General features: G+C 39.1%; 4 protein-coding genes across 4 annotated transcripts; 1 reads left to right on the forward strand and 3 right to left on the reverse strand.

Moving 5' to 3' along the window:
* The first annotated feature begins 22297 nt into the window (after positions 1-22297).
* On the forward strand, positions 22298-35195 carry LOC139731460 (lysosomal Pro-X carboxypeptidase-like). Its single transcript, XM_071642345.1, has 9 exons — positions 22298-22555; positions 23499-23639; positions 24774-24875; positions 25364-25545; positions 28083-28240; positions 30040-30212; positions 31566-31730; positions 32960-33147; positions 34831-35195. The coding sequence occupies exons 1-9, from the start codon at positions 22382-22384 to the stop codon at positions 35033-35035; spliced, it is 1488 nt and encodes a 495-aa protein (XP_071498446.1). The 5' UTR covers positions 22298-22381; the 3' UTR covers positions 35036-35195.
* An 11130-nt stretch (positions 35196-46325) lies between these two features.
* Positions 46326-166022, reverse strand: LOC139731478 (alpha-1,3-mannosyl-glycoprotein 4-beta-N-acetylglucosaminyltransferase B-like). The gene is made up of 14 exons (XM_071642362.1): positions 165763-166022; positions 162304-162471; positions 142059-142217; positions 117890-118023; positions 104806-104852; positions 93900-94013; positions 93403-93478; positions 80705-80819; positions 68600-68730; positions 57480-57587; positions 52900-53093; positions 51488-51657; positions 50567-50679; positions 46326-48372 (listed from the first exon to the last, which is right to left on the reverse strand). The coding sequence occupies exons 1-14, from the start codon at positions 165845-165847 to the stop codon at positions 48343-48345; spliced, it is 1644 nt and encodes a 547-aa protein (XP_071498463.1). The 5' UTR covers positions 165848-166022; the 3' UTR covers positions 46326-48342.
* An 8362-nt stretch (positions 166023-174384) lies between these two features.
* On the reverse strand, positions 174385-225506 carry LOC139731479 (sodium- and chloride-dependent glycine transporter 1-like). The gene is made up of 14 exons (XM_071642363.1): positions 225113-225506; positions 217167-217395; positions 213277-213408; positions 211051-211390; positions 205008-205140; positions 190131-190265; positions 189301-189404; positions 187272-187396; positions 183652-183764; positions 182706-182846; positions 181691-181790; positions 180601-180701; positions 179136-179309; positions 174385-177153 (listed from the first exon to the last, which is right to left on the reverse strand). Exons 1-14 carry the CDS (start codon positions 225128-225130, stop codon positions 177022-177024), a joined length of 1977 nt encoding a protein of 658 aa, XP_071498464.1. The 5' UTR covers positions 225131-225506; the 3' UTR covers positions 174385-177021.
* Positions 225507-276572: 51066 nt separating this feature from the next.
* On the reverse strand, positions 276573-282516 carry LOC139731467 (UDP-glucuronosyltransferase 2B20-like). Its single transcript, XM_071642352.1, has 4 exons — positions 281689-282516; positions 280866-281097; positions 278917-279136; positions 276573-276858 (listed from the first exon to the last, which is right to left on the reverse strand). The coding sequence occupies exons 1-4, from the start codon at positions 282514-282516 to the stop codon at positions 276573-276575; spliced, it is 1566 nt and encodes a 521-aa protein (XP_071498453.1).
* Between the last annotated feature and the right edge of the window lie 5842 nt (positions 282517-288358).

Genomic DNA, 288358 nt, shown 5'->3' on the forward strand with positions numbered 1-288358 from the left:
CTGATATAGTGTGCTAATTACACACAGCTTCTCACAAATCTAAGGACTGACTGCCAAATATTTTGAACCTAACCACAAGATTCTTTGCAATCAGTTAAGAAATCAATTTTCCCCAGGTCATCTAACTGGTTACAGGCATTCCGATATCAAGTGTCGGTGCTATCAATAATGATTTGGGAGACTGATTTTATGGGGGAAAATCACCTCCTATCCACAATTCCCAAGAAAGTGTGGGAAGCTAGAGTTTAGTTCAGCTCATGATAGATTAGTAATCATGCAAAGAAGGATAGAACAAATATGGTTTCATCAAGATTACAATATCACGACAGACTGTGATGCAGAAGTTTGGTTCAACTGAATAAGATATGTACAAACACATCATTCACAAGTGATATGCACTGTGAAGATGACAGCTACAGAGTATATTCTGAGAAAATGGTGAAATCCATCAAACAAATAAAAAACCAATCAGTAATAGTTTTCTACAAAAGGTCAAACCAGACCTTCTGTCTAATTGAATAAGACTTGTGCAAACATAATTATTCACACACAATATGCATAGTGAGGATACACACTATTCTGAGCAAGCCGTGAATTACATCAAACCCAAAACAAACAGTAATAGTTTTCTATAAAGAGTCAAAGAATGCCTTTGTGGCATCCTTTCTCTCTCTTTTTCTGGATCCTCCCCATTTTCCATCACCTCTTCAATCTTCTACTCCCAAACACATCCTGATAAACTGGAAGAGGAAGCGTCTGTCTCCCTCGTGGTGTGGTCCGCCAGATGGAGTTTGTCCCAGTGCGGTCTCCATGGGGAACCAGATGACTCTTCTTGCCTCCCAAAAAGATGTGAATTCTCCATCACACATCCTTAGAACAATTCTTCATAAATTTCATCCATGAACAACACCTCGACCGGACCGGAGAAAATACAAGGCATTCTACATCTCAAAATATTTCCCAATCTGAGAGCTATAGACACTAGAGTGCAGCACTTTCCGATATTTGCAAAGGATTGGTGAAAACAGATTTGCTCAATTAACCAGAATACCCAATGCAATCAGTGAAAAAATTCAAGGAAATGTTCACTCAGATACTACTCAATTTACTTAGTACCATGATCCCTACTTACTGGTACCAGTTATGTGGAGACTATCGCAAACCTTCAATTCTTTTTGTTTTAGGCACATCCATGTTCCAATTGCTAGTAAAATGATAGCACCTGTCAAATATTGTATATTCCGGTCGAAACACACACCTTCATTTAGTTGTTCTTCTTTTCTTGCATGAACCACTACTTCAATTAAGTACAACTTTATTGAAAGGCATACATATAATACTTGCAGTTTGCCATGTTCTTGACAAAACCAGTCATTCTTGTATATATGCTTACCCCGTAAGTTCTTAGTAGATACCTTGTAGGCCTACATTTCAGCTCAGAAACTGTTAACTAAGGTTGAATTTATCAATTCATTTGAGCATATGAATTTTTCCCTTCAATGCCTTTAAAAAGCAAAGAAGATTAATTCTCAACTGCAAAACACTAAAAAGATAAAAAAAATAAAGAAATAAGTAAAAGTAACTACTAGAACACTTCAATGTCATGACAGAATCCTTCAAGCTGTGTTGTCTCTTGAGAAAGAATTGCTCATGATGTGTGAATGCACTAACTCAGGCATTTTCTTTGTGGTCTTGTTCACTGGTGCATATTTGATGTAGCACTTTCACTGTTTAACATGTACTTGAATGTGAGAAAGTAGGCAGGAAGATTGTTATCTTCTCAATGTTCCCACATACACATAGGCCTACATACTAGCAGTGTGCAAATGTCTGAGCAGATAATGCATACAATGCAGACTATACTAACTGTGTAATATAAAACACACAAACACGCAAACACATGCTTACATACAAAGAGTGTACTGTAAAACGAGGAATTTTCGTGTGCACTTTAATTTCGCGAATTTCGCGAGCGCCAACATTCGCGAAATTAAAATGTACGCAAAAGTCCTTGTTTACACTATATGCATTGAACGCCAGTGGCACTTTGCGAAAATTTCATGCCACAAAAAAGGCTGTCGGTTCTAATTCGCGAAAAATTCATGCCGCGAATACAATGTATATCATGTTTTACAGTATGTAATACACCACTATGTTTAATAGGCCTACAAATCATATAACCATTTTACATAGCACATTGTACTACCTAATCATGTGGGGCCTACATTGCTGAATGCAACGGGCAATGAAACTGAAGTATTAAAGCTAAAAAAACTCTACCGCAGCACGCCGCCAGGCAGTCATTATGCACAGTTGTAAGTCGTCCAGTGGAACCACATTTGTGGTGGTTGGAACAGGTTAGAACTGTGTGTGAACACAGTGTACAACAGTGCAAATAACAAGCAGATAAATTACAGATATGGACTTGTGCACAAATATAATATTCATATGAATATGTTTGATCTGATTATTACCTCTGCCAAGGGAGGAGGTTATGTTTTCGTTACCGTTGGTTTGTGTGTTCGTTCGTTCGTTCATTCGTTCGTTGGGTAGTTAGTTAGTTTGTCCGTGTGCAAAATAACTCAAAAAGTAGTTAACGGATTGGGATGAAACTTGCAGGAAAGGTTGAGAATGACACAAGTAACAAACGATTAACTTTTGGTATTGATCCGAGTATTTTGGGGGAATTTATGAAGGATTTTTGATATTTTGGCAGGTAGGGTCAATGAACTCAGGAGTTCAGGCTGCGCGTATTTGAGGTTTGCCTGCGCGCACTAAAGTGCGTGCTCTAGTTTCTGCTGGGGTGAGGCGCGCCGTGCAGCTGAGGGTTTATGACGTAACAAAGGCTTCTATATTGGGAAATCAGGCAACTTTCAGCACACAATGCTGTAAGTATATGTACGTATGGGTGGAAATCACTGATATCTCTAATAAATGGAAGAACAAGATCAGTGGTGAAAATGATTTGCATGCTTGGCAGAGGTCTGCGCTCTCAGAGTGCTTCTCTAGTTGATTACTGTATCATTGTAAATCAATCAAAATACAAATCATCAAGTAATCGGAAGGAATGCAATTCTGACATGTGACAATTAAACACTCAGCGAAACCAGAGTGCTAGTCTACAGCTTGAGATAGGTTTGATGTGTTTGCATCCTGATAGGCCTATCCTATATGACATCTGGATTAAATTTGTAAACTCATTTACAAGTTACACATACAAGGTAACAACATTAGGGCCATTTCCTAAATGTGTAAACACGAATCTGTAACACAAGTACAGGAAAAGAGCTCTGAAAGGCAGGTAGTCAAAGCAGCTGTTCAATTTCACAATAGCAAGCTCTAGATCTGCGATAGAATTGCTAAAACGATGCTAATTAGGCCAAAACTGGTGTTCTGCACATTCGTGAGAAAGCTGTTTCAATTGTCCAACCCGGAGGTTGCGTCATCTTAGCGATCATAATGCAGATCTATGGCTTGCAAATGTTTACCTTTGGGAATCAGTTATGAATAGTGGAAATATAATCTACAATATTAAAGTCACTCGCTGAATTCTACGAACATAAACGAATGTATTCCAACTCCAGTTTTCAGAATTTCTGACAATCATTTCAAAAAATAAAATAAAAACTGGCAGAACACGCATTTTTTCCATTCATTTTTAAAAACAATTCAGGAATTGATAAATACTGCAGAAACTAGAAGCAGATAAAACTTTTTATCGCATCAAAATTCTAAAAGTGATATTCATCACTAAACATCAATCAAAAAATATGCTTACCTTAACAACAACAAACTCTTCAAATGATTTAGAGATTAAAGTGAAAGTGACTCAAACTATAATCTGTATTCAGCCAAGCTCAACATTCAATCACGAATGTTTTCTATCACCTTCCCAACACAATCCCCCATGGAATCAACAATAAATCAATAATTCTTCTCCATCCTTACATTCCTGATCAACAAGCTTCTCATCAGAGAGCCTGTTCCACATCAACACAACCCCCTTCCCCCCCCCCCCCCCCCCATACATCAAAAGGAGATCCTGCAGGGGTCAACGACCTGGTTTATTGGATGGTGTAACTCCAGCCCAGACAGACAGTAGGGGTCATTGGAGGTCACACTGAGAGGGCAAGAGAGGTCAGTGTGATCTAGAAGGGATGACATCAGACAAGATGGGAATGCCCACAAAACACATAATCCCTATTCAAAACCAGCCACAAATCCACTTACATAGATACCCTATAGTTTACACAAACTACTAGGATGTGTTCTTTCTGGTGTAAAGCCATTTGTTTATCTTCTTGACCTTATTCATTTCTTTATTTCTTTCTTTATTTATTTATTTATGTATTTATTTATTTGTTTATTTATTCATTCATTCATTCATTCATTTGTTTGCTCTCCCCTTCATTCAGCAATTCATAAATTCATTCGCTGGTATACTCCTTCATTCCAACCATTATTCAATCAGTCCATCCATTCTATAAGTTATTATTTACCATTTGTTCATTTCTTCACTTATTCATTCACTGTCTCCGGGTATTCCTTTCAAAATTTATCAATGCATTTTCTCTATTCAACTATCTATTCTCAGATGCTTTTAAAAATTCACATATTATACTTGCACTTACATTTCCATTCATTCATTCATTCACTCACTCATCTATTCATTTGTTACATCTGTTAGAAAGAGACCATTGCCCATGCAAAGAGTGACACTGAATATATTTGAAGTTGGCAAGTCTCTACTATGAACGGTATGTTATAGCAGATTATAAGCCTCCTCTCAAATGGAAACACAAAATACAAAAAGTATTCAAAATATATTTTCAAACCCTTCTTGGTCCACTCATGAGTTTGTTATCTCTCTAAAACTTACACAATCAGTATTCTCTTTCTTCCCGATACCTCCTTCCATCATACACTTCCTTTCATCACATTCTTCCAATCCAGGGATACTTCCTCCATCCTCACATTCATATCTTTCAATATGCCTTTCCTTCCGTTCATCTTTCCAACATATTCTTATATTCCTCCCCTTCCTTGTTTCCTTAGTTTGTTCTTATATTGAAATTGATTCCTTGTTTTTTTTCCTCCAATGCAACATCCTGGTACGGCATTCACAGTTGTCAACTGTAAGTGCTATGCCCCTGTCTCCCACACTTCTTATGTTTGTCGTCCATTAAAGACCGCATCTTTTCCGTAAGAATCCATTTCCATAGAAACACTCAAACAAGAAAAATAAGCCCCCCCCCCCCATCCATCCAACACAAACATACACAAGACACTTACACTTGTCTCCGCTGTTATGCAAAGATGCAAACGGCAAAATGGCAGAAAGTTATCGGTTTAGAAGGCTTTCATGCCTGTCTTGTTCACCATACAAAACTCAAACAGACTCTCTTTCTCCGGTACACCCCTGGAAATGGCCGATCTGGGCTCCACTGCACTCAAGTGCACTTTTCTCTCCCCATTCCTTCCCCATGTGCGTCGTCAAAATGCGTGACATAAATTTCCATTCTTAATTCAAGTACTTGTGTTTCCAATTAGTATACCCTCCTTGCTCAAAATCTAGCCACAATTTCTCTTGCGGTCAGCATCTCTGAGAGACACATCAGAGAATGCTGTAAGTATTTTCATTTTCACAATATCAGAGAAACTGTTTTGTTCATTTTGGTGGCAGGCAGCACAAGCACAACTTCATCTTGTTCATACTCTGACAGCAAACATGCTTAGAGTTGTACACAAAGAAAACATCATGGAAAATGTCACAACACTCTATGTCAACCCTTATATATATGGTTTATAAGGTTTTAAGCCATGATTTCATGTCATATAATGGTAAGAGTAGGCCTAATAGTAGTAGAGGAAATAATTTACCAAAATACATTGAACATGAATATCAGTGATGACTAGATTCAGAGTAGCTGGCATTTTAGATCTTACTTCTGTTACTTCCAATGATTATATTGTGATGAAAATAAGAAGAATAGTAATGACAAAAATAAAAATTATGATCATGATCATAATTATAATTATAACAATATGAGAATAATAATACTAAAAATAATAAATATGATATAAGAGCTACTATTATCATCATTATCATATTACTATTATCATTATTAGTATTTTCATTATCATCATCATCATTATACTACAGAATACCATTGCTACCGAGTTTCATTCTCCTTCTCATTCTTATCATCACTATGGAGGTGTCATGGTCCAGTGGATCATTCGCTGTACTTTCAAACAGGAAGGTTCATGATTCAAACTCCACCATGAAATATATAGGACTACAGTCTTACGAGTTTCTCTCTACTCGGGTGCATAATTACATGGATACCTGGTCGGTAGTTGAGCATCTCTGTCCTTGGATTTCATATGCATGCAGCAATATCATGGGAATACTGATAACGGAATTGAATGAGTGAAGTGTTGGCACAGGTTTGATTCCTATGACTGGGTTAAAAATATAATGCATTGCACTCTGAGCTTCTAAAAATGTTGGAAAGGTGCTAGAGAGAAAAAAAAAACAACATCTACTATCATTATTCAGCAAGCTAAAAAAAAAGAAAAAAAAAGCAGACATTAATCTACTGACACACCCGTACCATCACAGGGTGGTAACAACCCTTTTTGAATTCACACTTAAAATCAAAGACTTGATTATTTTCTCTCTTTACTGCCTCCAGAATCTCTTTCCAAGCATGGTTCATTTCCGTATTGTTCACAGCAGACACGTGTACCCACCACCCTGTGCTGACGTAAATCCTGTAAGCATATGCCCGTATATCATTTCATAGTTCACGCAAATACAAGACACTCGGTTAACTCATTAAACTCTTATCACACTCAGCGGCCTCCCAACAATCTATGGAAAATTAGGAGCAGGAGTACAAAAGAAACTCCCCAGTTGGTACTAAATGATACCCATTACTTGTTTACATCTCAACAGCTCTGAATAAAGAGCTGATTTTTTGCCGACTGCTGATGTTCTAAATGGTCGTGTTGTTGCTCATGATACTCCACCACCAAACTGCAGTGCATGGTCATTCACTTTTCTTGTCATACACTTGGTGACCTTTTCCATGTCTCCCCTGGTCACAAACACAAAATCCTTCCTTTCAAATTCTTATTCCCCAAAATATGATGATTTTTCTACTTATGTAGTGCGCAGTTCACTGTTAGGCAATAGTCCCACAAATAGTTGGTATTGTGATCAATATAAAGTCTCCTCTCAGATGTCTGGTAGCACAAGACACAAATAAAATAATGATATTAGCCCCACATTCAGCATTCTATGGGTGATTATTTTCTTTAATAAACATCTGCAGTTATTTGATAACTACAATTCATACAATTTTTAGATAATCATAAGCATTTCTGTCTAACATTCATTTGTTCTTTCAGTTTTAATCTCTTATCTTTTCATCTTTTTATACTCCTTTGCTTTCCACTCTCTCAATTTTATTCCTTATGTAATTGAATTTAAAAGGACAACAAAATTTGAACACCTGCTCATAAGTGAACTATGACGATCTCTAAAATCATCTCTCTTGCCGTAAAGGTTTGAAAATAGTACACTTTGGCTGCATTTATCTAACTTGAGAGAGAGAATCACGTATCAAAACGCGTTTGGAATGGTGTTTGCAAACGTGGTTTGAAACGCGATTCTCGGGGAGCCGCGTTTATCTAACCATCATACAATCGCGATTCGAGTGGTGTCACTGCGCAGCTGCTTTGCGCCGTTTGACCCGGGAAGTGAAGGTCAACTGCATACCACTAAACATGCCTCCTCAGTCACACACAAAATTGGGTAGAGAGCACAATGGGGAAACAGCTGGGATTTGACCTTGAGATACAAACGCGTTTCAAAACGGCATTGCGTTTATCTACTCACAAGACGGCGATCGTGGTCCCAAACATGTTTCAAAACGCCCAAAGGGCGTTTCAAAACGTATTTGAAAACACGGTTGTGTTTATCTAATAGCTCAATAGAAGAAATAGAAATACTACTGCAGTGGCCAGAGACTATCAAGGTAAAAGCAATTAATCACTTGCCAAGGAAGATGACACAGTCCGTATAAAAGAGAGGTTTGCAACATGTAGGGGAAGGGAAAAGCATAAAAATACATGAGAAAAAACAACAACAGAACAAACAAAAGCATTACTTGAATATTAACTACAACAACATCCTAGGTCAAGGTCATTGTTCACTTGCCAGTAGCAGACACATATTACTGTCCATCTTTCATTGCAGATATATCTTTTAATGTCCGGTTGAGATGCGATGAATAGGTCAACAGTTCCATTTGTCCAGTGGTCCGAAGGACAATGCTATTGATGAGGGATGTCACTCAAATGCCAACACACTGATAGACAGACACACACACATACATACACACCCACACGGTGCTTTCTTGCATCGTATCAGATACAGTGGCCCGAATTCACGAAGGTGGTACAAATGAAACCATGGTTTAAACCATGGACAAAAACCATGGAGCACCAAGTGTCGCACGGAATATTTCGTTACGAAATTGGTCATTTCGTCGACAAAATGACCGTTTCGTTAACAAAATTATCATTTCGTGGACGAAATGTTCATTTAGTTACAAAATGTTGTCATTTCGTTACAAAATAATCATTTCATCAATGAAATGACTGATTTCGTAACGAAATATTCCATGCGACACTTGGCGCTCCATAGTTTTTGTCCATGGTTTAAACCATGGTTTCATTTGTACCACCTTCGTGAATTCGGGCCAGTAAGTCTCCTCCACTGCTTTCGTGCTGAAATACAATTGTAACTGTCTTACTTGCTGTCTCATGTTTTACATTAGAATGTTTACAGTCAGGCATTGATTTTTAACCGAATGATGATTGTATCCTAGTAACATCTTGGTTTGATTGATTTGATTTGATTTCTGAATTTCTTTTCCATACATAAATGTAATACAAAGTCAATTGAACGAACTAATTGAGCACAGTATTATTTGAATCTGACAGCTGAAACAGATAAATGATCAATTCAAATATCCAACATTTTTTTCTAACACTGCACAATGCAAAACAAAAACGAGTAGGCGTTATTTTATGCATATATATGCAAACATACGATCCTGTGTACCTGCCATTCAAAAGACAAATCAAGCAACTCTAGATATAACAGAAATACAGGAGACCATCATCATAAGCAAATGCTTGACGAGGATATAATGCCCTCAGAAATGATTGTCTACACAGTATGACATACCAAGAATATATATTCAAGTCACCACTCACTGAGTGGCAATAAAGAGAACGAGGGAAGAATGAAGAGAGAAAAAGAAAAAGAAAAAAGTGCAGCGGTGCATTGTGCAAAATGTGAAGTGTTTGCGTGGAAATGAGTTGTATGTGTTAATGTTTATGTTTGTTGTGTATGTTCAGTTCGAAGCCCTTACTTTAACTATAAAAGTGAACAGAGAAAAAAAATAGCAACATATTCTAATATTCAGACATAATCATGAGTTAACATCATATCATTAAGCTGTTTTTTTAATAAATCTACAATGTTTAAGGTTATTGGGTAAAAAATTCCAAAGATCAGGGCCATGATGTTGCAAGGATTTTTGTGCTAAAACAATTCTTGGGTTTTCAAGATGATAATCAGATGAACAGTGAATTGGGTAAGAATGAATATTGAAATTAGAGATTAGGAAATCATTTAACACCGAGGGAAGTTGGTTGAACGTGTATTTGCGCATAAAAATTGCCGTAAGGAAAGTATGAATCTCATTAACCTTTTAATTGAGAAAACAATGGGTCAGAGGGAGATAAGCAGTGGGAGTTTGTAATCAACCACATTGTTTTTGTAACAGTTATATTGAGTTTGTTTTAGTTGTACCACTATTTCCCCAAACAATGTTACAATATGTAATATACCATAATATCAAAGCATTATACAAAATAAACAAAGATTTCTGAAAAACTAAGTTTCTCAGGTGGTATAAAATTCTGATGCCCCTAGAAATTGAAGTATGAACATTGTGTAAATGATCATTCCAATACAAATTTGAATCAATTCAATTGCTAAAAAGCAATGTGTCTGTTCAAAGCAGTCCTATTTGGTGACATACATGCAGAAGTCATGAAGAATGCTATTGGACACAACATAAGCCTGTCATGGTATATTATAATGAAAACAATAGAATTTACCAATTTTTATATCACAAATAGCACACATCACATAATCTAAGAATTTTGACTTATTCACTGTCAATAAGTTTGCAAACAATATTGCTATGTTATGATATAATTTATATGCATTCTAAAATTATTTAAAGTATTGTTGATGGTTGACAGTTTATTGGTATAGTGTTGTTGCTGTTGTTTTCATTTCAGTGTTACACATCCTACAAGCTTGGCTTTTTAGTGGAACACTCTTTTCCATCAGTATGATTACTTCTTCTTTTTTTGTTACCATGACAAAGTGTGCATTGTTCCTTTTTTTATATAATATCATTGATAAAACAAAATCCAAAATCAAGATGTCATTTTCTGCATGTCTTTCACCCCTCTTAGCATGGTTCTATTATAGAGTGGAGTTCAGGGTTTTCATAAAAATGAATTATCAGCACAAGCACCTCCATTGTTTAGAAGTAAAAAATATAGGCCTATGCCTTAGCCAATATTTGCATCTATTTTCTGCTCTCTTTTTTTGTCCACCCAGAATTCATATGCCTAGGTCTAATATTATTTTTTTTTCTTTAACCACACAAACATATTACATTTTGACTACCATACTTTACCAAATCTCATCACTTGTGTAAGAATGAATCCATTCCAGAAAGCAGTAACTTTCTTTCATTTTCCACATTGCAGTTTTTCAACTTTCAGAAAGGGCAGGTTAAACAACTTTTCCTGCAAAACAATTTCAAACCCTAAGCGAGCATTATTTGCACATGTGGGCTATGAGCTCAACTTTTGCAATGTTGACAGAGAATCCATAGAATATCACTTTCAGCAGGAATACTATGTCGGTATGGAATATTCAACATTTCTACTCACAATAAAAATTTGAATATATTCCCTTATAATTCCTATAATTCATCCATGTATTTTTGTTACCACTTCAAGGAGAGACAACATACATTTGTTTAAAAGAGACAATCACAGTGCATTTTGATAATAAACCTTAAAATATTGGAACATACTGACTTCATGAGTCATAAATGGAGATTATCTTAATTGTTTTTTATTTATTCCATTGCAGTCTATGCTCTTGCCTCAAAAAGATTGTTTCTTCTTTCACTTGTGAGGAACTGTGCTCACCACAGAGAATCAATATTGGTAAGAGCATCGCAGCTTTTGCTATAAAAGAACCACTGGATATTTGTCTCAAAGATACAATTCCAGCCATCATAATTGTTCTACGTTTTATAAGTGGTGACAAGCTGGCCCTACTACTAGCAGTCACTTAGTGTGTGTCTACTAATTAAAAGAGTCAATTGCCTCATGTTGCGGTCAGCAATGCCCAGCAGCATGTTCGCACCAAGTAAACCCTCTTTGTAATTCTATTCTGCCACCCAATTATTGCATTTTTATTGTTGTTGATGTTGTTCAAACAAAGAGCCTACTAGTGAAAACGCAATAAATACAGAATATAACATCTGAGGACTTTTTTTCCTTGCAAAGTGTTTAATATGGTGAGAAATGATGTAACCAATTATATCATACTGGTGATCAATCATTGCACTTTTTTCTCCTATGAGCCAGTAATGAAAATGGCCTCCATTTCAAACGTATGGAGTAGGAGATAACAAGACAAATTCCTAACCAGGATAAAGATGCAATATTACACATTCATTCACATACCTCATCAACACATTTTCAAGGGAGTTTACTTGTAATTCTAGTTTAGACAAAGAAAAATCACGAAAACAATTTTAGAAAGTGGCATTAACATCCTTCTGCTCTTAAACACCACACACAATTTAGAAGAACTTATAGATATGCAATAGATAGAAAAACCTGAATGACTTTATTAATTGATTTATTCATTCATTCCTTCGATAAGTTCATTTCGTAATTTCTGTTGAATTAAGGCTGCGTTCATGCGAAACTAGAACTGCGTTTCTAAACACGTTTAGTCGCTAAACGTGTTTAGTTGCGTTGTGTTCATGCGATTTTTCCATTTAAACGCGTTTCAAAACGCCGATCTGAAACGCGGAAAAAAGGGCATTTTGAATCATGATTCTGCCAGAATCACGATCGCAGAAGCCGCATGAACGCAACCGTGATTTCAATCATGATTCTATGACGTCATTGTGCGCTGTGCGCATGCGTGTCTAATGGGGTATCCCACAGCTTCTTGTTCTGTTCGCGCGCTTGTGTACGTCTTATGAATCGTGTGTGTCGGTATCAAACTTGCATTTGTTGGTGTACATCAACGCCACACACCGATTCTATGCTAGTATATAGCTGTTTAATATAATAATACATGTAATTACTCTCCGATTGAGTTGATAATAGTAGTGGCTGCAGCGCTGTGTCTACCAAGGGAAGCAATTGGAGAGACGAAGAATTAAGATTTTTCGATCTGTGGGCAGAGCCTGAATGCCACATCTTATTGAAAAGTATTCACCGAAATATAAACGTAAAGGCCTATAATAAACTGACTGATCAGTTGGCATAAGGTGGTCTGGCTCGAGTTGCAGAGACAAGGTCAAACTGCGCAGTATGCTGCGCAATGGCAAAGAATGAGCAGCGCCAGAATCAGCGTCGCGAAAGTCCGCATGAACGCTCTTCCACTGAGACCGTGATTTGAAACGCCGTTTTGAATCATGATTCATGTTTGTGATTCTGGCTACGAAATTCACATGAACGCGGCCTAAGCCTCTAGCATAAATTGACAAATCATAAGTTAGGATACAAATAGTAAGAGGGAATTCTAGACTGTTCACTGTCACTAAAAATATATTTGTGCACTGTATTCAAGGTCTAGGTGGGGATTGAAAGGTTCCAAAGCAAACATGAGGAGGCCTTCTAAAATCCTAAACTACCTGTTACATCACATGAGATGCTTAAAAGCACTACCTGAGCACAAATCCCTATTGATAATTCCCACACACTCTTAAAGCTATTTACTTCAGTCACAACAGGCACACCAGACCACAAAGTCTGTGCTGGCAAATTATTCTAAACTGCTGCAAAAAAGGGCAGATTTAAGACACTGGGATTTGAAGTTGACCTTAATCCTCACTCTACGTCTCCTTGCCTTTTACAAATAAATAAGAGCAAGTCCCAAACAGGTGGTGTGTAGTGATTGTGTTGCTAAGCTAGTGGGACTTGGTGCAGCCAAGCTAACTAATTGCAAATACATTCTAATCCAGAAAAGTCATGCATAATTTTGCATTCTCAATCCTGAAATTCCTCATACTGCGGATACTGTATTAGCATTCAACTCCAGCACCACACACCATCCTCACTCTATGCTTGTCAAAAAATATTTCTATCTCATAAAAGTTTCTTTGGGTGATGTTTGGTAGATGGTGATCAAAAGCTTCCAATGTACATAATAGGGCTTACATTAAAAGTGGCTGTGCTTAATGTCTGAAATAAATTCAATTCCAGTTTCTTCACTTTTCCCACTCTCCCCACTTTCAGAAATACAATTTAACTATAAGTGGGGCACTGCAATCTGTGAAACTTGTAATGCAATTTATACCAATTATCACTAAATTGCATCTTCTCTCTTTGGCTGCTGACTGAAGAACTTCCAATGTTTAATGAGCCCTAAAAGTAACAGGGAACTTAAACAAATTACCTGGGTAATAGACATTAACGAAATAGGAAATTTAGATATTCTAGTTGACAAGAACGCTTGAAATTCTTCAAAGAGAAGTTATTGCCATTTATTCACATTATCAATGATTATAGCTGATGATCACGCTAAACCCACTTATGCGCCTAAATGTCGCCATCATTTTTCCATTTCACACATTTATCGACGTCAAAATGAACACACTCACACATACACACACACACACACAAAGAAAAAGGAGATTTCAGCAAAATTTACCTCCTGTTCTTTTCCACTCGATTTCAAAAACAGAATGGCACCAAATTGCACTAAAAACCACACTATCTGAGCAGTGTGAAGAAGGTAAACAAAGGCTCTCACAATGTGCCTAAATAATTGTCAGCAAAATTATTCCACTCGACTGAATCAAACTGCTGAGAGTAAAAAGAAAAACAGCTACAAAGTGATAGAAAAAGAAGAGAATAACCATATGTATTCTCAAACTTTTCCTACAAATACCAGTAGGTTATGACACTGTCCATTTGCTGTGCAAATTGCAGATCTGAATGAATCATTGAAAACTCTGTGATTAATGCACATCTATAAGATTTCTCTAAAATATATGAAATTCTGTGAGTATTCTGTGGATTATTTAGGTGAGAAATACTTGTGCTTTCTTTTCATGATGAAATTATTCTCCTCCTGGTTTTTAGTGCTCTTGACTTAAATTTGTTCATAATCATGAACACAAGCAGTTTTGCATGCATGGTATCTCTCTATTCATCATTAGCAAGAAAAAAAAAGTTTATTACTTGATTAAAAGCCGTAGCAAAAAAAAAAAGACAGAACAGGAAAACACTTATTACAACACACTGTTGGCGCAGGAAGAAATCTTTGCTAGATCATTCCCATACCATAACATTTCATCATTAGGAGCTTCATAATAATACACACACTGACATAAAGACTCAAGAGTATGCTAGATTTGCACTGAAGGTATATCAGCAGGGAAAAATCATCCATTTCATTCCATTTGATGCCCATAATCTGATTACAACAGATTAAATGAATTTTAGAGAGAACACAGTTACAAGATACACAGACAAATTTAATGCAAAATCTCAGAGAGTAGACGAATAAACATATAGGCCTACCAACTTATTAAGTGGAAAGATGTGTGACATCTACCAGTATTCCATTTTTGAAAGCTATAATATAGATTAAATATAAATAATTATATCTTTAAAATTTAATCATTAATATTCATATCTTCCAAGATACAAAACTACAGTTTAAAGAATAAAATAAACATGAGGCACAGATAGAAATTGTATTTTCATTGCTATTATTGTATTGTAACTCTATCATTTCCATCAATGTACATGTAGTTACATTTCCCCAGTGTTGTTCCATAACCAAACTTAGGTTATAGCACCTATTAGCATGTTTTTAATCCTACAATGTATCTACCTGACCAAAGATTTTAAAGGACTGCAACAAATAAGCAATGCCATACATCTTTAAGCCCTAAAAAGGTCAGCTTGCACAACAGAAACCGCCCAAACATACAAGTGAATTTAAGCACAACGTGAACAAGAGTACAACATCTTGTAAACGAAAGAAAAAAAAATGGCAATGGTGCTGTCATTACACCTTAGCGAATCTATCATGGTAGTCTGACCAGACAATGCCCCTCTTTTGGAAGGACAACCATTGATTGATAATAACTAGTATGAGAAACATGTCATTTGCAGTAGGTAATTTTGAGCTAATGGCTCAAAAATACTGTACTTAATCATGTTCTCCTGCTTATCAGAGACTCTGTACAAAATGTGTTTGAGCTAATGTCATACCTGATGACGAGCTTTGATTTGTGGCACAATGTGTGTGTGTCAATCACTTATTATGTGATCAATAATCTTCCACTTTCATCAGTGTCCCCTCACAAGGAACAACGTGGGCGCTGGGGGGGGGGGGGGGCTGGGGCTGGAAGGGTGAGAAATGAAGAAGATGGGTGGGGCAAAATTGAAGAGGAGAATGGATTATAAGAGATAGAGGGAGGGGAAGAGGAGGAATGGGAGTGGGGAGGAGGAAGAGAAAAAGGTTTAGGAATCAGAATTTGGGAGTGGAAGAGGAGGGGTAAGAGAGGGAGGGGTATGGATTGATAGAGGGGAAGAGGAAAAAGAAATGAGAAGTAGAGGGCTCAAAGATGATTATAGAGGAAAAAGAGGAAAAGGAAGGTGAAGGAGATCCTGAAACATAGGGAAGCGGAAGAAGTAGTTGAGAAAGGGTAAGAGGAAGCAGGAGAAGGTTAAGAGATAGTGAAGGAAGAGGAAGATAAGGACAGGGGAAGGGATCAAGGAGGACAAACACGGAGAAAAAACAGAAGGGAGAGGTAGAATGAAGAAAAGGATGAGATGGAACAGGGGCGGATCCAGGAATTCCATAAAAGGGGAGACGCCTTCGCAAAATTAAAGGAGGGTGCATACCCCCCCCCCCCAATTTTTTTTTCTCATTTCTTTTGTTTCAACCAAAAATAAAGAGGGGGCGTGCGCCCGGTGTGCCCCCCCCCCCCCCAATCCACCACTGTGGAAGAAGACAAAGAAGGGAAGGAAGAAAAGGATGAGATGGAAGAGGATGACAGAAAAAAAGAAAGAAGAAAACAGTAAAAGGAGAGAGAGAAGGAAGGAGAGAGATGGAGAAGGAGAGAGAGAAGAGAGGAGAAGGGAGGAAAACACAAGGTAGAAGAGGAGGAGAAGGAGGGTGTACATACATGCAGCAAAGCTGTAGGCTTGTGTGGTTTTGGTTACAATATTGCACAGGGCTTACAATGTCTGGCGGGCTGCTTTCTACAGGCCATTTTCACTGCATGACGCTAATGTTCATGAATGCCTAACATGTCCTTCACGAGAATATCCCACAAAGAGCTCAACCAAGCATCAAGGTTCTCCTCTTGTATGGGTCTGGGGGAGGGGGAGTGGCTGAAAACACGGGTATTTGTGTCAACAACCCTGTTACAATTTAGTTTAACCATCACAAACCAAATCTAGTCTTCCTTTCTTAAACTGCCAAGAAATTACGGCAATTCCGCCTTCAGCAAAATGCCGCTGGGCTATCATTACGAAGACGATGCAAATTGATAACCTTTCTGTTTTTCATTAGATCAATGTAGCTGTAATAAATTTGATGCCAGTAAACATATCACAATCCATGGACCAAAAGGGTGAAGCTCTACTACACAAAATTATTCAGGATGGCTATTTTCTCCATCCCTGGACAGTGATCATTATTAACATCTTTGCATGGTCACATGGCCTATAGATCCTAATCATGTGTCTGTGAAAAGGGGATGAGTTGACAAATTACAACTTACTTTTATAGGATTTCTGGAGGCTGATTTATCATCAAACATGATTTGATGTAATCACCTCATAGCTTTAATCAGCATCGCAACCTTCTTGCATTTTCCCTTTTCATGTTTCTTTCCTGAATGTAGTAAACACTTATATTTGTCATCTCTCCCTCTCTCTCCCTATCTCTGGAGCTCTTTTTCTTTCATTCCTGTCCAAACATTAGTTCTCCAGTCTTCTGATACTCTAAAATATTAACTACACCATAACTTCGGTATTGAGGGGGAGAAGGATCTACTTTGCTTTGTTTCTGGTGTCATGCTATATAAGAAAGACTTGTATTTTCTCCCTGCAAGTTTATGACTGAGCATTATTATAATTCTCTGGCTAGACAAGCACACACAATAGACATCACCAGAACAGACTGACAGGGATTGAGGGGGAAACAGAGAGAGAAGGAAAAAAGAAACAGAAGAAAGACCCCAGTTTGAATGGCAACTTGGACTGTGTCTGCCCAGCCATGCGGACTGCAAAACAACAAATCGCACCAGACATTCCGTCAAATTACCGTGCATAATTTCCCATTGAGTTGGCAATTAAAGAGGGGGCTGCTTTCCGCATTTCACACGTGAGCTAATTCCTGCGGCTGGCTATCCTCCTCATACAAACTACACACCAAGCAGTTTTCTATGGTGGTACCAGCTACAGCGGTGCTCTTCTGCAATGGCACAAGTTTCTGCCACAGCACTGCATTCATCACCCTACACACTGCTAAATCTTCTGGCGAATTTTCAAACCATTCATTCGAGGCGATGCAAATCATAAAAGTGCGCTTGAACTTGACACTACCACAACCAAAAGAGAAAATTATGTTCAGGCACAGTAGAATCTTTTATGAGCAAACTGAGAAGGCAGCTGGCAAGAAGGACAAAAACAACATACATATTATTCATTTTCATTGCCTTATTCATACTGGAGTGTCTGTGGTATTATATTGTAAGCTCCATTCAGTTTATCCTCAAAACAAATTTCATTTTCTTGATTCCTCAAAAGTTGCAAACACATCATATGGCTAAATTTCCATCATCACCAAACAGTCATCATGATTCTTATCTTGCTTCAGTTTCCATTTACACCATTACTGGTACTAAGTACCTGTTATATCTTTCTCACAATCATTTTCCTGTTTTTTGTTGTGATCACCTCACTCAAGACTCACATTTTTCACCGGGCACTTAATTGCTATTATATAAACTCTCTTGGAGGAGGCTGCACCTGTGAATGTTTCTACAACAGGTATATGGCGCTCTACAAATGCTGTGGATCATAATCATCATCATCATCATCATCATCATCATCATCATCATCATCAATATACCAATGCACTTGTGGTATTTTGTGATGACTTTTTGGTGCCTTCTATTACCCAAATCCAAATTAACCCAAGAAATTTAGTTCTAATACTAGTAGCAGTTTTATCAGCAAGGTTCACTAGATGGAGATTTATGACATAAATCCACAGTGACCTGTTTTCAAATCAAACATAGATCATTATACCAATATATATTTTGAAATAATGGTCTCATTCAGTAATGTGTTAAAAAAAAAGTACAGCACGCAAACATTCATCACCGCAGTATTGCAATACCATTATCAACCAAATCAGCATGATGATGTTGGCACACTCAGCCACCCTCTGCATCACAAAATATACTATAATGCCAATATCAATATCTGACCATGCAACGTTTTGGAGCAAAACTAGCACTTTTTGCGTGTTTTTCTCATTACACACCCACAAGCTGAAGAAGTCAGTCGCCAGCCAGCCAGCAGAGGCAGACTCGCCAAACATCCACTGCCGTATCCGCAGCAGGCCTGAGGTTCCACAATGATGTCTTCACTTTTGTGGTAAATACTTGGTCATACAGCGCTGCGGCTTTGTATTGCATGTCTCACAAACAAGGCGCGGATTATGGCCTTCTTTCCCAGTTTACGACGATGACAACACATAGCCCTAACGTCAAAATGAATATCATGCACGACAGCAGTAAATGAGAAACTTACCGAAGTTTGTCAACATCAAATTCAGCACAGTTCCGGCAGACGACAAGGAGATGGATACCAGATGGGGTAATTAGTGTAGTGAGTTTGTCCCTCGAGGAGAAAACACTATTTACCCCCTTCTTCAAAGTGAACACGGCTCATGAATATTCATTTCAAAGTTTGCGTGTTTCGTGACTTCAGAAACACGATGGAGAAATAATAATTCTCAGTGAAAGATGGCGCTAAACACTATATTTTTCCTGATCTCATCCGAAAATGAAGTATCTACAGAAGTGCACAACCAGTCGGATTGAGTACTGTTTTATTTCCGTTGATAGTACAGTATTCACTTTGAGCATATCCATCGCCATTTTATCGAGAGCTTACAATAACAATAATGACAATAACGTTAATCAAGCTCATAGAATAGATATAGACCATCTATACTGAAGTAGATATAGATATAGAATAGACATGTATTTGATCGCAATTGAACTATTTACTGAATTATGCCCAGCAACCTTTGGCGTCGCAGTAAAAGTTTATCTTTAAACAAAGCAAGCCCAGTTACAATCATAACACAGTGGAAAAGCGGGAAATATTCAAAAATATATTACACAAAAGTGTACAATCAAGGAAAATAATTTCCTTAAAGTATCTCGAATAGAATAATTGCAGTTCATTAACAATATTGCAGTTTACACTGAGGTATAGAGAATAATGTGTAATGATTGTCACTCAACATGACTGAAAGTATTGATTAATTACTACCGCATGGAAATAAAAACCAGTAGAGAAGCAGAAAATGAAAATAATTTATTATACCACCATCACATTCAGATATATTTGATGAGGAAATATCTTTCCATAACAGATCATGTAACAGACAACCCAAGGAACTATCACAATATGGCTTCAAAGAACATTTACAAAAATAGAACGAGAAGTTTTCAAATCTTAGAATTTTAAGTTTGCCATAAGAGTATACCTGCAGAAAAAAAAAATAAACTGGAGATTGCGTCATGTGCACACACATACACAATCATGCAGACACATGATTATGAATAGATTCAGTGAATTTATTTTACTTCCGATCTAAATTCACTATCAAAAAATGTTATTGTGCTTGCTTGAATTAAGTCCCCCTAGCATGGTGTGGATTTCCACGTCAATCAATTTATGAAGAAGCTAAAAAAAAACCTCTCCTCTATAATTACAGCCAAACTCATTGAGGTCAAGACTACATTTTTTTTTAATCCCTTATGTGTCAAGACATCCTGTATTTTGTTATTGTCATTGTACGTTTTGTTTTGTCTTGTCTTGTCCTGTTCTTACGTTTTACTTCCATTTGAACACATTAGAGATAATTGAAATTGAATGAATAATTGTAGGTCAGCTAAAAATAAGGGACATTTCCTTTCTGGCTGCTACCTACCATATCAGCATAACTGTTAACCAACGTACGTGTAATTGTCAATCTATTTTTTTTTTCCTTTTCACTGTCTTACTGATATGTTTGTAATCGTATCCGAATATTGATGTATGTATAATTATGTTTTTAATATGTTCCTTGCTTTGATGAAATAAAGAAACTTGAAACTTAAATTGGATAGACACAGGTGCGATGATGCATATTATGCATTGAGCAGTCTCAAAACCATAACCTCATCTTCGGATAGAGTCAAGATCAGGCTTTTCCATAGACCTGCATCAGCTCTCCAGCAGAAAAAACAACAACAAACAAACACCAAAACAACAACCAAGAATTGTGACACAAATTTCTAATACATATTCACGAGAAGAGTATATACTTCATAATGGTCTATTGTGGCCATCATAATATTATTCCTGAGAGGTTTTGAGCCTTCGGCCGCGCCGGGCAGGAGACGAGTGTTGAGTAAAAGCATGTTGCTAGAAATGCTCCCAACCCCGTACATTCTAAGTCATGGCTGGCCAGAACTGTGTACCATACAGAGGAATACATAAGGTGTCATCATTTTGGGTCCCCCCCCCCCACTTTTTTAACTCGGAAGTACGTAAGTTCCACTAAAAAGAAATAGATGGAGATCTTAAAGTGTGAACGTGATAAGGTTATGTTTTTGCGCTGAAAGAAGACCTTTTTTTTTCATTTGCTTGTCAGCTGAAGAAACCCGAAAGTGGAAGGGGAGAGATGACCTGAAGACCCTTTTATTTATTTATTTTTTGCTTGTTAGCTCATGAAACCCGGAAGTGCTCCCCCCCCCCCTTTTTGAAAACGCTCCGCCGGCCCTTTAAGTGGTGATTTTTCGTTCAATTCTTAAAATCTTTCCACTATAGTCGGACAGATAAATCATCAGAGCTATTCAAGGATCCTTTGGTTTCTCCTTGCCGAACAAACGTGCACCCTACCCCTATGACACACACTGAACTGTCACCGAGATCTGCAAAAATCTTTTAGGTTGAAGGAAGCAGACTACCAACAACAAGAAACGTTAAGGGATCGTATAGTTTTGGTTGAGACCTAATTTCAGGTTTCTAACACTTTTTGGTGAGATAAGGAGAAACCTCTTATGAAATATGAAAGAGCATGTAATTCTATGAGGAATTCAACAATTATTTGATGAAAATTGGTTTTGAAATGGCTGAGATATCCAAAAAAGAGCGATTCTAATAAAGTATGGGACCCACACTTTATTACAATCGCTTTGTTTTACTTTGTTTTTGGATGTTTCAGTCATTCCAAACCCAATTTTCGTCAAATAAACTTTGAATTCCTCTTAAAATTGTATGCTCTCTGTACTATATCATAAGTGTTTTCTTGGTATCTCGCATGTCGCATAAAGTTAAAAGCCCAATTCTCATCTCCACCAATACTGATCCCTTTACTTGAGTACGTGAAATCCGCTGACGATGCCACACGTGCTTGTTTAGTCTTGTGACTGGTCACCTGATCAAAGCCGCGACTTTCCTGCCTACAGTACAGTAAATTTATGTGTGTACAGCGAGCTCGACTGTCGGCGCCGCATTGAGCTCTTTCATTCCCCCCCCCCCCCTCCCCCCAGCTGTATTCATTTCCTCTTGAACGCTGAAATTTGTTTACAAGGGCTCCATGGGCAATGATTTAAAGCTGTAGCAATCTAAGAAGAGAAACCATTTCTGGCTCTACGCTTCTTCGACCAGTGTATCTGCTTCGCCGCAGCAGGGACGTGTCGTCGGCAGAATGGACCGCGGGAACTTCTGGCCAGCAATGCTGCTGCTATCCGGTGCTGTAATCGGCTGTGTTTCTCCAGCTGCTGGTGTGTTGTTTGGGCGACGTATCAACAGCCGTCTTGAGGCAAAGATCAGCGATCAGGGCTGCAGCTACCCTCACAAGGAACTCTTCTTTGAACAACAGGTATGGATGGTCAGGACACACATAATCAGATCCCTAGAGTATAGGCTACCAGTTAGTAAGTTGAAATAGAAGAAAACGGTTGTGCTTCAATTCGGCTCTCAAATGCAGTTCGGCTCTCAAAAATGCCCTCAGATGCAAGCGAGATGTGCTATCCAGCACTGCTGGACTTTTGTATTCATATCTTGAATTCCTCTGGGCTCTGTATATGAACTGTGCTAATCGCATGGACCTGAACGTGCAGCGTTACTACTGGTTACAGTGCCCCACAATAAGAATTCCTCATGCTCAAATTGCACCAAAATACTTATCTTTTCCCGTGTCATGGGGACATAATTTGGCTAAAATGTGGCCACCCATGCCAAAATTTGACTGCACACAAAAAGGATACTAGTCTAAATGAGTAACCAGAGGTTGCCATGCCAATTGAATTTTGGACAGCTTACTTGGCCTAGCGGCTAGGGCTTTAATATTTCCAATCACCTCACATGAATTTGAACAAAATCAGTTATCCAGAATATTGATATCGATCTTGACTTTTATGTTGTCACTCAAAACAACTCATTCTTGTAGTTGTACAAAGTTGTAGTGATGTAATCATTGAATGCATTGCCTGGTTTTTTTGTTTTTGTTTTGTGTTTGTGTTTGTTTGTCTCGTCTTCTCTTGCCTTGTTTTGTATCATCTACTGTAAAAGTGGAAATTTTCGCGGTGTTCAAATTTTCGCGCATTTCGCGCAACCAGAAACTAGCGCGAAAATAAAAGCACGCGAATATTTTTGCTTGCCATATGTGCCTGTGCGTGATGTCTTGATTCCGCGGAATTAAAAACACGCGAAACTCTTCCGACCCGACCAAGCGCGAAAAATTAGTCACGCAAAAATATCCACTTTTTCAGTACCGGTACATGTAGTTCTAAGCTTCTCTTACATGCCTTCCCCACAAATAGGTGGACCACTTCAGCTTTCACAACAGTGACACGTTTCAGATGCGATACCTCATCTCGGACAAGTTCTGGAAACCTGGTCAAGGGCCGATCTTCTTCTACACTGGAAATGAGGGAGACATAGCCTGGTTTTGTGATAACACCGTGAGTCAGTCTATTTTCTTTTTTCCAATTTTATTTACCAATATACCATGGTAAATGTGCAATATGGAAACTATATTGTGTATATAAAATAAACAAATAAATGAACAAATAAATTAGCAATAAATTTACATACATACATATATCTATCTCTCTCTTATATATATATATATATAGATATATGTATATGCTTGTTTTGAAAGTATCTATTCAGAAGAATTTAAAAGTGCTAATGCCAAAGTGTGTTTATTTTTATATCAAAGTGACAAAATTTGTCAGGATTGGTAGCAATGTGAAAAGAATTGTGGATGATAATTGGCAAGTTCTTTAATTTTTAGAATTTCAGGTCTCAGTTACAAATAATGTGTATTTAAATCTGTAGATTCACTGTTACTGTAATAAATTCTTATGAGATACAGAAATATTCATTAAAGGACAAGTTCACCTTCATAAACATAAGGATTGAGAGAATGTAGCAATATTAGTAGAACACATCATTGAAAGTTTGAGGAAAATCAGACAATCCGTTCAAAAGTTATGAATTTTTACAATTTTTGTGCAGCAACCGCTGGATGAGAAGACTACTGCAGTGTATGAATAACTTGCGTACAACAATATAAGGAAAATATAAAGAGAATTTCACAAAATTCCATCTTTTGAAAAAAGTACACATTCCCCTGACTCGTTACTGACAAATGTTGTGGGCAATATTATTCCCCCTGCCTTTAGAAAGAGGCAAGTCAAGAGCTCTTTTATTATGCGAAAAAAATGAAAATATGTTGAATTTTCTTTTACATTTTCTTTATACTGTTGTACGCATATGACTCACAAGCTGTAGTAGTCTCCTCATCCAGCGGTTCCAACACAAAAATTCTAAAAATTCATAACTTTTGCATCGATTGTCCAATTTTCCTCAAACTTTCACTGATGTGTTCTACTAATATTGTTGGCTTCTCTCAATCCTTATGTTTATGAAGGTGAACTTGTCCTTTAATATTTAAATCATAGGAAATTGGCATAAGAAATGGTACAGGAGTTTCTCTTGATGCATAAGTCTAAACAATTTTAACACTTAAGTAATGTTCTGTTAAACATGCCCTCATGTATTGCGTGATTTGCTTTTTAAATCACTCACAGGGTTTTGTGTGGGACACAGCTCCAGACTTCCAGGCGTTGGTTGTTTTTGCAGAACATCGTTACTACGGCAAATCACTGCCATATGGCAATGACTCGTACAAGGTTTGATCCAACTCCTTCAGAATTCTTTTCTCTTTCTGTTTTTGTCACAGGGATGAAGAAATATACATTGTTGTTCTTTGTTGAAGTAGCCAAATTCAGGGAAAATTAAAGATGCAAAAGTTTTACGATGTGCTGTGAAGTCAACATTTTCCTGTTAATCATATTATGACAATCCATAGAATGTAAATCATATGTAAAGATGATGTTACATAGCGGAATAAAAAAGTAGAGCTCAAATGATGCAAGAATTAATGGCGTTCATGCTGTTCAAGCATTTTGATGTGACTTTTACAACTCCTATTCAACATCTCTATGCGACTATACCACAAAAAAATGTGGGCACTTTTATTTGTGGTAATTGATTTGTAAGACCACATAAATTAGGTCCAGTTAATTACTGTAGTTCATAACAACATGGTCCCATTTATGCTATTTGATATAATTGTTTCTGAATTCTTGTACGCTTTTTCTCTCCTATTGTGTTACAGGATCTCGCTCATCTTGCCTATCTCACAGCTGAGCAGGCCTTGGCTGATTATGCCGTCTTCGTAACCAACCTGAAAGCCATGACTGCAGGTGCGGAGAACGTCCCTGTCGTGGCTTTCGGGGGATCGTACGGGGGCATGTTGGCAGCGTGGATGCGCATCAAGTACCCCAGCATCATCAGTGGGTGAGAATAAAAAATGTCCCTTTATAATGGATGAAAGTTTTAGATCAATGGGGATTACTGAAGAGGAGGAGAAGGAGGAGCATTCTTGATGAGAATGACTGTCATTTAGACATAGTAATGCTGGTAACTTGTAAAAAATGCAACCAGTGTACTATTAAATTCAGTCATATCAATAGTCAAAGATTTGCTCCGAACATATAAACTAATGAATAAGTTTATTTTATCTGTTTTGTATTTTTATAGCATCATATAACTGGATGAGTGTCGGGAATTAATATTATTATTTGTTACTAATTCAAAAACCAAGTACATTATATCAATTATATCAATGTGATGTCAGAATTGCATCATTTTATCTTTGTTTTGAAATGGTCTCACCAAATGTTTTATCTTTGTGTGTAAATATTTGTGTATTCTTGTATCCTTGTCACTTGCGTTGTTATAGTGTACTGTATTTCCTTGTACTTACCTGCTTATGGGCAGGTAGTAATGTCAGATCGCATGTTGGCATGCTTTGATCTATGAAGAACTAAAGTATGGTATATCATATGAAGAATTAATATTGTAATACTGACATATGTCATAGGAACAGCCACTTAGGCAATACAACAATGTCATCAGCTGAAACAACGGGCCAAACTCGCCATTGTCAAGCATGTAACAGTTTTCCATTGTCTGATCATGTACAGAAACTGATACTGTCATCTCTTCCTTGATGTTGAGATACTTACGGGGTGACAACACCTATGAGAGTGTATCTAAGAAAGTATAGAACTATCAATGTCTCTAATCTATTTTTCTCTCTCTTCTCTCCCCTCACTCTGTCTCTGTACTCTCTATTAAAGGCATAATTTACCATTTGCAGAAGAAACAAAAACCCAGCATTGGTGCTTTAAAATAGTTCTAAAATGTGAGTTAGGGATAGAAACAACCACTGTAAAAATTTGAATCCGTATAATCGATGTTAAGTATTGTTAAATACACAAAATGTAAACAATAGTTATGATAAAAATGTTTCCAGACTAAACGTCTACAGTTACGGTTTAATGAGAAAAATGCTGACATCTCCTTATATATTAGGCTTTATTGCAAAAAATTTAAATGGTAGGATGTTTTGTGATACAACAGACCTAAACATATGCATTAGATGTGATAATCTTGAACATTTTTTAAATCACTGCTCCAAAAGGTAAACAGTACCTTTAAAGTGAAGCAAGGTAGCAGCAATAGTCTGTGTATATCACATATATATGTTAGATGATTGTATTATGACCTCCGCCAAGGGAGGAGGAGGTTACAATTGTATGTGATCATTTGTGTCTGCTTGTTTGTCTGTTTGAAAGATTTGACAGATTTGAATGAAACTTGCAAGAAAACTCAATAATGACAAAAAGAACTGATTATTGAATTTTGGTAGTGATCCAGGAATCTTTTTTTTTTTGGATTTTTGAAGGACTTTTGATCTTTTGGCATATATAAGCTCAATGAACTTGGGAGTTCAAGCTGTACGTACTGGAGGTTTTCATGCGCACACTAAAGCACGTCCTATGCTTGGGCGAAGCACCTCACAGCTGGAAGCTGATGACATAAACAAAAGGCTTCTATTTTTGGAAATTGTATGCATGTATGCATGGAAATGAGCTGCTCGCTTGGTGAAAGTCTGCCCTCCCAAGTGCTTTTTTAGTTGGTTGCTATTTTCAAGAGTGGGTACACGAAATGCGCAAAGACTTAAAAGTCCTGTTTACCTTTGAGAGCAGTGATTTAAAGAATGTTCAAGATATCACTTTTGATGCATATGTGTAGGTCAGTTGTATCACAAAACATCCTACCATATAAAATGTTTGTAGTAAAGCCTAAAATATAAGGAGATATCTCTATTTTTCTCATCAAACCATAACTGTTTACAGTTTAGTTTGGAAACATTTTTATTATAACTATTGTTCACATTTTGTATATCTAACAATACTTAAAATCATTTATACTGGTTCAAATTTTTACATTGGTTGTTTCTATCCTAAACTCACAGTTTAGAACTACATTTTTAAGCACTAATGTTGGATTTTTGTTTCATCTGCAAATGGTAAATTATGCCTTTTGAAATAAGACCATTAATATGATTTAAGTCAAGACATCAACTTCTAGAACATCTGGCAAGCAATGATATTGGCATGCTTTTATTTTTGCACTAGTTTTTAGTTGCATTCAATGCACAAAAATTTCAACACTTCAAAAATTTCCACTTTTACAGTATATGATTGTAAATGATGATGACTCTTATCGTTGTTGCCCTTGTCATTATCATCATCATCATTATCACTATTACTACTATTATTATGTTATCATCTTAACCTCATCATAACTTATAAAATTTCATAATCATTATCATTAATTACGAGATAGTAGAAGTAGTAGTAGATAGTAGTAGTAGTATTTGTAGTAGTAGTGTTTTTAGTAGCAGCAGTAGAAGTTGCAGTAGTAGTAGTAGTGATAAAATTGTTACTGTATGTAGCATCTGTTTATTAATGATTTTTGGTCAGGTCACTGGCAGCATCTGCTCCTGTATGGCAGTTCACTGGGCTGACACCATGCTACACACAGTTTAGGGTGATCAGTGAAGACTTTCTGAACGCCAGCCAGGTGTGCCATGACACCATCCACCAGAGCTGGGGTACCATCACCAGAATTGGACAGACAGGTATGGTTAAGAGCAGGCCGATGATGAGGAGGATTAGATTTGATAATGATGATGATGATGATGGTGTGAGATGATTATGATTATTGACAATGATGATCATGACGGGATGATGGTAGACAGTTTTGATGTTGGTTCTTTTTTAATGATTATGCTAAACATTGTGTGTGATGATGATGGTAATGATGAGGATGATGTTTGATAATTATGACAATTCGTGTGATGATGGTGATGATGTTAAACAATGGTGTTGATGTTCAATAAAAATAATTGTTTAAAATCATTATATTAAACTTGATGTTTGATGATGATGATGATGATGATGATGATGATGATGATGATGATGATGATGATGATGATGATGATGATGTTGGTGTCAGAATGATGAAAATGATAATGATGTTGATGCTGGTTGACACTGACAATAGTAATCATGTTGATGATGATATTGGATAATACTTAATACAATGTATGTTGATGTGTAATGGTGGTGATGTTTTTTATTATGCTAGACATGATGTTTGATGATGGTACAGATGATGGTATTAATAATGATGATGATAGTGGTAATAACAGTGATATTAAAAAGTATAAAAATAGTGGTACATTGGTGACAGTGCACCTAATACTTAGGGGAAGGGGGGGGGGGATAGATGTCAAATATCATGGTCATTATGATAATGATGGTCACATGATTAAAAGGTAAATGGTAGGATGGTTGTGATGACAACATTGATATCAAATGATCTTGATTTAAAGTGATGAGGATATTATTGCTTAGAGGACAAGTTCAACTTCATAAACATAAGGATTGAGAGAATGCAACAATGTTAGTAGAACACATCAGTGAAAGTTTGAGGAAAATTGGACAATCGATGCAAAAGTTATGAATTTTTTAAAATTTTGTGCTGGAACCGCTGGATGAGGAGACTACTAAGGCTCGTGATATCATGTGAGTACAACAGTATAAAGAAAATGTAAAGAAAATTCAACATATTTGCACTTTTTTCGCATAATAAAAGAGCACTTGACTTGCCTCCTTTCTAAAGGCAATGGGAATAATATTACCCATAACATATGTCAGTAACGAGTCAAGGGAATGTGTACTTTTTTCAAAAGATGAAATTTTGTGAAATTTTCTTTATATTTTCCTTATATTGTTGTATGCATGTGACATCATACACTGCAGTAGTCTTCTCATCCAGCGGTGACTGCACAAAAACTTCAAAAATTCATAACTTTTGAACGGATTGTCCGATTTTCCTCAAACTTTCAATGATGTGTTCTACTAATATTGCTACATTCTCTCAATCCTTATATTAATGAAGGTGAACTTGTCCTTTAAGCTGATGATAGAATTAGTGGTATTATCTAAATCAAGAATGGTACACTTCTGGATAATGGAATAATCGTAAAAGTAATGCATATTGTGATGGCAGTGATAGTTGAAGGGCTTGTGATTCAATTTTCAAATTTTGACTGTGAGTGTCAATCAGATTTCATGTAATGATAATCATATGATAATGATATCAAAGTGCTCTAGAACTAGTTAAGATTTGTCTATGGCAAAGTAAAAACATATTTTTATGGCCCTTCCCCAAAATGTATGCTGCTGAATTTAAATCTTCTTTGCCTTACCATCGAGTGTTTTCCAAGAATGATGGAAAATTGTATATGGCATTTTGTAGCTACATATTATGTAGTACAATGATCGTGATAGCAAAGAACCTACAGAAATAAAGTTTATTGTGTGTGCTATTTGATTGTTCTATGTGATACCTAATTGTTTCTGGATCCCAAAGCTTCTGGGCGCGCTACCCTGACACAGAGCCTGCAGCTATGTGATTCCCTTAAGACTGAGGCTGATGTGAATGGGTTGATCGCATGGCTTGCTGACACCTTGTTTAATCTGGCAATGGTGGACTATCCGTACCCCGCTAGCTTCCTGGAACCGCTTCCAGCGTTTCCTATCAAGGTACAGCCATCTTTCCTGTGGCCTGTGTCATCTTCATTTTTAGCATATTTGACATGTTTTTGTGGTCAAGAGCAACAAGATTAAGTATGACATACTCTTGTCATAACAAGGTCATTTGAGCAAGTGAACCAGTCCTACTTTAATGTTTGTGTAGCTATGGCAGAACAATGAGAAGGAAATTTTGGTAACAGAATATCATCATGGTTCAATCAGCGAAATACATTGTATGATGAATGTTTCCTTCACAGCAGGAACTTCATTTATTACAGGAGATATGATAAGGAGCTATGGCCTTCAGAGTAGCTATAAGGAAGTGTCACTAAAATTCTTCATCAAAACTGAAAGTTTCTTTTGGCACTGAACATAGATTTTCAAGGGAACGCAAACCCAAAGAGCAATATGGATTGAGTGAAAGCAGCAACATTAATAGAACACATCAGTGAAAGTTTGAAGAAAATTGGACAATCAATGCAAATGTTATGACTTTTTAAAGTGTTGGTGTTGGAACCGCTGGATGAGGAGACTACTTGAGGTTATGACGTATGAGTGGACAACAGTATAAAGAAAATATAAAGAAAATTCCACAAAAATTCATTTTTCTAGCATTATGAAAGGGCACTTGACTGGCCGCTTTCAGAAGACAGGAAGAACAATTGCTACCCTTAACATATGTCAGTACCAAGATGCTGGAATTTGTAATTTTCATTAATTTTTTTTTTGTGGAATTCTCTTTTTATTTTCTTTAATGCATTGGACTGAAGCCTTTTTATGTTCAAAATCTTTTGTTTCAAACAAGTAACGTCTTTCTAATAAATTCAGCTTTTCAGTCGCGAGTGTACTTGGGCAAGTGTCTATGGGAAATGTGTGTTATAGCAAAATCTGCCTCTCCTTGACAGCTTAAGAAACTTTGAGGAGAAACAGTACGTGATTTTCTGAAAAGAATGAAGAGGAAGAAATGTTGTAGACCGAGTCACGAATGTCTTGAGCGCTGCAACCTAGTGTAAAAGCGCCACCGTACATGATATACTGTATATGCCGAATATTTCGCGAGGTTTTTCGCGAATTCTGCGAGTCAGGCGCTATTTGCGAAATTAAAGACATGCGAAAATATCAACTCTGATCCCGATGTGAATGTGACGTACGCATGTACATTTCTCCATTCAGTACAGGACTCCACGATCGCGAATTTAACCACTCGCGAAATCGTCAGAAATTCCCGATTCGCGAAAATTTAGGCTCGCGAAATATATGGCGTATACAGTAAATGACCGTATAGAAATCATATTGGAGGTACCAAACATCATGTTGGAATTGCCAGTAATTTAAATCATCTTCCTAAAAATGTCTTTACAGGTTGTCTGCTCCCACTTCACGATACCGTCTCCCAGCGACACTGAGCTCCTGGAAGAACTACGTCAGGGTCTTGATGTCTACTACAACTACACTGGGAACACACCTTGCCTTAACCTTAGCCAGGATGCCACCGGTAGTCTCGAAGACCTCGGCTGGGGTTTCCAGGTTTGTGTCTTGCCATGAAGTGAGCCCTCGCTCACCGGAGACAAGTAAATGGTGGTGATGGAACAGCAGTTTTCCTTACAGGGATTGTAAAATTTTGGTTTTGACCTAACTTCAAGTTTCTATTACATGTTTTGGTGAAATAATGAGAAACCTCATATGAAATATGAAAGAACATGTAATTTCAAGAGGAATTCAGTGTTTATTTGATGAAATTGATTTTGAAATGGCTGAGATATCCAAAACAAAGCAATCCTTATAAAAGGTGGGACGGGACCCACCTTTTATTACGATATCTTTGTTTGACTGTGTTTTTGGATGTCTCAGCCATTCCAAAATCGATTTTCATCAAATAAACTTTGAATTCCTCGTAGAATGGTACGCTTTGTGCTGTTTCATAAGTGCTTTCTTGGTATCTTGCAGAAAGCTAAAAGCTCAATCCTCATCTCCGCCGAAAATATGCCATTGTTTTAATCCCTGCATTTTGCCCCATTTCCATCAAGGAGCTTTTTACTGCTGACAGCATGCTACACTGTACTGGATGGAAGTTCTTTACCAGACAACATGAGAGATGCAAATTTTCATATGTGCTATTCCTGCTGATATTAGATTCAAGGAAATCTGCAATGATTACTTTTCAGTGTTTGAAACATAGATAACATTACATTTTTATAAATCATACATGGGATTTTTCATATATATGGGTGAGTGTGTACTAATGTGTACAGTGTATGTGTTTGTGTTTCTGTTTGTGTCATGACGAGATATATTATGGGCATACCCAAATTAGTAATCGTCATTACGACATTACATTGATACTGTATGCAGGGCTCGACACTAACGGTGGCCCGGTGGCCCGGGGCCACCAGAAACGCATGTCGGGCCACCAAAATTTCAGAGATGAAGAATTTGGTGGCCCGATCGGGCCACCAAAAAAGGTTGGATGTTTGCCTTTGGGCCACCAAAAATAAAAGTTAGTGTGGAGCCCTGCTGTATGTCATACATTCTCAATTATCTAGTTATCAAGCAGTTGTTTAAATGTATGAGGTGCATTGGAAGTTGTAGTGTCTTAAGAATTAGACAGTTACAACTAGATTGATGGTTCTATAAAAAACAAAACAAGATGTGTTTAGATCTCTGAATAGGCATTCCAATTTTAGCAACTTCTACAGAAGTTCCAGAGATCTATGATAATCTTTTGCTTCTGTGTTTTGTTACTTTAAATCTTAAAGTCATGTACAGAAATGGTGATGCCATTATGCGCGGACGGAAAGAACGACATGTTTTACGACATGCCATGGGACTACGACGCCTTCGTGAGGGGTTGCCAAGAGACATGGGGTGTGACGCCGCGGCCAGAGTGGATGAAGACGCAGTTTGGAGGGAAGAACATCACCGCATCCAGTAACATCTATTTCAGGTTGGCAATTGTACTGGAAATTTTCATCAAATCGCCATTTTCATCTCATCATTTTCATCAATGTAATGCCACTTGCTTAGAGCCTAGGTAGAGTTGTAGTAATAACAAGTACTAGTATTTTGAAAGAAACCTTGTAGATGTAGATGCCATAGCTCTCCTTCCTCTTCCTACGCCCCGGTTTGTGCAAACCGCCGATATATTAGGACTTCTACAGACTGTAAGAACTGGAGCAAAATTTCAGCAGTTGTCTTTAAGACCATGCAAGCTCGGATTGCCAACGTGAATGTGGGTATGTGGGACAACCAAATAATGAGTGGGATTATATTTTGGTTTCATAAAGTATTCAGTTTGTGTAACTGACCATCACAACTTGGATCTTGCCATTGTATTATTGTTATACCCCACTCATGTTAAAGAGTGTTAGTCTATAGTGTAATTATACAATGGTGATTCCCTCTTAATACTTTCCAACTATAAAGTATACTGTAATTGAGAGCACATTAAAACCACATATGTCATAGACCTCACGTGCAGAGTATTGTAGGTTCTTAAATAGAAACAATTTGGTTTATTGTAGCATAATGTAGCACAACTTTCACTAGTCATGTTTAATTCACAATTTCCCTTTGTTTCCTTCTTCTTCTTTTTCCTCTTTCATTTCGCATATCCCCTTTCCATCTGCCAGCGTTTTTTTTTTTTTTTCAAGTGTGCCATAGAGTTTGCATTTTATCAACTTTTTTTTAAGTGTGGCTTAAATTATCACCACAAACTGTGTTATCACTGCTATTTCTGTTTTGTGTTACAAGGAACTTCTCTAATTTACATTGTTCATAAATTATACCTTCCCTTTGTCATTTCAATTTATTTGTACATCTGATAAAAATATACTGTATATGCTATAATTTTCGCAAATTGCCGCTGTCACACATTTTCGCGAGTGGTTAAATTCGCGATTGGGGGACCAGAGAAAATATGAAGTGGCAAAGAAAGTGTGAATTTTCAACTTACTAGCAAATAAGAATGATACTAGTTGTACACTGCATGAAAAAAACTTACCAAACTCTGCGAACTAGTAAGTTAGAATTCAACATTTTTGAAGTGGTTAAGTCCATCGCGCTAGATTTCTGACGAGTGGTCCCCTTGCGATAATGGATTTGCTCTCTACGGTATTCGTAAGTAGACGTGGACGTGTTATATGTGCGTAAACAAGCTTAGCCAGTATATGTTGGTCTGTTCGGTAAGCCATGACATGGTATACTAGTACTGAAATTAAATGTTTGTATCATCAAGGCAAGGGATTCATTTTGGAAGGTAATATTTTCGCGTGTTGTTAATTTCGCGAATAGCTCCCAACTCGCGAAATTCACGAAAATAAAACCCCCGCGAAATATATAGCGTATACAGTATATAAAAGAATGTGTTAATTGTACATAGAACATAATTATGAACAATACAGGCAATAATAAAAGTACTTCAACATCTGGACAAAAGACAAAACAGTGCATAAAAAAAGCTCCTTCAGTAATCATGTGGGAGGATCAACAGATACTGTTGGTCTTTTTAAGGCCGATCCCGAAATACAGTTTGTAAGCATTTATCATCTTATGTGAATACATTCATGGTCCAGTGATTATTTTGTCTGTGACACTGTGAATTGAAATGAAATAAACGGATTTCTTTCAGCAATGGCCTGCTTGACCCGTGGCATGGGGGTGGGGTGCTCACAGATCTCTCAGACACTCTGGTGGCTGGAATCATCCCAGATGGTGCACATCACCTGGACCTGAGGGGTGCAAACAAGGCAGACCCGCCCACGGTGCTCAAGATTCGGCAGGAGGAGAGGGACAATATCAGTAGATGGATCGCAGAGTGGTGGAAAGGGCACTGATGGCCTCGAAAGGGATAGACAAGGAACCTGCTATAGGATGCTACACGACACGACACAACATGACACAACACGATGCAACGCAATACAACGCAATACAACACAACACTAACAAAAACCCACTCCAACACCAACACCAACACCAACACCAACACCAACACCAACACCAACACCAATACCAACATCAACATCAACACCAATACCTATACCTACATCAATACCAACACCCACTCCAACACCACACCAAAACAACACCAACACCAACAACAACACTAACACTAGCACCAACACCACACCACACAACACAACACAACATCCCACTCACAATGTAACATGCAGCATAAGAATAGAATAACGGTGACAAAGAAAACAATCACACAATCAATAGAAAGTGATTACAACAATTGTCAATTTAGTGCAGCACCATTGATCTTTACTTAGTTTTTGATGTCTCCAAAGCAGAATGCTGTTTTGGCAACTTGGCTGCAAATGCACCTATATTTCCCAGAAAATAGACTACTTTCTCTATTGAACAAGAGAGTAGGTACCATTTGCAAAACATTGTGCAAGTGCAGCTGATTCTCTATAGGTTGCTGGGACATTTTTCTTGCCCACAGACTTTGCAGTCATACATGCATTGTTGTAATTATCTTTTTCTTTTTTTTTAAAGTAAATTCCTGTGCAGTTAGCAAATGTTGTGCAAGCGTTGCCAATTTGAGATATGAAAGGACTGAAGGAACACTTTCAGTTTTCACCACAGCATGCAAAGGCAATTTCATGACCACATTTAACACAATGTCTGGTGTCCGTTTTAACAATTCCAAATGGAATTTTTTTATTTGAATTTTTAGCAGATTATTTTTAGTGGGTATGGCAAGATTTCTACCTCACCCTTCATGATTTCTTATGTCATGGAAGTGTCTTATTCCAGTGAATTATGGCAGAGACTGTCTGGTATTGATTTAAAAAATGAATTTGTGTTAACTTCCTTCATAGTATGTGCTAGAAATAGATCTACACAGCCACGAGCAAGCAAATCATGCTGGCACAGTGGACTCCCATTATAACGATGTCCTCGAGGCCGTTTCTTTCGTTATATCGAAATTTTGGTACAACCGAACAAATAAACAATGAAAAAACATAGAGCAGATATTATTGCGGCCTGAATTTTTACTTCATTGTGACCAGAATTTCGTTATAATCGTGTTCATTATAACGGGAGCGCACTGTTTGTACACTCTAGCAAACACATGGACACAGCTATTATACTGAAATAGCGCCCTCACATTGTGAGAGGAAAGTGTGTTTCAGGTTTCTGACAACTCTGTTGCAATGACTAGGGTGTAAATATCTGGTTGTCCATCATGATGGGAATTTTAACTTTTTTGTTACGATGAGGAGCCTTGGGGTGGTAATTTTTAAGCTGCTGGAGTGGAGCTCATCACAAAACTGATCTTATTTCACTTGATTTGTGGATTTCTTTTAATGATTGAAGGTTCTGATGTGGATCCTACTGGTACTATACAGGATCTATGCAGCGATTTTGTTTTCCATGTGCATATGAGTAGGACCTACTGCAAGTCGCACCATCATTGTGTAGTAAATCAGCCTTCGTGCAAAGTTTGATGACCTACTCCTGGTCCTTCCTTGAGGCCAAGGAGTTAAAATGGGATTAGGGGCATTACATACAATAGCCATGTTTATTGATGGTGTTAGTATGTCTTTGCTAACTGGAGAAGAAATCTTACTAGCTGATGTTGCTGGTTGGGACTTTTTTTGTGGCCATATATACATGTATATATACACAGCAGGTGGCCACTGAAGACAAGTGACCGCTAAGGCAGGTTTGACTGTACAGGCAGACTATGAGATAAAATTCAAGAATACCACCCTTAGTATCGAACTGAAATGGACTAAAGAGGTAAACTTAGTGTATCAATGCTGTTGCAGTGATGTGAGAAGCAAAGTACTGTATTGTCATGTAAAGGAGAAATATAGTTTTAGCATTATTGCCTTTCCTAACATTGTTGATCTTTGATCATGTATGAATGCATTATAAGTCAAATATACCGGTATATTTTTTGATATGAGAAATCTTAAATAAAGAAGCTATCCCATCAGACAATGCTGCCCTTGCATTGGTGTATGTAATATTGTAATGGTTTGCGGGAATAAAACAGAGTAGAATGTATGTGTGGATTTGGACGAGGCAGTGTGAACCTCGTTAAGAATGTGTGGTACAGTTTAGCCAGGTCTTGAGGTATATTGCATTTATCAAGTATCATGCTGGCACCCTTTCCTCATGAATCACAACTTGTAGGACAATTTTAGTAACTGATCAGTGGGAATCAGTGGGAATGCTTGGGGGTGATTGTTCCAATTCTTGTGGGATTCATTTAAGAGTACATTATATATCTATTGTTGTGTGAAAATTTGCTTCAGAACGGTCTCATATTCAAGTAATGTGCAGTTTGATGCCCCGTCACTGTACAGGCATGCTAACCTGGAAACATTAAACTGCACATTACTTGAATATGAGACCATTCTGAAGCAAATAATTTTCACACAACAATAGATATATAATGTACTCTTAAATGAATCCCACAAGGATTGGAACAATCATCCCCCTGCATTCCCACTGATCAGTTACTAGCCATCCTCTTTAAAGGAATTATACAATACAATTGCATGTGGACTTGTGTTGATTCATGATACCCTCAACATCACTTATGTGACCAAATGAATGTGTAAATAGTGCCATATATTTTATGAACATTTTTGAAATATTTTTCTTCAGATTACTTGGATATGTCCACAAATCCTTCTAAACCCAAGATTCTGTCAGCGCCATCATCTATCAATCATCGCTAAAGCAGGGCTCCACACTAACGGTGGCCCGGTGGCCCGGGGCCACCAAAAATGAAAGTCGGGCCACCAAATTTTTTTGAAAAGTATCATTTACTGTATTTGTTTAGATGTTGCAACCCATGTGCCTGTCGGTGAATATTCATACTTAGTCTTACCATTCTGCAGTTAAATTTGTTTAAAGGATGGATGAAAAGGACTGAATGAGTGCCTGAGAGTGAGTGTTGCGAGTTTGTTGAGGTTTATTTATGAGTAGATATGTCCAGCTTCCAATTCTTGCTATGATAAAACTTAAATATTTGACTCATCAAAAAAAAAAAAAAGTAATAAAAAAGTTAGTGTGGAGCCCTGGCTAAAGTACTATAAATATTATTAAGAAAATAATGTGCATGTTTCCATGTTACTAATATGATTTACACAAGACACTGCAGGGAAACATGGAAGTTATGCTTGGTCTGTGGGAAGTTGCATTCCAATATCTTTTGTTAATAATATTAGTACTTAGCAATGATTGACAGATGATGTCACTGACACCATCTTGGATTGGAAGTTTTTTTTTTTGTTTTTTTTTTTTTGGTGGGGTATCCAAGCAATGTGAAGAAAATAGAAAAATAAAATATATGGCATGTTTTTAGATTTTTTTTTTTCTTCACATATGCCTAAGTAATTATCTGGGTATTATGATGAATCAATACAAGTCAATGTGCATTTATATTGCATAGTTCCTTTACTAACTATAGCAACATACCTGAATGCACAAGTGTTAAGGACTGCTGATTGTATAGTATTTGGTTGGCAAAACTGCCTTTAATAGATTCCATTAATTTATCAGGAGTTTTACTTTTGTTTCAATATTTGCGATAATAACTTGACTCACAAAATTGCCAAAAGTAAAAACTACTGCAAAATACATGCTACACACACAGTATCATGGTGTATTCCTGTCTCACTCTATTTTAGCCACACTCATTTGCATATCGTCCCTGTGGCGACAAGAACACATTAACTAAAAAAAAAATCATGAATTTTCAGGAGTGAAAAACCTTTTCATATTAGCAAATATTTTGCAAAATATCTTAAAATGTTTAGAAACCTCACATGCTGTAAAAATATTGTTTTGGATGACATTTACAATTGTACTGGTTTAAACATCAAGCAAGCACGTTTGATATTTTGAATTTTTTAGGAGGTGTTTGAATACATGCCAATTGAGATACAGAATTCTTGTCAACCCAGGGACGATATGCATATGCAACCCTTGTCAAGTGATACGAATCAAACAATATGACAGTCATCATCGTCATCATCCACACATTTTATTTTCTCTTCATTACATAATGACAAATAAAGCTTTCATCTTACTATACTTTCTTCCCCTATTTGGTTGTCAAGACATTTTTTTTAAGCCACAAAGACATGACACACACGATCGTACAAAACAGTTTTCATTGGAAATTTAAACGAATGAACCAGTAAAAATCAAAGACATCGCGTGCGGGGCAAAGGAAGACACCCCTGTCACAATAGTAAGCCTGACTCTTAGCTTAACCCTTGATGTGCTGTGAGTGTCGATCGGCACAGAAAAAACCCCATAGGGTTGTACACACTGTCTAAATTCCCTAGCACAGAATTGGTTAATAAGCTTACTACCATTACTTCAGGCTGCCACTGATGACTCACACAGAATGGTTATCCCCTGGGGATGACAGAGTCGACTGGATGTCTGATTAAAGAATTTCAGGATCGCACAAATTTAAAAACAAAAAAGAAGGAAAAAATGACAAAGCAAAGAAACAAAGGCAGAAAGTTGTAACAAAAAATAAAAATACAATGTCTATCAGGATGACTATTTACAACCATATCAAGTCTGTTTAAGATTGAAGCAACACAATATTGAAACAAAAGTCTTACAATGGGAATCTTCAGCTCAACATCACGACAGACCCCTTGTCACAAATTCTAATCCAAACGTATGTTAATGAAGTCGGTCAGCTCGCAATTTTTGTTTCACATACTTGAGAATTAATCTAGTTTGACATGTTAACATAAGAAAAAATGCTTGCTATTCACGCTATCAAAAAGTATCCAATAAATTCATATTTCTGCACCTTCCTTGTGCACACAAAAGTGGGAAGTCAAAATATCATGCCACTATACAGGACAAATTTGACAAGATCTACCTCATCCTAAAAAAAAAAAAAAATGAGCAAGCACTATTATGATTTAAAAAAAGAAATAATAATAGCAAATAAAGACCTTATACACGATGTACCCGTAGACACTAATTTATCAACTTTGGCATTTCAACTTCTCAAGATGGTCATCCATTTAATTTTTTCAAAGTTTTGTCCCCTTTTTGGACCCAAAGTCTTGACTTGCTAAATTGGCCATGCAGGCTCTTGTCATAAGGTCCACTGAGCTGGATGATTGTATTAGAAAAATCTGTCCTAACTCCTGACAACAAGCAATGAATGTAAACTATATCATCTGTCCACTTCCACAAACTTCTTGGAAAAAAATGAGGAAAAGTTATATCAAATGTTTTACCGAACACAAATCTTCATCTGCCTTTTTTTGCTGACCATAACGAATGTCAAATAAAGGCAAACAAATACTGGTACTTGAAATAGCTACAGTCATAATAGAGAATGCTCATATCACAATGATTTTGTCTGAAAGAAACCAATTTGTCTGTTATTAACCACAGAAACCAGTTTGTGTATTTCTAGCTTCAAGACACAAGGAAATTACAATCTAAAATGCTGACAATTATCATGACAACCCGACTTCCATCCCACCACATCACCCCAGCTCCACTGTGTCCAATAGATGATAACGACAGATATTAAAGACTAATTATTTTTTAAAAAAGAGTATTATTTACAAACTGTTTGCACCAGTCTTGCAAACTACACTGTATACAGGCCTCTAATAGCATGGGACAGTGCACAGTAGGGCCATTGACACTTACACAGACATACCACAAATTCCCAAATTGCCAGAGAAGTTTTGCTCCAACGTTTCAAATATGTTTCAAATGTTGTGTCTCCATTCACTAATCTTTTGTTGGTGTACATCGAGTAGCGTACGAACCGGCACGTTTTCTTCATGAAACAAATTTTACACATAAAATTCAACATGTCCTATCCATTCGTGTATTCAGTATCTCCACGTCATATAATGTACTCATTCCAGTGAGTTCTGCCACCTGTACAAACGATAGACTTAGTTACGCAAGTGGAGTACGTGCCAAAGATACACAATTTTGAGGTGAACGTAGCTACTACAGTATTTTGATCAACTGCCGGCAGAGGAGCAAATTCTCACAAAGTTTAGATCATATGGTACACCTGCAATTGCAAGTGTAAATGGCCCTCGCAACACCCATCAATTCACTGCATTTATTATACTCGTCCGATCAACAGACGTGAAAGTTTAAACCGATTTGAAGGACAGACATCATTATTAATTGCACATTAATTCATTATCATCAGAATATTTTTTTTTCTTTTCACCCTACACGTAGCTCTATTTCTCCTCTGCACGTCAGAAGAGAGCTTACAGGATACAGTACTGTGCTTACAGAATGGAGGGAAATGTATTCTGAGTGGTACCTACTAAGATGGCGTTCGTACACTCGAGCATAGGTCCTTATGCGTCTCGCATGAAATCAAATAATGACAGTTCACACTCATGCATCAATCCCCACATACTAAAAACACTGTCACGGCTCTTCCGCAATCTACATTTCACGTTTGAATGTCGCATAAATACCAATTTAATTTTCATACCTACAATTTCTCCTAAAAAGAGCTTACAATAGTCTGCATACCCATCTATATTTCTTCCCCTTCTGGAATTGTTTGATCCTTTTTATTGAAATCATGGCTAATCTTCTTCCCATATTGCTCTGTGGGTGGTGGACCGAGCTCAGTTTAAAGAAATCTTACCCAATCAGTGCATTGTATTATGGCACATCATAAGGTGGTTTTCAAACCCATTCAGTGTCGGATTTTGTAATACCCACAGACTTGGGAACATGGAAACCTATCAAGTTGCCACTGGCAATGGGTCCAAGACTCTATTAAATGAACATCCAGCTGTGAGGCAAAACTCAAATGTTTGCCATGTGTGGGGCGCCCTCTACCTCTCACAGCACGACTTTCATTCTTGAATCATTGTGTCGTTACACTGTACTCTTTTACCCTGTGTCGACGTTGTGCTCAAATTCTACAGGCTAATCTCAAACATGAGATTATTTCTGAGTACTCTGAGTACTGGTAGACGGAACGAAGCTCCCTAATCACACCGTTGTATCCTATGACTAGCCACACCCCTTCCTTATCTACCGTCAGATTAAGGTGGAAGCTTCCCCTATTCCCCCAAGCCCTTTAGTACAATGTATCTCACAAACCTTCTGCTGTATAGATTAAAACAGGCATGAACACATCATGAGCCACAAACTAAATCACGTTTCCTCTTACACTTTGGGTTAGGAAAACAAAACACCGAAGAGAAAGTGAAAATTCTTTGCATTGCCATCCCATCCTTTTGGAGGTGATTGCTGCACCATTCCACGTACTGGTATTTCATTTACCATAGAAAAATGTCAGACATTCACAGTACATGCAAACATTCTACATCATATCTGAATCTTACATCACAAAGAACGGCAGAAGGATGTAAACGTGAATGTTGATTTTCACCGAGCCCTCATAAAAAAAACATAAATTAACTTTTACAATTGTTTTGGTGTGTCAATGCAAAATCTCTTCTGACGATTTCTAACACATAATACAAGTCAATGGGACTGTCAATCATGATGACTGAAGAATATCAATTCTTCCACCCCCCCCCCCAAAAAAAAAAAACCCAAAACAAACAAACATACAAACAAACAAGCCCGACAGGGACATTTTTCTTGCCAGTTGTTCAACCATCTGCTGATGGGATGAGTTTCCATTTGACACCAAAAGAACAATTATTCAAATAATACACCATGCTTTGTACACATATGGGTGTCTTGTGGTAGAGCCACATTTACAAAAACAAGCATATTCTTAAAAAACAACAAACAAGCATGTGGACAATTCCATCCATGCATAAATGTGGCGCCTAACCACATCACTTCTTTTCTTTCATTCTACTTTTTTTTTCCCAGAAAGTCTATCAAAACAGATAACACTCAGCGATGATAGATGTTCACAATGCCATGCAGCATAAAGTGGAGCAGACATCTGCACAGCATTGTGGCCGTTAGACATTTTCACTCGCAAATTTGTCCTTTCAAAAAGCGTGGTTGTTTCATCAGTATCCAAAACCCACTACTTATGATTGATCATAGAGAGTAAAACAGGACACTGAACAAACATTGATGGTAAGCCATTAACAGACTATATAATATTCCACTTTAATATCAAAGCATGGTGCAACTGTGAAGTTTGTTGTGCACCATACAGAAAATGTTTTATACAGCCAATATTTAAAAAATAAACAAACGAACAAAACTTGCACACAATACAGCTGAGGGTTTAAAACCATGAGACAGAGTCAGAAACCTTACTAGATTTGTGCTAATATGCAGTGAAGGCACTTTTTGTAACGAGCGTGTCGAGATTCCGGTCGAAGTGAACGGAAGGAAGGAGGGGAAGATGCTGGTCGATGCACATCAATTATGAAACCACATATAAAATATTAAAGAGCATACAATTTTAAGAGGAATTAAAAGTTTATATGATGAAAATCGCTTTTGAAATGGCTGAAATAACCAAAAACATACTAAAACTAGAGAAGCACTCTTAGAGCGCAGACCTCCGCCAAGTATGCAGCTCATTTCCACCACTGATCTTGTTCTTCCATAGAGATACATGTATCGGTGATTTCTAACCATACGTACTTATAGCATTGTGTGCTGAAAGTAACCCAATATAGAAGCCTTTGTTACGTCATAAACCCTCAGCTGCACGGCGCACCGAGGCCTTGCCCTAGCAGAAACTAGAGCACACACTTTAGTGCGCGAACGCAAACCTCAATACGCGCAGCCTGAACTCCCAAGTTCATTGACCCTACCTGCCAAAATGTCAAAAATCCTTCATAAATTCCCAAAAATTCTCGGATCACCACCAAAATTTAATCATGTGTTACTTGTATCATTCTAAACCTTTCCATCAAGTTTCATCCAAATCCGTTGACTACTTTTTGAGTTATTTTGCACACGGACAAACTAACTAACAAACGAATACACAAACCAACGGTAACGAAAACATAACCTCCTCCCTTGGCGGAGGTAATAAAGCCATCCTCATAAAAGGTGGGTCCCACTCTTTATTAGGATTGCTTTGTTTTGGATATCTCAGTCATTTCAAAACCAATTTTCCTCAAATAAACTTTGAATTCCTCTTTAGAATTGCATGCTATTCCTTATTTCATTAGAGGTTTCTCCATTATCTCACAAAAACATTGGAAACCTGAAGCTCTATCAACGCAACCAAAACTATACCATCCCTTTATGACTACTGCTTACTATACAAGTACATAGAGGGAAGATATATGAAACTTGAGCAAGGTATATCTTCACTGAAGTAGTAATAACTAATACAGTATCGGTGTGTCCATGCCTAATCCTTACATATGCTTTAACTCTATGGTAAAACAAAACACCTAATATTTAAGACCTCGGGGTAGCGTGGGGATACCACAGAGTGGGAGGGCTGGCCCGTCGTGGATAAACACATACACATGTGTATTTGAGAATCCCGCAAATGGATTGTGTACACCCTTCTCACTGATCTCTACGTACATTGTAAGTACATACACAGATGAAGAATCTCGGCTGGAGTCGACCATTACCGACGAGTGTACGCTTTGGTGCACATATTCGCTGATGGGCATGATTCGTGGTTTCGAATGGACCCCTGGAAGCAGCGAACGAAGATTAACTCTATCGTGCCTCCCATCTTTCTCCACGCTTCCAGGTCTCTAACTATTTCTGAATTGAAGAGACCTTCTATCAAATGACGGAAGTTCACAACCAATGGGATAAGATCCACTTCCAGTGAAAATCTTTTACCAGTTATTCATGGAAGGGGGATGGATGGATGGAAGGGGGGATGGATGGAAGGGGAAGGGGGAAGAACGAAGGAGGGTTTCTAAAACACAAGGAATGTCCTGTATACGTAGCACAATTTGCTCGAGCATTTCACATACACTAAACACAAAATTTGTTCAAACTACAACCCATTCTATCAATAAGATACACATAATTAGGAACTCTACATAGAATCTATTGATCTACATCTAGACTTACATGGACTCCCTCCCACAAACTTTTCCGCCCAACGCATCAACTCTCAATGCGTACAAAATGCCCACGATGGATATGAGTTACGCTGAGTACTGCTATCAGGTGTTGCACTCATGCACAGGTGATGTGATGTATTATTTCATTGGTGTAGAGCAATTCATACAATTGTATCAAAACAATGAAGAAAACAAAGCCCGGCGACTCCTGCTACATCAACTGCATCACAACATCTACAAATATAAACATCCGATGACAAAGTCAGGCACCATACATAAATTCCATGAAAATGTCCATAATACATAAAATCTCAATGGTTGTAATTCTAAACAAACAGGATACGCTCTGTGCATCAAATGAGAGAGAGAAAGGAAAAAAATTGAACAACTTATTTTTTTGTCCACTAAATATCAAACCGAATTACATGACACACAATGATAATTGTCATTGAAACAGCAAACCCACACATACCAGATGAAATTGCCTTCTGCTTCTATAAACAAAGAGAGTTTACAAATGGTGTCTGAATTTTTTCATGCTGTGTTTTCAGATCACTTTGCTTTGTGCTTGTGAAAAAGCTTGTTTAAAATACACCTTGAATGTCCTCATACACATGGAATACTTTACTGTATTACAATGACATCTTCCACAAGTACGTCATGAAGGAATTTACTTGTGACATCCTGGCGCAAACATGCTACCGAAATTTGTTCTCAGCACAAGATTTGATTTGACCCTTTAACGGCTGTATTGGAGAACCACCCCCCCCCCCCCCATTGCTTGTGCAATTTAATGCCATCTTTGTTCTTCTTTACTTCAGAAATCAGTGGATTTTATAGCAACATTTCATTTGAAAAATTCATTAGACATTGATACTCCATGGAGTATGCTTTACAACAAAACTTGACCATCTTTCACACTCTACAGAACACAAAGACATTGAAACTTTGGTTCTTTGAAACAACCTTACAATGTCCATTCTACCTATAGAAAGGACGTAAAGAAAACCAAAGTGACAATGTTACAGTCTTTTGTTATGGCTCACACTGCGTTCAGACGATCCCCCGCTTCGCGGGGAATGTCCCGTTTGCCAGAATTTTCCCTGGCAATCCCATCATGTGAACGCTCGGTGGGACATTCCCCGCTCCCTGGGCAAGTTTGTCGAGTCCAGCAACAAAATTCTGGCGGGGGACTGACTCTGATCTCTCGTGCAGCTGTTTTCCTCAGAAATGCACATGCTCGAAATGTGGTGGCAAGGTAGGCAATCAGGCGCTGTACATGTTGCTATCATATAAATTTGCAATTGCGTGCCCTACAGCGCCACCTACGGTGACCTAACACACAGCTGAAACCACCAGCTGTGATTTTGTACCCCCTATCAGCAAGGGATTTCAATGCACATGTGGACGGTCGACCGTAAAACTCTCAAAGCTGCCCCCGCAAAGCGGGGGATCGTCTGAACGTAGGGTTCGTGCTGGTTCCAAACCAGACTTTCTTGCCCATGCCTTCGAGCTGTGGGTTGGACAAAAGTACAAGCATTGTTTAAAGCAACCATTGTGCTCACAGATATTCGGGCTCTTCATCTGCAGAGGTCGTTTAGAACCAGTTTCAATGTCGATGAATGGCCATAATGCCACACATTGATACTCCATACAGTTGCCGACCCGTCTATTGAAGCTGCGAAGCATTCATACATGAATTTAAAGAACAGAAAAGCCACATCCTGACCTGAGCAATATGTCCAACAGTCATGCAACATGGAGTGGTATAATGTGTGCGTAACATTTTGCCATACACATCCCAACAGCATTATTTTCACATTCAAAGAATGCACAAAATGCACTCACTTTATGGCGGATCATAGAATGGGTGTGTGCGGAACACCTACAATCCCAGATCAGCTGTTTCAACTGATGCAAAACAAATCTACATGGTTTCATGTAAAGTGTAAGGAAAGCTTAAAGGCTATCATTTATGTATTCTCTTTCCAGTCTTAGGTTTATTTCTCAGAGCAAGGATGCGTTAAGTCCGTACATTTATGTCACTCTGTTCATGAACTGCACTGATTACAATCGAGGCCACTATAACATGGTGTGTACAGGATGACTACGCGTACAGAATAATGATAAGGTACCAGCAAAAAAAAAGAGCACAAATGGCTGAAGTATATACCAAGGAAAGACACACAAAAGGGGGATTTTACAAGAGGGTGGACAAAAACACACTACATGTATATAGAAGAACCAGCTCATAGTGAGGTACATTTATGGACCAGTCATACTTTTAGGTAAACCCTAGGGAAAATGTCACTGAATGTTCACTTTGCTCTGATAATCACATGAAAGAAAATGCCAAGGCCTGGTATGTAAAAATATGATCCAAAATAGAGGATGTTAGGCAAGACACATGAAGAAATAGACAAACAGACAAACAAATGAAAAAAACAAACAAACCCAAAAACAAAACAAAGGTGGGCTGTTTGCGATAACCCGGTCCTAGAGACAGATGGAATTCATAATTTAGCAAGTCATGCTGACATAAAAGGCAATGACAATTAGACGGCTCACCTTGCATTGTTCAACACACTTATATACCATCTGGTACACTCACTCAATTACAGGGCGTTAGGTGTTGTAGATTGCAATGAGCCTGTGATAACAATGTCATGTCCAAAAGACTTTACCCTTTCATTTGCTGCTATATAGGCAAGCTGGAAGGGCTGAATAAAACCTTTGATTCTCTAAAGCTTATGCAATTATATGTCTGTCTTGTGGTTTTAACTATTTTACATTCCTTTCAACCAATATCTAATCATGGGACACAGCTAGCTTGTTCATTAAGGGTGGGAGTTGAAAGAGAGTTTTGACTAGAGCCAACATTCACAATTCTCCTTCCACATTCAAATCGGGCTCATGGTCAAAACCACGGCTAAAACAAGAGAATCCTTGAAGGAACCGGGAATAAAGGGGACAGTTGATCGTGGGGTTTCGGCGACTCTGTCGGTTCCGCCCATCTGCACTCTACGTACACACAAACGGACACGCGATACTAAGACTTGAACATGTGATATTAGAACTTGGACACACTCCCGTAGAAAAATACACACATTATTGGCTACAAATCCACTGCGAGTTGTCAGCTTTCGTCACCTACTCTTCTTCGCCACTATATGAATCTGTGAAATACAATGAAACCAGAGGGTTTGAGGAAGAGAAAGAGATAGATATATAGAAAGGTAGATAGATAGATAGAAAAGGAGATAGATAGAGAAATAGAAAGGTAGATAAATAGATAGATAGAAAGGTAGATAGACAGACAGAAAAGGAGATAGATAGAGAGATAGAAAGGTAGAGAGATAGATAGATAGATAGATAGATAGATAGATAGATAGATGGATAGAAAGGTAGATAGATGAATAGATAGATAGATAGAAAGGTAGATAGAAAGGTAGATAGATGGATAGATAGATAGATAGGTAGGTAGATGGATGGATAGATAGATAGACAGAAAGGGAAATAGATAGATAGATAGATAGATAGATAGAAAGGTAGATAGATAAATAGATAGATAGACATATAGAAAGGTAGATAGAAAGGTAGATAGATGGATAGATAGATAGATAGATGGAAAGGGAGATAGATAGATAGATAGATAGATGGATTGATAGATAGATAGATAGAAGGGGAGATAGATAGATAGATAGATAGATAGATAGATAGATAGAGAGAGGGAGAAAGAGAATATGTGACAGACGAAAGAGAAAAAGAGAAGGGGGGATAAAAGAAGACAAAAATTAGAATGACAAGTTAAGAAATCTGCTCAAAGCCAGCACGTTTCTACTTTTCCCACAAACTATGGACAACACTGCATTTTGCCTTCTTTTATACCAAATGTCCAAAAAAAAATTACAACGGGACCCTCTGCAATGATAACTTTAAAAATAGTGAATCAATCCAAATACAATTTCAGGGTATGAAACTATAACTCAGTGCCCACATCTTACAGAAAACCCCATCCGATTTGCTTCAGTGGTCAAAGAGAAATGAGGAGTTTTGTAGAGCATGTCAGGAATCTCTTCCCTCCAAGTTCTGTCCATTGTGTTCGCAGATTATGCAGCTTCGAGAGCATCCAGGTGATAAACTTGGAAAAATCAGACCCATGACATGCTGTACAAAGATCCACGTTTCTCCATGACAACTTAACCAAAATGAATGGGGTTTTCTGCAAAATACAGCTGAAGCTGTTATGGTTTAAAACCCTGAAGTAGCAATTAGACGGTTTCATCAAATTTGAAGTTATCAATGCAAAAATCCGATTGTAATTTTTTTTTTTTTTTTTTTTTTTTTTTTGGGGGGGGACATACTGTACATGACAATAGCTATGCTATGTCAAAACCTTCATCATGAGAGTCTAATCCACAAAACAAAAAGCATATTTATGATTTAGCTATTGTCTCACTTTTCTGGAGCTTTAAGGCACTAAGAAGCCAATAAGTAAGCCCTCATATTGTTTTCAAGTCAGTATCTTTTTGTTGAAGGAGAAAGTTGCTATTAAACTTGTGTTACATGGAATGGTCAAGTCTAAAGATTTTGAGACATTTCAAGTAATTTTTTTTTTAAAAGGAAAACATGTCTAACAACATAAACATGTTGTCTAACAACACAAACATGTTGTCGAAAAGTTTCATCAAAACCTTAACCCGTTGGGGACGGTTTGATTTTGCTACAACACGCATTTCCCACAGACGCTTGCCCGAGTATACTTGGGACTCGTCCTCAACGGGTTAAAACATAGGTGCAGACTTCTGGGAAGAAAGGTTGGAAAATGACACATCCATATTATTTTTTTAAATCAATTTGATTGTTGAATGTTGATCTATGGGCACTTTTGTCCCATATCTATGCCTCCGCTAGTTTGCATGCTACTGTATTTGATATGATTTCGAAAAATGCAAAACTTTGTACTCTTATCATCTTTTTTATTTTTTTACTAGGCTGGGGCAGCAGATCTGATCCGTACACAGACACTTTCTTCTTTTGAGTACCAGAAAATGACAAAAGACTGATTATTCAATTCATGGAAGCTTATGGAGTATACATTGGGTTGAACACTGAATAATTACAACAAACTTAAAACATCATTTCTTTCAAAAATATCAAAATTTAAGTGTACACACAAAATCACATCACATCTTCTGCACTATCCAGATCAATTAAGTAAAAAAAAAAAAGAAAGAATGATTCAACACAATTAATTCTGATAACACCCCAAAAAACAACAACAATAAAGAAACAAAACCCCAAACCTGCGAACTAGATCACCGCAATGCTACAAGTAAAAGGAGCACACTCTCTACATGGTATACTTACTTCTGAGAGGATAACCCAGTTCTTAGACTCTGAGAGAACCCTGAGCCTCATTTCTTGTATTGCCCCTATCTTCTCGTCAATGTTTCCCATCGCTCTGCCGTCCTCAAATTTACCTGAAACAAAGAAAAATTCAATTTGCACATAATATCAAATGCATCAGTGAGTTTTATAGTGAAAAACCTACACAGACACAATCTGGGGGCACTACAGAGCAAGCGGCAGAAATCCAGAGTTCTGTTGAATGCAAGCAACTCATTACAAGAATTTTCTCTTGCTGTACACAAGCACATGCCAGCATGTTTTTGTCTCTTCTCTTTGTTTACATTTTTTTTCCTCACACTCATGGTAAAGTGACAGTAGGGAATGTTTCCACAGATTTCAGTTGACATTACTACTACAATGTACATTACCAAAATATTCATTATTCTTTGTAAATTATCTAGCAGAAATCACATTAAAAAGATGCTTGACAAAAGCCTTATCAAATAGTCTCAACATATATGCAGTGAAAGAGATTGTAGTATCGTCTTCAATCATTGTCCTCTTCCTCATTTCATCTGCTAGTACTACTAATCCTCCTCCTCCTCCTACTCCTCCTCCTCATCATCATCATCATTATCATCACCATCATCATCATCATCAACATCATCATCATCAGCATCATCATCCTCATCATCATCACCATCACCACCACCACCACCACCATGACCAAATACCACTACCAGAAGCACAGAACCAGCATTATCATCACCATCACCATCATCACCAACATTATCATTACCAACTACCATCAACGTCACCAACATCACATGACAATGTAAATAGAATCTGCTACATCCAACTAAGAGCCTCTACACTCTCCTAAGTAAAAGAGTCCTCAGCAAAGCCGGTGCCTGTCTCCCAATCCCACCAGGCTCTTACCGACTTGGATGAAACCATCCTCCGTCCTGCTCAGGCTCGGGTCTCCCCCGTCTCCGCCCTTCTCCAGGATGCCCTCCTTCTTCTCCTTGTGGTAACTAGGCAACACCTCCACCGTCGTGTTGAAGAACTTGTCCCCGGGGTTCTCTGTGTTGCCGCTGATGAATCGGTACCTTGCAAAAGAAGGAGTGAGGTTCACCTTTTTTGATAAATAGCTCATTAAACGGTTGCTTGTTAAAAAAAAAAAAAACAAACCTTGGTTTACCATCACCTCTGGATTGTTCATTGTCTCATCTTGTCTACAGTAACATCAGTGTTTCCCTTTAATAACAATAACCATGGAATCTGTACTTGTACTTGCTATACTTTTTTTTTCTTTCACTGCTAAGAAATTTCGTCAAAAGTAAACTCCATTCTCTGTTCTGTTAGTTTCTAAAAATAGCCATGAACCACTAGACTTCACATTCAACTCAATACATATTATGGTACATGCTGTATGTCATATCACAACTAAGCCCTCATTGTGAGTGTATACAAAGTAGAATGCAAAGTAATTGTGATGACACAACAAGCCCATCAAAACCAAGAGAATGAGCTCTAAATGTCAAAGATAGCAATTACTTTTTTTAACAGCTTTCCTATCAAAAAAAAAAAATCCTTTCTATGCTCATTCTCCTTGCTTGCTTTGATGACATTTCTAAGAGAATAATATGTGACCAGTAATAGCATCAAAGTTGAATTGGAGTAGGAAACCAAAAGTGACAACAACCCTAAATTCTTCAAATTCATGAAATTCTTCCGTCAAGATGTTTTCATTGCAACTGATTGACAAATTGCCCTACATCGATGTAAATAAGCACTGAATTGATAAAAAAAAACACTGATCAATTCAGTGCTTATTTACGTCGACGTAGGGCAATTAATCAATCACTTGCAACCCCTAATTCCCCCACTTCATTGACTGTATGAGAACTCTTGGTACAAATATAAAAAATGTTTGAATTTTTCTGTTGATGTTACATTTCAACCATGAGTTGCGTTTTCTGAAAAGATATATTGTCGCTGGGGTGATAAGACCTTGTATCTACAAAATGTCAAATGTTCAGGAGAGCCAAAAAACATGGCAGCCAAAGCACTGTGGCGAATGGGATAGCCTTTCCTTTGACATGCCGTGGTGGCTTCATTTTTGGAGCAAGACAATTGGGATTTGGACAGGACATCACTTAACCCATTATTTTACTATAAATCAAAAAAACTCATTTTCACCAAAATTGCAGATACAAGGTCTTATCACCCTAGCGACGATATGTATTATGCTCAGATGGCTTGACATACATGTATTCTGTTGGAAACATGACAAAAAATTGGGCAAAGATAGGGGCTGCTCTCCGTAACCACGGAGACTAGACACTCACTGTTCAATGACTACCGGGGTGGTGAAGTGGAACTTGACCTGGTCCCCGGCAGTGGGCGTGGTGCCCCAGAAGATGTCCTGGCCAACGTAGGCCTTGTCCAGGGTGTAGCGGAGGTAGTGGCGTATCGAGGAGGACACCTCCGCCGATGGGTTTGTGTGCGAGGGCAGCTTCATACCTTTCTTAAAGTCTCGGTCCTTGTTTTTGTTTTTGTATTTTGTTTTTTGAGGAAAGAGAAAAAGAAGACAAATGAAGTAGAAGTTACAACGTATGCAAACATTACATGTGGCATGCTACTGTTGTGTGCACTTTAAAGGCATAATTTGTCATTTGCAAATGAAATAAAACTTAGCATTATTACTTCAAAATGGTTCTAAAATGTGAGTTAGTGATAAAAAGAATCAACGTAAAAATTTGAACAAGTATAACTAATGTTAAGTCTTGTTAAATATAAAAGATATGAACAATAATTAAAATAAAAAAAATGTTTCCAGACTAAACCATCTGCAGTTATGGTTTAATGAGAAAAATAGTGACATTGAATTATATTTAAGGCTTTATTGCAAAAATTCTATATGGCAGGATGTTTTTTGATACAACTGACCTGACACATATGCATCAATCATGATATCTTGAACACTTTTTAAATCACCGTTCCCAAAGGTAAACAGGACCTTTAATTTGGCTTACTTCCGCAAACTCTCATGGAATGCTTCACAATTTCACTTCATTTTTTTTTTCATTCCCCCTTTTCTCTCTTACAACAAATGGTCAGACAAACCACTATCGATGTCATTCAAGTGAAGTACACAACATGACAAATAGATTTTGGCAGACTGGCCATTGATCCCTGCCAATCTTAGTTTCCATGTCCTTTGGCAAACACGAGACAGCATTGTGTCTGCCGATCAGTGAGGACAAACGGACATCCTGTGCTGGACGTGAAACTTTCCACGAAGCATGGCCAGGATTTCAGGTCATCTACGCCTTTCTTTTAACCCGTTCCTTACGGGAACCTGGTATACCAGGTTCCTGTGGCGTCATCTGCTATACGGGAACCTGGTATACCAGGTTCCTGTGGCGTCAACTGATATGCGGGAAACTGGTATACCAGGTTCCCAAAGTAGAGACAGGAGTGCCTGCATTGGTGTCCTAAATCTATGTCAACTTGTGTTATGCTGCTCAGAAAAATGGCTGTGATAGAAAGATTAAGGTTTCTTCTATCAATATCTGTTTTCTTTCTATATCAAAACTGCATGTATCGCAGTATTATTTGCCTTTTCTCCAATGCAGTGTGTGTTTGCTTTGCTGTAAAATTCATTTGAAGATGTAGGCTACATAACGATCAAGGCTGAGCTCAGTAGATATCTGATTTCGCTGACCCCATTCGGGTGCATGTTTTTTGTGTATTTCAAAGAATTTGCGAGCCCGTCAGCGCATGCTCTATTCATCCCTAGCACCAGATCAATATTTTCTTTGTTCGATGGCACGTGTAGTTGACAGTGGAAAGGGGATACATGTACCACTTGACTTTTTTCTTACAGGTGGATATCAACCTGTTTGTTCTCTGTCAACCTAATCTTGTTTGGGGGGCATTGAAGGCGCTCAGAGAATTAAAGGAGGAACGGATTAATACTCCCAAGATTCATGGTTTCTCAAACGTGAATATTTTTGCTCATGTTCATTCAAAGCCATTTGTTGTTGTTGTTGTTTTGAAGGGCAGGGGAATGATTGTGCATTTTAATATATTGTGATAGAAGTTTGCAAATTTTTCCCCCTTGTTTTCTCTACTTCTTTTCAATACAAATCATTTTAGTCACACAGTATACTCTACGCAGTGTGAGAGCCCTTATCCAGATTATCAAAATATCATCAACTTAAATATTATAGTATTATCATATCAAGTATTACTAGAAGTAGGACTAATATCAGTACTATTATCAACAGTACTAGTATCATCATTATCTTCATCAATATCATGATCATTATTATTTGATATCATTATCATTACACTACTATTCTATCACTGTCGTCCCCATCATCAGCATCAGCATTTTTATAATCATACATTTTATTCTTAAAGATAGTTTTGTACAGTGTAGGGCACCGCAAACATGAGCTTTTTTAACAGTGAGAGATTTTGCCACATAGTTCCTTTGTGCGAGTGTGAACACAGTTGCTTCTGTGAACTACAGGCTGTATCACTAGTACTGTCCATAAAGCTAAGAGTAATGTGCCTTTCAACATCCTATGAATATTTCAGGTGTTATGGGGTTTCCCCCTGCCCTTTGAGCTGGTCACTACACTGCATACAGCAGACCGGCTGTTTAGAATATTACACAGAGAACTCTCCTTCTACTGCAAACCTAGTCTGGTGAACTAGACCCAGATAGGAGTATTTTCAGTGTTCTGTTGCTAATTAGCAGTATTTGATTGTAATGTGATATCTCTTCTACCATAGAACAGGGATACTACTGTAGATGTGTGTGTGTGTTTTTATTTCTTCTCCCTCTCTCTCTCACAAACACACACACAGTCAAATACTGCACAGTGAAAATGTCACGAAAGAATAATCATGAAGTCCCATGATAATGCAAAGGAATTTTGATCACAAGATTCCACAAAACTCCTCAGGTGTGAAAGCATTCTTTGTGAACAAAAAAAAATCCCAACTTTGAAGTCGGTCCTTTGACTGAGTTTTGTGTGGATGGCCTAGAAATCCTGCAAAGTTCTTAAATATAGCCTGCTTTTTTTTAATCTTTTGCAAAGCATTGTGTGTGGAGTTCTGGCAGGAAAGACAAAGCATAATGGTCATTTATGTAGGAGTCGTAGAGCATGTAAACATACGACAAAGTTTGAAAATTGTGATACATGTTGTGATACGACTGTTGTTACGACTTTTTCCTTCATCTTTGTGGCAATTCGATTACACATGTAATACACATGCATGCAATCTTGTTGATCTATTGTCTTTTGTGTCAGTGTTCTTGATCAAGCCTTTCACCCTTTTTCAGGTTCATTCAAATTTGCACCGAAAGACCTTGCGAGGGAGACTGCAATGATGGCCTTTATAGAAAGCCAACCTTTCTGTACAGTGTTATGGTATCCACCTTGAGTTCGCGAGCACACCCACCAAACATTTCACCGATGATTCTCCTCATTGCATGAGCCCCTTCAAATACGAACATTTTGTCGCTAGTAGTCGGGTCCGTATGCTTGCCGTACACTACATGCAAATGAATTGAAGTGCATCTTTGCCCACAAAATTATTTTTGATATGTGAAAGAGACACATTTCAGTAGTCCATTGCACCAACTTTCAGAGAAAAGGGGTCATTAATTAGTGAAATAATGCATCTGAAAGTTTCTAAACACAATGGGTCTGGGAGGCAAGACTACAGCAAACCCTACAGTGGGTTACGGAACCACAGCGGTTCCTGAATCTCCCAGACACAGTGTGTTTGGAAACTTTGAGATGCATTATTTCATTAATTAATGACCCATTTTCTCTGAAAGATGGTGCAATGGATTACTGAAATGTATCTCTTTCACATATCCAAAATAATTTTTTGGCCAAAGATACACTTTAAGTGATCTTACGCATCTATGCACAACACGCGGAGGTCAAGTGTGGTCACACTTTCAGTGTTGATTTGTGCACTGTCGGTAAATGCAGACTTACTGTGCACTAGGCACAGGCAGAGTGTATATGTGGTAAGAGCATCTAATTTTTCCCATTTTATCATGACTCAAAAAACTGTCACTTCAAAATAGAAGTGCGTTTTCAGAGCTTTTAACTTGATATCTCTTTTCCCAACACTCAACAATTGCTGAGAAAGTCTTCAAAACTATGTTAGTTTGGAGATAGAGATGTATAGTGCTCAACATTTCTCATGTACGATCAAATAGAGCTTGTCCACCAGCACAGCCTTGTCAACACACAGTTACGGAAATCAAATAGCGCCACCACTGTTTGAGTTTTTAAAGTTATATATGATAGGGAGAATTGTCACATGTTAGTTTGGAGATAGAGATAGTGCTCAACATCTTTCTTATACGATCAAATAGAGCTCGCTCTGTCCACCAGCACAGCTTTGCCATCACACTGTTACTGAAATCAAATAGCGACACTGCTGTTTGAGTTTTTAGGGAGAATTGTCACATCTTCTCTGCTAGATATTTAGATTACTCCCCATATAGCTGGTTAGCCTGGCTACTGTTACGTCAACTACTGCATGCAGTAGATTGCTGAGAGAGAAACACATGCCCCGTATGGTGGGAGAAACTACTTTATTTTGCTAGTGACACTAAAGCACAATTTATGTGTGAATTTGTGTGATTTGAAAGTGTTAATCATTGCACATTCTAATAAATGTGATATTTTCCAATCATAATGGGCCCTTAAGTGGCTTTCGCAGCTTGCAAATCTACAGGATATTGTGCATTATTAGTGGCCATTCTACACAGGTGGCCACTGCGACAGTGTAGACTGTAAATCGTTCCTTGACATCTTGAAGAAAACTGTGACTCTAGACTTGGCGAAAGAATGGTTAAAAGTCCAGACAGGAAAGTTTGCTGACTCACTTTTAATTTCTGAAGTTTGCCCTTGAGCGACGAGTGGAGGCCGATGTGTTGGAACAGCGAAGGTTTGTAGCGTATCCTGAATCCCGCCTTCTGCCGCTGACAATGTTTCTGTTTGAAAGTTAGGAGAACAAACACATAAAAAGTTACGTCAACATGCAAACATATCAAGACAAACAGCAGGGCTTGACATTAGGTGTAGCCCGGGCCACTAAAAATTGATGTCAGGCCACCAAACTTCCATAACGGTTATCCTTTAGTTGCCAAATTTAATTTGGACAACTAACATTCAAAATGGATTGACATGTTTCCTTTAATTGGGCCAAAACATCTCTATTTTGGGCCACCAAAATTTCAAATATAAGATCTAAGTTCCCTGAGTGGGCCATCAGAGAAAAAGTTAGTATAAAATCCTGCACATAGTCATTCATGCATATGGTACAGGAGATATATTAAAAAGGGTGTGTACAGTTCTGGTTGAGGTGAGGATTTAGCTTTTAACGTTTTGCGAGATATTCAGAAACCACTTATGAGATGTCAAAGAGCATGCAATTCTAAGGGGTATCAAAAGTTTATTTGATGAAAATCTGTTTGGAAATGGCTGAGATATCCAAAAGCATGGTGAAACAAAGAGACCCTAATAAAAAGCGTGGCCTGTCGCCTTTTATCATTATCACTTTTTTGGATATCTCAGCCATTTGAAAACCAATTTTCATCAAATAAACGTTGAATCCTTCTTAAAATTACATGCTCTTTCATATTTCATAAGAGGTTTCTCATCATCTCACCTAGGAATGTTCAAAACATGAATCGCCACATCAACCAGTACTGTACAGTCCCTTTAAGACTACACAGCAAGTTTTAAGAAAAAGCTCTGTACATTATTCCATGCACACATAACATCCCACAGTCCATACATAGAGGCTAGGAACATACATGTACGTGAAAATGAATGCAGAACACATGAGAGCTAATGGCCCCCAAGCAATTCTTCTGTTCTGGTCATGTTTCTATTAGAATTATCCAAAAAAAAAAAAAAAAAAAGGAGGACTGCTTGCAGTCTGGGGAAGATATTAATATTGATAATCAATCTATGACGAGATGAAGGAGAAGATCGCGATTACGCTTTGCATGCGGTACAATGCTGCGCAATATTTCAACAGATGGATGACATTTCTATTCACTCGCAGCTTGATTTCAAACCACTCATAAAGATGACTGCAGAGCCATTGTTGCCACTGGCAACGGACCAAGGAAGCACAAAAGACAGCACCAACCATTCAAGAGTTTATAGTCTGCATGAAATGCATGCAAAATATGTACACTGTATACTAATATCATGTTGGAGTTTGGTTACATTTTTCAAAGACACTAATTTCATTTATGACTTTTCTACAACACAGTCATATATCACCAAATCAATCTTCACTGTACCTTTATAAAAAGGATTGTGCAGAACTGTTTATAGCAGATACAGAAGTACCGAAAGACTTGCAGTTATATCAAGTTGAGAGAAACATCAATAAAACTGAACATATATTTGGAAACTTATGTTCCTGTGCTCTCTGTCATTCAACTTTCTATTTACATCACACAGCCCAAGGGATAATGTCAACATGCAGCCCAACGCACACCTCGCACCCTCTTCCAAAACATTTACGGGAGATACCGAGTATTGAAAAGACCACAATCACGCAAGCACAGCAAAGCGCCTTTAAAGTTTGGCCATTGTGCCTGAGGGCATGACGTCACGCCTGCGTCGTCGTTTGCAGCTGAACATTCCCTCGCTAGTGGAGATCTTGTCTCGGGAATCGAAATGCTACAGTGTCTACCGTTTTTCCAAATGTGATCTTGCAGGGGGAAAAAAAATGGATCCATGCTTAGAAATCAAGGCCCATATGTCTCCAGATTTGTCTGGTATTGTGATTTTTATAAGGAAGTATCAGCAGAGTAAAAAAAAAACAAAAACAAATAAACAAAGATGTAAACTTACAACACATACAGTGTAAGTTCAAAGTTAAAATCAGCTTTAAATGAGAAATCAATCACCACAGTGCACCTAAAACAGATAACCTGTAGCTTCTGCTTCTTGTTCTTTATTATCCAACCCATGTCTCTTGAACCAGTTGCTATTTGCATACATTTTTTTTCTTGATTGCCTATGAATGCATTATGATAATTTCTACTTTACTGTAAAGGCAAGGTGCCGTGCATTATTACTTGAACTATAAAATTTGACTGCTAACGTGAGGCTTTTTTCAGAAGAGAGGATGAGGGCAAAAAAACAACAACAACAACTACACTTCTGCAAGAAAAATGATTGCAAAAGATATCCAAGGATGATTAACACACAGGGAGAAGACAAATGCTATCTTATTTTGACAAGATAATGGGCACTTATCAGACAGATGAAACTGAGTTATTCCTAGCGCATAGGTGCCCATGAGAAAAAGAGGGGTTTCAGACTGAAAATCGATCTTATTTGCAAATCCTGTTTCAAAAAACATTTTTCTGATCATCATCATGCTTGGAATGCAATGAGCTGTTCACACACAGAAATGTCTCTCTTCTCCCTTCGTTTACTGCAAATAGCAGTCCACATTCACAGTTACGGACATATTCCTTACATATCCCTGCCAATCAAAACAAGATGAGTTCTTCTACAAGTCTGAAACCCTTCACAAAGAGCAATAGAGTTAACGAAGGGACATAGAGAGAAATATTTACGTAAAGGATATTAAAGAGCGGAGGAAGAAATATAAGTAGATGACATAGGGAGATACACAATGTTTGTTAAGCAGAAAACATGAGGAATATGAGATAGAAAGATTATGAATATGTGCATGAACGGTTATGTAAAAGTGAAAATTTTCATGCTTTTTTTTTTTTGTGCTCAGTCACGTAAAATCATTTTTTTTTTCTAATTCCACAAAATCAAAGACAGCAAATAATATTACATATTACAAGCAAAAAAAAAATTGTGTGTGCTCTTATTTTCATACTTCTTTCTGTTGCACAAAAATGTCCACACTGCAAAAATTTCCATTTTTATACAGTAGATACGTGAGAGGTAAATACAACGTAAGATAGAGAGGAGAAAACAGAAAGACAGGCAGACAGACAAACAAACAATGAGACAGAGTGTGACAGTGTCAGTGTTGGGAGACAGTGGGGGGGGGGGGGAGGGGGTGGGGAGAGGAGAGCTGTCAAAATGTGTATCTGCCTTCAAAGGTTAATCACAATTTTTCACCCATCAAAAATCAGAAATTGGCGCTGGGACGGGGCATTTGCCAAATTAGACATGTCAAAGGTGTGAACAAAAACTCTGCAAAGAACAAACCAAACTCCTTTCCGCTCTTGCCTCAACGGGGAAAAACAGGAAAAGAAAAAAAGAGTGCTACCCATTCACACTCCGATGCCTCCCCGGGGAGCGGTGAGAAGGGCCATCGACTGACTGATGCACCCCACGGACTACTCCAGAGGGGTACGGTTGGCGCTTTTTCTTCCCAGGAAGTCGCCGCGGGACAGAAATCTCGTGTCCGGTGATCGATGGTCGCTATCAGGCTATCTCGGCAACTTTCACTCCTAGTTGAAGAGCTTTTTTCTCCCCTCTTTCCTCTCCCTCTCCATCCATCTCTTTATACTCTTTTGTCTCTTGTCCCATTATCACTTGCCATGAACAAAGTTGACACCTCAGGAGATCCTCTGTGGGATTCCACTACCCATAGACGAGAAAACAGACAATTCTATGTGTCTTCTTACTTCTTTCTCTCTTTTTTTCCCCTCTCATTTTGCAGGAGTGCATCTTACGGGAATGTTCATCACTTTGTCTTCTAAATGCAAACAGCTTTGCTGATATCTACTGTCCTACAGTTGTGGAAGCAAGTCCCATTCATGGTCAGCCACAGCATCTGGGGAAAAAAAATCCTTCTGTAATATACCACTTTACCTGGCGGAGTTTGTGCTGTTGTGCGTTCTTAAACAAAAAAACAAAAACAAACCCAAAACAAACAAACAAAACTATTTTGAGTGAGATTAAAGGGACAATCATCTTGGGACACTCTCAGGCACAAGTTACCTATGTTCGTACGACATATGGATTAATGTATTGATATGAAACCATTCAGACACAATGTCTAACTATACACTAATGTATAAATGGCAGCATCAGACCTCACACACTGTCATGTTTCATAAGAACTTCTTCTTCTTCCTCCTCCTCCTCTTCGTCTTTCCTTCCTCCTCTTCCTCTTCATCCTCTTCCAGCTTCTCCTCCTCTTCCCCTAGTCTCTACTTTCTCCTCCTCTTTTCCCTCTTTTTCTCTTCCTCCTCCTCCTCTTCCTCTTTTCCCCCTCCTTTTTCACCTCCTCTTCCTCTTCTTCCTCCTCTTCCTCATCTTCCTGCCCTCTTCCTCCTCCTTCTCATCATCATCATCATTATCATTTTCCTTCTCCTCCTCCCTCTTTTATGCCCATCATACCCTCATCATACCCTGAATGAAATATATCAATATGCCTCTTTCATTCAAATTTACTCTCACCCTGTTTATAGTATGGCATCTGTCCTGCTTACCTAATAGATTCCTGAACATTAACAAAATAATATTCTCATTATTTGGATCTAACATTGTGTTTTATCATACTCCGAGACACACCAAACACTGATTAGTTTTCCTTTCTCCCATTCCCTTAACAGCCTTCATCCCTGCACATACTGTTTGTGTCTGTCCTTTGCTCCACCGGCCACAGACAGACAGACCTGGTGGAGAAAGTGTATCACATGACCTGGACAAATATGTATCACCGACAACTGACATGTCAAGGTGCGGAAAAAAAGTGACCTCAAGACAAGAAACCTCAAGCAAATGTTTACGAAGAGCTTGAATGCTGGGAAATACGATGATTGGAAGACAGGAACTTAGGCCAAGATATACATTTAAAAAAACAACAACAACTGAAAAACTTTCACTAATTCCAAACTTCCTCTTAATTCTGAGTGAGATTCCCCTCCCATGCCAAGGGAATTTCTCTCAGCATCAGTATGAGTGTATTTCTCTCACATAAGTATGAGTGTACAGGGTTCTTGCTGTCAAAATAGCTTCGTAACCCTGCTAAATAAACTGCAATGTTGTTGGGTTGGTTTTTTTTTCAAAGGGAGATACAAAATGCTTCAAATTCAGCTTAACTACATGAAGAGTCAACATGAGTGATAATGACTCAATCTTTATGTCTCTACGGTCTGAGAAGTCATTTATGTAAGTTACACTGCTTCATCCCCCAATCCCCGTTGCCCAAATTTACCTCTGGCATTTAACGGAGCAGCAATCATGAGTTTTGACATTTGTGAGGATCAAAAATTGAATCAATTCAAGGTCCCTGAAACACCATGCCTGCACAGAAATCACTCTCCCCCCCCCCTTTCGTCTCCACACTCTCTGCACATTTTGATCATTCGCGCACAGGAAAAAAATGTTCAAGAAGAGCGCGATAACTTTCGCTCGTCAGACTCATGTGCCGAGTTCAGAGGAAGGCCACGACCTCGCGCCAAACAAGCATATCGATGGCTCGCTCGCTCGCTCGCTGCTTCTGTTCCTGTGCAGAGAACGTCTCAAATTTGAGACGCTACCACTGGATGCCTGATAGTGACGGTTTATACAAGGGGGAGAAAATAAGAATGTTGTCCCTAGCAACAAGACATAGAGCCACCTGTTCCCAAGGTGTTAATTAGTGCTCTGATCAACATGTGCAATGCTTAAGATGCAGTGTAGTGTTCTGCAAAACTGGCAAACTGGAAAGAAAAAAAAAAACCTGCAAAAGCTTCATCCTTAGATGAAAATCATATGCAAGAAATAGTGCTTCAGTTTCAGTACAGTCTCTGAGAAATCATAGCCTATAACTTTAGATTTGTTATGATCATGCACACACATGGATAAGGACCAATTTTCCAGGACAAACTCGCCATCAAATTACTTTTTACTCACATGCTTCATCACCACAAAAAACAACAAACAAACAAACAAACAAACAAACAAACAATCAAACAAACAAACAAAACCATGGAAATCACATCCTACTACTTAGTCCTACCTACTCAGTGTATGTTTTGTTTCCTACCATGCTTATTCTTTTTTTTTTTTTGGGGGGGGGGGACTGAGTTGTTTCCATAACATGTTCTTACTTATAAGTTATAATTTAACTTGTGCTATTGGGTAAGTTATACAATCTAGGTTAGTTTTTGCTGGTCTGTGTGGGACACAAGGCCTGTGTGGTTGTGTAGACATGTATAGTTTCATGATATGTTTCCATACCCACATAGGGGCTCTGACTATATGTCCACATCAGGTCTAGATGAGAAAGCCCCCTTTGATATTAAGCTACTTGACTGATTCCTCTATATTGATGTACAATGTAGGTCAAAATTATGGCAACCAAGTTCCCCAACCCCCATGGGCGTCTGTATGTGTGAGCATGTGTGCATATTTGTGCATAAATTTATGTGTATTTTAGGAGAACATGTCTTGTTGCAAAACTATCACACATCTTGCACAATGGAAAAACATAATCTTTCCATGAATGAATAATCAGAAGCATATGAGGTTCATATCAAAACATCCTGAATAGAATGGGCAGAGCAGTTTGGGTTTTGGTGGGATATTTATTTTTTTCTTTAAAACTAAACTTCAAATATATGAAAATTTAGAACTTGGTTGTCAATATTTGAAAATAGATAACGATGGTACGTGCAATGATGTGCAGTGGGCCCTCCTCATCTTCTGGAAACATTGATACATCATCCCCGCTTGATTCCCCCTTCATTGTTCTGTCTATACCTGATCCAAAATGTAAAAGTCAAGGTTCTACGCAGCACGCAGGTAGTTCAGCCAAAAGTGAAAAACAAAATCATAGATTTGTCACGCTCGCTACAATGCCATATAACTGATTGAAACGAATTACTTTTCATCAACTCAAAATGTCACATTACTCATGATACTGCACACTTGTATGAGCCACATTTACAAATACTGCCATATGAAAATGCTGATATGAAGCATATTTGTATGAACATGTATACATTTTCATATCTCTGTATCTATTAGTCTATCCATTCATCAATCAATCTATCTGTCTATTTATACATGTATATCAAGAAGATAGAAACCACTTTGTCTCGGTGAACTACAATTATCCTTCTTTCTATCTTTTATCTACTCAAATCATATATGTTAGGTAAAATGTACATATACTGTTAAGCAAGAAACCTTGGCGGCATGAAATTTTTGCGAAATGGAGGCGATGGCATTCTTTGCGGCATGATTGAAATTCAGCGAATTGCCACCGGCATTCAATGCAAATGGTGTAGACAAGAACTTTCTAATGCATCTTGATTTTGCGAATCTTGGCTCTCGAGAAATTTGCAAAATTAAGATGCACACAAAACATTCTGGTATCGCAGTACATACATGTATGTGTATGTATCTCAAAGCCTTAAGCCCAAACATTCAATGTACATTGTACTTTCAGCGTCTAGCAGCCTTGAGGTTTTGTGCTAGATCCATTTCGCCTAATTAACCCTGTCTCCGTCACCTTCTTCAATCATGCCATTTTGTGATTGGATTTTTTTTTTTCTTCTTTCCTTTCTTTCCCCCTTTACAACCCCGCTGGGAGTAAATGGATGATTGCTGAGGAAGGCTGCTAATATGATGACATTGGCGACAACAGGCTAATTTCTTGGTTGAAGGACATGGGTGTGCATCTTAATATTGGCGTATGACACTGATAGAGTATTACAGCTACACGTATAGCCCCTACCAATATGCAGGCATATCAGATTTGGAAATAATTAATAATAACAGCCTACAACAAAAAAAAAATGTGATAATGAATGAAAAAAGGCAGAGAAAAAAAAGGAATATAATAGAGAGATAATCAATGACAAAGGCAGACAAGCAAAATGTGCAGGATTTCCAGACTGATTAATCAATGTTAAATGTGGCACATTAAAGGGAAGGTAAACCCAAAGAACGATGTGGAGTGAGTGAAAGCAGCAACATTAGTAGAACACATCAGTGAAAGTTTGAGGAAAATCGGACAATCGATGCAAAAGTTATGAATTTTTAAAGTTTTGGTGTTGGAACCGCTGGATGAGGAGACTACTAGAGGATATGACGTATGAGTGGACAACAGTACAAAGAAAATATAAAGGAAATTCAACAAAAGTTCACTTTTCTAGAATTATGAAAGAGCAATGGACCAACCACTTTCAGAAAGCAGGAAGAATAATTGCTACCCTTAACATATGTCAATATCAAGTTGATGGAATTTGTAATTTTCATGAAAAATGGATTTTTGCAGAATTTTCTTTATATTTTCTTGGTATTGTTGTCCACTCATACGTCATAACCTCTAGTAGTCTCCTCATCCAGCAGTTCCAACATAAAAACTTTAAAAATTCATAACTTTTGCATCGATTGTCCGATTTTCCTCAAACTTTCACTGATGTGTTCTACTAATGCTGCTGCTTTCACTCAATCCACATTGCTCTTTGGGTTTACCTTCCCTTTAAACCTCGCAGAAACTACAGGTTTCGAGCGTCTCTGAGCACTCGAGAGTGATAAAAATGGCTCTGGAGACTGAAAGTAAAACCCGATAAATTTCTCTGAACACAAAAGGCTTCACATTGTCTCAGTTCAGACTGTCTGCAAATTGGCAACAGCAAAGTGTTTAAATAAAGGTTCTACAGTTTGTGTTTATATAGTCATAATCCTCTGAAAGCTTGAAATCTCGTTCACTTGTCTCACTATATTAACAGTTACTTTCTGTACAAGTAAAATGACTGGAATCTAAATGACAATGATATCAAAAATTCAATGTTTTAAGCAAAAGACATATATCGTCCAAGACACCAGATGATCTTTGGGAGTCTGGGCTGCTACCCAAGAGGGCAAAAATTCAGAAATAAAGTCACACAAACTTTCGATTTGTTTGCCAGCACATGTAAGCGAAAAATATGTGCTTGCATCAAATCTGACAACTGGGGATGGAGCTGTTGGGGTTTAGTAAAACAAGACCACAGACTCTCAAACATAAGGTCGCAGGTTCCAGTCCTGTGGTTATGCCCCTATGCCAGGTACTTAATCTTCAATGCCTTGTCCTGTGGAGGGAATGTAGGGCTACTGCTCCTGTGTTTGGTTCTCATGAGCATTCAGTGCTTTTAATACTTTGCGGCCACGTAAAACAAAACACAATTCAAATTCAATCATTTTTGTATCATTCCTGTCCATGACAATTCTTTTTTTTCCACATTGCCAAACCTTGCCTTGTTTGACCCACGAGAATTATCTTGCAGTGGTCACTTGTGTGTAGTCAGGTCATTGCTATCAGGCGAGACAGTCTGATCACTAAAACTGACAAACTTTTACCAAGAATTTCCTTGAAAAGACCTTACTTGCACAGACCGAGGCCAGCGTGTTCCATTCTTTTAGTTGGATACCCCTAAGCAGTAAACTGGCTGATTTGCCTAGATGTGTGACATTACAAAATACAAAGCTTTCCTTTTTTTTTTTTGGGGGGGGGGGGGGGGTAAAATGACAATAATGCTTCGTAATCAATTATCAAATTTAGAGCAGGGATGTGTGGGACGTTCAGTTTTGCTTTTCTGAATCATTTTCTGATCATCTTTTTCACACTGAAAGGATCCTATTTTTTTTTTCACTGGAGACCAAAAATAAATGACAAATTATGCAGCCACTCATATTGTCCACATCTTTCTTCATTTTCCAACGGATCCTTGGAAACAACATGCAAATGGTTTCCACCTTTATTCCCTGCTGCTGTATTTCTGGTAGCAGGCCAAATTCCTGATTCTGCTAAGAATTAGAATAGACCTACCAAGATGTTGGCAAATATTGCCCTATATAACATCACACACCATTTGAGTAAGTACTTCTCGTGTCAATATTGACTTGCTTCCGCCCCTTTGGCTTGGCATGGTTTGTCAATCGATGATTGCAAACAGTTTGCAAAATGGCCATAAAAATGACCCTTGGCATTATTTTTCATATATATGGCAAAAGTGCCACAATGAAATCTTATATCTTTCATTTGTCTTTCCTTTAACCCCTGCAGTGCCATACAAATGGGAACCACGTGTGATTTGAGCACCATGGCTGCAAAATGAGCAGCTCCAGACTGAGGCTGGCACTTTGCATATCGTCGGACATTCCTTCCTTTGGAGGGGAGACAAGTGGCTGAATTGCATTTCTTCCGAGTGTAAAGTCTACTGTATGTGTGTATTGTGCAGGGTACGGAAGTATCCCACAAAAGAATTAACCCTAATCCTCTTCAGACCAGCTTCCTAAAATCCCACTGACACTGTATATGAAACATGTTACCCCTGGCACTGGAGGCGTTAAAGCATACCTAGGACAGATCTACTTAGTGTCATGTGACTAAACATAACATGGCTATGATGTTGATGATGTCGAAAACAAAATGCCAACAGAGAAAAAATGTGCTACATCATGACTTGATATTCATGATACAGTGTATTTTACCACTAAAGAGTAAAAATCTCCAACTGTTTAAAGTGTTCAGCCATTTGAGCATTTGTTTTGTATAACACTAAAAAAAATCAACATATCCTCAATCATAATCACTACTGTCATCATCATCATCACCACCACCTGTCCTCATCATAATGTCGTCCTTTCCTCTATCATCATCTTCCTCCTATTCTTCTTTCTCTCTTCCTTCCTTGTTCTTTACCTCCTCTTCTTTATGATCATCTTCCCTTTCCTTTATTCTCTCATCCTTTTTCACCATTGCCATTGTTTACATCATCAGGATAATCATTGTGAAATCACTACCATCATGATAATATTTACATCGTCACAACCATTATCATCATCATCATCATCATCACAATCGTCATCAACATCACCATCATCATCATCATTATCACCACCACCACCACCACCACCACCACCATCATCACCATCATCATCATCATCATCATCATCATCATCATCATCATCATCATCATCATCATCATCATCATCATCATCATCATCATCATCATCATCACTATGATTTAAAGCCGTCTGTGCAAGAGGAGACGGTACTCACTGGATCTTTCTCCGGGTTGCAGACCTTAACATAGAGGATGTGATCGAGGAGCCAGTCAATGGGTTTCTCCATGTGAAACATCAGGAAGAACTCCACCACCATGTTGAGGTCGGATGACTTGAAGAGTTTGCCTGTAGAAGACAGGGGAGACAATCAGCCCATAATTGTGACATCATAACTACTGATAAAGATGATAATACCCATGCTTCAAAAGTTAGAGTAAAATCCTTACGGTGTAAGCCCTTTAGTAGATGATACATAATTGTTTGTTTGGGTTGCAGAACTGCCAAGACTTTTACCCCATTGGAAGATGAGTCCTGAGTATACTCGGGCAGGTGTCTATGGGAAATGCATGTCGTAGCAAAATCAGCCCGTCATCAGCTGGTTGCACTGCTAAATGTCGAATCAATTCCTAGATTTGTAACATAATTTAGAATTATAATGTTCCAGTATCTCTGTCATAATTGACATTATCATAAATTCTTTTGATTTCATGAATGGCAGTTTGAGGTAATCTTTCTCCAATTTACATAAAACATGCAGTGAGAATTAGATCTGCCAATTTGATGAAAAAAGCTACTATTTTCGCAGCAAAATCCCCAGGACTGGATAGGGTTGAATTCCTTCAGACGTCTGACTGCAAAAACTATCAGTTTTGAAAGGTATCACGTGAAATATGATTTAATGTACACTCTTAACTCCATAAAGATGATGCAGACTGTAGTTCATATTTCATCATTTTGCATTAACCCGTTGAGGATGAGTCCCGAGTATACTCATGCAGTTGTCCATGGGAAATGCGTGTTGTAGCAAAATCAGTCCGTCCCCAACGGGTTAATTCTCACTGTGCATGTAAACACTTTTCATGTGCACTAAAAACCAAGATCATTCAGCTGGAATAAAAGGAGGGTTCACATCGATAAACGTATCCCATTGCAGACATCTAGATTTTGCTCGAACATAACAATACACGTTCAAGAACCTGCAAGTAGATAGTCATTATTTGATGGTGAGGAACAGCTGGTACATTTTGTACATTATATTTTCTGAAAGTCTGTTTGCCTTTGTCTCATTTGGAGTCCCTTTTGTTAAAATTTGAAAGTACTTAAATTTCTTCTCTTGCTGTAAACATTAATCTATATTTTACAACAAAATATTGACATAAAGTTCATTTACAGCAGAAGGCAGCAAATGTAATGAAGCAAAGAAATGACAAAGCATAACTAAACAAAAATATACAAGAACAGACTTGAGCTGATCTTGCATCATGGGAAAACATAGAATCTGTACATTGTATAACAGCCAGAAAGTGCAGATGGTCGCCATATCAATAAGCATAGCTTGAAGAAATGACTGGCCCTAATCGATAATGATGTACGAGAGGGCTGTACAAATCATTAATGCTGTTTGAATCATTAATGGCATTTTGTGTCTTCATCTGGCTCTGTTTGATGGTATGCCACATGTGGTGTAGAAAGTAAACCAAGTCATTGAAATTTATTTGCATCTTACTCGAGAGAAAGCACACAAAATTATTGATTTTCTAGAGTACTTCCTAACAACATAATATTTCATATACTAAAGTAGGTTGAACAATGTATGCTTTCATGTCTTTTACTTGTTTTTCTTTTGAACAACTTTAAAAGTGGACCCAATTTTTCACATTTCATAATTCCTAAGGAGAATTTGCACGCAGAGCTTGATAAGCAAACAGTACTGAGAAAGGACAAAGATATAAGATAATAATCATATCATGAGAATAAGCAAGAACCAATATAGAAGCAGGAAGGATATACAACATGTATATAGGATATCAAAAAGTAACTTGAAAGGAAGAAGAAAGATCAATGATATCAGTCTGATGGTGAGGGTTGTATACTATTTGGAGTGAAATTTGTCGGAGTAACACTCACTTTGTATACAAGCCTGTAATGAACCCTCTTTAAAGAATCAAGTGAAAATGTTCACTCTTGAAGGAATGAATAACGGAAAAGAGTGAATTTTGAGTTAAAATGTTCATTTTCACTCATTTTAGAGTGACCTCAGGGATCACTCGAAGATTTTGGAGTGATCCCTGAGGTCACTCCAAAATGAGTGAAAATGAACATTTTAACTCAAAATTCACTCCAATTTCACTCTAAATTCACTATTTTCTGTTATTCATTCCTTCAAGAGTGAACATTTTCACTCGATTTTTTTTTTTCAGAGAGTAGCCTTTCTCAAGCAATTACTATAGCCATCTTAAAACACACATACAACACAAACATAACGTAAGAATATTCCAAACAAAAACAACAACAACAACAACAACAACAACGAAAGAGGAAATCCCCATTGGGGGAAAAGGGAAGAAGTTCAAAGAATGCTGAATGCTTTCAGTTTAACAAGTATTTCTAACCAAATCAGATAATTTTACATAGATCGCATACATTTCATGGAAATGTTGTGGTGATTATATTGAATTGTGTTGAATTATATTGAATTTTGTTTTCAATTCAACTCAGTTCGTTTTGTTTTGAAAATTTCTTTGCAAGTTAAAAACCAGCAACATTTACATCTTTCACTTTCTCTTTTTTTCCACAGCAAAATACTACGAAAAAGTTATTTTCAAATGAAAATCACACTCTCAGATAGTAAATCATAAAGATAAAATGTGATAACACTTAAAATGTCTCCTTTGTCCACATCATATCTGATCTGTTTGTGAAATCCACAAGCAGGATCTTAAATATCTTCACCAGTTTTGTTTTTTTCACTACTGAAGTGGGATATGAAATTGTTTTAATATGCTTTTATCAATTAAATCCGCACTATGACTTTAAAGTTAATGCAGGGTTGCCAACTTTGTATACAGCACTGCAGTGTTCTGAGTTAAAAGGCATATATCTAGTGGAAAAACAGAATTTTACTCCTTTCCTGCGACAGACGTGTATAGTAATACAATTGCGGAAAAACAGTATTTTCCATGGAACCTGCAGTATTATGGGCAAAAAAAAATGTACATAATAAATACTGAAAAAAGTTACAGCTGGCATCTCTGTAAATGACAGTTTCGAAAGAAAATTTAACCCTGTAAATACCACTGTGTCAAGATGACACTTGGACTGCACGCAAACAAGTCACTATTGGTACTGATGGAGTTGGACGAAAAGTGGCACCAAAGAAGATGCATCCATGAATGAAATGTGTAAACTCAGAGCAATGCATTGATGAAAATTTAATCGACATATGAGAAAGTAACCAAGCAGTCAAAATGGTTTGAATGTCTGTAAGTCATCCTACGCTGTGTCCCACAGGAATCTCTAACTCGCCGTATTGGCCACGACATTGTTTACATAGAATTCCTCAGTTGTTGAACACAACAGTAGATGAAAGATAAAGGTATATAAAGACTTTGTAAAAAAAATAAAAATAGAATAAAAATCCGATTAAGTAGATCCTGGTGCTGGCATGCCACAGAAAATTTCATAAGCCAGTTCGGAGTTAGCTTATGGGCACATACCACTTTTGCTGTTAGGTGGATGTGCTGGCAAGTAGCATTTATAAGGATTACATGAATAATCATTACATCACAGATGCTTATCCCAGTGAATTTAAAAACCAACATGCCTGTTGGTAGTTGTACATATGACCTTTTTTTTCTGCTCATGCGCAAAGTGGAACTGCGAACAGGCTTAATGGAAGAAAATGCAAGGAGCAGTACTACTACTTCCACATTTTGCTTTGCATGAAGATAGATGGAGCCACAAATCATGAGATGAGCTGAGAATAATGACATATACACTAGGTGTGGAAATACAAGTCTTGCTAGTGGCATGGCAATTCCGAACCTTTGTTTTCTTTTCTTTAATCTTGCTGTTTGCACTTGTCGCGGAATCTACCTGTCACTTTCAAAAAATACATCCTAAGTACATTATCCCTGTTATTATAGCTAAAAGGACGGAACGACTGCCTGTGGGCCAATTCTATTGAAGATTCCACAGAATCAGTCTTTACAATCCCTCTCCTGTGTTTTTCGAGATTATGCCTGTCTTCTACATCTTATTTTGTTTATCTCTTCTTCTTTTTTTTTTAAACAATACCAGAAGTGATAAAAGGATTATTCTGACAAAGGGATTTTCCCCGACAGCTGCTGCTCCCAACCTTCAAGCTTTCAGAAGACAATCTGTATTCAAGCAAATGTTTGTGATGGCGTCTGAGACTGGGATAAGACAAAATCCTAATGCTTGGCAAAATACATATTTATCATTCTTAAATCTTTTACTGGAGATTATAAGATGACAGGCTGGTTCAGTAGAATGCAGATATGACTGATGAATATGAATGTACTCAGTAGTCTCTAGTGTTTTTTGGACACAGATGCAAATCGGCATTAGCTTCTCTAAGGGAAAGAGGACGGTAAAAACTTAACAAATTGAAATACTATCATGAATTATTCACCAGAGACAATCTGAGATAAAAGGAATTTTTTCTTTTGCAAGTGCTACACACCACTTTTGTTAGGATCCCAGAGAGGGTCTGGGGTGTTTCACAAAGAAGCTAAGTCGATCTTAAAATTCAAGATCCGCTTAAAACTATGGTATACCACTGGTTTTCCTGTTAAATTTCAACATCCACTTCAAAGTTTTATCCATTTTTACAGAAAAATTCCTTTATCACCTATTTTATCTTGTATATCAACAGCTGCATTTAAAAGAGTCTCCAAAATTTTCAACTTAATTAAGAAGTTTAAAAGAATACCATTGAAAACACACACAGCATGCCATAATTTTTAATTTAATCTTGACTTTTAAAGATTGACTTAAATTCTTTATGAAACATCCTCCTGATATACATCTACACAAAGCTACTTTATCCACAAAAGAACCTGAACTTTGATACTACCAGGGCCTGAATTCAGGCTTCTGCCTGAAAACTGACATCTCTGATATACACTGGGAATAAAGTGTTCAAGCAACATGGCTGAACAGTTTTCGGAAGAGACAGAAGGAGGTTCTTCACCCCTTGGGCAGAAGAATATAAAGGTGGCATGAACTCTCTCTCTCTCTCTCTCTCTCTCTCTCTCTCTCTCTGGCAACACCAGTCTGAAAATGTGTCAAGTGGTTCAGGGTGTTCAGACGCCAAAAATTTATACTAGAACGGTATAGCTATACTATGAATTTATATGTCTGAATGCCGACTAAAGAAACGACGTTTAACGAAACGACGTATAATGAAATGACGGTCAGAGCATCGTTTCGAACTAGAACTCAATTAGTGTCTCAATGGTCTGTCGGCTATACGATGATTCTTTATACGTCGTTTCTTTATTGAGTTTTGGTATAAACTGGCTTGCGTCTGAACAGGAGGTAAGTTAACAAGCCGGCCTGATCATAGTCCTTTATAGACAGTCTCTGAAACACCCACTACTTTGCCGCATGTGACTTACAAAGTATTTAAAAGGTGGCCTCTCTTTTAATAATAGGTGAAGATGATACTTGTTAGAGGACAAAGCTCATTTGACTGACATGGTCAATGGCAAAAAAAAAAAAAATGAAATGCATGTCCTGAATTTTTCTCTCCCCTGTCACAGGTACTTGTGATGTCTTTTGAATGCGAGAGATTGGTGAATACTGGTCGGGTGATATCATGCCATGACAAGAAATTGAGTGTTTCTGAGGTGGAACACAGGCCACAGGGTCTGTCAATCCAGATTATTTTGGGGCAATGAATGTTTTTAATACAGTAACCATCTCATATCTCCACTAACCGTTTTCTCTTTAATCCCCTCTTTAACACATTTTTGTGGCCAATAAGTTACAAATGAAATTACGGAATTTGATAAAGTCGGTTAGAATATCTCCACAGAAATGGAAATAAGGTGTATCTCACCTGGTTAATGTCCAAGATGAAGATATGTTTGGGGATCATATGTAAGCCAGTTTACAGTTAGCTCATGGGAACATTGGTATAAATGACCTTCCTTTTTTTCTCAACTGGTTAGGCACTTCACTCATTTTTAAAGCAGTATGATGCATGAGCATGCCCACAATTTATGGAATTCACGTTCAAACAAAGAATGAACTTGCACAGAGCAGGTGACAAGAATGGTCTGTCAATTGACACTTCGGCAGGCATTCATTTTATTGGTTTGTGTTGAATGCATTTAAGCAAACTTTTTCTACCAACATTGCTAAATACCAGGCTTGCTGTCAGGTGGATGTGATAGCAAGCACCATTTATAAGGATTACATGAATAATCATTACATCACGGATGCTTATCTCAGTGAATTAAAAAAAACCAACATGCCTGATTGTACAAATGACCTTTTTCTGCTCATGCGCAAAGTGGAACTGTAACGGGCTTACTGGCATGAAGCAATAGTTAGTTGGCTTCTTAAAAATATCATATTAAAAAATTATAATGCAAGGACTAAATTCTGATACAGCTCAGTCTTCTACATGTGACTGGATGAACTGTGATCACCGAGCAAAATAACTTATGCTTTGTACCACTTAACAGCAATTAAATGCATATATGCACAACAATAGTGAGGTCTGTTCGTGTGAAAGTTGTATGCATGTATGATTTGGGGTTTTCTTTAGTGTGCCTGCCATTAAAGGTCATATAACCCTTTTGCAAACATCACAAAATTATGCACAGTTGAACAAGAAAGTCTCCCAAAATTATACATAAACTCTTACAGCAATACGCCTCACAGTTTTAAAAAAGAAATGAAAAACTAACCCCATGTCACTCAAGAATGCATTTCCCTTTTGCACCAAGAATAACAGTTGGAATTTTTTCAGGGTCCAAATCATTATCTAAAGTATAATTTCCCACTCTATCATGGAGAAGTTTCAGTTTTATAATCTTTAGGAAAGGTCTGAATTACCTTCCTCCACAATATATCAGCTTATGAAAGGAATCTGATTTTTAGGGTTGCAAAAGGGATACACAAAGTTTAATCATATATTATATTCTCCTGATTGATCTAATTTTTTGCCTAAGACTCAACTAGGCTATACAAAAATGTTTCTCATTCAATCAATACTGCTGTTTAGCTGGAGGTATCTCCATATATCATAATACAAGGTAATTTAATACTTTAATTTCCATCAAAAGTCCCTCAGCATTTTTTATAGCATGTAAATCGAAAACACAAAGTTATCGGAGAGAGAAACGCAATAATGACACAAGCCAGAAGTTTTGAAATGAGATTTGATTACTTTGAGGCTTGATTGTCATCGAGTACTGATATAGTAAGATGCGTAAGGACTTCCCAAACTGACGTGAGAGGGAGCTGTACTCGATCGCTTGTGATGATTGAAATGTATATCAGTTTGCGTAGGATGTTACGGTCGGCGCACTAGTTTGGACGTCAGTACCGTGATTATCAGCCTCCCAGGCTCCGCTGGAGTGGCGCCGAGAACCCTCGTTATGGACTCCCCACGGGGGGTTTTTACGTGAGCCCCTCCGCATGCTTAGCCACCCACTGAATTAACGAATAACGAGCCCGCCGCTCCAATCTGGCGATTTCATTACGCCTCACGCCGGCCCGACAGCACAGATATTGCACTGTTCATAACTTCTCTCGATGAAAAAACGGACATCAGCTGTCGGACAAAATGACATACCATCTCCCGTCCAACGCGTCGTGTCTGCCGCAACCACATGCTCGGCAGATCAACCATCCCATGTCTGGGATCGGATTGCTGATAAATCTCTTGACAACTCGTGGATACCAACGCCCTAAAAAAAAATCATGCCCAGAATCCTACCTCATGTGGATGAAAGTGATACCGACTTTAATTTCCATCTGCTCTGAGAAACTGGACATCAAATCTCTCTTTCCTCTCTGCCTGTCCTGGAGGACTTGCAGAAAAACTGGACGATCGACCAACAAACGTCCACTACAATGTCCAGCACCTAACTGATTGCGACACAATTTGTCTTGGAATTTTGAGCAGGATATCCTTACATGGACACTGCAATAGATGTAGCATTCATTATGATTGCATCATGATAACATTCCACCGAGAGTTTACATGTGCCTACAGTAACTGGGTAAATTCAACGTGCAAAACTGCTAGAATCAACATAACATTTGATCGTGTTAGCTTTTATTGCGCTAATTTGCTATGTAGAGCCCAAATTCATGTGAAATAGCATGGTTGCAAGTACGGATGAAATCATTTGAAGGAGCAAGAATTTGACATCTCGACAAAATTCACTCTAAATATTGTTTTGATTTTGCTACTATACGTGTAGATAGCAGCTGTTCCCTCTGTAGGAAGTCCTGTACAAATTTCATTCATACACATCGTACGTGGCGGCAATCTTGATTTGCCATGCATGAACACCTGGAGCGAAAATGAAGCATTTCCAAATTAGCACGCCAGTCTGGCACTCACTCAAGAATGATAAGCCGTGAATGCACAATAAGATGGCAAGATCCTGACCCTAATTAGTGCTCTCATTTGGTAATGTGCTGTGTGGCACTGCCTTCAATTTCCTATGAATCAGAGCAGTGTCCCTACTGAGATAACCAAGGGCATATTAAAGCTGAGTTTATTCACAGAAGATCCCTTGACAATACTACTACAAAGAAAACACATGCAGAAAAACATTGCCATATCTCTTTTTTACATTATCATTTTTATATTTCTTTTTTTCTGTGATGGATACACAGTGATTCTAACCCCTGCACAAATATCAACACACCTGCTCTTTACTAGGACTAACTTGTGGATTTTTCCCCAGGCTGTGTTGTTAGGGTGAGCAAACGTGCAATGCGATCACAGCTAATTTATTCTCATATTTCCACCTCGGTTCCCCAAGGATGGGATACGAGGACACAAGAATTACGCTGGATAATGACTTGCAAACTCAATGTGTGAGGCTCTGGCGGTACATACAACAGTATGAACAAAGTGGACAGTAAACTTCTGTCATTCCTGTTTTATCTTGTACACAGAGAGACAGGCACACAAACAAAGGAATGGAAAATATAACCTCCACCAGTCATAGGTTTCACCTACTGGCAGACGTACAATAATCACACAAGAAGACATTTGTGACACAGAGAAATAAAAAACAAAAAACAAAAATGAAACATGCACAAACATGAACACTCACTCTGTAGCATACACATACACAGACATGCATACACGCAACAGGACAGACACACACTACAAAGTCAGACACACAGACCCACACACTGACAAACGCAAACAGGCACATTTTAACTCTTTCAGCTCCATTTGAAACGCATTCACATAGAGTGGTAGTAGGATATTAGGATCATGATTGCATAAGGGTTAACAATAGTCGTGTTGGATGAAAAGCCTGAAAACATCCCGTAGCAACAAAAACTTGAAAGGCTCTTAAAGAGATTATTTACAACCCCAAGAGCATCAGCATAGGAAAAAGAAAGCTTCCACCAACGAACCTCGCAGACAGAACACATAGCACAGGCGCCCACTCAAGGCGGATGATGGCGAAACCATGCGCGGCCTAGATCTGCTACATATCATCTGCTCGCGACTCCGATGATCACACCCTAGCGACACGACAACTATTTCGGTTGCCATGGGGGCGGGGCAGACAAGACCGCTACGAGAGTGGGACCGGCTCAACGGCAGCTGGTAGGGCAACGCTAATCTAATCAGGGGTGATCATTGGATTCACCTCCCCTCCATTATCTCACAATATTGGAATTCATCATCAATACCCATCTCTGGCGACGTGGGGGACGGGTGCGGACCGCCGTCTCCAGTCAAATTTGACAGAATTATCGATCCTCTCTTACACGAGGCTGACAAGGGGAGGGGGAGAAAAAACATTGAAGACCCACATTCGCAATAACGGCAGTAGCAAACATTACACAAGAACTCAAAATGAGCAATAAAAGCTTGACTTTGCTGTTGAGATGGTCTGACTAAAACCTAACTTCACTGCAGATCAACTAAACAGATCTGTATGGGAGCATGGATCAAACACAATATTTTGTTAAAGTTACTGACTCTTCCCCTTTAAAGTGTCAAATGCAGGCACAATCACAAAAAGCAAAACAGATGTGGAACAACGAGCACTCATTTCCTCCCGCACTGTTTATATGACACTTGATACGAGGGGGTAATTAAGGAAGTGCCACAAAATCAATTTCAACGTTCCATGCAGTGTTGACGCTCAATTAGCAGATTGATAATTACAGTGGCCATTCAGGTTAACAGCTGAGCGTAACGAGCCCAAAACAACCTCTGACAGCCAATCAGCGATTCAGTGCAAGGACAATTTTGGCCTTGATTCCTTGCAAGCAGCATGCTCATTATAGCAAAATTAATTGCTCGTGATGAAAGTTGACGAAAACTATCCCCCCTTCTTTCTGCCAGTTTTGCTCACATTCAGACATTGAAACATTCATAGGAAAAAATCAGCACGAAATCTTCAATTGAAAGGGACCTTGTTGGGATGAATAGCCACATATATTGCAAATGGCACAGAAAGAGTGACATTCATATTTTTTCTTGTTTTTTTTTTTTTTTTTTTTGGGGGGGGTCATCGCATCTACAAGTAAAAACATTAACATTTGGCACTGAGAATGAATTGTTAACAATTCGTTTCAGGAGAATCTAGAGCTACATCAAGGCATTTTGTGGCCTCAGTATCTAATCAATCATCAATGCATTGACATAATACTGTATATGCCATGTATTTTGTGAGGGCTATTTTTTTCTCGCAAATTTAACATGCGAAAACTTTGACTTTGAGCCCGACATGAATGCAGCGTACACACATACATTTCTCCGTTCGTTATGCTACTCCCTGATCGCGAAATATCACCACACGTGAAATTGTCAAGAAGTCCCGAATCGCGAACAATTAGGCTCCCAAAATATATGGCTTATCCTGTAACCAAAGTTAATGACCATGAGTCATCTTGACAACCTGCACAAGCCTCCTTTGTGAATCTGAAGAATGTCTCCTTCACTCCACCTGAAGTGTACCTTTGGTGTCAAAGAGGTGTGAGCAACACCTTTGACAGCTCAAGCTAGCTAGCCTCCAGTTCAGCGATGAGAAATGAAAATATTTTTCCTCCTCCTCCTCCTCATCCTGCTTCTCCATCTCTCCTCTTTCCTTTCTTTTCTTTTTCCTTTTCTTCTTCTCTTCTTGCTTTTTTTTTCTTCTTGTACTTTTTCTTCTTGCAGCTGTTCACCTCTACTTACAGTTGATCACTTCTACTTATTTTTCTTCCTTGTTTCGTTCAACTTCTTGAACTTCTTTTGCTACTTCTTCTTCAACTTTTTTTTCTTTTTCTTCATCTTCATTTTCTTCTTCCAACTTTTTTTTCTTTTTCTTCATCTTCATTTTCTTCTTCTTCATCTTCACTTTCTTCTTCTTGTACTTTGTTCTTCTTGCACTTTTTAATCTTACACTTTTTTTTTGTTCTTGTACCTTCGACCTCATCATCATCTTAATATTATTTTACTTTTTCTTCTCCTCCTCTCCCCCTTCTTTATCATCCTGCTTATCTCAAAGAACATAAAGGGAGGGTATAATATAGGTTGAGGAGAGGATTCAGCTTTTAACTTTTTGCGAGATACTTAGAAACCACTTTATGAAATGTTACAGAGCATACAATTCTAAGAGTAATTCAAATTTGACAAAAATCTATTTTGAAATGGCTGAGATATCCAGAAACAAAGAGGTCCCGATAAAACGTGGGTCCCACCTTTTATTAGGACCTCTTTGTTTTACTATGTTTTTTTTTATATCTCAATCATTTCAAAACTGATTTATATCAAAAACACTTTGAATTCCTCTTCAAATTGTAAGCTCTTTCATATTTCAGATAGATGATAGTTGTTTTTAATTATCTCATAAAAAGTCAGAAGCTGAATCCCCATCTCAATCAAAACAATGTAATTCCTTTAACAGTGCTACAAGGAGGTCAATTCTTGTCCTCTTGATATAGACATTCAAACTGTTACAACTTTCTTGTCAACCGTCTGACTTTGCTGAAATCAAAGTTCTCAGACCTGATTGACGTTTTAATGCCATCAATATCCTCTTTGGATTACTACTTTATTCCAATTTTGCCTCCTCGAGCGCCGGATTCTTACCGATAAATCCAAGAGATGAGAACTCCAGGAGAAGCCAGTCTTTGGTGCTCTGTTGCATGGCAAAGTTCTTCATTGTCGTCAGGTACCCAGGAACGGCGACAATGTCATCCTCCAGCTGAAACAAATTGAAAGGAGGTATGAAAATAGGTTTGAGTTAGGATTAATTTCCTGTGGCCACTACAGAAGTGATTAGATGCCTGTGTGCACGAGTCATCATGGACAGACAGCTTTTGAGTGCTCTAAGAAGGACTAGGATACTAGAACAAAGTGCTTCACTTAAAGGGGGAAATGTAGCTCCCATATTCCAGCAGAACTGTCAAGTTTGGCTCTAAAACGTACACATGTACATAAAGATGTACAATGTATGAAATAATGCTGTGATTAGACAATTTCAGTTGGGTAACAACAAAAATGTGAAATATCAACTTAGAATGGTATACTGGAAGTACTACAATCTCAGAACATACCCAATCATGGTTGCTACGCACTTTTCTATTATAATCAATTGTTGGCAATCAATAAATCAGGCCACAGCAGCATCCACTGATCTTTTTACAATGGCACTTTTTTATATGCCATTTTAATTTACATTCAGGAATGCCACCCATTGTTTCATAATGGAATGCAACAATTACTTCGCATTCAATTCAATTCCATTTGATGCAATTAATCCTGTCAACTATGCAGCTGAATAAATGGGAACAAATGGGAGTAAACAACAGTCAAAAAGAAAGTATTTTTCCATCATTCTCCCATAATTTACTTTAAATACGTTGCCATAAAAATAAGAACAGAACACTGACAAACAAATCTTCTTTCCTGAAAAAAGAGTCTCCCGTATCCGGCCAAATCCCTTATCTGGATGAGCCCCGGTCCCGACTTGTCCGGATACGAGAGGTTCAACTGTACTTGGAATCCACTGTTGCTTGCATGAGGAACTGCCAAACAACAGGAAAGTCTCCAAGCAAAAGTTACCGATGGTCAGTTAAAGTCTGTTCTTTTTTCTCTCTCTCTTTGACAGTATACATGAAATATAAATGTCATCTTTAATAGCTATCTATTCCTTGCAATTGTGGAGGAAATATACATGTGTTTATACAAAATTTGCCAGGAGTCATTGACATGAAATTACTTGACGGAAGTACAGTAATACATGCGCGTACATATGAATATTTTTTACTTGATTTTAACCGACTATCGACATAGCATGACACATGAATGGGTGGTTTGTTTGTTTGTTGTTTTTTATCAATGTCCATGTTCCAAGACTTATGGCTGAATCTGCCGACAGTCGGCCCAATCAATTGTATTTTAGTACTGCCAATGAACTTTGAAGGACAGCCTCCTATGAAGCTCAAAACATTTATCATGTTTACTCTTGTGTATCTGTGATAACTGGAAAAAAACAAAACCATCCCCTGAATATACAATTGCACATCAAGGAATTCCATGTTTTGCTGCTCCATTAACCATGATCACTGATATTCCACATCTGTGCAGCTGTGTCGTCTAGTCGAGCCGACACTGATCCCAGAACGCACAGAACTGAGATCTCTTAAAGGAGGGAATCCACCCAATATCTAAGTCTACTCTCAAGAAAGAGAATGAAGTCAAACAGATAGAACAGCAAAAGTATTATAAAAGCTGGTTATCTCACCCTCCTCCCCCCCCCCAAAAAAAAAAACCCCAAATGCAATGGAATTTGAAGGTGTCACATACTGTTGTAGTCTTCTCATGTGGTAATGGCGACACTGATGAAACTTTGTAACTTTGGAATGGATTGTCCCATTTTCCTCGAAATTCACTTGTGTTCTACTAATACTGCTGCACTTTACTAAATCCACATATTTGGTTATCATATCCCTTTAAGGCACGGCATATTTTACAGTGTGATCGAATCATTAGTAAGGTGTCTCCTGCCTGACAGAAAGGCCCCTAGTGAGCCTTAGTGTGCAAACCTTAGGATCGTTCTACCAGGAAGGTGATGATTGTTAATGTTGGTTTACTTTCTCATTCAATATCACAGTTAGATCCCTTAAACACGTTGCAACCAGGGGCCCCGTTTCATAAAACTTGTTATCAGTGACAAGTTGTTATAGTTGTGACAGGCTACTGAAATCCTTGCATCTCATTGGCTGAGAGCAAATTTGTCATAGAAATGTTGCAGTTGTCACTGGTAACAAGTTTTATGAAACGGGCCCCAGATTTAACATAAATTGTGATCTGCACTGTACATGTATTTCAATGAGATGTTAGACTTCTTGGAAACCATATGCAAGGAGAAGATTTTTGTCTTGTTTCCCAGCTGATCATTCATATGTTCATACATACTACAAAATACAATGTACCTCTCCTGCTCTCTCTCTCTCTCTCTCTCTTGCTGCTTTCATACTTTCTATATTGTTTCTATTACATTTTCTTTTCCTTCTACCTCTTTCTGTATAGACTTCTTGTGTTATTTTCTCTTAATATATTTCTCTCTCTCTCCCCTGCACATCTATTCTCCCTGTTATATATATATATTTTTTTCATGTCACCCATTTCTTCCTCGTGTCTACTTTTCCATTTCCAAACCCATGAAACACAATCCTGCTTGTTTCTATATGCAACATGATCTAGAACTTAGTTTTTCATGAGCAATATTTCAATCAAATTAATTTGTGATGGAATAACAGATGGTGCCATAGTCACTACAAGTTTTATGAGAAAATACGGGTCTGGCAGAGATGGAAAAAAAAGGGTATGAATAATAACAAATCATGGTATAGAATATCTAAGAAATGTTAGCATATATAGTCAATATATCATGGCTGCTTGAAGCAATCTACAAGCAGCTGTTACAACAACAATTTTGGCATCGTGTTTCCATATCTACACTGTATAATTTTTTTTTTCTTAACAAATATACATTGTATCAGTGCACACACCAAACTCATACTATAATCATATAATACTAATAATGGTCTTATGTATTATGCCCAGGGTAGCTTTTTCAGTGTTGCCACTGCTCTACCAGAGGGCCCTGCCATTATTATTAACCCAGCATCGCCAGGTACCCATTAAAATATACACCTGGATCGAGAGGGAAAATGTGGGTAAAAGCATCTCGTGCAAGGACATTTTAAGTACTTGGCAGGTTTGATCGCAGGACCTACAGAGTCAAGAGACTTATCCACTATACCACAGTGCCTCCATAATATTTACATAAAAGTCTGAAGCATTTTATAGACAGGGTCTTCAGATTTTGCAATATACTGTATGGAAATGCAGAACAAACAAAAATGTCAGGTTTCTTTTTTCTTAATGTGTGTGTATGTGTAGATTTTTTTTCTCCTTTCTCAAGAGCTTGAAAAGCCTATTCCTGGAAAACTAATATGTGCAGAAATAAAAGGATACATTGTAGAAGGTCCAGTGCACTAGAAGAAATATTGCCAATACCTACAAACAAAACATATCTCTCTTTTAGAGATTGCCCCCCCCCCCCAAAAAAAAGGAAAGAAATGTATTGCAAATAAAATTGAATTGCATCTTAAAACAGCAAACAACAAATGGGAGTAAGAATCAAACAGCAGTGAAATAAAAAAAAGGTGGATTGATGGTTGCTGACAATCTGAATATTTGTTTTCCAATAGGCTAATATTCAATTTTCATAGGGGGTGGGGTCACCACAAATGGACAGAGGTTGGATTCATTTTTATGCAGTCCATGCTCAAAAATAAATATGCTGTATCTCTCAATCCTACAATTGTTTTGAGAGCATGATTTTGTTTCAGGGCAGAACTGACATGATGAATTTCTGTTACGAAAGTTCATCTGAATCAACATTTTTGTTTTCCAAGTTTTATTCGTGTCTTCAAATGGTTTTTCAAATTGAACAATAACTCATCAGTCAGGAAGGCAAATGTGGATACTTGCACACAATTCTTCATTTTGGTTTTATAAATTAGCAAGACTTCTTTTCATCTCAAGCAGGAACTAAAACCAAAAATATTTGTGACATAAAATTTCAGCGATTTGGAGCCGAAGGCCTGTTTCGCGGCATAAAATTTCACGAATTGCCACTGGTATTCAGTGCATAGTGTAGACAATAACTTTTGTATGCACTTTAATTTCACAAATCTTAGCTCCTCACAAAATTTGCAAAAATTTCATGCATGCGGGAATTTCTGATTTTAGAGCAGTGGTTTTATCTACCTGTACATTCTTTTAACTACAAGAATGTGGAAGAAGACATTATAGTTATCTCTCTCTCTCTCCCTCTTTGTCTTCCTCACTATTTATCTACTGTAAACGTCCATATTTTCAAAAAAATAATTTTTCACGCTGAGCGGCACCAAAACATATTTGTGGGTTCTTGAATTCCTGCTACGCAATTGTGCACCCATTGGAAATGCGCAGAGAAAATTGTGAAGATATTTGCACGGGTTTTAGAATTCCGCTAGCCATACGTAGCCCGAAATGAGCAAAAAATAATGAACTGCAAGATTTCTGCATTTACATTATCAATCTGTAATTTTATCTTTTTCTATTTCACTCTGTCTTTCTGTATTGCTTTTTATCTCAAACTGACTCTGGACATGACAGTTTCAAGCTTGGCTGAATAACAGTACATACACAAACAAAACAAATGCATTTTAAGTGAATTTAAAATCAGTAGAGTAGATGGTCACATGGACTGTTATGATATTCTATCATGTTCAACAGACAGGCTTGATAACTGCAGCCATTGGGCTGTCTACAGCTGTTGTTGTTTTAATAAACTACTTAATCATACGAGTGGAAGGATGAAATACTGCAGAAATCTTAAGGACAGGGTTTATGCTCAGCTCTTCCACAACACAGTCAAGGCTATGCAGACAAATCATTCTCACAAATATGCGGAGAAGTCGATAATCAGAACACGCGGAAATAATCAGAGTCTTTTACAGCGACTGCCGTTCTGTCTGAGACCTTACATCACATTTTATTCTCAAGGTAGAATGTGCACAGTGTGGAATGTTTACATGGCTGCCGATAAAAATTGACCGAGGATGAACGTTGTTCCTTGGAGAAATCCATCTCTGTCCCGGTGTTCCATTAAAAGTGCATCGAACAAAACAGGCGACTCCCACGACAAATTCCTTCGCAGAGAAAGAAGATGCTCGTTTCATCTCTCTTCTTCCCTCTGTCTCCTGTCTTCCGAGCCGGCCTTGGCGGGCGGGGTGCAGTCACCCGGGAGAGAGTCGGGTAATGTGCGATTAATCATATAATCCTGCGATATCCGTGGCATCCATCGGAGCTGAAAGGTGCTGTCGACCCAGATCCGCGATCGCCCGGATGATACTGCCAAAAAAGCTCGCAGAGAGAGAGAGCCGTCATTTCCGAGCCACGCCACAGCTCCGCTTTACCAGACACTTGTCCGCCGAGAAACTCATTAACGCACGGCACTCCTCTACTCTCTCGGCAATCCCCTCACAATTTCGGCAAAATCGAACCAACGGACAGAGGATTACCTCTGTAGAAATCGAACTTGGTAGATTAACGATCAGTCGCTTACCGACTTGGCAGCGCGACATGAATGAGTGCTCTATGATGCCCCCTGTCATTCTTAACATGCCCTTTTGAGCCACCTCTTATCCCTACATGTGCTTTGCATCCATGCTCAAGCTGTGCATATCGTTTCGAAATCTGGGGTGGGTACACCCTTGCACGTCGTGTCTGGGAGATTATTTCATTTCTTAACACTGAGACGAGATGGTTTACTGTGTACACAGTTTTTACACCCATAAAAGAGCTTGAAACATTTATCTTATGTTTTCACTATCACTGCTGCCATCTTGTTGAATTGGAAGAATGTTTCAGAGGAGAATTTACTGCACATTATGAGATTGAAGATGAATTCCTATTACTGTTAACATCGTTGTGAACAGGCTACACTTCATACTGAAATGCCATTTATCGGACAACACTCACAAAAGCATCATCAATGGGCATGAGTGACAAGAATTGCAGCTGGACTATACAGGACAGTTTAGCATGGCCGGGTCACAATTTCTTGAAAGCAGTTTCCCCAAGAGTTCAAGATTATGATGTAGACACAGCTGTGAGGTCCACAGACCTCCTCTCCTAGATGGAATTCATCGCCTCTTCTCCTTTCCAAAACAGAGGACATCATTGCCATGACAACCTGCATCCACTCATCATCCCAAAATTTCTCAAAGAGCAGCCAAGGAAATATCCCATACGGCAGATGGCAGCTTAATGAAGCAAACCCTAATATTTTAATATGTCACTGACAAAAAACCTATAATGGCATTATAGAACTATAAATGAATGTCTATTCTTATTTTCTTTGTTGTTGTTGTTGTTGTCATAAATGGACATCTATGTTTTGTCTCAAACAATGTGGAGATGAAAGAAAAAAAAAGTTCAGTATTAGGACTTGACTGACACCAAGCTGCACCTCCAGGTAGGAAAGCTCTGATTACGAAATATGCTCCAGTTTCTGTATGATTTTATTCAGGCATTCTAAACACAGCAGGGCAATGTTACCAAAATGAAAATTGATCGCTGTTTCCCTCGAGTTCCTTTGAACCTTTCTGGATAACACTGCTTCAAAACAGAAGTCACTGACATCTCTGTAATATTCAGTCCAGGTGCCAGTGGCAACGATGGATACCCTTTCAGGTATCTGTGGATAAATCATCCATATCCATATGAGGAGAATAAAACCCCTAGGATTGTGTTCATGTGACCTTGAGAAGTCCACATTTAAAGCCACTATTTATCATTTGCAGATTAAAAAAAAAAGGAAACAGCTATAGTGCTTCAAAATATTTCTAAAATGAGAGTTAGGGATAGAAACAATCACTGTAAAAATGTTAATCAGTGTAATCAATATTAAATGTTGTTAAATATAAAAAATGTGAATAATTCTTTGACTAAAATCATTTCTAGAATAAATTGTGTATAGTTATGGTTTAATGAAAGAAAAAAGGGATATCTCCTTACATTTGTGGCTTTATTGCCATATGTTCATACAGTAGGATGTTCTGTGATACAACTGAACTGTACATATCTGCATCAAATGTGATTTCATTTTTTTCTTAAATCACTACTCCCAATGGTAAACAGTGGCTTTATTTAGCTTCCTTGAGAGCCCATACCATAAAAAAGTCATGTTGCTGGTGAAATTCCCAAGTTCAAGCTCAAGTTCAAGTTCCTGTTGCACACTTACAATCTGAGCTGATGGCATTGTGTGCGGAGGTGGGGGTGGGGGTGGGGATCTAGGAAACACATGGTGCACATTACGCCTTGCACATAGTCTTGTGACCTTTTTGACCAGATTAACCCGCTGAGGTCGTGAGTTGCTTTCATGTTTTCTTACAGAAAGTATGTGTTATTCTTGTCCTGCTATAAACAGAAATATAGCAGTCACAGGGGAAAAAAATGGGGACAAAAATGTTCGTTCTAGTCATACTCATGCAGGGCTGCCAACACTAATGTATAAAAGTCTGAGAGATTCAAAATAGCAACTCGGGGAGGGATGCTCGTGTGTTAAACACATCTCAATAAGCGAAAATACTTCCCAACTTAGGGAAGCAATTTTAGATTCTCTTTGGCAGGACATTAAGGGATTTTCATTCTTCACAGTTTTCAGGGAGACTCCTGCAATATCAGGGAGGCTTGGGGCGCTCTGGTTCATGTAATCAGTCTATGATGACTTTTAGCGCTCTTATCATCCCCACATCCAAGATTAACGGAAAGAGATGAGACTTTAAAGGCTTCAGCCATCTTCCCATTACCTGCAGATTTTTTTTTTTTCTGGCATCGAATCAATCAGGGTAAAAACCCACTTTATGGCTGGTGAATTCGAGAATGTAGTGAGATATTTCTTTACACATGAGTCATCGCTTTCAATCAAAATGAGCTTAATTCCACTCCACTCTCATTCAGTGCCTGGTATTTGCAAATGATGGATCGATGCACTTAAAGGGCTAGTCTATGCAGCGATGTGAATCCTTTGAAGACCTACTTAGAACAGTATACATTTCTCATAGATGGACTGGGAAAATCTCAATCTACCAAATATTTCATCAAGCCTGAGGTTACCTTTGGGAGAAGACTACCAATCGTTTGACAAATATCTTCAGTATTGATGCAATGGCAAAGTTCTCAAGTACAGATTAGTGCATATGACAGGCCCTTACGGGAGGGGGGGGGGGGACACATTTGTGTGAATTTAAGCAAAGATGCAAGTCACTTGTATAGTCTGTTATACTAATATTACTGAGTCTTCTATGATATTTTACAAAAGCATTGTTTATTTGAATTTTTAAACACTTGAATGTGAGGTCAAATTTTCTTTGATTGCATGAAAAAAAACAACGAACAATTCCATCATTAAAAGACTGTGAATGGAATAACTCCAAATTAAAAAACTGAGCATTGAAGAGATCTGGGGAAGCACAAATCATATTATTGTTACAAATCACGAAAGTTCAATTTAATGAATTATCCACAATTAGTTCACTACACACTAATACTGGTCAAAGTATCTCATCAAATGAGTTTGATCCATACCAAAATTATAACAAGCCAAATACTCTATAGACGTCACAAAAGAGGTACACCTCTATCATCCCGAGACATGCATTAATAAGATATTTTATCCCCTGTCATCTCATCACCCCAAAGAAAGAGGAACAATAGTTACTAGGTCATCAAAGAGAGCCTCTTCCTATCATCAAGATGCAATCAAACGAAAAGAAAGTCCTAACGAATTCCCTCTGTCCTCTCCCCCCTATGAAAAATGGAGCGCTGTTCCTCCTCAAGTTCAAGGACAAGATCTTCCTTCATCATCGAGAGATCATCAAAAAAGTATTCCTCAATCCCTAACCTCCTACCCTCCCCTATTAAAAGAAGAAAACAAAACATTCAACAAACAAATAGCATAGAAAGCTCTTTCACCCTGTACGAACGGGGCTACAAGATGCACAACTATTTTGCTCTCTGTCGACACCGAGTAATAATTCGGATTTGATCTCTTCAAATCTGCCGGGGGAGGCAGCTCCCATTCCCAGCTCCCACTCCATCCATGGTGTAGCTCCGGTCGAGCATTTCAGCAGGCTATCAGTGGCCTGGCACAGAGCAGATACAATTTCTCCACAACATACCACGTAGCCATAACCACACACAAGCCCATTTTCTCGGGTGTCACAGTTATCTACACAGCATAGACACATACATGTATACAAACACACAAAAAAGAACCCCTCCCCCCTTAAAGAAAGAAAAAAAAAAATTCCACTTCAAAACAAAAACACACATTTTGCAAACTGTTGAATTTCCATGATAAGGTCAGATCAGATCTGATTTGGTTCCATTTCATACCATAGTTCCTATGTTACAGCATCATTCTCCCAGAGAGTACCTCAAAGACACAGGTGTAAACATTGTTTATTAAACTCTTTTGACTTTTCCAGAATGACAGCAGAAAAGAGATGATGCTGGACAGGATGGAAATCTTTAGGGTGACTCAATGTTTTATCCAAAGTACAAGTATGTAGAATAAATACCTATGAAAAAAATGAAAACGTCAAGAACGATTTGTAAAAGGTCATTGCCCTTTCTGCCGAGTATAGAAAGCACTTAATGTTCATTAGGAAGTCACATTTACATCTGACCTATTTCATGCATTTACATGGTTGAAATATTTGTTTGTGGTATATGAGTAGAGTGATAACAGAATTACATACAGCACTGAACCTCACCAATGTGCAACCAGATAAAAAAAAAAAAGAACAAGACGAAAAAAAAAAATGATACCATTTTTTCTCTACCTATGCTTGTATGCCATTCATGTCAAGATAGCTGAAAAAGTTTAGGACATGTACTTGTTTATCAATAAGCTTTAACGAGAATCATCTATGTATTTTTCAAAATATACACTTATGAGGGAATATAAATCGTAAGCGAACTTAGGGGTGAAGATTGCACGTGCACATCGTCTATAGTGTCTATGAAGTGAACAGAATCTGTTTGAAAAAAAAAAAGAGAAGGTTTTGAAATTTGCATTTCCACCAAATGCAGGCATTGTAAAGCACAGAAAGACCGATTGAATTAAAAAAAAAAAAATGTTGCTGACGTCCTCACATCACCTGCTCAAATGACATTGATAGAGCATGTATGCCTTCCGATCCACAACCAAGCAGCCGGACAAATGTGTGTCTCTCGCAAGAGAAGTCTATCATGAAAGACGATGGAAAACTGGCACAACTGCCTGCCCCTTGTCCGCCAGAATGGCCACGTTAAGACGAATCGGCCTAATTACCGTCGGCAAACACGGGCTGGGGGAAACCGCGGCGTTTTCCGCCTCTCAACAGTCGGCAGAGATTTTGCTCTCTCGTTAGAGACCGGAAAGGGGAAGGCGAGGAGTCTCGAATGCTGTGTAAAAAGCTTGAGCAAACACACATTCACATGACAAGGTCTCAGTCAATATCCTAATCGGCTGGAATTGGCCTGACTCATACTGGGCCACGAGTTCTCCTCATCCAAGCTATCTGACTGCGACAGGAGGGGAAAAAAAGACACTTCTTTGACAGCACAATCCAGTACCACTTGGTATGAATGGTGCACACATTACTGCCTCAAAAGAAGAGAGCTTTGAAAACTGTGTTAACTGCACTTTCCTTGCGGAGTAAAGTGCAGTCTACCTCAGCAAATAATCTGGACCGATGATCACATGGCACCCAGGGAAACTAAGCAGAACTGTCATCAAGTTCCTCCATCAAAGTCTTGCCCTCTTCACAGATGTGCAGCTCCTTCCTTCACAAATGTCTTATTGCCATGCTCTACTCTGTTCTTAATTTCTTCTTCAAAAGGTTGGGCATTGCAAACTACGCTCTTCCTCAAACCATATTAAATTATTTTGCATGCCCACTCCTCACAACTGGGAATCACAGCAAATAATGTTCAGGTCTCGATCAAAAATATATGTGAGTGCTCTTACAGTCAACATTTTCTCACACCATACTTTGTTTCATTCCAAGAAATAAGAGTGTCTCCTTCTTTGTAATCCGGGAGGGATGTTCCCTACATTTACCAGCCACAGTCACCATGTAAATCACATAAAAGAACACAGTCCTTTCGTTCAAACCAGGTTATTTCTTTTTACCAAAGAGAGGGAAAAATAAGATATATATACACAACAAAGCCTGATACATTGTATCACTGGCATGACTAACTAACTGATATGGATATTCACTGAGACCCTACAATGTAGGTTTCAATACTGTCTCTTCTTTTTTATTGAAAGATGGTAAGATAGACAGACAGACAGACAGATAGAAAGGCTGATAGCTGGTAGCTATAGGTACATGTAGGTGGGTACAGAGATAGATAGACAGACAGACAGATAGATAGATAGATAGATAGATAGATAGATAGAAAGATAGATAGATAGATACATGGATGGACAGATAGATAGATGAATAAATAGATAGACAGAAATTAAGACAGGAAGTTAAATAGGTAGACAGACATTTATATGGACAGATTGACCACTGTATAGCCATAGTATCTTTTATACAAAAAGCATAATGGAAGAGCATTAAAGGCACACTTCTTTTTGGCTACTTGATGACCTTACACATAATACATTACCCTACAAAGTTTAGGAGCAAGTTACAGTAGTACATCTGATCCCATGACCTTTGACCCAATGTCTTATTTTCCCACATGACAAAGCATGAAACTTCTTTCAGACATCTGTGACAGCTGCACCTTTTGTGCAGCAATCCGCGCAAACATTTGTAATATTTGCAAAAAAAAGAAGTTCCACATAGATTACCCAAGAGAACAGGGGATATTCCACTCTTTTTTTTATTTCTTTATTGCGCTGCCCCTACAGAAACGTAGTCGCGAGTTGTCACACTGACGTCTGCAGCACTGATTGAGAAGTGGCGGGATGCACCCTTGGTAACCTCGCTCGTACCCCATTCATACAGGGCATGTAGAGGGCTCTAGGAGTGCTCCTAGGTACCATTTCATGAAAGCTGTCAGCCCTGACAAGTTGTCAGTTTCTGACTATCACCATAGCAACAGTCAGTTACAAGAGCTTCTCAGCCAATCAAAACCAAGGATTTTGCTGAAATTGCCAGAGACTGACAACTTGTCGGGGATGACAACCTTCATGAAATGGTGCCCTGAACAACTGTGAATTCTGCATGAACAGACGGTTGGGCTCTGGAGCACTCTAAAAGTTATACCCCTCTCGAGGCACGGCTCAGGAGCATTTCTGAAGCACTCTAAACTCCATGTGAAGAGGCAACATATTTGGAGCGCTCCGGAAGTGGAATGTGGTGCGCACTGTGCACATTGCTTGTATGTTAGAAGTTCGCGCACACTCGAAGGTCACCATGATAGTTACACCCCTCTCAGCCATTCCGCGCGTGGTCTCAGCAAGCGGTGATTCTCTCCAGGAACAGATGAGGGGGGCATAAAGTCGAAGTACTTTAGGAGCGCCCCCTGGGCCCAACTTTGAGTATAAATGGGGCACAAGACTTTATGTGAAGAGGATCCTTCTTCATCTTCTTGTTTGGCAGGCTGATGGTATTCACTTTCAATTCTTTACACTCCATTCCCACTGTAATCAAAACTTATTGCATCCAACTTCAATAGCTAAGGACAAGCAGAGGAGGGAAGTGGTATATGCTTACCTGCACATAATAGGTTCCTCTCATTCTGCAGTACAGCATGAGAAAGGAGAAGTCCAGGTTCTGTTTTGTTCTCCACCTGTTGAAATATACAAAGAACATCACAAACAATCATTGATCCATTGGTCATTGAAAACAAATTATTATCTATATAATGTATTTTAGTGGCACATTTAAAATACGTATTTTTGTCCACTTGATTCTCATATGCAATCTCAGAGAATATTCAATGAAACACATCAGGCTAGTGCACTTATTCCTTTAGGATACTGTTACTTCCTCACAAAAGAATTGGAGTGCTCGGGTGTGATACAGGGTACCACTGATTACATGTGGTTAAAAATTAATTGGCAGTATTTTCATGAAATCGCTGTCATCATCATCATAACCATCACCATAATCATCATCATTATAATCGTCATCACCATCATCAATTCCAACATCTTTGAGGGGGGGGGGGGGGGGGGGGGGAAGGTGACACCTGTTTCATGCTGACTCACTTGACTCTTTCTGCTGTATCCCCAAATGTCTCCTTGAGGTTATTAAGGTCTGGGTAGTATTCTGGTGGGGGTGAGATGACTTCTATTAGGCCGGATCCAACCTCTTCTCTAAATCTGAAATTTTGACAAGCACAACAGAGAAAGAAAAAGAAAGTTTCATATTCCCCTCATGACTATTCAAAAAGAAAGAAAGCAAAAAAAAAAAAAAAAAAAAGCAGTTAAGATCAAAACATGATTGCATGCATTGGTAAGATGACAGAGATTTTTACACAGGTTCCAACTTTACCATTTCCTTGAGAAATAATCAAACTCATTTGAAAGTAAACAACAAAATAAAACTGCAAACACATTAAAATTCATTTAATGCATTATAAATGAGATTTTTTAAATGCAATTACCCACAAAAAACTCTCTCACACACACATGCACACACACAAATATCAACAAAAATGAAGAAAACAGATATAAGTATGTCATTCCCATGTTCGTTTATATTTCAGAGACAGCCAGTTATTCTCACATAGACCAGCAACTCCCCCAAAAGAAATACAAAACACTAGAATAAAGAATTATCATAACAAAGAAAGACAAGTACTGTGTGGGCACAGACAAAACCCACTAAACATTTTCGTCATCAATACACTCATGGGGTACTGTGCTTTTGTTATATCAAAATAAGGCTAAAGAACTTTTAAACAATGTTTCCTTGTTTGCAAAATCTCTAATAGCTGCATGATCCGACATGCTACCAAAGTTACTTACATTGGGCCGAATGCATAAAACAAGCAATTGCTTGTAAGCAATTGCTTTAAGCAAAAGCACAAGCTCGTCTAGCAAAAGGTGTAGCTCAAGCAATTGCTTAAATCCATATATGCATAACCTTTTGCTTGTACCCATACCTTTTGCTTGTTCCGCACAAGCAATTGCTTGCGTTTTCAACAAAAGGAACGTCACGCCTGTGCGAACACAAGAACGAAGGCGAGTGTGACAGCATGTATTTGAAAGGGCGTGTGTGTGCGCAACATTTCCTGACATAGCAATAGAGCTATGAAATGGCACTCATAAATGCGCACACAGACGTACACACACATCTATACACACACACATACTGGCTAATTCCCATCACTGATTATAGAGATAGCCCGGATCTGCCAGATCTCACGTGGAGAGAGGTCTCCTTGCTCTCCACCGAAGTCAGACATCTACCTGTTTTTCATCACATTTTGCGTGCTGAACACTGGACTTTCCCGTTGTTGAAATGAAAAAGTTTCTAACACTGCTAAAGAATAATTTCTTGTAGATTTATACCACTCCTGCACAAGTGTGGTCTTTCTTGTATGAATGTGACAATGATACTTAAAAAGGAACGTCCAAGTTAAGCAAAAGCTCAAGTTCATTTTGCAGAGCTTGGAAAATTGTAAGCAATTGCTAGCAAGAACAAGCAAAAGGTATGTTTTATGCATACGTTTTTAAGCAAACGCTTGGTCTCTAAGCAATTGCTAGCGGGCAGCAAGCAATTGCTTGTGCTTGCTAGCAAAAGCTTCTGCTTGCAAGAAATTGCTTGTTTTTATGCATACGGATTCGAGTAAAAGGCTAGCACAAGCAATTGCTAGCGTTTATGCATCCGGCCCATTGTGTAGATATGAAGATTTACCCCATGAGGGTTCAAAAATAGATGTTTAATGCTTTTAACAAAGTAAAAATCTGAGTGCGATGAGTTTAACCATATTCTATGTTTTTGGTAGATAGGAGAGTTGGAATAAAAGACTTCTATAAATGGTTTATCAACATGGCACTATTGGCTAATCAATGCCAACGTAGTGACAGCATAATTCATAAAAGTTTTGTCAGCTAGAGAGTTGTTGTTGTGTTTTGTTCATTCATTTTTGCATTATCATACAGCTCAGTCACCCAAGTTTGACAATTTCTAAAGCCAATTGTTAAAAGTCATGGCTGAACATGAAACGCTTTTTGAATAGGCATGCATCGCAAACACAGCACGCTTGTGTTTGCCATTTCCGGTCTTTGTTCTTTGCACGGGCACATCTGCAGTAACAACTTTCAGGGCATTACACATACAAATCATACAAAAATGAAAACAGACACCTAATCATCAATTTTGAATGTACCAAGAATGCACTCACTCTGTAGCAAGGCTATTATCTACTTTGCACTCTTCATGATAATTCATTCATGAACAGATTACCAGTTGCATCAGTGCTAATGACATTTGCTCATACATCTGTTTTACCCCCTCAGATGTCATTTTGATCAGTTTATGATGCAGAATCATAAACATTTCTATCACATCCGCCTCCAAATTTCATCATCTACCTATCACATACAGTACATACATCGGGGGGGGGGGGGGGGATCGACTGGAACTCATCATTACATTGCAACCACACTTCAGCCTCCTTTCTCTGATGACGGTGCCCACGAGACAATGTGAAGCCAATCAATCGAAAGAGATGCGTTCACACACCACAAAGGCTACAATTTGATAATATGTACAACTACCCAAAATGCACTTGGTTGAAGTGAAAAAGAAAAGAAAATAGGTCATCCATCACTTCTCATATTTTTTTTTAAAAACTTTTTTAACGATTTGGGAAGTAGTCATTTGCAGTCATTTCGCTCAGAGAGCGAGAAAAAATAAGGCCAGTGTCAAGTCGATAGATTCCTGCTTCAATTCGATACTAAAAATGTCCTCACAAAAGGTACTCCAGTCAGTTTCACTGCTACAGTGTATACAGCATATTCCTAATTTCACATCCAATGTCACGTAGCAACTCACTGCCCCTCTACTTAAGGGACTTCACTTGCCCTACCTAATTCCTACTCGTTAGACCATTTCTAATTCGGAACTATTGCAACAGTGTAATCTGGGATGCTTAGAGCTTTCATTCACAATGCAATACACATTGGCAACACTACTGCACTCGAGAAATTTTGTGAGTTTTTTGCCGCTGTAAAGCACTTCCATAATTGGCTCAGCAGCCTGAATGCAGTCATCGATGTCATGTGAACAGTAGAGCGGTCAGTTACCTGCAACTTTGCATTAATTGAGAGGCCAAAAGGAGGAGTCCTAATTGCGCATGGGAGTCAGACTATGGCAAACAATCACATTTCCTGCCATAATGGTTCTCACTTGAAACTGTCACTATGAAGTTCTAGTGAAATTATAACAAAAACAGCAAGAACATTTAGCCCAGTGTGCATTTATATTTCATTTTTTTTTTTTTTTTTTGGGGGGGGGGGGAGGGAGGATGGCTGGGGGTGATGTTCGGCAGGGCATTTTGTAAAGCTGCCAATGAACTCCCTCTGTAATATTTAGATTTCTATTACTATTACCTTATTTTCAGTGACATTTAGTAAATAGTCCTTCTCTTCATTTAGTCTATTTTTCTCTTCTTTCTCATACTCTATCATTTCTCTTTCTCTATTTCCCCCCCCCCTTCCTCGCACCGTTTCTCCCCCTTCCCTCTCTCTCTTTCCTGCATCATTAAACTCTCTAAATAATAAAAACACATCACCTTGTAGTTCCTCCATGTCATCCCACTCCACTCATGCTTCAAATGACTGTTCACCATCTTAATGAGCTTTCCAACCAATTAAAACCAGGTAGCGCTAATCACTGCTTTAATGGATATTTCTTTTTGTTCAAATAAATCGACACACAGAAGAAATTACTCATCACAGCATTACAAAGCATGGCATGATGGCCTTTAAAAATTGCAAGTACAGGAATGTATTCCTCACTCTAAACATGATTCTGTAAGGTCTATGGCAGGCCAGGTTCAGATTGAACGGAGTCTGTAGAAATGTACTCAGTATTTCAGGGGCCCATTGAAACTGTAAACACCTAATCCGACCGAATTTACTTTTCCCAAATGCAAATCAAACAGGGCACCTCTGGGGCAGTGTTTACATGGGCTGGAGCCCCTGCAGTACTAATCAGTGCTGACTGGCAAACTGGGACACAGTATCATAAGTACTGTATACGCCATATATCTAGCAAGCCGAATCGCGACTTCCCGACAATTTCATTGCAAATGGCTAAATTTGCAATCGTGGAGTACAGTAATGAACGGAGAAATATGTGCGCGTACGTCACATTCATGTCGAAATCAGATTTGATATTTTTGCACGTTGTTAAATTCGTGAAAAGCATCCAACTCCCAAAATTCATGAAAATAACTAGAAATGTCGCTATGGCGACTGATGCCTCCGCCATAATGCATGATTCTCCCAATAGGCGTATAGTACAATGTCTTCACAATGTGTGATCCATGACAGTTTCACATAACTGGCAAAATATTGAAATGGCAGGTTTGTCAGAAATGTCTTGAACTGGGTTTGCTTTAATTTTCTAAGAGTGCAGGTACACATATTTGGGGAATTGAGAATTTTTACTTGAATTCTGACAGACCTTTTTATAAGTTTATGCATTGAGTAATTTCTAAGGTATGAAGAAAGAGTGTAATGACGGTACAAAATGGATTTTTTTTTTTTTGGGGGGGGGGCATTGAAACCTGGCCTTTGACCCTTAACTTTTAACCTTTGACCTTCTGGCTGGAAATTTCCCAGAGAATCTCCATTAGGTAATGCACGTATTAAGTTTTGAAACTAATAATGCAAGCATTGCATATACTAGTATATGAGGGAAATAGTAAAATTTTGAGGAGTTGACCTTGACCTTTGATCCCTGACTATTGACCCATGACCCCTAAATTCCCTAGATAATCCCTGCCAGTCAGTACATGCGTATGTACCAAGTTCCACGAAGATACATTGAACCATTTGCGAGAAAAGTGATATTGCAACATTTTCACCTAACCTTCGACCTTTTGACCTTTGACCTAATGACATGAAACTCTCTCTGGAGAATCTTTACGCAGTAGTACATGTCCACACCAAGTTTCAAGAAAATACCTTTGGGCATTGCATAGATATGGGGGAAATTGCAACATTTGTAGCATTTGACCTTGACCTTTTGACCTTTGACCTCTTGCCAATGTCACTAAAATCTACTCAACTAATTGTCCTATCATACATCATCCTTGGACCAAGTTTGGTGAAAGCTGCTTCATCCAGTTTTGAGTTATCACGTGAACAGATAAATTTTAGGATTTGACCTTGATCTTTGACCTTTGACCTCTGTCCGATTTCACTGAAAAACTAATCAAGTAATTGTCCCATCATATATCATCCTCCAACAAAGTTTGGTAAAATTTGCTCTATCCAGTCTTGAGTTATTGCGTAAACGGATACAATTTCATGATTTGACCTTGACCTTTGACCTTTAGTCGATTTCTCCCAAAATCTAATCAAATAATTGCCCCATCATACTTCATACTTGGACCAAGTTTGGTAAAATTCCAGTAAATATTACTCAAGTTATCGCGTAAACGAAAGCGGACGTACGGACGTACGGACGGACGGACAACCCGAAAACATAATGCCTCCGGCACCACTTCGTGGCGGAGGCATAAAAACCTCACAAAATATGTACTGTATGTGGTGTACACAGTAAACTGTATGTTAGCTACTAAAAGTGCTGATACAGGAGGCAGCCGACACTGAAAATGCATCCGTACAAATCTTGAAGGAATGTGTTTGATGGGGATGGAAAACAATAAAGTTTTTCTTTACACGGACCTGCTTGCTACCATATTCAAATGCTACATGTAGGTGTACTTTCAAGAGAAAAAAAGGGCTGTTCCTGTCATTGAAAAACTTGTGTGAGACTTGCCTAACATGGCAGCAGCAAATAATACATGCACACTGGATTACCAGTACTGCTATGAACTGTACTGCAATCTGCTACAAAAGCATGTCATGGAACCTTGCAGTATCTACTAAAGTTGCCCCCATTTCTTAGGTAGATGTTGAAGAAGGTTTACAAGTCCAAACATATGTTTTAAAGTGAAAATGCCAGGTGCCACTTGAACATCAACATATCTTTTACACAAAACACAAAAAGACGTACTACAGTGTTTGCCATTCAGTTCAATGTGAAAGTCTACTACTACTACTACTACTGATATGTTTCCTGTATAGTGCTGCATTTAGACAATTTCAACTACAATTTATAGTTCCTGTGATAGACTATTTCCTTTTTACCACCGGATGAATATATAGCAAGGATAAAAGTACAACACAAGGCATTTGAATGGATACAATTTTTCTCTCAAGATTTGTCTTATTTTGGTCAATTTGTGGTCGAAATATTCTGCTTGTCTCACCGTGTTTGTGGATTGCGCTTTCCTTCTCTACTCTGTATTCATGTCATTGCAGGTGATCCTCAATCCCCATTCCTTCTACAAGAGAGACGTTTGCTAATCTTTAGCATCATAGACCCTTGGTATCCTGACACTTTGTAACATACTGCATCTGACAAAAATGACTGATCCCAATTGCTATTCCACATCTGATCAATCCCATTAAAGAATAACAGGCTAAAGAAACATATCCACTGATTACTAATCTATTTCTAGACTTTTGACCACAGTTAAAACTTTGCTGGCCTATCCTCCAGCAAACAAGGTCACAGATTAAAGGTCAAAGAATAACTTTCCCTCCCCCCCCCCCCTTCCCCAAGGGGAAAAGGAAATATCTGAAATATTACAAATATGTCATTGACAGGCAACATTGGGTGGAAAAGACAAAGGAATGCCCTTTAGCCATCCAGGAGGTCAATGACCCTGACCTAAACTCCTGGATCCTGTCACAAGTACTCTGTAATGGGGGATACGTGATTAGACCAAGCCAGACTTAAGGCTCATTCACACACATTCAAAACCAATGATTTTTTAAAATCAATTTTTTGTAACATGATGCAAAACCTACAATTCTCATGTGTGGACACACACAGCGAGAAAACACTATCGCGATTCCCATCACGATGTGGAAAACGATTCATCTCGATCTTTCAGAAACACTCGCGATAATTTGCTTCCTGCAGTATGTGTGGATAGCACACACACACACACAAAAAGATTCAACTTTTAATTCCCATGACGCAACTCGCCAAGCTAGGTCCTAGCATTGACCATGTAGAGATCTGTGGGTCCAAGTGTAGGGTGACCAGGGTCACGCTACAGTCATTAGCAAGCTTTAGCAAGCATGACGCAGACACTGGCTTGATCACGTTGTGTTCAAATTTGCTTCTGCGCATACGCAAGACTGAATAGCTCCCCGTCCTCCTGAAATCGAGAACGATGCTTAGCTAAAATAGCATCTGGTCTGGATTGAGGATGTGCTTAGTAACAATCAGCAAGAAGCGTGGAATGTAAACGTACTGTAAGCATTGATGTCACACTGCTCCGCCGGCTCTACGTCCATGGGAAAGCAAAACTACTTTGGAAAGGGACTGCTGTCTGACTGCTGGTAGTGTCACTGCTGATTGATTCTGCGTCCTCTCTATCTTCCTGTTGTGTAGTGAAAGCTCGCTAATGTTTAGGCATGCGCATTTTGGAGATTTAACGTACTTTGCTTGCAGCCAAATTAGTCTTTTTTAGGTGGGGGTAGGGTGGTCATGTGTGAACAATAAGGAATACAGTTCGACCTCGAGTATCCGGCCATGTCGGGACCGGCGCTCATCCGGATAAGCGAATTGGCCAGATATGGGAGACACAATGTTAATGTATATAGCTGCTGTCCAAGCTGCCGTCCCAGTGCACTGACAGCTAGGCCGGTAGCGTACCCCGCAACGGTGGTTCTTATGGTGAATTTATAGATCATGACTGCTTACTTTTATGATGATAATGTGGTGTGACTTTATGTTAGTTCTGGCGGGAATATTGTAGGTAAAACATGTTGAGTTTTGTAGAAAATTTAATTGAGTTTAAAGTCACTGTTTTTTCTCAATTTCTGGATGAAAAAAAGGTCCTTCACTGCGTTAACGTGTCCGGATAATAGAGATTTCCAGATTAAAGGAGGCCGGATAATCGAGGTCAAACTGTACAATGAAATTTTGCATCACAATTTAAGAAAAAAATGATATCTTTTGTGTGTGAATGGGCCTTTCATTTTTTTTTTTTTAAATCTCTCTCCCTGCAATAACCATGTCAGCAAGACGCCACAGGCACATTCCTCGCCACAGGCTACTGAAGCTGGAGACAAATAATTTGGTAATACAAGTAGTCACTGAGAAATTCTCTACCTGTGAAAGGCTCTACCGTAGTGGGTGGCCGTTTTTCTCATCTTTCATGAAATCTTACAGCCACCCGGTTTGAGGAAGTCATCACGACTGATGATTGGTGAGTTTCCATTTCGCCGAAACATGTGACCTCATACAGGAAGGCAGCGTTTCGACAATCACTGTACACTAAAAGTTTGCCGGATGAATATGTACAATTTCACTTTTCAGGGTTTGAAATGATTTTACACCAACATACATTTCTGAATACACTCACATTGCATCAGCACCAGTAGCTCTAGTTAGGTTTACACGCTGTTCCTGAACTTTAAGTTTAAATCGAAAACTTAACTCTCGATGATTAGCTTGTAGTTTAGCACCGTGTGGACGAACTCGAAAGTTACATGTAGCAATCTTAAATTTTAATAGATGATTTGAACCACGAGACATCTTAGGGTTTACGCTCTCTCCACGAGCCACGGGGGGTCCCCACTTGTAGTTTTGCTCGGTGTGGACATAATAATGAACAAGCTTGTGAGTTAGCATGAACCTCGCTTCTCGTTCGCATCTGGGTCAAACTCCACCTGCGTTTTTTTGTATGGGCATAAGGTCATCTAGTGGGATTCGCTCGTAAGTTGTAACTTTAAGTTTAGGTGTGCGTGTGAACCCGCGTAGAGAATTGATGAGTGGAGCTAATCATCGACGGTTAAGTTTTCAACCTGAGCTTCAAGTTTAGGAACAGCGAGTGAACCTTACTTCTGAGAACAGGCATCTATGAGCTGCAGGAACTGACAGCTGTGTCTACAAAGAGCTCGCCAACAAAGTTTGACCCTTACAGGCACAATCAGCCTTCCTGCCGTATCAAGCAATCAACATAAATTTTGCAAAACTTCCTTCAATATATATATATTTACAGTGTACCTGCCCAGAAAATCTTCAGTCCCTGAACATTTGTGATTTTAAACTCGTGAGAGTGGATGGACTGACCTCTAATGCATATTCTTTAAGTCACTGAGGCACTGCAAACTGTCAAAAATTTGGATTGAACTGGGAAAAAACTTGGTATACACATAATATATGTATGACATCTCAAGTCACAATCAAGGGTATTGGTAGAAAGATTGGGTATACTGCATACTATGGCTCATGAATTCACTTTCTTGTATCCCAAAGGCACAGCCCATGTCTACTAAATAATGTGTACCTTTTCCTCTTAATGCAAGGTATTTTTGTCCCTCCTCTTGCAAACTGTAAAACTAGAAATATTTGCATGCATTTTAATCTTATAAATTTTGCGAGAGCAAAGATTCACAAAATTAAAATGCAAGTGAAAGTTTTTCTCTACACTGTATGCACTGAATGCCAGTCACAATTTGCAAAAATTCAATGCCATGAAAAAGGCCGTCGGCTCCAATAATGTGAAAATTTCATGCTGCAAAAATATCTTGCTTTACAGTAACAACTTTGTACTTGTTAGATGTCTATGCTGACATACAAAATGAAGCAAAGGAACAACAACAACAAAAATGCCCTGCTTGTGACACAGTTTTCAAACTCGTTTGGTAGAAATCTAAGCCAAACAGTTAAACCAACCTTGGTAACACCTTTCAAACAAAGATCTATCTGCCCTACTTTGGAGTCCTTGTAGCACTTCTACTGAATAAACACATATTTCTCCACCTTCAAAGAGAAAGGCTGATAAAGGGGTTAATATATCCCAGGTGCGTCCGTTCCATTTCAACAGCTGAGCATGTGTGTATGTCTGGGAAACCACTCCTAAAAGGTCTGGTTGTTAGTGGCCTGACTCTGCAGACCGGTCTCTTCAGGTACATTCACACCATGTTTGTAATCTTCCAAGGTTTAAACTTCGCTAATTATCTTGCAGTTTAAAACTACAACACACATCCACACGACGCCTCATCTTTAAGATTGAATTTTCAAATGAGAGTCCCACTCAATGATTAAACCACAGAACCGGAAAAAAAAAAAATACACACATGCAGCACTCACAAAAAACCCATAATGAGTAAAGATACAGTAGTATACGACACACACCGGAGGATGACCCGGAAGCTGAGGGGGAATATGTTTCACGGAGAGGTCATGCTAACTTTTGAAGTTGTTTTTTGTCTCCACACGACGCGAAACCACTATAAGTTGGGACCCCTTGCGGCTTGTGGACATAGCATTAACCCTAAATTGTCTTATGGTACTAATCACCAACTAATCTTTAATCCATAGAAGACTAGTTCCGAGTATTCTCAGGCTGGGGCGAATTAGAAATGTATGTTAAAGGAAAATTAGTCCGTCTTCGAGACTTTAAGATGGCTCACTTCTGAGTGCTATACCACAAGCTCGTTTCTTTTTTTCTGTCTATTCATCAAGAGGGTGATGGATAGAATCATAGCAAACATACAAACATACAAACATAAAACCACCAAAAAAGAGAAAAGAAAATGAAAAACAAACAGAATGAATGATACGTGAAACTGTAATAAAAGTACAAATTATATTGCATATAAAATAATTACAGTAACGTATTAATTTCTAAAGAAACTTACCTTTACATACCATACAATTTAAGAGAAATTATCTCATGCAATTCTGTTGGATTTTTTTTTCATCAAGGCCAATAATTGGCCCACAAATGAAACTGGATATTTAAAAAAAAAAATCGAAAAAGAGGAAAGCAAAAAATTAAAACACTGATGAAAAAAAAAAGGAGAAGAGAAAATTGGGAGTTAAACCCTCGATGATACTCACTCTTTTTCTATTTTGGCTGATTCCCTCATCACGTAATCTTTATCCACCTGCAGACGGAAGAAACAAAATGTAGAAGACCTCATCAAAATGTTGATATACATGTATGTCATAGAGACTACCCTCAGTGAGGTTTAAATAAATCAATGCTAATGTGACTTTGATTATCAATATCACCATGGCAACACAAGAATACATAGCTAGGGCCATTGCCATGGCAACTACAGGTTAACATTCTGACATTCATCATAGAGAGCATCTTTTTATCCACAACAGTGCATTGTCAGTTTGCTTTCTCAAATCACAGGAGTGGGACCTAATTGCATTTCCACAGCACTTCCACAGCCTTCTATTCTTTTATTCGCTGTAGTGCATGGTTTACTTGTTCCTCTGAATCCGTACACTACAACAGAAATGGGATATAATTGCATTTTCACGGCTGCAGAACAATCAGCTGGAATATGACATGAAACCTTGGACATAGTCTCAGCATGTTTATAAAAAAAGAAAAAAATCTATTGATTTTTTCACATTGTTCTCACATGGCAAAATATGTATTCCGCTATGATACATGGAGCTCTTTGGTACGATGTACCTTGTAGTAGGACAATATATTGACACTATAGGCTCGCCTTGGTCCAACTGTAAATAAACAAGAATAAACTCTATTAAATTTCTAGCTTTATTCTCTTAATGGAACCTGGGACATAATCTCAGGATGTTTCACATCATCCTGACATATCAAAATGCGTATTCTGCTATGACAGCTCTTTGGTACCATGATGTAGTAGGACAATACTTCAACACTTCTAACAGGATTGCCTTGGCGCAATTGTAAATAAACTAGAATAACTCTTTTAATTTCTAGCTTTATTCTCCCAATGGAATCTGGGACATAATCTGAGGATGTCTATAAAGAACAACAACAAAAATCTATTGATTTTTTTTGTATTGTTCTCACATGACAAAATATGTATTCCGCTTTTGTTACCATGCAGTACTAGAACAATACATTGACACTATACAGGCTTGTCATGGTACAATTGTAAATTTAAACAAGAATAACTCTTTTAATTTCTAGCTTTATTCTCCCAATGGAATCTGGGACATAATCTCAGGATGTCTATAAAGAACAACAACAAAAATCTATTGATTTTTTTTTTGTATTGTTCTCACATGACAAAATATGTATTCCGCTTTTGTTACCACGCAGTACTAGAACAATACATTGACACTATACAGGCTTGTCATGGTACAATTGTAAATAAACAAGAATAACTCTTTTAATTTCTAGCTTTATTCTCCCAATGGAATCTGGGACATAATCTCAGGATGTCTATAAAGAACAACAACAAAAATCTATTGATTTTTTTTGTATTGTTCTCACATGACAAAATATGTATTCCGCTTTTGTTACCATGCAGTACTAGAACAATACATTGACACTATACAGGCTTGTCATGGTACAATTGTAAATAAACAAGAATAACTCTTTTCATTTCTAGCTTTATTCTCCCAATGGAATCTGGGACATAATCTGAGGATGTCTATAAAGAACAAAAAAAAAAAACTATTGATTTTTTTTGTATTGTTCTCACATGACAAAATATGTATTCCGCTTTTGTTACCATGCAGTACTAGAACAATACATTGACACTATACAGGCTTGTCATGGTACAATTGTAAATAAACAAGAATAACTCTTTTCATTTCTAGCTTTATTCTCCCAATGGAATCTGGGACATAATCTGAGGATGTCTATAAAGAACAAAAAAAAAATCTATTGATTTTTTTTGTATTGTTCTCACATGACAAAATATGTATTCCGCTTTTGTTACCATGCAGTACTAGAACAATACATTGACACTATACAGGCTTGTCATGGTACAATTGTAAATAAACAAGAATAACTCTTTTCATTTCTAGCTTTATTCTCCCAATGGAATCTGGGACATAATCTGAGGATGTCTATAAAGAACAAAAAAAAAAAATCTATTGATTTTTTTTGTATTGTTCTCACATGACAAAATATGTATTCCGCTTTTGTTACCATGCAGTACTAGAACAATACATTGACACTATACAGGCTTGTCATGGTACAATTGTAAATAAACAAGAATAACTCTTTTCATTTCTAGCTTTATTCTCCCAATGGAATCTGGGATATAATATGAGGATGTCTATAAAGAACAAAAAAAAAATCTATTGATTTTTTTTTTATTGTTCTCACATGACAAAATATGTATTCCGCTTTTGTTACCACGCAGTACTAGAACAATACATTGACACTATACAGGCTTGTCATGGTACATTTGTAAATTTAAACAAGAATAACTCTTTTCATTCCTAGCTTTATTCTCCAAATAAAACCTGGGACATAATCTCAGGAAGCTTATGACAGGAAAAAAAAATCTAAAAATTGATTTTTTTTTCACATTGTTCCCACATGGCAAAATAGGTCTTCTGATATGATAGCTCTTTGTAACTATGTGGGAGGGTAATGCATACACTTCAATGCTTTACCTTGGTAAATACTAAAAACTCTTTTCAATTTTAGCTTTATTCTCCTCCTCTCCCCCCCCCCCCCCCCCCCCCCCCCGACCTGGGTTTGTACAACCTATTTACTACTTCCTCCATTGATAATTCCTGTTTACTACCATATTTCAAGAAGAAGAGGAAAATAAGAGTAAAATTTTTCTCATTCATGGCACAGGACGGATTGCAAGAATTTACTTGACTCTACTTGGGTTAGCTAAAAATGGCACAAATAATGATGAATCCAGCAAACTTCAGCATTTTAATGACAGTAACGCGAGATAAAGTATATTTTCTGCTGATTGGCTGTAGACAGGAATGATTCATGCACTCAACCCTCATATTCCTCTGAACGTTGGCTTCGGAAATTTTACGATAAAGGTTACCTATTCTGAATGTCTTCTTTTTCACCTTTTTATTTCTTTCTCTCACACCTCTGATGATGAATTTTTCAAGAAAAATCTCATAAATATCATGACAGTAATATTTTACGATCTGTGATATATGGAAGATTCATGCAAATTTGTAAATGGAGTCAAAATCTATGATTTCAACCAGTAATGGTCTTCCAGTATGTATTCTATCCTTTCAAATAAATGAAATATCATCTTCATCTACAATGTATAACATATCCCTTCTTAAATGCAGACTTATATTGAGGAAATGAGCTCCAATTTTTCTGGTTGGCATACATTTGGGGTTTTTTTTTTTGCATATGCATGGGGAAAAAATATGTGGATTGAATGTCAAAAGCATTAATTGTGCAGAATATGAGCAAAGAGATATTGGGCAAAAAATGCAAGAGACTTAAAAAAAAAAAAAATCTGTAAGTGGTCGAAATTACACAGCTGTATAAAGCTCCAAACTCTTGTCGCATGGGGGGGGGGGGGGGGGGGAAATATTCTTGTTTTCATTCGCTGGTAATCTCATCACACATGGGCACTTTTCAGGGGTGCAAAGAGAATCAATAAGGTAATTGATTATTCAAAACTCTTGCAAGTACATGCAATTAAGGCTGACAGGTTATGATGGAGTACTGTGAGGACGGGGAGAGTTCAACCGTGTGCCTGCCCTATGCCTGGTGATTCATAACCGTGGCATTGTCCCTCAGCTATCGCCGAAAAGTCGGGGCTCAGTCAACAAATTATTCAGAGGGCGCAGTAACTCCTGACACTTTCACGGTGTAAATGGCTTTGAGGTCACTTGGGCGAACAAAAAACTTGCTCATTATACAGCTGGCAACATCAGTAAACAGGACAATAAACACATACACACACAAACACACACACATACACATTCACACACTAACAAAAAAAAAATGCCCTGGGGCTAAAAGAAAAGACTATTCAACCCAAAAGTAAAATCAATCAGACAAGGCACCATGACACATAAGACCAGTTATCTGTCAAAATCTCATTCTCACATTCAAAAGGAATGTTGTAATCATAAGAAAGTTATTTTGATTGACACAATTAATAAAAAATATATATATAATCAGAAAACAATATCATCAAACTCAAACAAGAAGGCTCTGGTGAATATTAGTGTTAGTTTCTCATCTGATATGGCATCCATATGGTCACGTTAAAGATATGGATAAATAATTTATAATCTTCTGTAGTATCCAACAATCTTGGATACTTTCACAAGAATTCACACTAACATAGACATCAATACAGATTATCCATTGTAAACATGTAGACCTAGTGGTACATGCACGTACCAAGCCTACTCCCCCTCCCTCTTTATGCTTGCACGTTATATTTCACAAACTGTCTGCTATTCATAATATCCACAATACCTGACAGGAATGTGTTTCATAAAAGAATACAAATCCCCTGGATTATATAAGTCTAAAAAAAGTCTTCTTCTCGGATTAGGCACAAAAGGAGAGGCAAACTTATGCATTCCAATGTAAATCCAAACAAGCCACTACAGTAAGAAACATAACAAAACCAAAACATTCCATTCGAAACAACAATCCTCTTTGCTATATGTGATATCATACCAACCCTAAAAAAAGAAAAGAAAATGAAGAACAATGCAAAAACAAAACAAAACAAACAAACATACCATCACAAAGAGAAAATGAAACAATCGTATGTACTTATCATACTAACTACACAAAACTAATTCCTTTCGAATTTGGTTGTGGGCCAGTTTTCCAACCACTTAATGCTACAGCCCTGTTCTAACAAGGGAGAAGTGTGAAGAGCTGCAGAGTTTCACCACATGAGCCAGTCTGGCACTGGAGTACATTTTAAAGGGATGGCAGAGTTTTGGTCGAGATGGGGGATTCAGATGGTAACTTTTTTACGAGATATTGAGAAACCCCCTATATGCAATATGAAAGAGCATACAATTCTAGGAGGTATTCAAAGTTTACTTGATAAAAATAAGTTTTGAAATGTCTGGGATATCCAAAAAAAAACAAAACAAAGTAAAACAAATCTGTCCTCATAAAAGGCGGGACTATTAGGACCTCTTGTTTCTGGATATCTCAGCCATTTCAAAACTGATTTTCATCTAATAAACTTTGAATTCGTCTTTAGAATTGTATGCTCTTCCATATTGCATGACGTTTCTCAATATCTCACATAAAAAAAAAGTTGGAAACCTAAAGCCCCATCTCAGCCCATACTACACCATCCCTTTTAGAGCTTGCCCACGTTTTGGCCTCATCTTGCAGAGCGGGGCAGACACTTCCATTTAACCTGTCTAGTTTACAAATTGTTAGTACTTGAATTTCTCGTTACTTGTTATGCAGCCCACTGTCGTTGTTGTGGATGTCGTTCTTAGCAAAGGAATCACCCCTCTAAGATGAGGTCAGGCCATTTGACTTCAAGAAAATGCACTGTTCCATGGTGGAGAGCATGTTTCCATAAAAAGCTTGAATGTGTCATCGTCTGGTGCCAACAGAAAGCTGGCTCCTGCTGAAATTGTTGGTGGGGTTGGGGGACCAAATATATCACTCGCCCGCACTTGGACAAGCGAAGGTACATTTTGCTACTTTAGGGGGGCAGTCACAGTCACATCTAGGTGGGAGGGTACCTACTGTGAGTCATCGTGAGAGAAATTAAAGTTCGACTCAACGTTATATGTTGACTTTCGTTAAGGAAAATAAAGTCACTCTACACGATACAGAAAGATACTGTGCAATCAGATCTGAAAAATTTTGGACTTTTTTGAAGTCTCATCTGTTTTGTCAAATATGCTATTTTGGTCCAACACTCCTGACAGTCACGACCACAGTAACATTAGAATAAGATGATACAACAATGTCATCACTTCATGACTATCCCATTAGATTATAAATAAAAATAAACACTGGGCTTTATTTGTTTGTTTGTAACTGATTTAAGAACAGTAACCCCTCTCTTTCGAAAGTTGTCATATACATAATGCTAAATCATTACAACTTAAAGGCAGCCGATCGCCATCCCTTATGGTACGTAAACTCCGAACGACCGAAGTTTGTGCATGCAATTGCGCAATGCCAGACTCGGTGCTATATCCATCAACGTGTGGGACAATGCTGCCACTGAGACACGTGTGTGTGTGTGCGTGTGTGTGTGCGCATCATACACAAGCATTGTTACCGCGAGCTGCGGTGATTGGAGGAGAGAGGCCAGAAGACGCGTGGCTCTTTTGGCCTCTCTTCATGCGCATGCGCACTGAGAGTGTGCGTCCATTCGGAAGCTCTCGTGGCTCGCTCGGACAGCCATTTTGGGTTAAGAAATTTGTAGCATAGAGCTCTTGTAGGTTAGCGTGTTGTTCGCTGACCCATTGAGCCAGCGCTATTCTCATTCGGGGTCACTACATTTGATACAGAATGGGGGAGGCAGCGTGTTGCGTTCGTCTCCGTGCCGCACAAACCACTCGCCACGATTGAGTGCCTTTAAAGATAATTTGATGTGAGAGATATGACTTTGTCTTCTTAAATTACTTTTCAAGAAATTTGGTGAAGATTTGCACGCAGGTCTATGGGCAAATTGTGAGGCAGTTACATCATCACCTCACCCAATCAAGGAAATATAAAAATACTTAAAATGACTCCCAAAAATTCAGTACGTTTCATACTTTTGTGCCTGATGCCAAAGATATCTTTTTCTAATCGGTTTGTTAGAATTTACTATTTTAATCCCAGTGAACTAGTCTAACTTAGAGTACGAATAAAACTTGTGATCCCTTATCATCAAGAACATTTGAAGTCTATTGTGACTACAATGTTGGGGTCGAAATGTGACATTTTTGTATTGAAAGAGAGAAACATGTCCCCAGATGGAGTAATTTGGAATGTGCTTGATAATCTCCTCGGAAATTTTTCTATAGAGTGCAGACAAATGTTCTTTCTCACTCACTAACCAGAGAGCAATGTCATCATTTCATAAAACAAATAATGCACATTACTTAGTCAGGCAGTAGCAAAATTAGCCATCCTCCGTAACTTTTGATATCAAATGATTCCATAAGGCCATAATGAGTAGTGAAGTTTTGATAGAAACGTGCGAGTGTATAGTTAAAGGACAAGTCCACCTTCATATACATTAGGATTGAGAGAATGAAGCTACATGTATATTAGTAGAACATACCAGTGAAAGTTTGAGGAAAATCGGATAATCCGTTCAAAAGTTATTAATATTTTAAGCATCTGTGAAGTCACTGCTGGATGAGAAGACTACTACAGTGTATGACGTCACATGCGTACAACTAAATAAGGAAAATAAAAAGAGAATTTTACAAAACTTTACTTTTTGAATAAAGTGCATATTTCTTCGATTTGCTGCTGACGTATGTTAAGGGTAATATTATTCCCCCTGCCTTCTGAACGAGAGAAGTCGAGTGTTCTTTTGTTATGCGAGAAAAATGGAAATATGTTGAATTTTCTTTATTCTTTCTTTATATCGTTGTACTCATGTGACATCACAAGCTTACTTAGTCTTCTCATCCAGCCGTGACTGAGCAGAAACTTCAACAATTCATAACTTTTGAACAGATTGTCCGATTTTGCTCAAACTCTCACTGATGTGTTCTACTAATATTGCTGCATTCACTCAACCCACATGTCCATGACGGTGAACTTGTCCTTTAAAATGTAAACACAGGTTCTTCAGCAGAGACTGTACAATCTACAAACAAGATATGTCCCACAAGATACTCAATACCTATTTATGCAGCCTAACATGGAAATGATAAACAACTTCCCTTTATCTTTCTTCTTGATCTCATTATAGTATATAATACCATACAGATTATGGAAGCGTACAGCACCAAAGCCCCATTACATGACAAAACTTCCCATAATTCAAAAGGCGAAACCGAACTTTCCTTGATGAATGCATTCTCACTCACAAGACTTTGCTTCACAGACAAATACATGTGTCACAACCAATGTTGAAGATGTTTCGAGAGTGAATGGTCTTTGGCAGGCTTAAAGAGATGGTATAGTTTTGGTTGAGGCCAAACTTCAGGTTTCTAACATTTTTTGGTGAGATAATGAGAAACCTCTTATGAAATATGAAAAGAGCATGTAATTCCAAGTGTACCCTCAACGTTTATTTGATGAAAATTGTTTTTGAAATGGCCGAGATATCCAAAAAGAGTAATCCTAATTAAAGGTGGGACCCATCTTTTATTATGATCACTTTGTTTTACTTTGTTTTCAGATATCTCAGCAACTCCAAAACCGATTTTTATCAAATAAACTTTGAATTTCTCTTAGAATGGTATGCTCTGTACTATTTCATAACTGGTTTCTTGGTATCTTACAAAAAGTTAAGAGCCCAGTCCTCACCTCAACCAATAGTGTACCATCTCTTTAATTGATTATGAATACATTAACCGCTCTGTCATCCTATCTATACTTTAATAGTCATATATAATTACATGGTCACTCATGATCCCACGTGATCACTAATGGTCACTAATTTTGAACAAACTGAAGGTACTCTCACTCAAAATTCACTTGCATTTCCTAAAATTCCACTGGGTCTTTAAAAGTCATACTCTACAACAATATATACAAACTGAAAGTACTCTCAATCAAAATTCCCTTGCATTTCCTACAATTCCACTGGGTCATTATAAACTTAATACAAACTGAAAGTACTCTCGATCAAAATTCATTGCATCTCCTAAAATTCTATCAAGTCATTAGATTTAAAGTCACACTTTATAACAATATATTCTTTATGCTTTCTATAAAACACACTGCAATGACCAATGCTTGTATTACGAAACAGTTAAGTGGCATTCCACACTACAAACACGGTGAAGACAAAATTATGCACCACCACAAGTTTTCACCCATGTGAATGCAATGGGCCAATACTTAATTTTCTGGCAAAGAAAAAAAAAATGAGTGGCCTGATGATGGATACTCGTATCTTAATCAAAATGCAAATCGCGTGATGCCGGAGCAGAAATCCTCAAGTGGGTTGACGTGTGACCAACCGCTGTCATGGCAACGGCGAGTTGGATGGTATTGGTATGCGTACAGGGCATCATGGTTATAAAGTCACAATTCACGTAACATCTTCATTTTGGGTTGGGGATGGGTGAATGGGATAGAAATGCACTGATGCTTACTACGGACAAAATATGCCTAACTAGTACCAACTGCTTAATGATGTACAGAAATTAAAAGGTGAAAGTGGGATCATTTCGAAACCGTCTACTGGTTGATCACAGTGGCTAGTTATTTTCGTCAAATTTTCTATGTGCTTGTAAATATCTGTAAATAAATTGTATTATAATGTAAATAGCACCAGTCTGCAAGAATCTTCAGTCTATTGAAGGAGGCAGACTTAATCAGAAGAAGAAGAAGAAGCTCAAACAGAAATCATATACTAGTATACTTGAGTTCATCTTGCATTGTGAGGGAACATAGATATCGAGTTATGTGACTGCTAGAAAGTGCAAATGGCTGCCATGTTAAGCATAGCTTGAAGAAATGGCTGACCTCATGTAACATACATTGATGTACACAATACAGGGGCGGATCCAGGAATTCCATAAAGAGGGAGCGCCTTTGTAAAATTAAAGGGGGGGGGGGCGCACACACACCCCTCCCCCATTTTTTTCTTATTTCTTTTGTTTTAACAAAAAAATAAAGGGGGGGGGGCGCCCAGAGCACTCCCCCCTAGATCCACCACTGCAATACATAGAGGAGGGCTGTGTGAATCATTAATGCTGCTTGAGGTTATAAAGTGGGACATAGTAAGTGCATGTAGTGCTAAAGTGCGTGCGTGTGCCAGTGAGGATGCACATGGGACTACACAATAAAATTTAGATTATATAACAATGTACGACCAGCATCAGTCATAACAAAATTTTCCCCAGTGCTACAACAAAATTTATGACAATAATTAAGCATTGTATAACATTCTTACAGATTGCTTATCTATCAAGTCCTTTGTTAGACCAGTTCTGTAATATATTCAGGGGGGTTCAGGAGAACTCCTAGAGTGTTCTTAATGCCCTGTTGATGACTGGGATAAGAGACATTTTGGTTTATCACAGGGTTTACTAACAGACCGTCTCTAACAGACTACCATTCCTAATATGTCTTGACAATCTTGGGGTGCGTTTATCAACTTTTTCTTTTTTTTTCCTTTTTGTGTGTGTGTGTGTGGCAGAAACAGGGTTTTCCAAAGGGCTTTCAGAGATTTTTTTTCTTTTTTTTTTAAAATGATAAATGCAAAGCTGTTTTGATTATGGGGTTCAGAAGGCCTTTGATATTGAAAACTGCAAATTTGTGCTTTCTGAAACAGGTTTCAGCCAGAAACATATTTCTAGAAGTGAGATATCTTAAACGCAACGCTGTTTCGCAACAACTTTGTACTGTGCACGCCGCATATGACCCCTTCTCCACTGGTCAAATAGCGCAATGCAGCTACGCAGTGACAAGGCCAGTTTTCGTGTTGGCAAAAAGTTGATAAATGCAAATTATTTTGGAAGGTATTTGTAAAGGGCTTTGGAAACGACTTTTGATTGTGAATATGGAAAGCCGTTTCAAACTGGGGAAAAATGATAAACGCAGCCTACATGAGAATACAGGGGGTGATTTGCAACCCAGTTCAACACCCAGGGGGTACCACGTCAGTCAGCATGTGTGGCTCTAGCCCTGTGTTTTTTGCCCTTCCGGTGTACAGTACATGAGTAGGAAAACTTTACCCAGCAAGCCATCAGGTGTATCAACAATCACTTACGAGTAAAAACAGTTTTGATGCATCATCCAAACGTTAGTAACCCAGAAACAACATCACCAAAGTGTGATACGATCCACATGTAGCATCATAGCTTGAGAAGACGCAAGAGTTCATTAGCCATGCATTCTGGATGTTCAATCTGAAAGACGCTGCTATTATCACTACACATACAAAAGAACACTGTTTGGTGGACCATACGAAATTCAATCTTATTGGCGGAGTATAATGCTTGGGTAAATGTAGTGTCTTTCCTACATATGATTATGATCTGCACTCACTGGATAAAAGAAAGATAACAGCCTACAGTTGCCTACAGTAATATCCTCTGAGGTTTTCTTTTTTCTAAACATAAAATTAGCAGTTTTTTCCCAAATACCAGTACTTCTTTTCTACTTCACTGTCTTGCCTGCAAAAAATAATAATAATTTATGCAACTTATGACGTAAAAGAAAACTGATTACAAAAGATTTACGATTATTGCCAGAATATCTACCAACTCCAAAGTCATATTTCTTTGAGGCATTATCCATGGTGGCCAGATTTAACATGAATTCTGCCCTCTGAAAATGAGACCCCGTTTACAGTGCGGGGCTGGGCCGAGCCGCGGTCGAGCCCAGCCTGAATTGCGAGACCGAGCCCCGCAATTTTGTCCGTTTACACTGCCGGGCTCGGCCGCACTTTTGATTCAAACCTTTCAATATTTTGTCGTAGTGGCGCTCTGCTTGTAAACAAACGCAATTTGGTATTGTCTGGTTTTCAGACCCTTTGCCAACTGAATTTCGTGGTGACAAAGTCGCCGTTCGGGCAAAGGCTTTTGCTGAAGGAAAAAATCCTTTGCAGGACAAAACCACCTTAAATTATACCAGTTTTCGACGTTGAGGGGGTTAATATCCTGAATAACGAAATAGTACAGGCAGAGGGTTTGGAAGCCAGACTAAAATTGGCCGCGCATTTGGCCCAGTTTGCGTTTACACCAAGAAAAGGCCGGGCTCGGCCGCGGCCGAGACCACCTCCAAAGCAAGGCCAAATGCGAGGCCAATTTTGGCCCCACATTTGGCCTTTTGCGCGTTTACACTGAAGCGGGGCTGGGCCGAGCCGCGGCCGAGCCGCGGCCGAGCCACGGCCGAGCCGCAGCCGAGCCTCGCACTGTAAACGGGGTCCAAAAGAAGATGCATTTGATATACATGGAAGACACATGGCTTGAGATGTCAATAAAGAGAGCTGTCATCACACTGTCCAGGTCACTAGCATTGCTTTACTTTGCATTCACCGGGCATTCCACATCTGGCACTTCTGTCACTGTCTAGACTTCTACTGACTGACACAAGCCTGACAGCTACCCACAACTGACATTCAACTAAGGGGTCAAAGTACCTGAGATCTTAGTACCCTCCCGCCCCTCCATCCCCTTTTTTCCTCCTACTCCATCTCCTCCTCCTCTTCCTCCTCCTCCTCCTCCTCTTTCTCCTCCTCCTCTGCTGTCCATCGAACTACCCTAAACATCTATCCAACTCTATCCAACTATCCTCAACATCTACTTCTCAATCAATAAACTAAACTATCCATATACCCTACCCGTAGGTCCATCCATCCTTTCATCTTGTTCATCTTGGGATCAATTTGTCAATTTGCCCTTCTGTCCATCACTGGACCTTCCATCAATCCATCCGTCCCTTTATCCTACATCTACCTATCCACCCTCTTGAGTCAGTTATTTAGTCTGACTGATCAGAGAAGAGAAGGAGCATCTCCTCATCAGTCTGTCTGTCTGCCAGGGTGAACTCCTGCAGTGATGTTGGAGAGTAAACACAACGGGATAGATGCTTCCCCCTCCCCCCCCCCCACCCCCTTTATACTGTCATATCCCCTGTTCAGACGCAAGCCAGTTTATACCAAAACTCGATTAAAAGAAATGACGTATAAAGAATCATCTTATGGCCGACAGACCATTCAGATGCTAATTTTGACCATTCCGGAAAAAGGTGCGTCATATAGATGTGCAGTTTCTCTCTGCGCATGATGTTATGTTCATGAGTGACAGGTACATGTACAAGATCACCTCTCGTGCTCGCTCCCATTTTATAAGCCCCTCCCAGTTATACCGTTCTATGGTTGCCATACGTTCAGACGCACAATAGACAGGATAGAATGCTGATTTCGAGTTCTAGTTCAAAATGATGCTCTGACCGTTGTTTCACTATACATTGTTTCGTTATACGTCGTTTCATAAGTCAGCTTTCAGACGTATAAATTCATTGTGTAGCTATACCGCAATTCAGCGTCTGAACACTCTGATAGAACCACACCATCTTCTGTTAAGGCATTCCCCTGACATACGTTACCTCGGCGATGAAGACAACGATCAGACACTCTAGCTTCTCCTCCTGTGACAGGCCGTTGACGAGCGAGTGCAGCGTCTCCATCAGATAGGTCTCCACTTCTCGCTTGATGGTCGGCACGCCGATCACTATGGAGACTGGAGGGGGAGACAGGGAGAGGGGAAAGAGGAGGAGACTTGTGTTTAAAGATCCCTCGAGTACCAACAGCCTCTTCTGAAGATGCATCTTATTTCAAATTTTTTTTCCTCACTCTCTACTGCTTTCGTTAACTGATGCTAGTTACTTTAAAAGCAGCAGGGACATCTCTCAGTGACATCCAAGAAAGACAAGAAACTTCACACATGTCCCTTTGTGACTTGATTCTTTGAAAGTGAGTTCTGAGAGTTGGGGGAAGGGGGAGGGGGATGGGAAAGGGGATGGGTGGGGTAAGTTTATATAAGAAAAACAAAAACACATGCAGAATATTTTCTCGCTGGATTTATTTCTGAGCTACATTTGGATAAAATGTTTGTAGCACAAGCTCTCTGTGGTGGTTTGGTGTTGTTACCTGCTCTGAAAACAACCCTTTAATAAAAACATCTCCGGACACTCATTTTCATGCCATTTCACTGGAATTACGATTCAAATCACCCTCTACGATTCCAGTTCGCATGTACACATGGCAGAAATGCGTCATTTGAATCATGATTCTAGTGATCCGTCATCAGAAATGTGATTTAAATATACACAATCTCGGTACGAGTGAAAACAGCCTCAGAGAAACATGGAGGAACAGTTATAAAGAGGGAGAGAAAGATGGAAAGAAGAAGAGTGAGAGAGGGAGAGGGGGAGAGAGAGGAGGGAAGATAGGGCTTGAAAGGGAGGGCACCCATAAAAGGATTAAAAAATGTGAATGGCTGCCCCGACCAACAGTCACATTGCTCCCAGGAGCACTGCTGAGAATTTATTCCATTGACAATGGAAATTTTCGAAGCTGGGTATATATATCAAGGAGGTGTGTGATATCTCCTTGGCTGTATGAAGAGGAACAGTGCAAGCAAACGACATGTAGCACATCTACAAATTGAAATGTCAGTTCATTCGCTCATTGCACTGTATGTCAAATAGGTCGGGACAAAAACGGGAATTGGGTGATTAGAGATTTGACGATGAAAAGAGTAAATGCTGATCATGCTGAATGTTATAGGTTATTAAAAATCATATTTGTTCACTGGTGCATGCACTTAGTATGACACAGGAGTTTGTATCTCTGCTAAGCTTGCAGGGAAAAATGAATAATTTACGGACAGTTTGTAACTGCCCGAGCCTGGTGCAAAGTTTGCTCAGCTGGACCCCAAGCGTTGTACATCTACACATAGATCGTGTAGAATTATGCTCGGCTCATAATCCCCACAACAAATTGTGTACAGCTTCATATGCTGCACATAGACACAGCAAAAGGATCTCGCTCGACCGGAGTTGACCATTACTAATATGCTTACGTCTTGGTGCACATATTCGCTGATGGGTAATTCCATTCTAGCAGGCCTGCACTAGTCGTGGTTTTCGAAAGTACAGCAGTGGGCAGCAAAGCGAGATCATTTCAATAAAAAAACATAATATCTAATGACTAACGATCGACTGACGACCAACTGACGACCGACTCCCTTTAAGTCAATAGCGTTTTGATGTGGTGGTCTCAGGTGGGATGCCCTAATGAAGACAAGTGTACCTCACATTCATATGGTATACAGATCTGCCACATTTCCCTCTTCCTACAGGAGGCTCCCTGAAAAATTGCACTGTTTCTTCATGTCCCGACAGAATATAATGGCCTCCATGATTTGGGAATCATTAAAGCCTACTGAGATGTATGTAATACACAGGCAGGCATCTCCCTGATAGCTTTTTGGAATCTCGCCAATCATGTGTGGAATGTTGGCAGCAAGGAACATTCTTCCAATAAAAAGCCAATGAATACTCTGTCTATATCCGCAAGAGATTACAATAGGCGTTTTCACATCAGCCCAAGAAAAATCCAAGCTCAAGATATTTTCCTATTTCCAAAGTCTGAAAATAGCGCGCTATTTCGAAATATCGGGCTGATGTGAAAACGCCTATTGTGCCATTGTACTTTAGTGACTTTTGTCTTCACAAATTTGCTGCTGCATGAAAATCAAATCAGGGTAACACCATCAAAAATAAAAGGGGGAGGGTTATAAATTCTCCTCCACTAAAGCAGACAGAAATTTTGCCATAGCAAAATGGAACAGGATCTTCCCCACTTGTTTTTTTTTTGTGTGTGTGTGTGTCTTGTTTTGATTGAAGTTATTACCTATAAACACTTTCAAGTGTTAATAGTCGACATTTTAAAAAGTATCGCTGCACAAACTGAGAGAATGTTGAATTTTTCATGGCAAACTACAGAAGACATGACATTGAATGAATTGCCATGGTATCTCTGGGATTTTTTCCCCTTTTGTGTAAGATGGCGTGAATCATATTTGCAAAGTTCAGCGACAGGTGTTTGGGAATGTCAGAGTGTCAATGAGATGATCAGCGTCAAAAACGTGTTCAGCCTCAAAACCACAAAAACCTCAGTCAGTTTTCTTATCCACTTTTTTCTTCCGAATCTACATGAATCATATGTTACATATTGTATTTCCTTTTCTTGGTGCCTGTGAGTGGAAACACAAAATATAATGAATATCACATGAACTTACACGAAACCAAAATAAATCTATTTGCCTTGCTTTTAGTCCTAATGCTTTTCTTTTCTTGCAGATTTATTACTAAAATCGGTGGGGTACCTTTCAAACAGTCATGAAATTCATAACTTTCTGCAAATATACATTTGTATTTCAGAGTAAAGCGTGAGCAAATCCCTTTGGTGGCCCAAAATATTTGTGGATCAAGCTGCATCATGTCTTGTGGCCAGCAAATCCTTCTGACTCTGAAGCTGAACGTAGCTATGTAATGAATGTTACCTCTAAAAGTTTTTCTTTCCGTGGGTTTGTCTGCACCACGTAACCTAGAGTTCAAAACTGTGCTTGAAGGGATGGTATAGTATTGGCTGAAGTGGGGCTTCAGCTTTTAAAATTTTGCAAATTATTTTTGTAAACCACTCTATAAAATGTTAAAGAGCATACAATTCTAAGAGGAATTGAAAGTTTATTTGATGAAAATCGGTTTTGAAATGACTGAGATATAAAAAAACAAGGTAAGTGAAAGGGATTCTAATAAAAGGTGGGTCCTACCTTTATTAGGGTAATTTTTTTTTTTTTGATAGCTCAGCCATTTCAAGACAAATTTTCATCAAATAAACTGTGAATTACTCCAAGAATTTCATGTTATTTCATATCTCATAAGCAGTTTCACATTATCTTACAAACACACCCACATAAAGTTGGAAACCAGCAGCCCCAACTAAACCAAAACTGTACCATTCCTTCAAACTAGAAATAAGAATCACTGAACTGTCCACATTTTCTGCGAAGTGTGGTGCATGTACATGTAGGTATATGTGGGAGGGCAAAAATATGTGTTCTTCTTTGTCTGGTTCATATCATCCACTTGTAAGCCATACTCTCAAATGATAGACCAGGGAGGTGACCACCTCCCTGGATAGAGTGATCTTACCACTTTCTTCAAGCGAGTAGTGGTTCACCCTGCAAGCAACCTTGAACTGCTAAATCATTCACAAGCAAGGAGACAAACATAACCCCAGCGGCATTAGAAATGAGGTGTAATCTTACATAGCTGGCAACGCCAGGGTTACTAAGAGTTCAGATAATTCAAATCACTGTGCTACAAAGACGTACATTCAGCATCATGTTGTTCTCATGTTGCTCATTGAAAATGCATAATATTAATTCCAGCACAGGTCTGTCCTGACACCATGCATTTACCACACTTGCACTACAAATAGGCCTAGATAAATAAGATTGGGTGTATCGGTAAATATACACTTGTATTATCCCATATATGGCAATATGCTATCCCAAATGAGAATTGACATGCAATAGTACATGTACATTGTACATGTTTAAAAGGGAAAGAGTTTTCCAATACGGGAATATGCTGTCCAGTATGGGACATAAATCCCATATGAGAATATGCAACAGTATATCCCGTATTTAAAAGGGAACACGCTAGCCAGTATGGGAATACGCTATCCAGTACAGGAATATGCTATCCAATACGGGAATATGCTACAACTGTACCCCTTACAGGAATATGCTACCCCATACTGGAATGCGCCATCCCATACTACACAATGAAAGCCACAAAAATTTACATTTCTACAGTGATCCTTTAAAGGGAAAAAAGCTAAACTGAGGTCTTGTATGATAAGCCATGAGTCAGGGACACTCTTACAAAGGTTATCACAGTCTAAATCAAGTATCAACGTTAATTGACAGGCACGTCCATTTTCACAATGCTTATCAGTGCTCAGAATATGATAGCATACATTGTATGGACATGCATTATATCAGTCATCTTGACTATTATTACACAATGACAAAAGATAGGGAACAAATTTATTTTAAGCATTTGTTCTCCAAACACCACTTAACGTATTCATGTACATTGCACATTGGAATCACAATTATCCAAATGCAACCATGTATGACCCACTTGAAATACCCCAGCCCATTTCAGCTATACAAATGGGATCAAAGTCTAGTGCACAGCCTCAATTTTGACGGAAATTCCAGAACGCGAAATAGTACTAAGGTTCACACAGGCCTGCCTGAACTTGAAGTTCACTGACTTCAGTGACAATGAAGCCCCCTAATAATAAAGATTCCGGTGCATTAAATTCTACATAAGGAATGTGTGAACACTCGTCATTAATTCCATCCACAAGAAATTCTGTGATCGGGTTGCTTTTTATGCACAGTTTAATGATAATGGCGTCCAACTGAGCATCATTGTCAGCTAGCCCATGTGAACCCAGTCAGTGGCAGATCCAGAGGGGGGTGCATCCGGCGCGCGTTCCCTTTTAGTTTTTGTGAAAAATGAAATGAAACCTGGTAGTGGCACCACAATTTTACATCTACAACCCAAGGCACACATCTGTGCCAAGTTTTATGGGAATCGGTTGAAAACTGAGAAAGTAGTTCGCGACGCAAGATTTGCAACGGACCGACCGCCCGACTGCCCGACCGACCGCCCGACCGCCCGACCGACCGCCCGACCGTCCGCTGATTCCTATATACCCCCTTCAAACTTCGTTTGGCGGGGGTATAACAATGCCTTTAGGCACCAAGTGTACAGGCTCATTGTTATTGTAGCTATTTTTTGTAACTATGAGTGCTATCATTGGTAATAAACACAGTGTGAAAATAACTTGAAGTTACATGCTAATTGGCCTATCATTGATGATACCCTTGTAGCTATGATCAATGACAGGGCGACCCGTGTGAATATGGCTTTATGTGAATGAGGTCACGGCATGCCTGTATTGATTTTTCTGCTGACTTCCAATTGTTCGGTTCTTCTGCTAACATCTGGCCGCTCCACATTTTCCAGATTGTTTGGAGCCACCCCATGAAAACAGTCTCATTATTATCCAGATGTTCAGCATGTAATGTTTAAAACAAGGAATGTTCAGTTCATGCATGTAAAGAGCTGCCAAATTCGTCCAGAAGAATCAATATACCCTTGTGTTCCACGATTCAACTATTCTTGCTTCTGCACAGCTTGGAATAATGAATGGTGTCTGCTAGTAAATGTCAGGCCAACGACAACTTGAAAGTAATGGACTTGTAGAAATTTTGAAAGGCCAGCCTGAACATGAGGGATATGAAAGGCTATGTATTTTGAATGTGCTGAAGTCCCCAACTCAAAAGCATAGAAGGGTACAGATCTGAAGATGAGACTAAAATTGTAACTTCAGATTTATTGATGATTTACTGGAATATGATACCAATCTGGTATTCTGGTCTACAAGTTACAAGTCTTTTCATACGAGGAAAGGACATGTTGATGCAAATGAAAGATTATTCAGTCATCCTTTACCACATGCGCACTTGCTAACCACCACAAAATATTCCTAAAGCTTGCCAACATAGCAATATAATTAATCTCTGCAAGGTGGATACTCAGTATGAATTAAAGTGTACTTCGGAAAAACAGGTGTATGGAACTGTTTGTAAAAAAAAAAAAAATCAAACAGGACTGATTTTCGCAACACGATGTGCATCACGAGAGTTAACCGTTGTTCGTGTCTGCGTCTACAGGCAAGAATAAGCGGTTTTCGCATTGCATTGCAAGTAAAGATTGTCAAAAAGTGTTAATTTCCGGCATGACTGGGCCAATTAGAAGGGGCTCATTCTCTATGCAACTAGCTATTACTCCCTCCCCCCCCCCCCCCCCCCCCCGAACTCACACAAGCAATCAACTGGGTAGTTCTCAAGGAGATAAAACTCAGATTAAAACCTGACGAATGCAATTCTATTTCCCTCATGATTTCTCGTTGATGAGCTGAGGGAAGTATGACTTGCTGCTAAAACTTGGCCAGCCCGCATTACATCAGGCAATATCCTCTCAATATCCGTATGAACTTTAAGCCGGTGAAGAGAGGGGGTGGATTATTGCAGTGAGTCACGAAATCATCTCTGTCCACCAAACGAGGGGCCGGGGGTCAATCCTTACCGGTGGTCATTACTGTGATAGAAACACGGGCAGCCCTAGATCCACTGCCGAGGTAATCAGGTGATTACGAATGTCTTCTCCTTAGTCACCCTAACCTGTGCCCCTCCGTGTAATATTTACAAGTGCACATTTTTCTCTCATTAGGAACTTTTCGATTGTGTGGATGAGGACGCCGTATTCAAACTACAGCGGTTCCATGACATGGGTGCAGTCTACTCGTTATGTCCGCGGTCTTATAACCCATTTTGGTTTTTAGTGCACGTCGTTCACGACATACTGTTATGACATCATGGCTGCATCCCCTCCTGCAGGCAGGCAATTGGCGTGCCAAGCGATGACGTCATTCCCGTCCTGAATCTAGGAGGACATGAAATCCATTGAAGACACATTCTCGATTCTAGCACTGGATGTGCTAGGGAACCTGGAGCATGCGCAGTTCCTTATGAAATGACTTATGACGTCTCTACTTCGCTGTCCACATCCAGGACGTGAAATCGAAAAGTCCCTATAAAAGAGCAAATTCCTACGTGATCAGAGCTGTCACTGTCGTAACCCCCCCCCCCATGCATTACATACTTTATTCTAATGCGCATTTCCACAACGAAGGGCTATCCACGATAATGTCGACACAGGCCTAATTTGCCTAACATAGCACCAACTGATGTTTACACAGGGCATTCCAAAGTAAAGACAGCACTTCATTTTCACATGACAAATTGTGCAGAGATTGATGGCTTAGTTGTCAAAACAACAAAAATGTATACACCTGTATTTCTGAATTTATCAAGATACTCATGAATTGCAGAGGTACTACAAGTAAAAAAAATAATAACTAGAGAAGCACTCTGACAGCGCAGACCTCCGCCAAGCATGCAGCTCGTTTCCATCACTGATCTTGTTCTTCCATAGAGATATCAGTGATTTCCACCCATACGTACTTATAGCATGCTGAAGCATCTATAGTGTGCTGGAAGTCGCCTGATTTCCGAATATAGAAGCCTTTGTTACGTCATAAACCCTCAGCTGCACGGCGCGCCTCGCCCTAGCAGAAACTAGAGCACGCACTTCAGTGCATGAATGCAAGCCTCAAATATGCGCAGCCTGAACTCCAAGTTCATTGACCCTACCTGCCAAAATATCAAAAATCCTTTATAAATTCCCCAAAAATTCTCGGATCACTACCAAAAGTTAATCGTTTGTTACTTGTGTCATTCTCAACCTTTCCTACAAGTTTCATCCCACTCCGATGACTACTTTTTGAGTTATTTTTCACACGGACAAACAAACGAACGAAACGAAAACATAACCTCCTCCCTTGGCGGAGGTAATAATATGTATATCATGAATAGTACATTTTCATCTCTGCTTTATCTCTCTACTACGTGATATGCATGCACAATGTATTTACTCAAGAACAAACATGCACTGCAAATGTATGCACGCATGTGAATAAAAATGCATTTCAACACACTCCCTAAAACAAGTTTAATATTACAACACACACAAATATACAATCACACATATTTGGTTTTCATATTCTTTGTTGGAATTTCATCCCTCGCACACATACAACCTTCCTTACACAAATATATTACATGTACACTTGTACAATTATATCATGGTGTACATATCTATGCATATTTTATGTGCATGCTGTTGAGATCATTTGTCATGACAACACAGAATTCCCCCTCGCACGAGAGCACCAGGTGTTTTATGGTACAGCATCCTATTGGCTTTACTTCAACAGTTAAGGCTAAAAAAAAAAAAAAAAACCGAACAATACAGATCTTCCTTCTGGCTCTGCAGTCACATTAGCTGCACTCACACACCCTCGGAAATCCATTTTTGCAACGCGATACCACAACTGTTAATTCATGCGTGTGGACACTGTGTGGACACACACATACTAAATAGTTAATTATCGCCATGACATCATGATGCTCATGAAGCATGTGAATCAATGTGTGCTGTTCATTCAAATGATTGTGTTTTATTAAGCCCTTGACTAGAAGTGACTTTTTCAATCATCTAATATTTTTGACTCTCTTTTCGGGCAACTGTGCCTGCAACGATTTGAAAATCTGCTTGCCCGACTACACAAGTGGTAAAAAAAGTTTTATGTAGCACCCAACAGTTTCTCTTTTGTTTCATGAGCAACCAGCCCTGCATACCAGAGGCTCATAGAAATACCAGCAAGGCAGCATCAGGTCAGGAAGTCAGAGGATTAGGAATGATGAGGTCCCATGAATGCCAAGTTCTAGATTTGGAGCGACTTTGAACGAGCTTCTCTGGTGCACCCAACGGTGTGTGTGCGTGACTCACATGTGACAGAAATGTGTGACGTGTATTATGTGAGATAAGTTTCACTGTCGCATATTTTCGCACCGATGATACCTTAGGATAATACAAAGGGTTCTCTAGAGCAAGGACCAAATATTTTTCTCGTGCGTTGAATTCTTTTTGCTCCCTTTCCGGATTATGAGAAAGTGAAAGTCTCCTGAAGTGCCCATTAGCGTTCAAATTTCTATTTCCTGTCCTGGCATGTGATTCTTGCTGGGTCATTGCACCGACACCGATTACTGCTGCCTCCCATACAAGCTTGAGCTATTCCATTCAGTTATACTCCAACAAATTATAATAATAATAATGAAGACAATTAAAGTGTACGTGGCATCGTAAAATGAGCGTGTGCACTTCGCACAGGAGTCTACTGACTGCAACAGATATGAAATTGGCTGCGTTTATCTAAAAAAATTTTGAGGCAGAATCACGACCCTAAACACATTTGAGATATTTTCAGGAGTTAGATAAATGCAACTGTGTTTTCAATGTGTTTAGAAACGCCATTTTGAAATGCCTTTCAAAGGGCATTTTGAAACACATTTGAGACCATGATCGCCGTTCTATGAGTAGATAAATGCAATGCCGTTTTGAACGCGTTTATATCTCAAGGTCAAATCCCAGCTGTTTCCGGTTTTGCTCTCTACCCATTATTTGTGTGTGACTGAGGAGGCACGTTTGGTAGTAAGCAGTTGACCTGTACTTCCCGGGTCAAACAGCGCAAAGCAGCTGCGCAGTGACACCACCCTAATCGCGATTGTACGATGGTTAGATTAACGAGGCTCCCCATGAATCACGTTTCAAACCACGTCTGCAAACACCGTTCCAAATGCGTTTTGAAACATGATTCTCTCTCTGAAGTTAGATAAACACAGGGATAGTAACAATAGCCTGGGCAGCTTGCAGCACATCTTGTGTATGGCTGAAAGGAGGAGTCCAAATATTGATTGACACCATGCAACAAATATCAAAAATATGTTTCTGCAGTTGGCATTCTCAATGTCCCTGCAAAGTGTCACAGCAAGGAGCTTCACAGCAAATTATTAGTGAAGCCAGAGAAAAAGCACTCCCATCTGCATTTATTTATCTATTTATCTATTTCAAATCTATCTATCTATCTATCTATCTATCTATCTATCTATCTATCAATCTATTCATTTATTTATTCATTTATTTATTTATCTATCTATCTATTTATCTATTTATTTATCTATTCATCTATTTATCTATCTATCTACCTATCTATCTATCTATCTATCTATTTATTCATTTAATTATTTATCTATCTATCTATTTATTTATCTATTCATCTATTTTATGGTGGTGGTGTTTCTAGGGGTGTTTGGCACAGTTGCTTGGCAACTTTCATTCAAAATGTCATGATTTTTCTATCATTGTCCTCTACCATTGCCTGTGTGAACAGTCCTGCTGATGTTACAACAGCAGCTTGCCCCAACATCTTGCCATAATGGATGATAGAACATCTCACCCCTTTCACCTCGCCTTCCTTGAAGATTTACAAGCACATGCCCTCTCTTCCGCGAATCACAATCAAATTGAATCTGAGGACGGGTGTTAGCTAGAAATTGTCAATATCTGATTAAGAAGACTTGCACCCTTTCAATTTGATTTGAAGGTGTCTTGCGAAGTTGGATTTCTAATGTGCAGAGGAAGTTACAGTGTACAACATATTCTAGTATGGGTGGTGCACATGCAACCATGCATCTTCTCTCCTAGCCAACATCTTCATTTTAGAATTGATAGGTAGTCACGCATCACAGGAATTGCGGAGTGTGCTTGAAAGATTTGAGTACACTCGTTTAGTAATTCTCAAGGCTTGATGGCAAAGTCTTTTGTAGATCATTTACAATGCAGAGTTTCTCAATGAAATTCCCTCTTGTGTACTAGAGATGTACCCAATGATGTGCACCGGGGTTGTACATTGGCTCTTACTCCAGAAAGGAAAACACACACATCCCTTTCATCACAAACCTTGCTTCCTATGGTTTCTCTTTGTATAACAATGTATGGGCCACCTTTACCACAATCATCAAAGATAAAAAGTTGGTAATCAACAGGTGCACCCCCCCCCCCCCAACTTTTTTTTTTCCAGGGGGGGGGGGGGCGGTGCTCTTGGACCAGGGAGGGGGGTTTAAGTCAATGGTATGTCCCCCCCCCCCCCTTCCTTCAATGGGAAGAATCTAGAGATGCAAGTCACCTTTGGAGATTCATGGGTTTTGCAATTTTACATGTGTGTATGTATGTGTGTGTGTGTGGGTGGGTGGGTGTTTGTTTTTATTTTCAATTTGAATAGCCAAAAAGTGGGGGGGGGGGCTGCAGCTCAACCCCCACCCCCATCCCCCATTCCACGGCCCACACTCAAAGGAGCAATCTAGTTTGGGAAAAAAACATTCAGCTAGAAGAGTGTGATTGAGAAATCCCTGTTTACAATTACCTCATGCGCTGAAGGTCTAATTGAAGTTTTAATATTTCTTCTACTGTACTCTGACACCAACTTCGAGATATTTGCTGGCACTACTCTGCAGAAAAAAAAAGACAAACAATTCAATATCACTACTTTCAGTTTCATGTTTTCCTTTGTTTTTCCAAACAAAATCTGTTCACTTATTGATTATTTTCTGGTCCGATGGATGGTTTTCAAGATAAGACCATTCATAAGTTTCTTACTTTTTTCATTGGAGAAGGGTGTATCTTATAAGGAAAGATTGAGTTGGAGGATGCTGTCACATCACAATCATAATGTAGAGTAATAAAGTGTAATATTACATAGGTTAGTCAAATACCGATTAGTGATTGGCTAAACACAGTCACGTGATGGAGGTACATTCGTTATGTTCCCCCATGGGTGGGCATTCTTTTTAATGTTCTCCCATGGGAAAACATTTTCACGTAACAAATGACAGAAGGCCTAGGACCGCGCGCGCACAGTGAATTTGGCTCTGCGCGAGGGAGCGATCGAGTGTGTTGTGCTGGTGGTTGTCGTTGACATAGTTGACGTATTTGACTAACCCATATCAAGATAACAGGTGATGACTTTTGTTATCGTGAACATGTACCAAATGTTCCACCCTCAGGGTTTGAAATGCTATTTCGGGTGGCTATAAGTCCCTCAATAGCATTTCAAACCCTTCGGGTGGAACATTCAGTATGTTCCCTCCCCCGCCAGTCATCATCTATATAATGTCATGGCCAATCATCACCATGGAAACTGGTTCTGAACAACCTACCCTGGCATGTTACTAGCTACATTGTACAATGTTTGCACCTGGTTTTAATCCAGGCTGCAAGTTTACAACACAAGACCGTGACATCACCACTTAAGTGACAGCCAATGGTGATCCCAAAACTTCCTGAAAGGTTTTTGGATACAAATTTGGCTGAATACACTGTAAGTTTCTTTACAAATTCTTCTCATACATTGTGATGTACATCGCGTATACATGTTGTATGTTGAAGTATTAATCTGTGCACACTTTTTACACAATTTTGAGCATTTACATTGTAAATTTTTCGTAAATATCTAAGCAGCGCTCGAGTTGATATAGCCCTGTGTTGGTCAACAAGATGCAAGTTGTCAAATTTAGATGGTAATGATATCAAATAGGCCAATTCAATTAATTCACATTTTTCTCAGTCCGTAACTTTTGGACACACACAAGACAATCACACATTCATAACATGTGCACTTGGGCCCAAATTCACGTACAGTTATGTAGGTGGTACAATCTTGTCTACGGTTTAAACCATGGACAAAGACTATGGGGCGCCAAGTGTCGCATGGAATATTTCGTTACGAAATCAGTCATTTCGTCGACGAAATGATTATTTTGTATTAACAAAATGAAAACATTTCATAATGAAATGGTCATTTAGTCGACGAAATGACTGATTTCGTAACAAAATATTCCATGCGACACTTGGCGCCCCATGGTCTTTGTCCATGTATGGTTTGAACCATGGACAAGATTGTACCACCTTCGTGAATTCGGGCCATTAAGCGTTGCCTGTACTGTATCTTTTAATGTACAAGTGAGTCACATAAATTTATAAAACGTCCTACAGCTGTAGCAAGCCGGTACACCGGTGCAACACATCTGACAAATCAATCATTCCAGATCATACACAATAGGCCCGCTCACCAACATCACTCTTCCTGAAAACATACTCACTAGACTAATGAGTTTACAGCTGAATTGAAACCTCCCCCCCCCCCCCCAACACACACACACACACATAGTATACCAAAAAAAAAAAAAATGTGGATGCATTTTTCATCAAGACATGCAAGTACTGTGCTCAGAATCAGGTTTTGACACACTTTCTGGCTTTGCAATCATTTTCCAATAGACTCACTGTCTGTGAAATAGAGTGGGGAAATTAGATGACAAGGAATATATGTCATTACCATATTTCAGCAAAAAATTCCCGGTAGAAACTATCAGTGTACGGGAAGGATAATTCATACAAGAGTATCATCAATCAAACAGCCTTCAAGTAAAATTCTCTACAACAGAAGACAATACAAGACCAGCTCTTTGAACATACACTGTACCAGCAGGTTCTTGCATCCACTATTAAATTCCATATCCATTGCATTTAAACACAAAACTGTTAGCTACTGCACACGACATTGACAATGGTTTTGTCAGTGCAAATGATTGATTTATGATTAGCATAAACCCTCTGTGAGCCATATAAACACACATTATAAGATAACTGAGTTAGAGTTATGGCCCAAACTGTGCTAACATATATATCAAAAGGGGTTAAATATGCCATTTATTAGAAACTACAGAAAAACAATATTAAAACAAGAAGAGAGGGTTTATCAGTTTTGTAGCAATGATATTTGAATTTGAACTCGGTGGTAATTGATACAACATGCGTACAATAGTTATTAAAACACAACACTTATTCTGAGACTTCAAATTCTACAATCACATTTCCACACTGCATAGTATTACAATGGGTTGTCTCTCAATCGCCAATTGTGTTGTAGATGAGACGCATGCTATTAAAAACAATGGACAGTCCAGATTCACATTGCCTAGCTGCATGTTTTGTTATATCTCCCCGCTTCTCCTGCGTAAATTCATCAATTCTTCCTCCGCTACTAATGACTACACGGATGAAGACGGAACCGATCCACACACAAGTGGTGCCAGAGTCGTTACAATAGGAATGACCCCACCACATGAACGGAAGCTCATTAATATGCACATTACATATTCACTCAAGCTGGAGGAAAACATTGCTGCTGGCGCTGCAGGGCGTACCAGGAATGGATGGAATAAATTTGCATAGATGACTCAGATTTGCTGCGACACTAACAGCATTACAGCATCACTCAATGACATTAGAGCACGCCAAGCACAATGTTTGCATTTGAGAATCAGATGAAGGAATGTCCTTACTTGCACATTTGCCAGGAAAAATCTCCATCTTCCATTTTTGTTTTTTACCCACACAGAAAAGAGCTAAACAGACAGTTTTCTTCTTTCATCTTCCATTGTCATTTAAAGGCCAGCAGATGTTTGTTTGTGTGTATGTGTGTGTGTGTGTGTGTGTTTTGTTGTGGTTGTTGTTGCGTGTGTGTTTTTTTTTTTTGGGGGGGGGAGCCTTGTACATTCTTACTAAAAGTTACCAAATTCCAATCAAATATAGGTAATAATATATCATTGGCAGCAGAAATGGCAAATCATGTCCACCTGTCACATTCACATGATACAATCAATAAAGCTCAAACTGTTACATGTACTGTATAATCAATTCAGTATGACCATGAACAAATGCCACACCCAGCAATCAATGGAAGTTTTCATTTCCATATTCATAGACCAGGAGCTGGCTGCTGGTCAATTTACCCCATCAAGCCCAAAAGGTTTGACCCCTCAAAGTTACTGGGGCCACCCCCCTCATTACAAAACTGGGCGTCAGCCTGATACCTGAGGGCGGGGTCGTCCCCCAGGGACCCCCCCAAAATGGCCCCCGGCGGGTGTAATTTACCCCATGGAGCCCATGGACCAAACCTGGTCTAAAAGAATGGCCTAGGGGTGTACATAATAAAAATATAAAAACTGACAAAATATCTGGTCGGGAAAGGGGTTGCCAGACCGTCCCCCCCTGGGCCCCCCCTGGCGGGTGTAATTTACCCCACGCAGCCCATGCACCAAACTTGGTCCAATGAAAGTACTATGGGTGTACATAATGAAAATATAAAAACTGACACGATATCTGGTTGGGAAAGGGGTTGCCAGATCCCCTCACCCCCCCCCCCCCCCCCCCCCCACCACCACCACCCATTATGCCCCTTCGTGGGTTTAATTTAGCCAACAGCACCCATGGATCAAATTTGGCTGGGGGAAAGTAGGCCCCACTATGGGTGTGCAAAAAATAAAGATAAAAGCTGACAAAATATCTCACTTACAAAGAGAAATCAAACATATCCCCTACCTTTGCTACCCCCCCCCCCCCCCCCATTTTTTAGTGTGAAGGGCCTATACGGTTTGGAGAGGTATGAATGAGCGTGTCATAAAAAGTAATAAATGGAACTTCTTGAATTAAGATGAAGTTATGACAACAGAAGCATTGTGTGTGTACATATATCCACATGCCCCATCCCACTCCCTCCCCCGAAAGAATGGAGTTATTGATATCTACACTAGAAACATACTCAGACAGTGCAGACCTTTGCCAAGCAGCTCATTTCCACCCATCCACACATACTAAAAACTGCCAAATTTCCCATATAAAAGCCTTTTGCTCTTAAATGCCATCAACTTCCAGGTGTGTGGTAGTGCATTATACCTTGAGCACATGCCTTTACCTTTAGTGCGCATTGATGCAAACCTCAAATTCATGCAGCTTGAACTCCCAATTCCATTGATCTCATCTGCCATAAGATAAAAATCATCAAAATTTCATAAAGATTCCCGGATCACTACCAAAATTTATATTTATCATCTGTTTTTAAAATGTAATTGTGTTATTATCATCTTTTCATACAAGTTTCATCCAAATGTGTTCTCAACCTTTCAAGTTGTTTTGCATACAAACAATAATGCAGACAATACTATATATAAGTAACATAAAACCTCAAGTGGCAGAAATAATCACAACTGTATGCAACATCCTACAGTTCAACTGTGTTACCATGCATGTGGAGCAAGCTCATGTACAACAGTACAAGAAACTGTATACCTGTGATACAAAATTGTACATGCAGTGGGTGCATAGGCCATAGTGTGTTTAATTGCATGCATATATTTGTATGTTGTATACATTTTACTTGTTGCATGCAATTATACATTTCAAAGATCGGCAACACGTGTATCATCAGTCTGCAAACAATAAAAAGGCGGTGTTTTCCTGACCTTGGTAAGTGAACTGGGCTTTCCTATTGTAGGTACTATACTGGTAGGCCCCTATGACAGTGAGTACATGTATTTCATCACTGGATGACAATTGGTGTCAGTAACAAAGCAAACAAAGAAAGGTCAAGAGTCTAGATCTTGGACTAGATCTAAGTCTCAAATATGCTATGATATGGCTAGATATCTAACGTTAGACCTATATTTCCTATACATGCTATAGCTTGTAGAGTACCTAGTACTATTTGGCGAAACCAAATGAACTGGAACAGGGGATGGATTATCAGTGAGATGTAGTGTATTATGAGTCATAACTGAAAAACCAATAAATAGAACATCAATGTTCTCAGCCTATATAGGTTTAAGTGTCAAAGGTGTGCATTGCTTTAAATTTGCATAGAACACTTAAACCCTGAATTTGTTAAAGTCACTGCACTTCCTATCATTCATAGCTAGAGTCAAAAAGGCAGAATTATACTACATTTCAATTTCTCTATCTAATAGACAACTTTGATTTTAGGATTAGAAATAGCCTTATCAATAGCTATATGTATCATAAGTGTTGAAGATGCAGATGTTCCACTGAATGAATACTTGCAGAATTTGGTATGAAGATTAGGCAAATAATCTGAAACTCTCTTTAAATATAGCAAAAGAAATAACAAACTGTCCCTGTGTTGTAGCCTCTCCCAGGAGAGGCTGCAGTGCCAGTGTGGTGCATGTAGTAGTCTTTGTGCAGACTCATTGACAACCAACAAAGGTTTGTACCTGTAAACTATGAGAGCTGCACAAGGTATAGAAAACAAACAACTGAAGTGAAAACAAGCTTATGTGTACTTTCGCCTCATACATCAGTGTAAACAAACTCAGAGTTGAGCATAAATACTGTAGCAATGCACAATTATAGCTTTGGCTCTAACAGAGGTGTAAGTGAATGACCTTTGGTACAGATTCCTATATTTTTGCAGGTATTTAAAATATTATCTTACTACCAATGGATTTGATTTGCAATTTAAGCAATTTGAGGCTTCATTTGGTCACAGCTCTTCAATCTTAAGGCTCTCTGTCCATGTTTCTGGCATGGTAGACATGCTGCATGTACTGTAGCTTGTTAAGACATCGATATCACAATATTTGCAACTTTAATCAGGCTGTTTGTTATTTCTTTTGCTATATTTAAAGGGAGTTTCAGATTATATGCCTAATCTTCATACCCAATTCTGCAAGTATTCATTCACTGGAACATCTGCATCTTCAACACTTATGATACATATAGCTATTAATAAGGCTATTTCTAATCCTAAAATCAAAGTTGTCTATTAGATAGAGAAATTGAAATGTAGTATAATTCTGCCTTTTTGACTCTAGCTGTGAATGATAGGAAGTGCAGTGACTTTAACAAATTCAGGGTTTAAGTGTTCTATGCAAATTTAAAGCAATGCACACCTTTGACACTTAAACCTATATAGGCTGAGAACATTGATGTTCTATTTATTGGTTTTTCAGTTATGACTCATAATACACTACATCTCGCTGATAATCCATCCCCTGTTCCAGTTCATTTGGTTTCGCCAAATAGTACTAGGTACTCTACAAGCTATAGCATGTATAGGAAATATAGGTCTAACGTTAGATATCTAGCCATATCATAGCATATTTGAGACTTAGATCTAGTCCAAGATCTAGACTCTTGACCTTTCTTTGTTTGCTTTGTTACTGACACCAATTGTCATCCAGTGATGAAATACATGTACTACTGTCATAGGGGCCTACCAGTATAGTACCTACAATAGGAAAGCCCAGTTCACTTAATACCAAGGTCAGGAAAACACCGCCTTTTTATTGTTTGCAGACTGATGATACACGTGTTGCCGATCTTCGAAATGTATAATTGCATGCAACAAGTAAAATGTATACAACATACAAATATATGCATGCAATTAAACACACTATGGCCTATGCACCCACTGCATGTACCATTTTGTATCACAGGTATACGGTACAGTTTCTTGTACTGTTGTACATGAGCTTGCTCCACATGCATGGTAACACAGTTGAACTGTAGGATGTTGCATACAGTTGTGATTATTTCTGCCACTTGAGGTTTTATGTTACTTTATAGTATTGTCTGCATTATTGTTTGTATGCAAAACAACTTGAAAGGTTGAGAACACATTTGGATGAAACTTGTATGAAAAGATGATAATAACACAATTACATTTTAAAAACAGATGATAAATATAAATTTTGGTAGTGATCCGGGAATCTTTATGAAATTTTGATGATTTTTATCTTATGGCAGATGAGATCAATGGAATTGGGAGTTCAAGCTGCATGAATTTGAGGTTTGCATCCATGCGCACTAAAGGTAAAGGCATGTGCTCAAGGTATAATGCACTACCACACACCTGGAAGTTGATGGCATTTAAAAGCAAAAGGCTTTTATGTGGGAAATTTGGCAGTTTTTAGCATGTGTGAATGGGTGGAAATGAGCTGCTTGGCAAAGGTCTGCACTGTCTGAGTATGTTTCTAGTGTAGATATCAATAACTCCATTCTTTTGGGGGAGGGAGTGGGATGGGGCATGTGGATATATGTACACACACAATGCTTCTGTTGTCATAACTTCATCTTAATTCAAGAAGTTCCATTTATTACTTTTTATGACATGCTCATTCATACCTCTCCAAACCGTATAGGCCCTTCACACTAAAAAATGGGGGGGGGGGGTAGCAAAGGTAGGGGATATGTTTGATTACTCTTTGTAAGTGAGATATTTTGTCAGCTTTTATCTTTATTTTTTGCACACCCATAGTGGGGCCTACTTTCCCCCAGCCAAATTTGATCCATGGGTGCTGTTGGCTAAATTAAACCCACGAAGGGGCGCAATGGGCGGTGGTGGGGTGGGGGGTGGGGGTGAGGGGATCTGGCAACCCCTTTCCCAACCAGATATCGTGTCAGTTTTTATATTTTCATTATGTACACCCATAGTACTTTCATTGGACCAAGTTTGGTGCATGGGCTGCGTGGGGTAAATTACACCCGCCAGGGGGGGCCCAGGGGGGGACGGTCTGGCAACCCCTTTCCCGACCAGATATTTTGTCAGTTTTTATATTTTTATTATGTACACCCCTAGGCCATTCTTTTAGACCAGGTTTGGTCCATGGGCTCCATGGGGTAAATTACACCCGCCGGGGGCCATTTTGGGGGGGTCCCTGGGGGACGACCCCGCCCTCAGGTATCAGGCTGACGCCCAGTTTTGTAATGAGGGGGGTGGCCCCAGTAACTTTGAGGGGTCAAACCTTTTGGGCTTGATGGGGTAAATTGACCAGCAGCCAGCTCCTGGTCTATCACTGCAAGGAGAGTCCCGTTCAGCTGCATACCAGCACTGGACCTTTACGTAGCCAATATCAGCAGCTCCCTTGCTTTTCATGTAAGAAATGCTGCAACAGGAAGGACCCTTGTTGCAAATGATAGAAGACATATGAGCAACACCAACTGTGAAATCTAACCCATGTAAATCTAATCCATGTAAAGTATGATTACATTACTACATTATTCTGACAAGTTTAAGCACTGGGAAGAACAGACGCTGCATACCCAGTCTGTTTTAGACTTTGCTCAGAATGACCTGAGGTCAACGGCATACAAAGGAAACTCTGCTCTGCTCTACGGGGTCAAGTTTATCACTGGCGGGGTAGTTTATCACTGGCGGGGTACAGGAAGCCATCAAATTGCAGAAACCCTGGCAGTTCTCCACACCCTTACGATCCAACATAAGGTTGAACATGTGGGACTGTTTAACTGCATTGCAAAGGCAGCATGTGAGCGCATGTCACTGCACCTCGGAGCGTGAGGGTATCTGTCTACTTGTCTGGACGTGTAATCAATGGTTAAAGTGACTGTGTTATATTGTTTCATGAACAAATCATCAAACAAGTAGAAATTTTCAATTTCAATTTCAATTTCAAAGCTCACAAAACTTTGGAAGTATCCTATCTGTTCTCTTCTTTATCCTGCTGACTGATCACCTGAAATTAATTGTGGTCACAAAGACAGAAGTTCTCAGGAAAACCACCCCCCTCCCAAAAAAAAAACAAAACAAAAAAAAACACCAACAACAAACACTGAAGAAACACCAACAAATATTTGAACAAGAAATCTCCTTTTGAAATGCTCTCCATCTCAACAATACATTCACAGTATCCATGGTTACACAGACCCGTACACATAGAGTGGGCTAGAGTGAGCTGACATCAAGACATACTCTTTTGTGCTGAGAATGATTTTCTCTTTTCAGATTTCATTGGTTTCATGTCATCAAGTCTTAAATCGCAAGCGAGGAAATTTATTGGTGATAATTGCTGGTAATGAGCAGAAAATTTCTTTTCACTGGTTCAACGGCAGTTGAATCAGTATGTCAATCTCGTGGACGTGGTATAAAAGGGATATCTGTTCCCACACACAGTTGTACAGCGTTTGTATAGAAGGGAATTTCTGCCAGCTTTTCTACAGAGAAACCAGAGGACCATGAGCTGATGGTTTAGAAGGCAGTGTGCAATGGGCAAGGTTATTGAATAGGCAGGCAGCTGCAAACCATTTTTACTAGCTGAAGTAGTTTGATATCCTACTTCATGATTTGTGTTCATTACTAACAGTAAAAGCAATAATATGCCCTTGATGGAAGGACACTCATATTTCATTTCAATAAATGATTCAGTGATTAAATTGCTGAGCACTGAACATGGACAAATTTCCTCTGTTTTTTTTTCGGTAACCCTACCCCAAGCACTCATCAAGATCCTGGCATGGATGTAGCGGCAGTGGCAATGATAATGTGCGGGTAGAAGAAAGATGGTGCTTAAATGTGGATCTGATCTCACTGGCTTGCAGTCTAGGTGGCAACATGGCGGCAACTCAAGTCTCGCCAGTAGCAGAGACGTCTCTGCGACGTCTCTACAACATCTCTCACAGAGACTAGCCTGGTCTCTGCAGAGTTGCAAGAGAATTGAACACGTTTGATTTATTTGAGACTCTTTCCAGTCTCCAGTTAGTTTCAGAATATCTCCATATGCCTCCCAAGATGCAGTCATGTCACAGACTAATTTTGTCTTGTCTAGTTTTGTCTCTTTTCTTGAAATAATTTTTTGTTTGTTTCTTAATATAAAATCCTTCAAGATCGTGGTGTTTGACAACACGAAAGGTACACTGTACTTTAAATCCAGTCCATGGATTACTTGAATTTCACTCTTGTAAATTTATGCACATGATATGGCACTACATGCAAAGAAAAATCCAATTAAAAGAATGCCAGCTGATACTCACAATGTGTGACGCTCGCCTATTAATGCTTTTTTCACTCCATGTGCTAAATTGAAACCATGGATTTTATAGGAACCACAAAAATATTGTGAATTTTGGCTCTAGGGTTTCACGTTTTGAATAGATAGAAATACACCAGCCGTAATACAAGTACCACATTTGTACATGTAAACTTAAAGCTTCCTGAACTTCTACAACATAGATCTCTTCTTGTTTGAATAGAATAACAAAATTCCATCATTCTGTAGGCTCGACATTAATAGTCTTTTCAACAAAAGTCAATTTAAACATGAAGCAGTCTTTCCTCAAATGCAGAATGATGCCTACAGCATAAACCGTCCCATGGACTACAATACAAAGGTGAAGGCCGGCACTGATGTCATTTATTTCGTGACTTTCATATCAGGTGGATACTTTGGAAGACATGCTCTTCCTGTAAACTCAATTACACTGTCAGAAGTGACCAGTTTCTTCTGTCTGATGGCTTGTGACCTTTGTTGGGCAATGCTTGAAAGAAGGAAAGAAAGCTTCATTCTATACAGATGAGAGGAGAAGGGACCCTGTTTGGCCATTGTGCCATAAAGACAAGACACGAACAGTGTGTGAACTGTACACTGTATCTCGTACGGCTGCTGGCTACATTTTGCACATTGTATGCAATGCCTTCAACACAGGATCACGCATACATTATCTTTGGGCTACTGGTGATCTGTGCCTTGTACGAGAGCACCCATCGTATCCGAGTGACATCTTCAAAAACATTTTGAGAAAAAATTTACAAAAATTTCACGCTGTACATCAATATACATTGCCTTTCTCTTACAGATTTATAACAATGTACCGGTAATGAAGAATCTGACATTCATAACATGGACTTGACATGGACTCAAATTAGGAATACTTTCTTCAAATTCAGAATGGCTGTGAGGTCCGTTTGATACTTGTGCTTGAAAGTGTATCAAATCAAATCAAATCAAAGAATCAAGTAGTGATATCATGCACATTTGTTGAGGCAATGCTGCAAGACCAGAAAGGAAACCTATAGCAAAAACAAACTACCGGTACCTAAACTTCTCTGAAATTCAAACGAGAAGCCTTACAACATTAATTGACATGTCACAGATCTGATCACTACAAATATGATAATATTGACAAATGAGATAAGAGAAATCAAAGTTTCTCCAAGATTACTGTAAAACATGATATATTCGGAGCATGAATTTTTCGCGAATTGGAGCCGACGGCCTTTTTTGCGGCATGAAATTTTCGTGAACTGCCACTGGCATTCAATGCATATAGTGTAGACAAAAACTTCTGCGTGCATTCTAATTTCGCAAATCTTGGCACTTGCTAAATTCGCGAAATCAAAATGCAAGCGAACATTCCTCGTTTTATAGGAAATGATAGTGTATGGGCTTTTATATAACCTCTGGACCCTGAAGCAGGGTAAAGAATGTCACATTACAATCTGTGAAACGACTTGACACCACTAACGTCTACCCGAAACAGGCAGACAATGTGATAGGAGTTTTACAACCCTTCCTTTATGTTAACAGCCAACAATATCTCTAATTATCAGTCAGATAATCATGTTTTGCAGTACACAATACTTTTGAAGCTTCAGCTCCAATTCTGGAACAAAACATGAAATTAGAAACAAAACATTACGTTTCGTTCAACTGTCTGGGTATATTTCTTTCTATAGTTATGTTCAGATGACAAGCCCTAAACCTCAAGGTTAGGAAACCTTGAGGTTAAGCTTGTAGTTAGGGACCGTGTAGACGCACTCGTAGTTAGCTAACCTCGAGGTTAGCTCAATGTTAAGAGCCACGAGATATCTTATGGTTAGCGCTCTAACCACGAGCCGCGGGGGGGGGGGGGGGGGGGGGGGGGGGGGTCCCACTTGTAGTTAAGCACCATGTGGGTCGTGTGGACGCACGTCGTAGTTTAGGGGGCAAGAGCATAACCTCGAGGTTAGGGCATGTTGTCTGAACGTAACTACTGCAATGACATAATTGGGTTGGTAACTTGACCATGAAACCCTGGTCTATGAGATTATGTGATTTCCTTGTCAGTTACTCTATGTGCTCTATATAATCATGGCCAGTGCCACGTTTTCAAAAATGGGGGGCACTTCTGGGTTTCATCAGCTGACAAGCAAAAAGTAAAAAAAAAAAAAGGTCTTCAGCGCAACTTCTGTAGGTGCAACTTCGGGGTTTCTTCAGCTGAGAGGCAAAAAAAAAAAAAAAAAAGGTCTTCAGTGCAAAAACATAACCTTACCGCACTTTCAAGGTTTCTATCTATTTTCTTTCTCGTGCCACTAGTGCCACTTACGCACATCCGGAGTGAAAAAAGTGGGGGGGGGGGGGGCCATAAGTGTTTAAGCAATTTCAGAAGTGAAGGTTCTAGTCTTTACAATTGTATTTTTTTAGTGTTCTCCTAAAGTTCTACTTGGGTAAAGCCCGTGGTGACGTCTTACCTCCAGTGTTGCCCTGCGAGAGCTGGAGGGCAGGGCGGAGCCCGTGGGGTTTCTTTTGGAGGTGAGGCATGTAGTGCAGGACGGACGGAAGATGGAGAAAGTTGGTGGTGTTGGTGCCCGCTGCATTCAGCTGAGATATGATGGGATCGACCGATGCATCTGTGGCCAGGAGTAGATAAAAGTGGTGACAGGATCAATCAATAATAGTCAGCAATCATTTCATTTCATTTCATTTTTCCTTTCATTTCATTTCATTTCATTTCATTTCATTTCATTTCATTTCATTTCATTCCATTTCTTTTCTTTTCTTTTCATTTCATTTTTCATTTCATTTCATTTCATTTCCACATCCATGTCATACAAAATTATTACAAAGTAACAGTAATCATTTGTACAAGCTGGTGATCAGGCAAAGTGGGATAGTATAATTAAACCTATCCAATCAGGTGGGACACAGATCTTTTGCAATGCCATGTCCACTACCACTTCCTACAAGTCACTGTTTGCATGGGAACACTGAACAAATCCCCGATATAAATGCAAGCGACACTGTAATTACAGCACTCAACTTTGTACCACAGAGTGCTTATGACTTGAACATTTTTCTGGCATTCTGGGTGGAGTTCTAGTGCACGGAGAGCGAGGGGGTTGGTGGTATACAGGTGATATTATATTCATCATGTGAGATGTCAATACCCACGCACTCAATCATCTTGGAAGTTTGCAAAATATCTGTCTTGCCTCATAGCAGTCATTTCCTATACATGGGACTGAATGACAAATGACAAATATACTATACTCAACAACACGCACACAAATGTACACATCATGAAAAACATCCCTCCTCTCTCACACACACACACACACACACACACACACACACACACACACACACACACACACACACATAATGACACTGACCTAACCATTAACCTTCAAGACTATCAGGTTATTTGCTTCCAGCCACCCACTTCTCCAATGAAGTCTGCAAACAGCAGAACACAGATATTCAAATTTGCATTTCCCTTTCCTTTGAGGTGTACTCCTCATCCCTTCACAGAAAGATATCTAGCTCTGGTCAAAGTTTGGCTCACACTTGCTTGCTCATTGTATAATCTAAACAAACTTCACAATGGAAGCCACTAGAATGGACTTCTGCAGCACTTCCTTTGCTCACTTGGGATTCTCCACTTAACGGAGATCAGTAGTCGCAAAGGCCATCTCCATTTCAGAGAGCAATAAACTGCGACTGAAATTCAGAAACCTTAATGGACTTCAGACAGACCCAACTAGATTAAGGGAGGTTAACAATGGGTTTAAGAACAATTATACCATGCACCAAAAGACTGTAGTTAACAAGTGGATTCTATAAGGTGGCAGGAAGAGCACCATTTTCTGAGGGTTGCAAGCTCCAAAGAGAAGAGTGCAATTTCTGAGTTCATACTGGACCTCACAGCTTAGGACAGTTGGGGGGGGGGGGGAGGGAGATCTCATCTTTTTTACTACATTGTACATGTACCTACCACCCATGACATCCGCTGTCCCTGAGATGAGGGGACAACTGTATTGTAGACTGTGCCTGCATTCACATTGGTCCCATAGGCGGGACTTTCTCCTCCCAAACCATAATAGGCGTGTCTTCATCAGCCCGAAGTTTCAAAATAGCGCGCTATCTTGCGGTTGCCAAACTAGTCCGATGTCAAAATAGCGCGCTATCTGTGTAGTGAAGACACAGATAGCGCGCTATTTGATCGGGAAAATTTCCCCAAAAATCTTGGTCTAGTTCGTCAACTAGAGCGCTAATTCGTGAAATAGCGCGCTATTTTGGGTGCGTCTCCATCAGCCCGAAATCTTTCTCGATCTCTCCACGCTTCTGGTTAGCTAGCTGGCAATGGAAAACGCATGTACAAGCTAGTAATTGTGTATAGTACATTACCCCCACGCACGGTGTATTCATCCAGGATCACATATAGGCCTACTGTTGTTGACATCATTAAAACCAGGGAGGTGATTTCTCTCACCTCCCTAATAAAACTCAGTGCCGTGCATGCTAGCTGTTTTTTGTAAACTTCTTCCTTAGCTGAAGATTCTTGCAGATTGTGTGTATTTTTGATTTGTTTAAACATTGCAATTTGTTAACTTCATATAAGATGCCTCACTGGACAAGAGAGTAGCGTTATTAATATCCCTTTGGAAAGAATTTGCTGTACTGCTCACCTCCCTGGTTGTAGTATCGTACATACGGTGATATAGGAGATTTTAAGCGGGGAAATCCACTTTCGAACCGCGAGCTAGGCAGAGAAATATAGCAAAGTGCGCATGCGTTAATTTTCGGACTAATTTCCCGAAGCAGGCTGTTCGAGCTGATGAAGACGCACATTCGCTGTATCGGGCTATTTACTAAAATGTCCCGTTAGTTTGAACTTCGGGCTGATGAAGACACGCCTAATGTGAATGCTTGCTGGGACTTGTCCCCTCGTCCCCGCGAAGCAAGTCGGGTACGGGGACAAGATTTGGAGGGGAGAGTGACCTTGGGGCGCAATTGATAGCGTCCAGCTGTGGTCATCAAATGTGCGCATGCGCTATGCCTGGATTCAAGTGGCAGAGCTCGCTCCAAGCCCCAAAATGCCCCCACAGCTCGGGGACAGATGAGATACCAGTGTGAAGGGTCAGTCATAAAAAAAGATAAGATCTCTCATGGCTGTCACTGTCGTCGCGGGGACCAATGTGAACGCGGGGTGTGTGTGGTGCCAAAGAGGTGCACCCTGCCATTTGACACCAGAGTTTGCTCATGTGCACATAAAGAATACAACAGGGAGCTTTCAACTATGAGCCCAAGGTCACTATCTCTTCCAAATTTCTGTCCTGGTAGTCAACCTGACAAGATTTGGAGGAAAAACCGGGAAGTCCCCTTGAGTGTCCAAATCACAGGGTTTTTTTAGGGGATAGTCCCATGGTGCAGGACTTTCCCTGAGACAAACACTGTAGAACCTATACCCTGTTTACAGTGTCCACTCCCCCTCCCCCCCCCCCCCATCATTTACAAAATGTATCATTTTTTATATGAATTTCAAAATGGTATTCAATATGATAATTTGCCAAGATTATTGAAGTTGAGCCTGAAACTTGTGAACTTCTCTTGGCATACTTGTGTGCGGAATGACATCAAATGGTTCACATTTCAGGGTCGGCCTTCACTTCTGAACTCTCTGTTTTCTCCAGACTGAATACATACATGAAGCACATGTTGACATTTCCTGCTAAAGAACAGGAAGTGTTCGTCCATCCACACGGATCTCGTCTCCACAAGCGGATCTACGTCTACTCCATGTTACCCATGTTCTTTCAGCATGTATAGTACTGGTAATCTCAGTCCTCTGTATATGTGTGTGAAGGTGCATATATATCTAATGACTGCACAAGAGTCATTGAATAACTTTGACTCTCAAAAAGACAGAGATACACAGTAACCTGCTGTCCCTTCACTATATAGCTGCATAGCCAGAACATGTCATCTTTTCCTTTGTTTAAATTGTCACAGATAGACTTGAAGAAAGATTTATCTTTGATATTAAAGATTCATGGTTTGCATGTTAGACAGTGGGCTAATTTGACCAACAACAGTAAAACAATTGAAGTAAAGCAAATATCTTCTCAAAATTGATGAGTATTTGTGGGAAAATTATAAAATAATGTGCCAGATGAAAATCTTTGCTGGTAAAGTAACAACACTATATGCATTCACTCATATTAAAGTGGGGGGGGGGGGGGGTCAAAACAGAAATTTCCACAATTATCCAGCCAGTCTCTGACCGCAGGTCAAAGGTCAGCACCTGCTTCCATGAGGAAGCGACAACGGCAGACGGAAAATGCCAGCGTGACGCAGCGTGGATATGTTTGAAGACCAGTCTTGCAACACATGACGGTATGGGAATAATATCAATAGGGAAAGGTGGATTGTTATCCAACCAGTCTCTGACCGCAGGTCAAAGGTCGGCACCTGCTTCCACGACGAAGCGACAACGGCAGACGGAAAATGCCAGCGTGACGAAGCGTGGATATGTTTGAAGACACGTCTTGCAACACATGACGGTATGGGAATAATATCAATAGGGAAAGGTGGATTCAACATGCTGGCGCTGCCACACTCTGATATTCAAAGTCTCTACAGTACATGTCCATGTGAAATCTTGAAAATGTGTTGTTGGTTTTTTTTTTCTTTTTGTTTGTGTGATACCCCATGCATATTGTCATAGCTTCTAGTTGTTGTTTTTTAATGTTCATTTCATCCATTAAGTTCTGGAGGAATTCTGCTACAGAAATGATCGCCTTGGCATCATTAAATTGGCAACACTGACTTCCAATGCATATCTACATGTATATCAAAGAAAGATTGTAGAAAATGGTTGAATTCATTAAATCAAAAAATCCAAATATGTGCCAAGTTGAAATAAACAGGAAGTTTCATCTGCTAATTGTGATGCCAAATTAAGAAGCAGTAATTAATTAGTCAATTGAGAAGCCTCACTACCCTGGGCATTGTGAGTACAATTGTAACTACTGTATGTGCGATCATAGCATATCAAAAATACACGCTACCTTTGATTTGAACCAACGATCTCCAAAGTCCAGCTGCTTCTCTACCAAACCACATCTACACAATCTATGATTACAACCGTTTGTATACCCTCACTCCTTGCCTTGTGGTTCACACGTAGGGCACAGGACAATTCTCCTTCACAAAGAAAAGAAAAGAAATTACTTCTAACCCTCGAAGCGATATGTCCAACATCCTGAAGTTGAGATATTTCTGACTATATTCCAACATCAATCATACAATGTTTGCATAATATCTCTGATTATATTCCAACATCAATCATACAATGTTTGCATAACCTACATGCATTATGGTAAACAAGCCAAGTTTCAGTTATGAGATAAATCTCAGATGTAAGTTCTATATGGCATACATATTTCTGCAGCGCATTGTGTATTTTCATTAATTTTGCATGTTTATCGATATTTACAAATCAACAGCTTGTGCAAATATCACTCCCAATGGCAGAAATGAAATATCAAACATTTCCAATTTAGACAATCCTGAATTTTTCTCTTGAAAAGAGATAACATTTATTGATCGCTTCATTGCTCAGGTCCTTGATTGGGAATTCAACCATTTGCTGAACTGTTTTTTGAGTCCTGATTTGTGAAATGTGCTCATGAAATGTGTGACATAAGTTACATTCACACGCAGTTGCCATACAGTACATATGGCATACATAATATTTCTGCAGTGCATTGTGTATTTTCATTAATTTTGCATGTTTATCAATATTTACAAATCAACAGCTTGTGCAAATATCACTCCCAGTGACAGACATGAAAGATAAAACATTTCCAATTTTGGCAATCCTGAACTTTTCTCTTGAAAAGAGATAAAATTTACTGATCAATTCATTGCTCAGGTCCTTCACTGAGAATTCAACCATTTGCAAAACTGTCTTGTGAGTCTTGATTTGTGAAATGTGCTCGTGAAATGCATGACATAGTTGTACTGATAGTGCACTTTCTCCCCAATAGTTACCTCTGATAATCCGATAATAGCTTGCCTCGGGTTTGCCACGTGGGTAAGGGAGACCAAAATGCACATCAGAAAGTAAAGTGAGAGGAATCGCTGAAATGAAAAGCTCATCAGAAGGAATAGGGGGCTAGACATACATTATCCTTGAACTCAGTGAGCATTCTGAAGCTCACCTATGATATGAGGTGACAGTTGGCGCAGCAAACAGCAATGGCTGTCTTTGTGTCTGTCTGTCTGTCTCTTTCTTTCTCATAAGTGATGTGATAATACACATCATCCATCACTTTGGTCAATCTGTTTCTTTTGTCCATGTCTGTCTGTCCGTCTGTCCGTCTTAATCTCTTTTTCTATCTGTTTCTCTGGTGCCTTTCTCGTCCATGATGTGACAGTAAGTGTACATCCATCACTCAGTCAAGCTGTCTCTGCATCTCCCTGTCTGTCCATTTGTCCGTCTTGCTCTTTTTCTATCTGTTTCTCTGGTGTCTTTCTCGTCAATGATGTGACAGTACATTGTAAGTGTACATCCATCACTCAGTCAAGCTGTCTCTGCATCTCCCTGTCTGTCTGTTTCTTTGTCTATTTGTCTGTCTGTCCATCTCTGCCTGTCCCTCTCTGACTCTCTCTGTCTCTTTCTCTCCTCAATGGTGTGACAATAAGTGCACCAATCTTTGGTCTCGTCTCTCCATCTGTGTGTCTGTCTGTGTGTTCATGTGTCTGTCTGTGTGTCCGTGTGTCTGTCTGTGTGTTCATGTGTCTGTCTGTGTGTCCATGTGTCTGTCTGTCTGTGTGTTTGTGTGTCTGTGCATCTGACTGTGTCTCTTTCTCATTTATGGCTTGACGGTTACTGCATCCATCACCTCAGTCAGTCTCTCTTCTCCCTCTCTGTCTGTGCGTCTATCTGTCTCTTCTTTGCCAATGGTACACTTCTGTGACATTATGTGCTCATCATTTTAGGCTGTGTTTATCTATAAAACTCAACAGACAAAATCACGTTTCAAAACGTGTTTTGAATGGCATTTACGAACGTGGTTTGAAACATGATTCTCGGGGTGCCGCATTTATCTTACCATCATATAATCGCGATTTGAGTGTCGTTACTGCACAGCTGCTTTGCGCCATTACATGAGAAGTAAAGGTCACCTGCGTATCACAAAACATGCCTTCATCATTCATGCACAAACAATGGGTAATTAAAACACAAATGGCACATGCTTTTCTCCAAAACAGGAACAAGCTGGAAGTTGACGTGGGCAGTATGGAGATATAAACACATTTAAAAATGGCATTGCATTCACCTACTCGCAGAAAGGTGATCATGGTCTCAAATACGCTTCTAATCGCCTTTTTTTTGGGGGGGGGGTTTGAAATTGGCGTTTCTAAACGCAATTGAAAACACAGAACTGTTTGCATTTACAGAGCTGTATCATCTATCGCCCGAAAATGCCTCAAACGCGTATGGGATCGCGATTATGCCTCCAAAGATTTTCAGATAATTGCACCCTACGCAAGTCTGCTTCTCAGCTCCTTCTCTGCCTGTCAGTCAGTCTGTCTGTCTTTCTCCCTTTCACTTTCTTCCTTTACAACATATATTTCTCCTTTTCTCTATCTTTTTACCTCTCTTCCTGCTACATTCATATCCAGACTTGACATGATGGAATACCACATAAATAAATAAAGGATAAAGAAAGAAGAAATGACAGCTATCATGTAGTCATTGTATCAGGGTTGTGTATAAGTGAAAGTTTGAGTACATCGTACTGTATTTATATGCCAAATATTTCACAAGGTTTTTATTTTCACAAATTTTGCGAGTCAGGTGCTATTCGTGAAATTAAAGACACACGAAAATAATGATTCTGATCCCAATATGAATGTGACGCACATGTAAACATTTATCCATTCAGTACAGTACTCCACGATCGTGAATTTAACCACTTGCGAAATCGTTGGGAAGTCCCCGATTTGCAAAAATTTAGACTCGCTAAATATATGGTGTATACACTAACAGTATAAAAAGAAAATACCAGCATCATACAAATCGCCAACCCTGAAGCCAAATGAACATCAGTAAAATATTAAAAATATCTCCAAAACTTTGACATTGGTAGATGTTCAGAAATAAGAAAACATGGTAGAAAAAAAAAAGGTTTGTTTCTAAATAAAAAAGATTGGGATGCTCCTTACAAGAAGACATCACCATACTTTGTATGATCTTTCACCTATCTTCACATGGAGTGTATTCTACTGTATATAAAAGCATGTATACAGAAAATGGAATTTTCGCTGAAAGTGCAAAATAATCTCGACAAGTGCAAATTAAAGCACATACACACGAATCTAAGTATCTTTCTGTTTCTTCTGTAGAAGAAGGTTAACCAGGGGCCAACACATGGTGAAGAATCAATTACCCCATCCATCAGGTCGCTGTGAATTAAAATTAGCTGCGACAGCAAGGCTGGCCTTTAATTAACCTCTCGTACATTGCCATTATAGACTAGGATAAAAGGACTCTGATATATTGAAGGAGCCGCCTCATATTACCTTCATCACATGACAGATGTTTCATGACATTATTATAGTACAGCCATGCTTAAATGTAAATGTACAGTGTACATAATGTACTTCTGCTGTTGACACACAATGTTTCACTTCATAATGCCCTATTGATATCCAAGAGTGTACATGCACAAGTTTAGCTTACAGTGTTTTCACCCCATCTTCAGCTACAGTATCAATATAAAGTTGCCATCATCGCTGTTACTCACTGCAATTTATAAATGCACTTGTATCTAAAATATTAAGATGCAATTTGCCAGGCTCCTCTCGAGCAAATAACAAGAATGCAAAGTGCCGGTTTGCTCTGAAGTGATATACGCAATGGGGTGATATGAACAGAAATAAAAATGATGTGTCAAAAGAAGTTTTGACCATCTTGGGGGAATTGCTACATCAAAGATGCATGGGTACCTATCAAGCATGCTTTGCTTCGCAAATCAAGCGACTTTACAGATGTGATGTACGCTATAAAAGTGGTAGGGCTATTCAGCTTTGGCCATCACATTGGTGAAGAGTCATTTCTCTTCTGTTAAAAAGAAAATGCCTTGAATTTTTCCACCTTTAGTGTACATGTACTGTGTATGTATGATGCCTTTAAAATTGAGCAAGCAATTCACCTTTTGTACACACATGTCACAGAAATCTAGTACAAATTGTACTTCATAATTATGATGCATCAGCATACTACAGAAATGAATTGAATCCTCTTTTTCCATTCAAATAAAGGTCTTTGCATACTTCGTAATAACAACTGAATAACTTCATTTTCATGTTTTGGTTTATGAATACAAAATTTGCACAATTCAATATGTATCTTTACCCTATGCTGTAGCTTACAAACTTTAATTGCTCATTTAGTAACTCCTACAGCGATGAAGGGAAGGGCATATTGTATACCAAATATACTGTAAGTCAACAATCATTTCAAATTACCCTTCTGCCTTTCAACAAAATTTATTGAAAATATAACATCCATCATGAATTAATGAATATTTACATCATTATGTACGATGTACAGTTGTTTTGTATGTGATGGTTGTGTATGATTCTATTTTATCTCTGTAACAATTATTACATGACTTTTGACTTTTTAAATGAAAGATAGGGAGAAAAGCGACAGACAGAGAGATAGCGAGACAAGATAGAGAAATGTGGACATTGATGAATCTTTCGGGAGGGTCCCCTCCACCAAATATCATCAGGATCCGGGTCACCTGATCAAAGACCACTTGAGCCATGTCACAATAACACAGGCATCTGACTGTTAGTGACACACACACAGGGTAATGATATCAGCCCGCCCATATCGCCATGGCAACAGATGCTTGAAAGCAGGTTAGCCAACATAGGAGTACCGGTACACACAGAGCATTCTCTACATGTATGTCTCCCATACTCAGTGGGCTACTCGTTTTCTCTTGTAATACTGGGTAAGAGTGCAATGCATCAATTTCAGTATTGACTTGAGCACTGCATACTTTAAAAGCTATTTAAAGGGGAATTTCAGAACAGTTAGTCTGATATGAAAGGGTAACATTTTACAAGTCACAACAGTGAAACTAAATGAAGGAAGTTATGAAATTTGGATATTTTGCTAATGTTCACAAAACACTTGTTGAACAGTCATATGCAAATGAGTGAGTAGATGATGTTACTGTCTCCCAACTTGCCATACAGTTTAAAAACAATATCTTCAAATATAAAAATTTTTTTTTTTTTAAACATAATTTTGCCTCACACTAAATCCTAATACATCTGAAAGATCATTAATTTGGCCTTACAGGACTAACATTGAATATTTTACATTTTTATAGCAGAAAATTTAGTTTTCATCAGTTTTTTTTTCTTTTTATTTATGACATCATTGAAAGTTGTGAGGTGATGACATCATCAGCTCACTCATTACATAATCAAGGGTAGTGCTCGTGGGTGGGTCAACGGTACAGTGTAAATGCAATGTTTCCTTCTATGACACAAGCAACTGAACTTATCACATCTTGGAGAAAGTTTGCTGCTATAGTATAACCATTATCTGATCTCAACGTAAAATGGCACCTTTAAATTTCACTGGATCTTTATACTGTATACACCATTCATTTCTGGTCAATATCCTTTTGTTGGGAACTAGTACAGCGCTGTAGTTTACTTTTCACAAATTGGGACTTCCTGACAATTTTGCAAGTGGTTAAATTCACGATTGAGGAGTATAGCAAAGGACGGAGACATACGTAGTATGCACATAGCATTCATGTCAGGATCAGAATAAATATTTTTTGTGTTTTAAAATTCCCAAATAGCACTGACTTGAAAAATTCATAAAAATAAAACCTCACAAAATATATGACATCTACGGAGATAGATTAGATGAAACTGCCTGAGGTGATAAGCACAATCAGGGTATGCAATCATGACTTTCTCACTTTAAAAAATTGTAACTTCTAAAAGAATGCACCAACTGACTTAAAAATTCACATGCAGCATGCTAAGACATTATGTGGTAAGACAATAGCTAATTTCTTCTCATCTACTGTTAATTATTACAGATTAATTACCAAAAAGTCTCCCAAAACCCACGTAATGCGTCAAAAAAAGCGTTTTACAACTTACGTAAAATCAAGATTTGAGGTCCATATTTTAAGTCTACCCCTATGTGTTTGGTATCAAATTAATGGATTTTTTCCTGGCATTGCTTGCATGCAATAAAAAATAGTGGTTCTTTCAGCTGGAGAAAGTTATAAGGTCTGAAGTCCCATCCTGGTAGGAGTGTAATGCTGGCTTAGTTTTTGTGACATTGTGACCTTTTAACCCATGTTGTACAGCTATACATGGAGAAACAGCTTATTTTTCTGCTTTTCCTGAAAGTACTGAAGACACACTACAATATGGTGCGCTGTTTGCCAATAAATGTTCAGCCAGTTTTGAGTTTTGAGCCATTTTCAAATGCTGAGTAAAATAAGTGCAGCCGTTTTTCAGTATTTTCCGTGAGGTATATCCTAATTTGACTACATGTACTTTAAAGAATCTTTTGCCCTTATTGAATATCCTTGTTTTTTTAACCATGAATTGTACATATGTAGAAATCTATTGTGTGAAAATTTGAGCAAATTTGAGCAATAGGAACTTATTTCTTAATATTTTTACAAATTGCTGAGCATAAAAAAGTGTGATACACGCCCATGTTATACTGCATGAAGGTCATATGATAAGTGTTCAGTGTTCATATTTCAATGCTTGTTCAATTTCTAAAGATATCATAAACAAAAACATAGTATTTTGGCTTAATATGTCATTGTTTGAGTGTCACAGCTTGGATATCAACTCAAGTCATCATAAATCTCACATTCATTCTTCTATCTGTGTTTACAAATATGAGAATTGATCCAAACACTGTGCGCACATTCAAGGTCAAACTGTACAGATATTTTTTTGATGAAAAATATCATATCTTCCAAAGTATCAGCCCTAATTTCATAAAAATTTTTAATAATGGCCACTATATGTCTGTTACCTATTCCTGAAAGTTTTGCCTCTTCACTCTTTGGCAAAAGTGAAATATGATAAAATATGTAAAAGTGGTTTTATTTCAATTCAAAATAATGCCTACAAAATTGATCATCCATTTCGAGAAGTGAAAATATGAAATTTATTCATATTTTGTGATATGTCATGGCTATGTGCTGGTGGTGAATGAAAGGGATATTATGAGGAATATCTAACAGCAATATCAGATGAAAAAAACATTCTCCTTTTTTTTAATGAATTTTTCCAATATATTAGTCATTTCAATGTAATTCGACACCCCTAATTTAAATGCTAATTTATGCGCAGTTTAATGCAAAATTTTCACTCTTTCTTTACATGAAATGAAAATTTGAACACTCTGCTACAACAAACAATAAAAAAAGCATTTTCACCAAGTTTTTTCATTTTTGCCCTGTTACACAATTGCATACCCTGATTGTGCTATTGACCCTATTAAAGTCAATTAATCTTTTTTTTTTTAAGTTACCCAATCTGAGACAGAGAGAATAACTTTAATCATCCAAAATGTGTATCAAGTTTAAGGAACACGTACAATGTATATGAATTTAGTGATTTTAGAGGCAATTACATTGCAATTCTGCACTTGAAATAAGCAATGGTAGTGTATACAACACCTACACAGATGTATAATATGAAAGATAAGTTTTTGTGATTCCTTTTGACACATTTCCTATGAAATGATAACAAGATAGAGCATCAAACTATAAAAATGTGATTTCTGTGGCTTGCTGGGTATAAATGTGGGCAATCCCACAATAACTATTCCCTTTTCCACTTTTGATATTTGAGCTTTGATGATAAAAGTAATTCAGATTTGCCTCCTTATCTTAATATATTTTCTTGAAAAGAATAAGTGTGAGATATAGTATAGATAACATTGAGTTCATTCAATGGGCGGATTTTTTGTTATATCACATTAAACGTCAATTTAGACAGTAAAACAGGCATAGAAAACGGGACATTTTAAGTATCAGAAATCTAAACAGTAATCTAAAAAAAATTAGCAATGAAACTGAATCCAGAACAGTTCCATTGTACAATCTACATCAGATTTGAAATAAGAAATGTCTCTACCTTTCAGATTTACTTCGTTTATTAAATGAAAATGGATTTCAGTTATAGCCTGTATGATATAGGCATGTCTGTCCATCCCGTTACATACCTTCACCTGTTAATTTATTTTGTTCCCAGTGGGCAGAAAGAGAGTTTTGGTGATTAAATAGTTTCATTACGGGATAAGTTGAAATGTTTTAACCAAAACTAGCTTAGCTTGAAAGCAAATTTAATGCAATTGGCAATCAAACTTAAGTGTTGCTTTGTCTGTCCACTTTTTGAAGGTATGTAACAGATTTTAAGGAGACTCATTTTTTGAAAAATAAGCCATATCAGTGCAGTTGCTTGGATTCATAAGACATGCCAGGCCAGCATCTACATAATCAGTATACTTCCACTCCCTAGGGAAGTCCCACAAGTTTCTGCCGTGACTTGACAGTAGCCAAAAACTTGTCTGTCCACTTTGTTACATACCTTCACCCATGTTTGTACCTTCATTGAATATAAGATTTAATAAAAAATACAGAAAGATGAGTCATCAAGGTTTATGGCCTCAGAAAGACATCATATACTAACAATGTCTGAAATCACTTTCCTTTGTGGATCATTCAAAAATATGTGTGAATTAATTTTTTCGTGTGTGGACAGACAACCTGTACAGTAAATGCATGTGTCTGTCCATGTTCATACCTTCCTTGACAGATGATGGTGACATCTTTCTAGTAATAGAATTAAACATGATCTGGATACTTTTATTTCATGTCATACACTATTTTTATTAGCAGATTAGAGAGCTCAGATGGTTTTAATAAGAAATATTGGATGATTCCACATGTGAAGGTACGAACATGGACAGACGAAGGTATGAACATGGACAGACGTCTGTCCATGTTCGTACCTTCAAGATCAGATTCCCCTCATGATTATTATCCTTCAGGTGATGTAATTTTACATGGTCAAAATAATTTCATTTCATGTAATAATTTTTTTCCATTAGCAGATCAGAGCATACAGATGTCTCTTGTTAGAAATTTTGAACCATTACACAAGTGAAGGTACGAACATGGACAGACGTCTGTCCATGTTTGTACCTTCAATGACACAAGCTCCCTGACCACATGGTTAACATTGTGTTGTAACTTTAAACAATTGTATTTCTATGAAGAGCATTTACTTTAAGTAATTCATACACAGTATAAAAAGTAACAAAAGTTGTTTTGAAAGGCCCTTGCTTTCCACATTGGCTTAATAGAGAATTTAAACTAAACATGTAAATAATGTTATGACTAATCAATGTTAACATTTCACAATATTTCATAAAATAATGTACATACCCCGGAAATATTCAACTTTGCTTTCATTGTACATGGTACCTGAAAATATTAATTACAGCTTCTTTCAAATTCTGAATAAGATATACTGCTGAAGGGGACCAATGTCTGTCCATGTTACATACCTTCACTTTTGTGAACATGATGATCCAAGGTCCAGTAGAAAGAAAAGGTGGTCCTAACATATCTTTTCACACTTTGATTATGGCAGAACACATATTTCGCTACATGAAAATAATAAAATGGTATTTAATTAGCAAAACTTAATTTGCAGCCTGAATGTCCCGTTTATGTGCCCCACTTATTGTGAGATTGCCCATATGAAAACAATCGATGTCCACAGACGATATTACATGCTGTATGGAGCCGCTTTGCAACGCACGCTGTGGATTCAGTACTCAGACCTCAACACAAATGTGCTACTTCCTTTGCGACCCTGCGACTTCCTGGATGCATCAACATTAGTTCATGACCTAGGAACGGGTCTCGCTCTCCCCGCCATATATTTTCAGTATTCTGCCTGCCTGCAACTTTCACAAAGTTTATTCAGCTGTCCAAACATATCTCGCACTATTAAGTCGCCTCCGCAAGATAAAGGAACGCAGTGCAAGTTAGCAATATGCCCAAGAGTTATTACAGTCCCACAGATGCATGACGATGTGTGCATAGAGCCTATGAACATAAATGTACAGCTGTAGATATTGTAGATCATGATGCAATTTGACAATAGAGAGGGAGAGGGAAAAAAGTGATAGCATCTAGGAAAGGATGAAGTGATTGACACTTCTGTGAACAATCATTTTGTCATAACCCCCCGAGACACTGAAGCAGGAAGTTTGCAATCAAATAAGTTTAAAGATACAGTAGCATGAAGAAGCGTGGGTGGTCCAACAGAATTGATCTTCACTCGCTGGCTACTGGGGTACATTAAAAAAACACACAACAAAAACACAAATAACGCCCATAAGCAAATATGTACCTCAAAGTTTGTACACCCTCATCGGCAACGGTCGACTCTAGTCGAGATTCTTCAGCTGTGTGTGTACGTACACAGAGATTCTGTGATGTAAAGCTGTACATGTACAATTCATTACGAAGATTCTCATCATTACCTGGCATTATTCAGTGGTCAAATCAAGGAATTTGTTCTTTTACAAATGTCATCATTTGTTCAGCACTGCAGCGATTGAACATTTTATGTCAATTTCATTGGCTCATTTTCATATGATATCTTGCTTTATGGTGTACTTCTCTTCAGTCTGTAGACAAACATAAAATGAAATCGCAGACACAGATGTAGACGTACAAATTTGTAAGTGCTGATCTGTACATATCTTTGCTATACAATGTACATTGTACCTTCTTCTTTCAGTCCCATACAGCTTTTGACAAACTAATAAACAGATAAGAAAACAAGTGAACAAATAGCAGATTACCCATATAAATGATGGCCAAAATACAAGTGCGTGCTAATGCGCAACAGTGTGGATCAAAAAGGGAGGGTACGAGCATCGAAACAAGATATCGCACAAATAGTGTTTGTTTAAATATTTAATAAAAGGTTGCTCTTACAGCAAGGCGAGGAAAGGCGGTGGGTAGTGAGGCCGGCCCATGAGTAAACAGGGTCTATGAAGAGCACTTTTGCTTGAGCTGGCCCGAAGTTCAGGTGTAAACGGTTCACCAGCCAGCCTCAGGCTGGCCTCAGGCTGGCTTTCATGTGTAACAGGGGCCTAGGGTGTGTCAATAACGCTTCCACTTCACAACTCAAGTAGTTACTTTGTACAGGTTGTAACTGTTACGGAAAATAGAATACTTCAGTGTTCCAAAGAATAGTGTCCCTGCCTTTACAGTGAGGCATGACTGCTAGTGTACTAATTAGAGTAATAGATGCTCACACAATAATGGAACATTGGAATGTCAGTGTTGAACCACAAGACTGCTAGCAGTTCTACACAGGATGAGTTATACAATGTACCTTTTCACATCCGCTCTTTTTCATGCCGCGAAAATACAGTATCCTGCTTAACAGTAGCAAAAGCCATTCATGCAGCACTTACAAGTACACCTGTACGTACACAATTTTTCACTTTTTTCTACATTGTAGAATGTTTTCAACTGCTCTTCACGCTTTCTGCTTGGCTGTTTTCAACTGATCTTCAATCCATTCTTTGAAAAGTCTGTGGTTCAAGGTCATTGCTGACCAAGTTGTTAATGTGAACTGGGTTATAGCGGGGAGGTTTAACAGAGCATTCGGGGAGGTAATGTCCTTGTTGACATGAACTTCAAAGGCAGAAGCAATACCCAAATCAATGAGACCTTTGAATTGTACTTTTCCAGATACAGTGTATGAAGAGATAGGCCTACATTTTCCTTTTTTTTCTCTCTCTCTCAGAGAGACTCACTACAGAATCAGGAAGACTACACAGTTCTGATACTGTACATGCCATAGTATTTGGCTATTTTTTGTTTTTTTTTTTCATGAATTTTGCAAGTCAGGAGGTACTCATAAATTTTGGGAGTCACGTGGTATTCATAAATTTAACAGCCTGCCCTTAATGCCACTTGTTACACGTTCATTCCTCCATAGACTACTGTGCTGCATGATCACAAATCTAACCGCTCGCGAAATTGTTGGGAAGCCTGAATTCGCGGAAAAAAAAAATTAGACTCACTATTAAAATGGTGTATACAGTATGGTATGCATATATATGGTATTTAATATTATTCATAATCAACAGGCACAGGCATGGAAAAGAACTGCGCACACAGAAATACTTTTTGTACGTACACAATTTACCCTGTACGTGCGTTCAGGTCCTACGATACATGTGCTTGGTTCATCGTGTCAGAAATTTAATACACACAATGGCCATTTGATATCAAAACTTTCTCAAGCACTCTCACCTTACACACTTCTCAGTCACAAGATGCAGTAGAACTCTATCTTCTTTTCTTTATTTCTTGGCAATTAAACACCAATAGAGTGCTTGGCAGCACCCATGTAGAGGCTGTATCAGGTTTCTTATTGGACCATCTCAATCCCCACCCCAGTGTCTGGTGTGAAAAGAGTACAGAGGAAAGGCTTCTTCAATTCTATAAACATTATCGTCTGACGCCTCATCTGGATCGTACCTGCGGGGAGACTCAACGCAAGTTTCAGCATCTCTCGCGGGGTCTTGTCAAAACATGATGAGTTGATGAGACATTAATTGGCTGTTATGAAGACATTCTTTTATCTTCTTCAATTATGTCTGGCTGATGATGCGCAGCATCGCCATTCCCAAGGTTAATGCGACACGGCTGGCATTATAGCGGAGTTAAAATCAAATTGGAACATCGTAGCATTCTATCTTTCATAACGCCGCTCTACCATGCAGAATACAAGTTGTAATTAACAGATAATCCTCATCCTTTTCTCTTTTTTTCAGGGGGGGGGGGGGGTGGGGCTTTTTTTTTGCTAATGCACTTAAAGGGATCGTATAGTTTCGGTTGAGACCTAATTTCAGGTTTCTAACATTTTTTGATGAAATAATGAGAAACCTTTTATGAAATATGAAAGAGCATGTAATTCCATGGGGAATTCAACGTTTATTTGATGAAAATTGGTTTTGAAATGGCTGAGATATCCAAAACAGAGCAATTCTAATAAGTGTGGGACCCACACTTTATTACGATCGCTTTGTTTTACTTTGTTTTTGGATGTTTCAGCAATTCCAAACCCGATTTTCATCAAATAAACTTTGAAATCCTCTTAAAATGTTATGCTCTGTACTATTTCAAAAGTGTTTTCTTGGTATCTTGCAAAAAGTTAAAAGCCCAATTCTCACCTCCACCAATACTGTACTATCCCTTTAAAGGACAAGTTCACCTTCATAAACATAAGGATTGAGAAAATGCAACAATATTAGTAGAACACATCAGTGAAAGTTTGAGGAAAATTGGACAATCAATGCAAAAGTTATGAATTTTTTTAATTTTTGTGTTGGAACCGCTGGATGAGGAGACTACTACAGCTTGTGAGTCATATGCGTACAACAGTATAAAGAAAATATAAAAGAAAATTCAACATATTTTCACTTTTTTCGCATAATAAAAGAGCACTTGACTTGCCTCTTTCTAAAGGCAGGGGGAATAATATTACCCATAACATTTGTCGGTAGCGAGTCAGGGGAATGTGTACTTTTTTCAAAAGATGGAATTTTATGAAATTCTCTTTATATTTTCCTTATATTGTTGTACGCATGTGACATCTAAGTTATTCATACACTGCAGTAGTCTTCTCATCCAGCGGGTACTGCACAAAAACTTCAAAAATTCATAACTTTTGAACGGATTGTCTGATTTTCCTCAAACTTTCAATGATGTGTTCTACTAATATTGCTACATTCTCTCAATCCTTATGTTTATGAAGGTGAACTTGTCCTTTAAAGTGCAAACTCATTTCTAATTCTATGGAAGGCTTTGATGACCATTGTTGGAATCACACCAACAATGGCCTTGTGAAAATTTGAGAGAGCCACGCTGTAAAGTTTTCCTTGATGATTCCAATCATGGAGCTGGTACTCTAACCCAAGCAGGTACTGTCTTTCTACTTACAGTGAGCCTGCTGGCTAATTTAGACAGGCCACTTGTGATAGGTAATGACTACTGACAACCCTAATTACAGCAGGATCAATGAATTATTCATGACAAAACTAATCCTTTCAAGAATTAATCTCTTCTCCCTCTCCATCTCCTATCGCAGTCCATACATCACATTCAGAGACACACTTTATCAAGGGTGTAGTGTCTTTGCAGATTCTCTTGACTTGTTGTTGTAGACTGTAATTCTTTTCTTCTCTCATAGACCAGAAGAGCTTTGCAAGTCTTCTTTAAAACTATAAATAAATAAAACGAACAAAAATTCTTTTATCTTTTTTCCACAGGGGTATTACATAATCTTCATGATTTTTATTACACAGTGAAGTAACAAAAAGTTTTCTCTCAGTCTTAAAACGTTTGGTAATGACTTTTGATCTCCACAAACAATTACCCAGCCAGTGTAGCTATTAATGTAATTGTCAAGTTAACTGTAGAAAAGGCTTTCAGATATCAATTAAAGTATCAAAACTGTTAACTGATCATGAGCTAATACCAATGTCACAGATCTATTTACAAATAATCAACAATCTAACAAATGGAATTAAATTGGCATGGGTCTGGAGATAAATTGTGGTTCAGCCACATACACTGTTTTTAGTTAACTCAATGATCAGTTCTGTATAAAGTTCGAATGTTATTTGCATACCGATTACTACAGGATGAAGTTCATAAATGTATGGAAAACTTAATCATTTAATGTACTGACACATGGCATGTGAGATCCTGCAGTCGTGTTTGTCTGTGAAGACTATTAAATGAGATGGAATAGTGGCCTTTGTGAACAGGGTGTCTCCTTACAGAGGGTCACATCACTGAAGTAGGCTTCATCATAAACCTTACGGTTGTACGCATGATCGGATGATGCCTGAGCACGATTTTCAGGAAACAATCGGTATGAATCTGTTCATGTGGTAATCAAGCGAGTGGATTACACCTCATACCATCAACAAAATGAAGCAAAACTCTACACAAAGTCAACCCACATCACTACACATTACAAATAATGTATTGTAAGCAACATTTGAGTAAATAACTTCAGCAAATTCTTGTTAAAATTTGCCAACTGGAAAGTTATCACTCATTGAACATTGGAAAAAAAAATACACACTTTGAAACTATACACTACTTTCGCTGTTGTTGTTGTTGATGTTGTTGGGGGCAGTCAAAGCCCATTTAGTCAGTAAACCTATATTCCCTATGCAAAATCAGTGCATACTTGGAGCCCAATTTTGATGATTCTTTCAAATTGCACTGCACTTTCGACTTTTGTTCTCTAGTACTTGGCCATGGATATCAATGCCCTCCCCCTCCCCCCCCCAAAAAAAAGGGAAATACTGTAAAACATAATATATTTGCGGCACGAAATTTTCGCGAATTGCCACTTGCGTTCAATGCATATAATGTAGATAAGAAATTTCGCGTGCATTTTAATTTCGCGAATCTTCGCGCCCGCGAAATTCCCAAAATTAAAATGCATGCAAACATTCCTTGTTCTACAGTTAGGATAGACTCTAGCATACTCCTCCAGAGTTTTCTTTACCTCGAGCAGCCGAGCTGTTGGCAGCAGCTTCTGCCACCCGTTTCAGCTGCTGCTGGAGATGATGGAGTTCCACGGCCCGGGCCTGGTTCTGGCGCTCGGTGCTCTGAAGGCGATTACGCAACTCCTCCAGTCGGCTCTCGTACGTCTGGAAGTTGCCGTCAATCTCCCCTGATGCATTGGCGGGAGAAAAATCAAAAAGAGGATATGATACATCATAAAAAAATATTTTCCATTTCCAAATTAATCCATGCTACAGTACTTCATCCAGGATACAATGGCACAATGTACTCTTGTACGTGTAGCAGCAACGACTTGGGTTTCTAAACAATCCATTAATGCACAGGTTTACATGCTGTTGGTTTACTGTTTGTTTTGTATCAATGATCCATCTCTTGAATTTCTTCTTATATTTTTTCCCTTCTTTTCCTCATTTTTTTTTTTAGTAACTTCAGTCTCATGCTGAATTCAGATAATCCCAGAGAGTACAGTATCAAAGAAAAATGTTCAGCTATTTGCTAAAAAAAAAAAAAAGCAAAGCTTCCTTATAATACATTAATATGTATGTCCCCAAAATGTGTGTGAGTGCATCCATGCATTTGTAAGCTAACAAAAGTGGTGTACAGTAGAGTGGTATGGCAAAATTAGTTGGAGGGCATAAGGAAGCCTTTTCTAAAAAAAAGTTCCTACATGTACAAGTATTTGAAGATTAATCTTCATCACAATAAATGATAAAGTGCAATCTAAAAGCCTGGATGGTCTACATAAATTGTTAAATTGTACGTTGTCCGAAAGTTTACCCTCAAATGTAGTTCTACTTCAATGTAAGTACATGTAAGTACAGCCTGTATGTAATTTTACTGGTAAACAATCGCAAATGTCTGAAAATCCCACAACATCTAATGGAAGAAACAGCAGAGTGCAGTTGTCGATCGTTGGCATATAAACCACACTACACATACAGTGAACAGTGTCCTGTACTACTGTATACGCCAATATTTTCGTGTACAGATATCTTCGCGAATCACGGTATCAGTGGCATTTTCGCGTGTTGTTAAATTCGCGATTGATAGTAGTAGTAGGGTCTACTGCCAAGCCCGAGAAACACGTTCAAACACTTGCCAACGTACTCGTAACGTTTTTCCATTTGCATTGTGACTCCCAAACATGAAAATAGAAACGACACAGTAGAAGATTTATAAAATGAAACAATTACGGAATTCACAAGTACTCAGTACCTACCAAATGTTGCAATAAATAGAAGACAAAGTTTCAGAGCTGCGCTAGCGCTAGCGAAAGTTTTACATACATCCAATATACACGATTTATAAAATGAAACAATTACGGCATTCACAAGTACTCAGTACCTACCAAATGTTGCAATAAATAGAAGACAAAGTTTCAGAGCTGCGCTAGCGCTAGCGAAAGTTTTACATACATCCAATATACACGGCCCTGTCGCTGTACACAAGTGTCGCGCTAGCTACACCTAGCTGCGCACTGGCGTCTGCACGGCCCTGCACACACGGCGTCTGGTTCGAGCTACATGCATCCCTAGGCCTCACCCGGCCGTGTACCCAACCACGTCGAGCCGGTGTTCGTTCGCGTAGGGTAACATAGCACGGAGATTGCAAATTTTAAATGCATGTTTAGCATCGTACTGCACTTCCACAATCGGTCGCACCGTAGCCGCATTCTGGTCCGGCCAGCGTTGGATGCATTTTGTCATCAATTTGCACATAAGGTATGACAGGGTCATATTTTCGCGTGTCTTTAATTTCGCGATCAGCCCGAAGCTCGCGAATTTCGCGAAAATAAAACCCTCGCGAAAATAACGGCGTATACAGTATGTAGGCTGTATTGAAGAATTGAAATGTGAATAGTAACGTTCGCATTCATTAGCCAGACCAGACGCCATGCGAAGAACCCCAGTGACAGGGCTGTGTATGGTTGTCATATTACAGAGAACTAGAAACCTTTGGGTGCTTTTTCTGGAATCCCGCGACGTGATGTCACATCACATCACACATCCCCATTAATCCGGCACATACAGACAGCGCACAAGCTGTGAGATTTTCAGAGCGAGCATGCGCACGCACTGGAGGATACTGTATCCCCTGGTGCGCGTGCAAGCTCGCTCTGAAAATCTAAGTGCTGGATGCATGATGTGATGTGACGTCGCACCGCAGGATGATTCCAGGAAAGCGCCCAAAGGTTAGCGGGCGGCAGAATTGATGAAGAAAGTGAACTTGTCATACCTACAAAGTGATTAGTTTGCTAACAAACTGGAGTACCACTGGTACCCACCTACTCTATCAGTGTGGAATAGTAATTTGGAATATAATACAAAATTTGTATGCACAAGATAAGGTTAGTACTGATTTTATTTTTCTCCTTACGAACTTTTGTAAAAAGTCTTCAGTTTTGAAGTTGGTCTGGATAAATTCTGTGACAATGAACCCATTAAATTTAAGTTCGACGCCACGCCACCTGGTCATGATCCAGCTCATCTCAAGGACTAAACCTGAATCTGAATACAGAGGCTCAGCCTGCGTTCAGAATCTTTCATAGGTACCATAGGTAGGTAAAAGATGTCAGACTTCAGCTTCAAGAGGCTGATTCGTGTGCGGAGAGGTGAGAGCCGCAGAAAAAAGCACCGAAAATATTTAGTCGGATCAGACCGCTAGGTGCGGCAGTTTTGCATTGTGCGAACACGCTGGCACTGTTTTGATGGGTCGATGTGCATCGGTTGATTAAAACTCGATTTTTGTTTTTTTTTTAAAAAAAGGAATTTTTTTCTTCTGTTCATCGTGGATACGATAGTGGACATGTGTGTGTAACAAAAAATCACTGTGCAAAGTTGCAACAATTTATGTGTATACGTCAGATGCATGAGAGATGAATAAAAAGTGAACAGGGAGCTTCTTGAGTCTCTCTCCCCGAAGCCCTCATGAGGCTCCCGGCAGGCCTTGTGAGGCGGAGGAGTGCTCGTATTTAAAGGCAAGGCCGAGGGGGAGCAGGCCTCACTCGTGAGCGGGTTTCCCGGACTGCTAAAAAATAGAATCATTGTCTACTTTTACTAGACCTAGACATCTAGAGTGTAAGATCTCTAAATTTACACACAAATTAATGTATCACATCAATTTGTGAATTGAAAAAAGTGACGACAAAATTGGCTAATAATCAAAACATCATCATCAACCAACATATCGTCACTACACTTTTGTATATGTCAGATTTAGGGTAAATTTACATCGCTGACGTTAATATGAGTCACTCTAAATTTACTCTGTGTTGTTGCCATGCACCACCATTCATACACCAGCCGCTGGTGAGCTGTGCTGTAGCTGGGCCTATTTAGCTATCAATATCCGTACAATGTTGAACCCACTACTTATATCGGATGCCCCCTTGTATCCCCTACCTCCCCACACACACGTCACCGGTACCGGTCTCACTCACCCGTTCTCGACTGCAGCACCAGCAAGGAAAACGAACCAAAAATAGTTATCAGTATCAAATATTTTCCCCTCGATCGTAGGCCCATTTTATATGTGATGTGTAGGACTTCTGCGTCGCATAATTCTCCTGTTGGCGATTACTCGAGTTCCGTTAACGACATCACTCAACACAGGCGGTAGGCATCCAGTACAGTGTATGTCCAGTTTTATTTTGGCAATGTACCAGTAACCCAGCGGAATCGTACAATGTACTTTTGTACCGTCCCGTGCAACGTACGTATACACTGTACTGTACGAGCCAACTCAAGTACAAGATGTATTGCGGGCGTGCACCGGGCGATCGTAACCAGCCCTAACCCTGGCCTAGCTGTGGTACAGTAATTCTCGTAGACGTGTTCGTGTCTACGGAAATTCTACACGTTAGCGTCGTTTTCACAGGTTGGATTGCACACACGCTACTTTGAACAGTGAGTACACGACGGGCAGCGGAAGAGACAACACAACTAATGCTTTACTGCTGTCCGGGTATCAAATGACACACACATGTGAGGATGCGGGCGTAATAGTCATAACAAAATACAGTAGTGCTGGCGACAGAAAGTTCGCTTGGCTTTATTCAAAAATGATATGAATTATCAAAACTATATTGAATGCATTTATTCTCTAAACTCGATTCATGGTTATGATGAAAATTTACCGGGAGAAATCATGAAGCTCTTTCATTTAAAAGATCTGCTGTGTGTTTTCAATATTTTAAGAGTTAAATTTTAGTTGAAATGAAAATAATGTAGCTGTATGTCCCGGACAGGGGTCCCGAATCCCCTAATTCTTTTGACCTTTGAGCGTGTTTACCCAAATGTTGATATAGCCACAGCTTCATCCATTCATACACATAGTCCTACACTCGTAATATTCCAAGTTTCATTTGGATACTTCAAATGGTTGTTAAGTTACGCCGTCCACAAACCGATAACGGACAGAACGGACTGACAACCCGAAAGCGTAATGCTTCCGGCGACACTTCGCGGAGGGGGCATGAAAACTTTCTAGAGTACTATAGTAGGCCCTATAATGTCTGCAGAGAACCCTGTTGCCTTATCAAGATTCCATTCATACAACTTGGTAAAGAGGGCGAAGTGCATGAAAAAGGGATTTACATCTATTATAATTATATTCTGCCACACATGATATGCACCGGGCATGATTCGATCAAAATATTATCTGTAGACAGTCATCGAGTTCTTTCGATGCCTAGGAAAAATAGGAGAGTGTTTATATCACTTTCCATATCTCTAATACATTGTACCCTTGTTCCACAAAGATTTTTTTTTTCTCATTTGGTCACTCGGCGGAGGAATGCAAGCTTAGGTATGTTTGTTGCTTCCGGCCACCCACTGAGAGTGTATCGGATCACAGTCTGATGAATGCGATTTGTGTTGGCCGACTATCAGGTCGGTGTCAGACATGACGTCAGGCACGATCCGATGAGGCAAGATCGTCCCAAGCTGTCCCATAAGGGAACTACTAGTATTCGCCATGGGCTAAACTCCGACGCCGTTTCCAGTCACAAGTCGCGTCAAAGTTGAGAAAATGTCGTGTCTGTGTTTCAGAAAAGTGTCAATAATCCCGTTATCCAATGTGTGTCAGTTTCATTTCGTGCTGTAACTAAGTTTGTTCAACAGGCGTCCTATGACAGTCTGTTGAGTTTTCGACGATATTAATCAGTCATTGGAGAGGTTACCTTGAACCTTGGTTCTGGGGCTCTTCCGCAAATGGCATTGGTATATATCACCCTCACGTGCATATAGTCTGTGGAGCATGTTGGATCAGAGTCATCGAAACTCAACCAAACGCCGATTTTTTTCTTCCCCGCATTTTTGGGATCAGCCCATAATTATTATGAGCGGCTCCGATGGTCAGTGAAATGGAGGCTTTATCAAGTATTCGTGTAAGTAAGAGTATAATCACGGAACCATAAGGAATTCCACACTCATTGATCATAATCTTATTCACATTACTAGTAGCAGGCATACTGGGTATGCCAACCTTGTTATGTCGATAATAAGAAGTCGAGCGAATGTGTAAATTGATACTTTTCCAAAAAGGGGGAAAAAAGAGTGATCATAATGTGCAATTTTGGTCGAATTCAATGAGATATTACCGGGTTTTTTTTTTCTTCTGGACCTTCCCTATCTATAGGCCTACAAGCGAATTTTTACAAATGTAAAATAAGTGCGATTGCGACGATGTAAGACAAATAAAATGGTTTTAAAAGTTATCATAAAAAAGTCACCGATGATAATTATTATTCATTGCTGTATTCATTATACAGGTACTATTGATATTTGTAAGGGTAGTAATTGCGAGGATGATTAAAAGAAAATAATGGTATTATCTTATAAACTTATAATATAGAAGACATAAAAACGCCCATCTGAAGTCATAATGGTAACGTTAAAATATCCAGAAAACCTTTTCTGTCCCCCAAATCTAACCTCTGTGCCCATACTCTGCCTCCCCGCCCCCCTCTCTCTCTCTCTCTCCATCCGAGCTCCATTTCATTTTTTTTTTTTTGTGTGTGTGTGTGGGATATCAAAAATTGATCGCATTTGTTCTAACTTAGTTTAATCTCAGCGAAAATTGAATTTCCAACTATCAATTCGATTATGGAAAATTTGTTTATGAGTGGTAACAAAAGATGTGCGATCTGGTTGCAGCAGTATAGGAAATGACTCAATATTCTGACAGTATAAGCAATAAAATGTTTTCTAATAAGTGTGATTCATTGCGCGGCTGTGGACCGAATATAGAACTTAAACTGATGTAATTTCCAAAGAAACGAGAGTGATAATAAAGGTAAACGTAACTCACAAATGTAGGCGCTATTTTTTGTCACTCGCCCCACGGGGATTGTGGTTATATCTGATATCTTTCATGGAGGGTGGGGGGGGGGGGGGGGGGGGGGGTAAGTCAAAGCGGACCGATATTATTGACTTCGCCCGTCAAGTTCTGGAAAATTGTTTTGCAGGAATCATCATCGGCACTTTATACTGTCATAATATTATTTTACCATTCTAAAAAGATTTCCGGAAACTTGTTAGATTACTTTATCTGCATGCTCAATATCAGAAATAAATTTACAATGCTGGTTAAAGAGAGGGGGAAAAGAATTCTAATCTTCTCAAAAGTCTTACCAGTCTACGAATCATCCGTTATAACCATAGTGATGAGGAAGGTTTTGAAAATTCCTTACCCGATTTAACAATAAAAAAAATATTAGTTTTAAGTATGAACTTATTTCCCTTCATCTTCTGAAACACGAAGAATGGACAGTAAAAATATAAATATATATTGATAATATCCTAAATCAACCCCTCCCTTCCTCATGAAAAACGGGGGAAGAATTGCTTCTTGATCTTAGTGGGTTAACACGAAGTTACCGTGCCAGATCCAACACACTCCGATCTCTTTCTTGAGGTAATCTTTGTAAAAGATCACATGATGGGGACAGTACCTGTGGAGAGAGAGAGAGAGAGAGAGAGCGAATGGTGGCGCTGTTCATTTTCTGATCGTCAAGTTAGTTGAGAATTCCACAACTGGTATTACGTGCCATATGACCTTACTATTACTATCTATTTTTGTTAAAGTAAACAAATATATCCGCTCGCGTTCATTAATCTCTTTCTCCCTAACCTCATTTTCTCTCTCTCTACCCTCCTGTCTTTCTGTGAAGTTTTCGCGTTTATTTTAGACGTTAATCAAGTTTTGAGTGACCTGGATAATTTTCGTCTAAGTTCTTATCTTGATTATACAAGTTTGTCATGATGTGTAGGCCTAATCATTCTGATCGTAGTAAATTGTGTGAATGCATTTGGGGTTTACTATCTACAGCTGCAGCGTGATTAACAATAATGCTTGCATTTCTTTTGATAGTCGACAGAAGGAAAAGGGGATTGTCAAGGTATATCACCCAAAGTACTGCAACTATGTATTCAGTTGGAAGATATAGAGCTGTAGAAAATTGCCTAGTATCTCGTCATCTTTTGAACGATTAATACACATTTTTTTTTTTATTATTTGAGAAGTACACCCTCTTTCGATTCCTTCAAAACATTATAATCATTCTCTTTCTGAAAAAGGCAAGTCAGGTGGTCTTCCATTGTGGTATAAAAGTGAAAATATGTTGCTTTTTCTTCGTGTTTTCATTTGTTTTCCATATTCGTGACGTCACAAAGTGTAGAAGTCTTTTCATCCTGCGATGTTGGCACCAAAACTTTAAAAAAATCAATAAATTAGCTACAGATCGTCTGATTGTTCTAAACCTATATTGCTGCATTCATGTAAACCTGTATTTGGGTTTCATTCCCCTTTAACACATACACCGAAAAGCTAACGCACCAATAATCCACTACACTGTTATGATCGAACACACTCAATACGCTCACTTCACCCGCTCTCTTCCTCTCCTGCCACCACACACAACCGACTTACATCCCTACATGGCGATCCTCTGGATTACTTTGGGCCAAAAAGCTCTCAACCTCCACCTATATTCCCGGGGGGGGGGGGGGGAAGGGGGAGGGGGGAACACCCTCACGATATACATGTGAATGAATGCAGCAATATTAGTGGAACACATCACCGAAGTTTGAGGAAAATTGGACGATCAGTTGCAAAGTTACATTTTTTTTTTTTTAAATTTGGAGCAGTCATCACTGGATAAAACGATTCATACAATTCGTGACGTCACTTTCATAAGTACATCGATAGAAAAATATGAGCATTCCACAAATTTTGATTTCGTATGGAAAGTACGCATCCCCTTGACTTGCTGCATTACTGTACATGTATTCACATAATACAAGAACAAGTACATTGTGCAGGGCAATATTATTCCTCTGATTTCTGAAAGAAGTAAGTAAAGAGCTCTTTAATTTTGCTTGAAAAGTGAACATATGCTAAACTTTTATCATTTTCTTTTTGTCCTTGTCCGTATGTGACGTCACAAAGTGTTGTAGTCTTCCCATTCAGCGATGGTTTGTCAGAGTTTCTTCAAATTTCACAGATGTGTTCTTCAGATAGTCCCTCAGTCTTTAAACCAGTTCTAAAATTCAGAGCAACTTTTACTGTAGAAATATCGGATGAAACTGGTTCAATTCATTAAATCTGCAAACTGCAAACATCTTAACATAAAATTTCCAAATTGAGAAAGACATTTTTAATTACTGTATATATATATATATATATATATATATATATATATATTTTACATATATATACAAATACATAATTTACTTTTATATTGGCAATCTAAGGATCAGGTGGTTAAGCATTTGAAAGGCTTTGAAAAGTCTGCGACCAAAACAATGAATTATACATGAAACTCTGATAACGAATAGTAAAAACTTATCGGTTGTGTATCATTTTTGCGACTGTCAAAAGAAATTTTGCATGATAGAAGAATGTTTTCCAACATTGTGTATGAAATCTTACGGTGATATACCCCGAGTTCTTTAAAAAGAAGTTGAAAAATAACCCTATGTCACTTAAGTATACTCTTACGTTTTGTACCGAGAGTAACGGCTGTTTGTTTGTTTGTTTGTTTGTTTTTTGGTTTTTTTTTTTTTGGGGGGGGGGGTTCTAATATATTCAGTGTAAATCCATATCTACCTCTACAGTGTAGCAGCATATGAAATGAATCTAGTTTTTCAGGGTGGCAAAATGGCCACGAACTTTAAAATATATATACATGTACAAGTACTGTAATAAAAAAAAAAAATATCGGCTCTAAATTGCAGAACGGTGGTATTTGGGACTTGAAGATTTAATATTCTAAGTTGCACTGTGGAAACATATACACCTCATTAGTCGACATTAAAGAGAGAACACAGACTCACTCAAGAACATTTCGGTTGTAAGCCACTTTTGTTTTTAATGATAGTGAGCACAAATGAGAAATACTGAAACAGATCCAATTTTGTAACAAAACCCAAGACAAAAGATGACATAAGTATCCAATTAGTTTCGTATGATTAGTACACCTCCCTGTCCAAATCAGCATTCAAAAAGCCTGGAAAGAATGAACACATACCCTGGAACTGGATATCTCCCACTCAGAGATGGTAAATTATCTGGATTGCTGTATTCCTCTTGCATTCATTGATATATTGATATATTGAGAACTATATCATCACATAAACATATCAAAAGATTCTACACATTCACATAGTGACATTGCTACTAAAAAAGAAGAAGCAAAAACAAAGAGTTGAACATATAGTGAATCATCTCCTACACGCATGAACTACCTCTACACTTTAATTACATCTCTATTTACATAGGCATACATTCAGAGCAAAACTACTATCAATTCTTTTTTGTGCATTTTTTTTTTTTCTGTTGTCTTGTCTATATATTTCACACCTTCCCTAATAATGCTCGCTATAGTCCTGTATCGGATACCGATAAACTTGACACTGGTTCCCTACAGCTTGGCTCTTGTCGGCCAAGCTACACACACTGTATACTCTGCATACCATGTACACACACTGCAGAAGCCTTCCCCACCACCGCAACTACCTGCAACATCGGATGATCCACTCTGCTGGAGAATGAGATTTGATCTTTGCTGATGGACAGCACAAATTCTGACTCCCATTACGAGAATTAATATCTCTTCTCCATTTGCATCAGAAGTTAACCAGAAGATGACGCTGTGCAGCAGATTGCAAGCTTTAATATTGTTTTTCTCTATCAAAAACAAAACAACACAAAACAGAACAAACCTCAATCGAACTCTAGTTTCAGCAAACAAGAAATAAAAAGAAATATTAATCCTAAAAGTGTATGATATTCCTTGAATCCATTAACACAACTTCTGGTTGTCTTGGCTAGCAGAACATGTTCTTTCTGTGTAAATACTACCCCCTGGGGGTAAGAAGAAAGTCGAGTTGTTTCAACACAACGAGTGGCCACCTTGAGCAGAACCAGTACAGCCTGCAGAAACTTCCGCAACGAGGGGGAACTACTACCTCTCCTACGAATGGACGACTAAACGAGGAGTCCTGCCGTAACTCTCTGTGTCATTCTCTAGGCACCGACTACTAAAGCATCGTCACGGTAACACCGGGCATAGTTCACACTATTTGTGCAAACTATTAATACTGTTGTTACAGTTTGCAGGTTTTCCGCAGGAGAAGGAAATGAAAGACTTCATGTCGGAGGGAAAAAACTGAATAAATCTGGAATTGCTACCTAGTTAATGATGAAGACATCACGATAATTACTACACCAGTCCTATAGACTGAGGAGACCAAACAAGAGATGTTAAATCACATCAGGGAAAGCTATTCTAGATGATGCAACTCTCTATGAGAACTACTCAGTCTAAAAAATGTCAATATTGTGCCTGAAATAAAGGCTTAAAATACCATTAAAAACATGACAAATTTCATTAATAATAATCGTGTTTTTAAATAAAAAGACAAAAAATAATCAGACAATTGAGTCTTGATTCTGACAAGTCTACCTATCACACACTGATCAAAGTCCTTAGCATATGACTCACAGTCACAATCAATGAATGACGGAAGTTTCAGTGATGCAACAAATTTTACTCTTTAAATGAAAACAAAAGAGAGTTTACCCAGAAAGCAAGAGAAATGGGAGACATTTTAAAGGCATGAACAGTGAGAGCAATACATCCAATAAATTTTGATATCAACATTAAACATTACCTCCCTCGATCGATGAAAGCCTACACTTGATCAATGCGAAAGTGAAAAGGGTGCATGTCGGGGATAATCAGCAAGATTACAACAAAAGCACCCAACGAAAATTTAAAAGCACACTGTAAAGAATGCAGAAGTAGAGAGCGGGAGCAGGACATAGAGCAGAGCAAAGACTAAAGGGACAAGTCGGGCATCGGTGCGACTACTTTCTTTATCGCTTTAAAGTCTATACAAAGTTATCTCAAGTTTATTGTACATATTCATAAATACTGGGAGGTATCCACCATTACCTTCCTTATATTACATGTGGCTCGGTATCTACGAAAATGTCATCTGAAAATACACCACCTTATATTATAAATCTATGTATCATCATCATTTTGCAAAAGATAAACAGAATGTACACATATCTGGAAACAACAGAAATATACCAGAAGGTAAATGTAAATCATTTGTACATAAATACCAAAAAAGAAAAAAATGACATAAGTAAAACTATGACAAGGATGTAGACATATTTAAGACAATTTACAAAGAGGGGTACATTTCAGTTAAAAACCCTGTAAGAACTACCGCCCAAGAGCTGATGCCCCTCCTAACAGTATTCTCCTCCTCTCCTGTGGTTCTTCCGTATCTTCCTTTGGCCCCTTAACATTTGTGGTCTCATCAATGATGCAGTCGATAAAAACGAGAAAGCAAAAATAAGATCATGGTGTCAAGCTGCACTCACCGTCGCACCTTTCTGTCAAATGCTTCATGATGTTTCTATCAAGATGCTGTGACAAATAGCTTGACAGGAGGTCCTTGAATTTCCACAGAGGGAATTTAAAATATACAAAATCTCATTACCCTCAAATAAGTTATTGAAAAAAAGAAGAGGAACACAACTAATCTTAAGCACTTTGGAAGCCACATCAACCTAAATTTAATTTTCAACACAAATATAAGAACGACTACAAATCCACATCAAAACCAGAAATTTCTTGCAGGTTGGGAAGAAGAGAGTCGGGGGCCGTTACAGATGATATCCAGTGGACGTGCTTTTTTCTTGGTCATTAATCTACATTGCCTCTTGATCATAATTCAGATGCATATTTTAGCTATACGTAGATATATACACACACATATATATATTAGAGGTCCTACGCTGACGATTCCTTACGCATTGCACCAAACTTATCAGGACTACCACATGCGGAGGAAGAATGCTCACAGAAATCTTGCTGAGGCAAACTTTGCTGTCCGTTAGAGGTGATCTTTAGCTACCATATTAGGGAGTATCTATTCCAGACAAGTTAACATTACAATTTATTAATGTAGAATAAATTAATAGAGAGATACATACAATGCTCTCTTGAGATGTGTTCATAATGTGATTAACTTTGCTTAGTCCCACATTCGACAAGTCTTTGTAACGGTACATCATATTACACTGGCAATTCCCACATGTTACAGATTAAGATCGCTGTAAGTTTGGACAAGTTTAGAATTCTGTCCTGAAAACAATAACAGAAGACACCCCCCTTGTCCGATCAGAGTCCACAAATATTTAACCTACTTTTACTTTATTCTATATATATAATTCTTTTCATCTGTTAGAGACTTTTTTATTTTATTTTACACACTTAGGTACATCTGTACCTGCAAATTCCTCTCAAGAAGAAGAATAAACAAAGTATGTCCGCAGCTCTCCCATACAAGTAATTCTCCCCTCCCATCCCTACACAGTCAATCTGTGTGTGTTTGAGTATGCATGATTCCATAAACATGTTAATTGATGCCTCGGAATGCTTTGACAGATTGGATTTAAAAGTGTAAAAGTGATGATGGGTTGCCCTAAAGTAGCACACAGCCTTAAATAAACAAAAATCAACAAGCATTAGAGTATCATATTGGGGTTCTCTGGATGCAAGGAGCTGGCTACCCTGCAACAACTCTTGACTCAAAATGTGAGCAAATTAATTGACAAATGGAATGTTCTAGCATAACCAAGGTATGTATAAGGAAACCAAAAGCCTCTCTTAACAACAATAAAAAAAGGTAACTTAAATCGCTAAAAAAATAAGTGACAGCACCAAAGTAATATGTTGTACCACAAATGCACTGAGGCAATTAACAAATATACAACACCACTTAGTAGGAATACTGCCCTCTCTTCCCCACAGGCATACAGGCTAACAATGTGCCTGTATCCACATCTATAGTAACTGCTATAAAAGAATAAATAAGTGAACAAAAATCACAGTGCTGAGAGGGGGCGGTGTTTTGAAGATTTACCTTAACCCCCTCTGGACTATCATTTGTATAGTTTACCACACATCAGCATATAATCAAACATACATAGAAGGAGATAAACGCTTTCACTTATAAATTTCACAAGTCAGTTGGGCTCTTGTTACAAAGTAAAGACATGCGGTAAATGTAATACAAATTATTATTCATCTCTGCATGTTGTTCAGCAGATCACTCTTAAAACAAACTATGCCTGACTTATTGGAAGGAGTTGAGAGTGGGCAGAGTCTTCGGCACCTAGCATCGCTCGTTTGCGAGCAGATACTCACACCATGACAACTCACCGGGACATTTACCACATGCCACTTATGTCAATTGAATGGGGGGGGGGGGTATACTTAATCAAACTTGTGACACATTCTCCTTACTTCTGTCGTACTAATTCAAGCCTTACCTATATTAGTTTTCATCAACTGTTGGATATAGTGAAATTAAACTCTTCGGCCATTTCCTGATCCACATAGCGCACGACTAGAGAAAGAAGGAAAACAAGAGTTTGCATAGCATAATGCTAAGAGATGCACATAGTATGTTGAGCAAATCAAAGGTTTTTTGAAGGATAGGTGTTGACAAAACTTTCAGACTATCTCTAAAACAGAGGTTATTTCATTCCATTGATTAAGCAACTGAGGGCAGATGGCACAATGATACTTTGCTAGCTCCCTGCCTCATGGCCCACACAGATACTGTGCTCAAAATTTGTGTGCGAACAGAGCACATATTGACCCCTTGACCCCTCTCCGGACAAGCAAGGGCAAGCGACAACAATCTATTATCCTGATTAGGATAAACGAATCACCACAAAACTTAAGTATCATTTCATCGGCACATCGGACCACACAAACTAAAAACTACGCCACAAAAGCCTCCATGCGGACACCAGTCTCAATCCCAATCTCCTTCTGCCAGTGGCTTGAACGCAACATCAGACAAGAAGGACGGATTGACACGCTTCGTCTCTGCATCCTCTCCGGTTGCACACATAAAAAAGTTTTAGGCACAAAAGGACGTACAAAGTTCTTCCTTGACATCACAGGCTGTTGTTTGTTTCGGGTTTTTTTTTTTCACCTAATTCAGTCCATTCTGTTTTTCTTCTTTTTCTCTCTCTACTAGTAAGAAAGTGCGGGCAAGTAAGTGATAATATCGCTGCAAGCAGCAGTGTGGGGTGTAACGAAGTGCAGAGAACCGCATGCTAAACTGCCACAAGCACGAAGGCTGCAAGGGGTGTAGCCTCCTCCTTAGATAGCTGTGTTATCCATTTTCTCCTCTTCCGCGTCGTGCCCCTCGAGAAGCGGGTATCCCGCCTTGAGCCGATCGCCGTTTCGCAGAGGTCCCCACTCTACAGCCGGGGATGTGCTGGTCTGCCACCTCTGTAGGGAAAAAAAAGGTACAGATTGGAGGGTAATAAAATTTAAAAATGATGATGTAACCTTCCACCCTGGCCGTTTCTCTCACACTCATTTTCAATCTGTCTCACCACTGTTGATTCTACGTCCACGGAGGTAATATGTCCCACCACATATCTCAAGATATCAAGAGTCCATTTCCAGTACAAATTCAAGGCAAATCACAACTTCTGTCCAATTAAAGAAGACAACTCTAACTTCATCTGAAAACTTACTAATACATGTATCCGAAATATCAAAATATTTCCTAGATATGGTGTAATTAGTTGCTGTACATGCCAATCTAAGCACTTCACCAATTATAATTTCACTGTGATTGAAAACAAGAGACCCGCGGGTCTAGCGCTCACCTGAGTATCGCAAGTTCACCTTTCACGCAGTCACTAACCTAAATTATTCACAGCTCTACCAAAATTTGACCAGGCATTCTCAAGTAGAAGATGAAAATGTACAATAAAGGCCCAATTTTTTTTAAGATTCCTTAATTTGGGGGGATTGGGGCCCCCTGGGGCCCTCTGGGTGGGGCATGGTGCCCATTTTGATAAATTGAGATCCTGACCCCCTAGGGATGCTACCTGCCAAGTTTGACAAAAATCCATCATGAGGTTTTCAGGAAGAAGATGAAAATGTACAATTCAGGCCCCCATTTGGACCCTTCCAACCACCCCCCCCCCCCCTACCCAAGAGGGGCACCCCTGGATCTCCTATGAACAAACTTGAAACTACAGTCATTAATGTAATCACTCATAGTATTATCTCAGCTCTATAACTTCTGATTCTAGAGAAGATTTATAAAGATTCCTTCATTTGGGGGTTTGGGACCCCTGGGGGCCCCCTGGGTGGGGCATGGTGCCCATTTTAACAAATTGAGATCCTAACCCCCTAGGGATGCTACCTGCCAAGTTTGGTGAAAATGGGTCATGGGGTTCTCAAGAAGACGATAAAAATGTACAATTTAGGCCCCATTAGGACCCCTCCTCACCCCCTCCCCTGGGTCCCAAGGGGGGCACCCCTGATTCTGCCATGAACAAACTTGAAACTACAGTCATCAATGTACTAACTCATAGTATTAACTAAGCACTATCACTTCTGGTTCTAGAGAAGAAGATTTTTGCAGAATCCTTAATTTTGGGGGGCTTGGGCCCCCTGAGGGCCCCCTGGGTGGGGCATGGTGCCCATTTTAACAAATTGAGTTCCTAACCCCCTAGGGATGCTACCTGCCAAGTTTGGTGAAAATGGGTCATGGGGTTCTCAAGAAGAAGATGAAAATGTACAATTTAGGCCCCATTAGAACCCTTCCCCACCCCCCTCCCCTGGGTCCCAAGGGGGGCACCCCTGATTCTGCCATGAACAAACTTGAAACTACAGTCATCAATGTACTAACTCATAGTATTAACTTAGCTCTATCACTTCTGGTTCTAGAGAAGAAGATTTTTACAGATTCCTTAATTTTGGGGGGTTTGGGCCCCCCTGGGGGCCCCCTGGGTGGGGCATGGTGCCCATTTTAACAAATTGAGTTCCTAACCCCCTAGGGATGCTACCTGCCAAGTTTGATGAAAATCGGTCTTGGGGTTTTCAAGAAGAAGATGAAAATGTAAAAAGTTTACGCACGACGCACGACGGACGACGGACGACGGACGACGGACGACGGACGACGGACGACGGACGACGCACGACGCACGACGCACGACGGACGCCGGACGAAGGGCGATCGCAATAGCTCACTTGAGCCTTTGGCTCAGGTGAGCTAAAAAAACTACACATACTGATGACACAGTTATGAGATGAAGACATAAATGTCGCTTTCTCCTAAATTCCTTTCCTGCCCCAATCATGTTTTTCTACATCTGCAATTATATGCTGATGTGTTGGATGCATCTTCTTATCAAACACACGTGTCCCACAGGGTGGAACTTTCCAATCAAAAACTAACAATCCAAACCTACCTCCCAAAGGGTTCCCTCTGCCTTGAAGATGAAGAAATAGATGAAGTAGGCGGGAATGAGAATCATCGCCGAGACGGCCATGGCCCATCCCAGGGCTTCCCCAAAGGGAGGGTAGACGTAGTCGTCGTCGTAAGTCAGCGGTTGGTAGGCCACGCAGAAGAAGATGAAGATGAACTGTTCGGTGTCGTCAGACGATGCAGAATGGAAGACAGAAATAGGAAAGTCATTAATGCACCAGCTTGGTCTCACATTTCTACCTAATATACTGAGTATGAAAGCTTTGAATCGACACTTTATGTCCAAAGACAGTAGACAATTAACTCATGTCAATCGATGCTCACGTTAGTTAGGACCATTTACACAGGTCAAGGTCATTGTGCTTCAAGTTCCCTTTTTTTTTGGGGGGGGGGGGAGGGGGGTCGAGAAGGAGACCACAGAAGATCCTCTGGGGGGAAAAAAAATGGTTTCTAATCAGGGACACATGTACAGGCAGGTCAGTCAGTCCAAAGGTAGCCAATAGATTACAACCACATCTGTTTTTTGCACATGGTACAATCTAATAGTAGGCATTTTCTTTACTCTCATTTTGAGGCATTGTCTCTCGGTTTGGTGTTATTTTGGTCCCCCAGCACATACACGCACACACACACACACACACACACACACACACGCACACACACACACACCTCTAAGTACTTGAGCGACCAGCAGCTGTATCAACAGGAAATGGGTCAGATGCAAAAACAAGGTTGTGGAACAAAACAGAAACTTGTGCAAACAGTTACAGACGCCAAATAGACGCTGGATGGGACAAGGGGTGGTGCAGATACATGTACCACCAGAGACTAAAGGCAGCGGATTCAGTCTTCATAACACACAACTGTCTACTTTGCCTAATCTACGAGGGAGCTATCCATTTGCTATCCATACCCACTCCGTATCCTTCAACCTTCTCAGCGTGTCTTGGTCACAAGGTCAAGTTTGTCCACATGAATTTAATCTTAAACTGAGGAAAACTCCATTGGCATAGGTCATATCATATGAAAAAAAAAAAATTTACAAAATCGTAAAAGGGGAGGGGATAAAAGGAAATGGATTGATTGATAGGATTAAAGACCTAGTAGCATGGGGTGTCATAGAGTGGGAAGGCCGACCAGTTCAGATATATTTAAAAATCCTGAAATGAATTGCACACAGCTTCATCACTGATCTCTATGTAAGTACACACACAGTGGGAGATTCCCTTGACTGGAGTTGCCCGTGACCAATGAGCGTATGCTTCAATGAACATATTTTGCTGACCGGTTGCTATTACAGGCTTTCAGATTGTACCCATGTGGGCAGCGAATGAATTGGGCCACCCATACTATCCAGTCTTTGAATGACTTGGGGGTTCTACACAGCAGGGGCTGGTGGATGTAAGGCAGTGGCAGAGGCAAGGGGGCAGGTTAGGTGATTCTCTTACCGAAATCACAAAAGGTGCAATGAACATCCAGGCAATTTTCCAGTAGACTGGGACCTCAAATCCGATCATGGCCTTGAGGTCATTCACAAAGCGTCCAACTCCTGTGAATTTAACATTCAAAACAGAGGAAAAACACAAAATGTATGTCAAAGCCACTGTCCATTTTGTTTCCAGTGTGACAACTTGCAGTTGCACTGTCTTACATGTTATGAGAGTCTTGATATAATGCAAATATGAGGTATACAAATATCAAACTAGTAATAAGCACTAACTGCCACTAGGAAATAAAAACTCTGCAGGTGATAAGGTTTACTGTACCATTTCTCATAGAAACAAAGGGTTAGAAAAATTCTGTTAATGGTTTATCAAGGAAATTACTCTTCACATAACTCATCCAAGAAATTCAATCAGCAAGGAACAAGAGAAAACACACAAAATAAACCAAAGGAAAAAAAAAAAACTTCAAAAACTATCAAACTAAACCCAGAAATGTCTCTGCAAGGTACTTGCTGAAACATTACAACTCTGATCTGTATCTATCTTTTTCAATGACTGAATTCAGTCACAACAGGTGGATTCGATTAAAGATATTATAAAGTTTTGGTACCTCAAAAGTTTCCCTGAGTTTCCTTGTCTTAATTTGTGTTTCAGATTACAGTACCTTTCATATAACTAACACTGTGAGACTTACTCACCCCAAAGTGCTCTCATGTCTTAGTAATCATGCAATAATGGTTTCGTACCAGAGCAGAGCGGGCTCTGAAAAATTCGAACGAGCCGTAAGTTTGACTCCCGTGTCCGCGACAATCAATATACATGTAGTGTACGAAACCATTATTGCATGATTACTAAGACATGAGAGCACTTTGGGGCGAGTAAGTCTCACAGTGTCAGTTATATGAAAGGTACTTTAACCTGAAACACAAACTAAGACAAGGAAACTCAGGGAAACTTTTGAGGTACCAAAACTTTATATTATCTTTAACACAAGAGTGACTTGATTTGTATCTACCGGATGAGATAAAGAAAAACAAAGCAAAAAAAAAAAACACCAACCACAATACCACAAGGAATGTCATGAGCCACTCACCATACACATAAGAGATGACGATTGTCTCAAAGACAGCAACTGTCAAGGTGGTGAAAGTGCTTGCATAGTTGTCGATCAGTGTCAGCCAGTAGATTCCGCTCTAGAGGGGGTGGGGGAGGAAGAGGGAAAATTTGAAAGTTGACACCCTTTGCTCAACTTGTGAGCATCTTGTCGTGCATGGGTACAAACATTATGAGCACTCACTAGCAACTAACATGCTAATCTGGGTATGCTGTGTATCTAATTTCTGAAACATCAGAAATTTGAAAGACATAAAAAGAATGCATCTCATATTGGAGGAAGCAGACATAAATGGTGTGTCTACTGCTACTACCACTACTACCACTACCACTACCTTTAGCATTACCACCACCATTACCATATTCACTACTGCTATTACTACTACTACTACTAAAACTACCACTATCACTACAACTACCACCACTGCTACTGCTGCTACTACCACTTCCACTACTACTACTACTACCACTACCACTACCACTATCACTACTCCTACTACCACTTCCACTACTACTACTACTACTACTACTACTACTACTACTACCACTTCCACTACCACTACCACTGCTACTACCACTACTACTACTACCACTACTACTACTACTACTACTACTTACTACTACTACTACTACTACTACTACTACCACTTCCACTACCACTACCACTGCTACTACCACTACTACTACTACCACTACTACTACTACTACTACTACTACTACTACAACTACAACTACTACCACGTCCACGACTACCACTACCACTACTACTACTGCTACCACTACCTAACACTACCACTATTACACTCACCATTATTACCATTCCCACTCACTAACCACTCCTACTGCTTTAAATTTCCCATTCCTCTTACTTTTGAGCCCAGCTACAATGCGAGTCATTTCTGGGAGCATCATTTTCCCCAACCATGGATGAAACCTGAACCATGGCAAGAAACCCTAACTTAAGCTAACATCCCTCGACAATGCCATGTCCTCACCTGTGTCACAAGGAGGAGTCCGATCCAGAAGGTGAAGAAACAGATCAGACCGGTGAGGAGTGTCTTCCTCCCCCGCATCCACGGCACGTTCTTCTCCAGGATGTCATAGACGCCGGTGACAACCGTTTCCACGTCAACAAACTGTACATGGAACAAGTGAAGACAATGGCAATATAAAATCCTGTCGAAAGTTATACTTTTTCAAAGTTTTGTTCATTCAATCTCCCCTCATTTGAAAGCAACGCTGTGTAATAATATGTGAATATCACAGAGGAAAAAAATTGAAAGAATTTCACAAAAATTATTTTTCCTGAAAGACATCAATGAAGTACTTGACTAACTTTCTTCACAAGGCAGTGAATACATGATTTCCTGTAACACATCTCAGTAGGGGGCGCAGAAAAGGATAGTTTCCATTAAAAGACAGAAAATTTGAAAATTGATTTTGACATATATCTATAAAGATAGTTCTGTGACATCTCAAGAGTTCTCATCTTGAAAAGGCAGCACATGGGCATTAGCCAAACTTTAAACACATTTGTAACTTTTTGAACATATGATCCAATTTCCCTTCAACTTTCACTGAATGTTCCTTTTGTCTTTCTACGTCCTCTGAAGCCACATGTTTGATGGAATGTCCCCACCATGTTAACATCTGCTTACATCCACAGCAGGTCTTTAGGCAATAACAGATCTGGCCCCGAAAGCTACTCCTCTCACTGTGGAGTAGTTCTTCCACACACATGTCCTACTACTTCTGGGCCCCATTTCATAAACAGTCCCTTCGATAGCTGCATTCTTGCTGCAACGTCAAGTGTCATGGTAATGACAAGAATTCTGCTTCCTGATTGGCTGTTGCTACAAGAAGTCGCTATTCTAGCGAGTGTTACCATGTTAACATCTTACACAGAATGGGACCCCGGACAAGATTCCCAGCCAAACTCACCTGACTGTCCATTCCGATGGTGATGAACATGAAGAAGAAGAGTACGGACCAGAGAGGGGCCACGGGCATGCGGGCCAGGGCCTCCGGGTACACCACAAACACTAGGCCGGGACCTGAGCACAGGAGAGGCACAAGAGAAACAAACAAACAAACATGAATGAATGAAAGTGCTCAACTCTGGCCAAGAACTAGTGGCACACACTTTGCGTATTAGGCCATATATCGTCGCTGGGGTGACAAGACCTTGTATCTGAAATTTTGGTGAAAATGACTTTTTTTAATAAATGGTCAAATAATGGGTTAGGTGATGTCCTGTTCAAATCCCAACTGTCTTACTCCAAAATAAAGCCACCACAGCATGTCAAAGGAAAGGCTTTCCCATTTGCTATAGTGCTTTGGCCGCCATGTTTTTTTTTTTTGGCTCTCCTGAACATTTGACATTTTGTAGATACGAGGTCTTGTTGCCCCAGCGTCGAATCACCAAAGTTGGTAAGTCAGAAATCCCATTCATTCTCCTTGAACCATATCCTTCCCCCTCTTTCCCCTACGAGGGCTCTTCATACACTGAACATGCCACAGAAACCTTCTATTTGATAGTCTACAACACAAGTTTCAAGACATTTAGTGAATGCCCTACTTTTGTAAGGAACAAAGCCTGCAACTGGATTGGTCTTGTAATGAAAACTTACTGAAACAAAGGAATCGCTTTCTTTCTTTTCTTACTGGTACCATGCATGAACAAAATTCCTTAAAGCATACATCATGCTTTCAAATAGTGGTCGTTATAGATCAACAATAGGAGATGCTTGCTACTTCATTCATATCACAAGTTTTTTATCACTGGTAAAATCGAGAAGTGGGCCACCCTTGTAAAAGTAGGGCACTCTCGAACTGTTTTCAATACGAACTACACTCATAACGTGAGAAAAGAAACAGCAAACAAGAAAAACTGCCCCCCGAAAAAACTTAACGCCAAACCAAACATTACTTCTTTTTTTCTTTTTGGAAACGAGCCAATTGTTTTTTAAAGCTACCTCAACATAAAGGTATATGAGAAGTCTGTTTGCCCCCCCCCCTTTTTTTTAAACTGTTATACCCACATGTAGGTCATTTTCAGGGTAAACAGTGGGTCTGTGGTTTTGTTTACTTATGGCAAATTATCAAATTTGTTTAACAAATATTTGCACAGCATACCATCAAAGGATTAAGATTAATTTTCTTGAAATATTCAGGCATTCCTACAGCCTTTTTGGAGCTTTAAAGGGATGGCATAGATTTGGCCGAGTTGGCTGGCTTCAGGGGGGCTTTTCATGAAGCATTCTGGTCGGATATTTTTCTGACACGCTGTTACAAGCTACTGAAATCCTTGCATCTGATTGGCTGAAGGCAAATTCGTCCGACAACTTTGTCGGACAAAATGCTTCATGAAATGCTCCCAGGTTTCCAACTTTCTTTTTTGTGAGATGAAAAACCCCTTCCAAAATATGAAAGAGCATAACATTTTCAGAGGAATTCAATGTTTATTTGATGAAGATTGGTTTTGAAATGGCTGAGATATCCAAAACAAAGTGATCTTAATACAATGTGGGACCCATCTTTCATTGGGGTCACTTTGCTTTCCTTTGTTTTTGGATTCTCAGCCATTTCAAAACCGATTTTCATCAAACAATCTTCAAACTCCTCTTAGAATTGTATGCTCTTTAATATTTCATCCGTGGCATTGTAATTATCTCGCAAAACGTTAAAAAGCTGAATCCCCATCTCAACCAAAATTATACCATCCCTTTAAGGCACCGACACTTTGACAGGAAAGCATTGTGTGAAGGCAAAACATAGAAAAGTGCAAACATGTGCCGGAAAGTGCGACTCGACTTCCTACAATCAGCAGGGATTCAACACGAACAGGACAGTGAACTTTCAAAACGCAAAGTCAGCAAGTTTCACTGTAAAGCCAAAACAAAAACGCTTTGTGCTAGACCCTCTTTGTTGGGTGAATAATGAATGATCTGCGTGCCAAGCCCTCCAGCAAACTAAAACTAATGAATAATTGACACAATGCCTCTAAAGTCACACAGATACCATCATCCATTCTTCCCACTGTAAGTAGAAAATTTGTTTATTTCATTCGTTTTCATACTCGACATCCCTGCAGCAAGAAGTCCATCAATTCATTCTTGTGGAAGGTGAAATGATACATTAATATCAGATGCAGCTCAGTGCAGCACTGAAATTTAGAATTTGGGTGGTTCACACAAAGTGATGACCTACTGAGTGAATGATAATAGTTGTTTGACAGCTTTCTTTGTCTGTTCATGTGCCCAATACTCTCCCATTTTCCCTCCCCCCCCCCATCACTATACACATGACAACTTTGTATTCAAATTGTTTCCATGATACAGTTCAGTTTCAATGCTCAAATACTCTCCTAGTTTTGAAACCTTATTGTGACTTGAAAAGTACACTATGATTGATCAGAAACAAAAAGGCATTTGCTTGATCAATCATCAGTGAATTTATTTGTCCTGTTCAAAAAACCACCCTCCAATGTAAATAAAATTTAGGTAAAAAAAAAATACTACTTCAGTAAAATCAAATAGATTGAGAGAACAAACATTTATCTCCTCACAAGTGTCCCCAGGGAAAGAGGTAATAAGATAGATAAAAATATGAGCATATTTATTATTTAACTTGACCATCAGGCATCCCCCTACCCCTGTATTTAAGCGACATCAACAAAACCTTTGCACCCTTAGTGGGGTCAAGTACATCTCCGTTAATGTCCATTTTAATGGCAGACTTCCAAAATCCACAACCAGGCCTCTGAACTTTAAAAAAAAAAAAAAAATCAACTCACTACCAGTGGCTCACAGCATTCTGCAGTCTTGGTAGTATAGATTAAATGCAGGCCCCTCTTCACACAGCCCCCACACATCACATATCCATCTCTGCAAAGCCAGCACTGAACTGAATTCACACAAAAAGAGCCAATAGAGCTTGTGCATGGCTAGGAAGGTCACATGTATTCACAGTTGCAGGTAGACTTGCTCATTTCCCCCTCCCCCATTTTTGTTTTGTCTATGTGGGAGTGTTTCTGTTTTTTCCACACCTTCTCAAATGTCTGCAACAAATCATTTTTTGAAACTCTATACATGTCATATCTTAGTTGGCGTACTGTAAAACATGATGTATTCGCGGCATAAATTTTTTGCGAATTGGAGCTGTCGGCCTTTTTTGCGGCATGAAATTTTCGCGAACTGCCACTAGCATTCAATGCATATAGTGTAGACAAGAACTTTCGCGCGCATTTTAATTTCGCGAATCTTGGCACTTGCGAAATTCGCGAAATTAAAATGCATGCGAAAATTCCTCATTTTACAGTATATTGGATCCTGTGTGAGGTGAAAGTACTTTCTACTTCTGCACACGGAGTTAAAAGCGACATGGAACAGAAAGACAACGGTGCAGCTCTTTAGCCACATGACTTGTCAATACTTCTCATCTTACTGATGTCTAGATGTTCTCTCTTCCCTGCTATCAGTCATCTTTTGAGACAGATTGCAGAGTGAGAGAGAGTACACAATTTGCAGAAATTACATCGAAAATAAAGAAGACAGGCTTACCTGATGTAGCAACTTTCTCAATGGGCAGGCCAGAGTCGTAGGACATGAAGCCGACAACCGAGAAGATGACGAAGCCGGCAAAGATGCTGGTGCTGCAGTTGAGGATGGCGATGATAATAGCATCCCTGCAGAACAAACAAATATTTGTCAGTTTATTGGTCGCATATCCCTTTTGTAAACATCACAACATTTTGTATGTTTGAATAATGTCTCCCAACATCATGTATGAAGTCTTCAGTAATACATCTTAAAATCTTTGAAAAGGAAACAAAAACCTAACTCCATGTCTCTTGGGAATGAAAGGAATCTAATTTTCAGGGTTGCATGAAGGGACACTCGAACTTTAAACCATTACCTGTACTTTCACTGCTATCTGTGATGTGACTACTATAGAAGGCCAGACAAAGTTTTGCCTCCAAACAAACCCCAAGTCTCTGAACTAGGATTTCTGCATGTCGATTTGCATGGTTTTTTTTTTAGTAAAAGACTTTTCTTTTATTTGAACCCTTTGTCTTGTTATTCAATGGTTAAATTTACATTTTACTCTTCTACATTGCATAATGTGTCATTTACTTTCAAATTATTAAAATCATCTTCTTTCATTCCAAAATCATCTTCTTTCATTCCAAAATCAATGATGGCGAGACACAAATTCTCCCAAATTTGTCCTCTCTCGTTTTACTGAGTAACGACAAAAAGAGCTATTTGCTGCACTCGTGTCTAATTCTTTCCTGATTTATTAAATGACAGCATCTCATTACATGGGAGTGAAAGAATGCAACATTGTTGTGAACTTTGGAAGGCCTTTCAAAAACAACAACCAATTCATCCTTGAAAGAATACCAACATTGTTGTGAACTTTGGTGGAAGGTCTTTCAAAAACAACAACCAATCATCCATACAGGTTTTTGTTTTGTTTTGTTTTGTTTTATTTTGTTCTGTGTTTTGCTTTTTTTTAAACCATTGAAATTTGGCCATGGCACTTGACTCAACATAAAAGTGCTTGTGCCTGTAACACGAGTATGGTTAGGGGTGGTTCCATCCTAGTGGCATTACTGAGACAATTGTTACAGTTCATAGATAATAGGAAATTCCTAACATAGTTACCCTGGGCCTCTAGAAAACGTTGATAAACGAGCAAAGATTGGGGGGGGGGGGAGGCTTGTCACGTGACACTCCACTACAGGTGAAAGAATGCAAAACTAAGATAATTATCTCTAACATGATCAGATCACATAATGTTAGAATGAAATAAAACCGGGTTGACTGCTGTTCCCTCACCCGATGACACTAACTGCCATCAAAACATGAAAATAAAGTTTCAACAGCATTCTTGACCAAAATCGCAGTAAAAAAATTGTCTCATTCTACATCACCCCACCAAAAGACAGAAAGTATGGTGGCATTGTTACATGAAACATGGATGTCATAATTCACCCATCAAACTTCTGAAGAGCAGTGAAGAACATATTTGCCTGTTGCATGCATCTCAACAGGCACAAAATAATCAAAATTGCTCTGCATAAACCCTTGTAACCCTGCTTTTTTTCTTAGTATGTTCTTTTGTTGTTTTAATCCTCATCCTTGCATTTTGGTATCCCAGCTTTGACAAGACACGACATGGGAACCAATGTGGTGATACACTTGCCCCCTCAACTCTTGGCAAACACTACTACCAGACAGCACCCCTTGAACTGCTCATAGTTCCCCTTTCCTTCCTATGTTGGGTTTAGTAATCTCGGATGAAGGGATATTTGGTCCACAGACATTCTCTGAATAGTCTCACACCCATGCCCAAGGAGGGATGGCGTCGCCAAAAGAAGAACAAACGAAGACACAGGAATGTTGCAGCTGTGAGACATTTCAGTACCGATGATTGATGGGTCATGCACATGTCCCCCTGATAAGTGAGTTCCACCCCCCTCATCCCCACCCCCCTTTTAAGTCCCCTTATCTCCCCCTTTCCCCACCCTTCCCCCGTTCTGTTTGGATGCTAGCCAGAGAAATGCACTCTTGTATTGCTGCGTACTTGTAGAAGTTGTTCTGGAACTTGTTGTAGCTGGCCATGGTCAGCAGACCTCCCCAGGACGGTCCGAGGGAATAGAAGATCTGGGCAGCGGCATCCTTCCACACCTGTAAGGGGAGTTCAGACATGACAGAAAGGATCGTGAAAGACATTGCTCCCTAGAAACATTTGGAAATTCAGAGTTCTATCTGTTGTGACAATAAAAACATTGGCAGTAACTACTGGCAGTACAGACGCATGTATATGTGTGAACTGATTGAGGGCCAAAAGCATTGTTAGTTCATGGAGGGAGCCGTTGACTCTGGGTTCTGTTGATACAGGCATTACACATCACTGATGTGATGTCCCCTTTCTTTCTTATGTTATTGTACATCTTATGAAATACTGCAGGCAGCATATTTTTTCTTGCAAGTCAGATCTACGTGTACTTTTTCGTGATTTCATAGGATCTGCTAGATTCCGGAAGTTTCTTTTAACTTCCCTAGTGGTGCTATACTGCTGGATGGAGTCCTGCCTACCTCTGGGAAAGCACTGAAGAAATCATGAAAGTCCTTTACAATCTCAGTTCACTTCAGCAAAAAAATTTACTGGCAGATTGTATTTTGTATTAGGATGGCATGGGTACTTCAATTTTGTTGCATATCTTGTGCTCTCCACCAGTTTTGTGATGTTATGACTAAAACCTGTGCAAGGCTTCCACGTGAGCAAAAAATTTAGATAATCTTTACTCTCTTGAAGGGTTCTTCAGCCAATCTTGAATGGGCCCTGCAAAAAGCGCACCCCCTCACCTCCAACCCCACCTACCCCCCTCCCCCCTTGCCCCCAAAACTCACCCTTGGGTCGCGAAGGCGCTGGAAGTCAGGTTTGATGTAGTAGAGCACTCCCTCTGCCGATCCCGGGAGAGTAACACCGCGGATGAGCAGAATCGTCAGGATCACGTAGGGGAAAGTGGCTGTGAAGTAGACAACCTGGAGGAAAAAAAAGAAAGAAGAAAAGGCAGGAAATTATTGAAGCAGCTTGCGACTCCATAAAGAACAAACTACAACTGTTCATAAATAACATTAGTGTCTGCCTGTGAATGTTTCTCCATGCGTCTGTCGGAAGCAATGTTGTCAAAAAAGCAACCATTTTCTGACTGCTGAAGTACATTTCAAGCAACATCAATGTGACGAATGACTTCCAAAAAGAAAAAAAAAATCAGAAGTATTCTTTCACACACTGCAGTTGTAATACATCACACAGAAATAAATTCAAATAAAATGATTGATTACAGAGATTACAAAATTATTTCCTAGCGAGGAGGAGAGAAGGGGAATGGTTTGGTAAAGAAAAAGAATACTGGGCCTGTAATTTGAGCAACAGGAAAAAAAAGAATAGATTAAAGGAATCACGCATGGTATACCCCAGCAATGATGGATTTTTTTAAATTTTTTTTTTCGGGGGGGGGGGGGGGGTGGGAGGGCGCTGCTAGGAGTCAATGGTATTCCCTTTAGATGTGAAGAATCTAACACATAGACAATGAGGGTGGTGTTTTTCCTATTTTTCTTGTTGATCTTTTTAACCATCCAACAAATTGTGGAGATGGGGGGGGGGGGGCAGCTACAGCCCTTTATCCTCAGTGGTACCCTTGTTCATGACAAGAAAGGGGTGTGTGAAAATCTCCTGCACCCCCCCCCGCACACCCCCTACTGTGGTTTGCTCAGCCCATTGCTAGTCAAGTTTTATTCAGGCGCCCTTGCACAAGACATCTTAAGTCATGTCTGACGCGACGCGCACAGCCAGAACAATGTAGCCAGTAGCACGCTTCATACACCTGCTGGCTTTGAGGGAGATTACAAGTAAGTCATGCGAATGAATGTCTCGTCGAGACACACTCCCAGGGACCCCCGCTCTCGCTGCTACCCCTGAATCTCCCCGCTGCCTGTCACACCCACTTTGGGAATATGACATTTCGCTTGAAGGGTCAGGGTGTACGAGATAAATGCTGTTCTCCTGTGACAGGATCCCAGCTTCCACTTTGTACACCTTGCATACACCCACCGGCGTTCAGACTAACACTTAACAGTTTCTATCCGATTCAAAACGCATGTCTCGTGAAATCGTGTGTATTGCTTCTCAGCTTGGGAAGTAAAGATATACACGATGATAATGACACATCATACTTTCTCCTACATTTGGGACTAAATGAAGACATTTCAGATTCCCGATTTAAACTTACTTGTTTTTCTTTCCCATTTTCAAATTCAATTTCAAATTAGATTTTCAATTGTATTTTGAGTGTTTTTAGACCTTCGAGTTCGACGCATATTGACAACCATCATTCGAGTTTAATATTAAATAATATTTTGCTAAGGATATAAACCAGAATTCAGATATGTAACAAAAACCATCAAGAAGTTTTCACGGTAAGGTTTCCTCTGTTTGGCCTGATATATTTGCATTCCGTGAGCATTCAAAACATGACCAACAATTTGTTACAATTTGTGCGGACGGTGCGGAGAAGCCGTGGTATTTTGCATACACTTGTTCGGCGTGCTTTGCCCGCGAAAATATCTTAGCTCTGCGTTGCGATTATGCCTTTACGTGATACGAGTATGCCCCCCCCCCCCCCCCCCCCCAATCTCCCGTCTGCAAAATCACTTTATGAGATGGCGAATCATTAATGTTCTGCTATGCAACATACGACAAACATTCGCCCGACTGCTGCATCGAGCGGCACTTTAGCGGGCAGAGAGGAATAATCATTATTCCCAGACAGCGGCCCGCGTAATACTGATGAGGCGCATCTGCCATCCATTAACCAATGTCGTCTGGTTGAATGCCACGTGGTCCCCGCGCCTTACGATCGCGCACGCACCGCACGCATTACATTATACACTGTACAAACAGTTTTCATCTACATTTACAAATTGTCCCTTCCAAACAGCACAAATAGCATACTTCGGAAAAATGAATTATTTAGTACACAGATTCGCTGCAGACTACCAGAAAGAAAATCCGAGTTTGTGCGACCATGGACCTAACAGAAACGAGCTCCATGGTGCGACGAAGCTTTTTGTCGGTGCACTATGAATTGACACGACGGATTCGAGAGAAATACAAGTTACTCAAACCGTTTTACGACCAGTACTAGAACAGAAACATAACCTATTTCCGCTCCCCATAATTTTTTGATATTTCAGGATTTTTTCCGATTTCGATTAAGTTTTCTTTCCGTCAGTCACGTCTCAATAATGTTCCCTTTGCCTTCCTTCTCTTTACACAATGTCACGATCACAAATCAATGCCTTGCATATTATTTTCGCAGGGAAAGACCATCAACCACACAACACATGCCTTTTTTCCCCCAGACACATGACCCGCCATACCGACAAGTGTGTGCTTATTTTACACACTACTCAAAAAGCGAGGGAATGGAGAGCATTTATGCAAGGCAGCAAAACCAACCTGCCCGTACCATGCGGTAGACGCTGCGAGCATGCATTTTTAATAAGCCCTTTCACTTATCTTGCTCGAAAATGTGAATAAAAATACAGTCACCATTTGCGGTGCGTGTGCCGTGTGTACCTGTGCGAATACCCAAAAGCAGATTCTTTGGTATACCACTTACCGTACGGTTGGTATGTGACATGTGTGTGTGTGTGTGTGTGCTCAGCATGTATGTTCTCGATTCCTGCTTGTCAACAATTATTAGGCGGCTGCGAGTACTAGTGTGTGTGCTTGTCGCCTTTCGGTATGCATTGGGATCTGTTTGTTGTCGTTAGTGTCTGGATGTGTGTGCTTGTCTGTGTCTGTCTCACGTCTGTCTATCCGCATGAGTGTGTTGTCTACATGTCTGTACAGACAAATATGGATTGGTAGATGATTTAACGTCTCAAGGTTACCCTGTATAATTTGTTTAATAATGATGTCTCGGGATTACTCTATACCCGCGAGGCAATTTTAAACGGGTGAGGGTGACGGTACTTTTCCACATACCCTCCCGGAAGTACTCAGTATTGGATGCACGCAGATATCCACTGTGTGTTGTTTACAACGGATGTCCACAATGGTTTTCAAGGTCGAACACCTCAGTTATCATAACGCGCCTGATTACGTAACCCCTGTCAATTATAAACCGTAACAACACAGTGTATCAAAATATAAGTGCTTTCTATCTTTTGACGGGGGGGGGGGGGGGGGGGACAAAAACGACGGGGCTTGGAATGTGTCTCGTTCCATACCAACTGCAGTGGCATAAATTAGACAATAAATCGGAATCATGTGAATCATATCATGTGTCAAAAGAATTAATTGTAACTTCTGATACGCACGACACAAGCATTGTGGATCTCTCGCGACCGCTTCATATTTCTACGAGTTTCATAAAAATGGCTATGAAATCTGAACGCGACAACCGACCGCTTCCGCGCTTGGCGGACGAAATTACATATAGGCCTACATTTGCATCATTTCTACTTTATAGGCCTACCTAAGTGTCGTATGGCAATTCAGTGCAGGCTTCTCGAGTGTTTATCGGCCATGTTCACAAGGGATTGTATACATTTTCGCTGCGCAGCGAGCCCCATACCCTCATGTTTGAAGACTGGTGTTGAATATACTGCCGGTCACCTTGCCTCATTTCAGGGGCGAGCTTGGCGAAGAAAAAAAACCGCGTGGACTCGGGCTTGAAAAACGGCTGCGGGAAAAATTGCAATTAAGCGGCAAGCCTCTGGCCTGTTCGTAATCATTATAATAATATGCAGATATTGCCCTTTTAGGGGTCTAATGCAAAACTTGACATCCCCGCTGAGTTATATTTTCCCCAAGTGATTAGATTTTGTTATCCTATATTGCCTAAATAATGTAGGTCTACATTAATTTATTCCAACTTGGCCTCGTCCGAATCGTCAGCAGCCATAAAGGCATACAGTCAAATTCTGGAATTATATCACCTGATTTCATTGACGTCACTGCTTGAAACAGAAATAATTTCGATCCCGCTGCATCAGTCACGTGACTGCTATTGCACAAATCACCGACAGACAATTTAACAGGTTTTCACGTTGTATACTGTGCGCTTCGTAGGCGTAGGAGTGTCTGCACTGTGAGGCATATTCCAATGTGCGAGTTCCTGACCCGTATTTTCTGCTCCTATCGAGCATAAAATTATTACGAAACTGGGCTCAACGAAGGTACGAGATAAAAATATGTGATTTCTTTGTTACAATACCTGTGCCCCCACATCGTCAGCATAAAATGTACGCCTATATTGTTCGCGCCTTTCCAAGTCTTTCAATAGCTCTTAATGATAGATAAACAGCGTATAGATGGGGAAAAAAAAGGATCGGAGAAGCAATGACGAGAAAGGAAACAATGTTGTTCATTGAGCTTGATCTCATCTGTCTGGTCACGTACCGACATCATAGCCTATATCTGGGTGATATAAGTGTGTACGAAAGTACAAATTGTATAACCACTCGTTCGCGACGTGGCTGTGATATGCTTGGGCGACAGTGAGGCAGGAATGTATGCGCCTTCTGTCTCCTTGTTCGGCACTATTGTCACATTACATGGTTAAAGGATCTCTCGGGAGCCTCTCTTTCGAATACAATATACAATACATATTCACACATGGAACACAGCATGTCTCCGGGATTTCAAATGCCACACCCACGACTATGTACGCTCTATCATCATAGGTTTGACACGAACTGTGTGCTAAAATAAACAGTGAGCTCACACACACGGACGCTTGCGCGGGAATGAAGGCCGAATAATTATTTTCCACGATAGATGAACAGTGCACAGATGAACTGGCGAGGTGAGAAAAGAGAGAGGTAGATAAAATGAGAGAGATGGATAGATAGAGGGAGAGATACGGTGAGAAAAGGTGAGAGAGAGAAAGATGATAGGAGAAAAAGAGACAGGGAAAACTGTCTCACATCAATTCGTGCTGTATAGTGAGTCATAGTGTGTGTACAGGTGGTATACACACATAACAGGCCTTGTGTCTGTCTATCGTGTAGCACGAATGAGGAAGAGATGAGCAGGGGACGCATGTCTGTCTGTGTACATGCACCACCCGCCTCTCCCTTCCCACAGACCCATGTATCCCCCCCCCCCCCCTCCCTTAAAGGACATGACGTGGTTAAGTCTGTCTCCATCACCATACAGAGACAACAAACATCAGAACATCGGAACATCATCCAGCCTGGGGGATTAAAATTGCATGCATATCTGATACACCTTGTCTAGATGCACCATCGTTCCGAGCAAAATAACATGAAGCAGAGACATCGCAAGTGGGTGTATAAACGCAAAAATTAAACTTCACTCCTTCATCGTCTTTTGATCGAACACCATCATTAAATTCGAAGCTCCATCCCATCAATAATCCCCTGTGTGGGGAAGAGAAGTCCAAACATTTTTACGGGGAGGTAAACATCGCCAAATTTACAACGCCAATAGGCAGGCAGGAAATGGCAGAAAGTACATGAACTTTTCAGGGGCAATTACTAGAGTGCAAAACAATCATTTTAGCTATCTGCATCGTATTTAAATTAGCAATGGGACAGTTTGGCACGATGAGGCCATAGCTCCGTGATGAAGCTTCGGTTCACACGTAGACCGTAGACGTTCATTTCATTTGCCAACCTTGGCAACATGCGCGTTAGGGGGTACCGAGAGGGTGGCATAATGTAAAAGAGGGAAAACTTCCACATCACACGGTGAGGTGAAAATAAAATAATCCCGATACTTAAGATGACACTTTTATTTTTAACAAGCAAACAGATGACAAAAGTCTGCTTAGTGAACAACAGAGAAGAGTTACCGGTTTTATGGGGATGCATAGATATTCAGTTTCCGTATCAAACCGGGATTGAAACTCACAGAAAATACGAATAACTCGGGTACAGTTTCTCTGCAATACCCATAGCTCCCTGCGAGCATATTCACAGTTTTGATATCCAAGAGACCTTTGCTTGCTGACAAACGTGAAAAGAAATCATAATAATGGTGCTCACTTCCTTTTCAATTTCCTTCATTGCCATTTTCTGTTGTCCAAAGATGAATCGCATAAATTCAAAAGGAAGTTGGTCGATAGTAAGGAAGCAATGGAAAAATAATTATCAATGACTTTCGAAAGCAAAAGACACACCAAACCGTATGGTGGTATCATTTTATTGTTTTGTTGCCGTATGGTGATGGAGATATAGACTTGACATGTACATGAGATTCAATTAATGCGTACACAACAGAAGCACTTAAGGCTTGAGTTTACAAATTCATGATAAAAGGCTGTTAAGTAGACCTACTTCTTGAAACACTTCCTACATCATTTTGTTAATGAGTTCAAATACAAAGCACACAGCTAATTGGCAGGTGTGGAAGGATTCATTAATGAATTGCATGTCTTTATTTCTTTTTCTAAGAGGAAATAAAGGGAGGCGTTCGGGGTCCGGCAGAAGTTCCCACGTAAAACGCAACTGAAATGTCGGGCGCGGCCATTCTATAATGCCAGAAGTGCAAGGCCAACAATAATTATGGCAAAGGGGGCGTGTAAGGATAATGGGTTGTTAGACGAGTCCCTTCCTTTAACTCCAGGAGCTGCTAGCAACCACCGAATCGCAGCTGCTGTTGCTGTCTGCCTTGAATGCCTGGCATTTAGGACATTAAAAATGAATAGTATATAGGCCAATGTATAAAATGAATATGTATTACGGCGGTGTAAGGATATGGATACAGGGTATGATGATAGTCTTTCTCCCAGACTGCTACTCTTGCTCAACCATTTATGCTCACTGTTACTTAGTATGGGAAAATTGGTGGGAAAGGGGGGGGGGGGATTTCTACCATACACTTTCAACATGATAGTCCGGCTACTGATGGATGGATGCATCCACACGCGATATTACAGATAGCAAAGGACAGTGTCCAAGCGCCGTCCAACTGGTTGTCCTTATATGGTGACTTATCATCCACAGCTGAGACGGAAGGCCGGGCTGATACGCCTTGCCAATCGGAAGCCCCGGTTGCGACGGTCCTGCAATCATCGGTGGCAAATAGCCGTGAGAAAACGGACAGCTCGTGATCGACTCTCCGGTGCCAGCCGCACTTGTCCAGTAACTTTCGAAGGATGTGAAGATACGGTTTAATGGCTCCATGCCAGAGCAATATTCTTCTCTCCCGTCTGAAGAGAGGCCGTTTCAGAGTGCACTAGAACAATCATGGCAAACTGGCTGTTCTATCTGTTACTATGGAAACAGCGAGACAATAGTTCAGGGATCACCTCCCTGGATAGACTATCTGTGAGCACCGTGTGGAGCATCGTGGTGCTAGGTATACCAAGTAGCCAAGTTGGTATATCGGGAGAAGACTCTGGATTTGTTCACACAACGTGTAGCTGGTCTGGGGTTCGAATCCGTTCCCATGGTCGTTCATCCTTGGACGATGTTCTGCCGACAATGTCCCTTTGTCGCATACAGGTGTACGTTGTATAAAGGGTACCTAATAGAAAATGCTACGGTGACAATGATAACAGGGTCCTCTGGACAGAAGTGTTCAAACTGAAGAGGCACACGACCACAGCATGGTAGCCTCTATCATGGCAGCTACAGTCACAGCAACCCTCAGTAATTGCATCCATCTTACTAAATTGCAAATGGGTGCCTGGTCGTCACGATAAGTCGACATGGCGCAGATTTGCCGGATACAGGGCTTGCCAACAATCGGGTCACAGGCCCAGCGACCTGAAGAGTTGATGTAGTACTTGGTCCAAAGAGATACTAGCGCTCGCCTAGTAGGCCTACCTCTTTGCTTTGTCAAGAGTCTATTTATGGGTCTCGACTCACAGTCCCCGCATTATGTCCGACAATGCCATCGAAAACCTCTTTTTGTTGTACACTGTTCTGGCGGCATTTGGAGGGTGATCTTGTGAAGGTCAGGGAACCCTTTGCAATGACCCTCAGAGTTGAGACTCCAGGTCCTGACACCAACCTTGGCTAGTTACTTACTCCTAGCTAACTTACTCCTAGCACACTCCTAATCATCATGATTTTCACTGAGCTTAAGTGTATTAACATCAGAGCGTTCCACTCTTTAAAAAAAAAAAAAAAAACCTCGAATTTGTTCTCACAAAATTCAACTGACCTTTCATGGCTACATTTACCTGGAAGACACAATAAATCCTATACACTGAATCAAAGCAAAACGCACTGAATATCAATTACGCACTAAATCAGATCAATGGATAATTACAAGTTCTGGATTAGTCCTGCTGTATAGAGTCCATTATCTGCATTTATTCAAATTTTCGTAACTCGGCCTACTCGCATCTGAAATTTATGATGCAACAGCAATTTAAGATGAACGACGAACTGAAGAAAACTGTCCTGCCGATATTTTCGTTCACTAATGCATTAGTTGTTCTTGGCTTCATTAACATCTTGTGTTTGCCTGGAGCAAGGGGTTGCGCAAATCAAATGCAAAGCAACGCGTCTGCCTTTTCTTTCCCCCCCCCCCCCCCCCCCCCACGGCCCCCGGTTGGGTGGGAGTGAATTAAGTGGCTCTCAACCATGTCGGAATATATTATCGCTATGTGGCAAAAAGTGAGAGCCGGAAACAAACATGGCAAACATGGAAGAATGAGGTGTGTGTGTGTGTGTGTGTGTGTGTGTGTGTGTGCGTGTGTATGCGTGTGTGTGTGTGGGGGGGGATGAAGGTGGGGAGACATGACTAACCTGCTGCATCTTTGTGTCACATTTTGCACTGGAACACTGACTGATCAGTTTGAAAACAGGAAATTTAACAGTTCCCGTGAATTTCCTGAGTAGACCCCGAGTAGGTGGACCCCTCACAACTTTGATTTGTTCTCGGGGAGGGGATAGTCATTGCAATGAATATAACCGTATTGGAAAAGTGTGTTATACAATCGCAGGCCTTCCTAATCATTTAAACATATGAAAATGATCTTCACTGTTATGTGTGTTTGAGTCTTAAACAGTGTAGATAACGGATTCACAACGCTGATGTGACCATACCCGACGTGCACTCTCTATATGCATCCTCGTTTGCAGGATCAACCCGCATGCAGTCTAACACAGTTCAGAGTCAGATTTCTGTACAAGAATATGGTAGTGAGAATTCCAGGAATTCCTCCGTATATACCCGGAAAAATATCTGCTCTTAAAAATTTTGCGCAAATGAGCTTTCCTTTGCCGGAAGCTCAAGTGTACCGAAGCGCCCAATGCGGACGGATCAAAACTAAAAAAATGATGGCAGTAGAACGATCAGTAAGAAACAACAGTACTTCCTGCCCACATCTTACTAAACATACTGATGATCAATAATTTCATCTCTGGTAAAGCGGATATGTTTCGATGCAGGGACGGATGCATATCGTATTTGCTAATTCGCGGCTGATGGGTTGTAAGGGATCCTTTTTTTTTTTTTTACAAAATGCAGTTTTATTGACCAGGCACAGGGATTTCCGTCTAAGACTTATTTAAAGGCGTGTACCATGTTTCTAATTCACAGTGCTCAGCATGTAACGGTCTCATCATGGAGTTACCAGTTACTAATGAGACCGTTAAAGGCTGACGATAACTCTCCATGGTCTAATAATCAGGTTCCACTAGCGGCCAAGTGGGCGTTGTAGCAGATTCCACTGTGCTTTTGTGCAAGTGATTACATTGTCAGATTAATGACAATACCATTCTCACGATCGGATGGAACTTGTAATAGCTGTACTAGTGCCAGTGCCTAAGATGGCAATAGAAGCCAGAAAAAAAAACAAACAACAACACCACAAACTATAGGCCTACAGCATGAAAACAAACATATTTTGCCAATAGTAATATGTGCCTGGTATGAGAAGTGCCCATCTCTTTCCCCGATTACAAACGCGTAGACCATGTTTCGTGCCTTTAAAATGCGAGACGACAGGTCTGCGAGCTAGACTAGTTCGGATGACTGACCGAAAACTGGCCCGATCGATATCATCTATCGCGTTAGTCGATTGCCAAATGTTCACTTAACGTCGACTGAGAGCTAAGAAACTTTAAGATCAATTTCTGCAGACTCCGGGCAAAGAGCGGCAGTATAATGAGTGAATCTATATTCCAGTATGAAAACGGCATAATTATAACTAGAAGTGTATATTTGTGTGTGTGTGTGTGTGTGTGTGTGTGTGTGTGTGTTTACTCCACACCAGTAATCATTAACTTTTTATTAGCCATAATTAAGAGAGTAAGGAAGAAGAGAGAGGGAAAGATCCTCTCCGCGTGATCACGCGGCGAGAACTACACATTTGAAGCCGTGCCAATATTTTTTAAGCCAGTTCTCTTGGTAGGGAAATCATATAAATGAATAAACTACACAAAACGAAGCAAAACAATGCATCTTTTCAAAGTCAAGAACACCAGGATGGTGATTGAATTTCACTGTGCTCTCCTCAAAAAACGCGCTAAAAGGATACCAGTATCGCAATTAATGACTGCGATGTGCCTCGAAGCCCGCTACGACGAATGGACAAAGACTTCACGAAGTCGACCTTGAGCGGGGATAATGGCGAATGGAAAACTACCATACTTTGTATTGTAGCGCGGAAAATTACAGACAAGGTCACCTGTTTGAAGCCCTCATTCTATTCAGAGTCATACTACATCTTGTGTCAGAACACAGTGGCTATAAGGTTTATTTAATAAACTCGTGAGTACGGCAAAACGGGTTATCGCATGGGGAGGGCGTAACATAATATGTTACTCTTGCTTTCCAGCGTCAAAATATTATTTTGACGCTGGAAAGCAAGAGTCTGCCTCACAAGCGGAACTTATTCACGTCGGGATCGGCGTACACACGACACTACAGGCTGCGTCGAATAGTTTCTGACTTTGGTCTATTCATTGCCATAACAGGGCCTTCACTGTTTAATGAAGAAATTCATATGAAAATGAAGGAATGAATAAAGCCAGTTATTACGCTCCTCGTGTTCCTTCATCTAACAGTATACGTTGCACCTCACACCCATTTACTGCCCTAATCATAAATCGGACATTAATATTAGTTTTTATGTCGGACCTAAAAATAAAAAGGTGGAGAAATCAATTCTGATACAACACTTCCCGTAATTCTCACCCAAAGAAACATAAGTGCGCGCGGGAGTGTATTTGTGTGTGGTATACTATCAAAAGGTTTTATCGGTCGTTGGGACTTAGTTAAACATCCCAATCATCAACTGACTAGAAATGAATTAACTAAACTAAAACAACTTGTATGATCGGAGGCCTGCAAAACGATTTAGGGCCTATACGTAAACTACACAGAAACAAGAATTACGTTCACTAAAAGCAGGTTCACACTGTCAATCTGAGCATGTGCACATAATGGTCATTGAAGACCTTCTCTTGAAAGAGACTTGAACTGAAGTGCTATAATGAAAATAGGCAGATCTTCATGAAAACTACGTCACGAATATTCATAAGCTGTATGCATATCGACATGTACAGGTGAACGCATATTTTTGACGATCAAAATCAACTAAAGCCATTAACCCATTGGAAACTTTTTGACAATCAAAATTATCTAAAGCCATTCATGCAGCGCTTACATGTCAATTACCACTTATTGCTTGGCTGTATTCCACTGCTCTTCAAATTAAGAGATCAAAATTCCATCAAACGCAAAATATGTGGTTCGAAGGTCCTTGATGACCACTGTTTGATTTTGATTTGAGCGTCTTTGAAATTCTAAACCCTTAGTTAAGTAAAAGGAGTTCCTTTTTTCACATTAATGTATGCTTTTGAAGGTCTATAATATACTGGAAACATCTAACACACACAAAAAAAATGTCGAGTTATCGTCTCAAAACTCTCGCTCGGATCATAAGATCGTATCCATCCGCAGAGAGACAATATCACATGAAGGGAAGGTTGGATTATTTCACCTTCGTTTCTTCAATTCATTATTGAAGAGAGCCCGATATGAAGGAGACTACAACTCGTAAGCCTGATCGCCTCATGAAGGAATTTTACAAGGAATTTCACTAGGACTTTTCCAGTAAATCATTCGGTGGTTTCTATTCCAGAGCTCTCTATATACGGAAGAGGAAATGCAAACGTCTCCCGGTCTCAAACAGCTCCGTTCGCCGCCAACAAGTGAAAGTGAAAACCACGAGCAAAAAGCGCATTTAGCACGAAAATAGTAACACACCTCTCCAAGAAGACAGATACTCGCTGTTTACATATTGACAAGACTAATACTGTTGCATGTTATATATCCGCCCTTCATCATTGTATAAGGGCTCGCTGCTTACAACAACATAGGCACATAGTTGGCGTCTCGCTTTACAGCTGAAGGAGTCTCCTTCAAAAAGTGCACGACCCTAATTCCCTGTTGAGGATGGCTTGCTAAAAGTTTCGAACTTGGCATTGTAATCAAGAACGGGACGGTTCGTTTTCGGAATCTTAAAAGAGTGAAATATTTAGTACAGGGTCGCCATAAAACGTCATAAAATCAAGGAGGGTACCAGGCAAAAAGTCGCCTAACTCCTTGATAAAACTATAATAAATATCGAAACCATAAATTCTTAAGTTTCTACTTCACGCAGCGCAAATTACTAATAAAAAAAAAAAAAACATTGAAAGAGAAACTAAATTTCCAATCTGACTGGAAAGTGCATTTATGCAAACAATTAGAAATAAGTCTTTGTATATTCCGCGTATTCTTTTTAAAGAGATGGTACAGTATTGGTGAAGATGAGAATTGGGCTTTTAACTTTTTGCGAGATACCAAGAAAACACTTATGACATAGTACAGAACATACCATTCTAAGAGGAATTCAAAGTTTATTTAATGAAAATCGGGTTTGGTATGACTGAAACCTCCAAAAACAAAGTAAAACAAAGCAATCGTAAAAAAGTGTGGGTCCCACACTTTATTAGAATCGCTCTGTTTTGGATATCTCAGCCATTTCAAAACAAATTTTCATCTAATAAACGTTGAATTCCTCATGGAATTACATGCTCTTTCATATTTCATAAGAGAGTTCTCACTATCTCACACACACAAAAAAAATGTTAGAAACCTGAAATTATGTCTCAACCAAAACTATACGATCCCTTTGAGTTATTCTCATCAAACAGGCATGCAATGGTCGTGTAATAAATCCAATTTGAACCCAGATAAGAGCAGCAATCTGCGTATAAGGCGAGGACACTGTGGAGCAGTTTCACGGTTCTTTGTGTGTATAGAGTTCTTCCCAATGGAACGCATGCTTGAATACACTTCCGGCAACCTCGCCTCTTCGACGATTAGTTGGTAACTCGCATGTTTCACCTTTGTTGTTTTCCTTTTTGTTTTATATATAATATATAATACATATACATGTACAGATATATAGATATATCAAGATATGCCGCTTCAACGAAGCCGGAAGCATTTGCGACAATGTAGAAACTCACAATAAGACACATAAAACACCGACAAACTGAATAAATCGCGGTGCCCGCAACAAGTCCATATTTTTTCCCCACGATTTTGGTTTTGTTTGTTGCCACAGAACCACTTTTCATTCGCAATATTCACCTATATACCGGAAGACAATAATTAGCAGGACATCTCTCCCTTTCTCTTTACCCATGATGGCCACACCCCCTCCCGCCGTTTCCAGTGTATAGGACGAGGAAAATGATCAAGAAATACGTCCTCAAACTAGTCCATCATTTCCTTAAAATACATTGTATTCACAAGTAGGCGCTAGAGGGACGACGTCGATGTGCAGGGGATTGAGTGGTGGTGTATATGATGCGGTGCACGAGCATGTTCAGTGTATAATGCGCATGCTTGCAACTCCCAGTAGGGGGCCAACATGTATTTTGTACGGCGTTGCCAGATATTGTGAGGGTTCGATACCCGAGCACAACCCAATGAATAAAATATTGAAGTACGAATGCACAATGCTGCAACGCTTTCGTGACGTTGAGCAAGAATTGGAAGCATGGAGACTAATCGCTTGAGGGGATATTGACCTACTTACACAATTATACAAGATATCATCACATCTATGCACACTATCATTTTCATTAAATGTCGTTTTTGTACGCAAAACATTTCATGTTTTCTACCAGAAATGAACAGAAATCATGTTTTTTTCCCCCATCAAAATTGTCATTCGATAAAGCAAGCAAATTTATTGATGGATATGTATCAGGAAATGAAGATTTTGTTTCCCATGTCGGCTGAAAATAATATACTCATTCCAGATTGTTTGTTGCCGTCAGCCATCTCCTGCATTTCGTATCAGGCATTTTGTAGAATGAATTTCACTTGTACAATCTGAATCTTCTCATTTGAATAAAATTCTTTAAAAAAACATCTTCATTCTTATCGATTTCCTCTTTATCTAACAAATAAAATTTATAATTTATCAAATACATAATAAACGTATACATTATATCATATTCATGTAGAATTGTTATTGTTCTCTCAGTATCAACACTTTTGAGAAAGAGCGAATCGTTCGAAAATTTGTGTGCAGATATAAGATGTTGGAGAATAGCATGAACTTTGTTCCAGTTTTGTTTCTATCTTATATATATATCAAAATAACTTATTATTCATTCATTTATATAAATGAGATCTGTTCATTAACAAATTAATCCATTTATTGATTCATTCATCTATCTAAAATCTATCTATCTATCTATAATTAGCTGGTGATGAGGGCTCACCTTTCCGACGCTCCTCACTCCCTTGACGAGGGCCAGGAAGGTTAGGATCCACACCAGCATGAGGCACAGCACCAGCTGCCAGCGAATCTCGCCCGTTTCGTGGAGTCCGGCAGACCTCTGGAGCACCGAATTACTGTCGGAGGCACAAGCCAAGTATAGGGCAGGCAACGGGGAGAAAAACCAAGAGCGTCCCGCACATTAGCAATGAATTCGGACATCAACGCATGTTTATTTTGTTTTGTCTTTTGGTTTTTAACTACACGGTAGGTAGAGAGGTGTGTGGGTACGTCAAAAGATCGGGGAGGTTTGATTTGGGTTTTAGAAATGGGTTTACAGTGTGATGCTATAACACAAAGACGGACTAGGAAGCGTCAACATAAACTTGGCGGAATTGGACAGAACAGTCAAAAGGGAAAAACTGGATCTTGGAACATTGGACAACTGGGACCAGGAGAGGGGGTGTTAGTTTGATAATAGGAAAGAGAAAGAGAAATGTAGATGGAGGGCGAGAGAGAAGGGAAGGAGGGGGCAGAGCTGAAGGGACAGTGACGAAAGAAGCCACTGACGAGGTCAAGAGTGGAAGAAGACACGGGGAGGTGAAAAAGGTTAGGAGAGTTAACGATGAAACACATCAGTGAAATTAGACACAGTATGAAAAGCCAGAGCGCATAACAGCAAAGTCGAGTTAACGGAGACGGGATGTGTACGTACAGGCGTAGAATGAATGGATGATGTATACAAGCAAAAGGATAGACCTAGTATCTACGTGAAAACAGCAAAAAGGCACTCAAACTAATCTTCCCCTCTTCTAGATATCAAACTGATTCCTGGAAGCACGATCGAAATTTTGATCTCTGAATTGTTTTGCTGTTTGAGATCATTGTCCGGCATAAATTTCTCGTTTTCTTTTTGAGAAAACTCAACTTCTTTATATCGAAATGAATAAATAATAAACCACATGCTGATAAACATCCTAATCTACTCACGAGTATAGGTAAACTAAATCCCCATCACAAAAATCCATGCACTAAGAGGCACATAAGTGGTATTTCAATAGTGAGAACAATATAAAACCACGCCCAAACACCTACAACGTGAAACAGAAACGTATACATTAATTTAGAAACAGCGATAAATTTGTTATGCCATCGGACAACTTTGTTAATATGATCAATTTGGCGACGAAGCGGTACATGATTTGTCAGATTTGCAAACTAGTCAAGTATAGCTATACAATGTACTTCACAATTCACACCTATAATTACGTCTTGGTATTTCAAGTTAAGCACAAGAAAGATCAAATCAATAATTGTTTGACATAATCGAAACTGGTACGAACTATAGGGATAATATAGTTTTGTTAGAATCAGAGCATTGAAACTTGCAAGCAAAATGAACATGACTGAAATAAATCCGTGAAAAATTTGGAGAGTTAAACTGGGATCAAAACATCTCTTTCACAATCGATTTGTGTGTAATGGAACAACATTTGTCGCATTTCCATACGTCATTTCCCTCTGGTAAAGCATTACATTTCTGACATGTTTCGGTCTGTATCTTCTTAGAATTGTCAGGATCGAAAACAGTGTAAAGAGAATGAAGAGGAAAGGAGTAAATAAATAAATAAATACGGTACTGCATACTCCGAAAGAGTCAAAACAAGATGCGGGAATTGAAAGCAGACACTTTCACCATGTGTGTTAAGTAGTCACACCAACATGAGTATGCCAACGGTATCCCCTAACGAACCGCCGGCAAAGGCCAATGTTAATTTTTGTAAAGCACTATACATGAGACGGTGACACATCTTTCAAGTAAGAAAGGAGTAGTAATTTCCAAGATTTAGCGTGAAAATGTTTGTATCAGTTTGAGTGGACTGTAGTGCTTGATTTGTAGCAACCTGTTTTTGTTTTGTTTTTTCCTCCTTTGGATTATTTCCTCTCGAAGAAGAACAAGAAATGCCGATTTGGCGCCAGAAATTAATAATGCGCACCATACAGGACGCTAGATCCTCTCTTCACTCGTATCAAACCCATACACACCCAGCACACACCTCACGCATACCTACACGCACGCACACACACACACTCTGTTTGACATTGTTCTCTGCAGAAAAGAATTACATTGTCATTCATTGCCAAATTAACATATATACATATTCATCTTTTGTTGTGATAATCTCACCAATGAGACACAAGAGCTCGACAACCTTGGGCCGTCGCTGCAAGGAAAGGTGATTTGGGTTAACTGCGATCATGGAAAATAAGAAACAAGGGTTGTTACGATTAGTACGTAAATACCTATTTCATCGTGTGTATGTCTTTCTTTCTTTTTTCTCTCTCTCTTTTGTGGTTTGTTTTCCATGAGCTGGGTTCCTTCCCAATCCAAAAATTTTAAATAAAACATAAAATTCAACAGAAACAAAGTTTGAAACTTGAGTTGAGACACATGTCAATAATTCTAGCTAAACAATCAATTCCCTACTCAACCAAAACTTTTCCTACAAAGACTTTACGTATTTAATTTCGGGAAAAGGTACCGTACATCACTGCTATCAAATATAAAATAAGAAAAAAAAATCACGCATTCTAGGAAATTTGAAATTCAGCTTTTCATCTAAGACTCCCAAGTCAATTTGCTCAAAGAACTTGCTATACTACTACTAATAATATGGTGGAAAACTTGGGATATCATGGGCACACATTCTAGCGAGAGACATTTTATTGCAAATATCACTGCAATATCTGAAGTAAGAAAAATGTGGTCACCGCGGTACTTGAATTGTAGTAAAATCGATTATTCGTACCATGAATACCGACGAAGGAATTTAGACTCTTAATTAACAATATCATTTCCTTCAAAATTCATCAACAGTGCTTAAATTCTGTAATAAAACGCAATAACATACTGTCATATACTAAACTCTTGATACTATTGTATTCGCTACTATACTCGTGGACAAACGTGAATAAGAACCAGAAAAAAAAAAATAGGGTGGGATGAGAAATTGCTTGCCCGTTTTCGACAGAACAAGTACTAAAATAATGATTTTTATAAGCGTCATTGTGCAATTTTTGCTTGCTTATTTCTGGGTCGTGATTATATTACATGTACTATTGGCAATGGACGATTGAAATGCAGTTTGTGGGAGTAGATACAAACGTAGATAATGTACTAGTATGTCATGACTGTGGAATAGTGATGTTGTTGGTTTTGGGTTTTTGTATTTTTTTTTTTCTCTCGCCTCACTGTTGATGCTGGTTTTAGTGCATAGATGTCGTCTGCTGATGACAAAAGCTACTTCAGGGATTATAATTATAATATCGTGAACGCTCATAGCCGAGTAATGAAGTAGTATCGGGCGCTTTTTGAATGTGAATTATTGTGAGTGTGAAAGTCGTGCAAATTAATTCTCTGAGGAGTTTGATCCTTTTCAATTCTGACCAAAACATTTTAAAAATAAATAAAAATGTCATGTTCATCTTTGACTGCAACGATGGTGTTACGTTAATCAAGAACACATTTCGCGATCAATTCCCCATGAAATGACGATCAAATGATTACAAAAACCATAACAAAAGAAGTCAATGTAGCGTAAATACATCCCAATGGAAGTGTGTTATTAATGATAAGGAGGAAATCAGCAATTTTTCCCATCTCCATAATCCATAATTCCACCTTTTACTATCATTCGTCCACGCTAGAAAATTTATACTCCCATCTGGAAATAGGCAAAAATATTCAAGAGCATTCAATTATTTTTTTTTCATGTATAAAGTCATATCATAAAAATTATAGCAAAGGAGACTCCACAGAAAATCCTCTTTCAGACGCTACAAATACGGTATATTATACCATGATGATTCTATACCACAGACATAGAGTAGCATACATAATATATATATATTTTTTTTTCTTCTTTCTAATTGAATCACTAGTTGTGCATGGGAAATTATGTTTGTTTCCTATATGATCTGTGTGTGTGTTGATCTGTATTTTCTTATGTGCTGTTGTATAATTGAAAGTGGAAACATTGCATTGCCCACTGCAAAATGAAAATAGACTATTGTCAACTGAATCAGGGGAATAGAGCAAAGTTTTCATTTTTCTGCTTAATGTGTCTGTATAACTATGTTTGCCTTGGAGTGTATTCTGTGTGACGTCAATCACTCGTTGAAAAAAAAAAATCCCAATACAAGTCTGTATTAATTTCATATGAGCTCGGCTATATAGTACTTTTATATTGTATGTTCATAAAATGATCATGTATTGAAATGGAACAATCCACGCAATGCATTAATAATGGTAGTGGAAAGCATGTAGTAGTATACATGAAGATATGTACGCGTACATTTCCCCCGCGTCCCAGAAAAAAAAAAGAGGAATATATCAGCGTCTTTAACTATCGTATGGCGTAACGCAATATCCAAACATTTGTGGCATATCATCAAAATGAGTGACAATTTGAGATTTATAGAGGTTCGCAAGAAATCGAGCAAAATTGAGAACGAATACATTGGTGGTTCAGTAATACGTCGACCAGGCACTGCATACGTCACTTTCTACGCGGTGATATCAATTTTTAATAATTTTTCCATGCTTTTTTGAAGCTTCCATCGCTGTTTCCACGGCATGAAATCTTCTCCATGAGAGCAATTTGCAATCATATTTGGATTTATAAAACAGAGACGAATTGAATTTAAATATCTCATTCAGATATTGATGATCCATATCCCTTCAACTTTCCTGCTATGTAAGTTCCGATAAACAATAAATTCATGTTCATTAATTCGCTATTTTGCAGATCTCGAGTGTTTCTTAGCTAGGACCAACGTACCACCGTGGCTCGGTGGACGCTTTCAGAAATTTCTCTAAACTTCTCTGCCAAGCTCTCGGCCGTGGGCAGCAGCGACGTCACAGATTTTTGAAATGCGGAGAAACCACTTCGTTGCATCAGGCCACACACACAACATTTTCACATCATTATACATCGCCCAAGACCGCGAGGCTCACCACCATCATCGCAACATACAGGGTCACCAGCAGGCACCTCTTCCATCGGGACCATGTTCGCAGCCTTTACCCACCACACCCACCATTCACCCACGGAATTCTACGCCAAATCTGGAAGCGAGCTGCACGGAACTATTTATATCGCCAACACAAACCAATAGCGCGGATGGTTCAAGATTTTGGGGTTTTTTTTTTGGTTTCTTCATCCCAGTACCCCAAAAAAAAAAAAAACCCACACAAACAGATAAACAAAACATCGCTCATCGATGGAAAACCGTCTTTCGTTAACGGTGTATTTCAATCTACACGTCATTTCGACAACGAATACTGTATCCAAAACAGAAACCATCGATTTTGTGGCACTGCTCGCATGAAAAGATTCACATCACTTCCATAGTTGCACGTAGAAGTCGGCGGTTATTATTTTTTTTTTTCGTTAACATATTGTGCATGACCATGAATGACGAACGTTTCTCCCGCGACAAGCAAACTGCGGACACTAATTTCTTGACCTGAAATGCGACCAGAGCCTAAACGTTCTATACCATATGGAAAGGTCACAATTCATTATCGACCAAAAATGAGCGCGAAAATGAAAAAATGCTAATTCTTTCCACAGTGACGTATGCATCGGGTCACGTGACTTGGAAAATACGATATTTATGTACCCTGCTCTTGTTTTGGAGTCCCGATCGCCTTGCGACAGTGGACAACAAGGATTTGTCGCGAAAACAATGCACGGAGCACTTATTCAATGTCATAAAGCAAAAAAGATGGGTACACATTTCCTATAAAGAAGACGGTAAAGCCCAAGGGCATTTCCCCTATCACATTTTCTCCGAAAAAAAGCACAATTCCACGCGAGTTCAGTAGAACCTCTAGAAATCTCGGATATATTGGGGCGGTGCGTCTACGGGGGAGAGCTGTGTCCTACCCAGGCTAAGCCGGGAGGGACGGTAGCCAGCACCTCCCCCGCACACGCGGGCCCGCCCAAAGAATAGTCGGAACGAAATCAAGGAAACAAACGTACTCCCAGAACTCCTGCGCCGGCCTCGTGTTGTAATCTTCTTTCTCGACCAGCGCTGACTCGTTTAGCAACGACGAGTTACCAAACGCCGAGGTGGCGTTATAGACAGCGTTGGACGCAACCGTGGTCATTGACCAGGTTGTGGCGTCGGTTTCGTTGGCGGTACCGTTGCCCAACGCCGAGAGGGAATCGGTGCAGTTTGCGGTTGCCCAGGGGGCATGGCAATACTTCCAGGGGAGCTCTCTCGTAAACGAGATGAAGAAGTAGTAGAAGACGTAGGCGATGATCACGGGATAGTAGATATTTACTAAACTGTTGATCATGCACATGGCTAACCCAATACCTAAATGACACATCATACATAAAATGAGTTTTAATATCACATCAGGTAAATCTGTCGAAAAAAGAGAAGACATGATATGCGAGCATTCATTGAAGCATAGACAAGTCCACAAGAGACTTCACACTCCCAACTGACTCTAGGGGGCTCGCTTTTCTCCAGCTAAAAATGACCGCTAACCTCGTGCATAAAACGGTCAGAAAGTCATGGCAACAACTGGCCGGCTTTCTATTAGGCCCGTGGATACTTTGTGTAAACATGTTTACAAAAACGAATCCCGATCACTAGTTTGGTTTCTTTCATATCATATAATTTTTTTCCGCTTTTTTTTTTTCAGCAACGATTGTTTCTTCGGAGGACAAAGGGATTAGAAAAGCGAACCCCAGGAATCAGCGGAGCCGTCCACACCGACTATTAATACTTACGGCGATTCTACCACACTGTCCTTGAATGCGACGCGACCACTGCAATTGGGGCCGCGTGCTCAGAGGACAGGTTTATCCAAGAACTATACAGAAGACAACAGGAAAAGTACTGCAAGGTAACGCGCCGAGTTCTGTTAATTCGCTACACACCACGCTGGGAATTTATCCTGTATTTGTTCTTAGTGTTGTTGTTGTTGTTGTTGTTTTCTTTTAACTATAAAACTTGCTTTCGTGATTCAGTTCGCAGAGGGACAAAAACTACGAAAGAAATTGAATCAATATTTCAAACAAATTCTATTTTTTTTTTCTGTCCGTGTCTGGTGTTCTTTTGTGTTGTTAGCCACATAGACTAACAACGAAAGTCAGTCTGAAGACGATGCTAATGATTCATGAATGGTCTAAAACATGAACTGCTAACATGGGATGACATTATCAGGATCATAACAATCAGCAGATTTTATGACAAGAGCGAATATAATACATAGTTATTGGGAGAAAACACGAAATATGACGAATACATTTGATATTAACAAATTAAGTCAAGCACGCTACACTCAAAAATGAATATCTTCATTCATAAAGATGGTAATCTTTGGAAAAAGATCCACTCTGAATTCGAGGTGTATAGAAGGCAAGTGGCTAAAATGACATCATCACAGATCACACAACGAGTCCAATATCCTGAAGATCATGTAAAACAAGGAAAATCATCTTTCGCTTGAATTCAAGTACAATAAACAAAATAAGGGAAATATAAATCAATGCAAAATGCATGGGAAATAGATAAAACAAATACATTAATCACATAACAAATTTATGCTGTAAACGTGTTTTTCTGTCGCTATATCAAAACTCATGAAGGTCTCTGGATCAATAAAATTATCAAAGACGGAACCTATCATAGACTAGTACGTGTAGGGCTACTGATGAGATGGCATGTAAAGTTGACAAGAATGTACGTCATCACTGGCTAAGAATCTTTCTACTAAATAATCTGAAGAAGAATTTTTGAAGACACCGCTTTGTTAGTCTGCAGGTTATATAAACATCTGAAAAGTTGGCGATATCAACAATCAAGAAAATGCCACTGGAATGTGTCTTTCAAGTTAAGCATCATAAGTTTGGAGAGCAATTTCATTTTATATCGTCGAAAGCAATTGACGCTTACGAATACAGGCAAACATTTTAATATACTGAATTATTTCACAAAGAAGGAATCATGAATGTATAATTGAGAATTTTTTGGTTGTTTTTTGTCTGCGTGATATTTTCTCACCTAATCGCAAAATCACGCACAAAAAAGAATAAACGAATAGATAAATAAAACAGATCTGAAATGGTCAAACCACGCTCCCATCACTCATGACCTTAACATGGAGATTCGGAAAACGGAAACGGAAGATCGGAAGTGGGGATTGTCGACAGGGGGGGGGGGGGGGGGGGGGGGGGGGGGCGATTCCGTACCTTTGAAGGCGGGGGCCATGCACCAAACGTTAATGCAGCCACGGCTGGCGAACTGACCGAGGCCAAGTTCCATGAGGAAGAGAGGCAGGCCGCTCAGCGTCAACATCAGAAGGTATGGGATGAGAAAGGCACCTGTTTAAAATGAAAAGATGCAGGATGTAAATGTTTAAAAAGTTATCAAGCAGTTCGACCAATAGTTGGGCTAGTGCTACATATTCGCAAATTCATAGTGCTCATGAAGGAGTCGGAAATATGAAATGGTTTCAAAAGAATAAGGTGACACGAAGTAGAAACACGACAGAATCTCATAAGAATGATATATCATGGAGCTACATATTGTAGCTCCATGGATATATAAACGAATTCAGACGCTATGAACATCCTCTGTCAGTCACCTATATATACGGTGGTACTGAGGACATCTGGGTGATCATCTTTGTCACGTGATGCTGACGTAGAATTCCTCATTACAGACCAAATCATTGTCCCGTTTTGAATTCGAATGAAATGACTGAAAAACTTCCTTTGTGTCGAGAATATTATTATTCTTACATCTTTGATGTTGCGTAAACATCTATTATACATAAGGAAATTAAATAACTTAAAAAAAACCAAAAGCACGTGATATTACATGTCATTCAGCAAATAGCAATCATGAATGATATACGATATCAGTATAGAGGGCGCCTCAGTTACATGGCCACGCCAATTCTGCGTGCCAACTGCAATAGCTGATGCACTGGCAGTTTCAGCACCTCTTTTCAAATTCCGCTCAGATGCTCGCCTATTAGGGCCTATACCTCCTTTGTCCGTTGCTCTTCGCTATGCAATAGGCATGGGTCACTGATTTCATGGAATGCCAATGTCCCTTTGAAGTTTGAATAAACTTTACAAAGTAAGATGTATAAAGACGAATACAAGTCCCCCATGAAATAAAATTCAGCTTTTCATCGATCTATTAATAGAAATCTGAGGGTTGGTATGTGCATTGCTTTAAATACAGAAAACAAACAAAATTGTCAAAATGCAACATTGTCCATCAAATATTCATAAAAAAAAATTATTTGCCAAATAAACTCGAACCTCGCTGTAGATGAACCAAAGCTGCGCTCGTCAAGTTCCATTATTTGTATCAAATCCGAAAAATTAACACTATTAAGATTTGGGATTTGTTAAGGTTTCGAACAAGATTTGGGGGCGCTGATGTTCTACTTAAAGGTTTGGTATAGTTTAGGTTGACATGAGGCCGCAGATTTCAAAATCTTGAAGTGGTTTCTATGTATCTCGCAAAACATTAAGAGCTGAATCCTAATCTCACGCAATGCTCTATTGCAAAAAAAAAAATAATAATAAAAAAAGAAATATATATATATAATATATATAAATATATATATATATATATGTATACGATTTTTTTCATCATAAGTTAACAGGAAAAAAAGGCAAAATACCATTTTAAAACGTCCCTTCAACGAGAAAGTAAAAAATATGATCATATATACAAAAAGAATAGGCAAAATATCCCTCTTTTTTCAGTCCATGTCTTGTGGACGAAGGCGAAGATGGAGAAAAAGCTTATGAATAACAGGAAAGATGTGAAGAAAAGAATAGTGAAGGATGACCGCAGACTGAGGAAGAGGATTAAAGAGAGACACATGAATGGGGGAGAGATTGAATGAAAACATTCAATAGAGTAGAGACCTCGTTCGAGTGTCAAAGGGGGACATTTATAAGCCACCATGTTTGATGACCTTGCAGATTACGGGGATCATAATAATATTTACAAAATCATCAGACGGAGGGACGAAGGACGACAGGAGAGTGAGGAAGAGGATTAAAGAGAGCCACACATGAATGGGGGAGAGACTGAATTAAAACACTCAATAGAGAAGAGATCTTGCTCGAATGTCAAAGGGAAAAAAGAAGACATTTATAAGTCACTAGACAATAAAGAGTAATGTTTCATGACCTTGCAGATCCCGGGGATAAAAAAAATCATCGCAGACGGAGGGAAGCAGAGATCTCGCCAGAAACACATCCACAAATATACCTCACTTTTTCAGGAAAAAACGCAAGGTTGTGAATGCTCCTTGGGCGATATCAATCTTATCGATAGACTTGTCATGCGAGTCTTTGCTGAAGGAGAAAGGTGTGGGCGGTGTTATGTCATTTTGTATAACGATCATATACCTTCTCATTTGAATGGGAGCTCGAAGACACTCACTACAAATGGAAACGTGATGTCTGCTCTTACAAATGTCAATGGACAACAGGAGAACTTATTATGTTCATAACGTGTGCTCGACGTCTTTTAAATTCACAAGGCAATCGAGTTTTCCTTCTTTTTCTGGTCACCCAGCGACTTAATTTAAAATGCCGCAGACATGCTGTAGTCGTCGTTACCGAATCGCAGGAGGCTGCGCCAAATATAGAATCCTTGTGAATGTGAGAGAGGGCTTGAATAACAAGCTGGAAAACAGATTCGCCATGCACCGCGGCAATGACGTCCGAACGTCATTTGCGAATCAAGCTCAAGCTAATGCAAAACACGGAGGGCGACACATCACGAATATATACATTACAATGAGAGTTAAGAATATAAGGTTGAGACTATGCATATTCCTGATTGCATAGTCGAATACCATTATTATTATTCTCATCATTATTACTACCATTATTATTATTATTATTACTATTATTATAGTTATTATTATCATTACCATTATTATTATTATTATCATCATTATTATCATTATTATTAAAATTGACATCATTATTATTATCATTATTATTTGCTGTTTAGTGCTTGACTGCTGCAATAATTGTTCGAAGAGACAAAAAAAAAAGTGGATTATGTGGCAACTGTTGACTATAAAAAGCTCCAAGTGATGTAAAGGGACCCAGGATGTGTGCAATGGCTGCACTGCAGTCTAGAGAAGCGACATGAGAATTCTCAAATCTCCGATTGAAGATGAGAGGGGAACCACTCCATGATCGCGCACGGTGATCATACCCTCCGCCTGTACATATCAGCCTACTGTAACATCAGCGACTTCCGTGCGGACTGACAGATTAAAATGAAAAATCCATCAGTCTTATTGACTGGGGAGGAGCATGCACTATGAGGGAGGAGACGCCGTCGGAAGACGGAATTACACAGTTGGCCAATGTACTGGATGATGATTGGCAAACGGGATCGGGTGAGGAGGATCCGATATCATCTTGGCATGGCGCAACGTGCCGGGTTGATACCCATCGCTGGCTACAGTATATGCTATAGCACACCATGGTCACAATGGGCTGAGCACAAGATGGGTTGGTCTCGCGTAAATATTTGTATTTTCAAATAATGCAGAAGCCAAAAATCAACTCTATAAATTATGGTAATCTCGAGGGTCCCTACCAGAAGGAGACCATTTGGCAGGCACTGAGCAAAAAGAAAATATTTCAAATAATTAACAAGATCTCAGCAACCGCCAAGACCACGCCCCCCCCCCCAAAAAAAAAAATAATAATAATAAAAAAAAATAAATAAATAAGGCAAAACGCAAAATATCAAAATTATGCAGCATAAACACGGTAAGAACAGTTTGGTCATCACCGCGTGCTGCACTGTTCATCGTTACAGATGATAGAAAATTATTAATGCAGTGTGGTCTATACCACTCTACCAGCAACGCTGCAGGCTAAATTACTAGTACCGGTATGTTCAATGTTTTGTCAATACACGCGACTTGATAAATATCAAAAGATATAACTTTACATTTTCCAGCCATCACAAGATTCAGCATTCGAAAGTCAACAACATGAACAACAACAACACAATTCAACAAAGAAATAAAATACAACAAAGAAACTCGGAAACAATCAATATCCAGTATTGAACCCACCTCCTCCGTTGCGATAACAGAGGTAGGGGAACCTCCAGACGTTCCCGAGGCCCACGGCCCAGCCCAGGCAGGACAAGATGAAGTCCATCTTGTGGCCCCAATGCTCTCGCTTGACCTTCGGCTTCTCGCTGTCCTTGGGCGGCAGGCTGCCATCATCCCTCCGTGCGGAGATGGCGAGGTCGTACTTCTTTTCATCGTGACCGTTGACCATCGGTTTCTCACTGGTTGGCTGCACAAAGACAGGGAGAAAGGCAGAGAAAGAATCTAGAACGTGATGGCATAACTTTAACGAAGTATATTGGCTATTAGGTTTTGCGCGCTACTTCTCTGCACACCCGGAAACACTACCGGGCTTTGGATCTGCGACGCGAACGCTGTAACGATGCAGCATCTAGGGTTGAACAATGGAAACAGTATACCTGTTGCCTCGCGCATGTGCAGAACACAATTTTTAGCTCAATAGCGTCGTCTTTAGCGTTCGCGTCGCAAATCTAAAGCTCTATATTCGCTGCACATGTATCATGCGAATTCGGATCACCTTCACCATCAGCAGTTTTTCCAAGAGCGATGCAACTCTCCATGCTGAAGTAAACGCCAAACAAGACAATAGCTGTTTCTTAAATTTGTCATGATTGAAATGAAGAGTGCGGAATATAATTACGCCTAGGTAGCTGCGAGCAATATGTGAAAATGTAGACTTCTACTCAATAATCCTGTAACTCTTGTAATATAAGGTCTAAAATTAACGGAACCTACACTACCAGTTGTTTAGTGCTATTTTATGGAATTTTATTGTATTGACTGTAGGCACTAATACTTAGAAATACATCACGCGTATTTTCAAAAAGGTCATATTTGTGTGAGGGCGTATCCCCTTTCTCATAAGATGATGGAACCCTCCCCAGCCGAGATAAAGCATGGTGCGGAATAACACTTCTGAAAATCTACCTGGATTATTTCCAATTTTACGTACCAACGATCACTGCGTTTGTTTTGATTTCATACTAATCTCTAAAAATTCAATTTGGATACAAAATAAAACTACACTAAACTACTACCTGCTGGTTCAATGACCACTTCATATTGACTGCCCAATAGGCTTACTGAAAGAATTTCGTGGTTGTAAACGTCCGTCGTCTCCTACTAACCCTTACAGCCACTGACGTGAATTTCCCATGTAAAAATAATACTACTTACGATTGCCGTATCATAAAGGGCCGGACTTTTGGCTATACTTCCAATTTTGTTACACGCTTATGAGCATGAACTAATAGTCCATGAAAAGAGTATCGACTCAATTTGTATAGGGGCCTACTACTACAAAATAAACTTTAGTTCCTCTCAAACAGACGTAAACGTACAAACAGACCGAAAAACAGACCGAAAGACAGACAGACAAACTGACAGACAGACAGACAAACAGACAGACAGACACACACCCATAAGTTCACACACACATTGGCAGGGCTCCTCTCTTCGACCCCCCACCCCCACCCTCCACCATCCTCTTTTTTTTCTCTTTTATTCCCCACCCCCCGCTCGCGCTCTTTCCTCAACCATCGCAGTTTGCCGACAGTCTGCATAGGCGAGAATGACCTTGCGCATTCTCTGACCATGACGTCAGCAACACGTCACGAACCCCTCCTTCCATAATTGACCTAAGTGGAGAGGAGAGCGGGATAACAACGCATTCCTCCTCGTTCTTGATGATTTCACAAAAAAAAGCCACATAACCTTGCTCTACAGCCAACAACACATGCCGCGCCAGCGTATTGAAAATGAACTTGGTTAGGGAATGTAATGTATACCATGGAGCTTTTCCATGCCTTAAATACGAAGCGCTGTATGACGCACATTTTATTTTAATTCTTTTATACAGTGCATTGTACGTGTTTTGTAAAAGCTGTTATTTTCGCGAGGTTTATTAATTTCGCCAATTACGGCTGGGCCGCAGATTTGACAACACACGAAAACATCGCGAACAGACAGGCATTGTTAATGCTCTTTCAACAGCCTTTTCTCAAAATTGCGAAAACAACATCTCGCGAAAATGTTTTGTGACCTCACTCACGAAAATAACACTCAGCTCCCATGGCGCAGTATAGGCCGTATCACATTTGGTCTAAATACCCTATAGTGTTCCCGACACATCGGGTACTTCAGGACTTCTCTCTCATTCTTTCTCCGAAACCAAGAAACCAAATAAACAATTGTCAACAGCGAAAACGTGTTGTTTTCTGCGATTGTCAAAAAACAAACAGACAAACATAAAAAGCTAAAGGGCACCTAATCTGAAAGAAAAAATGCGTCATACAGTCATCTTTTCTTGGACATGATTACGGGAAGATAAAATTAAAAATTCGTTTTAAGAGTTCGGTCGTTGGTGCAGAGAATGAGATACTTGAATTGGAACGGGTATCAAAAGCCCGAAATGGAGGGGCGCTAATCCCTTCGTTTTGCAGAACCGTGGAGAACACGGAACAAAGGAGAGTTTAGCTCTTGTGGAATGTGAACGAAGCCTATAACTTGTTGTTGTTTTTTCTTTGTAAACCAGCTTGTTACACGGGTAGATTTCCATCGTACGCTGTGGTGCTGTCAAGCAATACGGTAACTCCTCGACACTGTCACTGCTCAATTCATCTGCCCCAATAGACCAAAGCATAATGATTGGAAAATAACGGACACTTTCCCACTTAAGCTTATCTCTAACAGTTTAATAGGAAATCACACGGCCCTCAAGCTTATCACTCACAGCTAGGAAATCACGTGAAGAGAGGTCATTGATTTAGGAACACACGCTTTAAAAAAAAACAGAGAAGATAAAATGTGACAGGGCCTACGCAAATACTATAGATCCAACATATTTGGACTAAAAGAGAAGGTAAACATGAATGTAATGTTTAATATACCCAAATACTGTCCTACATAATTTTGACTAAGTTGGGATTTGGGTCTCTTCCGATTTTAATCTACAGATAGCACACGATCAAGTGAATATTTACTTTTGTTACCGACGTGTCCAACGCTAGCAATGACTCATGAAATACTTGGAATACGAGAATGTATTTTTTTTTTCCTCATTCCGATTCTGCTACTTATCTTGGGACCCCATGACCACGGGCTGCGGCGAGAGCCCTCTGGGACAGCTCCTTATACAAAACGAAACGCGAAACAAAAAAGCGTACGCACTGCAGTGTTGCCAGATGGTGATTTCGGGAACCAAAAAGGGTGAAATTTGGTGATTTTTGAAGTTGTTTGGTGACAAAATTTTAGCCTGGTAACCAAATCAAAATTTGGTGATTTTTGGTAACTTTTTGGTGATTTTTAGACCCATGAAAAATAATCACACTAATTGAAAACGAAAATGCATTTTGCCCAAAGTTTTCCCCTTATTTCCTGCAGAAACATAACATGTGCCCCCTTTTTTTTTTTGGTCACAGCGACACACACAAACACTCATAGTCATATATCCATACACATCGTACACATTTTGCACTTAGTGTGTGTGACTACGGTGCGCCGAAAATTGCACCGAGACTGGCGCAGTGTTTGATAAAGGTTTATTGATATAATTTTGTCTTGAAATTGAAGCTTTACCTACGCTTTTCCAAATTTGGTGATTTTTGATGGCTTTTGGTGATTTTTTACAAGCCTTTTGGTGATTTTGCTCTGTTGGGACCTGGCAACGCTGACGCACTGTACGATCTTTATTGTGGGCTCTCGGCCAAGCGCGCGCGCGGGAACTGCCACCACAATGTGCGCAACGGGAATTTTCTTTGTGTGTTTTCTTCGCGACCTAAATGGACGCAGGCCAGGCGACGGTTTAATGAATGAACGTCGAACAATAAACCAGTCCCCTCTATTCAAAGTTTGGGGTAGACAAAGCCACTAACTTACATTCTCACATTATTTCCTGATGCATCACTAAACATATTTGCTAGCCGGATTGCAGCTATATTGACTATGACACGCCATACAAAATAATATGCCACACATTCATGCTGGTATACTATGTAGGCCTACTAATATAGGCTTCCAATTCTGAAAACGATCAAGTTTCGCTCGTCTTAATTAACGCCTTACACAAAAATGTTCATTTGGGAATAAAGTTTTGTTTTTCTTATGACAATTTTCAAGCAATGTAGGCAGCAGAATGTAGGAGAGTCGAGTGGTTTCAAATACTAGTACATGTATACGTACTAAACATGGGTGCAGAGAAGAATGCACTGACTGTACAAGCACTGGTAGAACGTGCAATTTAGGAGAGGGGTGGACAAAGTTTAAGCAGTGTGCATGCTGTTCTGAGCAGGAAAATGGTAACTGGCGCATGCAACAAAACGCAGAAATGGGATACGAATGTAACTAACGAACCCTAATTAAGGCTTTGTGCAAACGACAGATGCCTGATTATGATTGACAAAACTACTGTATGCAGCTGTAGCTAATGCTATTAATCGCAGATATCGCACAAAGAAGGTGGCGAATTCCGAAATGAGACTCCACATTCCATCGACTTAGGAGCAGGAAAACGCTTTGTGCCAGGTATGTATATGAAATACCGGTGCTACTTCCTAACTTTATTTTTTGTTCTGTTTCAATACTCACTCGATCGTGCCGGAGTTGGCTGAGGGAAAGAGGCACAGTGCATTTGCACTAGTAACCAATGCAATACATGTATCATAAAATCATAATTAAACGCGCACTTTCGATGTCATTGAATTTGAAACTAGGCCTACGTGGACCAAACATAAAATTTGGGCAGAAGACAAGTCTGCATACAAAATTCGGATGTTTTAAATACTTTCCCCCGAAAACAATTTTATCAAGAAAAAGATTGGTAAATAGGAATAACTGCTGTAATGTTTGTTAGTGTTGTTGATATCGGCGCATGATTTCATGGGAAAGACTTCCATATGTACCCCCACTATTATACACCTAGATCTACATTGTATGAGCTTCCTCTGAAGTCCGCATTTCCCTAGGACACCGAGATCAATGTTACCCTAACTCTAACCCTAACCCTAATCCCAATCCCAAAGCCACCTAAACTTATTCATGTTAGCGATTATTACTTATACATGATGCATAGCGGGGGGTACATATGGAAGTCTTGCCATTTCATGGGTGTCATCTATCAATAGGGCCTATCATGTTCAAAGATAACTGTGATTTGTAACTTTCGATGTGTCCCTGCAATCATCTTTGTGGATAATAGACCTGGCTGTGTATTTTGACCATTTCGTTGAATAAAGAAATGATTCGAACCTTCAATCAAAATTTACTGGACCTTAATACGAGTGGAAAGTACAGTAGATTCAGCTTTTGTCACACCGTTTCGGTATTTCAGCTCTCCTCACTGAAAGCTGCCTGGTTCAACTTCAAGGGGTTTTCCCGCCTTCTTTCTTGACAAGGAACTCGGTGTACAAAATGTGTTGTGCAAAAGTAAAGCCCTGTCAATCCTCAATGTCATCTTCTCAAACCAGAGGCAGGGAATCTGCGATTGATTGCTCTGAACTGTACAGTTCCTGTAGGTTTATATATCCCTTTACGATTTATCATAAGACTGGGCATATACATTTTTAACTACACCATTCCGTAGAGGTCTCTTTCCACCTTCCTATTTACAATCATCCCTCCCTACCCATCACGTGAAAACAATAACATGGGTGTCTGGTATTTCGCGATGCCGGGGTCAATGTTGTTCACTGATGATAAGACGAGTTAAAAACCTCGGTGGTGGTGACATCCGATCATATGGAAATTCTCAAAGGAGTTTCGGGAATAGGTTTGCAACTGTAGTTTGATGTGAGCATTGGGGTTAGGGTTTGGGTACTAAAAAGTAGTGTATGTTTGTCTTTAATAGCGTGCACATGCTCATAGGACTAGTAGTAGGAGCAATTTATTGTCCCAGGAGCAAATGTCATACTAGAACCAGCCTCGGTTTCGGTTGAAAGTACAGTAGCTCCATGGTATGTCAGACACGGGAGGGTCTACTACACTACTACACTTGTTCCGTGAATGCAACCATTCTATAGATATTTTTTTTTACGAACAATCCACTTCCATTTTTCTACCAAGAGGTCCGCGCCCGGAGCTGCAGGGCACCGACCGGGGGGGGGGGGGGGGGGGGGGGGGTAAAGAAAGCACAAGCGTCGTGTCTTTGTCATACTTTTTCTTGGTCATTTACTATACCTACTAAACACAGTCCTTAAGTGAATGTGTTTTAAAAATCAGTGCATCTATCCACAGAGTATTCGCATCAAATAAATTTGAAGATGAAAGGCAGTGCTCAGCGCCCGACATCTACACCGCACCGGTAGGTAGATATAATTTACTTTCACTTTTTAGATCGCCATCAAAATACGCACTCTCTGTATGTTTAAATAAGCTTGGTAGCTGCTCTGTAAACGAAGATTGGTATGATTCTACAAAAATACTAGTACAGAGTACAAAAGTTGTACCGTATACAACAACAAAAGCAACCACAGACCGTGTCAACAGTTTCTTTCACATTACACTGACGCTGGCGTCTGGCGGATTTATTAAGTATTTTGCTTCCTTGCCATCCACTGTTCTCATCATCTCTGCGTACAATGTAGCACAGTTATCAACGCAAAAAAAAAAAGGAATCCAGCGAATACTTTATCCTTTGTGAAGAAGTAACCTCGGCCTCGGTGCGATGAATAGCATTCCGCATGCTGCCACTTCTTGAATTGAATGAAACTAGACTCGGGCGAATGACATGGCCTCGCTTCGAAGAGCGCCTCGATTCACAACACCCGCATCGTACCGGTACATACCGCACACGGAGCGTCGTGGAAATTTCCATCACGGATTCGTAACAACACCGGCGCTCGCACCGCCTTTTCGTCATTTCAACCAAATATTAAAAACTCTACGCAGTACGCTGTTTATAAGCCTGTTTCTATCTGCTAACATTTTAAACGGTGTCGACGTCGAGCGGCAACACCCAAACTTTTACCAGCAGTATGGAGGGGGTGCCCATGTTAGACCCATCATCGGACATCACATGTGTACCTCTATCTTGTCAATGTTCATGGGAAACGAAAATATTGCAAACCCCCATGAGTACGATAGCGAATAGGGAAAGAGTTCCTTAAGTCAGTATGTCCCCCACTCTTTTTTTAAAACTAAATAATAAACTAAATAAAGGTTATGCCATTTATAGGAAGACTTCCTTTTGAGGCTCTATACTATACTATAGTAATTTATTTGTTTTGTGCAAATTAGTGGGGGGGGGGGGGGGACTCGGACACATAGACAACAATGTCAATGACTCTGCTTCTATATTTTTTGTTTTTAATGTAAATTTAGGCCAAACCCGCCCATTTTTTTGCTTTTGATATTCCCAACGAAATGCAAGTGTACAACAATAACGCTACAATTTATTGTCACTACTAGCCACATCACCACACACAAGCCGCTGCCTTGAATTGACCAGTGTCACAAATCAGAAAAAAGGATTTACTTTCCATGTCCATCACAAATTGCAATCATGTGATCATCATCACTTGTGCACGGCATTTAGATTCTGATATTCTACGTTATCCATTTTATAATTTTTTTATTCCCCGCCCCTCAAACTGCAGTAATTTATACATCAACAAACACTAACAATTCCTAACAAACTTACAAAACGGAAGTAAAATACATAGATCTGACCTAACCATTGCTAACTGTGCTGTGTAGTCTGATCTCTGAATCGTTGGTAGAAATCTAGAATCTGATCAGGTAACTGACTACTCAGTAACGCTAGTTCAATGTTCAGATGTTCGTGCGCGTGCGAATGCTTGAAAAGTGAAAAAAAAAAAACAATTGAACCAAATACATTAAACATCGGGATATCATTTAGATGCTAACAATTCACTTACAACGAGACACAGAGAAAATCCGTTAAAATCGCGTGTCGAGAAAATTACACTTACCACGTGGTCGTAACTCATCTTGGCGACTTGTCTCTCTCAAATAGTGAAACGCATGCAATATTCAATACACTGAATGAATGAATCACTCAGCTCGCGTGGCGGCGTTTTGGGGGCTCAAGCAGAATTCTGCCACACACCCAATGATCGGCGGCGTAAGAATTGAGTTGCGAGACAGGCTCTCGAAACGATTTACGAAAGAATCCACTGTTAAATTCACAAGCAAGGCAAGGTAACAGTAATACATCGACACTAGAATTCGATAGAATGTAAACGTTGTGGTATAGTGGTCTAGCTGATGTACAAGCAGCTTTCTAAGCTGTGGCCTGACTGAAAATGAGATGCTGATGTGCCGACATTCGACAAGAAGTGTGTGTGATTGTGTCGTGTGTGGTGCTGGTGGATATGTATGTGTCCTTATGGCTGGGTATGGGAGGACTCGACGTAATCCACGGGCGACGCGACGGAGCGGAGAGAGTACCTCTACAGTGTAATAAACGCATCACTGGCTGAGTACTGAAGTGTGGGTCTGCGTGGTTGGTGGATAAGGGAGCATGAGTGTGTGTGTGTGTGTGTGTGTGTGTGTGTGTGTGTGTAAGTGTCTTTCAGGTGCGCGCGCACACAATGACGCTGCATGCGCATGTACAATTTCTATTCGTGTGTGTGTGTGTGTGTGTGTGTGTGTAAATTCTACCCATGACATGGTGGCGAGCAACTTGGATTGGTGGATCATGGATCAGGATTGGAAGGCCACCTACGCTCGCGATCGCTCGCTCGCAGCTGCTCCCGCGCGCGCAGCAAACGAGAATAATGACTACGAGCATAGAGCTACGAGTAGCTCCATGCTACGAGTTTCAACGTGCTTGGGCTCACACGGCCACGGGTAAATAATTCCCCATAGAGGCGTGTGTTAAAAATCAAAATTCAGACATTTTGTAAAATAGCTGGGAGAAATGAGGTGTTTCATCTTCACTATCCTGGATAAGTGAGATATACCCTTTCATCCATAAAATTTCCAAGGCGGGTTCTTCAGCTCATGCAAACTCTGTCCAAGGGTCTGCAAAGCCAGACTACAAGTTGTTTTTCCACTAAAAACAATCAACTACTGGAGTACTGAACATTTTCTGTACATGCACCCAATGAAATACTACTAGTCCCTTCAAATTCCATGAGAAAACTTTCATCTTAACATCAATGCAGTTTGTAGAGGAATTCGCACTCAATAACTGCAGCTATTCAGTTTTTTGCCGAACTGCATTATTGATTTTTAATTATTTTTTGTCTTCATTTATTTGGGTATCTTTGGAACGATTTTGTGAAAGTGTCATTGAAATGGAAACGGAAATTCCATTTTTTTTTTCAGGTGTGAGCCCTGTGAATTCAAATACGAGTTTTTGGTGGCTGACATCGGGATACAGGTTTCCAACTTTTTCCTGTGAGGTTATAATGAGAAAGCTCTTATGAAATGTTACACGAACTATGCTAGATGAAAATTGGTTTTGAAATAGTTAAGATACTCTACATTCAAAAACAAAGAATCCTAATAAAAGGTGGAATTCACCTTTTTTTAGGAGCACTTTGTTTTTACTTTTTTTTTTGATATCTCAGCCATTTCAAAACCGATTTTCATCCAATAAACTTTCCGTTCCTCTTTTGTTATATGTATAGGCCCTACTTAAATTTTTATGATAAGTAGTTCTACTTACCTCACCAGGCCCGTAACCAGGGGGGGGGGGGGGGGTGTGGTTCAGGGGTTTGAACGAACCCCCGGGGGCCAACCCGCTATAGCGAGCAGGGTCCGCTTGAACCAAAAAAAAAAAAAGTGAAAACTTCTTCCCAAAGCTCCAAATACGACAGAAGAAACCAACAACAACCAAAATGAAATTTTAAAAAAAAATCCGTACAAATCCCTCTCATTCCCGCTTGGTCGGCGTTTATGGTGACTGAGCGAGATAATATCTACAGTAAAGGTCCACTATTTCCAATTTTGAACCAACCGCCCCCCCCCCCCCCCATAAAAATCCTAGTTAGCAAGTTACGGGTCTGCTCACAAAAGTTGAATCCTCCATCTCAACCGAAATTTACCTTTATAGTGCAAGCATGCGCGGCATTATACCTGAACTTTCACCTTCTTCAGTGTTATCATGTTATGATACACCATGATGCTTACTGGTGTCTTCTCTGTGTAAAGGAGCTCCGACACATAGGAGAGTGGATCGTATCACCTTACGCTTTTTGTTTCTTTTTTTTTTTGGGGGGGGGGGGCTCTGAATTCCGCAGTCATTATTTCAGCCCATAATAGCACCAGTTATTCACAAAGTCCTGAAAATTACGAATTCGGCAAAAGTATGAAAATCATTCACTCTGATTTTTGGAAAATAGACTTCAAATACACCCCTCCCCAAAAAGTTGTCTTTTATACCACACAGGTACCCCCTGGCATGGTTACTGGTGCTCTTGGTTGACATTACAATTTACATGTGGTAACAGAGAACAGAGCTATAAGATACTGTCTGCCGAAGTTGCATGTTTACCTACTGTGGCGTATACTAATATCGTCCCGTCGATGTGTAAAATCTAATCCGCATTGAAACATGTAAACCATAAAATCACATAGAAAAGGCTTGATTAATTTCTGAATAAAAATTCAACCCGCTTTCTTTTATAGTATGCGTATCGAGTATCGAGTGAAAATGTTCACTCTTGAAGGAGTGAATAACAGAAAAGAGTGAATTTTGAGTGAAAATGTGCATTTCACTACTTTTGTCAATCGAGTGATCCCTGAGGTCACTCCAAAATCAGTTACATGATTTTACATGATTTTACTATACTACAGATGAGTGAAACAGTATAGCAACCATAAGGGCTTTTTACACTTGTAAATTTTTGCTTAGTCCCGTACCAACGGTGGGGCTAAGGGGGGGGGGGGGGGGGCTTAGCCCCACCGTTGGTACGGGACTATCCTTAGCCCATTTTCTGTTTACACTCGTTTTTGCCAAAGTGGGCTAGCCCCACCGATAGTCCGGTACTATCTGGCCCCTACTGACCAATCAGAAACGAGGTAATCAAGTGCTGCCGGTGCGTGCGTGTACGTGTACAGTGCACAGCGTAATCATGAATATTCATGTGGTTTGGAAGTCCGGGGCTAAGAAACACGAATGTAAAAAGATCAGGGGGGCGTTTCATCAACGAGTTCGTCGGAGTTTTCACCGATGAATTTGCTATCAGCCAATCAGACGCAAGGATTTATACTGACAACTGTCAAAAGCTAATGAAATCCTTGGTCTGATTGGCTGATAGCAAATTTGTCGGTGAAAACTCCGACGAACTCGTTGATGAAACGCCCCCCAGTTTTCTCCTTAGCCCCGGACAAGAGATAATACGGGACTAATTGGCCAGTGTAAAAAGCTGAAAAAATTGGTACGGGACTAACGATAGTCCTGGGTCAGAGAAAATCCGGGGTTAAGAAACACAAGTGTAAAAAGGGCTATAGTGTTTTGTTTTGTTGTTGTTTTTTTACGCAGCTGCCCTTTCCTTTCGGCTATACTCAGCTTTGCCATTGCCTGTCTTCTGCAGTAAAAACATGCCTGATTAAACAGGAGTGATACAGGTCACAAGTATACCAGATGTTCACATCCTAGATGACTCTTTCTTCCTTTAAAACTTCCCTACATGCTGAACTCGTATCCTGAGACACAGTAAAAATAGGTTTGCCACAATCAGTGTCAAGGCACGCAAAGCGAATTGGACCATCCACGTTATATACCGCATGCCCCCACCCCCCCCCCCCCAAAAAAAAGAAAAAAATTACAATGGTACCCTCCGCAACGATATTACGTTAATATTAATGAATCAATCCAAATACAATTTCAGGGTGTGAAACTCATTGCCCACATCTTACAGAAAACCCCATTGGATCATTGCATTAACATCATGCGTGAACAAAATAATGTCTTGCATGTCTTGTAGACTGTATGTGATCATTAATTTCTGAGTTGCTACTGACCATCCATACATGATTTATGTTGTTACTATAGTAGTGTTGTCGCTTCCATATTGGATAAGAGTGTATTTGGATGAATCGCTATCGTATGATGTTCGTCAAATCTGTAATTTTACCAGTATATAAGCAAGACTAAAGTGGCATGTTAGCCCATGCACGAGGCTGCATGGATCACGTAGTAATGCCGTTCCCTGATTACGCCTACGCATCATGTCCATCTTGACATTTGATATTTGTTTGGCGTGAGCGGACTATTTAAGTATATATGCTTAGTTTTCATGACTGAAAACAAATATTGTGTATATGCACAACATAATACACAGTATTACCCAGTTTTTAACAAAATGAATCATTTAATCAGAAAAAAAAACGATTAAAAACGTGCAAGGTTTAATTCTATGATATTGTATGCCGCTGAGACGATAACGCGAAATGGTAAAATCAACATTCCAAAACGCACTACTGTAGCAAGTACGGACCATTACCGTTTGAATATATAAGCTTGATCATGCAGGTGTGCGGCCTGATGTGGTACTCTTTGCCCCCCCCCCCCCCCCCGCCCCCACCTTTGACCGAAATGCCTTTATGCTCTTTCTCATAAATGCCATTGAGGCGACAGTCCCTTCGGAGATATCTTCACGTTAATCCTTTACACTATGGAACTGGAACGTGCAATTATTCACAGCCGAGTCATGGCCAAAAGCCGTAAGCCTCATAAATTTAATCAGTTGATTACCAGTTTTGATCTGAGAATCGACTTTGCAATTAACCTTAATTGAACGTACCCACTTTCAAGTTTATAATAGGCCTATACCATTTACGATCCTCGTCGGAGAAGTGCAAATACTCTTCTTTAACCCTTTGTTATCAAAACAGTTAACTGTCTTGGCGAAACACACTATAAAACATGGTTATTATGGTATTTTAAATGACCGAAGTAACTAATCTCTTCTTATCTATACACCACGAGGGTTCGTGAGTTGGTTATTGACCCCTGAATACCGCAACATGAAAATACACCGTACTCCTGACATCACGCCAGAACTATAATTGTCTTTTCGCGTTGACGGATACCATGGAGACCTGTAGCTCCTTGGGTATACAAACGCGATGACAACGATACCGTTGTGATCACGATATTAAATAGCAGGATGTTCTGATGAGTTCATATTGGCGTTGTCAGTGAACCCTGTTATGACCTGAATTACCTGACGATGACGCCCATAAGTTGAAAACTTGTAGAGGGCCATTCAAAGAATTCATTCCTGAGCCTAAGGAGATCCATGTGATGCCAAGGGATTATCAGTTAATGCAATCTGGATTAAATTTGTTATGCTTCTACTTCGAGTGATCATTTAGCTTGGACTTAAAGCGCTATTCACTGATGTTGCCTCGACAGCATCTGCACAGAGGCTATTCCAAGTATTTACTACTCTCTGACTGAAAGACTTTAACCTTTTACTAGTTCGACACCTTCCTTTATACAACTCAAACTTACGACCGCGTGTAACATGATCATTGATGACAAAGAGAACAGCTGAATCAAAGTCTTCCATATCATGCAAAATCTTGACACTTGAATCATATCTGAACATTCACGTCGATGCTCTACAGGGATGGAATACCAAATACTTGAGTCTCTCAGGATATGACAACGATTTAACTTCTACCACGATTATATAAATATAATGACATCACACAGGATAGTCTTATTCGATTTTAGCTTGTGCTAAAACTTCATGGAATCTCAGAAAGTGTCCGATGTTTTCAGAAAAGCTAGGGTGTTCTGCACTCAAAATCGAAAGAAAGACTGAAGGTGGGAGGCAATAGCTTTACCCATCAATAATTCCCATGCCAGTTGCGTTGTTGAGGGCCAACGGGTGTGGGAAGTGATTATGATGCTTGTTTCTATGTATGCAACCATTAGAAAGTTTCAAATGTTTTCACGTGATGATCCATTCCCCCTCCCACCCCCCCCCCAAAAAAAAAAAAAATTATTGTCTGATATAAACCACTGTACGTATTCATTATCTTCACCTCCCCATCCCTTTTTCTGTCTCCCCATACACCTCCGAGTTCTGGAACATCATGATATACAATGCTGTAATTAAAGGATTAATTTAAAGTGTTTGCTAGTTGGTGCGTGAGACCAAAATGATACAATGTAATAATATTATGCAACCTTAATGAGTTCGTCATACTATAAAATATTATACAAAAATAGGAATTTACCCTCTGACGGGACATATCGATGTTATACGTGAAAGAAGATCACAATTATTATCGAAACCTGGGGCAGAGCTCTGGTATTCAAAGAAATGATTTTCATAAAAGATTGTGGCAAGCTGTAGACAGGTCCCGTCAACCGTCTGTTTCGTATATGCCTACATGATGTGATGACGCCACAGCTCTTTCAGAAGTGTATGTATACAAAAATCAAGCGCCATTGAAAAAACTGCTTGATGGGCGGTAAATGAAAAAAAATTACCGTTCCTTTTTGTTTCATAGTCTATTTTTTCGTCGTTGTTGTTGTCGTTTTTCTTTAGCCATAGGCGTGTTATAGAATTCGAAACTTTTGCATTGCAGTATAGTTGCTTTGGGATTATAAATAAAAAGTATCTATATGGCTCTGCATCCGAGCTATTTAAGCCATCGAAGACGTGGTTGATTTGCAATATTTTCCCTCATACGGGCCCCACAAGGTGCGAATGAACAATGGGTTGTTTTTGCTGTTCTCTCTATCAATTGTATATTATTTTCCAGGTATTTTACTTAAGGTGTTTGGAATGCAGTGGAGTGGCATACCTACTTGTACGAATTGTCGCTTTCTTCATCCAATGTGATGCATGACGGAATATCTACTCAATGCTGCTTTTCACTTCTGCCTATAAACCAATTTGGTTAGGTACTGTTTTTTTAATGCTATCTAACTACGGGCTTCAAGTATGCCTAACAAAAGATAAATGCGCTGACATAGCAACGCATCTGGCTCATTGCATAACCCACAGAAAATGCTTTTGTATACTTAGAGTATATGGAAGCCTCCAGTTATGGCCGCCATAAGTTACAGTGTTCTGAAGTCGGATTCATGGGTCTATGTAATAAAGGGGCGTCGATCCGTTTTCACATAAGGAGGGGTGGAACTTTGAAGATACGTGCGAGGGAGCGGAGCGACCGAACGATGGAGGGTGTACCCCCACCCCACGCCTCCCCCTCCCCCTCCCCCCCCCCCCCCCACACACACACAAGACAGACACTGACATCAGATTTGTGTGTGGAGCTTGAATAATCCACATTGTACAAATTATTTACTTACATTTCTCAATTTGTTCAACTGTCCCAGGAATCGTTTCTTGTTGAGGTCCACTGTTGGCGATGGCATCGTCGCAAAGGCGATCTCCCTATTGAGTAACCGAGACCTCGTCGACGAGGTCGACATCATGGACCTGTCCGATGTCGATTCAGTGGCAGTGGACGAGGAGGTCGAGGGCTGGCGTGACGGTGGTGCGAGGCCGGGTCCGTTTCCTTGCTGGGGATACGCCACTTCGCCTCGAAGCAGTTTGACAATTGATAACTGAGACATGGTCGGTTGTCACTCAACACGAAATGAGCTGCTCGACAGGTGCACAGATGCTGACAAACCTACGAAGTACATGATGACAGTATTAATTATATAGGTGTATATTACACACCGCAATGTTTATAATTTATAATCATAAGTATACATAGGTCCTAGATGTCGCCATGACACTATAACCTGGTATTAAAAGCACTTTATCACAGATGATGCTGTGAAGTAAAATTCTCGGGGGGGGGGGGGGGGGGGTGACAGCGATATACATAGGCCTATTTGTATAGGCCTATAGTTCATTTCCTTCCTCCCACTAAAGAGTAATAATCGAATGGACGTTTCCGTGACTGTCAGCATATCAAAAGTATATAGGCAAACACCATAATGTATGAATTAAATGCATAATGTTATTATGTCTGTAAAAATTTACTGCATGGGCATTACTAAATCGTTTGTCATCAGCATTTTATATCAATATTATTGTGTTTTTCATTATTTCATACCACAAAAACAACAACAAACAAACAAACAAACATGTTTCCCATAGAGATCTGCGGCAGTGGTACAGAATACCGGGGAAAGCCTTGATGGATAATACCTGCAGCCTTGTACATATCCTACTGCATTTTTTTTTTTACGGAACTTCGTAGTATTGCTATTCTTCAATCTATAAAGTACTACAAAGCGGCAAATCTATTTTGAAAAGACAACGGCAGACGATTCAAGGAGCTTAAAAAAAAAACCAAAAAACTTTACACTGACTCTAATTGCCTATCATCACAATATATGATTTAATATTTGTCAAATTCTGTGAAAGGCGAGAGAGTGATGCTTCAATATTTTAGTACAACTTGAATCTGTGAAGAGAGAGAAGAAAAAAGTCACGAACGACTCCCGACAAAGAAAAAAAAAAAGGGGGGGAGATCTATCATTAATAGTGAGGTATTAACGGCCCTATATGATTATGTCTCTGTATATTTTCATAACGCATGATGGTTGTGATAACGAGCTTTTCAATAAACTGTTCCTGATGTATTCATTAGAATTGCAACGCTTGTATCCAGTTTGTTGTCGAGCCCACTGGAGGTGCGGGGAGGACTAAGGGATCACCTGCGGCGTCTGTCCGTCCGCCGTCCGTCCCTCCGTCCGTCATCCGTCCGTAACGCTACAAAAACTTGAATAACTCTCTAGTGAGGACTTCAATTTCGATCAAACTTGGAGGGAAGAGTGGCTATGCAAAGTTATACATTTTGCCAAACATGAAGTACACCTCAAGGTCAAAGGTCATAGGCAGGAGTCAATGAACTTTAGGGCCCAATGTTAAGTTTTTACGGCGCGTTTCGATTATGGCTCATAACTTTTGATGCATATGTCTGTTTGTGACCAAAATGGTATAGATGTCCCTTGAAAAGTTGAAGGTCACCATAAGGCCAAAGGGGTAACTTTGCCAGGGGTCAACAAACTTTCCCTAGGGCCCAATAATAAGTTTTTGCGGCTTTTAGGGCGTTTCGATTATGGCTCATAACTTTTGTTCCCTTCGTCCATTTGTGACCGAACTTGGATGGTAGATGTCTCTTGGGGAGTTGAAGGTCATCAGAAGGTCAAAGGTCACAGTCATGGGCAAACGAGCTTTTAGGGCCCGATGTTAGTTTTTACGGCGCATTTCGATTATGGCTCATATCTTCAAGATCCCTCTATCTGTTTGTGACCAAATTTGGATGGTAAATGTCCCTTGGGGAGTTGAAGATCATCGCAAGGTCAAAGGTCACAGACAGGGGCAAACGAACTTTTAGGGCCCGAAGTTACTTTTTACAGTGCACTTCGATTATGGCTCATAACTTCAAGATCCCTCTATCTGTTAGTGACCAAACTTGGATGGTAAATGTCCCTTGGGGAGTTGAAGATCATCGCAAGGTCAAAGGTCACAGACAGGGGCAAACGAACTTTTAGGTCCCGAAGTTGCTTTTTACGGTGCACTTCGATTATGGCTCATAACTTCAAGATCCCTCTATCTGTTAGTGACCAAACTTGGATGGTAAATATCCCTTGTGGAGCTGAAGATCATCGCAAGGTCAAAGGTCATTGGCGAGGTCAATGAACTTCCGGGAGTTGTAAAATATCAATATCTTTATACGCGAATGGATGAGACACATTTTTGGCACTTGCCCGGTTTTACATACAATGTGTTGATGGCAGATTTAAACAAGCCCCGGCAACATTTCTGTTACAGAGGATTAATTCATGTGCACGAACTCGCATTCATGCGCATCATCAATGAACCTTGATTCTGCTTATACATGTAATATATGATATTGAAAACGAGCACTTAAGTAATTGGAAAGATGTAGACTGTTAGTGGTTGTGTTTTGTCTTTGTGATTAAGTTTGTCTCCTTTTTTGCGTGTATTTTTTTTTCTAGTTGAATTTTACAAATATACACGACGGCAATACAAGGAAAACATGTTGATTTGAACAAATGCGAGATGGCAATGTTCAATCAGTGTGCAAAATCATAAGTATTTCAGACAGCCCAGATCAAAACTCACTAAAAGTCACAGATTGGTAGGATTCGAAAATATGTCATTTGGGTTGAACGACTTAATTGTTTTAAATTTGTCCTACCTGGAAGAGTATTTCTCTATACCCACACGGTGAAAATTAGCGACTTCAAGAAAAACCGAAATCGAGCTTATATTAGCAGTGATTCTGGACCATAACTTTTTCTTTTAATTTTCGGACAGACCCCGCTTTCACTGGAAAATAGATTATATAAGATTGTTTCCATTGATACTTTGCATAGCACGCCTGAGTGACCCTAATCTTGAAATCCTCTTTACCCATGCATTTTCTGTTGAACTGCACCACTAACTCCCTCTTATTTCAATCACTTTTTGAATGGGTTATAGAAAATGGTCCTATGTAACAAGCTATATCTATATCATTTTAAAGCTTAGAGCTAACTCTTTAAAACTATGTACAAAAATATAATAGAATGTGGACGGTCATATCATTTACCCTCTATATGGCGTACTTTCATATAGGTGGACTTTCCCTTTTGATTCTCAGGTAAATTTACAGCTGAACCTTACTTTTTATTTTCATATATATATATATATATATATATATATATATATATATATATATATATATGTGTGTGTGTGTGTGTGTGTAGATTGGTAGATTACATAATCTTTATAGCGTGTCATAAGTGAACCTAAATGCTTCTACCGATTTTGAAATCACATGCAGTTCCGGTTGGCTCAGTGGCAACCATGATAATGATGCGACTGTTTTATATAAAAGAAGATTACATCATCTACATTTAGGCAGGAAATTTAATGTACATTCAGAATGACTCTTTCTTTACACCTTCCGGGGAGCTACAGTAAACTGATAAAGTGAATCAGGCCTTGAGCTGGAAAATACACCTCCTCCTCCCCCCCCCCCCTTCAACGCGCGCGCACACGCACACACACACACACGCACACAAGACAAAGCAAAAATGCTACCACCACCCCCCCCCCACACACACACACACAACTCCGAAAAAAGTTGATAAAGAGGGTAACAATAATGAGCTTTTCCCTTTATTTCACCCAGCATGGGACATCTGTAAATTTTATACAGAGCAGATAGTGTAAGCATTGTACATAAGCGACATGTATATTCCAACCACACAATTATAATTAATTCGCGCTCTTTTTTTATATTTTTTTTTAGTGCATTGAATACTACTAGAACAGCTGCTAACACCGATTATTGTTCGTTTGTCTAAAGGCGTCGTGGCATGAGAGGTGTTTTGATGAATAACAAATTACACCTATATTTAGACATTCCCAATTTTTCCTCACTTTTTGAGGCAATCAATGAGAGTGAGAGTCCACATACACAGTCCTAAAGCTTCTATTTCTCTTTACTTTTTAATACGTGATGTGCCACAAAATTGATAAGCATAATTCTTACGGAATTCGTATAATATTCTCTTCTCTATTTATGATTTTTCCATACATCTATACGAACAGTCCTGCGCCTAATATACATGAATCAGACTGCGAAATGAATGGTTGAGAAACTGGATGTACGCGTCGATAATAAACAAGTACTTGATATTAATGAATGTCATTATAATCAATATGAAAGTAGTACAAAACCAAATATACAGAGTAAATAGTTGAAACCCTTTATATTATCTGGGAGGAGGGGGTTACAGAAAGTTAAAATTTTATGAAGCGTTTTGTCGGATTGTTTTTCTGGCATAAGCAATCGCTCTAAGCCAACCAGATGTAAGCTTTACTGTTTGTTAGGAAAAATATCTGAAAAAAGGCTTCATGACATGCGCCCCCCCCCCACCCCGAAGAGCGTTAATTTTTTTCTTTATTTATAGGAAATTTGCGAAGCACGAGCACACAAAATACGAAGTGAAGATACATAGCTGTCTCAATAGTCTCGCGTTATTTTCACCATCAGACCAGATCAGACACGCAATGGTTGCATTTAGCAATACTAGCTCCAAGAAGACGGGGAGGGGGGGGGGGGGGGGTAAGGTAATAAACAGGAGGTGTCATTTGTTATTAAAAAGCAGTAGATAGAAGGGGAAGTGACAGAGAATGTTGGGAACACGCAGCGAACGCGTTATGACTGGAAACTCCGGCGGCTGAGGACAAATAAAAACTCAGGTATATTTGGCCGAGGGTACACTCCCGGAAGTTACCGCACAACAGAGCAGTGCTGGCGCAATCATTGATCGTGCGTGGTTCGGGAAGTGAGAATCTCGCACTTATTATCCTTTAGGTAAACCGATGAAAAAAGCATGGGGCTCCTATAGTCACAAGTCTGCATAATGTACATGGTTATGGATGTGATGTTGACATACGTACACACAGACAGACAGACAAACACACACAAACAAACACTAACACACGCATGAAATGCACTGCGTGGTAGTCTTTATACAATCAGGGAGGTGGCCACCTCCAATCGACTACGGTCTCAACGCACAGAATCAACTTTTATCTCCTCATTTCCTTGTGCTGTGTTGCCCTTGATGGTCTCATGCATTAGATAGCCATGCATGTAAAGAAAAGGCTTCCAAGAAAATATAGATTTATGAGTTGCATTACGAAACAATCCATGCACTCTATTGCGTAAGCGTTGTCAATATCACGGAATAGTGTGGTCTTGTGGCTGTCGTAAACTTTCTATGACGACGTCTCAAGTATTTTCAGATGGCCATTTATGCACCCATAATTCAATAATCATTTCTTATGATTTATCAAAAATGTTTATGAGCACATTATTTTATCTACTGGTAATATACATCTTCATTTGAATGAATGTGGAGATGGCCCTAATGTGGTGCACTATGCCTACAGACCTGTGATCGCCATTGGGTGGCAGTGTAAGGACGGGGAAAGGAAATCTTCGTCATGAAGCCATTACGTAACCTCTATGCAACGTTTAATATCTTGCGTTATTACAAACAGTCAGCGTAAACAATGAGAACTGACAGTTGACCTTTCAAGGCATTTCCATCAATTTTGTCTAGTTGTTTCAAACGCTGAAATAATGTCCGGAAGGGGGGGGGGGGGGGGGGGGGGTCGGAGCCGGGGGGTCGGAGGCGGGAGCTGTCTCCCATGAAGAGCCTTGACACAAAGCGCGCGGTATTTAGTCATGCCTCTGGTACCACTCCTTGGTCCACATTACAGCTTTGTGTATCGCGCAAACCTTCTTCAATGGTGTTTTGTGCATTGGTGTTTGTTCTCCCTTTTATTTGCACCTCGTCCTCTTCCAAATGGTCCACCTATGACGTGAATACAATAATGTTCTCCCTTCCTTTTGCCTTGTCCGATCGTTGTACGCAAAGAGCCAAGCAGGAAAGAAACAGGAGCGCTCGATCGGGTTATTGTTATGCAGATGAAGCTATGTGGTATGTTCAACAATGATCCACGCGGGGGGCGAGAATCTCTGTTGTACGTCCCCAGTCGAAGCAGGCCAGGGAGTGTACAGACTGTAAGAAAGGCTCTCTTTCCACCTCCCTGCTCCCAATAACATTCCGTGCTTTGTGTATGCGGTTGTGTCTTGAGTGTAATTTTTACGATAATTTTCGCGAATATACTTGTTTTGAAATCCCTGTGTATGCACTGGACTTCTACTGTTGCTGCCTGGTAATTTGGGTATAAGTAACTTTTAACTCCTATGACGACCAGGGATACTTATGACATCTCATAGCGCTTTGTATCCAGTGAAAAAAAGGCGCTCTAAAAATATCAACTATTATTATCATTATCATTATGTTCAATTCTGCTGGGAGAATTGCGATGAGTCGATGTTAGAATAGTTGCCGACATTAACAGAACTTCGACTGATTCTCACATTGGTTTGTGTTCCACTGCTGCCATAGTGGCATGCAATCATGGAGCAGTCAGGTAGTTTACATGGATTCAGTGGCGGATCCAGAGGGGGCGCACCGGGTGCGCGTCCCCCTTTAGTATTTGTTTAAACAATTCAATTCAATTCAATTCAATTCGTTTATTCATCTCATTTTCGGATAAAACAATACAACAGTATTGGATTTTACAATACACAAAAGGATAATCAATCATTTACATAATATAACAGTGAAAATGAAAAAAGAGAACTTGAGAAAAGCCAAAAAGGCCTTGTGAAGTAAGTTCCCTTACGATTATGCACAGAATAATTGATTTTTAAGGTACCAAGTGTAGACATGGACGGAAAACCAACAAATACAACAAAACATAACATAACAAAACAAAACAAAAACAGAAGACAAATGATATGATAAATTGACTATGACTATGTGTGATTTGCTAGAAGGTATATTTTCAAAAATTTCTTAAAAGAGGACAGGCTATTGCGTGAACAAATATCTCTAGGAATCGAATACCAGATTAACGGAAATTGGTGACGTACAGAGTTTGAAACCAGATCGACTGATTCTCACATTGGTTTGTGTTCCACTGCTGCCATAGTGGCATGCAATCATGGAGCAGTCAGGTAGTTTACATGGATTCAGTGGCGGATCCAGAGGGGGCGCACCGAAATCAAAAGAAAAAATGGGGGGGGGGGGCACATGGGCCCCTCTTTGATATTGCAAAGGTGCCTTCCCTTTACGGAATTCCTGGATCCATCCCTTTCAAAGATTATAGGACAAAAGCATCAATCTGTGAGGGAACCATCACAGAAGGTTATAGCCCCAGATGATGATCTTTGGCTACAGTATAACGACTTTATTGCGCTGCTGAATGCGATAGCCTCTCGGTCTGTCCCTGCATTTTTGCTGGCTCCTGCATAGCAATGATTATTATATGGCCTGAAAGCAAGATGTGGCTTTTTAATCCACTTCAAACACCAAAAGTCAGTATAAAAGTAATTCATAACTGCCACTATATCCAACATGGGCTTATACTTATTGCACTCATCAAAACAGCGTAGATATGAAACATATGGAATCTTCTTGAAATATATTATCGTGAGGATAATCTCGTACGGCACTTGCAACAACAATAACAACAGCAAAATCACGGTCCCGAGGTTTTGGAAGCGCTTTTATTTAGGACTGGTAACAAAATCAAAATAAAAACTCGAAAATCACTAAATTTTTGCGTTTGACGACCAAAGAAAAAAATCAATGTATTTTGTTTTCGAGACTAAAGCATGGTTATTGCAATGAGTTTTTTGTTTTTTTACTTCTAGAAATGAACCTTTGATGATCCAGATACCCATTGACAACACTGCAACTACCTCTCATGTGTCTACGAGTTAAAGTCTTTAAGTTGTTGGGGTTTTTTTCTCTCTCTCTTTCGTGGACTGCGTGACATTTTCCTATATGAGTTATGGGAGACAGTGGATTCCTTTCCCAAGTTCAGCCTTCCGAAGCACAGTTGCGTTTCACTGGAACATGCAAAAGTACGTGGGTTGCCTTTTTTTCTATACTGGCGTGCGTGTGTGTGTGGTTTTTTAATTTCCCCTTTTTTAAGGCAACCCTGCATATATCAGATCGTATACCTTCGAAAAAGGTCATATTGGGGAAGTCATCACGACAAAATATGCACTAAATCTTATTGATTCTTTCCCGTGAATTTGATACTGTTCATCCACAATTACAACTTACTGTTTGTATACTTCAGCAGTATATACACGGGGCTATGAAATAGGAGATGTTTCGACTCCATCAAAATTCATCTCTAAGACGACATAGAAAGTGCATGTGATCGTTTCGAATACTAACATTATGGAGTTCTTCAAGTGACTATTTGACGCGCTTAGAAACACCTGTATACAAAGCGCCATATAAATGCAATTATTAGTAACATTATTATAATGAAGGAACTCTGATTTGTGAAGAATAAATCGCTATACCACAATTCCTATGTTTCTCAAAACATATAACATCTTTTTGCTTCAGGTCGAAAAAAAACCCACATCAAAACAATCCCAGATTTTGCATTTTACGTTAAAGTTCCAGTTTACCTTTGGGAGCAGTGATTGTAAAAATGTTCAAGATATCACATTGAATGCATACATATATTAAATCAGTTTTGTTTTTTCTCAATAAATCCTTCACAGTAGACGGTTTAGTCTGGAAGCATTCTTGTTATAACGATTGTTCGCATTTGTGTATTCAATAATACAAAACATCGATTGAACGGATTCAAATTTTTACAGTGGCTGTTTCTATTCCTATTATAACTCAGATTTTGTAACTATTTTTTAAAGCAAAAATGCTGAGTTTTTGTTTCATCTGCAATGGTATACCACGCTGAATATATTCTTAGGAAAGAACGAACAGAAACCCAGTGTGGTTAATAATGAAGGTGACAGGTTGTATTAGGTAACTCTGCAACTCGCACCGCAGTGTATGGGAAGGAAATATTTAATTTCGATCGATTAGATATTCTACACTATACACATAAGCCAGCTGTATTCTGCAGCTGTGTCTACAGTCATTTTGACAGTCCGTACGTTTGCTGTGATACCAGTCCGACATGCAGGCACACTGACAGTCGTCATAAGACAGAAGGGCGCAAATCATGTCTTTAAAGAGAAATTCTGAGTAATCTTCACATGATAGATTTTGTGAATATATACATATTTATTCATACATGTATATCTTATATATATATATATATATATATATATATGTATATATATTATATATATATATATATTTATATATGTATATATATTATATATATATATATATATATATATACATATATATATACACATATTCAGCTGTATGGTGGTGTATGATGTTAGGCTGTATAATCGGTAACTCTGCAACTCGCACCGCAATATATGGAAAGGGAATATTTACATTTATACAATATATATAGATATAAATATAAACATATATATATATATATTTTTTTTTTTTTTTTTTTTTGATTATGCAGTTGTCTGGCGTCGCGAGAATAGAGTCACTTGGGATGATAATTATGGTCACATTTTGCTTTAGCATTTCTTCCGCTTGTCCAGACAGATTTGTTCATGTCTTGTAATTAATACAAACACAACCAAAGACAAGAACGCTATAAAAAATGGTAGATTCTACTCTATGTGTTTAGGACGAGACTATTTCTTTTGTGTGTAAAATTACGAGAATGATAGTAATGATAATGATGATAACGTCAATAAAAGCAATACAAGACATGATAGATAAATAAGTAATAAATAGATAAATAAAAGAATAAATAAATAAATAAAGATGATGACAAAGAAATAATGTTTATCATAGTATCGTGATATTGATAACAATAATAGGTAATCAAAATCAAACATTGTACTCATACGGATACCAAAATATGTCATGATTGAATACGATGTCCTCGCATTTCGTTATTAACATTCCAATAATCACACAAACGATGTCGATGAAGAGTAAACATGCTAGCAAAGATCATGAGCAAAAACAGAACAGTTGTTCATGATTATCATCAAAATTAGTTAAAACATTTTGAAGATACCATGCAAGATTCAATAAGTACGTGAACACATTGATTTTCATAGTAGGCCTGTGCACATGAGTTTTGCGTGGCTAATTCAGATAAACGAACATCTTTTTTTTTTCTTTCTTACCAGCATTTTCACAAAATAACCTACTTCTTTACCTTTATTTTTTTGCTGTTGACCGAGATTACCATCTGGCAACACTGCTGTGTGAACCGTTTCAGTTCCTGCACTACTTTTTTTTTTCAGAAATTTGCAATTTTGTTCACCAACTTTCCACACATCCATCACTTGGCTGCCGCTTCGAGTCACAGGTTAAACACCTTAGCATACTTATTTCGGCTTGTGCGTTTCTCATTCACAGAGCATGTTTTAAAGAGATTTGAATCCTCGATAATAAGATGTGTCATTGAGGAACAGTGTCATCAAGGTTGTGCTTCATTTAGAGCTCTATATAGCATGTTCCTTAGTGTAATCTATCTAGGCTTATAATATAGTATCAAATTAATACAATATAACATTATATGATATGATATGATATTATAATATAATATAGTGTGATATAACTCTAATGCAAGATAATAAAAATTTGATATAATCTAACATAATATGATGCAAAATGATATAATATATATCGTCTCTTTTGCGTTATGTTTGCATTTTTTTATACGTGTCTATGTGTCTAATGTATAATTATGCATTGTTGTAATTGCATTTTCTTGTATAAACTTTAGAATAGTTACTGTATATAGTGATTATATGTCCTTCTGTACATTATTTTGTACATTATGACATTATGTCCTTCTCTACATTAATTGATTCTGGAGGATTTATAGCAATGTAAGTTTCGCCTTTTGGAGGACCACTTTTTTCAATTGTTAAATTTACATTGTTTGTCAATTTTGAACACTACGCATTGCTATATATCCCTGGTTATTCTGCGAAAGTTATACGTAATTCACTATTCACTTTTCGATCCTTATATATCAGGTATTTCATACAGAACAATAAAACAATATTGTGTAATGTATGCTTTGCATCTTGTTTCTAATTCTGTCTGATGGAGATAAATGACAAATTGATCGATTAATTAATTGATTGATTGATTAATTGATTGATTAATTAATTTGAAATATAAAAAAGAGTATAGGTATGTGTATGAGAGTGTGTCAGTGTGTGTGTGTGTGTTTGTTTGTTTGTATGTTTTTTGTTACTACCTGCAGCCGACGTATGATATCTCCATCTTATGTGTTGCCTTCTTGCGTCAGATAGAGCAAGGATGTACTACCTGCTTTGTTTGAACAAGTTTCTATTTGAAGTGGTATATTAAATTGAGAGACTTCGAAATCAGGGGGGGGGGGGTGGAAAAGCCACACCTCAAAAGGTACTAGTAGCTGATTTCTAACCGCGTTCCTACACGTATGCGCGCGAGTGGACGAGGAGGGATGGAGGTGGGATTCCGCTTACGTGCACAGAAGCATGGCAATGCCTCGTTTCCATAACGAGAGAAGCGCCATCACGGTCCCATCCAATCCCTCTTCCCCATCCCACCCAACCATGGAGATATGCGTGTCTCGATGTATGACTCACAGCTGCTGCTAGTATGATAGAACTGCCCCCTCTCCCTCACATGGTCTCTTTCGAGCACACGACGAGAAGGCTTGCACTCGTGCATTGTAAGTGATGACGTATTTCAACCCACTTTACTATAGACTTTCAAATTTCGACACCAGACCAGAAAGCCCGTTTTCTTCAAAATAAACGATTTTTTTTTGTTATCAAAAAACCATCCTAAAACATCAAGCAACTCTCACATTCATCTATAAAGTACCGTATAAAATATTATGATTTTTGCACGCAACCAGACATGTCTGTATTATCATTATTGTTATCATTGTCATTGTCATTATTATTGTTATCATTTCACCAATAGCATAACCATCATTATTACAGTTGTATCGTATTATTATTTGTTGCAAAACTTCACAATTCGTTTCATGCTAGTCGTTGACAGCGATGGTTTGGTTTGAGACAGTAACTTTCCATTCCACACGTACACGCATGATAGGAAACTTGTGGTTCCTTCAGAAACATACGCTGAAAAGTGTCAACGACGAAAACGAATTGCTAAAAATTAAACACCAATATGAAACATCCACTTGCTGTCAAACTAACTCTCATAAAAGAAAGAATACGGTCCGATAACTTGTGGAAAGATGAAATCGAACGGAAGCAGGTCCATTGTTGCGTGATTCGTTTCATCAGAGAAGGATTAGCCGTCCAAAATAATGGAATATCGCTCTACTTTGGCAAAGGGGAAGCAGGTGACAAAGCATCAAACTTCGTGGCACGAATTTACTTTCTGACAATAGGCGTAGCATGCTCTACTTTGATGCCATCCTCTGATGACGAGGAACTACTCTGTTCCTACTGAAAACGTCCAGGGCCGCGTTCCATAAAAAGTTGATATTATGTAATAGCTCTTGCTGAAATGGCCATTGTCATGGTAACGACAAGAATCCAGCTTCTTCCTGATTGGCTGTTGCTATTGGAAGTTGCCATTTCAGCAAGAGTTGCTATCCTAACATCTTTTATGAAATGGGGTCCAGGTCGAGATGCCATAATTCCCCACTGGTGCTAATGTGAAAAGGAACTACACTTTGTTCGAGATGTAATTCTCTTATCTTGACGTTTGGTAAGAGAGCGCAAGTTTTAATTGGAGCACGCAGATCCCTTTGTGTGTCCGTTTTCTTACATATCTTTTACCATCACTATTATAGTATTAAATTATAGTATTATATATCATTTATTATGGTACAGTTTCTCTCCTTTATTGTATCACATAGAACAACCAGGACGTTTTCATTTCTCCTTCACAACTTTAAATTCAATCTCAAAAAAAAAAAAAAAAATCTAATCACCATGGAAGTAAACAGGAAGACGGTTTAATCAAATATTCTGGCACAACTGCTATTTGGCAGACGAACTTTTTGGAAGGTTTTGGCAGCTGAGGTGTTACCTTCACCTCTGTGGTATCCGCACATCACACCACTTTCCGGTCAAATCGTGAAGTGTCCATTCGGACCTATATAGTAGATTTCATATGAGAAAATGTGGAAACCTCGGGGGGGGGGGGGGGGGACAAGGGATACTGTGATGAGAACTTTATTTTTTTTTCATGGAATATCTTTAAGATATCATTTCTGAATTTTGCGAGAAACGCAATGCCAAGTAACTAGTCAAACTTGTAGTTTTGTCTTAAAACACACTGATGAATAGCAGGAAAGCAGAATTGTGCATGTTATTCAATACCATTTGTCTTGAACGAACGAGAAAAATATTCATTTGCACCCGTCAGCAAGTCTATAGAGATGACTCCTAAAGTCTTGCATAAGCTGGTGATAAGTATTACTCTACATGCAGGGTGATTCCCTGGGTTCCATGACATTTGCTCCTGCGAAAACTGCTCCCATGAAATATTTCTTTGGTAAGCCAAACATAAATCTACCATCAAACATAACCTTAATTCTAATCCTAATCCTAATCCTCACATCAAACTTAACCTAAAACCCCATCACAACCCTAACCCTATATCATAACAAATAGTCCTTAGAAATAAAGTCAGACCAGTGTCGCAGGAGCAAAGTATATCGCGTTACCGATCAGCTGACCTTTGCATTCAAAAGGAAACTTCACTCCATGCAGTCCAAAAGAGAAATAAGGATTGAGGGAAAGCAGCAACATTAGTAGAACATATCAGTGAAAGTTTGAGGAAAATCGGACAATCGATGCAAAGGTTATGAATTTTTAAAGTTTTGGTGATGGAACCGCTGGATGAGGAGACTACTAGAGGTTATAGCGTCATGAGTGGACAACAATATAAAGAAAATATAAAGGGAATTCAACAAAAAATTTATTTTTCATGAAGATTACACATTCCATCAACTTGATACTGACATAAAAGGGTAGCAATCATTCCTCCTGCTTTCTGATAGTGGTTAGTCAAGTGCTCTTTCATTATGCTAGAAAAGTGATTTTTTGTGGAATTTTCTTTATCTTTTTCTTTATATAGTTGAACACACATAATACGTCAACCTCTAGAAGTCTCCTCATCCAGCGGTTCCAACACCAAAACTTAAAAAATATATATACAAGGTATATAATATTATGTATAACTTTTGCATCGATTGTCCGATTTTCCTCAAACTTTCATTGTTTTGTAGTTTTAGTGTTGCTGCTTTCACTCAATCCACATTGCTCTTTGGCAGTTTGAGTTTGGGTTCCCTTTAATTTCTGTTTTAAAAAAAGAGTCAAATCACACATACGAATATCAGATATTTCGCTCATGTCGAGCGTAATAAGAATTTTTACATTTAATCAACGAAGCAGTGATATTCTTCACAGCCGCATAATGCAGCTCGGTATATTAGATAGCAATCCTTATGATGGCAATACACTAGTTCGTAATTCCACTTTGCGCATGAGCAGAAAAAGGTCATGTACCAACAGGCATTTTGGTTTTTAAATTCACTGAGATAAGCATCTGTGATGCGATGATTATTCATGTGATCCTTATCTAAATGGTGCTTGCCAGTACATCCACCTGACAGCAAGAATGGTATTTCGCAAGGAAATAGGCTGTTATTGTATTAAAAAACAAAACAATGAAATGGATGCCTGCTAATCTTATTGTCAACTGATGGAGTATTCTGATCACCTGATCTAAACTAGAGTTCATTCTTTTTTTTTAACATGAATTCCATAAATTGTTAGATCGGGCAAGTTTATGCATTATGCCGCTTTGAAAACGAGTGAAGTGCCTAACCAACTGAGAAAAAAAGAAAGGTTATTATGTACCAATGTGTACATGAGCTCATTACAAACTGGCTTGTTACCGAAACATTATTGTTGCTGGAGCGGAGTGGAGTTTAATCTCATTTTCCCCTCTTATACGCGACCCTTCACAAAACGTAACAGATACTATCTAGTGGGACCCGGGGGAAATGTCTGCTTCTAAAGCACGTTAATCCGACAGAAAAGGAAACCCCTGACTTAATGGGATCCGTGCATGGACACATTTCAGCTTTCCTTCAGTAGGGTAACGTTGGAAACTGACCAAGTGGGCTAAGAGATAATGGGGTCATACCACTTTGAGACACATTAGTGGACCACGTAAAGGTTTGCAAAATGATTGTCTCGCGAAAAGCAACATTATTTTTTGGTTAAAAAGCAATGAAAGTTGTCGGTCTTCGTCCTCGGTTTCCTTAAAAATGAGACAAACACACAAAATTATGTTATTCGCCACAGCAAGTACAAGCAGGAGCAATGAATTCCATCTCTCTGAATTCCCCTCTCTCTTTTCTTCTCTTTTTTTTTCTTTCTCTCTATCTTATCTTTCTACCTTTAATAACTGTTTTACATACTCCATAAACTGTCCCTATAGTTGTAGGATTATATTCGTATTTATATCAGCATTCGTACACATATCCTGCATTTTCGAAACTTTGGATTTTTTTTGTGGTTTTTCTCTTTCACCCTATATCATATATCCATGATTTCATTTATCATATTTTGTAATTTTGACATATTGCGTATTATATATCTTACGTGAAAAAATATATCTATGAGTTTTGTTGGCGTTGGAAAAAGTAAATGAATGAATGAATGAATGAATGAATGAATGAATGAATGAATGAATGAATGCCAAGAAATGGATCTCCCATTGTCTATTCTTGGAACTCCATCTATACATCAGTCGTGACGAAAGCAATTAAGTAAAACTCAAACAAAATATGAATAAACTTTGTCAAAATAAACCACGCAGAAAGAAAATCTCCAAACCAGTACTTGCCATTTCTATCATCTTTTTTACAACTTAGATTGCAAACGATGTGGCATGTGACATCTTAAACAGGTAAGCATTCACACGCGAAGACAGTTCTCAGTGTAACATTTGGAGTAAGGGAGGTCTCTCTTACACATCATTGATGGAGCTATAAGGTAACATCATTGCGTTGGAATTGAAGATACCGATAACAATTCCATTTTGGTACAGGCCAACGTCATAATCGTCAGTATAAATACAGCCTGTCACATCGCATCGCAAAACTTTTGATGAACAGCTGCAACTTGATCCAAGCTAGGGTATGAAACAAGATTTGAGTTCTTTTGCTTATGTCATGTCTGAACAGAATGATCCTGGAAAAAAGGGAGTTTTATTTAAATGAGAGCATCAATGATATCGAGGCACTTTGATCTATGATGAATCCTGACAGCAAATTAACCTTGAACATATCATTAGTGGTGGTGGTGGGGGGGGGGGGGTGCGAGCTCGAGTACATCAACTGGAAGGGAAATAGCTGGCTGCATGGTCATCACGTCACAAGAAACGCCATTCGCTATATAGCTTTTCACAAGATGGAGGTGACAGTTATCACATTACCATCATCTTCTGCAGCTTTTCTTTTATTTTTTGCTACACTATAGCGTAAGATTGATACTGTAGCGTCACTAGATGTGTGACAACTATCATCTTTTATTAGCCTTAGCGGGTCCATATTCATTGAGGTGGCAGATTATCTCCTCGGAAATTTACCTCACATAAGTACTTTGTTTGTTTGCTTGTTTGTATTGGTTCCCTGTAGCATAAAGGAAAGTATGTTACTACCCGTGCATGTAATGAATTCATCCCTTGAGCTAAATTAAGACCGTAAGCACCACAACCCTCCGAAAGTGCAATGATATAATACTTGTAAAGCAGTTGTATGAATATGGCAAAGTTACTTAATCTTAGTCCTCTGATGCCATTCTTTTCCATGGACTATGGACCATGCATTTAAGCTTCAAGAAACAGGAGAAAATGAGATGTCCCATGCCTTGCATAATCTATTGTTGAGAAGGTTACTTGAGTAAGCAGCAAAGGAATAGCCTGAACAAAATAACATAGACTTATTTCGACATCACTGACGTCCCCTTCTGAGTTCAACCAAGGAGCTATCTCCTTGGTTCAACGAACCAGCGACAAAAGATTTTCTGGTGCCCAGTCCAGGAGGTTTGGGGCCCCAACTTGGATGGTCCATTAAATTCCATCGATTCAACCATAGGCCTACACTGCGGGCAAAGAGTGCTTGGCCCAGCTACACTGCACTCGGCTTCACTCTTCTCTCTGTTTTTCGTTGTCGGAGCCACTGCTAAAACTTCACGATCTGTTACGTATAACATAACGCTCTGACTATCCTTTTTTAGAGTCTCCACCAGATAATACATTTAGGAATCCCCTTTTAAGTGGCAATTTAATTGTCTTCTCATTGGGTAGATGTGTGTTCTGGAGGGTTCAGGGGTGAGTGATTCTAAGGATTAGAGACCGTTAATTCAGTGCTGTAAACACTTACCGCGTCACTAATTGTCACCAACCGGTGCGTGGACTTCCCTACACACAACCTGGTTATCGAAGGTTTCAAGTAGCATGCAAGCCACAAGGGCGATATGTTCAGAGCTCGTCCACAAGTAGGCAGGTTTTGCACGAGAAGTGTCTTCTCTTTAGGTTGCACCAATGGCTGAAGAATTGACAGGCAAGCTGGTCATACCTCTATACAGTATAGCTACACTACACTGGAATCTTCGTATACACCTGTACGACTGCTACACAACACATTGCCCATTGTATTGCCACATAATCTGCATGATAAAATAGCAGGGGTAACCTATTGTCCCAGTCGAGGGGAAACTTATTCAGGCGTGAATTGTGTTTTGAATTTCTGAAAAGGGTCCTATCTTTCAAAAGAAAATGGGTGTCCATGGTATGGAGAAATGAATAAAATAAAATGAATAGAAATAGAAAAAAAAGTCTAGGGCTTTCAAGGTGTTTCAATCAGACAAAGTAGAAGAGAGATTAGCGAGACTGTTGCCTCATATTTGCTCCCCCCTTAATTTCCCCCTATTCTATTCTCATTCAAAGTATCAGGTTTACCTGAAGAGAAGAAGATAACAAACAGGAATACCTTGCCCAAGAAAGGTTGTTTGTTTGTTTGCTTGTTATATGTGGGTGCAGACAATTCATTCACTAATTATTTATATCACTATATCTCTACCTGATGACATATGCAATCTTTCGAACCAAAAATGAAGAGTAATATAAATGAAACAAAAAAAAAACATACTAATAACCATGACTTGTTTTTCTCAAAATGTTTCAATCCGTTCACTTCTGTTTAAATACTTTATATACCTGTTTCACATCTGTTTCTCTTTGTTATGAGTTATCTTGTTATGCAGAAAAGATCCGTTCAATCCGGGGCAAGTCTTTCGCATGCAAAAACAACAGCAACAACAACAAACAAGCAAATTAAAGCAAAACAAGAAAAAATGGAACAAAAATCGAATGGGCTCCATCAGATAAAATGCGTCACTTGGATGGACGGTTGTTGGACGTACGTTTTGTTCAAAATTCCTCGCCCTCGTGGCCCTCGTACTATTCGGGTGTTCCTCGTCATGTTTTATCCCTGCATGATTAATTGTATGGATCCATGAGTCTCGTCGGTTCCCATCCGTTGATGCTCGGGAGACTCTACAAGGGATTGAAACACTATATACCTGACTTGCGACGGGTAAACCGAACTAGTTCTGGACTATAGGGAATAGACCAGGAACGGAGGCAACTTGATAATTCTTGAACAAACGTTTAAGGTGTGACTGCTGCTGTATTAACCAGGTACACACCAATTAGATCGAAGCTGAATAATCATTGATTGCTCATATTGTCGTCAGAATCATTGTCACCATTGCCGTCGTCATCATGGGCATCATCGCAGAAAGCAGCAACATCATCATAGACGAATCATGATATACCACCTGGCACCAAGACAAGTTTGATAGTCTTGATCTTTTAAACATTAGTAATTACGCGACTTCCTGTGGTGTCAATGCACTTAGATCGTAATCATTGTCATTATCATTATCGTCATCATCATTATCATCATAATTATCATTATCACTGGATCATGTTCTCGGTGATAGAATAAAGTTAGGTTGAATCACTTTGTACACACACACGCACAAACGCACATACACACACACACACACACACACACACATACATACAAGAATTGGTACGGTCGATTCATGAATAGCGTTGAGGTATCCGTGAATACCTCTGACCTCCGAGTGTTGAGATCAGTGATACAGACAAAAATGCGCATTTTTATTGACGCTATACAATACCTTTTGAAAAACTCCCGTACATCACTTTTTTGTTTGTTTGCTTGGTTGGTTGGTTGTTTGGTCGGTCGGTTAGTTAGTAGGTTGGTTGGTTGGTGGGTCGATTGGTTGGTTGGTTGGTCGGTTAGTTAGTAGGTTGGTTGGTTGGTGGGTCGATTGGTTGGTTGGTTGGTCGGTTGGTTGGTTGGTCGGTTGGTTGGTTGGTCGGTCGGTTGGTTGGTCGGTCGGTTGGTTGGTCGGTCGGTTGGTTGGTCGGTCGGTTGGTTGGTTGGTCGGTTGGTTGGTGGGTTGGTTGGTTGGTTGGTTGATTGATCGGTTGGTTGGTTGGTCGGTTGTTTGGTTGGTTGGTCGGTTGTTTGGTTGGTTGGTCGGTCGGTTGATTGGTCGGTTGGTTGGTCGGTCGGTCGGTTGATTGGTGGGTGGGTCGATTGGTTGGTTGGTTGGTCGGTTGGTTGGTTGGTTGGTTGGTTGATCGGTCGGTTGGTTGGTCGGTTGTTTGGTTGGTTGGTCGGTTGGTTGGTTGGTTGGATGGTTGATCGGTCGGTTGGTTGGTCGGTCGTTTGGTTGGTTGATCTGTCGATTGGTTGGTCGGTCGGTTGGTCGGTCGGTCGGTTGTTTTGCGCTGGATCACAGCTTGAGGAGAAATGACATTACACGTTATGATTAAATTGCCCGGGATGGATCCCTAGTCTCGTCATCACCAAGTGCCGCACTGCGCCCAGGTAAGAAGGGAACACTGTCTTGCACCGCCACTTGCGCACATGACACACACTGTCACTTGCACACAAATACACTTTTATCGTATGTAGTCAATGATGATGCGTCTTTCTTTTAACAAGTTTGCACGCAGCCTCCATTCTTTCGGAATATGTGTACTGTTTAAGAGCTAATTTAGTTATGTGTGTATGGGTTTATTGGTGTTTTCATGAAATTGCTTCTGATCCATGTCAAGCTCTGCTTATAATGACAGTCCCCTGTATTGTTTTCTGTTAATTTGTTTCGGTGTTTGTTTTTTTTTTTTTCACAGACGACAGCAGTATGCATTATGTAAGGTTGCTTTGAATTTATATGTATCAAGGACAATTTTGTTATGAAATTGAAAATTTCTGTATTGATTTCTATGTTTTACTCTCTCTTTTTTTTGCATACTCTGTATCAATTTCAATTGATTTGTCGTTGCACATGCATGGAGAAAGACAATGCAGAAATAAACCAAACCAAAGAAGAAAAAATCAGGATGTTCACTATAGAGTCATCTGCTCTTGAGATAGACCACAGTCCTTATTTAGTAGTGAGGCCTTGTCAAAAGGCCAGCCCGAGGCAAACATTCTCGGACAAGGTGTTGCGTGCAGTTTTAGTTTTAGTTTAAGTTTGTTTTATTTGATTTGTTTTTTTTTATTTGATTTATGTTTTTTCTTCAATATAATTTCATACATGAATCCGAATTCTTTTCGTAATTCCTTAGAAAAAACCAATACTGTATCCAGCTTACTTTGTACATAATTTATAGGAGACAAAAATGAATACATTGATTCCGTTACCACAATATATATTACCAAATTTGCAAACAATTACCCAAGAAATTATTCAGAAGAAGGACTGCAATTATTTCTCTATCTGCACAAAGTAATGAAATCATTACAACAAAATGAACAGTCTTCACATCAAAATATTAACAAGAGTACTTAAAATTAATTGATATGCAATAATTTAATGTGTGATTGATATTCGAACATACATCTCAACGTAACTCAAGATGTACAGGAGAAGGGGACAATTGACTGCACATGGGATAACGGCCTTTGTTCGATTATAATTAACATTCTCCTTGATTTTAATTGAAGAGACATAACACATACATTTACCAGACTAACAACTTGAACTTGAAGTATTTTCAATATCATTTAGCCGAAGGGGACGACACAAAGGGAACAAGACAGAAACGGGTAGGGAAGAGTTGAAAGAAAATGAGGGATAGTTTACTATTCGCATTATAAAAAAAAAAAATCGACATGGGAAAACTGATAACCATGACTTGTTTTTCTCTTATTGAAAGAACATAACACACACGCATTGATAAACAGCTTGAACTTAAAATGTTTTCAGTACCATTATTTTAGCCGAAGATGACGACACAAAGGGGACACGACAGGAACGGACAGGGAAAAGGAGAGAAATCGAGAGATAGTTTACAATTCGCATTCGTCCCTCTTGACCCAAGTGAACAGAATGTGTATGGGTGGGACCTATGGCGATCTAGGGGTGACACAATGCCCACAGGAAGAGACGTGATGACGCTATAACACTGCCCTGGGTAAATAAAACCACATTATCTTTATGTTTTAATGAGTCATGTTTACAACATTCATGCTTGGATGAGACGTTGATCACCAATGTGCAAGGCTCCGGCCAATGATTTTCTTTTCTTTTTTTTATATCAGATAATATTATCTAAATACTAGAAAGGTGTATAATACTCCTCATCATGTCTCTTAAAGTATCGTGATGGGGAAATCCAGTCCAAATAAAGGTTAGTCTGATAAAAAAAGAATAAAATCTTACGCGTTCAACGGTAGAAATTTGAATGATTTTGGATGAAAAATAAGGAAGTTATGACATTTTGAAGTTTTGCTAATTTCTTCCAAACAGTTCTTGTACAGTGGATATGAATGTGCGAATGAGTGAGCTAACCGTGTTTATATAACCTCACATTTTTCAATTGATCTGGAAATAAAAAATGACGAAAATTAAATATTTCTGCCATTGAAGTCTGAAACATGATGTTATTCCTGGTTGGATAACTTCAGAATAGTGATCAGTTAGATATACGAGGATTTGACCCTAGCATACTCAGTAATTGCGTTTGAACAAAAAACTGAAAAGTTGTGAGGAATGGCATGCTTACTTTGCCATTTGCATAATATTCATACTGACTGTTCAAGAACTATTTCCCCCAAAAAATTGCATTACTTCAAATTGTCATAACTTCCTTATTTTTCATCCGATTTCGATCAAAATTACACCGTTGAACTCGTAAGATTTTACCCTTTCTTATCAGACAAATCTGTATTTGGACTGGAATTCTCCTTTAATGCAGCCTAAGTTAAAGCATGAGTGTCTTGCTATCATTACAAATATCTTGATATAAACTGGGTAATGCAAATAAGGACTTGCAAAAACGAGGGAGAAAAAAAATCGTCTTGAATAATTTAACCTGTACGCACTGTCTCATCTCTTTTCTCCCTATTTTGTGTTCCTTTTTTCCCCTCACTTTCTTTCTTTTTCCCCTCTTTCCTCGTTTCCGCACTCTTTATAGTTGTATAAGCTCTTCACCCACTTCCCCCTCACTCTTATACACTCGTACTACGAGCACACCTCCATTTTCCAGAATGTGTCAATATATTTGTATATATGTCATTTCTTGTAATAATAATAATAATAATAATAATAATAATAATAATAATAATAATAATACGGTCTTATTTACCCAGGGTAGCCTCTTCAGTGGTTCCACTGCTCTACCAGAGGGCCCTGCCATTATTATTACCCTAGCGTTGCCAGGTACCCATTTATACACCTGGGTCGAGAGGGACGTGGTGGGTAAAACATCTTGTCCAAGGACGCAAGCACTGGGCGGGACTCGAACTACTCGGGTCCTCCGATCAGGAGTCGAGAGTCTTATCCACTATGCCACAGTGCCCCCCCCCCCCCTCACTTGTACTCATCATAGACATTATATAGCATCTAATTAATGGCTTCCTGTGTATCATTCGATAAAATGCGTGTCAAATTGCGCGCATTTCTCTGTAAATTCTGTTGAAGAAAAATGAAAATAAAGTTTGAATTGAATTGAATTGTATGGTACATGCATGCCAAGACGAAAGATGGTGGAAGTTATTCTGTTTGCTGTGGACCTCCAATATGTCAAAATCAAAGCAATTCGATTTGATGAACAAGTTGATATCGCTGTTAGTTTATTTAGAAACAAAAACAAACATCAAAACAGAAAAAAAGATTAAAAAATTGAATTTTTGGTGACCAGGATCACCAAATTGGCAACTTCTCTGCTTGCTCTAATTTGCAGCTGAGGTGAATATCGCGTCTTTCCTGGCAGTTGATGCATGATAACAAAAGGTAACAAGCGTTACCCATTCTGTTAAAACAGAACATAGAGCAAGGTCATGCTGTGGGTGTTTTTTGTTTTTTGTTTTTTGTCTGTCGGGAGGATAGGGAGGGGCTGACCTAGGCAAAAGGGAAAAAAGGAAAAAGAATGACAAATTCATATGGGCTGGCACAGGATGAGAACGTGACAAACTCTTTCTGACATTTTGCCACCTAACCGCTTGTTGCTTTTTTGTTTGTTGTTATGTAGAGTTGTAGATATCTGTTATGGGCAAACAGGTGTTGCAATTTTTGTGATTCATATTTCTGGAACCCTTATGTTGATTGGCTGCTAGGTGGAAGGGACACGAGGGCGTTGATCAGTTTTTTGGGTCAAGTGATGATAGACGATCCAATTTTTGTCTCTAAGTCATATACAGTCAAACCTGCCGTAGCGGCCGCCTGTACATAGCGGCCATCTGCCGTACTACGACCACTATTATATAGTAACAATTTCCTTGAGAGAAAAAAAATCCATTTTGAAGACCCTGTGTATAGCGGCCACCGGTCTATGAGGGTCACCTTTAGTTCGGGTGGCCGCTGTAAGCAGGTTTGGCTGTAGTTTCTACGATTCCCTTCTGCTCTGCAGAACTCTTGATACCTGCACGGCTGGGTTTTGAGAACAGAGGTGTGCAAACCAGAGTTGGCGGTATAGGAAAAGCAGATAAAGCATGTTAAAAACGTGACAGCCCGAGAGACAGGGGAATGATTAGCCATGATTAGGCCCTATCTAGTTTTAGACAGTGTTATCAACCGGATATACACTTCCTGATTCGTCCGTGTTTCAACTTTTGGAACTATTCTATACTTCCTTTGTAATTTTGACAGATTCGCCACTCAGTTTTTGGATCGTTTAAATAAAGTCAGTCATAACCAGTTGAAATGCATGTTACTCTCTAAAAAAATCGAGTGAAATTTTTCACTCTTTAAGGAGTGAATACAAAAAAGTGATTTTAGAGTGAAATTGGAGTGAATTTCGAGTGAAAATGTTCATTTTCACTCATTTTGGAGTGACCTCAGGGATCACTCGAAGATTTTGGAGTGATCCCTGACGTCACTCTAAAACGAGTGAAAATGAACATTTTCACTAAGAATTCACTCCAATTTCACTCTAAATTCACTCTTTTTTGTATTCACTCCTTAAAGAGTGAAAATTTTCACTCGATTTTTTTTAGAGAGTAAAGTTCCTGATCAACATTTGCCAACCTTGAGAGTCATCAGCAGCAGTGAAGGAGGAAAAACCATGTTAATGAAATCTAATATTATTTCTTACAATTTGTACGAGTTTTGGGGGAGTTTCTTTTTTTCTCCACAGATCGATGAAATTATGTTGTGTAGTTCTGAGTCTGCGTGTATATGTATGAGTTAAAATTCCCTGCGTATAATAGTGGATGTCTGCACTTTTTGCGTATAATGATAAAAATAATATCATGATAGTTTTGATGATAACAATAGCAGCAATAACAATAGCAATAGTAGTATTGTAGTAGTAATGATGATGGTAATAATAATGATGGTATAATTATATGGCGCATGTTCCATACACGCATGTTCAAAAGCGCTATGAGATCGAAATGAAGCAAATGAGTTTTTAGATGTTTTCTGAAGATGATGAGAGATTGCTGGTCGCGGAGAGTTTGGGGTAGTTGACTCCACAGTTTGGGAGCAGCAGATGAAAATGCTTTATCACCAAGTGTAGTCAGCATCCTGGAAGTTGGGTGATTCAGTGTGATACATTGTGAGGAGGAGCGGAGGGTGTAATACCGGAAAAGATGACGGATGGTTATGAGTTGAGATAAGTAAGGAGGAGCAAGACCAAGGATGCATTTGAAAGTGAGTAGAAAGTATCTTGTGGTTGATCTTACGTATGTTTTTCATGTATCTAATTGCGCTAATCTCACTTTTTACCTATTGCATCTCTTATGACAATTTTCCTCCTTGAGGGACCACTACAATATAATCATAGTTATAATACCGACGATCAGCTTCATAGTTTCCTCCTGTAAATAATTCTTAAAATATTATAGTTGTAGGTTTTCAAAGTTATGGAGGATGGATACTTCTCCTTACCCGGAAAAAAAAAGTAATGTGCATTATTTGTTATATAATGATTTTATATGAGGTTCCATGTCAACCATTTTCGCAAGATTCACAGGGCCAGCACCAGCTCCTTAATAGCCAACTTAACTGCACACACAAACCATTGCAGATGCGTTCATAATGAAATGCACAGGCAATGCAGCTGAGCTCGGACGAGCGGTCGTTAGTTCAGGTCATAGTACATTATAGCGCCTTGTGAAATGCAAATACAGGCTCTTATTATAAAAATGACCTGCCACGTGATAGCTCTTACCCAATCATTGATCACGATCCATATCATCATTTTATGACATTCAACTGCAAATTGCACAGGGCGTATAGTAAAAGAATTATCCATAGGCCTACCCGAAGATAACAACTTCTGACCGTTCAAAAGCAACGGACAGTGGATAATACGCCCGACCAATTATAGTGTGCATTATTCGTTTTATAAAATAAACCTTCCACACAAACAGCTGCAATGCATTAACACACATTATCATGTAACCAAAGTAAATAAGGGCGGGTGAGTAGTCGTGATCACAAACCATCACTCAGTAAAAAGTAAAGTTGGGCCTTTTCGAGGAAGAATAAAAGGGACTGTAATGTTAATCCCTGTAGAGGTCGCCCTTGACGTGAGGATTAAGAGGGCAATAACCTAATTCTGTTTTCTTTTAATTTCTCGTTTGATTGCGAGGACACTCTGTGAGGAATAATTGTCCACTGCGCACGCGCACTGACCTCTTTTATCAAAATTAGTCTCATCCGCCAACCCTGACATGCATTATATACGACAAAGGTGCGTCATTCGACGAGTTTTTTATTATCACATCTTTCAGGAATTGCCTGGCGGCAGGGTCAGCTAATGGAAGCCCCTCGTCCAGTTGACCTTTAATTTTGATGAACGTTTATCTCGTGATCATCATTTGCAGAGAGAGGGCGACAGAGAGAGTCAGAGGCGGGGAGGGGGGGGGGGGGTGGGGAGGGGAAGGATGGGGTTTGTCTTCTTACAGGGTCCCAGACAAGTTTCGTCCATTTGTCGAGCGGGGGAGGTGTATGCTTTCTCACGGATCAAGGTGACATTGAGCTACAATGCGTTGTAGTTCCATGGCATAACTCTCGGGGAAAAAAACAAACCACCCAACAACTACAACTACAAAATAAGGCGCAAATGGGAAAATACCAAAAGCTTCTTAATCTCATCCAGAAAAAAAAAGGATTAGGTAGAGATATCTTTCACTTCTATTGTTTGTTCTGTCAAATATTTGACTGGCCGATATACCTTCGTCACACTCTGCACATCAGCACATTATTGTGTAATGACACACAGAACAAATACCGCTTATTCGTGGAGTGTAACATCTCTCATGAACAGGTACCATCCTAGCTTTCTGTTACAGCATATACTAATCTACACATGGCAAAACCATGGACCCTATACCACACACACACACACACACACACACACAATAAAAAGCTTTTCAAGAAGTTATGCGTCGATAAGTTTGATCAAGTGGCGTTCTACGTCATACGTATAGCCATGTCTCTTCATTATATTATATGCTCATTGTTGACTAAACAGCAGCTAGTGTAATTGCAGATTGATAATAAGGCTGTCTCAAAACGGAGAATGTCTGAAAATCTCAGATATTGTAGATTGTTCGTCAACATCAAGTTTTGTGTTTCATCAGTATCAGTTTGTCATTTAGTGATACAAGAAGCAGTTTCTTAAAGCGTATCTTTGGCCAAGAAATATTTTTTGATATGTGTAAGAGCTACATTTCAGTAACCTATTACACCAAGAATCAGAAAAAAAGTTCAATATTAGCAAAGAAAAATACATTTAAAGTTATAAACATACCACTAAAGCCAATGGGTCTGAAAAGAAGACTATAACTTTGCTATGGTTCTCAGGCTGCCTAATCTCTTGCTGGTTCCTTAATCCCTTGCTGGTTCCTGAGGACAAAAGAAAGTTGATAGTCTTTCCTTTCAGACTCACTTATTTAGTTCTTATTTTCTATATCAAAATATACTTTTTCTTCGTTTATATGTAACATTTTTTTTTCTGATTGTTGGTGCAACAGATTACTAAAATACATCTCTTTCACATATCAAAACATATTTTTTGACCAAAGATGCACTTTAATTCATTTATAACGAATCTTTTTTTTTACTATACATTCCTCTTTTGACAAATCTGATCCGAAAACAAAATCTCGAGTCATTATTTTTATAATTCTCAAAACTTTACTCAATTCATACTGAATATTGGTGTTGAGACATGGAACAGTTTAATTGACTCCTTTCTAATATGTCTCTAATGATAATTTGTGTTGCTTTTATTTTCCTCATGACAAAATACTTGATTGCGATTGATAATAGTAGGTTGATAAAGGGCAGGTTTCAAAGAGTGTACTTATATAGGTGACTTAAAGGGATGGTATAGTATTACTAATTGAGATGAGGATTGAGCTTTCATCTCTTTTATTTTTGAGAGAGATAATAAGAAAACACTTATGAATTGTTACAGAGCATACAATTCTCAGAGGAATTCAAAGACTATTTGATGAAAATCGGTTTTGAGATGGCTGAGATGTCCAAAAACAAATCAAAGCGATACTAATAAAGGGTGGATAACACAGAAACCCGGTGACTAAGTTCAATATACGTAGATAAATATATAATTGATTTGTCTTAGTTTCTAGAAAAAACATACAAAGAAATAAACAAAGGACCACCATTGTCCCCAAAACAGGAAGGAATTTAACGTGAGAACGTTTTTGTATGATCAGGGAGGTGGGAAGAGACCGCCTCCCTGGTATAATGCTGGCCCTGCCCATGGAGATAAGTAGGCCTACACGTATATGACCATGAGCCCTGTCACTGGACAAATCAAAACTAAACGAACTATCAAACAAAACCACTTTGGGACATTATCTGTATAGGTGAAGGCAAACGTTATTTAGGTCGTGTCATGCGAAATAAAAGAAAGTCAGATTAACCCACTTGCACGTAAACAACGGAAAACAAGCATAATAAAACGGCGGAACAATCCTGCAATCCATGATGTTCTGCCTAATTAGAAATTACTCTGATATACAAGTGGAGTGCTTGTAAGAATCTGAACCTCACAGCAAGACACGATTCAAGATTATATCAAGTTATGAAGATAAAAGCAAGTAAAGGGCTGCTACATACTCGTCAATTTTCAACGGGTCGAGAAAACAAAAAAGTCAAACGAATCACCAAGAAAGAGAATAAGGAGCCTGGTGCAAGACTGTCTTATGTCAGAACATAATATCACTATTATGCAGCTTTTGCTTGATCTACAGGACAACATTGCCGGATGTAGTGCGACAGCCGTTGTTGGTCGGTCGCAAGAGAAGCTTCACGCAGGGAGCACAATCCTAAATGAGGAGCTTGGCGGGACTGCAGCCATATTTGGTCTACCATAGAATGCAACCTATAGAAAATTACATACCGATCTTGCTTACCAGGCAAAATGTTCAGCGCCATACACCGCGGTCATGTTGTAAAAAGCGTAAATAGCCCTAAAAGTAAAAGGATGATGACAATGATGATGATGATGATGATGATGATGGTGATGGTGATGATGCTAATGATGATGATAATAATGATAATAATAATAATAATAATGATAACAACAACAATTATAACAATAATAATAATAATAATAACAATAACATTAACAATAACAATAACAATGGTAATAACTGCTAATTATTATCCGTCAGAAAAAGAAACAAGGCTGAGTGAGATATTGTACTTTGGAATGTTTTAACATTTTTTTTTTTTGCGAACTTTTGACATTTTCCAGGCCAGAATAAAAAAGGGCAAACTCGTACAAAAACAACAACAACAACATACAATCGTCCTCGGTTGCTTCCTTCCAGCGCTTTTAATTGAACAATGCCATCAGTGTGTACATAGCCTTCAAAAAGTGAATTTCCTGTCAGTGACAAAGCAAAGCAAAGCAAAGCAAAGCAAACCTAAATTTGTCTTGATGAACGAATACTAAATAACATAAGCAGGCAAGTGCCTTCATTCATAAAGGCTCATGAGCAAAAATAAATAAATAAATAAATAAATAAATAAATAAATAGATAAATAAATAAAAAACGGCATCATGTGCGCGATGTGGATCCGAGACGACCCGATCTTTATAGTTTTTGCTCTTTTACTCTTAGTCCAATCCAAATTGAAGTTTTTGATTTAGAGTTTACGACTTAAGTGTAGATTAGTATAATCATGGGAGGTGAGGTCACCTCCCTAATCTAAAGGCTTCATTGAAAGAATCGACCGAAAAAAAAAAACACTTGCGTGAAATTCGGCAATGAAAATAGAGATTTGTTGGTTTATCTGGGTTTATTTGTTTATTTACTTATTTTGGTCAATTCTATAGCTTTGTGTTCGCACAAGTTGATTTTACCACCCAAACCATGTGCGCTTGATGAGAAGAGTTGACAAGTGGTTAGATGTACCATACTACGGATTATACCGTTCTCCGATAGTAAACCTTTGTATCGTGAGAATTTTGTTCATTCAAGTGTAATTTCACACCATGTTCACATTGGCTCTGTCTAAAAAAGTCATATTAAACAAACATACAGGAAGGTAGATGTGTCATCAAAGCCTAACACAAAACGAACCTTCGGTACAACGAACCATATTTCATTTTCGGAATAACGAACCTTTGGAAAAACGAACCCTATTTCATTTTCGGACTAACGATCCTTCGGAATAACGAACCTTATTTCATTTTCGGACTAACGAACCTTCGGAATAACGCAATGTTCGGATTGACGGGCCCTATTTCACTTTCAGATTTAGGGGCCTATAACTAAAATCAAGGTACATGTATACGGAATTTGTCTGCTTCGGGATAACGAACCTTATTTCATTTTCGGAATAACGAACCTTATTTCATTTTCGGAATAACGAACCTTGTTTCATTTTCAGACTAAAGAACCTTCGAAATAGCGAATTTGTTTTATTTTTGGACTATTAAACGAACCTTTGGAATTAGGTAACATGATTATGTTCGGATTGACGAACCCTATTTCATCTTCGGAGTAACGAACATCTAGGTATACGGATTTTGTCTGTTTCGGAATATCAAATCTACGGGATAACGAACCTTATTTCATATTTGAATAACGAAGCTTCGGAATAATAATAGTATTTCATTTTCGAAATAATGAATCTTATTTCATTTTTCGGATTAACGAACCTTCAGAAAATGCAACAACGGATTGACGAACACTCCCTGCTGGAAAGAACATAGTGTTTCACAGTGTGTTCACAATGTATTCGCACAACGTAAAACCGCTCGAATTTACACTATGTTCACATTGTTATTTAGCAGTGTTAAGAGATTTCACACTGTGTTCCCATTGTGTTCACACTGTGGGACACTGCAGTGTTCTCTCCAGTAGGTCTATTTCATTTTCGGATCACCGACTAGTATAATATGGAATTTGTCTGTTTCGGAATAACGAACCTTCGGGATAACGAACCTTATTTCATTTTCGGAATAACGAAGCTTCTGAATATTAATTGCATTTCATTTTCGGAATGATGAAAATTCCGAATAAGAATTTTATTTCACTTTCGGATTAACGAACCTCCGGAATAACAACATTATTCTCTCTCTCTCTCTTTTTTTTTTTTTTTGTTTGATTAACAAACCTTCGGAATAACAAATATCACCCACGTATACTCGTATATCCCGTATACACACTGTATCAGGCGCAAGTGGTAATTCTGCAACATATCACATCAGTCGATAGGCCATGAGGAAGGTGGGGTAAGATGGGACACGGGGCAGGATGGGACAATGCGATAACTATCTAAGTAAGCATCAGAGGGCACTTTAATCTGCACTGATAAAAAGCACGCTGTCAGGAAGCCATCTTTACGCTCTGTGAAGCTGAGATTCTCTTGAGCTTTGGTGAACAAACGCAAAAAATTGATATCGATGACGGCAGAATTTCTGAGGTTATGAAATGTATAGTATCCCTGGCAAAATATGAAGAAAGGTAGAACTTTGATATTGTGTGGTTTTTATAGTATATACATCAAGTTTATTTCACAAAATGTAGGCAGACTGTATGTCATTGCATGTATTGTGTAGAGCTTACAAGTGTAGTGTGTGTGTGCATGGGGCAGGATGGGACATCCACCTCGGGGCAGGATGGGGGGGGGGGGGGGTGTGTCCCATCTTACCCCATCATATTTGATAAGATTAATGTATATGTTTTATTATTTTTTCAGTTTCGGAATGGTCCGGAATTACAAAAGAAAGAGCGACCGTTTCAAGTGGAACACGGAAATATGCGTCTTCATTGTTTGTCCATCGTGCCCCACGTATGTGGGGCAGGATGGGACAAAGTTGACTATTCTGAGATGGCTATTACGTAAAATAAAAGTAGGCAATTAAGATGATATGACGTGTGATAGTGTTGCCTTAAACAATCTTTGTAAATCCTGTTTCATGTGGAAGTTTGTGACGTAATATTTGAAATAAAGCACATTTAGTGAAATGTGGCCCATCCTGCCCCACGTTCCCCTATAGTGTTCGTGAATAGACCAGGAACGTGTTGCATAAAAGATGAGATCAAACATAATCAAGTTAAAATATCAGACATAAGTCTCATGAATACTCAGTTCCGATTGGCTGATAACTGACTTAGGCCTATAAACATGTGATTTTCTCTCTTATGCTGTTTGCACCTTTTCATGCAACACGGTCCAGGTGTTTGTCAAAAGCTCGGCAACGTAAAATTTGTCTAGCAGATTATCATCTCTGTAACAAAATACATTCAAGTAGAAGGTGGTAAAAGAGAAGGGATTAGCCCTTTTGGCGTATAGCTGCAGGGGCACATGGTGCAATGCACTATACCATGATGTCTCCATGCATAGCCTTTGTGAATCCAGGGAAGAAAAATATTGAAGAGTTGTAATGAGCGCAAGCCATTAAAGGGGAAATCCAGTCCAAATATAAGTTAGTCTGATAAGAAAGAGTAAAATATTATGAGTTCAACGGTAAAATTTTGATTGAAATCTGGTGAAAAATAAGAAAGTTATGACATTTTGAAGTTTCACTAATTTTTCATGAAACAGTTTTTGGACAGTCAATATGAATATGCAAATGGCAAAGTGAGCGTGTCATACACTCACAACTTGCCATATAGTTTGTACATAAAATTTTGAAATTTCCAGTTTTTCATTCAAGCGCAATTATGCCCGAGGCTCAAATCCTGATATATCTAACTGATCACTATTCTGAAGTTATTCAGCCAGGAATAACATTATGTTTTAGACTTCAATGACAGAAATATTGAATTTTCGTCATTTTTTTTTTGTACACGATCAATGGAAAATTGTGAGGTTATGACATGCTCAGCTCACTCATTTGCATATTCACATCCACTGTATACAAGAACTGTTTTGCAGAAATAAGCAAAACCTCAAAATTTCATAACTTCCTCATTTTTCATCCGATTTCAGTCAAATTTTCACCACTGAATTCGTAAGATTTTACTCTTTTTTATCAGACTATCTTGTTTTTGGACTGGATTTCCCCTTTTGGACTGGATTTCCCCTTTAAGAAAAACATGAGAACTCATTACCACATCTAATTTGCATATTATTCTGTGTCCGATATCACTGACTCATTAAAAAAATACAGTGTACACGAAAAATCAATAAGTTTCTGATATAACTAATACATCTCATTTAATGAAACTGGAGGCCTTTCGTGTTTGCAATATTATGATGGTTCGTTTTAAAACGTATGTTACAGATAGAATATCTCCTTTAGTGTCACCAAAGCAAGATAAGCGCTGGATAATGCTAGGGAAATGAAGGACAGAAACCTGCTGACTAATTTCAAAGCTTTTATACGCGAATAGATTTGCCTTGGTTTTTAGATTGGGCCATCGTAGGACCTATACTTTCAAGGTATGGTAAGTTCAGATGCGAAGATTATCCTGCAATTTGGTTTACTTTAGAACAATCGCAGTGTCAGGTTGTTGTTGTTTTTTTATTTCATCTGACGTATTTCCGTTAATTATAAGATATCTATTGGATGATACACAGGGGTATATAGGGAAAGCAACCTTGCTGGAAAGAACACAATGTGAACACAACGTGAATACAGTGTGAACACAGTGTGAAATCTCTTCACATTATTAAATTCGAGCGTTTTAATAGTGTGAACACATTGTAAGTCATCAATGTGACACAGATCATTACCATGTGAACACTCTGCGAAACCAAACCACAGTGTAAAATCATCTCCACACTGTTAGATTCGAGCGCTTTCACATAATCGACTATGTGACCACACTGTGACCACACTGTGGGACACTGTGTTCTTTCCAGTGGGGTATAATCATGACAACTTGTAAAGGTGAATCTTTATCAGTCTTTTATTCTGTATGCACATAGTGCAAGACAGGAAAGTCTGATGGACTTTGTATTTGTCAAGAGAAGGAGAAAAGTAGTAGATAGATAGATGGATAGATAGATAGATAGATAGATAGATAAATAGATAGATAGATGGATAGATAGATAGATAGTTAGATAGATAGATAGATAGATAGATAGATGGAAAGATAGATAGATAGATTGATAGAGATAGATAGATAGATGGATAGATAGATAAATAGAGGTAGAGAAAGAGAGGATGGGTGGAGAGGAGGGAGGAAGAGAACAGTAACTGTTGTTATTTCGAACTAACGTACTCGGTTCACCTCCCTGGACGGTCACTGGCAAGTCGAAGGAAAATGGCGTTCTTCCAGAGGCATCAGGGACTAAGCGGGTCTCAAACAGGTGTAGACTCCAGACTCCAACCGACCGAGCTCCCCCGTTATCCAAGACGAGTGCACAACAGTCAAACCTCTTTACAAAATCACTGAGATCTCATGTTCATATTCATTTCAATATGAGCAGAGACTATTTGTCATAAGTTTGCTTGTTTTGGTTGTTTTCATTTCCTGAAAAGATCTGAAAAGATACAGGTGGCTGGATAACCCATTCTCGGCTACCCGAGCGGGTCCTCCATAGTGCACTGGGGTCTGGGGATATCATTGCATGTACTTTCACTGTACTTTACTTGGGGTGGACCACTTCAGCGACTTACGCACCCTGCTCTTTTATTTGCGATGAATTATTGTGTTGGTTCAGGCTGTCTCACACACGGGACCTCCGTTTTATGTTCTATCCAAGAAACAGAGTGTTTTGCCTCTATCACAGAAGAAGACGGCATGATGACACAAAGCCTTACTCAGTACTGACTGGGATTCCAACCCCGTGCTTGAACCAAAGCCATTCGATTGCTAGGCAAAAATACGCTATTTTATAATCATTTATACCGACTGAGCCACCTCAGTCTAAGTACTGGAACCGTTTATTCATTTTCTGACGCATAAACGAGAAATCAATGAAATCAAAATCAGTCAATTTATATGTGAATTATCGATTTAATGAGATCGTAATATCCGTAAATAATAACTGCAATAACTTTTCCTTCATGAACATTGTGTTTCTTTTTTGGGAACGACAGCTCTTTAAAGAGATCTCGGTTGTCGAAAACTGTTCTTTGTATAAACCTGTGATATGTTACAACACTTACAAGGTGAATTCTGTCCAATATATGAGAGATAATGACAAAACGGTCGGCGGAGGTGGCTTTCCAAAAGCTTCACATACACGCCTTCGATGATTTCGATGAAAGCAAGATGATTAAGGGAAGAAAATTGTGAGCTATTTCAGAAGTCCAGGCTTTGGTTATTCAAAGAGATTTTTCCCCGATGAAATTTGTTCCACATCACTGTCTCAATTTTAGCTTTCCAACAACTGGAATAAGATGATAATAATAAGATCGCTAATTTGCGATCGCGAAAAATATCTCTAGCTTAGATTCTTATCAGGCTGATGTGAAAACGCCTACAGTTTCGGTTGTGATTCCCTCTCCGCCTTAGGCGTTTTCACATCAGCCCGATAAAAATCCAAGCTCGAGATATTTTTCGAGAATGCGAATTAGCGCGCTATTTCATTTCTTATTCACATCAGTCCGAAGACAATTAGCCCGAAATTTTTTTCGAGCTAATTCGACAGCTGAGCATGTGCAAACAGCATCAATAATGTGTGCACTTTCAAACATTTCTCATGATTTGTGTGCAGTTTGCCTCGATCGCACGGGCCACACTCGCTAGGCATGATGGGATGCATCGCGCTAATTTCTCGAGTCGTTTTCGCATTATCAAATAGCGCGCTATTATCCCGCTATTTCAGAAATTTCCCGAGTTGGACTCAAGAAATTTTCTCGATCAGGGCGATACAATTATTAGCGCGCTAATTTATATTCACATTATCAAACATCGCGCTATTTCGTGATCGGATTAATTTCCCAAGTCAGAAAATAGCGCGCTATTTGGAAACATCGGGCTGATGTGAAAACGCCTGAGAGCTCGAAAATAGAGGGGCCAATTCAGACTTGCAGGAACTAGGTGAACGTCAGACAAAATGAATGGTATATAAGGGAAACACAACTATGTTGCAATATTGTGACATACATTGACAAAAGTGTTGTGATGAACACGTAAATAATTTGTCTACTTTTTATACTCATTTACTTTTGAAGCTACTATATGGGTTGGTACAAGATCATAAAGTCAAGGTTGATTTTGTATGTCCTTGGGTCTTCCGGTGTGCCTTTGCTGGAACCAAGCCAGGGTTATGACACTCATCATGATCTTTTTATTAGTCGATACAGCTAACACCTAACTCGCGGGCTTCTCAGTTGAAAGAAATCGTGGGTTTTTTTTTCTCTATTTAAAGGAGATGGCTAGTAACTGATCAGTGGGAATCAGTGGGAATACTGGGGGATGATTGTTCCAATTCTTGTGAAATACATTTAAGAGTACATTATGTATATCTATTGTTGTGTGAAAATAATTTCTTTCAGAATGGTCTCATATTCAAGTAATGTGCAGTTCAATGTTTCCAGGCTAGCATGCCTGCACAGTGACGGAGCATTAAACTGTACATTACTTGAATATGAGACCTTTCTGAAGCAAATAATTTTCACACACCAATAGGTATATAATGTACTCTGAATCCCACACTTGGAACAATCATCCCCAAGTATCCCCACTGATTGCCACTGATCAGTTAATAGCCATCCCCTTTAAAGGGGTAATGCGACCGCAAACACGAAGATTTTTCGCATGTATAAAATAGTACTAAGGAAGTATGTGATACCTTCCTGATTTTAATAGTACAATGAACTATGATTGAATAAACACGATCAATTCTGTAGATCCATGTATCAACAGCGTTGCATAAGAACGCAAAAACAATTCATGATGCCACAGTAATGTCAACAATATTATTACACAGAAACTCTTTTCATTACACACTCACTTGATTTGAAACTGACATAGTTAAGTTACTGGTAATATCATTCCCCCTGCCTTCTAAAGGAGGGAAGTAAAGGACCCTTTAGTTAAGGTAGCAAAATGAAAAAAAAAGGAAAATTATGTGTAAATGTGAAGATAATGTACTAATATATATATATATATATATATATATATATATATATACATATATATATGTTGCTCACTATCATACCGTCACGAACAGCAGTTGCCTTCTTCTCTTACTATGAGGGCACACGAATCTTACAATAATCATTTTTAAAAAAGATAACTTGTCCGATTCTTATTGAAATTCTATTGTGTTCTACTTGTATTTCTGCATTCCTTGAATCCCTGATATGTCGATATTTGGTTTGAATGTTCTCTTTAAAAAAAAAATGACCCTTTGACTCCTTGCCAGTTTCGACAGCTGACGTTGTTCCAAAGTAGCATCGTCTGCTAGTACGTCCTGTCGCATATAGTTACATGGCACCGGTCAAGTTTTACTTTCGAATTGAACCACTGATTGAAGTACCTGCCGCTTTCTTGCCACCCGTGTCAATGAGATGAGAAGCTTGTGGCCACAGTCCGACCCTCTGCTGATGAAAACGACTCATTTACCTTTCAGATGGCAGGATAACGCAATTAGAGCTGCCAAAAATAAACTAAATGAATACAGTACGCACCTTCAATTCAATCTGCAACCAGATTGAATGTCAACCTGGCACGTAAAGTTTTCCTCTTTTTTTTATTTCTTATTTCTTTTAGACTGGCCGTTTCTTCGTTTGTAATGTCGCACTCAAATGAGATATTCTAGGCTCAAAATATATGACTGCAGTGGAAGAACTGAGTGGAAGAACTCTCACAGCATTCTGTCATGCAAAACACAAAAATGTGTTGATATCTTCCTTCATATGATCTCGCAATTTACGAAATCTGTTTCCAATGTTGATTCATACAGGCAGCTACCGAGGAGGGGGCGTGTCGAATGCGAGGTGTGGACGTGACGTCACAACAATACTGTCCTGCGTGCATGCTTCGCTCTTGAGCCTCGGTGCATTTACGACTTTGTCGAAAAATCTTGAATATTGCACAAAGATACAAAACGGCCACTTCGACTTTCCTGTATCGGTTGCCAAAATACTCAAAATCTTATTGATCTCATTTCATTGTTCCTCAGCTTTCGTTCAACGACATCACCTTATTCGGTATGTTGTAGTATTGATTGCACGATATGAGCACTGCATTCATATGAATTAGGATAGGCCTATACATGTATACTAAATAAAGAAAGAAGTACAGTAGAATATTGAAATAAAAGAGGTCAGTGAAATTAATATGTTTTCATACCTTAGACTGCATGTTTATCATGAATGCATTACTATAAATGTCCATCTGATTAATATGTGTGTACATACACATATTATTGAATACAGTACAAGCACACACACACACACACACACACAAACCTCAAACGTCTACTATACAGCTACAAAGTATTGTGTATATGGATTATTGCCAAAACAAAATTAATACAACATGTAACATGTATGTGTGATAGTTAATACCAGCAAACACTTAATTCTAAAATAGATTATAATTAAAAAATGATAATGTAATATCAATATTGTTTTGAGGCGACAGAAAGATAATCATATTTTGATAGAAAACATTCAACTAAATTCAGCATACACTGTGAATTTAGAAAAAAAAACAGACGTAAATCCAAAATGACATAGCTATAGGGAACACTCAAAACGCACACACACACACACACACACACACATGTGGTGAAGGTACTCTTGCTCATGGACAGTTTTGGACAACATTTTATTGGGTTGTATCATTCTAATCATCCCAGCAATTAAAATTTACGCCTCTAAATGCCTTCTAAATGAGTAATAGTTGCGTCTGAACTGACTGTGGAATGGAAAATTACCAGGATGCCGCCATAATTCACATTATCGCGGGTAAACGCCTGTCATGCCAAACGAACAAAGACGATGCATGCTCAGATTTCGTGCCCGGAGTAAACACTTTTGTTCTCACACACAAAAACAATGCAACGCACCAATAAGTGCGTATCGAATATGGACCACCATAATGGTTTTCATGTTTTGTGTCAACTGAAGCAGAAACCACGGAATCCCATATTAAAAAGAAGAAAAGAAAAACTTCGCTACAGTGGGAAATGCATGTGTCAAATCAAACAGCACGAGCATGGTTTCTGATTACAGGGGCGGATCCAGGGAGGACCGCAACCGGCGCACGCCCACCCCCCCCCCTTTATTTTTTGTTGAAACAAAAGAAATAAAAAGAAAAAAATGGGGGGGGGAGGGGTGCGTGCGCCCCCCCCCCCTTTAATTTTGTAAACACGCCCCCTCATTACGGAATTCCTGGATCCGCCCCTGCTGAATATCTCCATTGATTCTATTTGTTTTATGAACTCATTAACAGATACACACTGATGTAAGTCATATCGTCCTTCGCTTTAATATGTTATATGTATTTTTGATATACTGTACTTCTCTCGTGTTTCCTCATTTTTCCTTTCCTTTCTTTTCGTCTTTCCCCATTGCGCTTAGACGTTTAGAAACATTGTTTTAAAGGGATGGTATAGTTTTGGTTGAGATGGGGATTTACGTTAAACTTTTTGTGAGTTGATTAGAAACAAATAGCATATCATTCTATAAGAGGAGTGAAAAGTTGATTTGATGACAATCAAAACAATTTTGAAATGGCTGAGATATCCTAAAACAAAGAGGTCCTAATAAAAGATGGGACCCGCCTTTTATTAGGACCACTTTGTTTTACTTTGTTTTGAGATATTTCAGCCATTTCAAAACTGATTTTCATTAATGAACATTAACTCCTCTTAGAATGGTTTGCTGTTTAATATTTCATAAAAGTGTTTTTTTTATTATCTCGCTAAAGGTTAAAGCCCGAATCCACATCTCTACCAAAACCATACCATCTCTTTAAGAGCGTTACAAATGCAATGCATTATTATAATGTTATTATTATTATCATTATCATTATCATTATTATCATTGATTTTTTTAAATCAATACAACTGTAATAGAATCAGACTGAAAAGAAGTTATTCAATTCACTTCTCATAACTACTAAATGAGGGACATAAAGGAAATCAAAACCCAAAGAGAAATGTGGATTAAGTGAAAGCAGCAACATCATAAGAACACATGACAAAGTTTGAGGAAAATCTGACAATCGATGCAAAAGTTATGAATTTTTAAAGTTTTCTGCTCTACTTGGGGTAGAGTTCGCTTATTTTTGATATTCCTGTATGATGTTAAGGTATCATTTTTTTTCAAGCAATGTGAGTCTGTGTATTATCATCGCCAAAGATTAATATTGCATTTCTACATTTATATAGAGTATTGATATTGCGTTGATGTTACGATGTAAAAAGGAATGTCCTTGGTTTGTTATTTTGTGTTTGCTGAATTGTTATATTTTGCCATTCTGTTTCAGGACCCCCTAGGATAACAGTGTGTAAACCACTGATGTGGCTACCCTGGGTAAAGAAAACTGAATGAATAAATAAATAGATAAATAAATGAATAAATAAATAGATAAATAAATGAATGAATAAATAAATAGATAAATAAATAAATAAATAAATAAATAAATAAATAAATAAATAAATAAATAAATAAATAAATAAATAAATATGGACTGTACCACGGTACATGACAAGAACAAGCTTAATCATTATCTATGGTTGACAATCACAGCTATAATAAAATGTGTCATTTTTTTTTCCTGTGGGACAACGGGTTAGTTAAACAGGAAACCAAAGCCAAGTATCAGTGAGGATTGAGTGAAAGCAGCAATATTAGTAGAATGCATTGAATGTGGAAAATCAGAAAATTCGGTGCCGCCATCGCTGGAGAAGAAGGCTTCTACAGTTTATGACGTAATTTTGAACGAAAATATGTTTAAATGTATTTTTTTTCACGGAAAAATACACATCCCATCGATTTGCCGCTGACAGTTATGTTATGGGTAATATCATTCTCTCTGCCTTCTGACAGAGTAAGTAAATAAGTTCTCTTTCATTATGCTAGAAAAATTAAAGGTGTGTTCAATTGTCTTTATATTTTCTTTGTATTGATGTTCATAATGACATCACCGGGTGTAGTGGGCCTAGCCTCTTTTTCCATCAATGACGACCGAAATTTTTAAAGATATATGACTGTTGAATCGATTTCCCGATTTTCTGAAGCTTTCACTTGAAGTGTTCTATATGAAAATGCTACTTTCACTCAATCAAAGTTAAAGGCCGTGTCACACCATAACGCGGGCTTGAGGCGAGGAGGTAGTTTCCAGGACGTAGAAGATTTTCAGCGGGCGAACAAGAATGTTTGCAATTTTCATTCATGCCTTGTCATACCGTACGGGGGAACTTCTGCGGCTTGACTTGCGGGAAAACAAATTTACTCCAAGGAGTTCTCCGTAGTTGGTCCGCACCTGATAGTATCTAGCGCGTAGTTGCCCGGAGGTGCTCACGCAAGTCCGATTTAACCGCAGCCAAGTTTTGAGCATGACCAAAACTTTTTCCGGGTGAGTCGCGGGAATGCCCGTAGAGGTCCACGCAGAACGCCAGTAGGAGACCCTTAGCGGCAGTACTTCCCAGGCAATTCCCACGCAGGTACTTCGCAGTCCCGTATGCACCCAAGATAATGAAATTCTGTGAGATTTCAGCCATTCCATTAGAGGAATTCCTTCACTAAGTTGTCAGCCCCCACGCGACTGGTACAAAGGTCACACAGTATACTCGCAAGCATAACGCGTCCAGCAAGTAAGACACATGCGTTGACTCGCACAAATCCTTTTCCGCCCTCATGAATGTCCGGTATGCTAGAAAATCCCTACACGTAACAAGCCCGTGTAGCTTGCCCGGAAAGGTGTGACAGGGCCTAAACACGGTTGCGGGTAAAAAAATATGCGTGCGCACCTTCGGGCGACTACTTTTGAGATACATGCTAGGTACTGTCATGTGCGGATATCCACGGGGACCTCCGGGTAGTCAAAATTGTTCTTTGCAAGTCGCACGCAAGGCTGGTGTGACACGGCCTTTACATTTTCGGCATTGGTTTCCTTTAATTGAAATTATTGACATCATTCCGGACGGACCGGCATTTGACTATGTAGCATACTAATGAAAATAGTCCCTCATTGGTAGACTACTGAGAAAGGACGTGCTTTTACCAAAGAGGAATGTATCAGGTTGTTCATGCCACTAGGGGGCGCAATATCATTCTGAAGTTCCCCATTGGTAAACTACTCAGAAAGGATGTGCTTTATTACCAAAAGAGGAATGTATCAGGTTGTTCATGCCACTAGTGGGGGCGCGATATCATACTGAAGTGTAGGTACATGGTAGGCCCTATGTACCGAGACCTAACAATGGTTAGGCTCTCATTAAAACGCACCACACCCCTATTTACCCCCTTTTATTTACATTGGTGGGAACCTCAGTGAATGTCAATTTACACGCAGTATTGTTTGCCTAATCACTGATGGACATTGACTTGCCCGAAAATATAATCTGGTAACAACAGAAATGTTTTTAAAGAATGCATGCATGGGTGTGAAAATATAGAGATGTCCAAAGAGGTAAACAATAAAAGGAATTTTTAAAAATTGTGTTTATTGACATGTGCAATGTGTACTGACGATGATGAACGAAAACAAATTTGATTATAGTATCAATGATACGTACAATTGTTCTACCCAATCAAAGGTCTTGGACATTGGTTATTTCTACCACTTAAATATCTTCGCTGAGAATGGGAAGTCTAGCCGAGCTTCTTCTCTCTTTTTTTAAGTGTTCAGACGGTGAAACGGTATGCACGGAAAATGAAAATCTGGGAAAGAGCGCCGCTACAGGCTGTACTTCTACAACACTAGCTTGTTATAACGATGTTTTCTTGTATACGATCTCTGACAATGTGTTTTTTACACTTCACTCTACTTTCATCCTTATTTTGTCCTTATTGAAACGTAAATCTGTACATTGGGCGACTCTGCGAGATTAGCGGCGGGTCAATTTCTTCATTAAAACAAAAGACTCGTGCGACTTTTCATTCCGTAGCATGAGCATTACGTTTATTTTCCATTAGAAAAAAAAAGTGTTATTTTAAACTTACAACTCTTCATCTATTTGAAATATACGTAATTCTTAAATGTTTCCAAAGTAGAATGGATCTTTTGCCAGTGTGACGGTTGCTACTGAGTCTTTCGATACGCCATTTTGAAATTCGTATCATTTATCATCTTTTCAATGTCCTACTTTTGTGACATCTAGGCAGCACATACATTATTGATCAAAATATTAGAAATAACAATTTTTGAATGAATTATCCGAGTGTCCTCAATTTCTCTGCAGAATGTTTCATAAGTATTTCATATTCATTTCGTCATCTCTTATAATATCATCATTACTCTCCGTGGCAAATAACATTTAGGGGAGCCTTCATAATAGATAAAATGGTTAAAAAACTACGTATTGCATGGCCGGCGCCACGTTTTCAAGGAGGGTGGGGGCGCACTTCCGGTTTTCATGAGCTAACAAAAAAACAAAAACAAAAAGAAAGAAAATGCCTTCAGCGCAACTTCTGGTGCCATGGTCGAGTTTCTTGTGGAGGCCCGAGCCCCGCACCCGTTCCGCCGGCCTTGCTTAGGTATTTATATACAAACTCAACATTCATTGGGGGTTGACCCTTTTTTAATCTTAGCCTAAAATTAGACTTTTTGTTGCTTTTTTTTATGCATGGATGGTGGCATACACACATTCATTTCCCCCTCTCTTTCTCTTGCGCCAAGATTGAGTAAAACGGTCAATTTAAGTTTTGTTTCAGACACATTGAATAGTATTATATTATGTCAGAATATAACTTGGACGTGAAACGATGGGGTGGAAAAAGTGTGATCATATCTTTATAAGGTAGAATTATTAAGACAATGTTAGGAGAGTTGGACATTTTGAAAAACATTACTCTTTTTTCTGCTTTGTCTTCCCATAAACAATTCGCAAAAGCAGGGACAATACACAACGCAAAATGAGAAATAGGAAGATTAGCATAATAAGAAATAAGGTAAGATATAACGCTAGTACGTCTATCATGTAATATTGGACTAACGACAGCTCAGGTCCTTTGGAACGCAGATATTCTCCGCCATATTTGATCACGTGTTCAATCCAGTGCGCAGCTCGATCACGTGGCGACAGTGGTTGGTCGTTCATGATTGCTGACACATGTTTTGCTGTCCTTGCATACCTATAGACAAATTGACATACAAATCAAGCATTGTTATTCTCATCATATTATGAGTATCCTGAAGTTTACTTAATTCCTTCCATATTCGAGATGACTCTAAAAAATAGAGTAGGCCTACATGATAAATCACGTAACAACTTTAGGCAAAAGGGAAAAAAAGAAGAAAATGGGACATGTTACAGATAATCTGGTCTATTGAGGTTCTACTTGTTTTAAGAAATTACATCATCATAGTTGCAGCCACATCAGTAAGTAATCGGTAAGTCTCAAAATTATAAGTTTTACATAACCATTATATATTTGTTAGCTGTGAAATGAAATCGAAAAGAGAGACTGATCTCGTTCACGTCATTTTTTTTTTGCGTTGTCAAAGTATAGCCTGGTGTAATAGTTACTTTTTTCGGGGGAGGGGGGGGGGGCAGAGGAGGTATTTGCTAACGTATTCGTCAAAACTTGATCTTTGTAATCTCTGTCTATGATTTACGATAAAGGCTCGGTCACAAATACCATTACATTAAAAACTGCTGCGAACGCCGTACGAACGATTCTTAGACCATTTCGTAAGATCTTCTTAAGAAGGCCGTACGAAACCAGTGTTCGTAGACAGTTCGTAGATCGTACGTAAGTGCGTAGCCTGGTCGATGGTCTTGTCCAAGATTTTTTTTTTAACTTTGTACGAAACCCTCTCTTCGTAAGGCAGCCGTACGAACGTCGTACGAACATCGTAAGAACTACGCAAGAATGTATTGTCGAGAGACAATTCTAGAAGCCTTAAATTCTTACGATGACTGAGGCCTCTTACGTCTTTCGTAAGAATGTCATACGAACGGAGATTCGTACAGTGTTCTTACGAACAATTCTTCGAGTTTGTAAGGCGTTCGTGAGGGACTCGTAAGACGTAGGTACACAATTTGTGCAACTGTTGAGTTCAAATCCTCACTCTGTTCAAAGTGTTCGACCAGAAACCATCTCTGTTAAAAATTGGACCAAAAGGGAAGGCAATCAAAGGGAAAAGGGAGAAGGGCAAGAAATGAAAGGAGGGAGATGAGGAGGAAGGCGCGAGAGGTGGAGAGTTGGAGCAACAACCTCAGGAAGACATGACGGACATCAGAAGTGACAGGGAGGAGGAGTTTGAAGATTACGAAGAAGAGATGGAGAAAAATTTTCGACAGGACACGGCAGCGTCTTTTTAACAACCCCGTCTAGATATACACAAACAATTCGTAAAATCTTCTTACGAAGGACTTGAGAGTGCAGTGAGTTGCACGTACAAGGTGCGACCATCATATGACAAAAACAAATCGTAAGTCTGACGAAAGAATAACTCTTTTCTTACGAAAAACGCATTCTTACGAAAAACGCACAAATTCTAGGGCCATTGTATAAGTGAAAATCATTTCGTTTCACTAAATGGCCTTAAGTTGTTCTTCCGAATTAAACAGCGTTCGTACGAAATTCGTAAGAAGGCCGAAGAATCTGTGCCCCATCTACGAATCTCTACGAACTCCAGAATTCGTACGAACACTGACATTCGTACGAAGGCGTCGTTCGTACGAACCTTTGTGACCGTAGCTTCAGTCCATATAAGTCGCCGAGAGAGTTACAAGCTGGCGGTATACCTTACAGTTGCAAAGTAGGCCTAACTATTTCCACATCAGGATGTTGTGATGTAGTGTTAAAATCGATGGCAAAATTGTGAGGAAATGAGACATCTCCTCGTATAATTCTCTAACATATGCAGTTGGCAAAACTTTTGATATAATTCTGCAAGTGTTCTATATAACATCGGATTTTTATGAACCGTCTGCGGTTCCAGTAATTCTGCCAAAAATGCGTGTTTTTTTCTGTCATACAGTTTCCTCATTTCGAGAAATATCGCCATGATAAATGAAATTTAAAGTCTTTTACCTGAAAACTTGTTATAAAGACTTATAACATACTCGAAGATGATGATCTAACTTGGATGATAATAATGATAACAGCATGTCAGTGATATAATTGTTTATTGCATTGTACATGTATATTTGTAGGACAGAGGTATACCAATGTTTAACGAACCTTGGATCGTTGATGACGTCATTCAGAGCTTCATAAATGTTCTCAGCAGTCAGATGCATCTTGTCAAGCTGTCGTCCGATTCCTCTCTTCTCCACCCTCGCTCCAATGTCGTACTGGTCGCCTTGGAGAGGAAAGACCACGAGAGGTACCCCGTGGTAGCAGGCCTCCTGGAAACCGTTATTCCCGCCGTGGTAGAGAAACACTCTGGTCTTTGGGTGGCCTTCGTTACCAGAGTCAGGAAAGGAAAATCGTGGCGCTCAAAACGATTTGTTTTCATATGATGTTGCCTTTTACTGCTATTCGTACCACTTGTGGTGCAAGAAATAATAGTGGTGAAAAAAAGAATATTTCTGATACAGGTTTCCTGCTTGAAAGAACATAGTGTTCCACAGTGTGAAACGCGATGAGAAACAATGTGTGTACACAGTGTGAAATCTCTTCACATCGTAAAATTCGAGCGTTTCACTGTGCAAACACAATATGAATCATCCACAGTGTGAAACAGAACATTTGGATCTAACATGTCAACACAATGTAAAAAAACCACACCACAGTGTGAAATCATCTTTACACTGTTAAGTTCAAGCACTTTCAAATATAGTCAGCTATGCAGACACACTGTGGACACACTGTGGAACGCCGTGTTTTTTCCAGCAGGGTTGGCGCAGCATAAAGCTGGAAATCATAACCACAGGATTCCTTAACTCGTTCCCTCAAGTGCTATTGAGGAATGACAATGAAGGTTGTTTCGAGGGCAAAGCAATTGTAAGATGACTACTGTACAATCTACTACACGCAGATGAACACATTTCTTTCACCCTCATAAAACAGTCCTTTAAACATGTGACAATTATTGATGGACTTTTGCATTCAAATTCTATGTTCATGATACAAATCGTATCTTGTAAGAGAAAGTAATCAGGTACCCATTTATATACACCTGTGTCGAGAGGGAAATCGTGGGTGATAATCATCTTGTCCAAGGACGTATAAGCACTGCACTGGACTAGAACTCGGGTCCACTGATCGGGAATTAGGAGTATGGTTGGGTGTTCATAATACCGGACACCTAACGTTTTTCTATCAATAAAAATGTGAAAAATCTCACAATTTGCCTGAAATTTTACTCACGTGTGGAGAAAATACTCGGGATTCACAAGCGCGCACTGAAAATGCGATCTGAGGTACGCGCTATTAGATGGCGGCTTCGAACGCGTGGGGTGTCATTTTTTCCGCACTCAGTTGCCCGCTCATTTCAACCGACCACCCTGACAATATGTATAAAGGGCACTTAAATGCGTTTTTTCGACAGACCGCTGTTTTTTTTCTAGCCGTCATTTTTTCCCCAATAATATTTGAATATATTTTGAATCCTTCGATATTACTTTTGAAGGACTGTTTGATGAATTTGACTTGATTTTCATTAGAAAACTTTTCATCGTAATTGAAATAAATTAGATGAGTCGGTTTGTTTTTTCTCATTCATTTCTCGTTTCTGCATCAACTCGTACGGTCGTAGCGGGCGACAAAATGTTTATGTCATGTGTATGTGTAACGTGTGTGCACGATCGTACAAGCGGCGGTGACAATTTTGCGGTCAAAATCGTCAAATTTATTACGGAAGGATACTCCACATCTAACAACGAGTCAGCAAAGGTAGGCCTAGTTATATGTAGTTACACGATAAACCTTATTCGATTTTGCTAAATTTCGGTAATTTAGAGGGAATAGTTAGTTGTTTTCGCCACATTTTACTCGGTAGCGTAGCCCAGTGAAGAATCGAACACCGTTGCGCGTAGTCCCATGCGTACATTTTCTTTCTGTACGCGCAATGCCATTATAATGCACGGTCGGTCGTTATAGACCCGGTCGGTGGGTTGAACACCTACCATACTAGCCACTATGCCACGGTGCCTCTAGAGCAGAACTGTGCCCATATTTTTTCTTACCCAGCAAATCGTTTTGAGGAACCCAAGGTGTCGTAAACACGTTCGACGGCAGCTTCAGGTTCCCCACGTCTTTGGTCTGCCAGATGACTTTTTGTGGCAACCGGTCGAAGGCTGTGACGAACATTTCGGCAATCTCCGGCTTGGTCCGAGTGACGGCCTCGGAGAAGTACGTCCCGAGGGAGAATAAAATGACGCCATCGTCACCAGAACTCTGCATGATTTTTTCGAGTTCCTACGCAATGAATAGTAGAGACAAAAGACGTGTGAGAGGGGGAAAGATGAGGCAATTATTTCGTCGCCTCGTAACCTACAGGCCTTCCACCTTCTTCCACTGGAATCTAAGTAATGAGACGATTTTTATTGCATGCATTATTGTTCTTTTACAAACCAGTAGGAAAAGTTACATAATCACCCAATCTGACAAGCAATATGGTTGCACGTGTATCGAGTATAGTGCCATAGAGCTATGGATGAACTATCAAATATGAAAGTTTGGAATTTCTGAACACATGTCAGTACATGTAGGTGTATAAGAAATAAGAATAGGGTCTATAAGAAATAAGTATAGGGTCTAAGGTTAGGTAACATAATGACAGAAAATGTCTTATCGTGAACCATTAATTGCACTTTTCTTCTGACATGGTACTAAACACTACTCGACAAAACCATATTTGTTCGGCGGTTTGAGGAACATTTGAATATTGACTGTAATAATTTATATTTGAGTCCTGATGACTATCTTCAAAGTGGTTGTTAGTCAGGGTTTAGTACTTGGTCAACATGGATATTATTACTGTTCGGGATAACACGTCTTTAACCGTACCTCACTGAGCTGTTTCGCCGGCCGGGCCGTTAGGCCGCCCACGGGTATGAAATTTGGGTTCAACGGGAACGAGAACTCGGTGGAAAAATCCGAACTTAACAAGTTTAGATCAAACTCCTTGTAATAGCTCCACGCGTAAAACCTGGACTCGTCCAAGCCAATGTCTCTTGCTAGCTGCATGTAATTTTGCAGTGACTTATATTTCATTAAGATATAAAACCCGACGCATTGCAAGGTATTTAAGAATCTCTGCGAAAATGTCATGGAATCCGTAAAGCCGAGGCCCATTTCTGATTGGTAGGAAGGGTTGAAACTCGTTCCAAACATGAAAATAGACATTCCTTGTGGTGTGAATGGATTTAACGACACTAATTTGATGTCCTTGTGGAATTTACGCTCTAACACCCGTCTGATCACCGCGGCACAAGGCCAAGTGATGTCCATGACGATAGTATCAGTATCTTTTAGACGCATCAACATCGATTCGTCTGTGACAATATCTCTGCAATCCTTGGACATGTTCACCAGAAACGGAGACAATTCCATAATCTGGCGAGTAGGATCAACAAACGCTAGCGTGTTGAAACGCTTGAAGGTGTACCGAACCTCCTCCATGGACTTGTTATGATGCTCGAAGATGGCGAACTTCATGTACGAGAACTGGGGATCACTCGCCCGCTGATCGTAAGCTCGGCTAATGAGGCTCGTCACGTTGTGTCCTCGACGAACCAAGGCTTCTGCGATGGAGGCACCAGCCAAAAAGTGGCTCCCTTCACCGTACATGTTCGACATAACGATATTGGCGCCGAAAACGTCGGCGACACCCATCAAAAACACGAAAACGCAAAAGTAGTTATGCATGCTGAAAGTTTTCATGTCTCCACATCACAGAATTTTTTTTTTCCGACAGCGCTCATCGAACAGCTTATTTCTGTCACAATCGATTTTCGACACCGCCCGTCGTCCAGCTTTTTGTAGACTTCTCCATTTCTACTACACATTTTCCTATAGGCCAAATATCTGACGATACCCTTATCTGGATAAGCCTTTGAACAAACCCGGCATCAATCGATTACAATGGACATCCTCGCCATAAAATGCTTGCCTGTGTTTACTCTGTACTACCTCTGTCCTGAAAGACACTCTGTGTGACACTCTGTGTCGGTCATGGACTACCCATGTCTTATATAATGAGAACGGTCTTATGTAATGATTTGTCTGGAGGCTCGTGAATCCTCCGTGCAGATCTGGGGACCGTTTCATGAAACTTTTTGTCAGTGATTTACACTGACAACTGTTAAAAGCTACTGAAATCCTTGCGTCTGATTGGCTGATAGCAAATTTGTCGGTGAAAACCTCCGACGAACTCGTTGATGAAACGCTCCCCTGGAAGCGTAGAAAAGAGTCGAACATGCAGGAATTTGAAGGGGCACAACTGTATAACTTCATAAAGGAAACCGAAACCCAAATTTAAATATGGACTGAGTGAAAGCAGCAAAGAACATTTTGCAGTAGTGAAAGATCGAGGAAACAATGATTCAGAAAAAAAAAACTATGAATTTTTAAAGTTTCGATGTCGCATCGCTGTACCAGAAGACTACTACAGTTCGTGACGTCATTGCAGACAATGATATAAAGAAAATACCATGAGAATTCTATTTAATCTAATTTTTCCATAAAAAGTACACATTTCATCGACTCGTTACTGGAATATGCCAAGGGTAATACTAGTTACCCTGCTTTCTGTGAAAGGTAAGTCATGTGCTCTTTCATCATGCTACCAAAGAAAAGTGAAAATGTGTTGAATTTTATTCATATTTTCTTCTCATTTTTGCCCATGGTGAAGTGATGAATTGAAGAAGTCTCTTTTTCCAGCGATAACGGCACTAAACTTTAACAATTCATAACTTTCATATACATATTTTATATATATATATATATATATATATATATATATACATATATATATGAAGAGTTTGTTCGCAAAAACCGATAAGTCCATTTTTGAAGATTTTGAAGTACGGTCTCTGTCATAAAGTACAAAATAATAAATTTTGAATGATATATTGGTCACTATTATAAAGGTATATTTTTGAAGTTATGATCAAAAGAAGTAAAAAATTTCTTATTATTCTCTTTATTTTTCTAGACCTTTAATCGCAAATATCTCCATATGGCAAGTATGGACTTACCGGTTTTTGCGAACAGACTCTGCATATATATATATATATATATATATATATATATATACATATATAATGGATTTTTTTTCTATAAATATACCTGAAAGACTTCTCTATGATGAATTATTGGCAAAAAATTAGGCTTATGGTATATGTAAATCACCGGCAGCCATGCATGAGCTGACGTTGATTGATTTTAAGATATTGTATTATCAACATTGCTTTCAGACAACAGACAGATAATCATAATTTCAATGAATCGACAGTTCTTATCAAATGAATACAATTAACATTTGCCGTGATTCTGGAAAAAAACAGCGAGTCTTACCTCAATGCTAATACACATATAATTCGAGACATAAATCAAGCTGTATATTTCATGAGTATAAAAGTACAGGTTTGAATATAAAATGGCACATGGACTTCACTTAAAAAAAATAGAACTTAAAAAAGATATGATATGAATTCATATGCAATCATGCAGTGAAGCTATTCGTTGGCAGTTTTGACAAAAGAATCTTTGGGTTATTGTATTCTTATTATCATTCATGTACATTTATGATAATATACAGTGTACGTATAAGTATAGCCTCTGAGTTGAATATAGAATGATTTTTGAATATCTTTATTGTTCGTTGGTATTTAATGAACGCAGCTGCGTAACAAAATCAGACAGAAATGAAATGAATTCAATTCATTGAACTATTGAATGAGGGGAGTTGAAACTCTTGTTTAATAGCAAATCATGGGATGACACATTCGCGGTGTATAGTCAGATTTAACGGATTCATAAACCCCTTTATTTGATTTTTATTGAAAATCTATCGACAGGAGATCTCCCGCCGAAAGCCCATTTTTGCAAAATCTCCCGTTCTCCCGCTTGAGATTCGATTTCTCCCGCCCTAGCTCTGTGTCTCCCGCTTGAAATTATTTCTTACTCATTGCCATCGTATGTTTTAAAATATGCCTTAGATAGCACGAGAGAGCATCTAGAACGATAGAGCTACCAGGGCCCTGGACCCCGTGATGTGCGCTTCGCGCACACCAAGTTGAAGTCTCCCGTTTGCTAGGGGTTTCAGGTGGGAGAATCTCCTGATCAGAAGGTGCTTGGTGTTGGAGTCTCTGGGCCATGTGATGTCCATGACGATAGTATCAGTATCTTTTAGACGCATCAACATCGATTCGTCCGTGACAATATCTCTGCAATCCTTGGACATGTTCACCAGAAACGGAGACAATTCCATAATCTGGCAAGAAGGATCAACAAACGCTAGCGTGTTGAAACGCTTGAAGGTGTTACGAACCTCCTCCATGGACTTGTTATGACGCTCGAAGATGGCGAACTTCATGTACGAGAACTGGGGATCACTCGCCCGCTGATCGTAGGCTCGGCTAATAAGGCTCGTTACGTTGTGCCCTCGACGAACCAAGGCTTCTGCGATCGAGGCACCAGCCAAAAAATGGCTGCCTTCACCGTACATGTTCGACATCACGATATTGGCGCCGAAAACTTCGGCTACATTCATTAAAAACACGAAGACGTAGAAGTAGTTATGCATGCCGAAAGTTTTCATGTTTCCTTTTCACAGATTTTTCAACGGCGTTCATCAGATGGTTTCTTTCCATCACCATCGATTACGACACGGCCCTCCTTCCATTAGTTATTGTTGTTGTTTTTTTCGACATTTCCATTTCTACAACACAATGGCCCGAATTCACGAAGGTGGTACTAATGAAACCATGGTTTAAAACATGGACAAAAACCATGGAGCGCCAAGTGTCGCACGGAATATCTCGTTACGAAATTGCTCATTTCGTCGACAAAATGACCGTTTCATTAACAAATTATAATTTCGTGGAAGAAATGTTTATTTAGTTACAAAATGTTGACATTTCGTTTCAAAACAATAATTTCATCGACGAAATGACTGATTTCGTAACCAAATAGTACATGCGACACTTGGCATGCTTGGCGCTCCGTAGTTTTTGTCCATGGTTTAAACCATGGTTTCATTTGTACCACCTTCGTGAACTCGGGCCATTGGGTCCAATACTATGCTATGAGGTGTGCATACTACATGTAGTACCTTCGTAGGTCCAATGTGTTCCTGTACTCTTATCTGAATAAGTCCTTTAACAAACTTATCCCATCGCTTACAGTGGATATCCTTGCCATGAAATTCTTGTCTGTATTTACCCTGTCCTGGTGCGGCAAATAAAAAAAAAAGCGCTGCGTCATTTATGTATTAACCGTGTATTCAAATGAGAACTGTCTCGATTATTTTTCCTGTGTAGAATGAAAAGAATGGACACTCGCAAATCCTCCGACAAAGTCGAAATTGCTGGAATTTCGATGGGACACAACTGTGACCTCTAAAAGGAAACCGGTGCCGTCACTGCTGGACAAGTTGACTACTCCAGTTCATCAGGACATCAGTAGCAGGAAAATAAAGCAATTCCACCGAATTTCATTTAGCATGGAAAGAGCGCATTCCTTATACCTGGGGCCCGTTTCATAAAACTTGTCATCAGTGACAACTGCCATATTCAGCTTGTCACATCTATGACAACTTGTCACTGATGACATGTTTTTATGAAACGGGCCCCGGTATACATGTTAAAATCGAGCTCTTTTATCATTCTAGAGAAGTGGAAATACAATGTATGTTGAATTATATTCATATTTCCTTTATTTTGTTGTTCATAATGACGTCAAGGAATGTATAGTAGTCTCCTTACCAACATCGAAACTTTACAAAATCAAAGTTTTAGAATCGAGTGTCTGATTTTCCTCAAACTTTCAAACACAATCCAAAAACGAATGGTTTCCAAGCGAGGCTTGCATTATGTGACTTTGAACCAACAAACTATAGTCACTGTAGCGGAAACTTGATGTTAGGTGAACTTTGAAGGGCAATTTTTTTCCCCAAGGACGAAGAACAAAACAACAACAACAAACAAACCAACCCGCAGCAACAAGTCCTTACCGGGGAGTGAACAAATCTTGACGTCCACTGACTCCACTAGCCGAATGTAATCATGATTAGACGAACAGCAAGATTGAAATGGACGAATGTTCGTCTGCTACGAGGAGAGACATTGACCGCATAAATCGACTGACCAAATGGGGTATCATTACGTAATCTTGAGGGGCGGTGTCCACCAAACAAACTTACGAAAACGCATATTCATTTCAGTTATTTCATTACAGTTTATTTCATACCAATTACCAGCTTATGTTATATTTCAGAAAAATTCACATAGCATTTACACATATATGTACGTACGAGTATATAATTTTGTGCACATACAATGTATAGGGTAGAGATGTTGTTGTTATTATCATCATCATTTTTTATTGTTGTTATTATTACATGTATCATTATTATTGTTATCATCATCATCATTATAGATTATAAAACAAGCCGATGATTTGGTTGGTTGTATGATGTATAAGTCATCAACATGCTGAGGATGTGAGAGACATAATGCAGTGACAGCGGAACGGGGATCTCCACCACACAACACACAGTCTGACAGACTGACACACACACACACACACACACACACACACACCTTTGACTCTTGAAAAAGAAACCATATATGATTGAGTTTACAGACCAAAACTACCACGCTGTGACGCAAAATTTCAATCACTTCATGATATCTACAACTCTTTATTTTCGTCTGCAAATTGCACCCACAATCAAGCTGTGAAATCCTATATATGTTTAAGTTTACTTTAATGAATAAAAGTTCCGAGATATGACAAAATAAACGAAGTCATGAAAAATATCGTCAATAGTGGTATTCGCTGGAGATTATACTCAGAGACCATAATCATAAAAGTCATTTAGCGCTTTGGAAGGAATTCCAGATTCACTGAAAAAGCACAGATTGTTCGTAACAAGCTCAAGCGCACATTACTTCTGTACAAATGATGACCTCCATTTTTTTTTCTCATTAGTGAGACACTTCTACTGTTTTCAAAGTGACGTAGTGCATAAGCTTGCCCGACGCAACAAAAGATTGCATTCATGTTCAGAGAGTAAACTTGCGTGGACTAGGTAACAGCAATGGTCCTCACTTGACATTTAAAGAGGAAACCAGTCCAAATATAAGTTAGTCTGATAAAAAAAAGTAAAATTTTACGAGTTCACCTGTAAAAGTATGACTCGAATGAAATCGGTAAAAAAGAGGAAGTTATAAAATTTCGAAGGTTTGATTTTCTCCTAAAAACAGTTCTTGTACAGTGGGTATGAATATGCAAATGAGTGAAATAGCCATGTCATACCCTCACCCTCACAATTTTGCATTGATCATGAACAAAATATGACCAAAATTCAGTATTTCTGTCATTGAAGTCTGAAGCATGACGTTATTCCTGGTTGAATAACTTCAGAATAGTGCTCAGTTAGATGTAATAAGGATTTGAACCTCGGGCATAATTACGTTTGATTGAAAAATAGGAGATGTCAGAATTCTAT

Source organism: Diadema antillarum, unplaced genomic scaffold (assembly GCF_040938485.1).
Source record: "Diadema antillarum isolate AM-2024a unplaced genomic scaffold, OU_Dant_1.0 seq00000375_RagTag, whole genome shotgun sequence".
Taxonomy (NCBI): Eukaryota; Metazoa; Echinodermata; class Echinoidea; order Diadematoida; family Diadematidae; genus Diadema; species Diadema antillarum.

Excerpts from the sequence above, each read along its gene's own strand:
- LOC139731460 (XM_071642345.1), top strand. The coding sequence starts at position 22,382 with ATGGACCGCGGGAACTTCTGGCCAGCAATGCTGCTGCTATCCGGTGCT. Across the intron at positions 22,556-23,498 it reads AACTCTTCTTTGAACAACAG|GTGGACCACTTCAGCTTTCA; the intron begins GTATGGATGGTC and ends CCCCACAAATAG. Across the intron at positions 25,546-28,082 it reads TACCCCAGCATCATCAGTGG|GTCACTGGCAGCATCTGCTC; the intron begins GTGAGAATAAAA and ends ATTTTTGGTCAG.
- LOC139731478 (XM_071642362.1), bottom strand. The coding sequence starts at position 165,847 with ATGGGCCTACGATCGAGGGGAAAATATTTGATACTGATAACTATTTTT. Across the intron at positions 142,218-162,303 it reads CAACAGCTCGGCTGCTCGAG|ATGCATCGGTCGATCCCATC; the intron begins GTAAAGAAAACT and ends TCCTGGCCACAG. Across the intron at positions 104,853-117,889 it reads TCGTTGTCTTCATCGCCGAG|GTGGATAAAGATTACGTGAT; the intron begins GTAACGTATGTC and ends TTCCGTCTGCAG.
- LOC139731479 (XM_071642363.1), bottom strand. Across the intron at positions 189,405-190,130 it reads AGCGCCTTCGCGACCCAAGG|GTGTGGAAGGATGCCGCTGC; the intron begins GTGAGTTTTGGG and ends CTCCCCTTACAG. Across the intron at positions 180,702-181,690 it reads CGTCATCTCTTATGTGTATG|GAGTTGGACGCTTTGTGAAT; the intron begins GTGAGTGGCTCA and ends TTAAATTCACAG.
- LOC139731467 (XM_071642352.1), bottom strand. The coding sequence starts at position 282,516 with ATGGGTGTCGCCGACGTTTTCGGCGCCAATATCGTTATGTCGAACATG. Across the intron at positions 281,098-281,688 it reads CGGCGAAACAGCTCAGTGAG|GAACTCGAAAAAATCATGCA; the intron begins GTACGGTTAAAG and ends TTCATTGCGTAG. Across the intron at positions 279,137-280,865 it reads TCCTCAAAACGATTTGCTGG|GCCACCCAAAGACCAGAGTG; the intron begins GTAAGAAAAAAT and ends CTGGTAACGAAG.